The sequence below is a fragment of the Marmota flaviventris genome, chromosome 14 (genome assembly GCF_047511675.1).
Source record: "Marmota flaviventris isolate mMarFla1 chromosome 14, mMarFla1.hap1, whole genome shotgun sequence".
In the NCBI taxonomy this organism is placed as follows: Eukaryota; Metazoa; Chordata; class Mammalia; order Rodentia; family Sciuridae; genus Marmota; species Marmota flaviventris.
This window is the reverse complement of record NC_092511.1, coordinates 64,907,562-65,195,919: the sequence shown is the minus strand read 5'-3', so window position 1 is coordinate 65,195,919 and position 288,358 is coordinate 64,907,562. Positions and strand designations below refer to the sequence as shown.

At 33.5% G+C, this 288,358-nt stretch overlaps 1 pseudogene; it reads left to right on the top strand.

Annotated features, from left to right (window-relative positions):
• Nucleotides 1-74,174: 74,174 nt before the first annotated feature.
• Nucleotides 74,175-194,770, top strand: LOC114099475 (protein FRG2-like; annotated as a pseudogene).
• The last annotated feature ends 93,588 nt before the right edge of the window (nt 194,771-288,358 follow it).

The following is a 288,358-nucleotide window of genomic DNA, read 5'->3' as shown; positions in this document are numbered from 1 at the left end:
TGTTTCAAGTACATATATTATACACACATATAAGGATTTAATCATCTCTCTTTTTCAGAGGGAGATTGATATCTTTAGTTTGCTGCAATTCATCATCTCACTTTCTTAAAATCTTTTTATATATTCATCAAAATTAGGCCCTTTATTCTAGAATCAGATGGAAATGAAATAAAGTCTTTGGCTTTCTCATTTGCATAATTGCAAAATTTTGATTTATGTGTTAACCTGGCACTAATTCCCATCTACTTCTTGGCAGTGTCTTTGCTGTTAGCAGCAAGCTTATTTTTTCAGTACATTAGCTCTCTATTACTAAATTTCAGTTTGAATTCTTTGCAGGATTTTTTTTCCCTGCCCCCTGACACATTCTCCTGCTCCATCAAATAGGCTTCTGTTTTGGGAGTTTATTAGTTGCCTTCTGTGAAATAAAGGCGCTTCTGTGTGGGCTGTGGTTTGCCTGCTGCCTCTGCTTTCAGAGGCAAACCCTTGCTGCTTCTTTTGCCCAGGCATATTCTGCACAGTTTAGAGACCTCCACTGCAATCTAACTACTTTCCCAAAAGTAAATACTTAGCCATAAGGCAGGTCAACCTCGCCCCCTCTCGAATTTCCATCTGCATTTGCTTTTGTTCTTCCCTAAGAAAGTAGCTAAAGCTGGGTGCTATGGTGCAGTCCTTACCTGAGACACCAGCTACACAGATAGGGCACAGTTTGGCCACTCCTAAGATTAGTTTTCAATTTCAGCACCAACGTGGCAAAAGCTAGCAGCATACTAAGCACTTCTGAGTCATTAAAATCTCAGAGTGGCCTCCTTCAGCATAAGTTTTCTGTCATGTCCACCTTGTACTGCTAAGATGAGAGAAAGGAAAAATGATCAATTTGCAATTTAGGGTAGTAGACTGATGGGAGTGGATGTCATGTTGTTATGCAAGACACTAGAACCAGAGGGAAGCAGAAAGAAAGGCATGGTGTCAGGTGAAATCATCCAGACTCCTCCAGTCAGAATGGCACCAGAGTTTTGCACCACTAATTATCCCTGGACACGTCTGTCTTCCCCTTTAGACTCTAAGAACAGTGCAGACGTGGTGCCAGATATTTCAGTATTTGAAGATTTTCAGTATCTGAAGTATAAATAAAGACTATTTTTAAAAGTACTTTAATTTTACCTTCATTTTATAGCACATTGTAACACAATGCTCAATTTGCCTGACTTGGACTTCTTGTGTAAAAGATATGTGTATAGTCCAACTTTGCATTCTAAATAAATGGCTCTGAGTCCATATGATTCCCTGGAGCACAACATAATACTAAGCTTGTAGTAAAAATTAAATGTTTGTCATATGAGGACACAGATGGAAGAGTAAAAAAACAATATTATTATTATTATTATTTCTTATAGCTAAGCATATACATAATGTAGATATTTTTTTAGGGGTGGGTGGTATTGAGAATCCAAACTAGGGAGCTTTACCCCTGAAATACATTCCTAGCCCTATTATTATTATTATTAATTTTCAGACAGGGTCTCCCTAAGTTACCAAGGCTGGCCTCTAACTTACCACCTCCTGCCTCAGCCTCCCAAGTTTCTGTAGTTTTGAAAAAGGAGTTCTCTGTTGTTCTCTTATCCTATGGTATTTATTCCATGGGAAAGCAACAAGGGAGGGGTATAAAATGGATATTACTATCACTGGCAGTTTATTCCATGATGGATATTGATAATACAATAGATATTCGGATGAAAACAATTAAAATATAATAAAACAAAAAATACACAAATAAATAAAAATAAACACAAGTGACAGGACTTTTTTTTAACCCCTTGGCTAACATGGAGTATGTATAAGTGCCTTTGATTGCAACTCAAAAGTAAACAAGTATGAGGGAGAAAAAGGAATCAATAAATAACCTCTGACATTTAGTCAAAATATTTTTTTCAGAGTTGACACATTGATTTTATGGCACACAAAATGTAGCTTTTTTTTTCATAAGGTTCTTTTCATTTTTCCCTACCATCCAAAATTATTATCACTTTGTCTAATTTTTTTCTAAAAAAATTATATGATGTTTGGAACAAAACAACCTTTGGGAAAGTGTCTAAAGACACTGCCCCATTACAAAATCTACTCAATCTCAGCATAACTAATAATCAGACTGTCCTTGGTCTTAATTTTTTTTTGACATTTATCATTTTTAGAATGTGTTCAAAAGTTTCCCTCACTATCCTGGTGGTTAAAAATGCAAATGTTCAATTCTATACATACAAACATGCACTCATAAATGGGTGTGTGAATTAATGTGCATAGAATCCTGGCCCATCTGTAGTAGCATTTCATCCAAGCATCCAGACCTTAAAGAAATAAGAAAATAACTAGCTGGCTTGAGTCATTCCTGATTGTCCCTGAGAGTTAAGAATCCAGAGCAACAACAGCAAGGCTTTTGTCCTTTCTGAATTTCACACATTTGGGATGTCATGGCTGGAACTATCCATGGAAAGGACCTAGTGTTTCTATCACCCATGAGGGATCATTCCAAACTGAGAATACTTAGAAAAGAGAGAATTGATGTGTTGATCACTAGACTCAGTGAAAACACCAGGACTCAGAGCTGTCAATGACCTATATCTTTTATCACACAGACTAGATTTCTCTCCTTAACCAAAAAGACATAACAAAAATAACAACAACAGACTTTTTAATATAAAAAGCATAAAAAATGTAAGCTTTAGTTTCAGTAACAACAATGAGTTTACAAAAAGAAAGTCAATTTGCTATGTTTTAGAAGCTTACTTTATCTAGGGTCAAATATATTATTGGCAATAGATGGTTCTAGAAACAAAGAATGAGAAAAGGAATTTTATTGGGCTCTTGTCTTAAATACCTGAATTTGCTGAATTTTAATGAAGAAAATCAATGAAGTAAAGGCATATTATCACATAAGTGTTAACAATAATATAACATGAAAGAATGTTTTTAAAATGAACCAGTAAATAGATGCTGTTGTTTATTAAGTGGCTTTAGTAAATTGCATCAGCAACTTTACTCCTTGAATTAAGGCATCTCTCCCAGACCATTAACCTCATCTTTGAAGTTATAAAATTCAAAAGACTTATACTTAGCTGCCAGATAGTCTCATTATTTTATTTGCCTTGCTCATTGGTAACCAAGAAAAAATTTAATTCAGATTGCCCTGAAGTAATTAATTTGGGGTCTTTTAAAAATCAGAATTCTGCAGAAGCAGGGTTCCTTCCACTTCCTTTCAATTAAATTCACAAGCCTTGTGTGTCCCCATATGCCCCTTTCTGATAAGCTTTGTTCAGAACTGAAACTCTGCGGAGAGCTGATCTGAATTTAATTCTATTGTTTCTTAGAAATGTATCCCATAGTTAAATTCTTGTTGTTTTTCTCCAAAACAAAGATCTTCTCCTTACATAAAAAGAGTCATGGTTGCTTAGGGCCAGAGTTAGACAAGTTTTATGTTCTGTGAATGGATTATAATCACTAAGCAAAATAGATTCACAATGGAAAATAGTTCCTACTACATTTGAGGAGCCTGCTGTTTTTACCATTACCTTAGATGCCAGCTGCCTGTTCTTATTGTTCTGTAACACCACTCTAATCAGTGCAGAGACCAGAAACACAATGCCTGTGAAAAACAGAGAGATTTTGCTTAAAACAATAAATCCAAACAAAAACTATAACTTTAGAACCGCTGCATTCTGAAGGAAAATGTTTTTCAAGATCACTTCTTTCCTTTGGAAAAACCGAATGTGTTATTATTTTGAACCAGGTTTAAGCGCATGGGAGAACGGTAGTCACTTTGCTGTATGATAAAATTTGGGGGTGTCGGGTTTTTAGCCCCCGTCTCCTCCTGACCAGCGGGAGAAGCTGGAAAAGCACGCCCCGACCAAGAGGAGCCTAGAAAGGTCCACTGGCCGCCCAACCCAGCCCTCCCTCCCGGGAGAACAATCAGACATGCCAGGGAGAAGAGTCAAAGCAGGATCTCCTTTAATAAGGAAGTACACACAGCTTATATACTGCACAGGAGCCAATCAATATAAATGTCAGAGGGGTGGAGCAAGTTCACATGTACACCCACCCCATAGTCTGTAAGGGAAGGCAGGAGCTGTCCACGAGGGCGGAAGAGTCCTGGACCTATCCTGAGGTGGTCCAGCCTCCTCTGTCACCGCCCACAGCACCGCCTCCTGGCTGATCTCCAGGAGCTTTCTCAGCCACATGTGCAGCCTCAAGACCAGGAAGCAGGCAGCCACGCCCTACATGGGGGGCATTTGTTTTGTCCCACACCATCGTCAAAAGGCAGAATAACAACTATTAGAGCAACCCCTTATAGATGGAAGAGGATCTCTTTGAGCATTTGCTTGTAAAATGCAAATGTTTGGGGAGAGAAAATATAACTCACTATTAAACACTATTGATGTCATGTACTTTTATCTTTCTCACAAGAAAAATGGACAAGCAGTGGGAAAAGTTGTTTTGAATAAAATCCCTGTACATATAAGTCATTCTCATTTACACAATAGTTTGAGACATGTATTATGTTCAATTTGTGGATTGTTGGCAATAACTTGGAATACCTGGAAATTATCCACTAAAGAAAAAAAATTCCATTTATTCATAAATCAAATCTCTGTTATCACCTAATACTTGGCCAATCACTAAGCAAAATAGAATCACAATGGAAAATAGTCCATACTACATTTGAGAAGTCTGCTGTTTTTAAAATAATAACATATTTGCTTTTTCCAAAGAACAGCAGGTTAGGGGTTTTTATTGAAGTTTTTTAATGCCAAATTCAGAGTTTCTGATTTAGTCATTCTTGATACGAGATTATTTATAAGTATCTGAGATGATTCTACTGTAGGTGATCTATTGGCCATACTTTGATATACCATACATATATGATATTAGGTGATTATATATATAATGATTATGTATGTAAGGTATATGTGTGTATATATGTGTGTGTGTGTGTGTGTATTGATCAATCTGAAATTAATGACAATTATGTGCTATTGGTGGTAGAAAGGCGATCAACAAGTCATATTACTATGAAAAAAATAAGAATTTCAATTTCTGAGATAATGAAATATTCTATTTTTCCCCTTACTGTTATTCCTTTTAAGGGAGACATAGAAATGATTTGATTATAAAATGTTAAATGTTTCATGTAGTATCTGTCCTCATACTCTTTATTTTTGGGAGAAAATATTCTTAAAAAAATGCTTTTGATTACTGCATAAGAAACACCAGGTTAGGGATTTTATTGCAGTTTTTTTAAATGCCAAGTTTAGTTTCTGATTTAATCATTCATGATAGAAGATTAGTTAGTAAGTATCTGAGATGATTCTACTGAAGGTGATCTATTGGCCATACTTTGAGAAGAAAATTGCCCCAAGGAATGGATAATTAATGTTGGTTACAAACCTTGATACCAGTCCCTAGAAGCAAAGATTCTGAAGAACAGTAAACCAGTTCACATTAAGAGCTGCTCTATCAATTATTGTGAAGCTAGTGTTCTCAACATGTGCATGGTCAAATTGAGATAGACTGAAAGTGCAAAACACATACTGATTTTTAAAAGCGCCTGTAAAAAAAGAGAAGTTACATAGTTCAGTGAGAATCCTTTTTCATATTTTATGATGCCATTAACAATTAAAATTCTATAGGTGGCTTGTGTTTTCTTCCTATTGAACTGTACTACTTTAAGCTAAATATAAATGCTTATTCATTTGAAGAAAAAAAATCTCTGGGAGGTGCTATCACTGTTCTTTTGAACTTGTTTCCAGATGTCAGATTCTTGCTTGGTCTTACCCACATCTCTGAGCTATACCAAGGTCAAGTGCTGTCTGCTGTTGCTAGGGTCTGTATCAGCCTACCTAAAGGTCATGTGTCTTGTCTTTCTTTCCAAACAAGAATACATCTCAAGTATTTGGCAGTCCTACTATTTCATCAAGTTCAGTTCTAATTCCATCTCCTTTCAGAAACATTTCTAATTTGCCTATATTTATATAACTATGTATTAATTAATTCATCAATTAACTAAAAAATCTTAATCAGTCACAAGCTACTAGGAACTGTGGAAGACACTGATGTATAATGGTGCAGTGGTAATATTTCCCATCATTGTGTAACCAGCCATGTAGCATAACAGCCATGAAGTGTACAGAGGAGGCCAGTAATCACTAGCTACACTAGTATTGCAAAATGTATCACTCAAGATGGTTCTACAGAGCCACTGCAATAAAATATGGACCTTTACTTTATTACTCATTATTCCATGTATTTCAAAGGGGTTCAACCAGGATTAATGTGACAAGGTCTGTGGATGAACACAATCTTAGAATCACTTTCAGGACATTAAAATGTGTAATAACTTATTATGTGTATAAAATGTGGTCACTGTTCTTTGGTGAGTTTTTTGGAGGCTAATCCCAATCGTAGAAATCCACTTGTAAGCTCGAAGCATGTTCTATAGTATTGGATTATAATGCCAGTATTTTTATGCTACTGTGAATTTTGCAATTATGAACATGTGGGAGATTTTGATATATTGCTTAAAGAGAATATTTCTATTCATGCATGATATTTAAGATTTGTACTCTTCATTCTGTTTATAAAAATATTTGGACACAGAAACAGAGGCTTTTTATTTATTTGTTATAGAAGGACACACATAACAATTTGATTCTTTCTGGTTTCTTAATCATCTCTTCTTTGAGCCTATCATAATGTTTGCCTATATTGTTCTTTATTAATTTAGGTGATTCTTGCTCCTCAAATCTAATATACCCCCCATACCCATAAAATGAGCCCTTTTTGAGTGTTCTCTTAAAATAAGAAGGGTTACCCTAGTCTTGCAATTTTAAAACCATGTGTGCATTGATTTCTGCACAGGTAGGCAATTTGTGATTTTATTTTTCCTTATGCTGATTGCTAATTAGGGCGGATGCAAGACCTGTTTTGTTTCCATTTAAAAGACTTAGCCTGGGAGTATTTCATCATCTGAGAATCCAGCAACAGCATGAATATCAAAGAGAGAGCTGTTGGTAGATCTTCCTGCCACCTGCTCTTATTTTATTTTTTTTACATTTTTTTCCTGGTGAGATGGTCGTGAATTTCCATATGCTAGAACATTTTCCTTATAAGGGTTCCTTATTTTCAAGGCAGGCATTTTACTGACTGGTGATGGACAGGAGGAAAATCAGGATTGTGTAAAGAAGTATGAGGACCATCCTGACTCTAAATAATCCTTGTTGCCCTTTTCCACTGAGCCTGTGCAAATTTCTACAAGGACAGAGTGGTAAACCCCAATGATTCCTGTGTGAGGGAAGACTTTTCAAAGGTTTTGACTCATTACCTTTTGGGCAATGAAATTAATTATCTTAGAAGATTTGGTTCGTTTTATTTGTTTTGTTTTTTTTTTCTGGTGCTGGGAATTGAATCCAGGGCCTTGTGCTCTACCACTGATCTCCATTCCCAGCCCAGTTGGTTTTGTTTTGATAATGTCTTCTCTCTGTCAGATGCTTGAACAGTATACTAGGAATGCCATAGTGTATACATCAGAGCTCACAAATTGCCGTTTTCACAATACTGAAAGAAACAGCAAACAAACTAAACTTTACAGCAGGACATAGTAAATATTTTGGTGAAACATTGTATTAGACATTGTTAAAACAGAGTATATGAAGCATTTAAGCCTGACTTTCCAAAGAAAGTGTCAATTGAGCTGCTGGGTTTAATGAATTGATGACGAGGGGAATAGGAGACAAAATGCTCTCAATTTCTTTCAGATTGCTGTCAAAAAGGAGGAAATTTGAGTTTTTTTTTTTTTAATTTAAATGCTCAAGGGTTAAAAACTGACTAATGTTAATTAATACATGCACAATGGCAAAAAACTACCAATACCATCTTTCCAAAAGCAAGCAGACAGATAAAAAGAGCCACAGGAGAAAGGGATAGCAGTTCAGTCTGCCATTTGAAGCAATTGATTGAAAAATCATTGTGTAAAATACTCAATATAATTTAACACTCCCAACTTGAGTCACCAAAATCAGTCAGAGCAGGGTAAGTTTAGTTTAGAGTCTCTGATGTTTCTAAATCCTCAGAAAAAAAATCACATTATCAGTGAAGAAGTTGCTTACATTTTCAATAAGAGCATTGTGCATGCAAGTTTTTTTTTTTTTTAAAAAGATACTTGTTATTTCAGAAATATCATAAAAATAGTCCCCATTAGAAAAAAAAAAGATGATATCCTTTATGTTTATTCTACAGTACTGTAGTATACTTGTGTTTCATTCCATAATGGTAATTGGTGACATTTAATCCATATGACTTCTGAAGTTCTTAAACATTGCCAGGAAAGGAAGCTGTGTTCATCCAGTTACAAATATGAGAAGATACTGAACCAACACTCAAATAAACAGAGCCAGGGAAATCCAAATACTGGCACTGCCTGACAATACTGAATCTGAATACATTTCTCTACACTTGAAGATATAAACAATTATCAAAATATTAAATACCTGTAGCAGTGCATATCTCTGGGTGATTTTTAATCTGTTTATGATGTGGGCTCAACACAAAAACCACCTGAGGTAACTTTTTCTTGTTGTTATCTGGGCCAAATGGACATGCAAAGATATTATCATCATCTTCAGATTAGCAGCTATAAAGCCTTCTCTCTTACTGATAACAGAAAGCTAACAGTACTTAAGTAATTTAAGCAGAATTATAGATAGCAAGGTTGCAAATTCAGCTTTATTTTAGTCCAGATGTCATACTACTTCCACTCCACACAATTAAATGTGATCAATAATATATATATATATTTTAAAAAGACAAAATAAAACTGGACTTCAGTTTTGGCAAGCAGCCTAGGTCAACTTGAATATGTGGGAGATATTCAGATTATCAGTAAATTAAACGTATACAAATACGTGTGTTCATCAGCAGCTATCTAGATATTTAGGTATTCAGTTAGTTTCCATATGTTTCCTTGTATTCCTCAGGGTATCAGCAGAGAATGCAGATGTGGAATCCTTTCAATTAGTTCACTCAAGTGGAAAGAGAAATGTAGTAATTTGATTATCATTTTTCATCATGATCTTAAGATAGATTGGGATTTGATGAAATGGTCATTATAAGAAGAATTATGTGTCTAAGCATAATACAAGGCAGAAGCCCATTGCTAGAAGGCAGGATTAATTCATAAGCATTCAAAATTCCATTAGCATAAATGATTATTCAAAAGCCATATCATTTGATGGTGAAGTTTTATCTTTTTTGGTTTCTTCTTTTTAAGTCAAATCCATTTGTACACTAAAAGTATGGAACTTTTAGAATGCATTTTTGGGAAGGAATTCACTTTTCTTTCTTCTGTTTCACTGAAGTGTATTTCACTAGAGTTTCATAAAGGTGATAATCAAAAGGCAAATTCTATTTTTTTTAAAATCTGAATTTGTGTTGATCAATAAGAGCTATTGTGTTTGTGTGTGTGTGTGTGTGTGTGTGTGTGTGCGTGTGTCTATGTGTCTGTGGCATTGGGGACTGAACCCAAGGACTTGTGATTGCAGACAATTCTCTGATAATGAGCTAAATTCTCAGCCCAACAAGAGCTTTTAAATAAGGATTCTTAGTTGCTGTATTTGTATATATGATTTATTTATTTAAATATTGAAAATTACCCTAACTTCAATATGCTGGGCTTTGGGTACATTGAAATAATCACCTTTATTGGTGATCATTTACTTCTCTTCAAGTGATCTACAACTGAATACTGAGTAACAAAGATTAAGTCAAACCAGGCACACTACTCCCATGAATGAGGTCAAAGGAAAGCTGAGTTTGGGAGGTGATGGATAATATTTCCCTCAGGGATTTGGAATGGGGGTTATTATTTTATTACTATTGCTGCAAGTTTTAGAGTTGCAACAAAAAAAATGACTATCTGAATTTTTTTGAAAAAATAAACAACCTTGTGATATGTTCAAGATTTTCTAAAGTAAGAATTCCCATGTAATAATATGAACTTTTACAAAATTCATGTAAAAGATAATATACTATTAGAAGCAATAAAGAACCAGAGGACAAGGTGTCATGAACTCATGGAAATGGGACTATGATTTTCAGTCACTGGTGTATTCAAGATGTGTATTTTAAGACAGCAATTGGAGATTACACATTTAAATTTTCTTCCTTATTTTTAATTTCCACCAAACAACTTAAAATGTAATAAAAGTGAAAATTCCTAATGATATCAAAGTCTAGGAGAGCACGCAAATACGAAAAATTTTCAACAAAATAAATTGTAGAAATTAACATTATAAAAGGAGCATCAATCATCCAAAGAGTCTCTGCAGGGAAGGAAAATTCCACCTGGATCTACATACAGAGCAGGAGCTGCACTATGGAATCTCAACTAATTCTCTCTCCTTTGCACCAATGGAAGCCTGAGCCAAGGGCAGCCTTCCGTTAGTTGATGAGAAGCGGGAATTGATCTCATTATTCCCTCCAGATTTACACCAAACACTGGAGTTAGTTCCATAGCACAACCCTGCCATGGTGCTGCCTCCCAGGTTGCATTGGCATATATGGCATTTTAAATAAATCAGGGAAGGGCTACAGCTGGCTCTGAATGAAGGATGTGGTGCCAGCTCTAAAGAGTGCCACTGACCCAGCTAATGCCTGTTGCTCTGAGAAATACAAAAAGAAATGGCTTGGCAGAAAGGTGAAGCACTATGTCTATGCTCTTTCTGGCTACAGCTCCCTTGCTGCTCCATTCTGGCAAGTGAAAATAGAGTCACTCTAAAACTTGTCCTTTATTCTTTTGTCTGCTCCTGAAATATTTGAACAGAGATCAACATAATCTCTGATAGATCCCATCTCAAATCCCAAAGTTGGAAAAGTATCATTGACTGTTTGTACTCTGTAGGGGTGGAAAAATATTGGACATATGCAAGGATTAGTTTTCAGAAAAAGAGTTAATCTAAGGATTCAAACCAATGCTACCTATGAGGCAGCTTTGGCATCTCTCTTACCTGGATAATTTTAATTGTCACCAAATTGCATTCCTAGTGTCTAGTCTGTCTTCCTTTCTCTAAATCGATAATGGGCACTGAAGCCAGAGTGAACTCTCTGAAATAAAACTGTGGCAGGAATGCAGGGTGATCCATGAAGATCATCTCTTTGATGGAGACTACTGAGCTGAGATGTGAGGAGCAGAAGAAGGTGCCAAGTGATGGTATTCTGAAAGATCCTTCTAGACAGAAGAGCCAGAAAGGTCAAAGGTCAAAATATTGGTTCAAGAATATCATGTTCATGATAGAAGGACAAAAACAGATGCAGTGGCTTCTCGGAACTGACAGAAAAGAAGGTATAAATATCAGTTAAGGGAATTAGGAAGGTTTGTTAGGTCTTATAGTACATGATGTAGAGCTAGAACATGTTTTAAGGGCAATATGGAAAGCTGTTATCTGTTTGTAACTGGGAGAAATATATGATATGATTTATATTTTAAATATTCTGACTTCTGTATGGAGAAGGAATGAAGGTTGGTGTGGAGGAAGTTGTCACTGTTTTCTATTTGAGAAGTGAAAGTGACTGGTTTGGAATTGAGGCTAAGAAGATGGATTATGTGCTGGTATCAAACAGAACTCAAAGAGTTTGGGGATGCGCATTAAGAGATGGAAATGATAAGGGAAACAAAAACATCAGGTTGATGTTTAGCCACCCCCATTTACCAAGTAATGGAAATCTGAAGGAAAAACATGCTTTATGGTGAAGATATAGAAACCCATGTGCTGATGACTTTTTAAAGGTAAGATGTTATTAGAACTCTGTGGAGGAATGATCAGGATTGGCATATGGTATAAAATTAACCAGAATACAGGGGTATTTTAAAAACTACTGAGCAAAAAGAGAACCAAGGGATGAGAAACCAAAGAAGGCTTGCTGAAAAAGAAAAAGAAACAGGGTTTGCTGAGAAAAAGGAGTCAGAAAAAAATCGGTAGGGTTAGGGAATGAGAGGGAATGGAGGATGGTGTTACAGAAAGTTAGAGAAGGGAATGAGTCAGTAAATAATTGTGATCAATATTAAGCATGACAGATAAGATCAGGAAATATACCAGGGGTACTGCAAATTGATGTCACTTGTGGCCTGATAAGAATCTTTTCAACAGAGTAGAAGTTTTACTGAAAAGCAGCCTTTTCCAGATTGGGGGTGGGCATCAGTTTAAAGGGGAATTTTACTTGAGATAGCTAAATATTAAATGTTATTTAAAACACATCTGTAGGTAGATGTGAATAATCACATGGAAAAAGGGAAATTGAGGATGTTGCACGAAACAAGGATAATTTCATGTATAGTCGATGGTTGAAGAAATTTTGGAAAACAGATTTCAGAGAAACAGCTTACTTCAGTTATGAACATGGACATCTAACCTACTTTAGTTTGAAAATGCAGAGTATTTGTGGAAAGTTTTAAGTAGCCTTACCCGATAAGAGGAAAATGAAATACATCATTGTTTTAAACATTTCCCTACAAAGTATTAAGAAAAATTAGTAGTTGAGAGCATGATTCTGGGAAAAGGTATTGGATATTTCAGAGATGTTTCAGGTTGGCATAGTAAATAAAAACTAGCAGATTGCAGTACGAGTTTCTGTATTGCTAAGTGCCTTCTTGAAATTTATAAGCACAACTGTAAAGTGAATTCAGTCAGTAAGGGTTTGTGATTTTTCTATAGCAATGTTCAGTTGATTGGGTATAATCAGTTCTGAGATTTTGACAACAGAGTTCAAGATGGAAGAAGTGGAGGGAATCAAGTATGTTGACAAGGAGTGTATACCATTTGTCGTGAGCATATTCTAAACTAGGTATGGAGGGAAGTGAGATCATGAAGGAGGTGATGCTGATGAAAACCGTTGATTACAGGAAAGGGGATACTCAGTAATGCCATGACAGTAAGTATCCTGAAGTAGTGGAGAGTGACATTGAAGTATAGGCTATCCCAATACAGATGATATTGGAAGTGCAACTTCCAATTAAAAAAAAAATAGCACATGGCAACGCAAGTGGAAGGTTAATGTGAAGTGGTAAAAAAAGACAAGTGGGGTGCAAGAGAGGCAATGTGTATGATAGATCAAGCCTGTGGGACCAAAGTGAGCAAATGAGAAAGAGTGACAAATAATTCTGAGATAATAATGAGGGAGAAGAATTAGGAAGGAGAAAAGAAAAAAAAAAACAGGTTTGGTCAGAATATGAAAGAAAAGGGTAAAATGGGAGGGACACATATATGTATTCTATTAAGTTAGAAGAGTTTGGTTTGTGGGGGACAAACCCATTTTAGAGAAGTCTGCAATAAAACCAGGGTCATTGTGGGTCAGTCAGATTTCAAGTTGGATAACATGAAGGGAGTTTGAGTCTATAAAAATGTTACTGAAGGCTCACCTGGAGTTCTAGCCCCTCTTATTTTGATTTTGGAATAAACATTGAAATACTTATAAAATTTAGCATAAAAATTACATGGGCAGGGTTATAGGGGGAAAGCTCCAATTGTATATTTTTGGTGGGATCACAGATGAGTACAACCACTCTGGAAAGCAGTATGGAGAGTCCTCAAAAGCTAGGGATGGAACCACCATATGGCCCAACTGTCCCACTCTTTTAGTATTTTCCCAAAGATTTAAAATCAGCATACTATAGTGATACAGCCACCTCAACTTAACAAATCATCTAGCTCTCCTAATCTTTTTTTGTTTAAATGACTTACAGAATATAACAATAAAGAAAGAAAAACTTTTCTCTCTGTGACATTTACTGGACTTTGATAGCACTCTGAATAATGGCAATTGTTGCTAGTCACATATGTACCAAGAATTTCTGATGCAGTCAGAGTCTTTGAGTTTATTTCAAAGTCTGTTTCTATGTTGTACTTGTTTTGTAATGATACAATTTAATTAAATATTATATAAACCCTGGAAATTGTTTATTTTATGAAAACAAACTTTAATGTTTTAAGACATGTGGTTAGGAAAATCACTGAACTCCTCTGCTATGTAGAATTAGATGTGATTGGGACAGTTCTAAATGACTGAGGAAAATAAAAAAGAAGACTCTCAAATTTCCTGACCAATTTTGATAAGTTACTGTGTTCCTCTTTCTTAAGAAATAAAGGTGGACCTCCATCCAAACATAAATAATACTACATGTATAAATTTTAATTTAAAACTTTAAAAATAAGTTTTGTTTAGATTATTTTATGAATATATGCTTTAACAGATTTTATAGAACAATCAATCAGGATTTCCAATTTCCAACTGTAATCAATCAAGTATGTAATTGCAAATTATGATAGGGTATTTTTTTTAAAAATTGTGATATGTTGCAAGAAGAAATAACTAAGGGAGAGATCATTTCTGTGAGGTATGAAAAGAAGACTTGTGTTGAAATCTGAATTCTAAGCACACGCTAACCAGGTGAATCAGAAGGATTTTGCTCTGGAGAATCAAACTATTGAGAAAATGTAATCACTATGGGAATGCAAGTAAGAAAATAAGAACTAAACAAAAGAAAAAATAAGTAATATCATGAAAGTATGAATAAAAAGCTTTCAAAATAAATATGTATAGATTAAATAATATATAGGAAATATTTAATTATATAATTAAATAATAATAATTAAATAATTATTATTTAATTCAACAATATGCATCTTGCAAAAAATTACACCCAAAGCAAAATACCACAGAACCATCAAAGATAGAAAGGATAAAGGACAAGCTGGACACATGCAAAAAGATAATATGAATTTAGATAGGAACATTGATATCAAGAAAATTAGAATTCAATACTAAAAGCAGTTATCAAATAGCATCAATTGCTACTTTACAAGGATCAAATGTGTCATTACAGTTAAGATAGACCACAAGGGAATCTTTAAAAACCAATGCTTTCAAATCAATATTTTCAGAGAAGGTTAAAATTTAAGAAATTGACAAATTAAAATTGTGCTCGAATATATTATTATATTCAACTAACTTTGGCATATCATAAAAATGACAAAAACATAGATTTATAAGATTTAAACAGTATTAGTAATAAATTAGGATTAGTATTTCTATACCCAAATTTCTATACTATATCAAGTAATGTTTTAAAATGTGCGTGGAATATTTTTATAAAAGATCATGCAATTACATAGAATGTATCAACTGATTTGTTTTGGACACTTGGAAACAGTTAATCTTATGAAAAATAGCACTGAATAAGACTTAGAAGGTGAAAATGTAAGTCTTTGTTCTCCAGTGACTCCTGGTACACTGAAACTGAATTACAAAATCTTGGCTTAGAAAGCTACTGTCAATTCATGTCCCAAATTAACTTTCTAGTCTTAAGCATGATTCTTTGCAGAAGAGTCATTTTTCTCTGCAAAATGAAAATGCAGGACCTTTTCTTAAAAATTATTAACAATTTTGAGAATGGTATAGCTTGATATAGTAGTTCCATTCCTAGTCTTTTGAGGATCCTCCATACTGATTTTTGTAGTGGTTTGTAATAATTTACATTCCCATCCTAATAAATGAGTCCCTTTTTCTGATACATCTTTGCCTGCATTTATTGTTATTTTATTCCTAATGATTGGAATTCTAACTGAAGTAAGAATAAATCTCAGTAGATTTTTGATTTGCATTTCCCTAATTGGTAATGGTGTTGAACATTTTTTTTTTCATATATTTTTCAGTTGTTTATACTTGTTCTTTTGAGAAAGCCAGTTTAGTTCATTTGTACATTTATCCAATGGATTATTGGTTTTTTTTAGTGTTAAGTTGTTTGAGTTCTTTATATATTCTAGATATTATTCCTCCGTTGGAAGAATAGCTAACAGAGAATTTCTCCTATTCTTTAAGCTCTTTCTTCACATTAGTGTTTTCTTTTCTGAGCAGAGGCTTTTTAATTTGTTGTTATCCCCTTTATGAAAACTTAGTATTATTTTGTGGGTTATTGGAGTCCTGCTGAGGAAGTCATTGCCTGCATGTATATGTTGGGTTGTTTTCCCTATGTTTTCTTTTAATAGTTGCAAAATAATTTCACATTAGCCATAGCAAAGTTTTAAATCAAACAAATGATCCTTCTGAGCATGGAGACTATGCTACTGTGCAGATTTCACAGCTAATCTCCCCTTAAAGCACCTTTCTCTGCCCCATAACCTCAGCTAAAATGATTTTACCCCATCTTATTGCTGTGGTTTTGGTAAAACTGTCCTGAAATTCCCATTACACATACAGAATATCTTTATTTGTTAGAAATGTGGTTAAGGTGAGCCATGACATATTCATTTTCAAAATTCTCAAAATTCTTTTATGTATCTAAGAATAAGATCCAAAGTCCTTACTAAGCAATCAGAACTTGGCTTTGATTTCATTCTTGTTCTTTGCTTCCTACATATAGCCTGCTAGCGAGTTCTATAGGTTCTACCACCCACAATAGTATAAATTTGTCAGCTTCACAACTCCGCTGCTATCCTCCTATTCCATGACACACAGGACTACTACAATAGCTTAAAAGATGGCATCCCTTGATCAGTTTGCATTTTTAGGAAGCCATTTTCTACACAACTGTAAATTTTTAAAATTGTAATTAAGATCATAAGATGCCTTTGGTGGATTTCCATTGCATGTAATGTAAAATCTGAGCCCCTCTCAGGTCTCCCCTTTCCCATCCATCCACCTCTTCAATCCATCCACCTCTTCTATCCTTTCAGTAACCTATAAGTAAAAAGTTTACAAGAACATAAAAAAATTCTACTTTTAATCATCTGGAATTCATTAAGGACTCGAGAGACTCTTTTACGTATCCCTTTGCCTGATGTGCTTTCCAGAGTCCACAGGTAGCTCCTTCTCACTTTGTCTGTCTTAATTCAGGATCTTATCCATAGCCCTCACACCTCTAATTGGCTCTCCCCAATTATCTTTTGTTCCTTTACCCCATGGACTATATTCAAAGTAATTATTGCCATCTGAAATCCCTAATTTATTTATTTAGTAGTTAGAGAATTGTTGTGCTTCCAGCTATTTTAAAGATCTATGAGAAAAGCATCTTTTCAGTTCTTAGAGTAGTATCTTGAATTTAGGGAAATTGCAAGGAGAAACAGTGCAAGCTTCATTCTTTAACTCCTGTCAGAAAATTAAAAATTAAGGATTAAAAGAATGAGCAAGCACATGCAAGTGTTTTCCCCACATCCAAAATAAGATGCATGTCTGATTCCGTATTCCAATTCTCATCTCTAATCAAGTTCACTGAACCTCCATGATTCATTTTCCAGCTCATCAGGAAGAACAGAACTGATGCTCGATTGCATCTAAAAATCAATTGACAGATACTTATTGATTGCCTCTTTTAGTCATTGAGCAGGATTAGGTGATGTGGGAAATTAAAAAAGTATAACAATATTTGTACGACCTATTAGACGGGACTAGATGTTATCTAAGGATGTCACGCATGGGACACAATCAAAAATCTAACAAAATTCATGAGATGAAGATTGGAGTGATGAGGGATGACTTCAGGAAGAACTAGTCTTCAAATCTTCTGTCTGGGTTTTCAGAACAAGACTTGCAAATGTGGATAAAAACTTCTTTAAAGAGATTTTGTGCCACAGTGTGTGAATTGTTTTGTAAATTGCAAAGTGTACATGCAGACACCATGGAAAATAATTTGGGGATTTATGTTTAGTTAAATTGTGAAGATGCTTCAATGCTAAATCCATTTAAAAGTCAAAATGCAGACAATGAAGATCCATAAATCATTTTTGTAGGGGATTAATATTAGGGAAAGTCATATGTTAAAATTTAATCTACAGAAATTTGTAGAATAAGCAGGAACTAGGAGCTGGTAATAAAAGTTAGATTATAATTATCTAGATATGAGATGATAAGTGCTTCAGCTCATATATTTATACAGAAAATTGCACTGGGAGGATAAACATAGCAGGCCTTTACATGGCCAGTTACAGTTTCTTTTGGAAGAACAGAAATCATAATCTTGGTGATTGTTTCAACTCTCTGTGACCTGAAGATGAACAGTAGATGGAAACTCCTGATATAACTTGATTTCTGCTTTCCTAGAAGATATGTTTCAATTTTTTGAAATTTTTTAAAGTCTAGTTGAGGGTCAGTGCTGTTTACAGGAAGTGAGGTGAAGAATAAATACACTTGTCTACTTTATTAAGTTTTATATTTCATACTTTATATTTTATTTATTTTACAATTTATTAAGTGTTCTGTTAAAAATAGAATCAAAAAATGAATGAAGCTGTTCTCTCCTTTTGTTATTGACTTAAATTGAAATTCAAATTTAAGTCCAAGACAGATAGACCAGGGAAATGTAGTATCTGATTAATGATAATAGAACATGATAATTTTTATTAGGTGTTCTGAATATTTTAACCTAATGAGGTGTGTGTGTGTGTGTGTGTGTGTGTATGTGTGTTGTGAATGCATGTATGTGGTTTATTATAACTCCCAAACAATTGATTAACTTCTTTTAAATCAATTATGAAACCACCAAGTAGTGTCAGTTTTTATCAAAATATTTTATCAAACATTTAGTAATGTTTTCACTATAACAATAATTAATTTTTATGACTGAATTTTATCTGACAAATATGTTTGAAATAATAATAGCCAGCCTTCATTCATTGAACATTCACTCTATGCTAGTCTGACCTAAGTGCTAAGAATGTAACACTGGAAAAGTCCTATACAATTCCTGATTTCTTGGAATTAATATGCATTGTTACTATAGACCTGTTATTGCTTAACTTTTAACATACAGTGAGAGTCAAAGTTTATTGCCAAAAGAAAGAGAAACTGACTCTGAAAGATTTAAGTAGGAGTAGAATTGATTAACAGCGGAGCTGGAGAGAGAGGATTTGAGTTGACATTGCCAATATTAGTGTCCAAATTCATGTCAAAAAAATGATCCAGTGAAGCAACACTGGTTGCACCGGGCACCAGAGGCTGAAGCTGGCAATGCCAATTCTACTAGCACAGCACACTGGACCGTAGAACTGCCACTTCTAGAAAGTAGATAATTTTGCCACAGTGGCTGCTGCTTTCCATGGTGGATTCTGTACAATTCCGGCTGCTTTATATCCCTGGATTTGTTTCCAGGTTGGGTGTATAGATTGGCAGGGTCTCCTCAACTGAATGTGCCCTAGTAATGAGGGAGACTGAGAAATGAGGCTGACAATTCAGTTTCTACAATTTCAGGAATGCTTTGCTTCATGAGGTGGAAGATTTCCTGAACAAAAAATGTTTCACAATTCTGAAATGACAAAGAAACAAAAATAACAAGCTTCAACTGTTTTGATTTCTCCCATTAAGGCTTGCCACAACACCAATATTATAGTTATTTTTAAAATGACATAACTGTTGGGCAAAGATTAAAATTAAATAGTGGAAAGGCCAACATATGAAATAGTCTAACTATTCTAAATTCTATTCCAGTGAACATGTGTTGCAAAATTTTCATAAATTTACCAATTTTTAGACTTTTCTTTTTACTCTCCTTTATATTTACAAGCTGTGCTATGTAATGTGTTTCTTAACTCTTCTTGGTTTCATCATTTCTACAAAGGGGAGAAATAACATTGGTCTATATTTGTGTATTAGTTTTTTCATTTTTAAATGTAAATTAAAATATTTAAAATTACCTTAAACCTATAGCCTATATTCACAGTGGCTGAAATCATCAAATTGATAATTCTAAACTTTCTATGAATGCAAAATTTCCAATGACAGGAATGTACCATATAAACTTACAAAATAATTTGTTTCTCAACTCAATTCACTGCTATTTCTTATATTATTATTCATGATATATGTCACAAAACAGAAGAAATTGTAAAAATAATTCCAGTTTTTCTATATTCAAGATCATTACATTTCAAATATACCAATATCTGCTGCAAATACATTAAAATTGCTTAAACCTGCCACTTTTCATAAATATCATGTGAGGATTATTACCTATTGATATCATTAAATTTGAATAAAAATTCTGCTAAAAACTAAAAAGTACATTCTCAACTTTATTAGACACACTGAGAAATAAGGTACTATTTTGATTTTGGCAAAGATAATCCACTTTAAAAAAATAGCATATTACAGTGAGGATTACTGTACAACTGGGTATTTCTACTTTTAAAATTGTATCTCAAATAAATTCTTGCTCACGTATTCACACAAATATAGTAGTACCATTCATAAAGTCAAAACTGGAAATGGCACAGACATCTATTAATATAAGAGTGGAAAACAGATTTTTGTTCTATACAATAGAATACTATAGAGCAGGAAAAACATACTTTATTTGTGTTTCATTTTATATTTATATTATTTATATTGTAGCTGCACACTTCAATATGAAAGAATCTCAAGGATATAAAGTTAGGTGAAAGGAGCAACTCACAAAAATCTAAATACGCAACATGATTCCATTTATATAAAGTTTGAAATCAAGAAAAACCTAATAGAATCTTATTTTGTATGTATTAATAATGGGACAATTATTAAGAAAGATTTATTTTAAAATTATGTGCAGAGTTGCAGTAGAAGGTAAAAATAAGATATTATAAAAAATTGGTACAGAGGGATTCTCGAAGGTACTGGCAATATTTAATTTTTTAATCTGTATCAATTTTATTATTGCATTTAAGTAGTAAATACAGGTGTTATACACTATTAAGTACATAATATAATCATGTTTGATGAAAAATGACAAAGAAAGGTGACTGGGATATAATTCTTTATGCCAAAATTCAAAATCTTAAAATCTTTGATACTAGGTAATAGCTTTGGAGAATCATTAATTCTACTGGGGCTGATTCTATGCAGAGTATTTGGGAAAGAATTTGTAACTTTAAAAATTCTGCCCTGTCTACCTCCAACCTGCTGCCACCTTTTCCTGATAATAAAGGAAATTAAATATCTTTTATTGTTTTCCCGCACTCACTGTCAGTCAAGATACTCATTTCTTCTCTTTGTTCCATATAGCTATCAACTAGCAACATTGTTTATTTCTGACATTCCTTTTTCTATATCCCATATAATATTTTATTAGCATTTTACTCCCTTTTAGTTTATAAGAAGGATAGGTTAATTCAGGTACCATACACATTTGTTCATATATTAACACTTTTATTAATTAAGGTCATAATTATTATATTAATGATCAGGTAGTTATTTATGGGTCCTTTTTGATACAAGGAGGAATATCCATATTTTAATGAATTTTTTTTCTGAAAACAAAATACTTCTTACTTTTTTGACAATTTAGGTCAAAATGATTTAAATATGGCTCTAAGAGTGTTAGCATGCCTGTTACTACTAACACTGCCACTATTCTTCATATTCAGTATATGGTGCTGCTTATGATTCACCTGACTTACTTACATTCAGAAAAGACTGAGAGTGATAATTACAATGAATTTAATATTCTGCATGTTGATATCATTCTATAAAAAACTAAAGAATCACTATAAAGCAAAACAGTTCAACCAAAGGAATTTAGAGACAGGATAATTAACCCTACCTTTACCTGGTCAAGTTAATCAGAACATTAAAGGCACTATAGTGACCACTGTGGTTTAGATACAAGGTGTTTCCCAAAGACTCATGTGTGAGACAATGCAAGGATTTTCAGAGATGAAATGATTAGATTATGAGAGGTCTAACCAAATAATTGGAATAATCCACTGATATGGATTAACTAGGCAATACTGTAGGCAATTAGAATGTGCCTGAAAGAAGTTGGTCACTGGGAGTGTGCCTTTGGGGTTTATATTTTGTCCTTGGTGAAAGGAGTTCTCTATGCTTCTTTGTTGCCATGTTCTGATTTGCTTCCTTGTGCCATGCATTACCACCATGATGTTCTGCCTTATCTTGGGCCCAGTGCTATGGAGTCAGCTGACTATGGACCAAACCTTTGAAGCCGTGACCTAAATGAAACTTTTCATCCTTTGTGTTGCTTTCGTCTAGTCTTTTGGTCACAGTGAGGCAAAGCTGACAAAGATAGTGATGCATGGATGTACAAACACATATAAACATACTTCTAAATACACAAATAATTTTATACCCCTCCCGCAACAATACTATTGAATCATTGAGACAGTGCTATCCTGTGTTTTCAGCATGATCTTTTATTTTTCTGTTTTCCTTCAACTTATAGATGCATGCTACAAAATATGGATCATGTATGCTCAATGACCATATTATCTTTGGGTAGTTATGCTATTTAAAATGCTTTGAATTAGTTATCAACACTTAAAAATTGGAGGATTTCACATAAATATTAGGATATCCAGTATCCTATATATATCTCTGTTACATTCAACCTAATGAATGTATTCCTCCCCAAGTATGAGGTCAACCTGAACCCATGTTCCCACTTAGTCTTCATAACCAATCACCAACTATTATCAACTATAGCTTCAGAATGCCTTTCAATGCTATGTATCTTCTCTACACCCAAAGCATTGTCACTACTTTTGATGTTGCTATTATTGTTGATCGGCTGCATTGTATTCATAGATCTCTATTTTTCTGCTCACAGTCTCTCCTCATTCTGATCAAATGTGTAAGTATTCCCCTAATTGACAGTTTTTTAATTGTAGTACATTGAGTCTAAAACAAACCTTAGATTGCCATGTCATAGAGGGACAGTTACATTCATTATGGGCAAGCCTAATTCTAGAGCCTCTTCTACCACCTCATTCTCCTACATGTGATTCTGTCTTGAACTTAGCAAATTATTTGCTTTTAGGTCCCAATCTCTCTCTCTCTCTCTCTCTCTCTCTCTCTCTCTCTCTCTCTCACATCTCTATCTCTTCTCTCTCTCTCTCTCTCTGTTTTTATCACTTTTACCTCTGTCTATTCCTAACTAATTCTTAGGGGATTTTCACTGCTCTACTTGTTCCTGTGTCTGCAAAAGTTTCCCTAACCTTCACTGTGCTGATATGTCACCCTTCTCTTTGGTCTTTTGAGTATTGTGTGCATTCTTCTTCAATCACATGAATTGTTGTCTTATTTATTCATTATTTTAACTACCTAAACAGCTTATTTCCATTTATGAAATATTTCCTTGCAAGGATGATTTTCTAGCTATCTACCCAATCTTTAGTAAAGCTAGAGAAACTGCATCTTAAGTTACTTTTTACCTCCCAAAGGATCATTGAGGCACATTCATGGAAATCACTGAGCATTTGTCCCCAGTGTCAAACCTGCTTGGGAAAAAAAAATCTCTGGAAGTGGGTCTCTGAAATCCACAGCTATTAAACTCTTATCTCAGATAACTTCTATACCTATTGAAATGGAAGAACCTCTGACCTAAATGAATATTTGTCAAGTGTTTCGATTTCAACCCATTTAGACTAAACTTAATTCTGTGATTAAGTCTATAATATAGTCATAGAATCTATATTGGATTCTACATCTATATTTCTTATAAAAATACTTTAAACAATTTTTAACATTGGACTTAATGGCAGACATCTGCAGAACTCTGTAGATACCCCACCTGTAATTGCAAAGGAAACATGAACAGGTTTCTAAAGAACAAATTTTATGCCCAGGACTAAAAAGTGAATCTAACTAGTTATAAGTTTTTCTTTTTCTTTCTTTTTTTTTCCTTTTGGTACTAAGGATTGAACTCAGGGGCACTCAACCACTGAGCTACATCCTTAGACCTGTTTTATATTTTATTTAGAGACAGGGTCTCACTATGTTGCTTAGCATCTCATTGTTGCTGAGGCTGTCTTTGAACTCATGATCCTCCTGCCTTAGCCTCTCAAGCCACTGGGATTAAGGACATGTACCACTGTGCCCAGCAGAAATTTTTCCTAAACTAAGATCTTTTGAACTGATTTTAAGTTATTAAGGTCTATGAAAGTATTATATATTTGATCAGTTTGTTTGGGACCTGGTGAAAATAGTTTTGAATTATTGCTAACACTTAATCTACACAGGCATGTGATCTGTGGCACTATATAAAATTTATTTCTTCAGAATATTAAGAAAATTAGAAGTGAAATGAAACTATTTGTGTCCATTGATACATATCAGCTTCCTCCTACACATTTATCTATAATATCCCATCTTCCTAAAAGGAAATCAAATGTGTTTTATACTGTCATTGTTTATGACTGAAATCCAAGATATTTCATAATGATAAAAAAAGGAAAGTTTGACATAACAAGGATGGAACTTTTGCTAATTATTAAGGTTATGATTTTAATCTTGTTAAAGCAGATTACATCTAGGCACATAGAAATCTACAATATGTCCTCATCTCTCCTTTCCTTGGGTTTCTAAATAAGTCACATATACAGCAATAATAAAAGGAGAATCAGAGAAGTCCTGGGAAAGCCTCAGTTCTCAGTTAAGATGAAAGTGCTAGAAAAGTCCTCTGGGCTCTCCCCTGGGTCTTTACCACAGAGGATACTAGAAACTGAATGGGAGTCAGGCACTGTTGTCTGGAGTACTATTATTACTCAAATGCTTAACACAGTTTTTTTATACTCAGTGGAAGCCCCTGAGAAAGCCAAATTTATATCCCCAAGTTCTTTACCTCAAAAATTCAGCCTGAATTTATTTCCCATCTCAAATAATTCACACTTATGATTTGTGCAATTGGACTCTCCAAAGATGATAAACATCTGACAGTTGAGCAATATGGGGTCCTACAATATTCAACAGGCCCAAATAAATATTAAAACCAAACAAGAATTTTCTTTTCTTCTCTCTAAAATAGCATCCCAAAGAAGTTGAAGTCCCTGGGTGTGATCAAAATAAACTCAGCATAACTTCACATTCATGAGACTTAGGATGGCAGCCTTGTAAATGGTGAGGAGTGTGCTCTTTGCAAAATCACTTGTCTCCTCTGTGCTTCTGTTCTCCCACCTGTGAAGCACGGGAAATACTAAAGTGAGGACATAGTGAATGGATACACGTGAGAGGCTTGGACAGTCCCTAGCATGTACTAAGTGATTACTATCATTACTCTTGGCTTTAAATAATCAAATTAGCAAATACTGCCTTTCTTTCACCCTATGTGAGACAAAGGAAGGAAGAAAAGGGAGTGGACCCAATACTGGGAGAGAGTGGAAGCTTTTCACCCTCCACAGCTGTGATGTCATTTATTCCAAGCCCCACAATTTTCTATTGTGAATAAAAAGTACAAAGGCAGTACATTTAGCAAAAACATATCCAGCTCGTCACATTTACTTTGTTATATCTTGTGTGTGTGTGTGTGTGTGTGCGTGTGTAGGTGCATGTGTGTGTGTGTGTGTGTTTGAGAGTGTGTGTATTCAAAAGTATGTTCCTTTTAGAATAACTTAAAGATGAGCCTGGGAGAGGTATTATGTATAGTATGTGTATATATCACTTTTGTAAAGTGCTCACCTTTAACAGAAGCCAGGTATACTCTGGAGCTGCCAATCATCTTTTGGTGTCCACAGTGGCACCACAGCCCTGGACAGGAGGTCAGAACTTGTTGAGCTACCCTCATCAGGACAGCTGATTTGTATGCAAAATTTTACTGACTCTGACAAAGGAGCTAATGCCACCTTCTGTGTAGTATAGCACATGTCCTACTTTTTAGCCCCTTGTGAGTGAATAAGAAATGATTAATAGAATAATTTTTAAAAAGGGATATTTTTATAATGTGTTTTCTCTCTTTTGTATTGTTTTCTTAATTTCCCCTATGGTTCATACATCCAATTTTTTCTTTAAATAGACAATGACTTTTCTGCTTCTTATGTATAAAGGGAAATGTTTAAGAAATAAGTTGTACTAATACAATGATAAAATTCCTACATTCGGGGCTGGGGTTGTAGCTTAGTGGTAGAGTGCTTGCCTTGCACGTGTGAGGCACTAGGTGCAATCCTCAGCACCACATAAAAATAAATAAAGGCATTGCATCCATCTACAACTAATTTTTTTTTAATTCCCACATCGACGTTCATTACTAAATCCTTTATGTGGTAACAGCAAGCTAAATCCACCAATACTCGGAATGTTTGCCAACTATTAAACTGCAGTTGGGTCTTCTGTAACATGACATATATGTTCCTAAAAACCACTGAGCTATGCAAAATTGTGCAATAAAATTCATAGGGCTGGTGAGAAAATGAAGTTAAGGGCATAACACTCTAAAACTTCTGTCAATGACATGTAAAAAACAAACATAAGAACCTAATAAAATTATAGCACAGTTTTATACATATTACATTGGTTAAGGAATATAGAGCTAGGCAAATAAATGACAGATGCCTATATTCCCAGTCACTCAGGAAGCTGGGGCAGGAAGTTTATAAGTTCAATGCCAGCCTCAGAAAGGTTTCGAGCCCCTCTCTTAAAATAAAAGAAAAATGGCTGGGGATGCCGTTCAGTGATCAGTGATAAAATGCACCTGGGTTCAATCTCTAGCACAGGAAAGAGAAAAGAACAGCGGACAGACTACAATAATAATGGCATGTAGCCTTGCTTGTGGAAGTGAAAGAATGATTAAAGCCTGTGAGTTATTATAAAGTGACAGAAGGAGGGTTATTGAAATTGCACACAAGATGTGGATGAGTATGGCTCAGATTAGCTGATAGACATTTATTTGAATTTTAAGTATTTCCTACCTGGCTGCATTTAGTTGGGTGCAGTTTTCTGTATCCACTTAGTGTTTTTTAAGGCAAATATATTTATATTTATATATGTATGAAATAAACATCCATGTAGATATTCCTGCCTTCTAATTAATTACCTTAAAGCAAATTTTCATTTTCAAGACACCTGTTATAACTTATGATATTTGGAGTTATTCAAGTACTGAGAATCTGATGACAGATTCTTCTCCCTTTTACCACATATACACTCATGCATTCATGCATATTGCACTTGTAATAAAATACCCTTCCTTATCATTTCTGTCTCTTGTGAAATGTTTTTGAAAAGTTATTTTGTATCACTAGATTTTGTACTTTCTTCACTTTACTTTGTACTAATCAAATTGTGGCAGTTTGGAATCTGTCAAATGGAAAACACTTCTTAAATCAAAGAAGTTTTAAGTTCATTCTCAAACATGTTTCCATAACCATGGGTACATTTGAGATCTTGAAAGTCTGGTTGATTTTTATATTACTTTTCTATCCCCTTAGAAAGAAGTGGTTACTTCAACAAATGTGGGTTAAAGAGATTATCAGAATATTCTTTAGGGAGGAAAAAAGAATATTTGCTTGGGTAATGTACATAAGCAGATGGTTATGATTTTATAGGACCCACATTGAAAGTGCTGTCTTTTTATGGATAAATTCCAAACCCTGACTCTGGTTTACATCAATAAAATGAAAGAGTAAAGTCAGTATGATTGATATTAAATCTTAGAAGGGGAAAAAAGGTGTGTGTTTACATTGGAACTAGACAAAATTACAGTCCACAAAGGACTAATTATTGTAGATCACTAATGGTACTGTTAATCATAAGAATAACCTATTTTTAATACTCAGTATAATTATATTTTGTTAAAGACACATCACTTCAGATCAATATAAAGCAATTGTTCTCAATCAGAGGTAATTTTTACTGCCCAGAGATATTTGACAAATTATGGAGACATTATTACAACTGGGTAGAAGTTTGGGGAATTGGTATCTAGTGGTAAAAGACTGGAGATGCTACTAAACAGGCTATAAGTCACAGGACAACCCTCCATAAGAAATGAATTATGTGATCCAAAAAAGTCAGTGGAGTCAAAGTTGAAAAAGAATAAAATAAAGGAAACATTCTATTTCATTTATTCAATTAAACTATAGTTCATGTTGAGTGGAATATTTAATAAAACATTGGCCTGTTCTCCCTATGCAGATAATATGATGATGATGCCAGGTTTTTTTTTCTAATTTTTTTTTTATTCTAATTTGCTATATATAGCAGCAGAATACATTACAATTAATAATATAATATAAAGCACAATTTTTCATATCTCTGGTTGTATACAAAGTATATTCATACCAATTCATGTCTTCATACATGTTCTTAGGGTAATGATGCCCATTTCTTCCACCCTTATTTCTACCCCCATGCCCTCTCCCTTTCCCTCCCACCTCTTTGCCTTATCTAGAGTTCCTCTAATCTTCTCATGCTCCTCCTCCCAACTCCACTATGAATCTGCCTCCTTATACCAGAGAAAACATTCGGCATCCTTTTTTTTTTTTTTTTTTTTGGATTGGCTAACTTCACTTAGCATTATTTTCTCTAACTGCATCCATTTACCTGCAAATGCCATGATTTTATTCTCTTTTATTGCTGAGCAATATTCCATTGTGTATATATATCACATTTTCTTTATCCATTCATCTACTGAAGGGCATCTAGGTTGGTTTCACAGTTTAGCTATTGTGAATTGTGCTGCTATAAACATGGATGTGGCTGTATTCCTGTAGTGTTTTTAAGTCCTTTGTGTATAGACTGAGGAGTGGGATAGCTGGGTCAAAAGGTGACCATTCCCAGTTTTCCAAGGATTCTCCATACTGCTTTCCAAAGTGGCTGCACCAATTTGCAGTCCCGCCAGCAATGTTTGAGTGTGCCTTTTTCCCCCACATCCTCGCCAACACTTGTTTGTATTCTTAGTAGCTGCCATTTTGATTTGCATTTCTCTTTTGCTAGAGATGATGAACATTTTTTTTTCATATATTTGTTGATTGATTGTATTTCATCTTCTGAAAAGTGTCTGTTCAAATCCTTGGCCCATTCATTGATCGGGTTATTTGTTTTTTTGGTGTTTAGCTTTTTGAGTTCTTTAGAGATTAGTGCTCTATCTGATGTGTGAGGGGTAAAAGTTTTCTCCCAAGACATAGGCTCTGTGTTCATCTTACTGATTGTATCTTTGGCTGAGAAGAAACTTTTTAGTTTGAATCCATCCCATTTATTCATTCTTGATTTTAATTCTTATACTATAGGAGTCTTATTAAGGAAGATGGGGCCCAATCCAACATAATGGAGATTAGGGCCTTCTTTTTCTTCTATTAGATGCAGGGTTTCTGGTTTAATTCCTAGGTCCTTTGTCTGCTTTGAGTTGAGTTTTGCACATAGTGAGAGATAGGGGTTTAATTTCATTTTGTTGCATAAGGATTTCAAGTTTTCCCAGCACCATTTGTTGAAGAGGCTATCTTTTCTCCAATGTATGTTTTTGGCACCTTTGTCTAATATAAGATAATTGTAATTTTGTGGGTTAGTCTCTGTGTCCTCTATTCTATACCATTGGTATACCAGTCTGTTTTCTTGCCAATACTATGATGTTTTAGTTACTATTGCTCTGTAGTATAGTTTAAGATCTGGTAGAGTGACACCACCTGCTTTACTCTTCTTGCTTAGGAACACTTTAGCTATTCTGGGTCTCTTATTTTTCCAGATGAATTTCATGACTGATTTTTCTATTTCTATGAGAAATGCCATTGGGATTTTGATAAAAATTGCATTAAATCTGTATAGTGCTTTTGATAATATGGTCATTTTTGTAATATTAATTCTGCCTCTCCAAGAGAAAGGTAGATCTTTTCATCTTCTAAAGTCTTTTTTGATTTCTTTCTTTAGGATTCTGTAGTTTTTATTGTATAGGTCTTTCATCTATTTCATTAAGTTCCCAAGTATTTTTTTGAGGCTATTGTAAATGGGATAGTTTTCCTCATTTTCCTTTCAGAGGATTTGTCACTGATATACAGAAATGTCTTTGATTTATGGATGTTGGTTTTATATCCTGCTACATTGCTGAATTCATTTACTAGTTCTAGAAGTTTTCTGGAACTTTTTGGGTCTTCTAGGTATAGAATCATATCATCAGCAAATAGGGCTAATTTGAGTTTTTCTTTTCCTATCCATATTCCTTTAATTTATTTTGTCTGTCTAATTGAATTGCTCTGGCCAGTGTTTCAAGAACTATGTTAAATACAAGAGGACATCCCTGTATTATTCCAGTTTTTAGAGGGAATGCCTTCAATTTTTTTTTCCATTTAGAATGATGTTGGCCTGAGGCTTAGCATACATAGCCTTTGTAATGTTGACATATGTTCCTGTTATCCCTAATTTTTATAGTGTTTTAAAATGAAGTAGTACTGTATTTTGTCAAATGCTTTTTTTTTTTGCATCTATTGAGATAATCATATGACTTTTATCTGTGAGTCTATTAATGTGATGAATTACATTTGTTGATTTCCATATGTTGAACCAACCTTGCATCCCTGGGAAAAATCCCACTTGATCATGGTGCAAAATCTTTTTGATATTTTTTATTTGATTTGCCAGAATTTTATTGAGAATTTTTGCAACTATGTTCATTATAGATATTGGTCTGAAGTTTTTTTTTTTTTTTCTTTGATGTGTCTTTGCCTGGTTTTGGAATCAAGGTGATATTGGCCTCATTGAATGAGTTTGGAAGGGCTCCCTCTTTTTCTATTTCCTGAAATAAACTGAAGAATATTGGTATTAGTTCTTCTTGTAGAAGTCGGCTGTGTATCCATCCAGTCCTGGGCTTTTCTGATGGTGTCTTCTATTTCATCAATTGATACTGGTCTGTTCAAATTGTGTATATCATCTTGATTCAATTTGGGAAAATCATATAACTTAAGAAATTTGTCGGTGCCTTCAGTATTTTCTATTTTATTGGAGTACAAGTTTTCAAATTAATTTCTAATTATCTCTGTATTTCTGTAGTGTCTTGTGATATTACCTTTTTCATCATGCATGTTAGTAATTTGAGTTTTCTCTTTCCTTCTCTTTGTTAGAGTAGACAAGGGTCTGTCAATTTTATTTATTTTTTTCAAAAACAACTTTTTGATTTCTCAATTTTTCTGTTGTTTCTTTTGTTTCAATTTCATTGATTTCAGCTCTAATTTTAATTATTTCCTGACTTCTGTTACTTTTGGTATAGATTTGTTCTTCTTTTTCTAGGTCTTTGAGATATAATCTTAGGTCATTTATTTGTTGACTTTTTTTTTTTTTAAGGAATGATTGCTCATTGATTTGGTTTGGAACTCTACGCCATCCTCTATCCCTAGAACTCTTAAATTTTGTCTTTTTATGCTATCCCATATTTCTTGAATGTTCTGCTCATGGTGTCTTACCATTTTCACTGTGTGGTCTACATTATTTTCAAGATTATATAGTTTGTCTTCATTGTCTGAGGTCCTGTCTTCCAAGTGGTCTCTCCGTTGGTGATACTTTCAATTGAAATTTTATTTGTTTATTGTTTCTTTCATTTCAAGGATTTTTTCAGAACCTCTATCTCCTTATTGAATTAATCTTTTGCTTTCTGTATTTGTTTAAGTAGCTCTTTGTTGAAAGATCTTTTGGTGCCTATATTTGCTTTCTTACATCATCCTTTAATTTACAGAACATTTTAATCATGCACATCCTGAACACCTTCTCTGTAATTTCATCTGCTATGCTGTCCATGAATTCTAATAATGTGGTATCTTGATCTTTTGGGGGCACTTTCTTCATTTGTCTTTTCAGGTTGTATTCCCTTGTAGCACTGTGGATCCAAGTTGTTATTGTTTTTACCCTATAGGCTTATAGTACTCCTGTAGGGTTCCAATACCTCTCCTTTGTGGGGAAGGACAATGTTAACAGATCCCAATATCAACAATGTACTACCTATGAATAATTTGTTCTTATTAAGATGTTACAGTTTGGTCACAATGTACAGAAATGTTGAATTTGATTATTATCTATAACAAAATCAGTAGGTTTGTAAAAAGGTTTACAGTTTCTGATGGTGGACAATGAACTGGTAGTGAGGCATAGTATGATATGCCAAGGAGGCAGGATTTTGAGGATATAGAGTTAGTATATCTTAGGAAGTATGAAAGAGAAATCTAATTAAGAGGGTTAGTAGCTGGATAACATACAGGAAGTAATTTAAGGTAGTCAGGTACATGTGAATACATAAAACAAACACACATGTATTATGAAAAATAAAGGATGTTAAAATAGTAAAAATCAGAGGGAAAAAAAAAGAAGGAAAAAAAGGCATATACAACTCCAGTATAATACACTATTCAGACATCCCAGTCCTCAAAATTCTAGTTCATGCAAAGTGTGTGTTTTCACATATGTTGGGGATGTGAGGGTAGGAGAATAGAGGGAGAGAAGTAAAAGAGAAAAGATAAATAAATTTTAAAAAATATCAAAAGAAGAAACCAGGATTGTTAAGTACTTTGGTTGTCACTTGCTTCCTGCTTCCCTTCTCTTCCAATAAGTGAGGTCGTCTGTTGTGAGCTGGTATCTCCACCTCAGTTCATAGGTAGTATATTGTTGATATTGGGATCTGTTAACATGGTGAAGGTAACCAGGGTGGGAAGTCTGGTCCTGGCTCTCCTGAAGGGAGACTGCACCTCAAGGGTTTCTTTTTGGTTCCACTGGTATGACTTGAGCACTGGGTCCTAGCTCCCAATCTTGCCTGAAGATTTCCCAGATCCTGGTCTCTCTGTTAGTCTCCAAACTGTTGCACCTTATTTGTCTAGGGACCTCTCTTACTGGGGCTCCCATGGGCAGCACCCTCCTCACTCTATGCACCTATCCCACTGAGAGTTGGATAGTCACTGTTCTGGATTACTGGACACTGCGGATAGGGGGAAGTTGGAAACTGGATACCTGGTCAGCTGGAGTTCTGATCTGTGAGCTGCCCCCACCAAAGGTGGTGAGGAAGGTGACCCAAGATGGAGTCATTCTGCTTCAATTGTCTGGGTGTCAGATCGGGCTGGGGGATCCAGGAGATGGTATGTGATGTGTTCAGAAATGAGCTCTGCCGTGGATAGCATTGGAGCTTTTGGTCATCTTCAGAGCCTGTGGGATATACCCAGGTGCAGGCAGACTACCACGTAGGTGATTATGGCAGTATCTGTGGAGTCACAAATTGGAGGTGACTTGGAGGCCTGATCTCCTGTGCAAGGGTAGCAGCTGTATGTTCTGTGTTGGTGAGGAATGGCGTCTGAGAATTTGGCACGGTTACTGATGTGGTGATCCCACTAATAAACTCATGAGCTCTGCATGGGCTAGTAAGTGGGAAGTTGGGTGTTGGGAGTCAGGTGTCAGGAGTCCTGCTCTAACGCTAAGGCCTGGAGACCTGTACGTGTGCACAGTGCTGATGATTTCTGCCTGAGAGCAGGTGTGTAGTGGTCCTCTATCACTCTCAGAGAAGCAGTATTCCCACTAGTTGAGACCCCTACATGGAGCGACACAGAGTTCTGCCTCCTTCTGGCCCGCCATCTTGGATTCCCTATGATGCTGTTATGAAAGTGCTTTTATTACATATCAATCTCCAACCCATCTCAAAGTAAGGCAGACCATGCATTATGTTTTTATCTTATTGATTCTCTCTCATTTGGCAAAATACAATCAATAAAAATTACTAATAATATTAATAACTAACATTCACTGCTTAACATGTGTTACACAGTTTTGACTATTTTTACAATCCATGAGATATGTGAAATTTTATTGCTTTACATGGGGAAACAGAAGTTAAATAACCAAGTTACACAGCTTGCTACCATAGAACTAAGAAATGGGGAATCAAGGTTTACTTATGAAACCATTTTTATAAATAAAATTGGAACTTAAGAACCTCACCTTTATTGTAACTGTGCCAAATCATATTTTATTGTAGAGTATGGAATTGGACATTGAGAGCCTGAGCTTATTTAGAATATATCTAAATGTGTTTCATTGATGCTTAGGGAAATAGTAAACTGTAATTGCTCACTTTCATCCCTTTATCACATAGGATTCAGAAATTATTTGAAGATTCAGCAGAAAATATGGTTAAATGGAAGAAAAATTAAAAGACAGAAAAGAAGTAAGGAAAGAAATAACAAAATATGGTGGACATTTGATGTTCAAGTTGTGGAAGAAAGGCAAGCCAGCATCAAGGATTGAGAGGGAAATAGCTTCCACGAGGCCAAGAAAACAAAAACTGGTATCTCCTAGTATTGCCTTACAAAATATATATATAAGACCCAAACAAGAAAAATGAGGGCATAGGTTGTCTGGACAATTTCTAAGCATAAATCAGTTAGGGATGATCCCTTTCTGATGATCATCAGTCTCTCTCTCTCTCTCTCTCTCTCTCTCTCTCTCTCTCTCTCTCTCTCTCTCTCTCTCTCTCTTTTTCTCTCTGTGTGTGTTTTTGTGTGTATACACACATGCAATGCCTTTGTGTCTAAGAGGGTGGAGGTAGTGCAGATGTCTATGCACTGCATATTAATGTACCTGGAGCTAATTTCCAACAGAGTTGTAGGAGGAAATTGGCATGATATGTTTAAGAATGACTTGTTTTCTGGTATTTTTCACAGATAGAACCCTGGAGCATGAAATAATTTATGAAGTAAATTGTTCAATACACTGTCAATTTGAGTCTAGAAATTATCAGGTTTGACAGATACTGATATTAAAATATCCCTACATTTTAAATTTACTTTGCTATCTTAATATTTTCCAACTTCAAAGTATATTTGAGCAGCAATATAGGCCTATTTTATGAGGCAAAATAATAAGTACAAAGAGATATGTATATAAAGGGAACTACATCACCCATCTCTGCCGTATCTCCTCATAGATGTTCTTACCCCAGAAATCAACAGTTTTTTTCAGCCTGGAGCATATCCTTACACAAAATTCCCCTTCATAAAAGTAACACAAAAAGTGCATCCACAATTCTTATGAATGAGTGATATTATCACTACAATGAGAAGTTTAACTTCAAAATTACAAATTCTTGAGAAAATGGCCTCCTAGAAATTTTATGACTATATGACCGGGTTGGTGTGTACCCACTTCTTTTGCAGATGAACAATATATTAAATATCTATTTGTGAGCAACTAGTTATTACATAAATCTTGGAGCCACTGGGTATTATTAAGAAATAAGTATAATTCTTATCTATCATTTTCTGAAATGTCTTTGAATTTTGACATGACAACCTTCCTATAGAGGATACTTATAGAAGTATCCGATGAGCAATTATTTACCTGTTCAAGTGGCCTCCCCTGGCATTTCCTTATTGAATTTAACTCTTTTAAATGAAGATTTTATGGTGTGATTAAGATGTAATCAGTTGGCTCTTCTCCCTGTATTTTTCTATTTTTTATCAAGCTTTCCTCTTTCAACGTACTTATTACTCTTCTTAATTATTTTTTCTAGAATTCAACCCAAGAGTCTTATTGTCATGGATGTGTGGTTGTCTGATTCTTCTATACCTATGGATCAATTTGGTGAAAACATTTAATTTAGAAAAGAATCAATCTATGATTTCATACCAAATGTCTATATTAGGAAAGCTATTATGCTTTATACAAAGTATCAGGAGACCCTCCTGTGGCTGTGAAAAAGCTTTATTTTCTTATTGCATGTTTTTCTTTCACTGAACTCAGAATACTCCACATGCTGTATGTTTTATCATTCCCGTGTCTCATTACCTAACAATACTAGTAAATATAATACAACAACTTGTTAGCATTTATTGAGTGTCAGACATCCTGGGACTAGAATTTCCTTTATAATAATAACCATTTTAAGAAAAAGCTGCACCATTTTCAAAGTCTGCTAAAATAATAAAATGTTTATTGACTATTCTATGGGTGTTTTATCCTCCATGGTACCATCCTTTTCTCTGAACAGCCACTACCAAGACAACTAATTGATGAATCTGCATCTGGTTTGCCTCCCTTCCAGCCCCTGTGGCTCATTGAAGCAGGAAGCATTTTTCATATTCACAAGTTTGTGCAGTTCTTCTTTACTCTCCCCTTTCAAAAGCTTTCTTCAAATAAAAATAAATAAACAACAACAACAAAAAAGCACAGACTTTACACCCTGGTTAGATTGGCTCCTACCTATATTTTTCTAGCTCATCTCACAATTTTTTCTTCTTTTTCTTTCTACTTGGGTCACACTGCCTTTCTTGTTAGCCAAGATCTCTGATGACACAGAGCTTTTGAGCATGTCATATTTCTGCTTTTAATAATACTACTAAACAAATAACACATACTGAATGAGCCTTTGCTTTTTTCCAGGTACACACAAAGATGCTAATCACGAATTGGGTCATTCAGTCCCCGTAAGGAATATAAGAGTGACACATAAATAGTTTAAAAGATCCCATTCCACTGTGTTCAAACCTTTTGTCTCAATCAGACCTCCACTGAAGGGTCATTTCTTCAAGTATATCCTTCAGCTAATATAGATGTCAAAACACAGGGTGCTGGGCTGGGGCTCTAGCAGAGCACTTGCCTCCTTCATGTGAGAAACTGGGTTAGATCCTCAGCACGACATAAAAATAAATAATAAAGGCATGCTGTCCATCTACAGCTACCAAACAAAACAAAACAAAAAACAGTGTGCTTTCTCCACATAGATTTTAGCACCAAATGCTGAGTTAAAAAAAAATAAAAAGTATCTTTGGTTGCTCTTATTGACTTCGTAGTTTCTTATAGGGTCTAGAATATGTATGGACACACCAAATATTTGCTTTATCAACAATATATATTTTACATTAAGTGTCAAACAAATGGCATACATCCTCAGACTTTCTCATGTCTTCTGACATTGTTAAGAGAAGGGCTTAGTGCCCATACAGCTTTGAGGGAAGTCATGTAGAAGGTGATAATGGAACCAAGTACACTACTTGGTTTGTGGTATCAGTGATAAAATTCTTGTTTCTGGAAAGAAGAGTAGTTTTGAGTTGTAGGACATAAAATTTCTTCTTACTTTGGTCCAAATGTCCTGAAAATACTACTATATTTTAGGAAATCTGAAATGCTATAAATTGTGAGACTCCCTCTTGTTTTATATACTCCTTGGAAAGTTACAGGACTACCAGTAGAAATATGACATGTCTTGTATATTTCACTAATGAAATAATATTTCATACTCATTTTTTTAATGAAATGGGCATTGATAAAAGGAAAACACAAATGAAATAAATTGGTCAAGGTATTTCTGAAATCTCTTTATAAACCCTTAAAAATCTCTTAAAAACTCATTAAAAACCCTTTTCTTCTGTATCAGATTTTAAGCTAGAGTCCTCTGTGACCATGTTCTCCCACATGATATTGTTCTTCAAGGTTGAGAAGGTTGCTGGTCAGGGATTTCTGAAAAGAATGCCCCATTGTGCCAGGTTTCTGATCGCGACTAAAAGGCTCAGGGGTCACTCCAGTTAAACTGGGCTGCGCAAAATAACCACACAAGAGACACAAATACCTTTTTCTTTGGGTTCCTGTGACAGTTCCTCTGATCTTAAGGGTCTGCAGGGAGAGAGAGAGAGAGCACATGCGCTGATCCCTTTTATTGAGGAGAAGCTATTCAAATGAGGCAAGGGGTCAGGTTTCAGGGGTCTGAGTCTATCTTCATGATGTCCACTGTCAGCAGGTTGACTGACACCTGGGTAGACCACACCCAAAGGCACAGAAAGAGAAGGGGACACACACAAGGCACTTCCATGGAAGATTCTATCCTAAAGAGGGCAAGGGGTTATATTACAAAGGAACAGGTGAGCATAGCTTCACCCATGGGGCTGTAGCAAGACACACCCATGCATGAGATACTGACCCTCAAACCCAAGAAGGGTGAAAAGCTTTGCCACATTTCTGTGACTATGCGCCTCAGCACCCAGCCCGGAAGTATGACTCAGTTACGTGCAAGATTGGTCTCCCACACCATTGCTGTTTCTGTTTGATTGTATTTTTGCACTGTCTTCTTTTGTCTTTCCAAATCAATGACTTCTATTCTGCACATTTCATTGCTGATATTTTCTTCTAAAAATATCAAAAAAAATTAGAGGGCTTCTAGCCAGTAATCAGCACTCATAACCTATATGAAAAGCTCCTTAATTTGTTTCTTGACTAGAGTAATGTGAAGTCACAGTTGCACAGCTACATCACCAGAAATAACAATTAGACAATATTCAAGAAAGGAAGGCTGTCCTGCTTCCATTTGGGTTGATCAAAATTATAAGATGAAAAACAAATGTGCTGCTCATTGAAATTCCACTTGTTTAGTTTTTCTGTGTCAACTATGTGTCTAGCATGGTGAGTCATTATTTCTCACAACTTGGGCCAGATAAGCTTAGTATCTTCATTATACAGATAAGGAAACAAAGGATCATAGAAAAACGTTCAAAAAATAACTAGTAAAAAAGTTAATTCATAACCTCTCTCCTGTAAATGTGGAGCAACAAAAATATGAACTAATTTGGTGATTGTAAGTATTAAAATAAGGTAACATTTAAAATGTTTAATATGATATTTTGCTAATAGTTGGTACCCAATAAATATTACCAGTTTTACATTATTAATTTTTTCAGTAAGTACTTTTTGAGTATCCACATGGAACCAGTTACTGTTCTAGGCATTAGGCAGATAGCATTTAAAATATTTATTTATTTATTTATTTATTATCCCTAATCACTATGTACTGAGAAGGATGAGAAGAAACAGATAAGGTGAGAGACCTTAATTGTAGATTTGAAAGTCCAGTGTAAAAGGGGAAATTCCCAGGTTACCTGTGTACTTAGACAATGGTGAGTCATCTATGGCTCAAAAGTCATATGCATCTTGGCCAGTTCTTTTTTTTTAAATTTTTTAAAAGTTTTTATTCCAATTTGTTATATATGAGGGCAGAATGCATTACAATTCATATTATACATACACAGCATTTCATATCTCTGGTTGTACACAAAGTAGAGTCACAGCATTTGTATCTTCATATCTGGACTTAGGGTAATAAAGTCCATCCCATCTCAGTTTACCATACTGACCTTTTTTTAATTATTATTAGTTGTTCAAAACATTACAAAGCTCTTGACATATCATATTTCATACATTTGACTCAAGCAGATTTAAAAATATAAACAAATGGTAGTAAAAACACTCCTTACTTTCCTAGTGGACTATTAATAAATATGTTGTTTTTTTTTTTAATTCTAAGGCATTTGTGTAGTTACACCAGATTGTGAGACAGAGATGCAAGAGCATTTAGAAACTAGGTTTTCCACTAATATATTAAATATTATACAAATTTATTAACAATGTCAGTTCTTAGGCAGACCATTTCAGCAGATTTAGTTCATTGTGGGAATGGTTCTATAGGCGTAAATAAAAATTCTAACATGTACAACTGGTAGTAAGACTTCCTCCTTAAACTTGGGAAGGACTTCAAAATTTAAATATAAAATGGCCAGTCAAGAATATTCTATTAAATTATTACATGCATTGCTGCAAAATCAAATCTGTGTAGCAGAAACAGTAAAATGTATCTAAATTTTCCTAGGGCATCTGAATTTTTCCACTGTCTACTTACCTAAAGGAAATTTCTTTGTGAGCCATTTGGTGTTTTGAAAATAATATGTAATATAAGACACCATAGTCATTAAAAATAAATTGTATTTACCCTGTCTTTGTGAGAATCACTTCAACATCAGTTAATTAATTCATAACCACTGAATTGGTACTGATTTGCAAGCTTAAAAGAAGCTGCTGAGTTTTCGTTTATTTGTCATTAACATTCTGAGAGATCAATATCTAAAATAAAATTTCCACAGCAAACACATAATTTCTTATTAAACTCTTTAAGAGAAATGTATTTCTGTTTTTTCCCCAATAGACGGCAATCCCATAAAATATTCTTTCCAGCACATGATTTTTGTTACATTCTTCAGTCTGCTTGAAGAATATTCAATTTCATCTATTTTTTCTTTGCCAGAACTATGTTATTTTAATTACTATATGCTGAATATATTTTATTGTTTCATAAGGCTGATGTAAATTTTTGTATTTAGATATGCAGTATAATCTTTAAGTGTACCATCTATAGGGCCGGCCAGCTTGGTCCATCTTGTACTAGCTGTAACATTTAAAATAATACTCAAATTTTTCTTTGCTCCATTGATTTACTTATATAATGACAATAATATTGGTTTTGTTCTGAGGATTAAATGAGCTAATGCAGATAAAATAAAACAGCAATATCTTTTAGAATTGGCAAGGTAAGTAGTGTCAGCTATAATTATTATTGGTTGATTCAAGAGAGTTCATATTTTCTTAACATAGTAATATTATTAGTAATATTATTAACTTCTAAATATAAACCTGTATGGTTTCTGATTGTTATCGCACTAAATTTGGAGATGGATTCTAGGAAAATAGAAATCTTTAGAATAATATGTTTTAGAACAATTTGTTAGAAATCAGAAAAAATACTTTAAACCCATGACTTTGTATGTGAATATATATATATAATATATAATAAAATCATATGTATACCATTTTCTTTGTACAAACATATGATTTTATTATATATATATATTATATACACATACATGTCCCTATATAGATACATATGATTTTATTATTTCATTTTTGACTTTAGTCTATGACATGTAACTGATAGAAGGAGGAAAAGAAAGTGGAAAAAAAGGATAGAGAAAAAAAGAAGATTTTTTTAAGCCTTAAAAAAAATCATTTGATATAGGCCTGCTAGGAACTTTAAGGAGGAAATCATCTCATTTTTTTTACAACATTCTGAATTTGCTCAGAGTTTCATTCCCTTTTTGCAGAAGGTTATAGAACCTTAGGCTTAAAAAGGATAATGTCATCAGCTTCACATCACTTCAGCATGAATCTCAAAACTGAGCCTTACACTGCTCTTTCTTGGTATCTTTCTTTCTGAAGAGCCCAGAAGGGCATTTTTGAGTTTTTCTGTCTTGAGCAATTTGTAGGAGTGTTCTTTACCTTCTAAAGGGCAGGGTAGTGCAGTTTGCTTTTGTTCTTAAGTTATGGTTCTATCATAGCTAATCCACAAAATAGCGCCTCTGGTTTACGCGGGTCATAAAGTTTTGAGGTTCGATACATGCTGAAGAGGAGTTTTCATTTCGTAAAGTATTATAAGGTTCACAAGTGGGTGTATATTTGATAATACCTATGCTTGTGGTTTTTGCTTTTTATTTTTCTAATTATCATTATCAAAAGCAAACGTGACTTTTAGATTTCAACCTGTTTGGCATATAGTATTACTTCCACTCTCCCAACAAAATATTTTTTTTAAATATAAAATCTGAGTTTAAATGTCATGTTACTATTGTGTTGATTTCTATATTATATAACCTATGTCAAGATTAAGTTTATATTTTTATTCAATTCTGTATTCTGATTTGCTACTCCAGTGAAAAACATAACTTTAGTACATTTCTTAGTTTGGCAATATAGTTTGTATATATTTTACTCATACATTGTAAATGATTTTTTTTCAAGCTTTTTAGTACTATTCTGTGACCTAGCTATTTTTATTTTAAGAAATTTAGCAGAACATGTCATTTATGCAATAATTTTACCATTGGTTACAAGACTAAATTTTTGTAACAAAGTGATAATAATCTTGCTATGGATACAGAAAAAACGCTCTGCTTTATGCTTAAATGCATACTGCTAATTGTCATCCCTATCTATTGCTTTTTCCCCTCCCATATGGTTAAAACTAACAAAAATTGTAAATTACTAATGCTGGGTAAATATGTGTTTAATTATTTCTTTACTAAGGGAAGAAAAAAATGTTCAAAAAGGGATGTATATAATATTAAATCTCAGATAAACAAAAAATCTAAAACATTTATTCATTAAATAGTACACTTTATATTTTCTATCAAACATGATTCAATTAGTTTTTGTAATGGACTTTTTATGTTCGTCTTAATCACCTTGGTAACTTTTACAAGAGTAGTGTTAATGTTTTACATTTATTGAGTGAGTTAAATGTCCTCCTAGTAGTATACTTCTTTCTAATTCAATGAGTTTCCATTCTTTTATATGAAAAGGTCATGCCCTAATTTTCTCAAAGCAACTTGGTTATTTTTAATATATTTTATTTTAAATATGGAGTATAATAGCTCTCACACCATGGCTTAATAAGTCAGTGGGGTTGAGATAATGCAATTACCTTGTTTTCTTGCATGAGTCAACAAATAGAGTTCATTAGATGGTTGAGTCTCTGTATAATATAAAACTATTGTGAAATGCAAAGCATATTTAAAATTTCTCATGCCTGCCTGCTCAGAATGCCATATTAAATAAGCTAAACTTTTCATGTATAGAAATATCATTGATATTTTTGAATTTTAACCATATTAAACATTTTACTTGATCAAAAATTCATAAAAATCATATATTTTGCCAACAGCAAATGTAACAGGCCAGTATTATTTAAAGGTCATTTTAATTAAAAGGGATATACTTAGCAAATTCATTATACCATGGGTTCTTTCCAATCAGATCACTGTCAAAGCAGATAATCATGATTCTCTTTCTCATCCAACAAAGAATATATATGCTATTATTATACATTAATTATGTCTATTAATATTTAAATTGGCACATATTGTGTGGATTTTCATCTGATAAAAATATTCTTTATTGTAGAAGTATCTAGAGCAGATCGTACTACATTAAGCCCATCTCCTTAAACTCTATTTGTTATTTTAGGAGTTTAGAGAATTGACAGATTTATCTGTACAATAAAACATCTCTGTTAAATGCAGAAAATAATTGAGTATTATTTATCATAGAAGAACTAATACAGAATAAAGTTTGGAATATCAAAGTTACACGTTTTAATTTTCTTTCCTCTTTTTAATACATTTTATCATCTAAAGATTGCATATTATAAATTAATATCCATTTTAAACCTTTATAGATTTCTGAAATATATTTATTTGTTTAAGTGCCTGCCATTTCTGGAAGTATGGAATTGTGATAAATTAATCTTTTTTCCATTGGTCCTAAGTTTACTTTCTCCTAACATCAAGCTGTGACTAATTTTAACTTCATTTTTTTACCTCATGAAATCAATTATATTAAGTGTGTAATATCATAAGCACAATTGTATACATATGTAATTAATGTAATTGGACTTGTAATTATTTAACAACCTTAGCATTAATCTTCAAAGACAGATGATTCTCTATTCTTTAGATTCTAGCCATCATTAGCTAGGCATCACCAGAAGACTAGGGTATGTTTTCTGTGCAATAACTCCACCACATTGTTTAAAATAAATAATGTAATTAGAGTTCTTTGAGCATTCTTTCTTAAAGTAGTTCATTAAAATATAGAATATGTTTTTATGGAGGGACTTTTTAACAATTTTGGTAGTGCTTTAAAAATATTTTCTCATAATTCTTTATCTTGCTTGAAACTATCAATACCTCTTAATCATATATATATATATATATATATATATATATATATATATATATGATTAATATATATATATGATTCATATATATATATATGAATCAAAACTATCAAGGGGGATGCTTGTATTGATTAAATAAATGAAATAAAACTGAGTGAAGGAATGAGTCAAACATCTCAGCAACTGCAATATTGATCATTGATTTCTTTTCCCCTGTGGTTATGGAGCAGGTAAATGTAGATTCAATCTTCTGGTTTTGTAGTTAAACAAGTTTTATGTTTATTGTTTAATTTTATCATCACGATTTTATTATATAAGGCAGATACAATGATCTTTCTTTAAGAAGTGAGAGACTGTTCACAAATAATTGACCTAAGAATTTTCAACTGAGTAATAAAGCAATTTGATCGATAGTTGAATAACAAACTTGAAAAATATATCTTATGGTGCAGTGTCTTGTTAGATGTGTCTTCAGCTCTTCTAATTACTTGAAGTCAAGTCTTCAACATTAGCTATGAAACTGACAGAAATCTGAAAACTTGAATCTGGATGGTTGGTAATTATCTACTCATTCCAGTGGCCATTCAGCTACTTTAAATGTAATCTACTGGTTCTCAACCAAGGGCTCCTTTTATTCCCAGTAGACATTTTTCAATGTGTACAGACATGGCTGTGGCAAGAAGAGATAGGGGTCCCACTGGCATCTAATGGGAAGGTCCTACTAGCATCTTATGGGTAGGGACTAGGGATGTTGCTCAATATCCTAAAATGCACAGGGCAGTCCTTCAGAAGAAAAAGTTATTTATTGCAAAATGTCAGTGGGGACAAGACTAAAAATCTCTAAAACTGGAGTAATCTGATGCATTAATGTATAAATGAACTCAAACCTTCAAAATAGTTTTCATATTCTCACTCAACAATATCCATATCCCTCCTTCTTTTTATGAATATGGGGTATAGTTTTCAGGAAAAGGAAAATTGCTGTGAGTATATTTGGGTTTGAGTCTTAATTCTACTGCTGGTTGGCATGGTAACCTTGGGCGAGTTACTATATTTTTAAAATAAGAATGTTGCAGTAACAATTTATAACTTATGAGGTTGTTTTGAGAATAAAATAATGCATGTAAAATACTGAATACCAAACCTGGAGAAAGTGCTGAAAAACTTATAGCTCTTATATTAATCTTAGTTTCTTAACATACTAAAGGTTATCCGTTTTCCCTTTATTTTCAAGATTGCATGTAAGTTTCTGACTCACATCAAAACCTTCGAAAGGTCCTAGGCCCTTGGAAACTATTGGTCCATTTTATGTCTTTTACAGCCTGTTTATTTCCTTAGTTCTCATTTATCAAGAAGTACACTGCTTTGCCACTAGGAAGATATTCTTTTTTTTCAGTCTGGGTTCTGATAAAGGGCCTACACCCTTCACACTGCCTGTTTGATATCTTGACTATGACATCACTCTGCGCAGATCTATATCCACGTTAGAGGACCTATTTAATATTATCCTTTACTTTTTGTCTCTGTAGGAAACTTACTAGGGCATTCTCCAATATAGACACAATGGTCATGTATGTCCATTTTATTGCTGCAATGTTTTCACATACAGAGAACTCTAGAACCTTGTTCTTTTTTCAAGTCCATGAAACTGGCTTAGGTACCCTTTGCTCTTGGATCCCAAAACTTACTAAGGATTCTCTTATTCCTCTTTGTAGAAAGTTCAGTCAGAGGTGTAAATGTAACTCAGAAAACTGTTTCTCAGAGACCTGTTCCAAAGTCAACTGAATTAATTTGTTCTTCTCCCTGATACTTCCTATGTCTCAATGAATGAAAAGGTTTATCTACTATTGTGTAGAATCTCAATGGCTTTGAAACATGTTCCATTTCTTTTGTTTTTGTTAGAATTTTTTTGTTAGGATTCAGATTTTTAAAACTCAAAGCGAAGAAAACTTTTTTGTTGTTGTTTTTTTTTTTTTTTCCCAAGTGTGTTATGGCTTCCCAATTTAATTTATGGCAACATGGCTAAAGGTCTTATAGCAGTAAATAATAATTACATTAGGTAAACATATCAAAGTATTATATAATCAGTATATCATTGTGCTTTACTGTCCAATCTACTTAATAATAAACATAATTCACAGTTTTTGCTTTTTAGAAATCTAGTATTCTTCAATTTGTTAACATTGGTGCAACGTTGAGATGGAAAATAAGCTTCCATTTAACTTAGCCATCTGTTTGGGGTAGTTTTGTGATTCTGCTTGACCTTTCCCAGTTCTGTTTTCCACAAAATATAATATGTTAGCCCCTCCCCCCGGAAGGTCTTAACTTTCTCATAGTGTACCTGTAATTTTCTGTTTCTCTCTTCTCTACCATTTCCGTCTTTAAGCAATAATGGTCTGTTCTCCCTGAGGCCTTCTTCAGAGTAGGAGTCCAAACAATCGAAGTGTTCCTTGAGGTACAGGAAGATGTCTCAGGGGTTACAAGGGCATGCATAGAATTAAGGGATTTAATTTCAAGATCCACATATACTCTCTCTAAACAAACCCACCTGAGGAATGTCTAAAGGCTGCAGATTTTCTTTCCCACTTTCCCCTTCATAGTTGCCCTTCTACCATTTTACAGAAGATATATAATTCTTACTTAGCTACTATTTTTCCACTGGCAAGAAATGTAAACGTCTCCAGGGAACCAGAGAGGCAATTGAAGAGTGTTTTGTTTTTTAAAGATAGTCTCAAGAGCAAAGCAAAGAAAGTGTTAGGAAGAAGTATTGAAAAGGGGAGTCTTATTTAAGCCTACTTACATACTTACATGTTTCTTGTTTACACGTGGAATGAAATTATACTCTGCCTCTTATAATACTTTTTGTCAACACCTTCTGTGTTTTTTGTGTCTATTTCTATATACACAATGCATATTTTTATATATGCATTTCTCTCCCTTCCCCTTTCTCCATGTTTATATATATATATATATATATATATACATATATATATATATATATATATATATTCATTTACTTACTTCTATTTACATTTATCTCTATCTATAAGGCCTCTACCTAAAACAGAATTATAATTCAATAGTGAAAAGATCATCACAAAAGTATATAAATATGTTGATTTTTATAAAAAATAAGTAGTCTTCCTGTGCACACCTATAATCCCAGCAGCTTGGGAGGCTAAGGCAAGGGGATCCCATGTTCAAAGACAGCCTCAACAGCGAGGCGCTAAGCAACTCAGTGAGACCCTGTCTCTAAATAAAATACAAAAAAAAAAAAAAACAATAGGTCTGAGAATGTGGCTCAGTTGTTGAGTGCCCCTGATCAATCCCTCATAGTATATCCTTTTTGCATTGTAAAGGAAGTCAAATTCAAATGAATTATTATTTTATGATGAAAACTGGCTTTTGTCAATGTAGAGATTTTTGTTAAATTGAATGAGATAAATTTGCTCCACCAAATGTACCTTTTAATAAAAGATACATTTTGGAAGGATATACGCATATAATTTGTCAAAGAAAATACATCTTTCGCAATTTGAAATCATCTTAAATAATGCCACAGTATGAAAATTTGGATTTCCCAAAATTCATATGTTGAAACCTAATTACAATGTGATAATGTGAGGAGATGAGGGATACTAGGGAAGCCACAGGCTTCCGATTCCAACTAATGAGAGCTGCTGCAGGGACTTCACCTAGCAGTTAGAAGTAGGGTCCTGTGGAGTTTGGGGACATAATCCCCATCTCCATGTGTCTTGAAGAGAGGACATAGAGTCAAAAAAGATGGTTCTTAAGACTTAAGATGTAATATTGTTTTTCCTGTTGGGTTTTCAATTTCCTTGGACCAGTTACCTTTTTCTTTCTTTTCATTTTTCCCTTTTGAAATAGGAATATCTGTACAATGCCATTCTCACCATTATATATCGGAATCACAGAAGTTAGATATTTTTACACCTATCCAATTGGAAAGCAATTGGCTTCAGAATGAATAATACTTTAAGTCTCATACCTGATTTAGATGATGTTTATATAAGACTCCGGATTTTAGACTTTTGAGTTGCTGTTGGAATGTGTTAAAAATTGGGGGATTTGGGGGATGGAATGAGTATTTCACATGTTAAAAAAAAAGCACATGAATTTTGGGGAGAGGCAAGGGGCATAATTCTGTAGTCTGAATACATTCCTTAAAATTCATATTTTGAAATCTAATCCCCAATGTGTTAGTATTGAGGTTGGGCCTTTTAGGAGGTAACTAGATCCTAAGGGCGAATCCTTCATGAATGGGGTTATGCCTTTATAAAAGTGATCTTAGAAAGATTGTTCATTCCTTCTGCCATAAGAGAACACATAATAGCTTCCTTCCTTGAAATGGAGAGAGCCTTTGACTGACACTGAATACACTGGCATCTTGATCTTCCACTTTCCATACTCCAGAATAGTGAGCAATAGGTTTCTAATTTTATCAATTACTCAGATAATTAGTAAGAGTTTTCCAGAGATACAGAACCAGTAGAATATGTGAAAATCTAAATAAATAGATAGATAGATAGATACATGCATACATATATACATACATACATAGATGAGTGTAATTTATAAAAAGAATTGATTAAAACAATTAGGAGACTGCAAGCAGGGAAGACAATAGTATAATTCTCAGTCTAAGAACATGGGCTCTGTTGAAAGCTTTGGAATCCAAAAGATGGAGAACCAGTGTTCTGATGTTCAAAACAGGAGAAGAAAGGTGTCCCAGCTCCAGAAGAGAGAATATAGATGTGTCTTTCTTCTGTCTTTTTATTAGATCAGGGATCTTGACCAATTGGATGATGCACACCCACATGGAGGGTGGATCTTCCTTACCAGTCCATGGATTCACATGCCAATCTCCTCTGGAAACATCCTCACAGACAAACCCAGAAATGATACTTTATCGTCTATATAGTTATCTCTTAATCCAGTCAAGTTGATATCTGAAATTAACCATAATACAAGTCTACAATATTTTCTTATAGCCTCCCTATTAACCTAGATAATGTCATCATAAGTAGGACAAGAAGTTACCTAATTTCCAAGTTCTTATATAACTCACAAGATCATATTTTTAAATTGACAAATAATGGTGTATGTATTTATTGTGTACAACATGATATGTTAAAATACATACATATTTTGGAATGACTAAGCATAGGGAATTAATGTGTGGTTTTATATTTTCCTTATTTTATGGTAAGAACACTTAGCTTGTACTCTCTAATACTTTTAAAGGATATAATACAGTATCAGTTCTGAGAAACGTTTCATTGCATTAGGCACTTTTATTTTTGTGTGACTATCATAGAGTGTACTTATGCAAGTCAAGACCTCTATAACTTCACTAGGTGATATAATCTTATGCAACTACTGCCATATATGTAGTAAGCTGAAGTTTCACAATGCTGTACTTGAACTTTCTCTTGAAATTAATCATCCCATTGAACTTAAATTTTGTATTCTATGATTAATCCTCAATCCTCTCTTCCCTACCCCAGTTCCTGGCAACCATCAATCTATTCTAGTTCTATGACTTCAACTAGTTTACATTCCACATAAAAATGAGATCATGTGGTGTATTTTTTTTCTGTGCCTGACTTATTTCCCTTAGCATAACATTCTCCATGTTCACCCATATTGTCACAAATGACAGGATATTCTGTTTTGTTAAGGCTGGATATTATTCCATTAGGTATATATACCACATTGTTTTTATTCATTAATCTGTTATTGGACCCTTAAGTTGATTCTGTATTTTAGAACCAACTATTGGCTACTGTAAATAATGCTGCAATAACCAGGGGAAGGTAGGTAATATTTTGGCATTGACATCATTTCATTTGGAGTCATATACAGACACACACACACACACACACAAACCCCTCCAATACTGGGATTGCTTTTCTAATGAAACATCGTATTGTGACTCTTAGATTATTTTCCTGGATTATAAATGATACTGCATTATGCATCATCCCATATCTAGAATTGTTCTTTATATGCTTTTCTTCACACTTGCCCACACTGGAGCTCAATTGCCATTTGTCTTACCCTGCAGAGCTTCAAGAGTTCTTCCTGCACTTTACTCCTACTGACTCAGCATTCCTTTGCTTAAAAGAGCTTAGATAGTTCGCTGTGTACTCCCACTTTTAGGTTATTTATAAAAATCTTTAAATAAAATGACTGTCAAACCTGGGGAATGACATTGTTAAACTTCCCTACCCAGTACAGATTTAATTTAGTTCTGTTCTTTTTCTTCTAATTGTGTCTACTGCTTATCCACTAATCAATATGCATTTGTTAAGCAGCACACTATGTGCTTAAAAGCACACTGGAGTCTCAGGGCATACTGATGAATTCTAAGACATTTAAGGGATTTCACTTAATCACAAGGCAATTAAACTGTATTTGCTTTTTTAAACAGTCTCCGTAGTGAAACTTTGCTTAACAGCATGCGTTAGTTATGTCCACAGTTTACTGTTCTGGTTCTTCCATTAATGAACAATTTTATCTGTGTTTCCTTGTGACAAAACATGGGCTGACTTAATTTTCCTTCCCAGTTTTGAACATTCATGTCGTCAGTACTGAAATTATTGTGAACCTGTATCTGAATGATGTGGACCATTTTTTAGAAATATTACAATATTACAAATAATGGCAAAAGTCAATATTTTGCTGTAGGCAAAAGTCCTTCACTATATGAATGACTCCCCAATGTCAGATTGTGGGCCAGGGCCACTTTTCTGATGACAGCTTTGCCAGGCCAATATGAGCTGATAAAAAATGCAGAGATTCACGATAGCTTAGTAAGGGGGGTTAATATTTATTAAATAAAAAATCTATTATAATTTTGATTATTTTGTGTTTATATATATTTGATGATTTTTTGTATATTTATACATATATGTGTATATATATGTATGTATTTGCTGGTAACATTGTTACAGGATGAGGACTATGGGCAGTTTTAATGTGTAAGGTTGTAAATGATAAAGCTTTCAAATTTATGACTGTCTTCTCGCTCACTTCTTGAAATGTTTTATGGTATGTGGATTCTAAATATTAGTAACATTTATTTATACAAAATACACAAAGAATTTTATCTATTCAGCTGAGCCTTAGTTTCAAGATCTAAATAAACATAATATATTCCAAGTCTACAGTTATTCCCAATATTGTTTCCCTATGTCAGTCTGACAGTCAAAGCATATAATCTAAGGTAAAAATATAACATCAAAGAGACAACTATGTAGCTACTTCACACAGAAGATTTATCTTTAGCACAGGGCTTAATTAACTCATATTGACCTAAGAAGTTTATCTTCAAACTACCCACATAATACAATTTTCTCTGAATTATGTACTGATAGATCATTGTTGCATATGTTTATGTCTGAATGAAATATATGCATGTTTTCACTTTGGCAAGCATGTTATCAAGAGGAAAGTAGTTAATTTAACTTGATAAATGCATTTGTTGATATATACATTATATATTTATAATATATTATTTTTATACATACACATATAAATGAAGAAAGAATCAACGTATGGATATTTGACTTGAATGTATTTGTTTTTTTTTTTACAAATTTCTTTCAGCACTAACAAGTTGCAGCAAGTTGCTTGGGACTTTGTTAGGGCTGAAAATAGACTGATGGGATAAACTTAAGACAAACTGAAAACTACAAGAAATCAGAAAGAGAATATAAAGGGCTCTTACAAAAAGTTTGTATATGAAGCTATGATATATTTAACTTAATATGTACTTTTCATATGCTGTGTTATTTTGGACAAGTAAAACCAAGAAGAAAAACTGAAGAAATAGAAATCAAAAGTGTTGAAGGTTTTTAAGTACTAAATTTCTCACTATATGAATGCATTTTTATTTGACACATTATTTTCATAATTGGAATAGGTTTTTAATAGACACCATGCTTTCATTTTCAAGAACCTGCAACTGTGATTCAAAGATGTTTCATTATTGCGCTTAAAATACCAAGCATCTACTATATATATATATATATATATATATATATATATATATATATATATATATTAGTCGTTGTCCTAGAGATTTGTGGTAATAACTAACATCAATAATAGACTTATTAGCAATTACTGCTGCTGTTCACAGGCATTTGTGAGTCTATAGCCACACAGAGTCTGGCTTTCATCAGATGAGTGCTATGTAATTAAAGCTAGAATTTCCTCACATTTAAAGCAAGTATGCAAAATACTTGTTAGTTCTGGTGCATCTTTTGTTAAATAATCTCAGAAATTCATGTCAACAAGGATGAAAATTTATATAATCATTATTATGGCTTACTTGATGGGTTCTGGAAATGTTCTCTTGCTAAAATATTTCACCTATCAGAAGGGTGCTAACAGAGATATCACATAGTGAAATACATTTTCCATTGGAATAAGGATTTGGTTTGGCTAAGATTAAAACATTCCAGGGGAGAGTGATGAATTAGTTGATGTTTATCATTAATACTTCAGTAGTAAAGTGTTCATGTGATTTTTTCCCAAAGCAACTGTGAGCTAATTTTAGCTCACTGTATAATGAGACAAATTATGAAGAACTTTTGAAGGCCAAAATGTAGAATACAATATCTAGCTAAAGCATTCTCCATGGAAGATGAGTGAAAAAAAGTCATCTCATTTATTTTAAATCAAATTTCCCAGTGATCAGTTATTTTATCAACAAGAACAATAAGCTAAAATGTACAGAATGCTTGCCATGTAACCAGGAGTTTGCCGGGTTTGCATGCATGTTAAAAACTCAAGCATTACACAAGACCAGACATTTTAACTTAATATTATGATCTTACTGCTTTCTCAGTCATTGTAGCACCTGCCACACACACAAATGAAACACAAATGGTTTAAAAATACATTGATACATAATAGGGTAATGACAAAACACATGAATAGATTATTTTTTAAAAGATGTAGTGAAATTAATGAAGATACAAAACAAATTTAACCTTATTGACAGCTCAATAAATTCAACTTAAATCAATATAAAATTATATATAATTATTCAATAGATTGTGAATAATCATTCCAAAGATTGGTTGTCTTTCAATATTTTGAAATCTGTAAACCATGCCTCAGGTACTGTGAATTAGTTCACGTGGTGTCCATTCCCAACTACCCAATCTCTTTTATGAAGACCCCAAAAAACAAAACTTCATATTTTCCTAAACCACTTCTAATTAATTACGTACGACCTTGCAAAACAATTCTGGCTGATAAGAAATCAAAGAAGTTTTCCTGTAATCACTTGTCTATCCACATGGAAAGATAAACTTTTGAAAACAGATTTTGTTTCTTCCATCCTAATCTAATCTGGTCCCTAGATATAGTGTACTTCAGCAACCAATTACTACCACAAGGAATCTGTGAACAGGGCAGAATCTCAGGGGAACACAAGAGGTATGTTACTGATGACATTGTACTTCCCCTGTACTAGCCCTAGCCTTTTTATTATCTGAGACAAACAAAATGCTTACTGTTTAGGTAATTGTTGAAAGATGTTCAATTATTTGTAGCCAAATGCTTTCTTAATCTCTACAGAGAGTGATTGGTCTTTATGTCTCAATAATCTTTAGAAGGATGAGACCTTATATTCAGTAATTTAAATTCTGGGAATTATTCCAAGGAGATGGATTTATACAAGATCTCTAATGCCCTAAAATGAATGAGTTTGGATAATAAATTATATTATATGCAAAATGTGTTTATTTTGGCACTATTTATAATACTGAAAAGTAGAAAAATTAAATGGCAAGTAGAGAATTAATAGTAAACTAAATAAGTCACATTTATTTAGTGAGCCATTATCTAGCAATAAAATGACCCTTGAAAATGAGTAATGCTAAAATAAAACTTATTTTAATATAAATAGAAATTAAAAATTTAACATATGAAACTATATATACTATGATTACAACACTATATTAAACCAACTATAATGCTAGGTTGATATAAATTATGGAATATTTTGTTTCTATTTTATTATTTGTTTATTTTTCTTAATACATCTCTTGTAATAACTTAAAAGGAAATTGTAAACTTTTAAACCTTCTATTGCATGAAATTTCAAAAGCATATAAAAGCAGAATGCTATAATGTTTTGATGGCATTATGGTTTAGATATGAGGAATCTTCCAAAACCTTATATGTGAGCCTTTGAAAGAAAGATCAGAGGGGGAATAACTGGGTTACGAGAGGTGTAACCTAATCTATAGCTTAATCCACTGAAATGGATTATCTAGCTGGCAACTGTAGGCAGGTAGGATGTGGCTGGAGGTGGTAGGTAAGATACATGATGATGAAGTCATGGTTTAAGTGTCATTTATGTCAGCTACCATTTCCACTTAATGCTCACATTTTCTTAGATTTGATACATATGAGCATCTTCAGGTTGATTCCTAAATTCATTTGACACATGTAATGATCTTACTTTCTGCTACAGTAAGTTCTCCCAAGCTAATTTTGTACCTCTCCTGCCGAGGCCCTTATTTCTCGAAAGGTCCATAATACATTTTGTAGGAAATGGAATTTAGAACAGTCTGGGTAAAAGAGATGCTCATCAACTTGTCTCATCTATGAACAAATATAGAAAATATATGTGCGTACACACACACACGTACGTACACACACATGTATGTACACACACACACACACCACTACACACCCATAGATTCATACTTCCAGTTAAATTTTAGGACTATAGGAATGCTGACTAGTCTTTTACCTTACAGCTGTATCTCCTTCACCCACTGCTGCACATTGTAACATCTCAGGATATCAGTATATTTACTAATTTGCTTTATACTAGTATTAGGACAACTTTACAGTTACCCTAAAATCCCTACCTCCTGTTAGTCAAGCCCCACTTTAATCTTATCTTCTTCAGTGTGGGCTGGACACAGTGACTTACTTAAAAATGAATACGATCTGGCAAAAGTGATGGGTGGTCTGCTCCTAGATCAGGTTACAGAGTATGACTTCTTGTCTTGCTAGTTTGATCATGTTCTATCACTGGTATGCTTTGAGGTAATCCATGTGTTGATTTGCCCTCTCCTGATACCAACAAGGCAAGAAACTGAGAAAGACCTCCTATCTTCAGCCAGAGAAGAACTGAGGCCCTCAGACCAATAGCCCCCAAAGAATCAAACCCTGCCAACAAGCATCTGAGTGAGCAAGAAAACAGATTCTTTCCCAGTTGATCCTTGAGTTGATTCCACAGGCTGAAGCTATACCTGACACCATCTTCTCACTACCTTTTGAGTAAGCTCAAATACAGGCAGCCAATTAAGATGCACCCAGATTCCCCATCTTGAGAAATTGTAAGATAATAAATATTTATTGCTTTACGTTGCTAACTTCTTGGTGCTGCTGCAATAGATAATACAAAACCCAACACACAAAAGCTTGTCTCATAAGAAATCATGCATATCACCCTTGCTGTCAACAATATGAATATTTAAATGTTTAAATTAGTTAGGATTTTTTGGGTCATTAATTTTGTATATAAATTACTAGGGATGGACAGTTATTGTGTTTTAAACTCAATTTAATTTCTATCCATGTGATTATGCTGCTGCTCAGTACCAAATTATGTTCACTGTTTGTTTCTCATTGCTATAAATTTAGCTTTATTGTATAATTATGACAATATTTACATAGTTTAACATCAAATACATAAGCAAGGAATATTTTTTAAATTTTATTTTTGACCCTATTCCCTCCATTTCATCTTTTATCTAAACCCCATGGATAACTTTCTTTTTTTTAAGGAACTAAAACTAAATAAGTTTATATACTTATACCCTCTCTTAGGAATATAAGGTAAATTGTAGAATACCATGTACCTAGTTCTTCCCCTTGCTTTTCCTCACTTGCCAACACATTCTAGATGAGAATTTTTCTATTTCAGCATTTTGGATATTACAAGTCACATAAGTCTCTGTTGTGAGGACTGTCCATATCATAAGATGTTTACCACCCTTATTCATTTCTACACAATAGGTGACATTAGCACTGCCCTGCAAGTCATAACACCACAGGTCGTTTCCAACCATTGCAAAAGTCCTTTGGGGGAAAAACATCACTTCTTTTGCACAAGTGCTGTGTTAGATATAAAATATACTTAATTCATTTTTTACAACTTCGTACTATTCATTTTTGTGTGTACACCATTGTTTATAAGCAGTGTCCTTTGCCACCCATTTTGGTGTTTTACAGGTGTTTACTGTTACACATAGACCTGCATTAAGTAATCTGGAGCTTTTCTCTTTATATTTTAAAATATATCATTGGGATAGAGTCATAATAGCAGGATTGCTGTGTGAAAACAGAAATGCATCTGTATTTTTGCAAGATGTGAGTAAATTCTACTCCCATATGATAGGGATCCAACCATTTTACTTCCCTACCATCAGTAAATGAGAATGTTTCCCTCTGGCTTTACCACATAATATGTTGTCAAATTTTATTGCTAGCTTTATAGGGGAGTAAGGGGACCAAAATGTCATTTTACTTCAATTTCTCTTATGATGAGCAAGGCTCAGCTACCTTTCTTATATTTGATGTTCATTTTCACTTTTTTTTTTTCCTCTTTGATTTATCTGATCACATCCATTGCCCACATTCTATCTGTTGTTTCAATTTCTTTTTCTCCTTTGGAGGTCTTTACACATTAGTTCTACAAAGAATTTGTTGCAGATGTAGAAAATATTTTTCCAATTATCTATTTTATTTTACTTATTATCAATGTTAATGTTTTTATATTCTTTTTAAAACTGTGTTTGTATATTTATTGGTTGTATCAGAATTCTGAACTGTAGTCAGAAAAACCTCTTATAACCAAAATAGAAGGGGGATTTATTCATGTTTTCCCCAACTAATTGTGTGGTTTCTGAATCATTTTATATTCATTCTGTCATATAGGAAAAAAAAATATCTTTTTCAATGTGACTTTGCAGTTATTCTAACACAACTATTTTTAAAAGTTTATTTTCCAAAATGATTAGAGGAGGTGCTATTATCATATACTACATTTCCAAATATATTGGGTCTCTCTGGATTTTCAATTCCATTTTTAGCAGCTTTATTGAGGTATCATTTAAATACCATGGAATTTACTTGTTTTAAAGACACAACTAAATAACTGCTAGCAAATTTGCAGCAGCATAGAACCATTATGAAATTCAAGTTTAGATAGTTTCCATCATGCCAAAAATGTCTCTTGCTTTCTTTTCCTATCACTACCCATTCCCATCCCTAGCCAGAGGAAAATGCTGACCTTGTATTTGTCTTCAAAAATATTATGCTTCTGAAAATTTTATGTAAATTCATTCATACATTATTTGATATTGAAGTCTGGCTTCTTTCACCTAAGCATAATGGATATTTTTAGGTCCATCAATTTTGTTGTATGTACTTTTCATTTTTACTGCCAAATAATATTCCTTATAGATATACCGCACTTTGAATTCATTGATCAATTTATGAATATTTAGGTTATATGCAGTTTTCAGCTACTATGAATAGTGCTTCTATCAACATTCACGCCCAAGTCCTGGACATACATTCATATTTATCTTAGATGTATAGCTAGTAGTGGAATTTCTGAATCATATGGTAAATTTATGTTTAACTTTTTAAAAAACATTCCAAATAGTTTTCTTGATTTTTCTAATATTAACTTTGGTTTGTCTCTATGCTAAAACCATGCTAATTTCTCTCTATAAAAATATAAAATAATATCTGTAAAGCTATAGTTCCTTCTCAATAAGGTAATGCTTAGATATTCTTGCTCTCTTGTAATTTTTCAAACTTCAGTTTAAAACATGGTAATTTACCTAAGATTCCATTAAATGTGGTGAAACCAGACAGTCTTGTAATATTAAGTTTTTGCTTCAAGAATGAAATATAATTTTCTATTGGTTCAGCTATAGATTTGCATTTTTAAACAGAATTTTGTTTTAAGATTTTATTGAAAGTCTTTTCCTGGGTTTCTTTTGCTTTATAAACTATTTTAAAAGTAGTTTTCTCTTCCATTACATCTTTTAAGAGATTTTGTTGTTTTCTTCTGAAGGCTATTGATTTTTTGTGTTGATTTTATAATTTTCTACTTTCCTCAATTATCTTGTTGTTTATAGTACATTTCCCATTGACTCTTGGGCTTTCCAGATCTATAATAATATCATCTGAAAATTATATAAAAGAAGAGTTTTATATCTTTCTTTCCAATTCTTAAACTTCTTATTGCATTTTCTTTTCTAATTGGATTGGATAATGTCTTCAATAAAATCTAAGCAATAGTGGAAATAGTGAGTATTTTTGCTTTATCTGCAACATTATCATAAAAGGCTCTATAATTTCCCATTAAGAAAAATGTCATTTAGGTACTGAAGTATTTATCAATTCTTATATTATGGAGAAAATTCTCCTATAGAACCACCTGGATCTTAGCTTTTGTTTGGTTTAGTGCTCCATTTACAAAGTTATTTCTTGCATGTTGACTGAACTTTTTAGACTTTTGTCTTTATTGTGGGCAATTTTGTTAAATCATACTTTTATACTGATTTAGTTCTAGAAATTATGCTTTTAATCTATATTGTCAACATAATTTCTTTTCTAAAAATTTAGCTGATTAGCTGATTCAATAGTTATTTTATCCTTATCATTTTTCTTCCATTTATCTGAGACTTCTTTTGTTAAAGTGTAGTCTACTCCTCCTCAACCCCAAATTGGAATAGTTAAAACATTGTGTATTTTAATTGTTATTTTTCAATGTTTTTATTAGTGTTTATTATAATTACACACATAGTAATGTTTATTAGTGTTTTAGTTATACATAATATTGGGTTTCATTTTTGACATTATTATGCTACATGGAATATAATTTGCTCCATTTCCATCACTAGTACTTCCACTTTCCATCCCCTCCTTTTTCCATCTTGCCACAGTCTGGCTGCAGCAAAATAACTGGGGGGGGGGGGGGGAGGTGACGAGCAACTTGTGTAGATTGATACAGCAGGAGTGGGAGCCGTTTATTGTAGGACAACAGAGGTATTTATACATTACACACAGCTTATCTTAATTAACATAAACTAGATACAGCAGTCAACCAATAAGGAATCTCCACACTTAATGGCTCCATGGTGTTACTTCACAAACCACTCCCTCTGGCAAAATGCCAGGCACCATCCAGACTTGTTTACAGACTCTAACATTTTTCAGGAGCCATCCTGACTTGTTTACAGACTCTAACACCATCTATCTGTTCCCTTTCCTTTACTCTCTTGGTCTTCCTTCAATTTATTTATTCTTTAATTGTGCTTTATAGATATACATAAATTTGGAATTCACTGTGACATATTCATATATGTACATAGCATTTCATTGTTATTGTCAAAGATATTATGTATGTACTTATTAGTTTTACGAAATTTTCTTTTTTTGGATGTAATATATTAAGAAATAAAATCAGTGAACATGAAAATAAACAAAACAGAGAAATTATATCATCAGTCAGAGAAGACACAAACACAAACATTTGATCAGGGACTCACATTAAAGAGGTATTTTGTCAGTATTTAGAAGAAAGTTTTGCAAGGGAATAAGATGAAGCATTGTGATATGTTGCTTATAATTAAAATTAATCATCTCACTTTATTTAAGTATAAATATCAAGGGATAAAACCAATGGGTTGGGGATGTGGCTCAAGCGGTAGCATGCTCACCTGGCATGCGTGGGGCGCTGGGTTCGATCCTCAACACCACATAAAAATAAAATAAAGATATTGTGTCCACCTAAAAATAAAAAAAATATATTTTTTAAAAAAGGATAAAACCAAAAATGAAAATCTTAAGAAAGTCTGATGTATCTGGTTAGTTGCATTTCAATTATATATATAGAGAGATAAATATATGTCTATTTATCTCTCTCTCTATATATATATTCTTTTAAGAGCAAAATGGAAGAAAACCCAATAAGACTGTTGTTTTCTGAGCATAATTTGTAAGTGAAAATAAAGTAACTATTTTACATTCTTATAATATCTAAATACTTAGCACAGTATTAAGGCAATCCTTAACACTACTTTCAAGTTGTGGTAAAAATCCCAGCTCTTGGCTATAGGTATTGACAATGAATAGAAGGGAAGTTGTCATGAACAATTTCATTCAAGAACTCATACTAGGAAGAATCAGCCAGGTTGTTTAGTCCAGAGGACAGGACTGTTCTTTCTCCTCCTCCTCCTCTATCCCTGAAGGCTGAGGCAGGAGTATTGCAAGTTCCAGGCCAACCTCAGCAACTCAGCCATAGCCAGACCCTAAGCAATTTTAGTGAGACCCTGTGTCCCCCACAAAAAGCAGGGGGGCTGGGAATGAAGCTCAGTAGTAAAACACCTGTGGGTTCAATCTCTCAGTATGAAAAAAATTCACACCTTCATTGGACTTAAACTCTATTAGGAAGTGATAATAAATAAAATAAAGGAGGAAATCTTGGGAGTTAGGGAACCCATAGGCTAACTTAAAAGTCGATTGATGATAGTAAAAAAAATGACATCGTATTTTGAGAGCTGGCAAATGCTATAGAGATAAATACAATAGAATGGGACATAAGAAGTACACATATGGTAGTGGAATTAAATTAAAATTAGATGGATATTGACGATTCTTTTAACAAGAACATTTTATGCACGGCCATGTATTTAACCTAGGGGAAGACCCAACTAGGTTGTGGGAATATCAAACTCAAAGATCTGAGGCAGACTGGCACCTCCTGTGGCCCCTGAATAGCAAGGCAATTGTGTGGCTGAGACAGAGTGAAGGGAAAGTGACAGAAAACCTGGGGGTGTGTGGTGCTCACGTGTGCAAGACCACATACACAGAAGAAGATTTGTTTTTTCCTTTTTTGTGCTCAAACTGCTGAGGCATTGCACATTTTGGGGCAGACAAGTTAGGACAAGAGAGATCATACATCAACCTTCACCTTTAAAAATGAAGCCAAGAGCATAAACTTTAGTCATGAAAGAGGAATTTTTCAGGGGAGCGAGTATTGCCTAATAATTTTCTAACATGACCTCAAATTTTCGAGTATCTTTGAGAAAAAGAAATAATATACTCTCAGATTGATGTTTCTAAAAATTCTTGAAAAGATTGAAACGGATGAAAATATGTCAATCAACCAGATCATGTTGCATATTATTTTTAAAAATCATCAAGGATGTGACAGCTAACATTTCTATTGTTTCTCCCTCACAGAATCAGTTGAAACGCTCCTCAAGTCCACATTATTAATGTTCTAAAACATACCACAATTTTAGTGAGAGTGTAAACTAAGAACCCTTTGACACAGGAATAGTTGGAATCAGGGTGTGTGTGTGTGTGTGTGTCTTCTTATTAACCAAAAGCTTCCCTGTTGGAAGTTCATACCTGCTTCCTTCAGATATTATCCTGTACCAATGAACTAATGTCCAGGAACAATTCATATAACTAATGCAGTTGTGATATGCTTTGGTTCTTTCTCTTCCAGAATCCTTGTAATTCACATAGTAGATAGTGCTACATTGTCCTTGTTTATTAAGTTTTCATTCTTCCTTTGTATTATCTTGAAATTTTGTTCAGTGTTTGTGTTCTCTTGGACTACAATAACAAAACATCATAGGCTGGGTGGTTTAAACAACACGAAAAACACAAAAACATTTTCCGCAATTCTGCAGGCTGGAATTTTAAGATCAGAGTGCTAGCATGGTTGGCTTCTAATAGGGTTTGGTTTCTGGCGAGAGTTCTCTCCAGACTTGCTGACAGCTGCCGTCTCAATATGTTCACATGTGGCACAGATTCTTCCTTTCCTTAGAAGACCACTAATGTTATCAAATTAGGGTCTCATATCTATAAATTTATTTAATCTTAATTACAACCTAAATGTCCTATCTTCAAATATAGTCACATTGAAGGTTAGATATTCAAAATATTGAATTTCAGGAGGACATAGTTCAGTTCAATGTTAAAGTCATTTAAAAAAAATGATCATTGTTGGTATTTCAGACCACGGATTGTATTTCAACATTTGTTTGTTCTGTTCTTCTCAATGCCTTTTGTTTTTTTAAGTATGTACATAGATGTGTGCATGTGTGTGTGTGTGTGTGTGTGTTATGTATGCATATGTATACATACGGACACGTATATATGTATGGATACAGCATATATACATAATATGCATTCACAAATGTATATACACTATATAATAATATGTACATGTATATATGTATATATCTATAGGCATACATTTCAAATCATTCCTAAGATCTTCTTTTATTTAAGAATTTAAATTGCAGATGTTTTCTTTGTCTTTTTTCATAGTATTATTTTATTTTTATTGACACATTATAATTTTAGTACTTAAAATTATATGCTTATGATGTACAGTGTGGATAATCCAATATATATTATAATATGTAATTATCAAAGCAGGGTAATTAGCATTTCCACCTCCTTGTCATTCTAGTTCTTTATACTATAGCTAATAGGTACTTGAAAACTTCAGCTATCCTAGTGAGTTGTAGAACACTAGAATTTTTTTCCTCCTATATAACTGTAATTTGCTACCTGTATTCAATGTTGCTTTAGCTCTCTTTCCTCCTGACTTGCTAGCTTCTGGTTATCATGCTTCTAGTTTCTCTCTCTCTCTCTCTCTCTCTCTCTCTCTCTCTCTAATTTTTTTTCCTTCCACATATTGTGTGAGATCCTGAGACATTTATCTTTTGTGTCTGACTTATCTCACTTAATACAACATACTTTATTACTGTTTATTTTTCTGCAGATGATGGAATTTCATTTTTTAATGGCTGAATAATATGCCATGGTATACATGTACCATGTTTTTAAATTTTTATATCTGTTAACAAACATCTAAGTTGATTCATTTATTAGCTATGTAAAAACATAGGAGTTCAGGTATTTCCTTGATGCAGATTTCACTTCCTTAAAATCCTTTCCTACTAAATTGTCTTCAGAAAAAAAAAATTCCTATGGCAATTTGTCATGTTGGTCACTGTTCTTCAATCCATTGACTCCCTTAAACAAAATTTTAAACCCCTTGTCTACTCATAGTATTCAAATTGTAATAACCCAACCTTCCCTTTGAGTGTGTGTCCTCAGTGCAGGGACTGGATGGTCCTTCCACAGTTCAGGCAGCTAGAGAAGGATTTATTTGTCTGTGGACTGAAAGGGAATGGACTTTGGAGCAGAGCCTCTTCCTGGGACATACAAGAGGTTTTCAGTTTGTCATAAGAGAAGGAAAAGTAGGTCTCTTCCTGTTACACTACAGAGAAATAATTTCACACTTTAACAGAGACCTTAGAAGGCAACCACAACAGAAATACTAGCAATATATTCTCAGATGTGAATCTAAGGTGCAGGCAGAAATGATTCATCCCCTAGTGTCAGGGAGATATCCTGGGCCAGCAGGTATCCAACAGGTACATTCCACGGGCTCCTACATGCAAAGATACCTGAGAATAAGAAATTGACCAGTGTGCATCCCTTCAGACAGAAAATAGCCTCTTTCCTCCTCTCCCATTCTTTTCTATCAGGGTTTCAATATGATGTTAAAATAATATATTCTATTATATCCAACAGGATATAGTACAGTAAAAACAAAGTCCTACTATGATTGTTTAGCCCTGTAAGAGCCCGGGCTGTCAGTATCTTTTGGATTTTATTTGATTTTTTTCCATTGTCTTTCAGGGGTCAAAGATCTCAATTTTTAAAATTTATATTCACACACCCTGTGTTCTTGTTTTATTTTCTTGTAAAAAATAGGTTTAATAATCTAATAAATGTTCATTTAGCAATAATTCTCTGTCTTGGTGTTTATGCAATTCTCTACTAGGTATAATTGAATAAATAATGGAATTGAAAGAGACTTCGTGACCTTCACAAGTTTATTATATAGTGAGAAGTTCAGGCATGATTGAATAAACAGAGATAATTAAAGTAAGCCTAGGATAAACTCCTTGCTGACTTTGATATAAAGTCCTGTAGAAATACAAAATACTGGTAGTCAGAATGAATTTAGAGTTCCCTAGAAGATTTATTGGAGATGCCTTAAAGCAGTATTAAAGGATATCATGAATGTGAGAGGTGAAATTGTTACCTAGTCTATGTAAAAAACAAAACAAACATATATGATATATAATATACAATATATAAAATATTAAATATTTGTTATATATGTCATAAAGTATATATATATATATATATATATATATATATATATATATATGTAAATGTAGATAGATAGACAGTTCAATAGATAGGTAGATAAAGGTGCAAGGGATGATTAGAAGACTCAGAAGAAAGCCAAGTCTGAGAAAATCTAGTTGGCATTCCTTTTAATATATTAGATTTACTTTAAGATGCACACACATACACACAAACAGAAAGACACACACACACAGACTCATTTAGTAAACAATTTGTATTTGACTCAACACAGTTCAAGCTTACTTTATAAGAGCTAAACATTTTTGTTTCATTGGTAATTATCAGGTTTTTCACAATGTGATTAGTTGTGCTATGGAACAATAGATTATGTCAGTGTATCATATTTTCTGATTTAACCAGAATGTCAGTATAGAAGCAATAGAAGATCTTGAATAAGAACTCCACACCAGTTTCACTATTGTAGCTTTGGATAAAATCAGTGGGGTAAATTAGGTACGATTTTCTTAGCAATATAAGATCAGATCTTCATGGGAAATATTCTAAAACACAAAAGTGATGCAAAATACATCATTGGAAAGAGGACTAGCCAAGAGTTTAAGGGGATGTGTGAAGGAAATTAGCTTAGCCTAATACTATCTAAGCTGTCAACAGCTTTGTCTAGTAAACCACAATCAGGAAAAAAAAACAAACAAAAAAAAAAAAACTGAAAAGATAGATTACTTTCTCATGATCCTTCTTGTATTGCCTTAGAAACTCTTGTGAACTCTTAACATTTCTAGTTTAAATAAAATGGTGAAATCATATTAAAATGGTAAATCAGAGAAATGCAATTTATGAAACAGGTTCTGAGGGAGGTCCTCTTTGGAGTATAGATTACTTCCCTGAAGGACTTACCTAGCTTTAGAAAAGATGGGGGCTGCATGTCATGCATGCACATAAATTATGAAAGGGACTCTGAATAAAGAACATCTAATTTTTCAATCATGTTATTTAAAAGTCAGATTATAGAGTTTCATCCTAAAATTAACAATTTCCTTATTATTTAAATTGACAAAATTGCTTGCATTTTTGTGCTTAACATGATGCTTTGAAGTACATATGCACTGTGAAAGGACTAATTCACAAATTCATTACCTCATGTATCTATTTTGATGGTGAGGAAATTTTACATCATTCTCTTAGCATTTTTCAAAAGAATACAATTTATAGTTTTGTTTTGTTTTGCCAGGGGTGCTTTATCACTGAGCTACATGAGCAGCTCTTTTTATTTTTGTTTTGAGATAGGGTCTCACTAAATTGCTGAGGCTACTGATCCTCCTGCCTCAGTCTCCAAATTGCTGGGATTACAGGTGTGTGCCACTGTGCCCGGCAAGTTTACAACAGTACTATTCGTAAAAGCCAAGATATCAAATCAACAAATAAATGAATAAAGAAATTTGTAATACACACACACACACACAATGGTAGGTATATCATTCATCCATAAAATGACAAATTAGGAAATTATTTTGAAATGTTTGCTTTACAGTGACACCAGCAAACAGCAGGATAATAGTTCAAAACCTCATATGTTTAAAGCAAAATAAAATACATAATTAAAATGTCTCTTAGAAGATCAAAGTACTGGTACATGATATTTTTAGTGGCTTACTTCTTATCATATTTTCATATTCCATGCCTATTGTTTTAGAAACATCTACTCTTGGAGAATATCTAGTGAATTAATGCATATTTTTCAAAGTATTTACAAATAAAATTTAATGTAAATTCTTTTCTAAGCATAAGCAAAGTTTAATTTTTTTAAATTACTGAAATTTTTAAAACATTCTGCAGTGATTTTGGAAAATATTTTTGAAACTCCCTTTTCAAAAATGTAGGCTAATCAAGTTCATTGGAGGAAAAAAAACATATTTTATACATTTAATATAATTTATTAGCACATGAAAAAATGCATTTGATGCCAGTTATACCCTGTTTCCTTGAAAGCTCTATGTCCTATGGTGAAGATAATAGAAATTTAATACCTTAGGTATTAGTGTTCACTTCAATGATGTTTTTAATGAGGAAAAACTCACTTTTATTGCATTCATATTGTATTAGATATTCTAAAAATAAGTAGTACTTATTTTTAAAAACGTTTTAATGTAAAAGTTGTGAAAAAAATTGCATGCCTTCCCCAAATGATCTTTGATTGATGAATTAAGTAATTAAGGAGGGAATTAGCTGCGGCAAAGTTATAGTCTTATTGATATTGCTGATCTCCATTTAGCACTTCCAGCCACATTTATGTTAATGTATGTTAATGTATATTAATGAAGGTATTGTCAGAGGTGAAATGATTAAATTATGAGATCTATAACCTAACTAGTCCACCCTAGTTTGAATGAGGGGACTGCATGGTAACTGTAAGCATGTGAAATGTGGCCAGAGGAGGTGGGTCACTGAGGTTATGTCCTGGAAGAATTTACTTTCTCAGTGGCTCCTTCCCTGTTCTCTTTCTGCTTCCTGACTGCTTTCCTCAGCCACATCCTCTGCCAGGATGGTCTGCCTCACCTCAGGCACAAATGAGCCTAAATAAACATTACCTTCTCTAAGGTGTTCTTGTCAGGTATTTTGGTCATAGTGACACAGAGCTAACTAATAGTACAGATACGATTTATGAAGAGAGTTTGCTGAATAAATGAATAAATAACTTAAATGGCATGAGGAGTGACCATGTATGTTGCATGTGTGTTGCAATTTAAAAATTAAGGAATAAGATGTGATGGATAATGAGCTTATATTTTAGAAGGGCATTTTTTCTTTCTGTCTGTCTTTTTTAATGTGTGGTACTGGGGATTTAACTCAGGGGTGCTCTACCACTTGGCTGTATTTCCCAGCCTTTTCATTGTTTATTTTGAGATGAGATGTCACTAAGTTGCCCAGTCATAGGGATTATAGGCATGCCCTACTGTGCCTGGTTTAGAAAGCTTTTAAAGTAGTTTTTATAACTAGGTTTCAAGAAAAATGAAATATTATAGTATTTTAAAGATAACCCTTTGTTTTGGAAACCCATTTATTTAGTTGCCATATTAATTATTTTATCTCTTTTTTAATCTTACTATTTCTTCTTTCTATTAAACATTGCCCTTTTTACTGAAGATGGGATGTGCAGTTCTAATCTACAGTCTTGTCCAAAGTGGCATGCTTTTAGTAAGTTTCCTTTCATGAATGTGCGCAGTAGGAGATACCTTTTAATAATAGTCATTTTGGTCATTTTTAGAATGGGTCTCTTTGTTGAGAATGAATTTGTACCTATTTTGATGTTGGTCAATTATAAACCTTATAAGAGGTAGGATATATTTATGAACAAACCCAAAGCATTAAACAAAATCATTTACAAATGTGTTTTAGTGCATACCACAAGGTATATGTAATTTCACACACATACACAAAGTGGACTGAATAATCCATGTGGCCAAAGAATACTATTTATAACTAAAGACCAAACAGTGTAATAGCATTGGACTTTCTTATTTGTAGGCCACTCATGAACCTACCAATTCACCTCATAGAGGTCAATATTTTTTAGCTGCTCTTTGTTATTAATTTTGCTGTCATGATTTGTTAAATCCATAAGATTTAGAGGGCATAATGAAAGAAATATTCTGCACTACATTAAAGCAGGTTGGAAAAATGGAACTACCATACAAAAGGAAAATGGAAAATCATATTTTTTTTTTTTAAAAAAAGGAGATGGAACATAGTCTAGGGAAGAAAATAATTGTGTAATTGCGAATGACATCTTGATTCTAAGCTATACATTCAGGGAATTATTGGGCCATTATATAGATTTTCTACAGTGAATTTCCACCAAAATCTAGTAATCACGAATCAATTATGTTTAGATTTAGTTAATGTACTTGTTAATCACATGTTAATGACATTTATTTATTTTTTATCTAGTTATACATGTTACAATACCTTGAGAATACTAACTATGTACTCAAGCACTATATTAAGTTCTGTGATACAGAAACTGTTTTTGCTATCATGGAATTAAGACTAGAAGTATACACAGAAATAGAAAGGAACCCACAATGCAAAATATTTGGAAAAATTTTAAAAGGACTCCTGGGTGATGAAACTATATGTTGAAAAAGAATTAACCACAAACATAGGTGGGGAGATGGAAAGTTCTGTGCAGACAGAACAGTATGTGCTAAGACCTCATGGGGAGCCAAGGGAGCATGTATTTTGAAAGAACAAAATGGCATTCACAAATTTCAATGTCACCAAGAAATCTTGACAGCCACCAATTGACAAAGAACAAATTTGATGGATTAATATGCTCTTGCACCTGAAAAATGAAAAACAACGTTCTATTGGCAGATACAGAGTGCAGTCTTTAATATAGTGAAAAAAAAGTGAACAAGTCATAGCATGAAGAAATGCACTTCCCTGACCAAAGTCTGATATCTGTAGTCAAGACATAGTTATTCTTCCATTATCAGAATTGTCTATATCAGAATGGTTGTCCTAAATACATTCTCCCAGAAAGGAAATGTTATCAAGGATTTGAGTAAAGTGGGCAGACTTGTGTCTTCCTTAGTGATTTTTCAGGGAATTTGATTTGCAATGCACCAGAGTGCAAACATAGCATTACAATTTAAAATCATAATCAATAGTAGCTTCTTTCTAAATCGCTACCATCAAATCTTTCTAAAGCTTCTTTTTGAATAATTGGTTTTCAGTAGGACACTACAGACTATCTTGTCTAACTTCTTCATACTATATATGACAATGCAGAAGAAAACAAAAAAGCATTTGGAAAATGTCAATGTCTACCTTTGAGTTTAATCTCTGTGTTTGTACTTGATTTTTCCAAGCAGGTAGCAGAGATATTGGAGATGAATTATTGCTACTGAATGTGTGTGAAGGGCAAAAGGGCAGAGCAGGTATTTGGGAAGGAGAGAGATATTGCTTATAGGTCACATGGATGAGTAAGCATAAATATCTTGCTTATATATTATACTTCTGCATACTGTTGATGCTTCTCAATGGTCTTTGTTTTGCTGAGAAAGTATGTTTATGTCAGAACAATCCCTCATCACTGTAGGAAACTACAGAAAAAAAAAGTACATCCTCAACTGATAGTAACTTATACTTAAAATCCTGTCCTTGTGGAATTCATAGCCTTTAATTGGTTTTGTTGCTGGTAGTGGCTGTGGTTGGCCAAGAATTAAAGAGACAATTAAAACGATCTAAGATAAATAGAATTATGAACCAGGCTCCTTGGGAGCACAGATCACTAACTCAGACACAGTTTGGAGAAAGCGCAGGAGAAGGCTTCTTTTGGGCAATTGAAGCTAGAAGATAAGTTGTCCATAGAGCACTCAGTATTTCTTTTTTTCACAGCAATTATCAAACTAAATTATAACTATCTGTGTACTAATCTGTTTTGCTGTCAAGACAAGGAGCTGGCTTATTTACATTTATTTTCTTAGCCCTTATTATAGTGCCTAGCTCTTAGGAAGCCCTAAGTATCTGTTTTTTTTAACTAAAAGAAGACAGGAAAGAGATATAAAGAGAAAGTATGGAAACAAAAGAAGAAAAAAAGAAACCTGATAATAATCATATGGGATTAGGAATAGTTTAATTTCAAGTAGCAACACCTTCATCTCCCAACCCTCAAGTGCTTTGTCAGTAAGGAGTATTACAAAGATTTCCCTGTTCCCCTGTGTATTGAAACATATTTGCAACAAATGCTACTTAAGGCAAATACTCCTTGACATTTTGGAGAAAGTTGCTTACCAACTTAGGGTCTAGGACCTCAGCTACCCACATAGTCCAGATATCTCTGAAGGGATTAACATAACCCCATCAAAGTAGACAAAAATGCAATTGATGTTTGCCTGGGGCTCTCCATTTATAAAACTCATCCATATGTATTCACATAATCTTATTCCAGGAGGTGATCATGTTCATTGGGAGGAGGTTGGAGAAGAGCCCTGTAATGGCCATTTGTGTTTTGCTTCTCAACAACCATTCTCTCTCTGCTAGAAACAGTTTGCCATATCTCCTGTAAGAATCCACCCTGTCATTCTCATATCTGGGTAGAATATTCTCCATCTACTGCATTGCCTTCAGCCCCTTGGAACATCCATTTCCGGATTAATAATGATTGGTTCAGAATAGGCAAGTAGTACATTAAATCAAAGGAGATCAAAGAAGCACAGCTGAGCTTTTAAAAAGGAAAGCCTTTCGGTCTCTGAAATGCTTAGTTTGAGTTTAGGAAGCCGAAGCCACTACAGTCACTTGGCTACATGAACAGAGAGACAGAGCTTGATGATAAGACCAACTCACAGGAAGGGGCCTGAGGCCAGGATCTCCGTGACCTGGTTTGAACCTTAGCTCCAACAAAAGCCAGCCATACTTAGGTTTTCGATTTTGTAAGGCAATACATTTCTTTTTAATTCAATCCAGTTGGCATTAGTATTTCTGCAAAAGACAATACAAAAGACCCTTAATGATGCAGAAAGTGAACTGAGAAAATAATAATAATAATAATAATAATAATAATAATAATATTGCTATTATTATTAGGAAGGCCAATATTTTATTTAGTGAAATGGAAGTGTGGTCTACCTCAAGAGATGAAGCAGCCTGGGGTTTCCCACATTCTGGGTTTTTATATTTTGACTCAGAACCTCCCTCCTATGGGACAATGTACTTAGGACATTACTGTAGTTTTCAGGCCATGGCTCAATGTGTCTGAGCTGATTTTCACCCCATTGGAAAATTTACATTATTGTCTAAGCAAAACCAAAAGGCTTTTAAAGTCATAATGCAAATTACCATGAATCAGGGTCCCCCCAAATGACCTTACCTCACTTCTCTGTATGTGTTTTGAACCTGGAAAGTCCCTTTAGGTGGTGACATCATGTCCTTCTAGTTGAAGAAGGTAGTCTTTGTCCTTCAAGAAGGTGGGCCTATTGGCGGGGATTTTTGGTAACTAAGAGTGAGAGCCCTATTTTCTCTCTTGATCCCTCTTATGGCTATAGCTGCTTTCTCTAGAATTCCACCCTCAAGACTCTTTGTAATTTTTGTCCTACTTGACACAAAGCAGGTGACACTGGCAACAGAGCCTCAGACATGAGAGATTGATAGTCTCCAACAAACCTCAGGGACATCTGCAGGTTGGTGTTCTGTAGGCAAAGAGTAAACAGGGAGGAGGTTCAGCAAATAGGGACCAACCAGGAGAAGAAGTAGACTTGAGAGTAATGGTCCCACAAAGGGGAAGCCAAGAGGTGAAGGTGATCAACCGAATGGCAACATCAATATTTGAGTGTTGGTCTTGCCACGCCTGCACTTGGGGACAAGTCACCTCTACAGGTGATAAAAATAACTCCAAAACCCCCCCACAAAAACCAGGAATATTTCCTGCTAACTTATTTATTCAGAGTCTCAACAGAGATCATACATTTGAAAGTAGTTTTTAAAGTAGTAAATTGATAAACAACCATAAATGGGTATTATTAATACCTCACAGGCATTAGGGAAGATGAGTATTATTTTTCCCCTTTTTATCAAGAATCAAACTGATGTCCAAAAGCTAGATTGAAGAAAACTATATGAGGATATTTAAACATTCTATCCAAATCTGTCATCCACCCTTATGCTGCTTATTTTAAATTTACATATTTCAAGATAATGGATCTCACTCTTAGTTATTGATGTGGGGTAATTTTCAAAATTATATTCTAATAGTGATGGTAATTTCTTATTAATTTCTACACACTTCCCCTGGTACTGTTATTGCAGCCAAAGTTTTGCTTATAGGTTTTATTGCACAGATGTGACCTTGTGTTTCGATATTGTCATATCTTCAGTTACAGGCAGACATGATTTGAAGCAGACAATTTTCTTTTTTACAACAAATAATTCACATGTAGGCTGTTAGAAATACTCTGGGGGTTTGCACATCAAGAAGGCATTATCCCAGGATTAAACACTGGTGGCTGCTTGCAAAATGCTTGCAAATACTTAATATTTACTAGGTGACTGAATAGTTGCAATTATAGTATGCTGCAGAGAATTAGGGAACCTTTAAGAGTGGGACATATTAGGAGAGAATGTCTTCTTGTACCGTGTGCTAGACTTTGTTCATAGATAAATTTCTTTCAAATGACATCCTGTTAGAAACTTGGTTGTACCGCAAGCTGAAATGTTTTCCCTAGACTCCCTACCTCTATGCCTCATGACCTTGACTGTTCCACTCACCTACCTCTCATTCCTGAAACTGAGAAGATATTTATAATGGAAGAGCTTAGAGGTCCCTAAGAATAAGGCTTTGCAGAGGCAGACCTCAGCCTGTGGAATTCAGAGACAGGTGGTCAGTCCTTAGGGCATCAGGTAAAATCCATATAAAATCACAACAAAATTGGCTCCCTACTCCTGGGATTAGTCCCATGTCCCTAAATACTAATTAGGCTTAGGGGAGGACAAGGGATGGAGCAGGACTGATATCACAGAATCTCATTTCTAAAATAAAGTTAGAGAAGTCAGAGTACATGCAGTATGGCCACAGAAACCCCAAACTGAAATCTCATTATCAGTATTTCCTGTATTCCTCAAGGCTAAGAGTGACATGTTATTTATTCTTGTCTTTCAGAGCCAAGGACACTAGTTTCTGGGTTAGTGAGTCTTCTGTAAATTGGCTATGTAAATGCATTGGTTTGGAGGTAGGGTTAGATCTATGGGAGAATCCCAAGGCTCTCGGATCAAATGCTTGGGTAGCCAATTTGAGGAGAAAAAAAAATGTCACATGAATCTAACCAGCCATCTCATGTTTTGCTGATAAATAACTCATTATCTTAGGCCTAGTATAGCTTTGGGACACAAAGAAGACCAAGACTAGGTAATAGATGGCCAATAGATTCCTTTGGGAGGTACCAGGGAGAGTAGGGAAATGAGGAAGCTGCCAAAAATTTATGTCCCAGGAAGCCTTTATTGAGTGTTCCCTTTACAGGTAATATTCTCCTCTACATTTTATTTGTTTCATCTTATACTATCTTATATATTATGCCTTGTGTTTTGAATGCTCATGATTTGTTGTTCCTGGTAGTTATAATCTTGAAAATAAGATTCATCTGTTCTGTTTGTATTAGCTGACCCGTGTGTCTTCCAAGTTTTCAGTGAAGTATTTGTTGAATGGAATTGAGCCTGAGGTAGTTAACTTGCTTACATTTTATGGCATTAGTGTATATAACAGAACCACCTAGAGAGAGTTTCAAAAATACGCAGGCCTAGTCTACTCAGCAGATTAAAATGCATTCAGTCAATTTTAGAGTTGTACCCATGATTTTAATACCCCACTCTTCCAGATATTTTCCCTTCCATCCCTGGTCAAGAATCACTACTTTAATGAGTAGAAAAGAATGTTGATTCCCAATACTTGCACCCCTAGGATAAATTTCAATTTGGCCAAATTTTCCTTAGCATCCTGCCTTCTCAGTCAGGGTTCCTTTTCTCCTCATATGTACCCCATCTTCAATGGACTTTCCCCGTAGGACCTATCTCACTTAATTAGCTGTCTGCCAGATCCAAAAGCAATCCCTGATCAGGTGTTAGCTAGTGCTTCCTATGGTGTTACATCCTGTAAAGCAATTTCAATTTAATAGGGAAATGCAAGGACCAAAATCTTCAGGGCTTAAGATATCTAATAGGGGTTTTAAGCACCAGTGAATGAACTATTTTCAGAGAAGGGAGGTCTTTAAAATAGACCTTAAAAAATCACAATAGAACTTGCTCCCTGCTCATGTGACTGGTCCCATTTTCCAAATATCAGACCCCAGTTATACCTGACATGAAAAAAAAAAATCAGGAAATTGCTTCCTATTGAATTTTGAAGTTCTGATGTAAGAAAATATTTATTTGTAGATTGTCCTTATGTATATTTTATTTTAAATTCTATGAGACTTGTTTGTTTTCTTTTCTTCTGAAACTGATAAATCAATGCAGATACGGATACGTACATTTAAAAACAAGCAATTCTTCCAGAATATCCAAGAAATGCAGCCTAGAACAAGTTCAATGGGGACAGGTTGATTGATTCGTACCATCTCCATTTAGGAACCAAGTAAAGCTTTCTTCTTGGGTGGACATTGTCTACTTTCCACATCAAGAAGTTGAGACCTAAGGGGTAAAATTTCCAGAATTTCCAGTAGAGAAAAGCAGGATTTAATGTTCATTACACACACATATACATGCACATACTTTCAGTGGAAGAATGCTTCTTGCATGATTATATGTATATGAAAATAACTATATTTTCCCTACAGTTGTTGACTCATTTGTGAAATGTCCTCAATAAGTGCAAATTGTTAGTATCAGTAGAGTAGAACATGCACATGTGACTCATTATAATTTTCTTAACTGACTGTTTAATTGGTATTCATTTTTTATTGAAACATATTTATTAAACAGATACTCTCATACCTCTACTAGACACTAGAGATTCAATATGTGCACAATTTCTTCTTATGAAGAGCATTAGTTTAATGGGGGAATATATAGAAATAAAAAAGCAATTATAAACAGAGTGACAAAGGCCACCATGGGGAACCAGATTTTGACAGAAGAGGAGCACCTATCCCTGGCAGGAGGGTTTGCAGGCTTCTGCAAGCATGCAGGGCTCACGGGTAGTTTGGATGAATATCGCAGTCAGAGGTCCAGTGGCTGCAATTTCTTATATATATGAGAAAACACACAATGAGAATTATTTGTGAACAGAATTTTAGCAAATTAAGAATTGATTTTATATTACATTTCCTAGAGATTTAAATTCTAAACTCAGCAGATAGAGGAAAGTCCTAATTAGTGGTACCATCTTTTAATGACTGATTGCAAATTGGGGTTTACAACCTGATTCAAAATCGATTTTTGTCTATAAAAGTTATGTGTGAATAAATATTTCAAACCATGATAAATACGGAGCTATTAGGATTTTGAATGTTTTCACTGTGAAGAAACCATAAATGTTTGAGGTGATAGATACATTCACACGGTTTTAAACATTATACAATGTATTTATGTATCAAAACAGTACATGGTGCCCCATAAATATGTATATTTCTTGTTTTATGTATAGTTCACATAAAACTTAAATAAAAGTGTTGAGCTATTAACACAAAAAAAAAATCACTAAATTTGGAGGCAAGTTCAGTTGCATATATGCTATGATGTTAGCATGAAGAAGAAATGTCATAAACAGGGTCCTGGCTATCATCTTATAAAGAAAAATGTAGACAGGAAAATATTATTCCCACTAGAAAACATGATTAAAAGATGGGATTTGAGCCCAGCATCGTGGTGTACTCGTACCAGCTACTCAGGAGACTGAGGAAGGAGGATTGCAAGTTTGAGGCCAGCTTGGGCAACTTAAGGAGACCCTGTCTCAAAACAAAATAAAAATGGCTAGTGGTTTAGTTCAGTAATAGAGCACTCACATAGAATGTGCAAGACCCTGAATTCAATCCCTAGTACAACAAAGACCAAGAAAAAAAAAGGATATGAAAATATCAGTACTAAAAACTGATTCTAAAAATGGAAAATACTGATGAGAAAATATCTTTCCTTGAAAGCATTGATAAACATTTTTGAATATTTATAGCATTAGAAATATCTTTACGTGTGACTTAAAGACTTCTTTTTAAAAATTTTTAAGAACATTTATTGTATACATTTGAGGTTGACAATATGATTTTATGGAATACATATAGATGGTAAAATAATTGCTGCAGTGAAACCCATTAACATATATATTATCACCATAGTTTCTATTTTATGACAAGAACATCTAAACTCTACTTATATAACAAAAATCTCTTATAAATAAAATTTTTATTAATGATATTCCTCATGTTGTACAATAGATCTCTAAACTTGTTCACCCTAAATATCTAGTAATTGCATAGTTCATATCCTTTAACTGACATTTCTCCATCCCGCCCCCATTCTTCACCCATTATAACTAATGTTTCATTTTCTATCTCTCTCTATTTTTCTTCATTCTGGTTGTTGTTTTTGATTGTTTAGATTCAACATATAGGTGAAACTGCAATTTTTTTTCTTTGTGTGTGGTTGGCTTATTTCACTTAGTATAATGACTTCCACATCCACATATGCTGTGCTAAATTGCAAGTTCTACTTCCTCTTTAAGGTTGAATAATATTCCAGTGCCACAAGATTAATTTGGAATTTTTCTTCTAAAACTTACCAACAGTATAAAGACAGGTTATGGGTTTGGACCAAGGGAACACATGTTAGGCATTTGTGAATGTTTTCTATGATGTCAGGTTATTTGATAATGATTGTTTTTTCAAAAGCTTGAAGGAGAAATCATTCAAATGATCTCGAAAAAGGCTTTTGCAAGAGTATTTAAAGACATTTTAGAGGCATTTAAATGGTCCTAAAAAGTTAGGTAGGATTAAAAATTGAAATTCTTAAACTGCATATATATGATATTTACCATGATTCTTGCTATACAGATTTACCAACGACTCTGATTACTAAATCAACAAAATTAAAACAAACAATAAACTCAAAATGAAAAAAAAACATAAACTCAAAAATTGATATGCTTTAGTCCAAAATTAAAGCTTTACTCTCTAGGGTATGTTCATGCATAATTAACACAAAAATTCATCTGTAAAAATGGTCATGCTGTAATTATACCTCATATCCTTAAAAATATTTCAGAGCACAGTCTTTTCCTAATACAAAGGGAAATTTACTTGATTTATGTACATCTTGTTTTCTCCAAGCCAAATTATTTTTCTTATTTGTGTGTGTGTGTGTGAGAGAGAGAGAGAGAGAGAGGTTTTCTTGGTAAGATTTAGTTTTAATTACAAGTGAACTCAATAATCTAAGCCCAGGGAATAAATTCTTTCTCTACAATTAGAAATTATTCATTTAAAAGATTGGCTTTATTGACCAACTTAACAGTAGTTAACTTCGTGGGATATGCATTAGCAGCCTGCTGAAGGAGAGCTTATTTCTACCCCAGCATTAAGCAATATATTTCCCCAGTTCCTTTCTATTAGAATGAAAAATTATATATTTTTGGTAGTCATATTTTCTTAAGATAAAAAATTACTGTATTTCAGTCTTTATTTGTGGATTTGGGGAAGGAAAATATATTTTTCACTGTATTTATTTTTTTTTTAATTGGGGCATCTTAATTGTCCAGAATAGTGGGATTCTTTATGCCATATTCATACATGCATATAGCATAATCTGATCAATCTCATTCCCTAGTTCCTTCCCTTCACCTCCTCTCTTCCCTCTATTTTGTCTTTATATGAAATGGACAGAGTCTTTCCTCACACTGATGGAACATATTTATGTTCAATCCATAAATTGAGAAAAGTGGTCTGAGAACCATCAGTGATCATAGTAACAACCTTATTATTGTTTTAACACAAAATATTTGTTTCTACTAATGTAAACAAATATTAGCATGAGAAGTAGTATGTGTAAAAATCCCTACTGCAGAACACATTGTATATAATTGATTGCTTAGATTAGTAGTTGATTGACAAATTGTCTCAACTTGATATCTTGGTCCAAACTCCAGTCAGTAATTTCCATAGATGTCCTCTTTTCTCACCTCCCTGATTTATCCTCTTTTTACCTTGCTCCACCATTGAAGGAAGAAAGGATATTATGGCAAATATCTATCTATTAAAACACGAATGATGATATTACCATAGTTTGTTCTTCAATAAATTCTTTCATTTCTTTATCCAGTATCATACAGGTAACATACAGGGTGCTAGGTTTAGATATAAAGACAAACAAAAGGAAGTCCCAGTTGTGCTTTTAAAGACCTCCTTGTTTAGTGTGAAAGACAAGTGAACATGAAAAGATGGCAAAGAGAAATTAAAATTATGAAGCCAATGGAGGAACACTTTAACAAGCCTGAGAAGAGTCTAGGGGAACTGCCTCATCCTGAGTGTAGTAAGGCAGAGATAATCCAGAAGACATAAGGCAAGAAGACTCTCAGTAGACATGAGGTAGCTGGATATAAAGAGCTGATTCTTGGCTTTCAAGTTCCACTTCAAGCCTACTTACCAAATATAGCTGCCAACTCCTTTTGATTTGGGGATTGTTTATGTCTTTTTTTAAAATACCACTATTACTAAATTTATTGCAGATGATTAGAACAGAATTCCTGGAAGGATATACGTTTGGATTTAATATGGAACATAAATTGGTTTTGGCTAGGTAAAGTGTGAAAGGGGAGAGGGGAGGAAATGACATGGAGGAGGAGAAAGGATGTAAAAGAAGAAAGACATATCTCCTTATCCTATGTTGAACTGAAGTCATGTTCAAAGCCTGAGAGATATGTCACATTTAGGGATGTTCATGTTGTTTGACAGAGTAAAAACTATATTTTAAAGGGTCAGAGCGGGAAGAGTTGAGCCACTTCATGGATATCACCAGTCTTTAACATGTTTAGGAGCTTCCTCCACACGCCTCCTCTCAGTTTGGATGGGTGAAGAACTTAACAGTACTGCTGGGCTTTGTAGAATTTACAAAAGGACCTCAAGTCAAAATTAGCATTTTGCCCATAAATCAAAGTAAATAGTAATAATTTGGTTGCAATTAGAGTGAGACTGATAAGTGGAAGGTTTCAACTTAAACATCCGTTGAAGCTGGGCTTTTTTATATTAGACTTTTAAAATTACATTATAAGAGTAATTTAAATCATGGCTTACACCTGCTATTTGGGAAAGCTGATTGCAGAGTGTTTAATAAGTTTATAAATTTACCTTAAAAAGTGACATTACTGCATTTACCAATAATGTGAAAATTCAATGATTTGAAAAGGAGAAGGGGGTGGGGTTCATGAAAAACATTGGAAACATTAAATGCCAGATGCTCAATAATTCCTGTTGCTTAACTAAATGTTGTTTTTTCAAAACTTTTACTCCATGCCAGTACCCATTTAGAAGTTCCCTGCAGCCACTTTAATTAGCTTTCTCACCTCTCCTGTGAGATAGGCAGATAGTATAATGTGTTAACTCAGTCTGACTCTGGTTTAACTAGTTTTTTTTTATAGAAATCTGGGGGGGGGGGGGCTGTAATTTCAAGGTTTTAAGTCCATTTGTCATTAAGAAGAGATAATCAGAGGTCAAAATATAATTTTGATGAATGTGGTAGTCAGAATATCCAGCCATTATGTTATCCCAGCATTTCTTCTCCTTCTAAAGATTTCATTCACCTCTTTAACTTTGCTTGAAGGCAAATGTTTTTCTTTCTATTAAGAGATTGAAGTGTGTCATTTTCTAAAATGTAGTGCCCAACAGAGACAGGCCTTATATTTTTAAAAAAATTAAAGTATTTCAATATTATAGCAAAATACTGATATATCAAATTGAAGACAATTCTGTCTGTATTAGGTAGCAGCCAGCTGAAAAATGGGAAAATTAGAGATAATGACAAATAAGGAGAGTGTTTTTCCCCAGCACACAATTACACCAATTTCAAATTTGCTTTTCATTTCTATAAATTAGTTATGTTACCATATTGTAAAATAGAGTGACTTGCTAAATCATAAGCCAGAACATCATCACACAGCATTACCATAATAAGAACTGATCTAAGGACTATTGTCATATATAAAACAATAAACTATAATAGAAATATTATTGTCTTATTTATCCAGGCAAGACAACTTAATGATTCCAGCGGACTCATGCCGAATTCAAACATGGGTCCTTTAAAACTATAATAATAAAGTGTAGGGCTGGGGTCATAGCTCAGTGGTAGAGCGCTTGCCTAGCATGTGTGAAGAACAGGATTGAATTTGATTCTCAGCACTGCATATAAATAAATAAAGAAAGATACATTTACAACTCTCTCTCTCTCTCTCTCTCTCTCTCTCTCTCTCTCTCTCTCTATATATATATATATATATATACAATAAAGTGTATTTGTTATATTTATCTAGGATGTATTATTTAAAATATTGTAAACATTTTTCTTTCTCCCAGTGAGTGAAAAAAAAAAAACTCTCAATAAAATTTCCTTTCCTGAAATAAATATCTGTTTTTCATTTAAATGGGGGAAAATGACATACTGGTCTAATTTTAAAAAGTCAAAGTAACAATTAATCATATTTAGCTTTGGGTATTGCAGGGTAGAATCAGGATTAGCTTTGTATTAGATCTCAAGATGGTGGTAGAAAATGTGACACGTATCTGAGACCTGATAGAGAACAAGGCTTGAATGTGGGAGTTTTCTAAGCCCATCCCTATTATCTAAGACCTGTCAAATTCCTACCCTACCACTAAAGTTAGGAAACATTCCTTAAATACTTATTCAGTCAAACAAAATTAAAGAAATAAAAGGATTGATATATTTTAAAAGCATATAAAAATCACAATTTCCATTATTTCTTATTCATTCATTCATTCATTCATCCTTTATTGGTATACTTATTAAGCACCTGCTCTATATCAAGTATACTGTACTATATTAAATCCTGAAATACAACAGGAACAACACATATATCCTTTACCTCAACCCTATGGAAATTATATAGAATAGGCAGGAGATGACCATAATTATCAATGTCTAACAGTGGAGAGGTTTTTGTTTGTTTTATTTTGTTTGTCATGGGTACAAATGGGAGAATATGTATTAAGACTTTGGGATAGAAGGACAAACTGATTATTTAGAGTTTGTCCTAATCAGGTTAGGGACTTTTGTTATTGTTGTTATTGTCATATCTTTTAGTGAGGTTAAGGGGGTGCGGGCTGTCGTTAAAAGGTTTTCTGCATGTTATAGTTTGAATGTAATGTGTCCCCCAAAAGCTCATGTGTGAGATAACACAAGAAGGTTTAGAGGACAAATGGTTGAGTTATGAGAACCAATCAGTGGATTAATTCCCTGTTGGGTTTAATTGTGTTTAACTGAAAGCAGGTAGGGTGTGGCTGGAAGAGGTGGGTCATTGGGGTCGTACTTTGGGGGTATATATTTTGTATCTGGCAAGTGGAGTCTTTCTGTCTGTTTCCTAACATCACATGAGCTGCATCCCTCCTCCACATTCTTCCACCATGACATTCTGCCTCACCTCAAGCCCTGAGAAATGGAACTGGCTATCAATGGACTGGATCTCTGAAACTGTGAGCCTCCAAACTTTTTCTCTTCTACAATTGTTATTGTCATATCTTTTAGTAATAGCAGTAGAAAACCTGACTAAAACACTGCACATACACAAAACTGTTATGATCAGACTTGTACTTCAGTGGGACATTTATGTCTCAGTATATAGAAGGGCTTAATGGAGTTAGAACAAAATGCTTATAAGAACTTAAGAAATAATAGATTTAATCACAATTAAGGTAGTGACCAATGGAAAGTAGAAAAATATGCACACATTTTCTTGGAGAAAGGTCTTATCTATCACTGTAATAGAAAGCCTTGCACATGGTGGATATTCAGTAGATATGTATAAACATCCATAAAAAAAAGCAAAGTAGGAATTTTTGAAAATTCTATTTGTGGGATCTAAATTAAAAAGTAAAGTTTAAGCTACTGTAATCAAAATCACATACTAATTGAGGGGGTTCAGGGTGGGGATTTGATTCAGGCAGAATGATATTATAAGAGATTAGGCCATTGCCCAGATGTGAAAACATGGTAAAACAGAGCAAGATGTGAAAACAAACCTAGGAAAAGGGATAATATTGACTACCAGATCATCATTTAGGAAGGAAGAAAGCAAAAATTCAGTTCATGTTGAAAACAGAAGTTATAAGGTACAAGTCTGTTTCACTAGATCCTAATGGTCAACCCCAGAGTGTGCATGGCAGATAAAAGAGATACTGTAACACTTACAGATATTCTGATAAAACCATCATATATGGTTATTTTAACATAAGTCAAAAATACATTTAATACACCTAAACTACTGAATGCATAGCTTAACAACAACCATGCTCACTGTCATGATCATGTCAGTGACTGAGAGTTGCTGCTCCCTGCTGCTGCCCAGCATCACATAACACTGTATATCACTATCTCAGGAAAAGGTAAAAATCCAAAACTGCAGCTACAGCATCTACTTATGCTTATCATTTCCACAAACTTGTAAAGTCAAAAAATTGTAAGTCAAACCACCATAAGTCAGGTATATTTTGTGGTTGGAACACTACAAATTTAGAATCAATCCCTTATCAATAGAGAATTTTGGTTAAATGCATATTATTTTTATTTTAAATTATCTTGAAATTAAGAGAACACTTCATTTTATGGGCATATATGTTCAATATGTTCCTATGTACAAAAATAATTAGATAAATTCTTTATAAGCAATGAGCATTCTAAAAAATAAAAGCCATTTTAAATACAAAAAATAATGGAATTCACCAGAGATTCTTAGTTTGTGAGCGTATTGTGTATTACATAGCATTATAGCTTGAATTTCTGAATTTCCAGTCTAACCATAGAAGATACAGGTTATATAGTTTTACAAATATTGAAAGATATACCAGTCATTTCTGACTATTGAAATACATAACTTATTTACGAAGTAAAAACTCAGGAAGATTATTTTAATTTTATTCTTGTGGCAGAATATGGAAAGGAGAAAATGGTCATACTTTCAGGGACAGGTCTAGATATTTATGAGAATATACATTTAAATGAAAAATGATTATTTATACATTCATTCATTAACAGATATTTAATATCTCCTATGTCAGGCATTGTCCTAAATGCTAAGATTTAAACCATGAACATGACAAAGTCCATGACATATGTCACAGTGAGGGAAGAAAGAAAATAGACCAAATAAGCAAATTATACTTAATGTAACATTACATAGTGATATATGATATGAAGGAAAACAAAGTAGACTAAAAATAGAGAAGCAAATTTAAGTAGCCTTGTTGATAAATTTCATCAAGGAGCATGATTACAGAAATGGTAACTGATTTAGATATTCAAATATTCTAGAGTGTTGGTTCGCAAATATTAGCATGCATCAAATTTCCCCAGATTACTTGATTGAATGAATGCAGACTGTTGGGTTTTCCACCGTATTTTCTGATTTAGCAAGTGTTTGGTGGGGCCCAAGGATTTACATGTTTTACAAGTTCCCTGGTGAAACTGATATCAAGTATAACACTTTGAGAACTATTTCAGAATAAAGAATTAAGCAAACATTTTCTATAAAGGTCCAGATGATAAATATTTAGATAAATATTTAGTCATCTACACTGTTGTTTTCCAAAAGTAGCCATAGAAAACATATAAGTACATGAACAAATAAAAGTACTTTTGGACAGACACAGTTTTAGTTAGGTTTAGTGTTGCTGTGAGCAGAAGACTTAACAAGAACAACTTAGAAGTGGAAATGTTTATTCTGGCTCACAGTTTCAGAGGTTCAGTCCATGGGCACTAGATTCCATAGCTCTGGGCCTAAGGTGAAATCAAACATCATAGAAGAATGGTGTTACAGGAGAAGGTAACTTAGGACATGGAAATCAGGAATCAGGGAGAGAGCTCCACTCACCAGGGACAAAATATAAACCCCAAAGGAATACCCCCAGTGACCTACATCCTCTGTCACACCCCACTTGTCTATACTTATCACCCAGTTAATCCATATCAGTGGATTAATCCACAGATTAGGCAACACCACTCATGATATAATTATTTCACCTCTGAACATTCTTGCACATTCAGAAGAACATGCAAGAACAAAAGCTTTTTTTAATAACACACCTGATATTTAAATCCTAATTGTCATTAAAATTTGAATTTTGTATAATTCCCACATGTAATGAAATATTATCCCTCCTGACTTTTCAAGAATTTAAATATTAAAAAAAAATCATTATCTAATGGGCCTTGCAAAATATAGATATGGTCCAGAAAGTTTGAAGACCTTATTCAAGAGGTAAATAAAAAGATGAAAATCCAGAGGCAGGCACATATTTGGTGTGTTCTAGGAGGGAAAAAAGAGGTGAGAAGCTGCTGAATTGGAACAGCCACCCAAGCCATGAGATCTTATAAACGCTTCATAAATTATATATAAATAAATAAATATCTTATTAGATTTTCAGCAGGGAAACAATACCCTCTGTCACATTTTGATGTCCCTTTCTAGTTATTTATATTATCATGAGACAAAACTGCAGAGAAATAGAATAAGGCACAAGACTTATCTGGAAACTCTCCCAGTTATCCAGGTAAATACTTTTTGTTTGAACTGAGGTAATGGGACAGAAGCAGTAGAAGACAGGTTTTTTTGTTTTTTGTTTTTTTTTTTGTTGTTGTTGTTTTAGTTTATAAACCCCGACACATGCTGATAGATGTGCTGAGGGATGAACGAAAAATGAAGTGAGAGACAGTTCTGAGTCTTTCAGTCTTGGGAATCGAATTGTAAGGACAATTACTCAGCAGTAGTTATTAGAGTAAATTGGAGAGCCAATTACTCAGCTGTAGGCAATAGATTGAAAAGAAAACAAGAATTGTGAAAGGGAAGAGGGAAGCATAGCTGTTTAGAAAGAATAAGGAAAAAAAAGAATACAGCATCATGTCATCAAGAAAATATTTCAAGAACAATGGTGCCCAAATGGGTAGATATTGGGAGCTGGGGTAAAGATAAAGATGGATAATTGGCCTCTAGCATAAAATTGGAGGTTTCTATAGAACTGTGATGCTAAATTGTAAAATAATGAATAAGATTTAAGAGATGAGGGAAATACAGGAGAAATAGATTGTTCTAGAAGACTTTTGTTATCACAGAAAACACATATGAGGAAGGGGATAAAGATGTGGAGAAAGATAATGAAAGAGCCTACTAAAGATACTTTTTATGGATTGTTCTAGAAGACTTGCTAGCAAGAACAAAAGGAATAAGGAAGGGGCTAGAAAGATATGAAGACAATCTCTTTCACATACATCTTTTGATAAAGATTGGGAATATTGCAGCATATTTGTATGCTCATATAAGTTATCCAATCAAGAGGAAAAATTTGATGGAGGGAAATAGATTGTGAAAAATGACAGATTTAGATTACTATTGAGTTGTTTAGAAAAGGATGACTTTCTGTTCATGGTTGAAGGGTTATTACCATGGAGAAGAACAATTCATATAGTGTAACAGTAGAGAAGTAGGACTAATTCATGAAGATGTATATAAAAGAGATAGATATGTGATGGATTAGTCAGGGTTCTTCAGAAGAACAGAATCAATGGGATATATATATCCCATCTTAATATATATGTTAAGATGGGATTATATTTACTTACACAATCATAGGCTGAATAGTTCACGATGGCCAACTATAGACTTGGAAAATTGGTACATTGGTAGCTCTTCAGTCCCTGAAGCAGAAAACTTCAGAACAAGAGGCACCAAGGAAACTGTCCCACTCTTACATCCTGGAGGGCCCTGGAGAGTTGTTAATGTGAGTGTAAATTCAAAGCCTGAAGAACTTGAAGTCTGATATCCATGAGTGACAATAGTAGTAGCAGAAAAGCAAAGCAAAGCAAAACAAAATATGAATGCACATGAATTCTTCCCTTCTTCCACCTTTTCATTCCATCTAGGCCCCCAGCCTATTGGATGGTGCCACTCTGTTCAGGGTTAGACTTTCCCATTCAGTGTGCTGACTGGAGGCTAATCTACTTGGGAAACACCCTCACAGACTCACCCAGAATATGCTTTACCATTTTTTTAGCCACCTCTCAATCCAGTCAAGTTAACAACCAAGATTAACCATCACTTGGCAGAGGAGGGACCCGTTCTTTTCAGATTTATTCTACTTTTTGGTGGAATATAAGTGATAAGGAAACCCCTTACACACCTCCATATCACCTGTGAATTGGGGTGAGAGAAAATAAAGAAACCAAGAACTTTGAAATGAAGTTTCATGAAAGTCTTTTTGAAGAATCCCTTAAAAGGGAGTCTGATTTGGAGAAGATGTTGAGGGAACATCTTGAAAGAATCTTGACATATTCTGAGATCCAATGCATCTTGGACAGAGGTTCAGATTAGGTTGTGTATAGCATATAAAGCAAAAGGTATGCAAGAACAAACTGTTGCAATTTCTTGAGATTGGGTGTATCACTGCTGGCAATATAGGAATGTTGGAGAACAATGATCACTGACCAGGAGAAAGAAGACTTTTGAGGATCTAAATCCAGTCATTTGACATTAGTAATAAGGCTTGGGGAAAGGTTGAGGAGCAAAATGAGCCTATGGGCTTCTTGTTAAACTCTGCAAAGACCAGTGTCCAGGTATCTGGACAATTTATGAACATAAATTATAATTTATAGTAATTATAATAATTACATTATTATATTATAATTATTGTAATAATTACAATTTATAATAATTTATGAATATACCCTATGCTTGGCCATAGAACATTGTCTTATTGACTCACCTTAACATAATAAATCATAATACAACTAGAAGAAAATTATTTGCATTGATGAGAGTGTTTGCATTGGTGTATTGATGAAGAGACCAAAGAATTAGAAGTTTGAAGTAGCACACAGTGGAAAGGAAAGTTCCTCTGGGTAAGGCGGGCTAATAGAATCCTTTTGAGGCTTCATGAGTAGCATAACAAATAGGAATTTGCTGCATTTCATAATCTGTCTTAATCCTTGCAGTCTCTGAAATCTCTGTGACAATGGATATGTCATTTGATGTTTGATTTGATTTAATGAAGCTCATGTGATTGGGGTATAAACTATTATGTCAACCTTGTAATTTCCAGTGGAAACCCTCACTGCAAGTGGATTTATGTATCCTTAGTGCAGTGTCTTTCTATAGGCAAAGGTATAGAAAGCCAAATCATACTGAAAATGTTAGTTTAAAATTTATTGATAAGGGAATAGTACATCCAATGGAACACATAAAAAGACAATGATATGCATAACTCTGCTCATATAGCATAAAATAAGAATAAAAGCATGGGATTACTAGTTAAAAAATTAAATGTTTGGTGACATAGGTGTTATGTAAGTTGGGGATAGTTTCAAACAAAGAATCACACTGGGGACAGAGGAGACAATGCACTTCCTTGAGGTAGGGAATCTCCCAGCTCTGTACATCTCTGGAATCTGTACTGCCGAGATTCTTCTATCCACATCTCCTTTATATTCTTTGACCTGCAAACTTCCACAACCCTAAGGGTTAGAAAGATGCTTTCTTTTTTAGAGATGATAAATATTTTTATCTGAGTATAATCATATTCTGCTTGCCTGTGAGCCATCAAGTCTCCTTAAAATGTATTTTCTTATCTTTTCCTGATTAATTATCTGCATTAATTAGGAGAAATCAACCTTAGACTTCTTCCATCCACCTCCTCTTTCCAAGTTGCTAAGGTTTAGAGTATTATAATAAAGGAGGACTTAAAAATACAATTAACCACCATGCAATACAGAATAAGAAGATCTGAGTTCCAGTCTTGATTTTTTTAGCTTATTCAGAAATAGGAATTATTACTGCACCTGTTGCACTCATTAACTATGGAAATGGGAATATTTTAGTTATGGCCTTATCTACTTGTTTTGTTAATCAACTAAAGAACATATACCGAAAGAAACACGGGGGGAAATTCTGTTATAATATATATATATATATATATATATATATATATATATATATATATATATATATACATATACATATATATATGTATGTGTATGTATATATGTATGTATATGTATGTATATATGTATGTATATGTATGTATATATGTCTATATATGTATATGTATGTATATATGTATATAAATCATTATTAGATCACAGTAAAAATTATACACTCTCTACACTTAGTGTACATTTGTTGAACAAATAAGCAAATAAAAGAAGCAAACAATTCATCAATCATTGAGTCTTGCTGTATTTGAGCCACAGTTCAAAGATTCTTGTTATGCATAATCTACCATTTTACCTATGGGTAAAATGAAGAAACAAAGTAAGGGAAGACGATAGTAATATACTGTCCTTAATGTATAAATAGTCTTTTTTTAAGAAACATATATTCAGACTTTGATTTCAATTAACCTTGTTGCTCAACATTGGAGCAGCCACAATGCAAGTTAATCACTTCACTGTTCTCAGTGTTGTTTAGGAAAACATCTGTTGTTTCGGTTGCCTGGTCTTACTAATGAATAACCTCCTCTGTCAGCCATGTCTTGGAAGCATGCACCTCTGACCCTGTTTATCTTCACATTCTCCTGATCTACTATGTATTATTTTTATATTGATCTTTAGGAAGTTTTGAGCTTATTTCTTATCACCAAACCACCCATACATGCCCTATGTGATTCACTTAGAAACACTTTCACAAATTGTACACCCCAGAAACACCTTTTTGGTGATTTCCCCCATCTTTTAATTCTCATTCTCTCTCTCCTATCTCTCTCTCTCTCTCTTTTGTCTGTCAGTCCCCCCCTCTATCTCCACTTCCTCTTTTTGTCTTTCCACTTCCTTCATTCATTTATTCTTTACGTTATTTTATTGATACACTATTTTGTAGGGCATAAGAAAAAGATTCAGATGATCAAACATAATTTTATAAGCAAATATTCTGGATTTGCATGGTCCCTTGAGTACTTGATCCAGTATTGACTGAAAATGAAGGTGTATGGCAATATCTGTGGGCTGCATCTTATAGATAATCCCACAGGCATGTGGTCTGAAGCAAAGAACCCAAGGTGGACATCATCTTGGTGTGCCTCCATATCTAGAATACTTTAAAAGATCTCTGTGTATACTTCATAAAAATCTTTTTATTTATCCAATTAACTGAATACTTAGTAATCAATGCTCGTTGAAGTATAGTCATGCATTGTTTAGCAATCAGGAAGTGTTCTGAGAAAAGCATTGTTAGATAATGTTGGCCTAGTGCAAACATCATAGAATGTATGCACCTTAAATTAGGATGACTGTGACATCACTGGGATGAGTAATCTTATCAGTCCTGCATTTTGATGTTGCCTGAGCTGTGTAATGTGGCATAATATGATATAGGACTGTATTAGACTTTTGTTGTAATAAACATTGAGGGAATAAAGTGTTCAAGGAGAAAAAAAATGGACATTAAAATGCTAAATATAAAACTACCATTTAAAAATGATATAACACATGAAAGGGACCTCAGTATTTAATGGGGCTGAATAAGAGCTGTTTTCTTCCTTATATTAACTTACTATATCTTTTTATAACATCATTTCTACAGATAGATACATTTGTTTGCACATACACACATATACTCATATTCAGAAAAGAATGACTTGGTGTTTTACTTTTTGTGCCCACATGACACAAGAAATAGTTATTTTCAGTGATTTTATTAATAAGTAAAACCAACAATAATTAATATTGCATTATTTTACTCAACATTCAAAATAAATCTACCCAGTATAAAATAATATCATTTTACAGAAAAGAAAACAGAGACATGGTTTATGTGATATGTTCAAGATCTCACAGCCAGTCAATGACAGTCTGGATCCAAATTCTGATCAGTTCTGATGGGGTCAAGAAGAGAAACCAAGCTGTTAAGTGGCCCAGACACTTACACATGCGCAAATTCAAGGTGATTTTCTAGCTATTTGAAATGTATGCTACAGGGAACTTCTCATTACTAGACGCAAAACTTTGAGCACATTTTTAATCAGTAGTAATCAATTTTATCTGCAAGCTTCAACATTTTGCCTTTCTTTCATAGAAAAGTAGAAAGTTATTTTAACTACACAGGATTCAATTCAGGTTGTTTTCATTTGTTTGGATTAAATAATTGAAAAGAATGTAATTTAGTTCCTCTAAGAAACTATATGCCCAGAACAGGTTTAACACTGGCAAGTGCCTCTAAGTATCATTTCCAAACCCTGCTTTTGTTTTCTCTCACATATCCACATGATGAAACAGGACTTGTAATGCCTTTGCTTCTTTTTATAAAACTTATTATTTATTTTTATTTGTTCTAATTAGTTATACATGACAGTAGAAGGCATTTTGACACATCATTCATAAATGGAGTATAACTTCTTGTTCTTCTGGTTGTACATGATGTAGAATGACACTGGTCATTTGGTCATATATACATATAGGGTAATAATGTCCAATTCATTCTATTATTCTTCCTTACCTCCATAACCTCTCCTCTCCCTTCACTCCCTTCTGCCTATTCCAAATTTCCTCTTTTTTTCCCTAGCCTAGGCGCCCCCCCCCCCCCCCAGTGTGAATTATCATCTACATATCAGAGAAAACATTTGGCCTTTGGTTTGGGGGAATTTGTTTGTTTCGCTTAGCATTTACCGGTAAATGCCATAATTTCATTCTTCTTTAAGCATTTGCTTCTTGATATGAGTATAGTTTGTGAGACAACACCCATTGGGGCGGTTATTTTATCTTTTAGAAAATTAATAAAAGTAACAAATATTAAATTAGAAAATAACTATTTCAGTTGCCCTCTAAATGTCTTCTACAAACTGAGTTTATCATGCAGTTAACCAAGTAGAGGAAACTTTCTTATTTACTAATAATTCCTAATATTCAAAAGACATCTGAAAATGGAACTTTCACATTCTCACTGGCCACAAAGGGATCTTTCTCTGTTTCATGTTTTGCTGTTAAGGAACAATGTTTTGAATCTCTACAATGACATTTCTGCCCAGGACATCAATATGATTTTCTCTCTTTCAGTGAAGATACACTGAGATACACTGTGGCTTAACAATGTGAGCACCCAGGTATTAAAAAGCCTTTTTAGTCAAGGTTTTTCCCAAGCTGGTGGTCTTCTGATCATAATTCCTAAGATGTTGAACAGTAATTTTGCTTTATTCTATCAGGTAAAAAGAAAGTACCAGGGTTGGGGTTGTGGCTCAGTGGTAGGGCACTCACCTAGCATGTGCAAGGTGCTAGGTTCGATCCTCAACACCACATAAAAATAAATAAGTAAAATAAAGGTATTGTGTCCAACTACAACTAAAAAAGAAAAAAAGTACCAGCCTGTGATTTCCATGTTTGATGACAATACTGACACAGAAATAATTTGATTTTTAATAAAAGTTGAGAGTATCAGTTAAATAAACCTGTGGACTTTTCAGTCTTCAGTTCAAAATACATTTTCACTTTTGTATGCCGCAATATGTTTTACAAAACTTTTCTTTCCTTCTAAGCACGCAGAGCACATATTTCAAAAGACTGAATTAAATTCAAACATGCTACAAATAATTAGCTGATTCTATATTTTACAAGGAATGCTCTTCTTTTACTTCACTCTATCTTCATTTTCTTTCTCTTTTTGTTAAAGAAATTATACAGATTTATTTGTTTTTACTTATCATAGAAAGAGGAAAATGTTTTTTAATGGCTTTATTTTCAGCTCAAAACATGGTGTGAAAGCACTTTTGTTCTCTTCACTGTCAGCAAATCTATTTGTAGAATTTCTTTTGGAAGTCTTGATGTTGCAGGTGACTGCTGTAAGTTTCTTTAGTTAGGTCAGTGACCTAAAAACCTGAGTGAGGATTGCCATGGGCGATCCCAGTAGGAGGACTTTGAAGCTTGACTGATTCTTCTCCATGTTGTTTAAATCTATCCTCTGGAGTTCTGCTGTAAGAAGTAGCCGTGCTCTGCCTCCTTCTCTGTGTCACAGAGAGCAGCATCAAGAGGGGTCTGTTGCATCAGAGAACACAGAAAACAGAGCCAATTTCAGCTTAGTGTGGCCATACTTAGGCTTTCTCCAGAACCAACTGGTTCAGCAGATATTAATTTATTTTTATTTATTTATTTTTAATTTGAGATGGCCAAAGGATTTTTTTTTTTTAATCAGAAAAGATCCATTCCCCCCCTCCTCTTCAATTCTCAAGTTTAAAAATTCAGGAGATTTCCTTTGACTTACTGTCTATAATTAGCAGCACCTTGCTTTTTCAGAAAATATGTTTGCCCTTCAATTAGGTTCCATTTCATTTGAATTAAGCAGAGAGCCCTAAAAGAGTTCAATATGTGGATGTCTCCTCCCTTTTCACAGGCTTGATGCAAATTTTCTCTACCTCAATATTCTTTTGTTCATTCAGGTCAACTTTTAATATAGAGAGAAAAGTAGTTTTAGTTGCCAATTCTGAGGCCTTTAGCATTCTCTGTATATCTTCCTTATAATAAGCTTTTGATCTCGGCATTCTCAGACTATTCAGTTAAGTTGTTATATCAGGAACTGATAAAGTTATGCTTCACTGGATAATATAGGATTCTATAATCAGAAGGCAGGATAATAAATCTTAAGTATTTTCTATTTTCATCTAAAATCCCTTTTTAACCTCACATCTGTGGTAGGAGATGGCAGTCTATTGATAAAAAAAATGATTTAAGATTTGGAAAGTAAAATATATCAGTAAGAAATTAAAGTAAGCTCTGGGAGAAAGCTTTTATAAAGACTGGATTTACTACATTTTGATTAGAAAAATTTCTAGTCTGAGAGATCAAATAAGCAAAATTTACTTTTTCTGTCATTCATTTAACAACATTTAACAAGTACTCACAGTATGCAAAGCTGTGTGTAGGCACTGTGGGAGATATAAAGATGAATTAAACACAGTGCCTACCTGTAAAAACCTTAGGGGAAACAAAAATGTGCATAAATAGCTAGAATACAAGCTGGAAAAATGATAAATGCCTTCAGGGGAGCATAAAGTCTATTGAGTTCAGCAGCTTGTGGAGATTATTTCCTTGCTGAAATAAAATGTAGAATATATATGCATAGATGGATGCATGTATGTGAACACACGTGGGTGGTTCTGTTGTATGTTATGTAATCAGTCTTTGAAATGAATAATTGTTTGGTGGCTTTAATATGAAACCAATACAATTAAGTGTGTCCTAAAGACAACATCTAAGTGATTCAAAACTGAATGATCCTGCTTTTAATGTTCAAAGAAATGTTTCAGTACAGATTTCAATTATAAGACAGGAAATATATGAAATGGCTAATAATAAGCAAAATTAACACCTTGGCAAATGTCATAGAATCACAACTCTTTATATCTAATTTTTCAAAGCTGGCAAAAAAAAAAAATTACAAGAAAAACTGGACCATTAAAAAAAATTAAGAAGAATAGCTGATATAATACTGAAATAAATATTAGTAGATGTTAACTCATCAAAATGATTTGTGTCGTGAATAATTTGAAATAAGACCTCTGTCCAATGGTCTTAGAGCAGAGAGGTTCCAAAAATAACCCTGGCAGTTTTTGCATACAGAGAGCAGAAATAGTTTAATAATAGCAAGATAGGCTCAAGTTAGATTTATAAATTTTCAGAAAGAACAAATTCAATATGAAGGAAGCATCAGAGCAACTTACTCAGAATTGGGAATTTATAAAAATTCTGCAGATTGACCAAACAGGCTTGAGTGAAATTACAGATGAGGCTATCTCTTGAAAGCAAAGGCTATGTTGACATAGCCAGAACTAAGTTCAAACACTGGGTACTTTGGGGTCTCGTTTTGTGAATTGTGACGTTTTTAACCTTTTTGAGCCATTTTCCAAGGTAGATATCTGAAAGAGCCCAGGTAAAATGAATATCTACCCCATTAATTGTTTTAAATAACAAATAAGTTTGTAATATGAAGCATAAGAGTAATATCATCTCAGAAATTAGCTCTCTGTAACTAACTCTTTCTCACAGACAAAAGAAGAACCTGACAGCAGAACCAGAGAAAGAAAACACTGATGTGGGGAAGTGGAAAGTAATTGTTCCTAATGCTATGATAGTTCCTTACTTTCCTGAATGAAAATTCTAAGTAGACGTCAGAAATTTTATAACAGAATAAAAATAATCATGTCGTGTTTTTTATTCAAATTATTTTGTTTTTACAGAGTGAATACTTTCCTCCAGTTCTTTGTAACCCTAAATTTGCTTTTTGTGGCAAAATCTCTTTTGCTAACTGTTGCATAAAATGTTCTCATAATAATGGGCTAACATGCAATGTTTTGCTCTGTGTATACATTGTATAATGTGAGCAAGAAGCTAAACATACCTATCTCATCAAGTGTTTATCATTTTTTTAAATGGTGAATACTTTAAAAATCCTTTCTCCTAGCTGTTTAAAATACACAAACTTTATTGTGATTTATGGTCACTATACTTAGCAATGGCATCCCAGAACTTCTTGTTCCTCGTTTAATGGTAAGCTTGCCCATCCTACCTCACCCCCACATCCCAACTCTCCTTGGCCTCTGATACAAGACTTCTGCTCTCAACTTCTATGAGGTCTGGTATTCTTAATTTAAAGTGTTGAGTTGTATTAAATGATACACAAAGTTTTATCTGCATTATAGTTAGAGATTCCTGAATGTTGCAAAAATTCAGGAACTATATTTGATACTTCACTGTGGTAAGTTTGCCAGATTAATTACAGGGCATAATATCAAATTCAAATTTCAAATAAACAAGGAGGACTTTTTTGGTGGGTGTAAATATATTCTGAATTTTACATAAAACATTGTTATACTGAGAAATTATTCACTATTAACCTGAAATTCAAATTTAGTGGTGCATATAGTATTTTCATTTGCTAAGTATAATAATCTTAGACTGTAGGAAGTCCACACATCTGCATATGCCAAACCCTAAACAAACTAATCAAAGAGTTGTTTATCCATTAATCCATTCATCTCTGTCCTCCTCCTCCTCTCCCCTCCTTCCTTTAGACCATAATTATTCTGACATAAGTAATTCCAATAGCCCACCAAATGCCTCTGGCTTTACTTTCTCCCTTCTACACTCTGTAGTGAAATGATTGTTCTAAAACACAAACCTGATCAAGGTGACTTGCATACTAAAATCTTGTTAATGGCTCTCCAATGCCCTCAAGATAAAATGTAAACTCCTTAGTAAATGATGTCAAGCTCTAGGTGGTCTGCTTCTGTCTTCCTCTTCCCTTTGTTGTAAATTAAATTTAGCCACAGTTAGCCTCATCCAGTCCTGACTTGTCTGCCTAGAAAGATCTCAACCTTTCCCCATTTTGCCTCTGGAGAACTCGTGCTCACCAATCTCAGTCTTTGTGCATGGTGTTCACCTTTTCTCTTCACTTATCTTCTAGTGTTCCAATTTTAGCCTTTTATAACATGTATCAAATAGTACTTCCATTGCCTCCTTACTCCTTAGTCTCACCAGTAGGCTCTGCCCTGGGAGGGAAGGGATTGACTTTTTAAAGTTTAATATACACCGTTTGACACATTTTATTTAAAAAGGTGCACCGAATGAAGGAAAAGATTTTTAATTTAATAGTATATCAGGGCTGCAGGTAAGATGTAATAAGAGCATTTTTTTGAAACAATAAAGCAGCAAAAATAAAGCAAAACTTTTAAACGGTTCTTATGTTTTGCTTTGATTATTCATTAATAGCATGGGTTTTATTGTACAAGTAAATATTATATATATTTATGGTACACAAAATGATGTTTTGATATATATCTATTTAACATTTGGATTTCTTCACATATTTACAGATTTTGTTTTTTGTTTTCCTTTGGTCTTTCTGTGGTGAGAACACTTAAAATCTACACTCTTTGCAATTTTAAAATATAACATATATTGTTTTTAGCTATAGTCACAAAGATGTAACAGATCTCTTGGAATTTTTTTCTAACAGAAATTTAGTGTTCTGACTAACATCTTCTCGATTTCCCCAGACCTCAGACTCTGGTGAGCATTATACTCTGTTTCCATTTTTTTTTTTTTTTTTTTTTTTAACATTCTATACATAAGTGAGAACATGAAGTCTATGTCTTTCTGTGCCTGGCTTATTTCATTTAGCATGATTTCTTCCAGGTTCAACTGCATTTTCAAAAATGGCACAATTTCTTTCTAAGGCTGAATAATATTCCTTTGTGTCTATATGCCCCATTTTCCTTATCCATTCTTGCACTGAGGAACAGTTAAGTTCATTTGTATCTTGCCTTTAGTGAATAGTGCTACAGTGAATATAGGAACACCCTTGACACAGTTCTTGCATGCTAGGTATATAGCTTCCAATTATTATTTTTTTAAATATTGTATATCACTCTAAGCTATAGTATCTCATCTTGATAAGCATAATAGATAGATGTGAACTGATTAATATGATCTAAGAAAGAATTTTCTTACTTCTAATTGGGATTTTTTAAAACTTTGATATAAAATAAATTTTAATAGGTAATGCATAGACAGTATTCAAAAAGAACCAATGGCACCCAACACCCCCGCATACAGCCACTGATGTTCTATCCCAGCAGAAGCATCTTCAGAGTTCCTCAAGTGCCTTCCAGAGAATGTTTATTCAAACAGGTGCAAATATATGTAAATAGAAACATACTTACATTTCCATTGTTTCTATGGGTAATTAAATCTTTAACTAGTAAAGAATAAAAAGTTAGAAAGTTTTCATCTTACCTACTCAAGCAGCTATTTCATAAGAAAAAAAATTTTGCTTGGTTTCACTATTTTGATCAGTAATTAAGTAATTAAATATTCATTAATGAAGAATTTATAATGTCCTGATTGCAAATTTTAAGTGGGTCACGCTCCACAAAAATATTCTCCTTTTCATTGTCTTGAGGTTTTAAAGATTTAAATAGACGGCTTCCCTGAATAAAATGTATCTCCTTCTTTACCAGTTTTTTCCTCTGTATTGAATTTTTGAACTATTTCTCAAGTTCTTTTCTATTTCTCTATTAGTTTTATTCATTCTCAGTGCTCAAAAGAATTTTTAAAACATTATTATTCACTAAGCATACAGTGTTAGATATATTTTCATCCAAATATAAGTGAAAGTAAACAAAAATATTTACCTCTAAAACATTATTTTTCTCTAAAATATTCAATGTTACATATTATAATTTGTGTTAACCTCTCAATTTTAACTATAGAAATAATTTTTAAATCATATTTGTGGATAATTTCATTTAGCAATTTGTAAAGTTAATCTTACCTGTGTATATAGTAATAAAACCAGTGTAATTTTATTTTTTTAGAATCTAAGAACATTTCCAGATGTTAGTGTTAAGAACAGTGATTATTCATATGCATTTTGTCTAAACCTTCATACTTACACACTTATCAGTGATATGAATAACTTCACAGTGCAAAATGCTTTGGCGCTGCTATGTGAAACTTACATGAAAATTTCAAGAATGGATACCTCTGGAAGCACAAACTGGAACAAGAAAAAAAACACAGATGCCGCATAATTCTTAAAAAATTATATTTTACTATGTCAGAATCTATTGCCTTCATGATAACTTTCCAAGTAAATTCATATATGTTCTTTTTCCTAAGCCCATTCCTTGTTCAAGTACTGTACATAGTGTCAGAAGCTTCATCCAACTTCCCATGCATTACAGCATACACATTTTTCAGAACTCAGAAACAGTTGCCTTTGGTTTCAAAGGAATGGGGCAAAAATGTTGAAAAGTTCCCTGGAATATGAACAATGTAGGATTAAGTATTATGCTGAACCTGAATGTTGAATTCTGAGCAACAAGATGTCAGTGTGTTCTGTACTGCACATTGTGTGTGAGTTTATGATATATCAAATCCCTCTAAGTCTCTGGACTCCATAGAGAGGCCCCTGTTGCCTGGATTTAATGGTAGCACTGATGTGCTCGCTTTGGCAGCACATATACTAAAACTGAAACGCTACAGAGAAGATTGATGGTTGCACTGATACGATTATCAGGTTGTCTGCTGTCCTTACTAATGGTCTCCATGAATGTTCCCCACTGGATTCACAAAACCTAGCACAGTGTCTGGCACATATTTATTGGGAGCTCAAGAAACAGAAGGTACCAAAGAAAGGAAGGGATGAAGGAAAGAATGTAGGAAGGGTGAAGCACATTATATGTACATACAGATAGATATCGATATAGATGTATTTCAATGAATGACAACGACATAAAGCATATTCTCATTACAGTGCATACCTGTAATCCCCGCGACTCAGGAGGCCAAGGCAGGAGAAACACAAGTTCCAGGTCAGCCTTAGCAATTTACTAAGACACTGTCTCAGCAGTAGACTGCCCCTGGGTTCAATTCCTGATACTGAAAAACAAACAAATAAACAAACAACAACAACAACAAAAGCCCTGAACATATTCTCCGATATGGCTGCTGCTGTTTTAGTCATCTTTTTGAGTCATTCTGAACAAAAGGTCAGACCAAAACAACTTAGAGAAGGAAAAGTTTATTTGGTGCTCACATTTTCAGAGGTCTCTGTTAATGAATGACCAATTCCATTGCTCTGGGTCCAAGGTGAAGCAAAACATCATGGCAGAAATTTGTGTGGAGGTATGGAGGGGGAATATAGCTCAGGACATGGCAATCAGGAAGAGGCAGGTAGAGGGAGCATGCTCTACTTATCAGGGACAAAATATCAACCCCAAAGGCATGATTACTGGAGCCTACCTCCAGTTATTTCTGTCAATGGGTTAATCCACTGATTGGGTTCCATCTCTCATCATCTATAATCACGTCACCTGGGAACTTTCTTGCATAGTCTCACACTGAGCTTTTTGAGGACACTTCGTATCTAAGCCAAAATAACTACTTTGGGAAATATTGAGAAAAGACACATCTAAAACAACTAACAAACTTCAAATACCTAAGTCACTAAACTGAATCACTGCTTTATAAGTAGAATGCTATTATGTTTGTTATGAATGATTTGATGTGCTAACAATTATATTAAAAATAAAAACGTTATGAATTAACCTAAGAAGGAAACAATAGTTATAAATCTCCAAATGCTTATATATCTGACTAAAACACAACTGCATGAGAGAAAAATAATGTAATGGCCACACTAAAATGAAGGAAAGAAACAACAAAAAAAAAGGAGCTCTCCTAGATTTATTTCCCCCCAAATCAATTAAACTGTGACTGCACACTCCTTCAGCACTGCTGTCAGAGTTTTGAATGTCTGATGGAGATAAATAATATTCTGGCCTTGTAGTTGTGAGATCTGTGTGCCACCCACTGCACGGCCTGACCTTGGAGAGTGACCGAGCCTCCCTCCATTTGGACTGGATGATATTTATGGTTCATTCCGGCTCCAGCATTCCATATCTCATCTAATCCTCTCTGTGAAGATTCATTTCGTTCACACTAAACTTAAAACTGTCACTTTCAGGAACTCTTGCTTGTTTTCTTTTCTTTTTTTTTTTTTTAAGATTGAAGTTACTAATCTGACTTTTCCTTTTCCCATGATGGGCATGTCCCTCAGTCTTCTGCTACAAGTGTCAGGTAAATCAATTTATCATGCAGTGACAAGACCTTTATCCAGGAAGTAGCATAAAGCCTGCATCAAAAGAGTGATTTGAGCAGGAAAAGAAAAAGGAACTCATCTAATCCTCTGTTATGTGAAAATATAGAGAACACATTTATATATCCTGTGCCATATTTTTTTTTTCTATTTTTGAATTAAGATGTAATAAAGTTTGAGAATATTTTAAATGGTATGAGCCTTATTCAAAGAACATAACATAGACTCTAGGGATGTAGCTCAGTAGTACAGTACTTGCAATAACATGCCTGAGGCCTTGGGTTCAATTCCCAGCACCATAAAAATAATAACAACAACAAAAACAAGATAACACAGTGGGTGAAGGAATTTCATTAACTTTTAGACATATGCATTACAACTCACTACCATTTTCTTATTTTGTGTATAATTTTTATCAATAGTTGTTATGATTTTTCTTTAGCTAAGATAGGTTCCTGTCAAGAATTGTGAAGGTGTTAGCCTGCCTGGAAGCTCACAAGTTAGCCTGGCCATATGTTCACAGAAGTGGACAGAAGGGTCAGGAAGATTCTCTGCACAGGAGTAGTCTAGTTTATGTTCATGAGCTCCCCTTACCCACCTCTAAGTCCCAAGGGTGATGTGGAGTAGTCCAACTTGATGTTGCACATGCAGTGGGTTTATGAGGCTCTTTAGAAACGTAAAGCTTAGGGAACCCCAGTTTTTAAAGAGGGCTGCTAGAAAATCTGCCGAAATTTTCCCGTGTAGGGAGGCATCCTGAAAAGCAAGTGATTCTTCCCTTTGTTCAGAAGACATGCAGGGAAACGTGACAAAAATGGAAAATTATTTCCCAGTAGTTCTCAACAAACAAACAAAAATCAAAAGCAAGAACTTGAATATGCAAATCTGCATGCATGTGAATCAGTATGTTCACTTTCATGAGGAAGAAGTAAGAGACACCATAATCAAACGAATTTAGTCATGAATAATATCTATAAATACCTGCCAAACCCCAGCCATTTCCACAAATTCTTCTACTCTAATTCTGAAGCAACTCCATGAAGAATTTCATACTATTCTCCATTGCACAGGGAAAGAAACTAATGTTCCTGCAAGGAATATTTCCTGGCTGTTGGTCCTGGAACTATTCATAGTAGCACTAGGATTCAAATTCCATAAAGAGCATTAAGAAACAATCATTATAAAGCCAGTATGTTGAGGGAAAATGATAAGCAGTTTTTCAATACAATGTTTCTCTTTGTTTTATTCACTTTGTAGATAGTCTGGATATATGTAAGACAGTTGTTAGGAAGTAGTGTTACTACTGAGGCAGTAGTGAGAAACTGAGGCTACACCCAGACCCCCTTTCAAACCTCAATTCTTGTGATCGAGTCAGAAAGATTTCAGATGTGTTGCTCAGAGTAACAGGTAACAGAGTGACAGGTTATTGAAGAGACAGGGAAAGGAAAAGGGGACACTCTCAAGTGAGAGGGTGGATCCTCTCAGACAGGAGAGGGACAGTGTGCCTCTCTTGCACTCCAGTTTTATCTGAGATCCCAGAGAGGTTTCCAGAGAGTCTTGCCCAGGTCGACCTCTTGACTTTTGAGTGACAGCAGGATGACATTGGACTTTCAAATCCCCTCTACCATGACAAGTCCAGGTCCTTTTGGCCCATGCTGACCAGTTCTAATTGGATTCTTATATATAAATTCTTACAAATTTTATACTTAGAAGGAATTTTCTTTATCTCCCTGAGTTCTGCGACCTGGTCTGTGAAAAGTGTGACAAAATCTCCCCTTTCAGGGTAACTTGTGTTTCTCTTATTGACATTATTTTTTTCAGCCTGAAATTCTCCTGCAGACAACAGGTAGTTTTTGCTAAGGAATGTAACATATCCTGTCCACTAAAGCCAGGCAGGTTTAGGTAAATTACTTCTTGGAACATAAAGCATGTAAGGGTCTACAGAATGGGCCAATTTTATAGAATTATTCATTAACCTTTTGTTCCCACCACTCACATGTTTGTCTCCTATTGGTAGTAATTATCATTCTATAAATAAATTTATAAAATCACTCTTGAGTTAGAAAGCTTATTTATCTAATTTCTCCAATATACTTTTTCTTCTCATCCTTTTCTTTTCCCTCCTCCTACTCTTCCTCATCTTTTCTTTTTCTCTCTTTTTTTGGCCTCTTATTCTTAAAATGCAATTATTTGGGGAAAATTTTGATGATGAATTGGGATCAATGACAACCAATGACACAACATTTTCTCTTAAAAATAATCTTTCCATCCTCCATATCATAACCTATAACACCTAAAATTGTACCAAATAACATCATAAGTATATTCTAGATCTTTATTTTGTATTAATAAAAGAGAAATAAATGAAGAAGAAGAGAATCTAATTATTAATTTAGTACCATAGGTGTTAATGGAGTGAGAGTTTGAGGTTTACGATTTCCAAAGCATGTTTTAAAGTAATCTTTTTGGTCATTTTAAGAATATTACAAGTTGTGGTTTTTCAATCTGAAGTTTTCTCTCATAGTAGGTTTTAGAAAACAGCACTTTTAAATCTTATCTGTGTCAGAACACAACTGCCCGGGCAGTCAGTGAGTGGGTTAATGGTGGAACAAAGAATTGCAGTACATAAATATTATCAGAGCCAACAGCAGCTAAGAGGATTTGTTCTTACCAGTGAATCTGCTTGGGAAAGCTCTTTGGAACCACAGTAAACAGAATTCTATTCTCTTGCTTATTGTTAATGTAGTTGTTAGTTGACTTAATTTTGATTAAGCCCCAAGGATAAAAGGTTGAAAAATGTACAGCTAGAATTATTAATGGAATTTATAAAACCAAATGGGTCATTAGAGTGCAATCTAGTGCAGATCGCTTTTGAAAGATTCTATTCTCCATTATATTTAGATCTTTTTCTTGGACTCCAGGGTTAGCACAGGGAGATCCTGCTGTGATTATTAACCTCTTAAGAAGGCATTACCCAGCGTTGTTAGTGTCCTACCTCACAGTGTCCCCATTCTCCCCTTCTCCTTTCATTTCCATGTGCTTTGCCTTGGCACTTGAAGATGAAAAGAAATTCAGCATAACCAGGAGATTAGTGGCTTCTTGTAAACGCCTATGACTTGAGGATTTTCATGGTCATATTTTTGTGGAAGCATGTTGATGTAACGTGAAATTTGTCTTTAATAGAGCTGGCTTTCAGTTTATAGCAAGATAAGGACATATGTATTAACTTTAAACCTGAGCTTCTTCCATCTTTGCATCCTTGCCTTCGTAAGTTCGGGTTCCATCAACACTGGTTTATTCAGTTTATTCACTCTCCCAGAAATATTATTTCAAATTTTGTGATTTTTTAATTTTATTTTTAATTTTTTTTCCAATTCCGTCTTTTTCACCAGAAGGAGGTAAAGACAGAGATGATCCAGTTTAGGTCTCATTCTTTTCTTTTAAACTTTTCCTTATACATCCGGGTCTTCAACAATTTTTTTCTGTTTCTTTAACTTCTAAATACTTCTGTTTTTCCTTTCATTAAGATCTCAGTAAAAACTGTCTATTGCTTGTGGTAATACTATTACGAATGTTAATAGTAATAACTAGTATAATAGCAAGGGAAGTAGTGATAACTAATTAACATTTATGAGTTGCTTAGTATACATCAGACATTGTACAAAATATTTTTCTCATTTATTTTTCCTAATAACCTAATAAAGTAAGTGCTTTAAGGAAGTTAAGATAATAGGTACTTAAATAATGAGACAACTTGCATGAAGTCTCACAGCTATTCAATGTTGAAACTGGTATTCAAATTTAGGTTTTCTAATTCAAGACCTCACATTCTAAACCATCAAACTTTATTTTGTGATTTCAGTGATCTCTTTTTAAAAAAATCTTCCTTATCTCTTTAGAGGGCAAACTTTTTGAATGAAAGGGTAATGTTTTGTACATCTCTGCCTCCCTCACAGAGTCTAATTTACTGCATTAAGTCATTAATTGAACATTGATATAATGAATTGTAGGTTTGGATGTTTTACAAAATACAAATAAGAGTAATAATAAGACACCTTACTCATTTAAGAATGTCTCTGTCATTGGTCTCTATCCATCTCTATATTAAACACCTAAACAACACAGCTTGGTGCAGTGGTTCTCACACTAAAACTTGCATCAGAATTCTTTGAAGGTCTTATCCAAGTACGGATTTCCCAAAAGTGTCTGATACAACAGATCTGAGGTCTTAGAGAGCCATTAGCTAATGGCTCTAGAATCATAAATGAATAACTAAAATCCCGGCACTGAAACTTATAAGCTGTGTGATCTTGAGTAAGTGGGTCTCAGTTTCTCCATATAAAGCAAACATTAAAACTTTTGTGTGAATTCAATGAAAAAGTGCATGTAAATTTCTTAGAAGAGCCAGATAAATAAGTGCTCAATAATTAATTGCATTGACTTTTTCCTTACTAACACTGATAACTAAATTATGAATATCATATCATCAGCTCCTTCTAGCCTGCCTTTTGTGTGGGAGGGCAAAAATCAAGCATTGAGGAGGAGACACTAGGCTGAGATATTCATTGGGCTATTCATATCCAAAACAATTAACAAAGAAATCAGAAAGCCCCTTTTGGGGGGTGGAAAGTCTTGATAACAAGAAGGAGAACCCAAGATGATTTAAAAAGGGAAAGGGCAGAAGTCAAGAAAGTTTTAGTAAATTCGGGACCCATCTGCAACAAAATGGAAGATAAATTTTCCTAATAACCATAACATTGTCACTACTTCATGGACAGTCACATGATACATATTTTTCTCAGTCATCTTATTTAAGTTTATCAAACTTAAGTGTATTTTTAAAATTTAATTTGATACAAATATATATCAATTGTTCTATTATCTGTGAATATGCTAGCAATAAAATTAGAAACTGGGTGAATTTTACAATATGTTGCTACTAATGGAGAACCCCAACAACTCTTTCAATCTGCATTTTTTTCTTAACAATAGAATATGCTATACCAGGCTTTCACTCAAGTCAGGTTTTAAACAGCCAAGGTAACTACAACATGGTATAATACCCAAAGATAGGAAGAACATAGTCTACCAATAGGTCCAGTTTTAGATTTGACCATTTATATTATATTCTTTGATTTCAATTTTATTTTCAATTCAATTAAGACAATTAAAAGTAATTTTTAATTTTTTACTGTTTTTAAGAAGATCAATTTGTTCTTAGAAAATAAAGCAGTGGCACGATTTCCTATTTAACACTTTTAAGTAAAAGGGCCTCCTGTGGCCACTGTTGTGACAATAGGTTCATAATTGTTTTCTGTATCCTCATGAAGCAGACAATAGGGAAATAAAAGCAGATTAACATTGCCAAGATGATGTAAATGACTGATATTGCCACTGGATTTTCTATGAATGTAGTCTTGAGGTACTTGCCCCAGAATCAAGCAAGACGTTTATAAATTTCTGGACATTTGTTCACTGATTTGTAACCTCTGGTGGTAGACACATGAATCGATCCCTGTATAGGTAAAATGGGCAATTTCTTTTCTTTTCAGAGCATGTAGCTATCTGATGTTGCTAAATTCAGGTTTCCTGTGAAAATATTATGTATTTAAAAAAATTACATTTTCTTCCTTGCTATGGTTTGAACGTGGGTTGTTATTCATAGATTGAAATGCTAAAGGCTTGGTCACCAATGTAGCGGAGTTAAGGTCGCTTCTAGTGTGTGTTTACTAGGTCTATAAGAGGAACTAATGTTTTTCTCAAGTAAGTGCATTCTCATTGGAAAAACAGCAAGCTTGGACCCGCCCCAGTTTCTTGCTTTCTCTCTCATCACATGGGTTCCTGCCATTGTGGTGTCAACCACCAGGAGGCCCTTATTAGTGCTGAGTAGATGTTGGTGCCAGGATCTTGAACCTCCAGAGCTATGACATAAATAAAATTTTCTCTCCATAAGATACTCAGTGTCAGGTATTTTGCTATAAAAAAACAAACTGACTGAAACATCTCTTTATGTTAGTGAAGTGTACAAAAATATTAAGTACATCAATCAGGGATAATAGGTCAGATGAGAGAATAAAGAATATAATAAACAATATTTTATTTTATATTTAGCTCAAAATGTGCTGCCATATTTTTATGCATACCAAAGATTCAACACAGAAAAATCTTCAAGAGTGTACAATACACTTACTTATTTAAAATGACTTAAAAGACAAGAGGTATTTCTAATAAAATGTCTTTACATTCATTTTGACTCTGAAATATCTAAATAGATATTTATCTTGCATGATTACCATGCAGATGAAAATATATTGTATACTTTGTTTTTTAGTATTTTGAGAAACTAAAATATTTCACATAATTGTTATTTATTATATGTTACACACTATATTAACATTAATCATCTTCTTTTTCAAAATTCCATCATCTTGTCATTGCAAAATAGGACTGATTTTGGTACAAGTGTATAGGAATATATATCAACAATACCTAGACACTGATTTTCTGGATACTATTTTTCAAATCTCCACTAATTTATTTGCCTAAAAGATTACGACAAATTTCACTTTCACCAAAACATTAAAAGAACCAACTAAATTATCATTCACATTAGCTATTAATGTATTTTTCATCTATAATTATCATATGGAGAGAAATAGTATGTTTATTGCAATTATTATTTATTTAATTATGACTAAGATTGCAGATTTTGATGTTTAATGATTATTTAGATACTCTTTGGTCAATTCTCCACCTGGGTCTGTTTGATCTTTTAATACTGATTTGAAGGAAGAATTTTGTGTTAAAACAGTTTTCTCTCTTGTTCTTATATGATTACCATGTTATTCTGGTTTATAACTTATCTTTTGATTTAGTTTATGATATTGTCTACATAGGAGATTTAAAATTTTGTAAAATCAAATTCACTTGTATTTCCATTTTTGCCTTTGTTATTAGTAAGTGTTTAGAAATTTTAACTCTTATACTTCTCTAAAACTTAAATCTCTTGCTTAAAAACTCCATTTCTTTGGGATCTTAACATATTAATAATACTAATAATTTAAGCTAAATATTAAAAAGTCTAGTTTATGTCAATTATTGTTACATTCCTTGTGTTGCTTCATACAGATAATTCATGTAAAAAGTTTAGACAATTTAGAAAAAAATGGAAAACAAAAATTATGAAAATGTTAATACCAAGATACTAAAACTGCTGTTAGTTTTATATATATATATAATTTACATCATGTATTATTATTTATAATGTAGTAAAATTTCAATCCACAAAATTGACCATATTATTATACCATTTAGCATATCATTTTATAAAGAAATTTTTAATATGACCTACCTGATTTCATGTGAAGTTACTTAGAAAGATTCCTTGGATAGCTAAAAAAGGACTTAATCACATAGTTACAGTGTAAGTTTTAAGCATGCTACTACAAAGTTAAGTTTTTGCTATTTTACTAAAATCGTGTTGAATATCATTTTATATTGTTCTCTGAGTAAAATTATTGTTATGAAATTTGAATTCTTAGGTCAAATAATTGAATAAATTTTTACGTCATTCCATATGCTTCCAAATTACCCTAAGAGAGACTTTATTGACTGTTATCTCATGAACTGTGCCTCAGCTTTTCCATATAAGTGAAATTTGTCATTTGGTAGTGATTTTTAAAATCAAACAAAAACAAATAAAAATCTAAAAACAAAATATTTGAGAATTCAATATGTAAAGGCTGTTTTTAAGTGTGATTATTGATTTCTATGCAATATTTGTCCTGTTAATTAAGTATATTATCTAATCAGTCATAAGTTATATTATCTATACTACTTGAGTTTATTGCTAAAATTATAGCTTCACAGCCTCCTGGTTAAAAAGTATTACTTAATTAAATGTGAGCCTCAGACTTCTTTTTTGCCTGGTTATTAGAAATAAATGTAGCCTTATAAAACTATAGATTGCCAAGCACTGAATGAAAAACTTAAAAAATGGGCACGTATCAGAAATAAATCAACCATAAATTAACAACAGGGAGACTGAGGGCATACCTCTCAACTTCAACAAGAAAGAACAGCAAACAGTAAAGTCATATTTTTAACTTGTTAAGAAAAATAACTTGCAGTCTTCTGACTCACATGCACTACCATTGAAGAAAGATGGGCACATAAAAGACAAGATAGAAATTACTCATAAGACTTTTTCTAAAGAACTATTGCAAAGTAATAATTCAAGAAGAAAAACAACAGTAGCAAGTACAGGAAAAAGAAGAGCAGAAAGTACAGGAAAGTAATGACAATGAACAAAGAAATTGATGATAGACACATAAGGAAATCTCTATAATTAAACTATAAATATCAATATTAATAGCAGTATCTGTTGTGATGTCAAGTGCAAAATACCAGCAAAATAAAAGACAGCAATAGCATGCATGTGTGAGAAGAGCCACTGGAGTTAAACTAATCTAAATGCCAAATATCATTGCAAAGGAGAGTAGAGTTGTATATTTTCTTTATATATGGCCATGTCAAATAGTCATGTTAAAATATACACATAAATATTCAGATCATATAAATACAATGGATTACTTCCAATCCAGTGAAAAAAATACATAAGGGAAAATACCTAGTTTAAAAAAAAATCCATGAAAAAATAGATGACTGGAAATAGGAGAAAGAGGGAAAAAAAAATCCCTGGCAATAAAAGCTCAAAATAAAGAGACTGGGATTGTGGCTCAGTGGTAGAGCACTTGCCTTGCACCTGTGAGGCCCTGGGTTTGATCCCCAGCACCTCAGAAAAATAAACAAATAAAATAAAGGTATAAAGGTATTGTGTTCGTCTACAAAAAAAGAAAAGGAAAAAGGCAGGAAAAAAGTTCAAAATAAATCCAAAACATATTAGTAATTAAAATAAGACAAATAAAATCTACTCTGAAAAGAAACATATTGAACTTAGATATTTTTTGAAACAAACACCTCTAAAACATAAAAATATACAAAGCTTAAAGGGACAGAATGAAAAATTATACTAAGCAACTCCTTGTAAATGAGAACATGGGACAAAATGAACATAAAGAGCATCATTATGCACAATGACAAAAGGAAGAATTTACAAGGAAGATATAGTATCTATGAGTGCTTGAATTGTGTAAAGGAAAGCACTCTGCCATCTAAACACAGGTAAGCTCTGGGAACTCCCTACATACACATCCATTTGCTCAATACTTACCATAAAGAGACAGGAGGGTCCATTGCACCATAAAGATACTGTACTGGGTGAAGACTGCTATGCTCTGCCTGAGTGCACATATGTGGCCACGGATAAGGTAAATGTGCACCTGGTAATCTTGGCTTCAAATGCTGGGAAACATGAAGATACAGCAGGTAACATGAAGATACCACCAATACAACAGGAGGCTTTCACCTCGGAGGGAAAAAATATACCTTATGTCCAAGCTCCTGAAAAATTTTAACAGTATCTGCTCAGATATCAGGGTAAAAGGAAAGTCTCAGACAGACTTGGTAGTATTAAACACCCATATCAAGTTCTCAATGTTCCCAGTTAATTATGCATACAAATATACGATCCTCTAAAACATTTTATATAAATTTTAAACCTACACACACATACACACACACACACACAGGAACACTCCTTAGAAAAGAAATAGCACTGAGTCATAATTAAAATATAATATAATGTGCATTTAAGCAATGATAATACCACATATCTAAACAAATGAAATAAATTTAGAGTAGAATTTAAAATAAATAATGTCAATTTAAACATATTAGCAGATAAGTAGAAAACCATGTAATTTTGTTTATCATAAGGAAACTAAAGATATATTGCCAAAACAAGAAAGATAATTATAAAAGTAAATTAATGAGAATGAACATGAATTGAAATATATATATGTGTGTGTGTGTGTGTGTGTGTATGTGTATATATATATATATATATATATATATATATATATATATATATAACCCTAAAATGCATCATTTGAAAAGTAAAATAAAAGAAATATTTAGCAAGATCATAAAGAGGGGGAAAATATTGAAGGTTCAACAAAGTAATATTTAATGGGTATAGATAATGTAATTACAGAATTTTAAAATATGAAAAGATATTGTTAATATAAACCAATAATTCTAAAAATGAGCAAAATGAACTTTTCTTGAATATAAATTACCAAAATATTTTTAAAATACACAAACTGTTGATAGGACAATAAACATTAAAGAAATGAAATTGATTTTCATAAGATTAACAGGTTGAATTATTGAAGAATGGAAAACTAAATGCCTTTAGTTTATTTCATACACTGAAAGACCTGTGATACTCAGAAAGAGTTATATAATTTATTATATAAATTACTTAGAGATTTAAAAATCATGTGGTATTCTGTGGAGAGTTTTGCAAGCATTTAATATTCAGTACTCACTTTTTTAGCAGTTTTAACCTGATAAGTAGCATTATCACATGGTTACAGAAAATATCATACCTATTAAGGAAAAGAATTAGAACATTCATGTGAAGTTAGATACAAAAACAAGATTCAAGTTTAGCAATGTCCTGGAGATTTCAGTCTAAGTCACAATAATTAAAAATAAAAGACATGTGATTTGTAAAGAAGAAATAAAATTGTGAAAGAATATGGTAACCCCTATAGAATATTCAATTATTTTTCTACAGAATATTACATGTGACATTTTAGAATTAAAATGGACAGTTTTAAGATAAACAAACAATAAATGATAGTGATCTTGCATACTATAAATAAAAAAGTAAGTTACAATTTTATTAAAAAATGGCCACACATTATTCTTTCCCTTGATTTCTAATACCATTCTCCAAAGTTCCTTTAAGAAATGATTGATTCTAGGGCTGGGAAAGAAAATGTATAAGATTACCCTGAGTATCTTCTTCTTTCAGAAAGTTAAAAAAAAAAAACAAAAACAAATGCTCAACACACAAAAACATGGTGGACCTCAATGGCACACAGGAGACAATCTAAAAGAACTCCTGGTTGTCAATGCTGGAACAAATTGAACCCACAAAGTAAATAACATATTACATCATTACCCTATTATGCTACATAAAACAAATGAGTCCCTACTGATATAAATAATTCATTGAATAAATAAGTTTAAATATATGGAGAAAGAGACAAGTCTCTGCTACGAAAGAATTGCAAGTGTTTCTTGTAGATAATACCTCCACTACAAGGAAAAGAAGTTCAATTACATTTTCCCTGTGGTTGGGATGTGCAAGAGACTTCCTTCCAAAGAGTAAAGGGTTAGAAGATGTGAAAAAGTCAATTTACAGTGGAGAGACCACACATACCACCTCAGCCGGAGGATCAAAGCTGTCATCACAAGATAAATCTTGTTGATAGTGAGTTGAAAAATCATGAAAACATTACTTTTTGTCTCTGGTTTTCTTCCACAAAATCTATAGCATCAGTCTCATCAAGAGAAAAGTGTATAATCAAGGAACATTCTAAAACATCACTGACCAATTCTCAAACTGTCATCAAAATCAAAGAAAATGAGACACTATCACAGACCAAAGGCTAAGGAAACAGAAGAACTTTGATTAGTATTGGGGATGGAAAAGAAAAATAACATGAGGGAAAAACTAGTGAAATCAGAATTCACTGTGTAGTTTACATAATAATAAGGTAGCAATGTTGATTTCTTACTTGGGACAAATGCAACACAGTATTATAGGAAGGTATCATTAAGAGAAACTAGGTGAGTACTACCTGAAACTGTACTATCTTGATAGTTTTTATAAACCTAAAATAATTCTAATATGAAAATTTTATTTAAAAAAATTAAGAGGGAATTTCTTGTAAGAAGAACACCTCAAGGTGCCTAGGAATAAATCTAACAAGAGGTACAGTTTTCATACCAAAAAATTTTGAAGCACACGAAGACCTGAATACTAGAGACATTCAATGAGAAAAAAATATCACAAAATTGTTAATATCCTAGAATGAATTTAGAGTAAGTGTCAGCAAACCTTGTCCCACAGTTCCAATTCATTCTATCGTGCATGAGTTCGGAGGGTTCATTTGGTTTTACATTTTTAAAGAATTGAGGGAGGGAAAAGTAACAAGAGAAAGAAATAGAAGGAAGGAAGAAAGAACATAAAAAAGGACTTATAAAATTCAAAATATCTAATCTCCAAGCCTTTATAAAAATATTTGTAATAATATTGATGATAACAGTATTTAAATATATAGAACATTTACTAGGTACCTTGCAAATTGCTAAGAACTTGATTCATCCTCACGTTTTGTTTCCTGTGTGCAGTCTTTATGTTTCAATATTTTTCCCAATCATAGGAAAAGAAATCAAGGTACAGGATCAGATGCCAACTTTTTAAGATCATAGAGGCTGCAAGCAACAGGGAAACAATTCCAACTCAAGCTGTCTTCATCCCGTGTTTATACTTTCTCAGCACTGGTCAGAATGATGACACCAAGTATAGGAAGGACACTGTTTATGTCTGGGGTTGGAGAAGGGAGGGAAGCTCGGGAGCCAGAGACTTGGCTAAAATTATAAGGTGCTCTTTGGATTCCCCCCTTTCTTTGGATTCTTAATTTCTGTCCTTTCCTTCAGATAAAGCTGAAGGTAACTGGAGAAAAATATTAATAGCTTCTATTATATAATATCAAATACAGGGGTCACAGGCACAGATCAGCGTTCCATGATTCCATTCATAAGAGCTACCTAAAACAGCCAAACACCCACAGCAGAAAAAGGAATGTTGGCTCCCAGGATTTGGGGAGAAGGAAAAACAGGGAGTTGCTCTTCAGTGGGTATGAAGTTTTAGTTATGAAACGTGATTACTTTCTAGAGTTCTGCTGTACATCATTCTGCCTGTAATTAACAATACTATCTGTGCACTTAAATTTTGCCATTGTTAAGTATTCTGTTGAAAAATGAAACAGCTAGCAAAAAGGGGATAAAGAAAATGGGGCTGGGGAGGTGGCTCAAGCGGTAACGCGCTCGCCCGGCATGTGCAGGGCACTGGGTTCGATCCTCAGCACCACATAAAAATAAAATAAAGATGTTTGTTGTGTCCACCGAAAACTGAAAAATAAATATTAAAAATTCTCTCTTTCTCTCTCTCTCTCTCTCTCTTCTCTCTATCTTAAAAAAAAAAAAGAAAAGAAAATGTTTGGTGTGCTTATGTCCAAAGTCATCCATTGCATAAGATAAACGTGCAGCTTTTGTTGACATTATCATAAAGTTCTTAATTTAAAAAAGGGATCTCATGTTAAGAGCTCTCATCACAATTTCGAAATCAAATTTGTTTTTAAAATTAAATTAAAAATCCTTGTGAGTTTAAAAAAGTGGCAATTTGCAATTTGTAGCACCTAAACCCTTACTTACTAAATGGTGAGGCTCACACAGAGGCAAAAAAACAATGTAAGGAAGAAAAGAGTAAATGGAGATGGAACTTACATCAAGTTTATTTTAAAATGTTCGGACTCAGATTCAGAAGAAACTTAGGGGAAAGAAAAGCTAGGAAGTTTAGAAGATTCGAAGAAATGAAGGAAAGTGAGAGATTACTAGTATCCTCTGGTAGTCTCTGCAGGAGGTTCTTCTAGAAAGTGGAAACTCATAGGAGAAACAGATAATATGTTTCTTGCCTTTTCTAAAAAAAAAAAAAAAAAAAAAAAAAAACTGGCTTTTTTTTTTGTTTTATTTTGTTTTTGTTTTCTTTCTTTTTTTTTTTAATTTTTTATTGTGGGTTGTTCAAAACATTACAAATTTCTTGACATATCATATTCCACACTTTGATTCAAGTGGGTTAAGAACTCCCACCTTCACCCCATACACAGATTGCAGAATCACATCAGTTACACATCCATTGATTTACATATTGCCATACTAGTGTCTGTTGTGCTCCGCTGCCTTTCCCATCTTCTACTCCAAAATGACCTTTGGAATTTTAAATTTATAGCAACTAGACAAAGTGGTGGTACAACCACAGAATGTTTGATACCGCATCTGCAAAGTAGATATAGATAAATCTCTGGGACCAGATGGTCGCTAGTCAAGAGTTTTGAAGGCAATTAAGGCTGACATCAATAAATTTAATCAGCCATTGTGAGTAATCAATCTGCTGGGACCATCCTAGCCAGGGGAGTGGGTGGACAATTCCCTTACAAAAATAACTTCTCACTGTGAGCCCTAGAATTATCATCTAGTGAGTTTTCCTTCCATATTAGAAATAATTGGAATCTATACAAAGAATTTGGTATCACTCACATTTAAACAAATACTTTTTAGAAAAGTAGTGTGCAATTTCTATAAAAAACCTTATATGCCAAATTGTAAATCATAATAAAATGGGCATTAGATGTTGATACATATAATACCCTTTAACATCTGGGTAAATTATGAAGGGTAGAAGTAAACTGACTAATTTCATTGTATTCTCTGTAAACTGATTTAATTTCCTACCTTCAATATATTAATTTCCATTAGTTCTGAAATCCTTTCTTAGCTTCTCAACCTCATGTGTCATTAGAGCTTGTCCACTTTTAATTTTGCTCTGTTCTTTCTTGTGGCTATTTCACTTTGCATCACATCTTCTTGTACTCTTTCAATAGTGTCGACCTTTATGAAATTTTGTATTTTCATTCAGCAGTAGAAACTATGGGCAGAAGGGGTCTGGACATAAGCTTAGACTCTAGCTTCAGATCTTAACCAATGGAAAAGTGGATGTCAAAATCTCCCTGTCTGGTCTCTCTCTTCATTGTTTGTTTTCCTCTGTAATGGGGCAAGTCCATCTCTATTTTCCACTCCATGGTTTTCTGGTACTGTCAACTAAAGGGTATAAGGGAAAAAAATGCAGACTTTTCATTGTGCAGCAATCTTGGCTGTTTTCCTACTCCTGCCTAGACTTTTCTGATGCTGTGTTAACAGGAATGTGCACCTATATTAGGCACCATGTTTTCTCCTCTCACCCCAGACCCACCTCATTTTCTTGCTGTTTATCTTCTGTGAGCTTTATATCTGAATGTAGCTTTAAAAATAAAAGAGAAGGCAAGAAAAGTGATGAAATTTACATAAAGTATGAAGTTTTGTTGATTATATATAACACCAAAGCCAAATTCCTGTTTTTGATATTCTGGGTTTATAGAAGATATTTTCATTGGGAGATATTGAGTACAGGGCTCCTGGGAACTCTCCATTTTTACAACCTCTAGTGAATCTGATTATTTTTTCAAATAAAAAATAAAATAAATGAAAGGGGAGGGGACATAATGTAGTGTCCCAATGATCTCAATATGAAGTACCAATTTTGTAGGACATCTCTCTCATTTTAAGTTTTATATCAACCTTGGATTTCTGCATGTGGTGGCAAACAGCAATTTAAAACAAATATTTTTCTAATGTGTTTTCTCAAGTGAGTTTTATTACAGAAAGAAAATCCTGTTTTTTAATAATGTAATAATTAATGTTATTTGTTTTTCTCATAATCTATTTTAATACTCTTATAGTTAATGGAAAGTCTTCAAAGATCCTTATTATAAATATCAATCAATCTAAATTTAAATGTGTTAAGTGATTCTTCTTTTATTTTCATGTTTTCAGTTTTGGGGTGTTTTATTGTTTATTTATTTTTGTTGTTTGTTTTCAGGACTGGGGAAAGTTGCATCAGGGCCTATAAACAGATGCCCTTTTAAGCCAAAAGTGTCCTAAATCTGGTTGGTAGTCTTTATGACCCTTTTTAGTAAGCTTTTTTTTTTTTTTTAAACCATTAAGTTTGTTTCTGTGAGCAACTAAATTGTGTTTGACCAGCTGTTCTATTGCACTCATTTCCAGAAGAATTAAATTTGCTTCTGAACTCTGAACTCATAATTGCTAAACTTAGCAAAATATGTTTTCTTATCCCTACCCCAAAAGACCACGCATACACAGTTATTTAATATAATGTGATTTTGACTGTTGGCTGAAAATGAAATGGAGGTTTAGAGCAACTGCAATAGTGTATTTTCCAAGATGCTCCATTTGTATATCTTGTAGAGTGAAGAAAACGGTGCTAATGCTGAAATATTATTTGCAATTTATTCCTCTTTATTGGATCAATACTAATATTTGTGGAGATTTTTTACCAGACCTCAATGCTTAGGAACCTTTCAGCAGTTTATAATGAAATGACTGTGTATGATTTATGATTTATAATTAAGGGCTTTTAAAGTCACCATTATTCTTGAAATGTGTTATGAGATCCATTGTGTCTATGAAGAATTCAATAGGATTCTTTGAGTCTGGTAGTGTGCTCTCCGCCTAGTAAAATGTTTAACATATAGATAACAATCAGACTTTTAAAAAATTAATAAAAATACAAATAGATGATAGACAACCTATTAAGAAAGAATTCTCCGTGGCATTTTTACATGTCTTGGGCAATTTTTGTTCCAGGTTATCTTTTCAAGGATGTTTGTATAAAAAATGCTTTGGAAGATACAGATAGAATCTCCCTCAAGGACACAGGGCAAGTTTGTTCCTGAGAAGAATAACAAAGATAATTTCCCCATCCCCGCATAGTGTTGGACAAGACTGGCTAGCAGCTTATTTCAATACTGGAGTTTTCCTAAGGGTGGGTGTTTCCTTGGCTGTAACACAAACCCACCATTTGCACAGCAACCTCCTGTGCCAACTGCACCACTGGGACCTAAGGGTCATGGGAAACTAATGTAAAGATAAACCTCATGCTTCTTGTTCTACAGGTAATAAAGTCTACTTTCTCTCACCCATGAGTTATGTGTGTTCTGCCTCTATGTATCAAACTGTGGCAGACAAGCTTGTTAGCCTTCAGATACAGGAAAATCTCATTCCCTTCAAGATTCCTGACATGACCATTTAGCAAGGAGCACAATGAGACTTTGTCAGTAGATAAAGAGAACATGGGGCAAAGAGAAGGTCACCGGGCCTTGAAAGATAGAGCTGAGAGAGGTGAGCCAACAGAAAAGGAGATTCTGAAGATTTGTAAAAGAGTTCATGTTGATGTATTCAGGTCCTAGAGATGAACTCATAGGAGATATTCAAAGTCACAAATAATGAATCTAGATTAGAGCAGGAGGAAGGTAACTTCATCCTGTGAGGCTGGGAAAAGGTACAAACAGGATAGCCAAAGTGGTAGCAAGTGGAATAAAGAGGTGGAAAGTTGAGGGATATCAAGCCTGGGAGAAACAATTTTTAAGGTAGTCATGGTATCTTAGAGGAGAGAGCTGGGTTGAAATTGAGCAGAGACAACATTTTAGGGAAAGAATGATTCTGAAATTGTCAGGAAGAGAATGGGAGAGGTAGCTGACTAAATGCAGATAAAAGAAAGGGTAGGTGGTGCTGAGAGCCCAGCTAAGTTCAGAAAATATAAATTGGAAGATTTTTTTTAATGCTCATTGTTGCATTATGGTCTCTGGTAGAATTAAATTGCTTTGAAGTAGGAAAAATGCTAAATTTAGAAGTTGACTTTCTTAATAAGCAGAGGGAATAATATTCATTTCTGAATATGTTGGGACAAACCTGTCAATCTGAGGTCCTAACTAATTATGAATTCATGTACGTAGCTGACCACTGAGATAATGGATGAGTAACTCACACTTTGATTCTCAAAAGCTTAGACTGAAAAATGTTCCAACACTTTTCTACTACTTGAGGTGGTCTTTCCTTGTATGAGTAACCATATTACAGATTAAATCCACCTTCTTTTCAAATCATATATTAATGAGGGACCTTGGGCATAAACTGGTGCTAATTTGCATGAAGACCTCAGTTCCTTTTGTTTTTGAAGTCTAGCCAGACCATGTCACCAAGGAGCTGTGAGTGATGGGGAGCTTCAAATGAAGCACTTGGCAAATGCATGTCAGAGAAATTCTTAATAATAATAAATCCTCTGACAAGACAAGAGCACTTAAGTCTGATGGTGACAGTTTAGTTTACAGAACTAAAGCCAATGTACTCTGCTGCTTCATCTTCGGGGTCTGAATGGTTTTAATCATGCTGTTTGGCAGATAGCTACATCAATCCATCTTGTCATATCCAAATTCTGCCATCTTTGGCTAGTCATCCATATACATATTTCTAAATTTCAAAAACAAATCAGACCTATTTTTTTTCTTTTTGTTCATCAGTCATAGAAACAGTCACTCATTTATGATGTGGAAATGAATGAGGCACTGAGAAATGAAACAATGCTCTATTTTCCCCAAATTAGGAGCAGAAAGATTACTGTCAAATTAATCTTCTGCAAAGATTCATGTTTTCAAAAAGTAGCACTAGCTAAGGCAGGAGCTAGTATGCTCAGACTCTTAACTTGATGGAATATCTAGTCTCACACAGGATTTGTCCCCATTTTCTGCCTTGCCCAAACTTCCTTAATCAAGGTCAATGTCTTCCTTTGTTTCTCTCTGGACTTTATTAGCCTCAGATGGAGCATATTTCTATGGAAATGCCATATAATAAATAAGTGGACCAATATCTGGACCGATATCAATATATTATGATATTATATATCATAATATATATATAGGTTTCAACTACAGTCTGCTCAATTGTTTCTAATAACTTCCTTTTGCTGATCAGAAAAGTTTTGTTTTGCCTCCAATCCCAGATTTTTCCTGGGATAAGCCTTGATTATTCAAACAGCCTTACATTTGTATCTTTAATCTCTATTCCTTTTCTATATCTTGACCCACAATGGACTAAAACTATAACCGAGCACCAAACCTTATTCGTTTCTTTAGCCTTAGTTTCTATTGCACCCTTGCACCTTCCAAACACTAGAAAAACAAATGAAAATATAACATGTTTTGAATTCATATGAACCATATAAATTTGGGCACCTGCTCACACCTATCTGTTCCTGTGTGAGGGAGAAAGAAAATCCTGCAGGAGCATACAAAAGAAAGCGTGTTCTTCTAAGTCAAAACTGGCAGTATGTGGGCCAGAAGATCAATCTCCTTTTGAGGCAGAAGAATCAAGAGTTTATCAATGCAGAGTTTATGTATTAAAACACATTGTGGAATGAATGACATTGTTCAATGGAGCTTTATATGATGATGGAAAAGAGTATCCAAAATACAATTACAGAAAATAAATGAATATTTGATTTTAATTAACTTAAATAGCCATACATGACTACTGGCTATTGTGTCGACCATGTAGCCATCAAATATTGTAGTCATCAAGTGGAAACTGTTAGTATGAGATAATCTATAATTATTTAATGAGTGTGTAAAAGACTGACTAAAGGACAAACCTTTTTCTAATACAGACCTTGAAGGCCACAGAGCAGAATGACCTACTGTCTCTTACTCAAAAAGGAACAACCCAATCCTGTAATTTTTATATTATAAATAATTACTCCTTTCTTTAGATAATTTGAAATATAAGTATCCTGGGGGTGGTATTGCTCTGAAAGAGTAATCATAACTGAAGGTTGCACAGAAAGATATCCAATGGTGAAAGGAATTGCTAGAAGTTGGAGAGTGGAACCAAAAAAAAGAAGAAGACAAAAGATTTAACCATTTCTGCCTATCTTACAGTCTAACTTGAGGAAAGCTCTGTGCAGAGGTCCTTTAAGCACATCATTCAATTTCAATCAGGTTTCTACTTTAAGTAGAAAATGGACTACTTACATTTTCTCTTGAATGTTTTCTTTTGCTAATAACTGTAGTTATAATCATAAAGAAAAAGAGCATCTTGCTTTCATATAGCTTATTGTCTAGTTGGCAAAAAAGTAACATAATGCCATCAATAATTGTAAGTGCCATAGATACATTATGTTATAGTTTGGATGTGAGGTGTCCCCCAAAAGTTCACATGTGAGACAATGCAAGAAGGTTAGGAGGAGAAACGATTGGGGGTCATTTATGTAATTAGCCTTAACCTAATCAGTGATTAATTACTGGTGGGAGTTGAATGTGGCTGGAGGAAGTGGATTAGAGGGGGCGGGGCTATGGGGTATATATTTTGTATCTGGAGAGTGGAGTCTTTCTCTTCTGCTTCCTCATCATCCTGAGAGCTGTTTCCCTCTGCTACACTCTTCCACCATGATACCTTTCCTCAATGGAGCCTCAAGGAATGGAGCTGACCTTCTATGGACTAAAACCTCTTAAACCGTGAGACCCCAAATAAATTTTTCCTTCTCTACAATTGTTCTGCTCAGGTCCTTTAGTCAAAGTCGCAAAACAGCTCACTAAAACACATTATAAAGGGAAGAAAGAGCTATTTACCTTGTTTGGTAGAATAAGAAGCTTTCTAGAGGGATCTCATTCTTTAACTGAGAACTACAAAAGGAATACAGGATAATTAGGCAAAAAAGGCAAAGATGATCAAGTAGAGAAATCAACATCCTCAAATTGGTAATTGAGAGCACAGAGAAAATGAGAGGTTGGCACCCACCCAGTGTACATGAAAAGGAAGAGCAAACCATGAAAGTGACCGTAGCAGGAGAGAAAGAAGAGGTACCATGATGTGAAAGAGTTTATCTTTATAAAAGAGCCATGGAAATTTACTAAAGAAGGAGAAGGGAAATGGATTAATGATGTAGCCAAATTAATGATTTTTAAAAAGTACGTTGTAGTTTGAGAAGATAGATGGGAGCCATGAGATCCTTTAAGTGACTGCTGCAATATCTGATTCAGAGGTGATGATAATTTAACCTAGAGTGTTGGTACAGAGAAAATTGATGTATATGAATGATATTTGGTGAGTAGAATCCTTGTGATTAGAGAGGATTATTAAATATTGAAAATAAATGAGATAAACCAAATTGATGATTGTTGGATGCTACACAGTTGCATGGACATTTGTACTTTTTTACCACGAGGAGGGACTTAGGAGGGGTAGAAATGACTATAAGCTCATTTTTATAAGAATGGTCTTCAGGATATTTAAGTGAGACATTAGGTGGAAAGTTAGTTTAATTTCCTAAAGTTTTTAGAAGTGTCAATTCTAGGGACATAAATTGGTAAGTCATCTGCTTATTGGAGCAAGAAAGACTTGGAACAGAAATGAGATGAAGAAAGAAAAGAAAATACAAAGTAAGAAAAAGATACCACTTACAAATAATTCTTGAAGAAATTGTATATTCAATGATTTGGGCAGGTGGTAATATGGCTGCAAAGACAATGAATGAGTAACCAAAAAAAATACCAGGACAAACCCATATATTGGAAGACAAGGGAAAATGGGTTTCAGAAAGAAGGAATGGTCCATTGAAGTGGATGCAACTTGTAAATTAAGTAAAGTGACTACTAAGACATGAACATTCATTACATCTGGAGACCTTGGTGAAAGCTGTTACCAGGGAGGAGAATAGAAAAATCACACTGAGTTGACTAAATATGTGAGGGGGAGGGAGACCAAAGGAAGCAGGAAGCATGAATGATTCTTTTAACTAAAGTTGGCTTCAAGAAATAAATTTATTGTATCTTAATTTATATGATGGATTTAACTTTCAAAGAAACACACCAATCTGATACATTTTATTTCTGTTTTATATATCATGAATCCATGACCATTGTTTGTCAATAAAATACATAATTATTCAGATTTAAAAAATATATATACTATGTAATGAAAATAAAAATTAAAAAACCAGACCTTTACAATCCCAATATCCTCATACGCAATTGGTACTTTGTTTTCTGCTTGTAAAGTATAAGTTTGCATCAAATTTGTAGTTAGGGTATTCTGAAAACATAATCGTAGTTTAAATTTATATTCACTTAATATTATACAAATAATTTAACTTATTATAATACAATTTTGTTAAATATTTTAAATACAGTATAATATTGGGCCATAATTTTTTCAAAAAATGACCCACAAACATTGGCTGCATATATAAAACAAATATTTTATTTGCTATAATTAATAGGTAGTATTTGCATTAATATGTAGTAAGTTACTTAAGCAAAATTATTCTTTGATTTACAGTCCTATTTATGTAAAGGTCTTACGAATTAATTTAGTGAGATACAAAATCTTAAACTATTTACCTTTAATTAAAAACATAACTATAGCCAGAGGGGGAAAAAATCATGAAAAATTTTCAGATTGCTTGATTACTATCTCTTTATTAATAATTTTAATGTAATTTAAAAAGATGTAAGTGTTCTACAGAGTTGGAATACAGTTTTAGCAATAAGTAATTAGACATTATATTGTAGAGATGGGGCTGAACTTTGTGGTGTTTTGAATGTAAGTAAATGGTAAGATTTTCTTCATTGACTACAGCCTTTCCCTGAGAATATCAGTATTCAGTAAAAATAATTTGGGTAATCTGATTCTACTTAAGGCTATTTTTTTTATATGTGAGAGTCAAAATGCAAATTGAGATTCTACGTGTGGATAGAGAATACATTACTCTTTTCTTTTCAACATTATTAATTCTTACATCTTGCTTGTCTTCAACTTCTGCCCTGAAAATTAAAAAAAAAAAAAAAAATTAGTAAGTAGAGGTTTGGGCCTGAATGTGTTGTTGGAATCTATCAAAGTGATATGTGTCTTGCTAGAAAGATCAATGTTGGTTTTAAAAGTTTGATTTAAATGAACGTTGTTTGTTATCTGCTAAGAGGTAGGATTATATGATTATTAAGGATTTGTTCTACTCTGATAAAACTAAATACAGTGCTTTTCCCACACAATCTATAGCAATAATAGTAACCAAAATGACAGAGGCAGTGTTGCTTATGGTGTTGACTCTGAGGTATCTGGGCATATTTGATACGCCCGCCTTACTATTAGGGCACCTGCTTATTGGGATGGACTCAGTCACTTGTCTTGCTTCTGGGATTAGAGGCTGCCTTCGGCCTATTGACTTGCAGAGGGTGAGGCAGACACCAGGAGATGGAGATTGTAGCAAGAGGAGGGAGTGAAAGGGCAGAATGGGAATTACAGAGGACAATAGGATTTTAGCCAGCCCTATAAATTCAGGGAAAGTTATATCCGATTTTCATTATGGCTGCTAGGCTGTTAGAGTTGTCCTTTTAAAATATGTCCAGATAGAGATTTTACCTCTTAGTGAGCATTTTGTCCTCTACTGTTAGCATATCCTTTCTTATTTGAACTTGAATCTACAGTTTCCTATAATTATCTAAGTCCTTTAAAATTGAATCAAATTTGTTTCTTTCTCCAAATACAGTGTGTGTCTTTGATATATATCTCTATTAGTTAAAGTATCATTTAAAGACTCAATTTTTACAGGAATTTTAAACAAATATGTGCCAAGGAGCAGAAGGTAAACACTCTGGTGATCAGAGCCACCCACCCTGCTATGATGTGGCAGGTGTGCTCATGCTGAATGCAAATGTTCACATGCAGAAGAGTAAATAACAACATTTTGTTGTTGTTGTCGTTGTTAGTCATCCATGACATTCTCTGCTTCTAAATACACCGTTGAAAAGAGAGCCTTTACTAAGCAAAATTTTCCTTTTGGGATTCAAATTTAGATGTGTTGAGAGGGAACACGTGCAGCTCATTTACCTTTAGTAATTTAGTAACTGTGTTAAATGTGTCAGTCATATGTGGAATTATATATCACTTGTAATTGAAGCTTTCCATTATGCCAAAAGTACTTTAGTTTGATTACTTTAAAGGTTTTTTTTTTTTAATTTTTGAATTCAGAGTTACATACTCTGTTTAGTTAAAATGCCAAAGCATTCCTCCTAATACCTTCTTGAAAAGAAGGAGATAAATAATATATATGTAATCTCTGTTCAGTTAGAGCTATGGTCTACCCATAGGGGATGCAGCTATTTATGGTAAATTTGCCTTCTTTTATTGAGGACCTGATGTTAATGAGACAGCATTTTGAAGAGCACATTCATTAGTCATTTACTATTTATGTCACAATTCTGAGTCAGAATGGAATTTCGGGTTGGATGCAAAGCTCGGTAAACCGTATCAGGATGACAAGACACAGAATACATGAAATTGTTCATGGCCTTGATTCCTTAAAGGACATAAGGGAAATTACCACCACTACTTCTGTTCAGCGAGATGACAGGCTTTGTTAGATTCCATCTCATTGCTGCTATTAGGGATGATGCTGGAGTCGTCAGTTCAAGGCAATAGGCTATATTCCTGGGAGGACATTTTTTCTGTTCCTGTGCTTTTCTAACTTTACAGTTTCCTTTTTTTTTTCTTCCTGGTTTTCTACTTTTTCTTTCTGTTTAACATTCAGTTTGAAGTACTGAAAATGTTTGTACAGCCAATCACACTGACATCATAGAAAATGTAGAAGTATACCATAATTTTTTATAAGCCATGGTAAAGTTTCCAGTAGATTTTAATTATGAATGTAATATAAATTCCAAAGGGACAAAATAACACTGTGGTTAAGAACATGGATCCCGGGGATAAACTATCTGGCTGCAAATTCTCATCTTGCCATATTCTTATACATATTCTTTGGGAAGGTGCTTAATATCTTAGGGCCACGATTTTCTCATCTGTACAATGGTGAGCAAAAACAGTATCCATCTGGATTCTTGCGAAGATTCATGGCTAAATAAATAAAATTGTATATTCAACATTAAATTTAAAAACATTTTACTTGTTGAAGTGAGAAATAGGTTAATATTGACTCTACAACAGATTGGAGTTTTTATAGACTGACTTCCAGTTCTACTCCTAAAAGTCCTTTTTATCTTACCTAAGAAATCTGTAAATCATACACTTGAAAGTGGGACTCATTTATCTGGTTGTCAGGAACAAAAAGTAAAGAAAGGCAATAGCAATCAGTCATAGTCTTCTATCTTATGATGGTCGAAGTGGCAGAACACAGCTAGCCCAACTACGCTGTTGCCCATCACTAACATTTACTCTCCCTCAGACTGACTTCTTTGGGCCAGCAATAAATTCTACCAGTCCCTATATTACTGCTTATGGGAGAGAAGGAAGAATAGGGCCAATTTTAAGGTGATATGTGAATGGATTTGAGTGACATGGACCCCACTCACCTGTGACTAAAGTTCAACCTTTCTCTAATATCTGTTTCTAAGCTTTTATCTTTTAAACCATCTACTTTCTTCAATAAAGTTGTCACTTTAGAAATGTTAGATTGTTCTTTGTTTTATGCTCTCACAGTGAGAGTCATGTGGAATTAAGTTCAGTTATGTTTATCTTACTTGGACAGTGCAGTTGAATATACTAGAACCTTCTTTCTAGCTAGAAAACACTGAGCATATGGTAAAGGAGAGAATTTGGAATGAATAAAGCTATGGACTCTAGAGCTGCTTCCATCTGGAATTAGTTCTTGGATAGGCTTCTTCTGCAAATTAGCCAACTGGATCTTCCTTTTCTTACCTGTAAAATGTTAATTGCTTTCATGATAGATAAAAAGAGATGGATTTTTAGATCTATTAAAGAGGTAAAACATGAAATTTCAAGATGGAGCTGATCTAAGATGCCATCAGACTTCACCTTATGTCAATGATCTTTAGTTTCCAAAATCGTGTCCAGTTTTGTTGGTTTGTTTGTGTTATCTTCCATAGGGAGTCTAATGTACAGATTTTATCATAGTTACTACATTGAAAAGATAAGTGGCATGTTTTCTAGACAATTCTTTCCAGTAGTATAGCTGTAAAGAGGATAGACACATAGGATTTCTATGAGCAAAAGATGTAGATTTGAGGGAACGTTTTCATTAAGGATGAGATAATGTTGAACATTATAATTTGTCTAAAGGAATGTTATAAGAAAAAAAAAAAAAAACAATGGGGTTGGAGAGAATGAAATGGACTGCAGTAGCATGTCTAAGCAAGCAACAGGAAAGGAAGCCTGGAAAACAAGGTAGATTTTATCTTGGAGAGGACACTTCATCTAAAATGAAAGGGAAAGATGGAAGAAGGCACAGAGGTAGATTTATTGCTTATAGCAAAAGGGGGAAGGTTACGCAGTTCTTACCAATTGGCACCCTCTACGTTTACTTTTTACTCAATGAAGAAGAAAAGATCGTTTGTGAAGAGATTTGAGGAGAGGAGGCATATGGGAATGGAGGGAAGAAATCAATATTTAGAAGAGTTCCTAGAGGAGTTGATAAAGACCTAACTAGTTAATTAAAAGATAAAGCCAGTATAAATTTTAACACACTTATTCACATGACACTTGTTTTTCAAATATATCTACATATCCTGTTACATATTTCCCTAGGATCTCCTTATAAAAGAGCAGCAATGAAAACTGGAGGTCAGAGCTCTAAAGTCCAACATTCGAAGGAGTTGAGATATACACAGGAGGATAATTCATATTCTATCAAAATTAATGATTTAGAGACTATAAATATTCAAATACCAGTGGTGTCTCTTTTTAACTAGAAATTGACCATAATATAACTCAAGTAATTTACCCAATTAAACAGAAGTATAAAGAGATATATAAAATAAGCATTATGTTTGGGGCACCCGGCATATCTTATCTCTCAATATACACAACAGTCATTTGAGGAAAGTGTGATTGCCCCAATTTTATAAATATAAAAGAGAAGTTTAAGTCAATTGTGAATAGCAGTAGCTTCAGAATCTAGCCCTGGTTAATAAAATATATGGGCCTCAAATTTTCAGCTTTTCCTACTGCATTGCTCTTAACTTGCAGAAAGATATAAGAGGCCTTCTTAATAAAAATGAAATTTACAACACTCTATTTCATAAAATCTAAGCATACTATGTAGAAAAATACAGCCACGTTTTTCTCTAATTAAAAAAAAAAAGCTGACCAAATTCTATTATTAAATTGTGTGCATGTATGAATGTATAACAACAAATTTAACCATTATATACACAGATAATGCACCAATTAAAAAAAAGTGGAGACACAAAAAAAGAGGGAAAAAGGCTCAGAATAATGTGGAAACTAAGAAAATTAGGGAAATATTAGATGATTAAATTATAAATTATAACAATATAATATGGCATTGATGAAAATTAAGGAAAATACTCCAAAGAAAAAATAAATACCCAAAAGGAAATCCCCAATTTTTTTTTTAAAAAAAATATTTTTTAGTTGTAATTGGACACAATACCTTTATTTTATTTATTTTTTTGTGGTGCTGAGGATTGAACCCGGGCCTCACATGTGCTAGGCAAGCACTATACTGCCAAGCCACAACCCAAGCCCCAGAAATCCCAATTTTTCAAAAATTTTATATATGCCATTTTATATCACAAAGTAAATGATTGATTACATTGAAAAACTCCTTTCACTAATTTGGGTTGGGGAGAAAATCTAGAAATAAAGAATCTTGCCTTAAAATATGCTGCAAAAAAATTTCCTTTGGGGAAAAATTTAGGTAAATATATAGTGGTAAATATATCAAAAATGAAATGAGCAAAATGCAATTATTTTTTGACATAAAACATTGCTTGGGGGAAAAAACTAAGAAAATTATTTCAGTATATTCTAAGTATGGGAAAGTCTGAAATTATATAAAGATGCTAATATTGTTCTAGGATATATATATATATATATATATATATATATATATATATATCCTGTAGTTATAGGTATATCTACATACTAATGTAGATATTGGAATATGTGTATATTCCAAAGCTTTATTCATAAACAGAGCAATGAAGGGAAGAGATATATTTTAAAATAAGCAGTCTCTCAGAGTGGTAGGTGAATTTCTTACTATATATTTATTTTTTTATATTTTGCCCCATCAGTGTTTCTTCAATCCCTATCATGAGAATTTATTACTTTTAAAATGTTATATGGGTGCTAATTTTATTTGAATTAAAATTATAAGTTATTCTTAAAAATATAAATTTGTGTAATAATGTCATTCATATGTCATCCTTATCTTAACTGTGTATAACTTTCAGTTAAGTTCCAAGTTTGCTATGATAACACCCTGTCTTTTAAATGCCTTTGACCTAACGCCTAATAGAAGATCCAGGGATAGAATGAACCATCAAATTTGGGTTGGCAAATGAATGAAGTTCATATTTATATGCATAACTCTTGGGAAGATTTGAAGCAGATATTTAGCCTCACTAGATGTTTTCCATTTAATTAACATTCAGAAGAACAAAGAATATTGGGGAAGGGTTTTTGTAAGCAATGATTAAAATATCAAAGTATAATCAAATGTGTGGCTATGATGCTCCATTTTCTGTAGAATATTCCAGCTGTGCTAATTTATATTGTGCTATGGGAAATAGAAAAAGGTCAGAATCATCTTTACTCATCTTGCAACATTATAATGACACTTTGCAAAATGTTATTCTTATTGTAGTTTTCATTTTATTTGTTTTTCTTCTTCAAAGATTTTTGAAATTAGCCTTCACTTCCATTATCTAAACAAAAAAATAGAATTAGTTTAAACATTTTCAAGTTAGAGAAAAGAAATGTGAATGTCATACCTATACATAATAAAATATCTCAGGCAAGACATAATTTAATCTGATATTAATTCATAACCATGAAACTCAAGAGAATATAAAGTACATCATCGAAATAGTTTCAGTTTCTGACAACTTAAGATGCGACTGCACATTTCTTCAAACTGAGGAGGAAGGCAGAGTGAATTTCTAAGGATCAGTACTTTATAATACTGATAGGCAAATGGCACATTATAAACTTTCAAAAAATTTCAAATGTGTTAATTAAGTTGACCTTTACAGTAATCATAATGCCTAGAATATTGTGCACCTTCTCAATTTTCAGGTAGAAAAATTGACATACACAAAGCTTAAAAAATAAGTCTAAAAGCTTACACAATTATTCACACTGGATTTCAGGTATGTTTTCATAATTACTTCAGGTGGACATTGGCACTTAGCCTCATCCACTAACTCCTGTTGTCATTATACACAATTATGTGACTCTATATTCTAAAATGACAGCATAGTTATAACAAACATATGGACAGATTATTTTTTTGATTCCTTTTAATAGGAATTTCTTAAAGTAATATGATGCTTATTATCAATTCTAATCAACTTGAAGTCACCTTTTGTGTAATTTCTGATAATACAGTAGAGTTTCTAGAAGTGCTATATTTTCCTTGTCTGAGGTTTGCAATGTCCAAGTGATCTTTGAAGCCCCCTTCTCTTAGATTCCGCCATCTTCCTAAGTTTTCAGTTATTATTTTCCTTTGAGTTATCCATTCTCCTGTTGAAATGTCACTGACACACAGTTAACATTAGACTTGCAAACCCAAGTCTAGAGTACTTCTGAAATCCCCAAGTGGTCATCTTTCCTTTTGAAATGATATAAAAATAGTCTCTAATAATTATTTTTGAGCAGTTGCTGTGATCATGATATTTCCCTGACTAAAACCTTTAATATTTCAATTAATCTATGATCTAATTAAAAAGAACATTGTATCCTGGTGTTCCAGGCCTGTCTTTAATTTTTTTTCCAATATAAACCTTAAGAAGAGTTGCCATAAATTCCACTGCACTTCTGCCATTCTCTCTCAACAGACACTGCATGTATTTGCTTTTCATTTTTGTTTGATACTGAGAAAAGCAAATCAAATCTGTGTTCTCTTTGTACTTTTTCTCTGTGTGTTTTTACCCAATAATAGCATTGTTATAGCAATCTAGAGCCTTGTAAATAATCAGGAAAGCCAGCAATTAGTCAGAATGAATAATGTTACATAGAAAAGAATTTTTCCAACATAGATTCTCTAAGTGGTAGGAAATCTTCTGGAGATGGAACGCAAAGCATTCCACATTACTTTCTATTGTCCAATGTAAGTTATGGAGAAGGCAAGATTTGAAGCCATATTATTCATCCTTAATTTAAAAATCAACATTCAAATTGATTATTTGAAATTAACTGGAATTAAGTGAGGAAATTTCCAAAAGATGCTTTTCTACATTATTTACCTACAACTACATGTGGGATAATAAAAAGGACTTTTTACTTTATTCATTGGAACAAAACAGTAAGCATTAGAAGCAAGTTATTAGGCATTATTTGTAATACAAAACCTATGCATGAGATCATCAGATTCTTTCTTATATTCAATAGTTCATTTCTATAAAATAAGGGAATTGTAGAGCAAGGAGAAATTATTTAGTTGTCTAAATTGCTTTTATTTCCTCGTATTTTTTTTAAATCTCCATGTGTATCTAAAACCAATCAGAGGACTTCTCTAATGAAGGACAGAAGAATGTGGACATTGTCTGTGGCCAGTAGCTAGCTGTGGATCTATTACTCTGTTCTGATTAAAGGCCTCTTTATGTCAGTGAAAAGAGGAAGAGGAGTCGGAGTATATTCTGCCCACTTGTAAAAGGCCCTTCACCAGGGGCTGACCAGTGTGGAGCTAAAAGTAACTCAGCATAATTTACATCCTAGAGACCCATGTGGTATCTGACTAACGTGAGACCTACTTAAAATCACACCAGGGCTTGTCTCTTTCCTCATTGGAATCTGCTTTCCCAATTCTCTTACCAGTGTATGCTAGGAGCGCTTCCTTTAATAAAATGCTTGACTTGATGACTGGCTTCAAGTTTCATTTCTGGGAAATTCAATAAGTCGCATAGTTGATTAGGACAGTCAAGTTTGGAATATGCTATTCAAGAGCAGCAGCATTTCCTGGAAGCTTATTAAAAATGCAAATCCCACTGTTCCACCCCATAGTCCCCCAAATAAAATTTCTGGTAGAAACATGTCTTTTAAAAAGATGTCAAAATAAAATTGTATACATACTAAAGTGTAAAAACCATTTGTCTGAACACATATCTCCTTACTTCTTGATATCCGAGCTTTTCATCTTGGTTTCTCTCCTGCACAAAACATATCTTTTTCCCAAGTGTTCTTTTCCCATATTCCTTCTCTCATTCTTTTCTTCCTTCTCTCATTTTCCTTTTTTCTTTAATTTCCTCTAATATTTGCATTTTAAAATTATTATTTTTATTTGACAAATTGTATGTGTTTATCATGTTCAACATGAAGTTTTGAAGTATATATACATTGCTGAATAGTTAAATCTAGCTAGTTAACACATGCATTACCTCACATGGTTATCATTTTTGTGGCCAGAGCACTGTACATCCACTTCCAGAATGGATACAATTTTAAGATACAACTTCAAAGTATAGCATAATTATAGTCACCATGCTGCTAGATTTCTTGAAATTATTCCCCCTATATAACTGTAATTTTATATCCTTTAACCAACATTTCCCAAACTGATTTTGGCTTGTTAATTTGAATGTCACTCAGAAGTCCATTTGTAAAGGCTTGGTCCCTAGAAGGGCAGTATGGGAGGGTCTTTTGTACCTTTAAGAGGTGGGACATAATAGGAGGTCCTTACATCTTTGAAGGCACACTTCCAAAAGAGATTATAGGAGCCTCACCCTCTCTTTCTCTGCTTCCTGTCTTGGGCTGTGACTAATTATTGCAACAAATGCTCCCACCTAACACCCTCACTAGAGACCCAAACCATGAAGACTGTCTGATCTTGGATTTGAATATTTAAAACTGTGACTTAAATTTTACATTTTTCTTTATTAAGTTAATTGTCTCAGGTAATTCATCGTAGTAACATGAAGCAGAACAATACACTCATATCCCCCTGTACTGTTTCTTAATTTTCATCATCTAGCTAATAAGATAAAAAAAATGAATTCACTAAATTATATTAGGATATGAAGACAATGATTTCATTTAGAAAATTAAACAGTATTAGAACACCAAAAAAGTCAAAAGGTTAAAAGTAATATATACATTAATTATATAATAATATAATTATTTTTATAATTTTAGCATGCTGTCATTATCTCTCTATACTATTCTAAACAAATGTGTAGGAGAAATTTTTTACAGTTTTGTGTGAAATAAGGAAAAAGTTGAACCCATCTGAATGTCTAATAATAGATTATGGGTGTTTTATGTTATGGTTTAACCATAAAACAACAACAAAAAACTCTTCAATCATAAAATTGAAGAGTTTATAAAAATAAAGAACAATGGTAAAAAAATGAGCACAAAAGAATATTCACAAATTTATTTCATTTTTGCAAGGAAAAAAGACAATAAAGTCATATATATATGTATATATGCATATATATATCATACTTCCATTAAGTGAAAGAGATGATATTATAGTGATTATACTTTCACCTTTAAATCTTTACTTTGAATTTTTGCCTTTTCCAATATTGCTATATCTAACATTTATGTTGTGATAAAAATTAATATTTTTAAAATGAAAGTGATTAAATTCCTTTTGGTGTGTGTATTAAACTTCTCGTGCATAGAAATAAAACTTCAGTATTTTATAATGCTTAATTTAAATGTACAATTCAAATTTATACAATAAAATTAGCTGTGAATTTCAATTATTTAAAATTATTCATAAATGCAAATACATAAAATTAATTATAGTTACTTATTTTGATTTATGTATTGTTACCAATTAGGCTATTTGCTAAAAGTCTTGCAATTAGGCGCGTAGTATTTACATATTTATTTGATTGGGATTTTTTTTGTTTCTCTGTCATTCAACTCTACCAAAAAGGCTTTTTTAATAGCTTGTACAATAAAACAACAAAATTCAATTATTCTTTCTTATCCTTCATTACCTGAATTCTCAACACAAATTGAAAAAAAAAATCTTGGTTTGGAAAATGAAATTGTAGGGCTTAATGGATCTCAGTATTGTCCCATTTGGACCAATAGCTCATATTAAAATATAGTTCTATGTGCAGAGGCAAACCTGGTCTCTCCTCAAATGTAAACACCCGGAACAATAAGAACTGATTACAACTCAGTTCCAACAGTCTCCTGGAATAGTGAGTATTTTAAATAAGACAGGGCATGCATAAAATTAATTGATATTCTTGGAGTTCACAAAATGACCCAAGGATGATGTAGATCCCTTAATAATTACAAGAATAATCTGTTTTGAAAATATTAGAGCACTGAGGGAGAGGTTCAATTTATTCTTCATTGAAATCAAATGTAGGAAACTTACAAATTTTCCTCTGGTGGGTTATACATCAAATCAATAATATGACTTTGATCTTAAAATCTAGTTATTATTCCAACATTGGTAAGATCTAAACAAATAATTGCTCTTTTGAAATGGAAGATCAAGCTCAGCATCAAGAGGAGAGAAAACATCTTCTCATGAATGCTACATAGAAAAGAAAAGGTGTCTTGCAATAGTAGACTCTTCACTTATTGCCAACTGATATTCATGTGATTGACTAGGGAGTATGACATGCTTATGCACATTGTTGCTCCATTGCTCATTGTGAGTTGCATTATCAGGTGTTTCACATATGGTGAAAGTGACTTCATTACTGAAGTGGTACAGAACTGAAGCAATCTACTCAGAGAAAAAGAGACCAGAAATATCATCAAATATTTCTAAATGTGTTTTGTTGTAATTATTCATATTTCAGCTTTAAAATATTTCTGCAAGCATAAATTATACTGAAATCACATATATAAATCCTTGTCTTTGTCTGTATTTTCTCCCTGATGTGTAATGTGATACAAAGTATGATCCTTTTGTTTTTCATTTTGCTTGGTTCTGCCTCACATATTAATAATCCAAGAGTCTGCTTTAATGACAAAATGAATCTTTTTATATTTTTCTATACACCTATGCCATCGCATAAAAGTATATGTATAAATTATCTCATAAGCATACATGCATTGGGGTTTGTCCTTCTTTCACAAAAGTATATTATTTTTGTGTCTTGCTTTTATCATTTAGAGCAACTCATAGAAATTCTTCTAAATCATTTGCTATATTTCTGTTTATTCTTTACTAGTCAATGTTTCAGATGTACCATAAAGTTATTAGCCCTAAAATACTACTAAAGTGGAATCAGTTTACTTCATGCCTTTTATGTTATATTGTAGCAAATACTGCAGTAAATAGCTTTGTACATACACCTTCAAATATAGTTGCTATTTTTTAAATGAAACAGAATATTTGAATTTGGAATATCGTGTCCAAGAAACTCTACATTTCCAGACTTCATGGATTGTTGCCCACTTCATTTCACCAGGAGCTATAACAGGTTGTATTCACTGGAAAATATTTTGTGTATTTGTTTATATTTTTATATTTTCAGTGATAGATTTAAATTGATATTTCACTCCAATAGAATACTTCTATATGCAGCCTTTTCCTGTGCCTTGATAAGTCTGAACAAATTTTTATATGATATTTTAACTAAATTTGTTCCAATATGATTGTCAGTTCATATTCTTTATTCTTTGAATTGTTTGTCCTGATTTAGTCAGTTTATAAAATTTGCCTTTTATATAAAATAATTTTCAGCTTGCTGATGGAAATTAACTTTTTCAAATTTATCATTTGTCACTTTACCTTGTCTATAGAATTGCTAAAACCTGTTTTAAATTATTTTTATATTCAAACATTTTCATTTTTTTTGCATGTTTTTTGGATTTGTAGTCTTGATTTCAAAGATACACCTAAGCACTCATTAAACAGATTATTTTAGAGTAATTCTTAGAGATATGTTAGAAAGTTATTTATTTCAAATGCATTACTTTTTTCTCAAATTCTTGTAAATTCATTCTCTCATATGTCAGCATCTTCAAGTCCTATGTGAGAAAAATGTATGAGAGATAATTTTGGAGTTTCTAATAAGTTAAATGTCCCATTGTTAAAACAATTGTTAATATTGTAGATCTGTTGTCAGGAGACTAATTTGTATTTATAATTATAGATAGTGTAAGATGGACTAAAATTTTAAGTTCTCTAGCTAGCTTGGTATATATATAACACTACGCAATTTATAATTCATCATTCACATACTAAATTGGAAGAATACAACAATCTAACTTTCATAATTGATATTCTCAAATGCACCAGAGATTTATTTTTATAGTCTTCTTATTCTAGTCCATTGACACATTATTTTTTACAACTATAATATGGGTGTGTTTGAAGTATAAGTTTTCTAATATAAATTAAAATATGTATCCTCTTTTTCTATTATTCTTGAGCAAAAAAAAAAATCTTATTTTTACACATCTATTTTTTTCTTAAAAGTTGAAGGAGACTTTAACACTTAATCCCAACAACAACAACAAACCATCAATGAAAACAAGAACAAAATTCTCACAAGTGACTGTCTTCATAATTATATGAAATCTGTAGAAGTTTTGTGGAAATAAACCTTCAGGTCCAGAGCATAGACTCACATAATTTCTTCCCACTTTAACATTTTATTAAAATAAGATGTTAAAATTTCATCATCATTTCTTCTGGACCGTTTTCTGAAATTCATTCATACTTTTTTTCTTAGTTTCTTTTTTTTTTTTAGTTGCAAATAACACCTTTTGTGGTGGGTGGGTACTGGGGATTGAATCCAGGGGCACTCAACCACTGAGCTGCATCCCCAGCCCTATTTTGTATTTTACTTAGAGACAGGGTCTAACTGGGTCGCTTAGCACCTTGTCATTGCTGAGACTGGCTTTGAATTCATGATCCTCCTGCCTCAGCCCCTGAGCAGCTGAGATTACAGTGGTGTGTCACCATGCCAGGCAATAAAACCATTTATAAAAGAATTTTGATCTACTTTTCTAGGACACTGTTGGTGAAGGAAAAGCTAGGGTTTTGTTTTTAATGTATTTACCTTATAATTAGCCCATGTACAAAAGTAAAGCAACAATTTTAATGGCTCTTCACTAATCTCAAAAGTCACTAAAAATGATAATATCTCTTCTTTTCTGATGTTATTTCATTTCTTATTGCATTCACTAGAGCCTACAATACATATTTTATTTTAAAAAAATGGAGCTAGCCGACATCCTTGTCCAGGTCCTGATATTACTGGAAATGCTTTTAGAGGTTTGACATTTATAATCTATATTTTCTGTCAGTTTTAATGGTCTTATATTTTTGTTTTCTTTGTTTTTAATATAAGTGGCTGCTGTACTTTATCAAATGCCTTTTCATTTAATTTTATCATTAATTTATAGATAACAATATTATGGTGATAGAATTTTTATTTTGTGTCTAACTCTTTCTCCATTCAGGAAATGAGCTCTACTTGGATTTATCCATTTTTTTAATTAATTTCTTCTATTAGCTATATTTTTGTAAATTTCTATAATTTTTTTTAAATAAGAAGGTGTTATAGTTTACATGGGAGGTGTTCCCCAAAAGCTCTTTAGTGAAATAATGCAAGGCAGTGTCAAAGGTGCAGTGATTGGGTTTTGAGAGCCTTAATCTAGTCACTGCATTTATCCCCTGATAGGGATCAACTGGGTGGTAACTGTAGGCAGTAGAATGTATGTAACTGGAGAGGTAGATTACTGGAGGCATAACTTTGGGACTTTTACTTTTTTCCTGTTGAACAGAGTTTTCTCTCTCTGCTTCCCTGTTGCAATATCCTGAGCTGCTTTTCTCCTCCTCACCCTTCTACCCTCTGCCTTGATTTCTGAATCACTTGGGCTGAGAGCAATGGAGTTGGCTGTCTCTGAACTGAGACTGAAATCGCCTGAAACTGGGATCCCCAAATAAACCTTTCCTCCTCTATGTTGTTCTCAGGTCTTCCGGCCGAAGTGGCAAAAAAAAAAAAAAAAAAAAAAAAAAAAAAACTGACTAAAACAGATTGGGTTATAATATCTATATGCATTTATTTTTTCATTTCAAAATATAAGCTAAGTGAGGATAGGATCATATATAAGCAAAAAGAGAATATATAAAAATATATAATTTCTTTAAAAGATGTAGTTTTAACATAATGTTTTTTTATAATATTCCAGATACATAGTCCTTTAAAGATGGCATTTCACTTTATTTATTAGTTCTATTTCACTTAACAAGTATTTTGTATCTTTTCATGATATATATGTGTGTGTGTGTGTGTTTGTGTGTGTATGTATGTGTGCATGTGCATCTGTGTGCAGAATTTTATTTTAGAGTCTATATTATGTTCATTAAAATTATATCAAAACATTTAAACTCTTCTTTCTGTTTGATCTTTCCTTGATGATTTTCTAACTTTGCTTGTCTAATAAATGGTATTATTAAGTTTCATTATCATATTGAAAGTATAACCATTTAAACATTTAGGTATTTTATGCATAATTTGCAGTCCCCAAATAATATATGAAATAATATATCCTCTGATACTTCAGAAGTAAAAAATACATATATGTGTTCACACGTGCCTGTGTGTGTGTTTTGTATTTTCTTGTAATAAGTAGTCATTTTCATATTCATAAGTAATAAGTACCCTTTTAATAAGTAGTCATTTTCATATTTAACCAATATTTATTTGGTACCTAATGAGTAGCAAGATGCTGGTTAAGTATCAATACATAATACACACATAGATAAAAGTAGATGTATAAATGTAGGTTAAATATAATTATATATATATATATATATATATATATATATATATATACACACACACACACATACACACACAAATAGTTATAGATATCACATTATTCATTGCTGACTTTTTCATAGTTAAGACAAGAGCCACCAATAATATGATCTACAAACTGATGTAAGCTCACAAACCACTCACAGAAATTGAGATCAAACATTTTAAGCTTTTGTAGCAATTTCACAAAGTACTTTTGCACATGTGGAATTAAAATATAAAATATGTAGGTGTGTATTTTTACATTTAAAAAAAATTTTGAGGATATAGCTCAGTTGGTAGAGTGCTTGCCTAGCATGCACAAGGTTGTGGGTTCAAAAAAAAATTTTTTTTCCTGCATTTTATTTACATTTTGTTTTACAAAACTGTATATACATGACTGATTTAAAAACTAAACAAATATTATTTTAGCAAATTTATTTATTATGTATTTTATTTATTTTAGCAAATTGTGTATTTTCCTTAAAACTATAATAATATAATTACAAAATTCAATAAACATAAGTGTGTTTACATTTACTAAAAATATGAGAAACAAAGAAATAGTAGTCTACATAAAAGTTTAATATAAATAATAAATTGTGGTCAAAAAGTGATCCAATAGCGTCCTATTATTTTTATCAGGTATTGTTTAGGATACTGGCAAAAAGTACCATTAATTAAAAGGAAGTTATTAGCCTGGTGCAGTGACAGACAACTGTAATCCCAGTGGCTCAGGAGGCTGAGGCAGGATAAAGAATTCAAAGCCAGGCTCTGCAAAAGCAAAAGCAACTCAGTGAGACTCTATCTCTAAATAAAATACAAAATAGGGCTGTGGATGTGACTCAGTGGTCAAGTGCCCCTGAGTTCAATCTCTGGGTCCCCCAAAACAGGAGTGATTAAAGACAGAGTTTAGCTAAAAAAAAAAAAGTCAAAGAGGGATAATAAAAGACATACTAAAAATTCCTGTGGTGTGTCCTGTGCCCTTGTGAAGCCATCACAAGCCCTGGGTCTGATTAGGAGGCAGTGGTTATTGGAAATTAATGGATTTTAGTCTTTATATTTTAATTTAATTTTATTATTTTATTTGTTCTTTTCCGATATACATGACAGTAGAGTGTGTTTTGGCATGTATACATACATGGACTATAATTTATCCTAATTAGGATCCCATTATTGTGATTAACCACTTGATAGGATTATGATCTTTGGTCAATGGATATAACCAAGATCAAATAACAGACAATAAGGAGAAAGCTGAAGAATAAATATTTTCAATATTTTTCTAACATTCTATTCTGATAGTGCCCTACATTGACCAAACCAACTGTAAACCAGGGTGCAAGGGAAGACCACTGCTCCCCTAGGGAAGGAAGGAGAGATTACAGAGTACATATATAGAAGGATTAGAAGATATATAGCATAATATACATAATATGTGTCATTTTGGTTGTGCACAATTAAGAAATATCGATTATTTATTAAAAAGATTGCAAGTCATCTGTTTTTTTTTCTTTAACCAATTTATAAAAAATGCATTGGGATTATTTTTCCCCAAGTAACTATTTTTCATAATTATTTCTATAGCTACTAAGATTATTATTATTATTTTCATCATTGTTATTAAGGAAACCCTTAATTATATTTATATTTCACTAATTAAGTCAATATTGTAAGACACTCTACAATTAAAAAGTCCAGCGTGTATTTTCGTTTACATGCATATGATTATTCCCTTATTTGATTTCTAAAAGCAGAGTTCTTCAAAGTTTTTGAAAAATGTTAAGAAATACATTACAATTCAAATTTTCTGCTCCTAATATACATGGATATTCACTTTCCCATAACCCAGTTTCTCATATCTCCATATAAGTACATAGACCCAAATATAGGCATGAATGTACTGACATATACATATACATCCATCTAAGATTTTTCTGAAAATATAATATTCATACTAAATGTAAATGGTGTAGTGAAACTAATTAAACAAACAAAGATAATGAAAGTATATTTCCAAACAAATAAAAAGGAATTTATCATAGTTAAAATTTATGCTCTGAGCAACACAGTGGTAAAAGAAGAAAAAGCAAGCCAAGTCTAGGAGAAACATTTTCAAATCACGTATCTTCTTAAACTTATGTTGTTTTTTTTTTTTTAATTTTTATTGTTGGTTGTTCAAAACATTACATAGTTCTTGACATATCATATTTCACACTTTGATTCAAGTGGGTTATGAACTCCCATTTTTACCCCGTATACAGATTGCAGAATCACATCAGTTACACATCCACTGATTTACATATTGCCATACTAGTGTCTGTTGTATTCTGCTGCCTTTCCTATCCTCTACAATCCCCTCTCCCCTCCCATCCCCTCCCCTCTTCTCTCTCTACCCCATCTACTGTAATTCATTTCTCCCCCTTGTTTTTTTTCCCTTTCCCCTCACTTCCTCTTGTATGTAATTTTGTATAACAATGAGGGTCTCCTTCCATTTCCATGCAATTTCCTTTCTCTCTCCCTTTCCCTCCCACCTCTCATCCCAGTTTAATGTTAATCTTCTTCTCATGCTCTTCGTCCCTACTCTGTTCTTAGTTACTCTCCTTATATCAAAGAAGACATTTGGCATTTGTTTTTTAGGGATTGGCTGGCTTCACTTAGCATAATCTGCTCTAAAGCCATCCATTTCCCTGCAAATTCCATGATTTTGTCATTTTTTAATGCAGAGTAATACTCCATTGTGTATAAATGCCACATTTTTTTAATCCATTCGTCTATTGAAGGGCATCTAGGTTGGTTCCATCCATCTAGGTTGGTCTTGCTATTGTGAATTGTGCTGCTATGAACATCGATGTAGCAGTGTCCCTGTAGTATGCTCTTTTTAGGTCTTTAGGGAATAGACCGAGAAGGGGAATAGCTAGGTCAAATGGTGGTTCCATTCCCAGCTTTCCAAGAAATCTCCATACTGCTTTACAAATTGGCCACACCAATTTGCAGTCCCACCAGCAATGTACAAGTGTAACCTTTTCCCCACATCCTTGCCAGCACTTGTTGTTGTTTGACTTCATAATGGCTGCCAATCTTACTAGAGTGAGATGGTATCTTAGGGTGGTTTTGATTTGCATTTCTCTGAATGCTAGAGATGGTGAGCATTTTTTCATGTACTTGTTGATTGATTGTATGTCCTCCTCTGAGAAGTGTCTGTTCAGGTCTTTGGCCCATTTGTTGATTGGGTTATTTGTTTTCTTATTGTTTAATTTTTTGAGTTATTTTGTAAACTCTGGATATTAGGGCTCTATCTGAAGTGTGAGGAGTAAAGATTTGTTCCCAGGATGTAGGCTCTCTATTTACCTCTCTTATTGTTTCTTTTGCTGAGAAAAAACTTTTTAGTTTGAGGAAGTCCCATTTGTTGATTCTAGTTATTAACTCTTGTGCTATGGGTGTCCTATTGAGGAATTTGGAGCCCGACCCCACAGTATGTAGATTGTAGCCAACTTTTTCTTCTATCAGATGCCGTGTCTCTGATTTGATATCAAGCTCCTTGATCCATTTTGAGTTAACTTTTGTGCATGGCAAGAGAAAGGGATTCAGTTTCATTTTGTTGCATATGGATTTCCACTTTTCCCAGCACCATTTGTTGAAGATGCTATCATTCCTCCATTGCATGCTTTTAGCCCCTTTATCAAATATAAGAAAGTTGTAATTTTGTGGATTGGTCTCTGTGTCCTCTATTCTGTACCATTGGTCCACCCGCCTGTTTTGGTACCAGTACTATGCTGTTTTTGTTACTATTGCTCTGTAGTATAGTTTGAGATCTGGTATCGCTATACCGCCTGATTCACACTTCCTGCTTAGAATTGCTTTTGCTATTCTGGGTCTTTTATTTTTCCATATGAATTTCATGATTGCTTTATCTATTTCTACAAGAAATGCCATTGGGATTTTGATTGGCATTGCATTAAATCTATAGAGAACTTTGGGTAATATCGCCATTTTGATGATATTAGTTCTGCCTATCCATGAACAGGGTATATTTTTCCATCTTCTAAGATATTCTTCTATTTCTGTCTTTAGGGTTCTGTAGTTTTCATTGTATAAGTCTTTCACCTCTTTTGTTAGGTTGATTCCCAAGTATTTTACTTTTTTTTGAGGATATTGTGAATGGAGTGGTTGTCCTCATTTCCATTTCAGAAGATTTATCGCTGATATACAGGAATGCCTTTGATTTATGCATGTTGATTTTATATCCTGCCACTTTGCTGAATTCATTTATTAGCTCTAGTAGTTTCTGTGTAGACCCTTTTGGGTCCGCTAGGTATAGAATCATGTCACCTGCAAATAGCGATAATTTAAGTTATTCTTTTCCTATTTTTATGCCTTTAATTTCTTTTGTCTGTCTAATTGCTCTGGCCAGTGTTTCAAGATCTATGTTGAACAGAAGTGGTGAGAGAGAGCATCCCTGTCTTGTTCCAGATTTTAGAGGGAATGCCTTCAATTTTTCTCCATTCAGAATGATGCTAGCCTGAGGCTTAGCATAGATAGCTTTTACAATATTGAGGTATGTTCCTGTTATCCCTAGATTTTCTAGAGTTTTGAACATAAAGGGATGCTGTACTTTGTCGAATGCTTTTTCTGCTTCTATCGAGATGATCATATGTTTCTTATCTTTAAGTCTATTGATGTGGTGAATAACATTTATTGATTTCTCTATATTGAACCAGCCTTGCATCCCAGGGATGAGACCTACTTGATCATGGTGCACAATTTTTTTGATATGTTTTTGTATCCGATTTGCCAGAATTTTATTGAGGATTTTTGCATCTAGGTTCATTAGGGATATTGGTCTGTAGTTTTCTTTCTTTGAAGTGTCTTTGTCTGGTTTAGGAATCAGGGTGATGTTGGCCTCGTAGAATTAATTTGGAAGTTCTCCCTCTTTTTCTATTTCCTGAAATAGCTTGAAAAGTATTGGTATTAGTTCTTCTTTAAAGGTTTTGTAAAACTCTGCTGTATACCCATCTGGTCCTGGGCTTTTCTTAGTTGGCAGTATTTTGATGGCTTCGTCTATTTCCTCAACTGATATTGATCTGTTTAGGTTGTCTATATCCTCCTGACTCAATCTGAGCAGATCATATGACTTAAGAAATTTATCGATGCCTTCACTACCTTCTATTTTATTGGAGTATAAGGATTCAAAATAATTTCTAATTATCTTCTGAATTTCTGAAGTGTCTGTTGTGATATTGCCCTTTTCATCCCGTATGTTAGTAATTTGAGTTCTCTCTCTTCTTCTCTTTGTTAGCATGGCAAAGGGTCTGTTGATCTTATTTATTTTTTCAAAGAACCAACTTTTAGTTTTGTCAATTTTTTCAATTGTTTCTTTTGTTTCAATTTCCTTGATTTCAGCTCTGATTTTAATTATTTCTTGCCTTCTACTTCTTTTGCTGTTGTTTTCCTCTTCTTTTTCAAGGATTTTGAGATTATATGTGAGATCATTTATTTGTTGTTTTTTTTTTTCTTTTTTTAAGAAATGGACTCCAAGCAATGAATTTTCCTCTTAGAACTGCTTTCATTGTGTCCCATAGATTCCGATATGTTGTGTGTCTGTGTTTTCTTTTATCTCTAAGAATTTTTTAATTTCCTCCTTGATGTCTTCTATAACCCATTGATCATTAAGTAACCTATTGTTCATTCTCCAAGTGATGCATGATTTTCCTTCCTTCTTTTATTGTTGATTTCCAGTTTCATTCCATTATGATCAGATAAGATGCATGGTATTATCTCTACTCCTTTATAATGTCTAAGAGTTGCCCTGTGACATAATATATGATCTATTTTTGAGAAGGATCCATGTGCTGCTGAGAAAAAGGTGTAACTGCTTGTTGTTGGGTGGTATATTCTATATATGTCAATTAAGTCTAGGTTATTAATTGTATTATTGAGTTCTATAATTTCTTTATTGAACTTTTGTTTGGAAGATCTATCCAGTGGTGAGAGAGGTGTGTTGAAGTCTCCAATAATTATTGTATGGTGGTCTGTTAGACTCTTGAACTTGAGAAGAGTTTGTTTGATGAACATAGCTGCACCATTGTTTGGGGCATATATATTTATGATTGTTATGTCTTGTTGGTGTATGGTTCCCTTGAGCAGTATGTAGTGTCCCTCTTTATCCCTTTTGATTAACTTTGGCTTGAAATCTATTTTATTTAATATGAGTATGGACACACCTGCTTGTTTCCGAAGTCCATATAATTGACATGATTTTTCCCAACCTTTCACCTTTAGTCTACGTATGTCTTTTCCTATCAAATGCGTCTCTTGTAGGCAGCATATTGTTGGATCTTTTTTTTTTTTTGATCCATTCTACTAGCCTGTGTCTCTTAATTGGTGAGTTTAAGCCATTAATATTTAGGGTTATTATTGAGACATGGATTGTTCTTCTAGCCATATTTGTTTATGTATGCTACTTAACATGGTTTGTTTTTCCTCTTTGACTATTTTTTCCCTTTACTGTACTACCTCCCACTGTTTGTTTTCATTGTTATTTTCCATTTCCTCTTCCTGTAATGTTTTGCCAAGGATGTTTTGAAGAGATGGTTTTCTAGCTGCAAATTCTTTTAACTTTTGTTTATCGTGGAAGGTTTTAATTTCATCTTCCATCCTGAAGCTTAATTTCGCTGGATACACAATTCTTGGTTGGAACCCATTTTCTTTTAGCGTTTGAAATATGTTGTTCTAGGATCTTCTAGCTTTTAGAGTCTGTGTTGAAAGATCAGCTGTTATCTTGATTGGCCTACCTTGCAGGCGTGGGCAGCGGCTCTGCTCTGCCCCTCCTCCAATTGGGGTGATGTGTCTACCATGCCGGCGGGCCGCTCTTAAACTTATGTTTATTTGACATTGAGATGAAAACAGTTTTTATATCTGGTCTTTATGCAGTTTTCTGTAAACTAATTACCTTAATATGAATGTATCCATTTTTATTGTATATGTTTTATTTAAGAAATTGGCAAGAGCCTTTCACAAACTATGGTTAATAAACTTTATGCACATGTGCATAACAAAATGTCCCCCCAAATATAATCTGCATTTACTTATGACAAATTAATTTTCTAACACAATTTCTGTCTTTGAATGTATGATCTTTTAAAAAACTCATATAAAATTTGTGTCAATATTCTTTAAATTTTTATCTTTATATAAAAATTAACTGTTTATTACTGTTTACCAATGTATGCATTTTAATACATAGCTATATTCACACCCTGGCAATTTCAATATACAATATTTCTATCATTTTACCAAGCACTACTTCTTTGTGGTCAAACTCTCCCTCTACTTTTAAACCTTAGGTTAAGCAAATAATCTGCATACCATTTTCAGATATCTTTTTAAGGGTTCATTCATTATGATGAATGTCATATTAATAATGACTTTTTATTAATCATAATAACTTTGAAATGCATAATATTATGGACACATATTGTTCATCTCCCTTCCCCACTTTTGGTATGTAGTGCTCTGTGGTAGAGCGTATAATATTAATTTATACATTGGGTTGGTAAAGGATATTTATATTATCTTCATTTTTCTGTGATTACAAATGTAATGCTATAAGTAACATGTATAAGTCTTGCGTGAATATAACATTTCATTTCTGCAGAGTAAATATCTAAGAGTGAGATCACAAATTCATGTGACAAATATTTAACTTAAAAGGAAACTGCTAATCTGCTTCCAGAGTAACTTTATCATTTTTCACTCCTGAAGTGTGAGAATCCCAATTGCTGTACATACTTGCCAGAAGTAGGTATTGTCATAGTGCTAGCATTGTAATTTTTTATCCTAGAATGGTAGTATTTCATTATGATCTTAATTTCTATTATCTTAATGGCAAAGTAGTTTGGACATCTTGTTTCATCTACATATTTTCTTTGAAGAGGTATATGTTCAAATCTTCCACACATTTTTTAAATTGTTGAGTGTTTAGTTTCCTTTATATATTTAGCCCCAGCCCCCATTTGTTTGTTTGTTTATTTATTTATTTATTTGAATCCAGGTCTTGCTAAGTTGCATAGGGTCACTAAGTTGCTGAGGCTGGCTTTGAAATTCGGTCCTTCTGTCTCACCCTCCTGAGCTGCTGTGATTAAAGGCATGTGCCACATGCCCAATAGAAGTCCTTCTTAAAATACGTGATTTGAAAATGTTTTTCCCAGACTTGGCTTGCTTTTTCTTCTTTTACCACTGTGTTGCTCAGAGCATACATTTTAACTATGATAAAGTCCTTTTAATTAGTTTGGAAAATATATTTTCATTATCTTTGATTGTTTAATTAGTTTCTCTACACCATTTACATTTAGTATGATTATTGATAATGTTTTATTATGTCTCCCATTTTATTGGCTTTTTTTTTTTTCTGTTTCATTTATTTATTTTTCTTGAGTTTTGTATTTTTATAATTTAACTTGCAATGAATGTTGTATCATCTATTTGTATGATTATTTTAGTTCTAGAATTTTCTGTCTGTGGTTTTTAGGAGTTTGATTTAGGATATATCTTCTTATGAATGCTTTTTTAATTTACCTGATTTTGGGTTCTTTGAGTTTCTTCAATTTATAAATCTATCAAATTAAATGAATTTCAGAAGTTTCCAGTCATGATTTAGCCATGTTTTTTTCTGCCCCACAATTTTCTTTTGATATTATAATAATGCAAAAATTAAACTGTTGGAACTTCCCTATAAGACCCTAAGCGTCTGTGTTCATTTTCCCCCAATATTTTTACTCCCTTTTTATCAGGTAATTCCTATTGATATGCCTTAAAGTTTATTGATATTTTTCATGTGATTCCAATGTTTTCTATGAAGCCCATTCAATTATTTTTAGTTCTAAAATTTCCATTTAGTAATCTTTTGTCTCCTACTTTTCTACTTGGATTTGCCAAACTCCTGACTTATTTAAAGAGCATTTACCCTTACTTTCTGAACTACTGTTATAGTCATTGTCAGATAATTTTAACATCTATATCGTCTCAGAATTTATTGGTATCTATAATAATTTTATTTACTTTTTGTTCTTTTTAATGTAATTTTGGCTTTGGCTTCCATCTTGGATTTTTAGTATAATGTTATGGAAATATAGATCATGCTTACATAATACAGAAAATGATGATTTATTTTATTTATTTGTTTTATCAAGCTTTTGCAACTACCATTTAGTGGCAAGACTAGTACAAATTTTAAGTAGATCTATTTTTTTTATCCTGTCTTTCATGCCATATTTAAGCCTTCTTATCTTTCTTTCCATTCCTTCACTGCAATAACCTGATTTCCTGGGGACTATTATATCAAATATTACAACTTCCTGGAATGCTGTCCCAGAAATTCTATTTGCATTTCTTCTCTACTTTCATATAAGTTTAATATTCCTTCTTCAGAAAAGCCTTGATTGACCACTTGCATAATTATGTATACACACACATATTATAATCTTGTGTTTTATACTCATAGTACAAAGTATAAAGGTTTTACCTAAGCTATTATTTCTTTCTTTGCAATTAACACAAACATAGCAGTCCTTTTGCAATAGTAGCCACTATATAATGCGTGCTCAGTAAGCAAGTATTTACTGAGTAAACAAATCAGTTAAATATGCCTAGAGACTCTTCTATGATTCTATATTATATAACAACCACAGTCATGATATTTTCAACTTCCTTAATTAATTAACTAATTGTTTGCCTTTTTTAGATCTTTCCTGGGAAAGTCAGTATTGGTTACTTAAGGATAATAAGTCAGGTGCGACTAAAATTTGAAACTACATTTTAAAAATCAAAATACAGAAAAAAAAATGTGTTAATGACTGCTTGTTTGAGAGCAGTCAGTCTTCAAAAGCTAGCACAGTGGATGAAATCTAAAACATAAATTCAGGTTCTAGAAACTCTAACATTGTATTTCATTAATATGATACATTATTGTTTGTGAAACATTTTCATATTTAGTGACACCATCCAATTAGGTTCCTAGGAAAATCCCATTAACCCTACTATGTATATATTAGAACACATGAGAGTTCTGTATTTTCTACCAAAAAAAAACTGCTGTGCCTGTGTTTGTTAGGACTCCTTTTATCTCAAGTGAAAGAGAAACTAGCTAAAGAAAAATAGAGGCTGTGCTGACTCTACTTACCTCAAATGACAATGGGAGCTGGCTTCAATCATGAGTGGATATAGGGCTTGAATTAATCATACTAGTTGTGTTTCTCATGTTTGCCTTTCTCTCAATGCCACCTTCGAACTTTCTAATTGTAAGTGATCTTGACTCATAGCCAGGACAACTTTATCATAGCCTTGACAAGGTATAAATAGTATTTTGTTTTGTTTTGTTCAGAATTTTTGAAAAAGACACTCATGCTACAGTTTGAACCATGTACCCATTCCCAGGATCCTAACTGTGGCTAGTGGCATGAAGTACTAAATTTGAACCAGTCTGAGCAAATTCTTCTGGGATATCCATGAAATAAATGTTTACAGCAAGCATTCTCAGCTTTCTTAATTAAAAGAAAGTGAATAGGGATCTCGGGAAAAACCAAACCCCAAACAACCAACTCCATCTAGCTACTACAATTTTTATTAAGTGATTGTTCTGTGACAGTTATTTTGCTTCACTATTTTATACATATTACCCTTCTTAACATAATGTTAACCTTCAAATTAAGTGATTTCGTGAAATATGATATATCAAGAAATCTGTAATGTTTTGAACAACCAACAATAAAAAATTAAAAAAAAAAACAAATTAAGTGATTTCATTCCTGCTTTTCCAGTGAAGCACCTGAGGTCAAGATACATTAAAAATGATTTGTTTAATATTTAACAACTATTAAGCAGCAAAATAGACACTTTGGATCTTAATCCACAGCTCTTGCTCTTTCACTCTTAGGATTTTTCAGCTTTAACAGTATTTATATTTTGGGTTGAATAATAATTTGTTGTGGGGATTTTCCTGTGCTTTGTAGGATGTTTGACATCAAATCTGGCCTCTATCTACTAGAATCCAGTAACTACCCCAGACTTACACAGCTATGATAGACCAAAATATGCTCAAATATTGCCAATGTCCTTTGGGGGCAAAGCACCCTACTTTGGAAACCACTGATTCCCAACATCTTCTCTGTGTACCGCAATACCTCATGATGCTCTGTCTTGGCACTAAAGGAGAGCTCTATAAGTAAACTTTAAAAGGCTCCATATATAGTGTAACAAATTGTAATGTGCATTGATGTAGTACATTGATATTAAAATGCCTCCTAAAATTCCTACAATAATAAAATCTATTCAAATTCCATTTTACTTTATGTTCTTGTGTGTCTAAACCACCAATTAGCTGATATAGAACCTCTGGGATACCACAATGCTTCATCCACCTATCTCAGAACTATTGTATATTCAATTAAACTCTGTACAATTTGTATATAAAAATAAATATTCTGGGCTGGGAATATAGCTCAATTGATAGAGTGCTTGCCTTGCATGCACAAGGCCTTGGGTTCAATCCCCAGTACCACATACACACAAAAAATATTCTCTACAAATAGCTATTTTTTATACCTTTCACCTTTTCAAATAGTTTTTTTCCTATAAATTCTCTTCTCCTTCTGGTCTGTCTGGGGAATTCTATCCATGCTTACAAGAGTCATATGAAAGGGTAATTACTTAATATAAACTTTCTTTTTTTAAAATATTGTCACTGGCTTATTTTTTTCCAAATGAGAAATAGGCTATTTATGAATAAGTAAATCTCCAATTATGTGTATTAAAATGGCAAGCCTATCAACTAGTTGAAATCTAAATGAAAAAAAAAATATATTAAGGCACATTTGATCTGTGAATTAAAAACAAACCTTCTGGTGTAATGACAGTCATTTCATTTTTATCCCCCAAACACATGAGCATCAAAATTATGTAAGAACTCTTAATATTTAGTAAAATAAAAATGTAAAAAATTAAGGAGGGTCAATGTAAACTTCCTAATCTTCCCCAAATATAAACTATTTTTTTCTTAGAGATATCTCAGTCTAACTCAATTTGTCAGTTGGCATTCGTTCTTTCATTTATCTGGTGGATATTTATTGACTGCACGCTACTGTGCTAAATAGCAGTGTTTATGTTTCTCATTCTCATAGGGTATATAATAAGCCATAGGAGAAAAGAAGTTCCTATGTGATTATTAATGAGAATGTGATAAGCACTCTCCTACAGGAAAGATGGATTGTCACAAAGCAGTTGATATAACCCAGGACAGGGGATAAGAAAGACTTACATGAGGAGTAATATCACAGCAGAAACCTCAAAACTAAGCAGTGTCAACCAGGACAATAAAAGTTTAGATGGACAGGGGAGGCAAGAATGGAAGCATGAATCAAATCTCAGAGGCAAAGAGTGTGGTCCCTTTACATAAAAGAGGACAGATTACAGATTTGGGGGGACAAGAAGAATCTAGTACAGATGGGGATGCATTTTCTCCACGTAGGTAGTTCCTCCAGACATTGAGGACTGTGTCTGAGTTTTCATGCAGCTAACAGTGTTTGTCCCATGTTATTAAAGAAGTTTATTGAGTGAATGAACTCTTAAATTATAGATAGTCCATGGAATAGTGAGGGTTATCTAGTAAACACAATCATGTCTATAGAGGATTTCATTTTCCTGGTACACTGTCTAAAATTGTAATTGCAAAGTGCCATATATCAGGGTCTTACACTGCTTCTTTAACCCAGAAGTATTTTATGACATTGTGTGATATGCACTGTTAAATTTCCACTCTGTATGTAGTCTCACCAATATTCTTTTTAGAAGAAAACAAATTTTTACTTTGAAATGTAGATCATGTTCCCTGAGCAAGGTCCATATTTTTATTCTATTAAACAACTTGTAGTGTCAAATGCCCATGAAGAATATTGAAATCATGAATTATGAATGCTCAATTAAAGTTATTTCTGATGCTCAATAAATGATAAATCAAGAGAATACAAACACAGAGGCACCATAAATTATTTTATTTCTATATTAATTTGAATTCTCAGCTCATAATTTTATCCCTACCAATTCTTTCCCATTTGTCTTTCTCAGCATGTGATAATAAAGGTGTTCAAAAGGTCAACAATGCATTATGAGATTTATTATAGTTAATTTGTTGGTATTTCAGCATGTAAGTTTATATTTGGTGCCTTGAATGTGAATACCTAAACTTTAGTAAGGACTTGCAATGTGCCAGGTAATATATTAAACTCCTCAGATCTATTAAGTTATGCAATCTTCAGAGTAGTACTACATGATAGATTTTATTATCATCTCATTTTTATAATTAAAGATACCAAATTAAAATGGAGATTTTCTCCCAAATAGGTGAGCTCATATTTAGTGGACTTTTGAATCCTAAGCCAGGTTTTCAACCATTATTCAATGCTGTCATTTCTAGTAATTCATGGATGAGACTATATATATGTAAATATAAATATTAGAATACGTATGTGTATATATGTATATGCATATATACATAAAATACATGCAGTCAAACATGCATGCTAAATTTCTTCATAAGAATAAAGTGTCATCTTTCTTTATTTCATCTTTCCTCTTGGGAACTGCATTGATAATGTGTCATCAGTCTTTTAAAAATATGGCAGAATGTGGAACATCCTATTTCTCATAGCATCTGCTTTACACCAGCATCCTTCAAATGCATGTCAACTCTTTCATATGCAGAATGTAGATTTATGATCGTAAAGTGTTTGCCCACAGCTTTGGTCACAGACATTAATGTGCATCATTCTTGTTAGGCAATGAAACAACAGGCATTGAAGAGGCTAAATCAGGTATGAGAGTTGCACCTATATACAAGCTTCCTATGACAATCTACTCTGCTCAGGAGGAGGAGCCCATTCTTCTCTTTCACTCACCATCACATCATCCTCAACTTCTGAGACCAGAGACATGGCTCTATCCTCTCACCTTCCACCCAGTCCTCATAGACCTGTAGCCAATCCATACATATGGCAGAGATGGAGTGGGAGGTGTTAAGAACTAAGAACCTTAGGAACGTTAGCAATTATGATCTCTCATTTTCCTCATCACTAATTGAGAAAACTCATCGATGCATTACCAACAGACAAGGTTTATTTAGTTATTCATTTAACACATATTTATTGAACACTTCCTCCATACCAAGTACTAATTGAAACATCAGAAAAACCTTTGGTTTCATCTTGCTTCCCCTATGGAATGACATGGGGAAGATGTATACTAAATAATAATAATAATAATAATAATAATAATAATAATAATAATGCAATCCAGTAGTGATAATTATTTTTGATTAAAAAAAAGGAATAGAATCTGCCAGAGAGTCAGAAAACAATATTCTGGGAACTGTGGTCAGAAAGACTATACCAAGAAATTGGCATTTAAATGAGGCATGAATGAAGTAGAGCAAGCCATGGCTTTCTGAACTGCAAAGTGCTATGTTCATATTTGATTTTGTGAATGTAAATCTTTTCACATTATTGAGAGTGTGCACCTCAGAGAAAAGAAACGGGCCAATTTCTTGGAATAATGTGATAGGTAAGCCAGAGAACATCCATAGAAGGAGAAATGCCTGTCAGAAAGTTCTAGTTCACCTAGCTATGTATACACATCACTCTGAGGCCTTCAAATCATGTGGGGCTTATAAAATGTCTAGTGGAATTTTGTTATGAGAACAGTTGGGCTATTATATGCTGGTGGCATAATACAATTTTGGTGTGTCAAATTATTTCACAAAGCCATTTTAAGTTTAGTGCCTTAGTAGTTAATAACATGTTAACTATTTCTTAAGAGGCTACACCTCCACTTCATACTCCTTTTAAGTTGTAAAGTGCCTGTACAGTCACAAAATTTCTATACTGTCCATTAAATAAAAGCGTGGCTTCAAAAAATTAGACCAGTTTCAAATAATATCAACTTCGATTATGATCACTTAGAAGATATGTGACATTCTTCTTTGACTTAAATGTAAAAGTTTCAGTAAGAGAAAACTTCTGTAGCCTAGTTAAATAAGTTCAAGTTTTAAAACAAGGAGAGTAGACACACTAGCTAGCCTTGATTGCAGTTTCAAGCAAGGGCTAATCATGGAAGACCCTTGACCCTTATCTGTACCAATATTATATTTTGGATATAAATGTCTCCAAAAGCTCATGTATTAATGCAGGAATGCTTGGATGTAAACTGATTGGACTGTGAGAGTTGGAATGGACTGGATGGTAACTGTTCAGGTAGGTTGTAGCTGGAGGTGGGACAGCGGGGGTGCTCCCAGGAAAGGCTCATCTTTCCAGTGGCCCTTACCACTTCTTTCTCCCACTTTGCTTCCTGCCTGTCACAAGCTGAGAAGCTTTCTTCCACTGGCTCTTCCACTATGATGTGCTGCCTCAGTGTGTGCCCAGAGCAATGGAATCAGTCCTCTGTGGACTGAGACCTCTGAAATTGTGAGGCCCAAATAAGCATTTCCTCCTCTAAGTTGTTCTTATTTGTTACTGTCATCACAGCAATGCGAAACCTGAATAAAACAACCCCTAAACAAGGGTCAGCCACCTTCGATGACCTCCAATCAGGGATAATAGCTGAGCAATAGAGCACTTTTCTAGCACGCATAAGGCCTTGTGTGCAATCCCCAGCACTGTGAAAAAAAATTAAAATGATGGTAGTAATGAATTCTAAACTCCAATTTGCTGATGGCAGAAACAGAGAAAAAAAATAACATGTCCTAATCTAAATTTCAGGAAAGATAATTGCTTCAAATTAGGTTCAACAGATTTTTCAGAAAGTAATTTGAAGAATTTTTTGAGAATACATAAATATATGTTAAATGAATTGCAGGAAAAACATAATCGTTTTGATAAAAAAATTATTTATGAGCTCACTGTTGTAAGAGAAAGGCTCTCAGAATTTATGGGAGGGCATTTCTTCTCTATCTCTTCCTCTCTCTTCCTTCCTTCCTTACAACCATTTCATGGAAGGATCAGTAAAACTATTAGGTCAGGAGTCAGCAAGCTCTGACCTGCAGACCAAATCTAACTGCCTGCTTCTGTAAGTAAAATTTTATTAGAATTGAGGCACTTGTATTCATTTATGTATTCTTTACAGCTACTATTGTTCTATAACATCAGAGTTGAGTGGTTGTGACAGAGGCTGTAGGGTCCACAAAGCCAACACTATTTGCTATCTACCACTTTATAGAAAATTTTTCTGGCCCCTGCACTCAACTCTAACTTGTCAAGTTTAAGAACTATTAGGCATGACAGATTAACAAAGAATCCTTTATAAGTAGCTACAAAATAACTTCTATCTGAAAAATACTGACTGCATTAAAGATGCAAATTCAATTTTGGAGGATCTGCCAAGGGAGAATATGGACCTATTCATTTCATCTTGCAAAGTTAGATCAAACATGCTTCTTTGTGCCAACAAAATATTCACAGCATTGCTATCTAGGGAGCATCACACTAGGGAATTTATTACAGTACCTCACAAAAATCACATGAGGAAAGTACTATTTTGTTCCTAAACATTCAAAAACTGGTGCTTAGAGAATTTGAGACAAAAATTAGTGTCAGGATGTTTAAATACCCAATCCTTTCATACCTCAAAGTACAGCCTCTTTATAATATTAGTATTAAATAACACTGTCTCCAGGGAAACATATTTTCACATTTTGAAAAATTATGTAAATATATTAATCGTCTCCAATACAAATAAATTCATTTGTAATAAAAGTAGATACTTATATAATAGTAATTTAAGTATGTTAGGTATGGAAAGAGAAAAATATGTGAATTATTTATGTTAACGTGTATTGAAAATACAAACAATGGGGAAGAAGGATTTCTACTTAATCTTCTTTAGAAGGCATCCATATCTATATAGTAAATACTAAAAGCAATCTCACTCTATCACTAGATAGAGACATAAAACATCCCCCAATTTTTTAGGAATCCAGGCTTATATAATGAAAATTAGGAGAATAAGGATATAGTTGGGTGAATAAATTCATTATTTCAATAGTGTTGAGTACCAGCTATGAATCAGGCGAAGGGATTTATCAGTGTTCAAAACACACTTAAAATCCTGCCCTCCTGTAGCTTAAACTACTAGAAAAATAAATATGATAAATATTGCAAATTAAATATAATTTTCAAGTGATAAATTCAATAAAAAATAAAAATAATTGAGAATTCTAGACAAGGTACAGTCTAAATAATATGATGAAGTTAGACCTTCCCGAGCAGGTACAATTTGAACAAATACTTAAAGATGAGCATTTGGCTAAGGGAAATTGTAAAGTGTGAGCATTTGGGGCAGGAGAGAAAGCCAGGGCAAAGACCCTGAGAAGGGGAATGCTTTTTGGAGAATAAGCAAGGAAGACCCTGCTGGACTGAAGTTGACTAAAAAATGATATACTCACTGGAGCAGAGACCATAGAAACAGCATAGAAAACAGACTACTCCTTGTTTTTAGCCATTTCAAGATAATAAATTTTATGCTAATGTGGAAGTGATTTGGTGGTTTTGGTAAAATATTTTATGCAGATTGAACCTGGAAAAATAGAAGTCTTGATTCCATTCTGGGTCAATTTATAGGTTTTTAAAAGACGGCAAACTATCATACAAAATGCAAATTGATATAAGCTATTAGCAAAAGCTAAACTATTACCATTACCTGTAAGAATTTAGAGCCAGTAAAATTAGAAAGTAAAAGGAATGAGCTAAAGTTAGAACTACTGAGACTGTATAAAGGGGAAGTGAGAGTGTTTTAACTAGAAACTAGCATTTGCTAAATGTCCAAAAGATGTTAGACATACTAGCATCTTAGATTTATTAACGGTTGAAACACAAATGCAAGAGAGTGTTTTTATTTTGAAGATGATGCAACTGCCTAATATACTCTTATGTCTAAATAATAAACAATAACATCTAATGTTACCTATGGTTGGGATTTGGAAACTGAAAGAAGACAGAAAGACTATCAGTGTATTTTAACTAACAGATACATGATCTCTAATAAAATACCATACTACAAGAAAGATGGAGACAAATTTATAGAGACTAAAGAGGAATATAAGTGTACTGTACTGACCCAATATCATACTACAAAAAAGATGGAGACAAATTATAGAGAATAAAGGAGTAATATAAGTGTACTATATTGAAACAAAGGTTGGGGCTTCCAAAAAAGTGCACAACTACAAATGCAAAAGTATAAAAAGTATGCAATTATATGGTATAGGTGCAAAATACAATGCAATAAAACAACTAGTAACTATCACATTCTGCAAGTGAGTATAAATCCAAATAAGTGTTAAAAAGACATATTTAGGGATGAAGGAACATTTCATTATCATTACAGAGGAAAACATAGGTATAATCTGATCTTTCTGAAGTTAATTTATAAGAACAAATGGCTCACAAGTTTTGGTTATTATTTTTTTTTACAAAAGCCAAGTGTAATTTGATATTTGATATGGTCAAGAAACCCTTATGATCAAATCATAAATCATTACTACACGTACAAGAGTTTGCTAGTTCACTATGTTTTTAAAATACCTTAGTGCAAAATCAGGTTCATAATAATGGAGGAGGACTATTCTACAATGTACTAATTATGCAGCTCCTGGTTTCCTTTCATTTTGGAAAAGAAAATCAATAAAGGAATTTAGACAGTATAAAATATGAAATAGATTTTCCTAGAAAACTTGAAATGAATGTTCTTCCTAGGAAACATTGGCATTTATATTATTCATGACAACATTTGTCACTTTGCCTTGATATTAAAATTGATTTTAATTAGTTAAAATATATTTTCTTGTATATAGCAATATATTTATAGAATTCAGAGAATTGTCAAGAAAATAATTTACATGGTATATCCACTTGTTTTGTAAGTAGTTACCCCACTTTGATTCCATTTATTTTTGCCCTCTTAACACAAGAATTATATTGTCAAATTATAGTTGTAAAGTTAGAAATTTTACCCCATTTCCACTATTGGTAAAATTTCTAAGAACACAAGTAAGCATAAAATATGATCAAGGATGGAAAAGTCTACGACCTCAGACATCATTCTTTACATTCTTGCTCACTGTATCAGGACTTCTTCCAGGGCCAGGTTAACATAGAAGGCTTCTAAATAACATCCAGTTTAGGAAGAAGGGATGGGAATGGACCACATCAACTCTCCATTTTCACTCATAACCTGTATGTTCTGTCTTTTCCAACCAAAGTTGAGAATGGTCTGCAGGACAGCTATTTAACCATATTCCTCAGCTTTCAGATTACAAAGTGTTTCATGCAGAGTAGCCTGGATGCTGCTTGTTCCCTTCTCTGAGCCTAGTAATCATGCCTACTGTGATGAAGATATTTAAACCAGACAGGGCTGTTCCTGGGATTGATATATAATTTAGAAGGGATATTTTTTATTTTTTTTTCTTTCCCCCTGTTTTGTTTCCTTACTGGAAATTTTAGGCCTGTGCTGTGAAAAGAATACATGTCTGAAGTAAAAGAGAATAATTATAACCTGAAGAAGAAAGCAAGTTGAAAAACCAAAGAGAAAAGAAATAAAATGAAATGAAGAAAGAATACTGTTGGATTAACGAATTTGATCCCTAAAGTTATGTTTTCTTTGTATCTCTAAGTCTACCCATCATCTGCACATTTTTTCCTTAAATAGTATAGATTACTTTTTTAAAGAGAGAGAGAGAGAAAATTTTTTAGTATTTATTTATTTATTTTAGTTTTCGGTGGACACAACATCTTTATTTTATTTGTATGAAGTGCTGAGGATCGAACCCAGCCCCGCGTGCATGCCAGGCGAGTGCACTATGGCTTGAGCCACATCCCCAGCCCTACAAATTATTTTTTGAACAGATTATTTTCACTTGCAAACAAAGAGTCTTAATGACTCAAAATATATACAGAGAAATCTTAAACTGAGTTTCACGGCTTTATTTCTATAATGGATAAAATGGCATTTTGATGTTTGACAACGTAATCATTTTCCCATAATATAAAAATGTTATGAAATGCTCTGAAATGCTCCGAAATTCATTCCAACACTGAGAAGAAGGAGATTCATGAAACTTTCTGTATTTTATTTTTTAAATACATGGTTTTACTGACAGAAACAGGTTTTTGTTGACAACACAGATGAGTGCAAACACAAAGAAAACCACCCAACTAACATAACTAACATAGTGACATGTTTTCGTCATATACATATATATATATATAAACAAGTACCTATGCTTACAAAATAGCAATCATATTGTACATCCAACTTATTCACTTTATTTCACTGTGGAAATTTCCTTACATCATTAAAATTCCTTTTAAGTAAAGTTTTACATAGCAGATTATCAACTTATTATTTTTTGTTAGCTTAGGATAAAACTCACTGAAGAGTTTCTTCTCTCACCACTTAACAAAACATAAACAATTAGTAATATTTTAAACATCCCTATTTTGATTGCAATCAGCCCTATTCAATAAAGCATTATTAATTGGGTACATGTCACCTCCTTTTGTGGGTAGTTAGCAAGTAATCTGAACCATGTGGGCACATTACAAGTAAGCAAAATGAGGGAAGCAAACAATTAAATAACAAAATAACTCCCAATCTTTTGCTGAACGCCTAATCTGTACTGAGAAAGTGATTCTCCACCTACAATCCTGTCATTCCAAATCACTCCCCTCCAAGTGACATTAATTTACCAAGTGACATTTCTAAAATACAAATTGGAGCCATTTACTCTATCAACCCAGATTTCAACAAAATCAAGTTTGCTGTTTAGAGAGAAAGAAGAGCTGACATGGCTGAATCTACCTTCTTTGCTTCTCTTGCTACCCCTTTCCTGCTCCCTCATGCCCAGGTCAGCTCTTTCCTTCAGTTTCTTGACCATGACTAAATTCACACCTTCCGGCCGGGCAGGATAATTCAGCTTATTATTAAAACAATAGGATTATTATCTACATCTGTAATGCCTTCACCCTAGCTAAATTAGGTCAGCTGGAAAAGTCCTGCATAATCCTGAAGACCTAAAACAAATGCTGTCCTCCCTGTGAGTCTTTCCATCACTTTGCTCACCCCTCACATGTATTCTGGTCACAGGTATACATCTTCTTCACTCCCTCCCACATGCCCCTGGGCCTTCTGCTTTTAGAGTATTTATGGCCCGTGTGACACATTCATTGACACTCCTGACACCTTCACTAATCTGAACACCTTCGAGGGCTGTGCTATGTACGTTTTATAGTCTTTATACAAATACATTACAGGAAACCTTCCCCAGCTTCGTTTCATTTTATTTATTTTTTTTTTTAGCATTTAGCAGTGTTAAACATACTCTGGACATTGCCACTGTATATTCTTGGGGCCTATTTTGATTTGTTTTTAATAGGCTGGTCACCCACTCTGGAATGAACATTTTCTGAACATAAGATTTAGGTTTTAGTGTGCTTGTATTCCTCATTTAAAAGGATCGCTGGTCCTTCCCATATTAGACACTTATTAAATACCTACCGAATGAAAATCAGTATTTGGTTAGAAAGTCAGAGGGCACAGACAACAGATAGATGTATGATTTTATATGAATGATTATTCTGGTATCTTAAACTGAATTCTGGGAATTTATTCATAGTTGAGTGTACCACCATTAGTCACGGGAGCACTGTGGAATTGTGTGATGAACAGGCTGCTGTCCTACAGTGAATCTTACCTTGGGACAACCTGTCTTGAGTGTGATAACCTCAGGGGAAGACACTCTTTCGATAATGTTCGGCAGCTGTCTCAGCTGGAATTCATAAAAACCTTCTCTTCCTTACATTTGACAGGTGAGAAAACTCAGCACAAAAATGTAGGTAGGGGTAATGTGAAATTTCTCTTCTAGCCCCTGAATTTTCACTGAAATAAACTGACAAGCTCAGATTAAATAGAAGAGGCAAAGAGCTATTAACGTGCAGGGGAGAAAAAAATCTTAGCAGGTGGGACAATCAGGAAAATGTGATTATCCACTAGGATAAACATCGTTCAGAAATTTATATACCCCTGTTTCTATGGAGTAGGGGGGAGTAATGGGGATGTAGGCAATTTTTAGAGGTCTATTAAATGATTTTTCAGGGACCCTTAGTGGGTTTGGAGAGCGTACAATTGCCTGGGACAATGTCTGTTTGACCCACAGACACTAGTTTATATATGACTCTTTTAGGGGCTGAAATAGAGGACATTGGTGTGTGACAGAAATCTGGCCAGGTGAGTTGACAGATTTTAGTCGTTCTTCCTGCAATATGAGTTTACTTAATGAAAACTTAAGGAAGCCACCAGAGGTAATTGGTTCTTCGGTCAGTCCAGAGTTAGATAAGGGAACTTTGCAGAAAGCCTGTGTGTGCTGGGAGGGGGCGACACAAGGGAAGGTCAGAGGGACCTTGATTCTGAGGTAGAAACAAAGGCCACTCAGAGTGTCAGAGCACCATGTGTTGTGGGGTATGGTTTTCTGAGTCCCAACTGAAAGTTGTCACACTCAGCTCTCAGAGATCTCTGCTCCAAGGGATTCTGTACCCAGAGCACATGCAGTACCTTTTTGAGATATCAGGACTGAAGTATAGAAGCCATTCGTCAGCTTGTTTCAATTTATGTGCCTATCGGGCAGCCTGAAATCCCTAAACAGGAATAAATCACCTGCCGAGTTCTCTGAAGAGTCCCGTGTAACTTCTCCCAACGACAGCCCTTGTAAACCATAGATCATAGCTCGCTGCACTCTCCCCCAGGGTTTCACATTTTGCTCATGAATGTATAATATATTTGGAAAGTTATAGTTTTAGTAACTGTCATTGTAAAGCTCTAACCCTTATATCCTCAAACTGTGGGTCTGGAAATGTACTAATGAATCGGTTGTGATCAGTGAAAGAAGGAGGGCAAGAAAAGAGGGAAGAGGAAAGAAAGAAGGGAGAGAGGGGAGGAAGGAAGATGACATGTGCCCCTCTATTACTGAAATTTTCCCTTTTCAACTACAGGGTTGTAAAAATGTCAACCCAAACAGCAAGCTTCAGGATTCTCTATGGAAAAAAAAAAAAAATCAGTGAACTCTCTGTCAGCGATCGCAGCTCAAGCTGGTGAGGTTGCTATGACTGCCAGAACAGGGGTTTTTATGTGGTTGGGATTTTGCAGAGCTATTATTCAGTTAGACCTAATAGCTACAACCTTCACCCACACCTTTGAGCTCACTTGGACTTTAAATTTAACTTAATCTCAGGTTATATCAAGCGGGCTATGAAGTTAATGGATAAAACCAATTTGCTGAAATTATAACTTTTATTACTAAAAATAGGAGGTCACAGAGGGTTTGAGCACAATATGTAATAAGAAATGCAATGCCATGTCTCTCAACACATGTATTTTGATAAAGGCAGATTCGGACTGTAAATCTGTAAAATGGTAAATCTGCCAAGCCACCAATTTCTCCCTACGTGTTTTCACTCACTTGTGGTTTGTTCTCGTCCTTTCTCTTTCTGGTGACTTTCCTGCCCTTGCTTTTATAAATCTTTCTGCCATCCTTTTTTGGCTTCTTATTCTTTTTGTTCATTTCCCCCTCCCCCACCTTTTTTTTTTTTTTTACTAATTTACATTTGCATACTTCCTCATATGTTTCCCTCTACACATGAGCTATTGTGATTGGACATGAGGGGGACAGTTCTGTGAATATCACTGAGTCCCCTCCCCACACACACACAAAAATACTACCTAGAAAAGGTAGAGCTGTCTATAATTAAATTGAGGAAAAGTACAAGGCAGATAATGAATGTCATCAGTCCTAACTGCTGAAATTACATGGAGGAATAAGGGACCCCACCTCTCCTCTCTTTTCTTCCTATCTGCCCAATTTATAATATTTTGTTCTTCTTGTCCTTCTGTGACCTATACAGAATTTAAATCATTTCTTCAAATAATAAATGTACCTTGATTAGTATTCAGTTTTACAGAACAATCTGTATCCTATGTAGCCAAATAGCTCTTCATTATTATTGTTATTGACTTTGTTATTAATTACCCTGGTACAAAAAGAACTCTAAATCAACTAAGTGCTGTGGAATGTTGGGAAGCTGCAGGAGCTAAGGATTGTAAAATTATGTAGAAATACAATAGTATCGTATTCTTGGGTTTGTCCCTCTTTTGTGTTTTCTATAGCTTTTTGTATTTTGCACAGTTTGATTAGGCCCACAAATTATTTGAAATCATACAACATTATTCTTGAGTTCCATAGTATATAGAAATAATTTTGTACAAATAATTAGCTTGATTGCCATTCTTCTGTCCAGATGATGAGCTTTCTTCCACATTTAATTTAGGAAGAATACACTTCCCTATTTCATAACCATATCTGTGTCAGAAGAGACAACTGCAGATTTAAAAAATAAATCAAACAAAACAAACTTCCTTTTGCCTGTGACATGTTCAGCAACAGAGCCATCTCGGGCCCTTTTATAGAAAGTCTTTGAATTCTGAAATTAAAACAAGGATGAGAGGGAAATGGAAGCACATCAGCCGTTCAGCAGAATTAGGGAGAAATTTATTGTCATATTATAATGTCTCCAACATGCGTGGCATAAGCATGATGCATTGTGACAAGCTAGTAATGGGGAAAGGGAAAGTAATCTAGTTTCATTCAACACATTATCTTTCCATCCTTTGGCTAGAAGTAAGTTTAGATTCTATAGACCTTATTAAAATTAGAGATGAGGAGAGGTGTGACGTATTTTGAGTATAAAGAGATATAGGCGGGCTGGGGTTGTGACTCAGCGGTAGAGCACTCACCTAGCACATGCGAGGCCCGGGTTCGATCCTCAGCACCACATAAAAATAAATAAATAAAATAAGGTATTGTGTCCAACAACAAATAAAAAATAAAATATTTTAAAAAAGAGATAGGCTAGAAAGCACTTTTTCACTATTGCTAGGTTTATGGCTGATTCTTTTATAACAAAAGGCAGATTAAAAAATTTATTTAATGTAAGTATTAGAACATTCATAACTAAATAAAGACAAAAAAATGGGTTTGATGAACATGTACCAGAGGCCTCAGCCAGAGATCAGACTCCAAGGATCCCCACAAACTAGGCCTGATCACTTGTACTAAAAAGTCCAAAAGAAAAAGTAATGGTGAAGGAAGAAATGTATTTAGTGTGGCTATACAGGGAAGAACCAATGGTGACCAAGAGTCCTCACCCCCTATCTTTGTGATATTGACAAGAGATTGAGAATTTTATAGGAAGAAATAAAAGAGAGCTTAGAGCAGGAAGTACACATAGTCAAGCAGTCTAGGTCAAGATCTGGTCTGGCTGATCTTTATCTCAAATGTTGTTCCTGCCTGAGGGTAGTTTCTACTCTCCTCAGAGTCCTACTGTTTTTGAAATTCCAGGTGACTACAGGACAGAATAACTTGGGAGAAATCAAGGTGGCATTTCTTCAGGTTTAGGGAAATGACTGGGATCTTCTAGGAACCACTCTGGTGCTCTGTAACAAGATGCTGTGAAAATTGGACATTGGTAATTTCTGTGATGTCCCTGTGTAAATCTTGAAAAAACCTTAGTTACTCTTAGCATTGTGTTTTCTTCCTTGAAGGGGAAGAATTTCCAGTTTTAGATGAATACTCATTAAATAATTAATATGTCTAACCAGAATTGAGCAGGAGTCTGACCCAAACTTTAATGTAGCAAAGGAAAGAGATGTAAAATAGGCAGAGTTGCCAAGCTTTTACCATGCTTTCATTTACCTATAGGATATCTGTATGCCCATGCTTTTAGCAAAAGCAACCTCTAATTTCATGTTTTACATGGACAGTAGGGAAGGAATCTTCTTGAAAAACAAACATAAATGATCTAATGGTGATAAATGGTCAGAAACTTAGCAAGTACTTTTAGTATTTTTTTCTGGATGTTTCTGAGTCTTCAGCAACTTTTCTCTAAGTATAAAGAGGGCACCTTTTAAATGAAGGTCTTATAATCTGCTTCAAGGAAGAACGGTAGAGGGGAGATAAAAGTAACCTTCTTGCTTCTGCTGTTTCTGCAAAAGACAAGGTACCACATTTTGGGCTTGCATGTCTTTAGTCCCTTCAGAGAGGAACAGCATGGTTTAAATACAACCCATAATAGTCATACCACCAGGTTCAGCACCAAATGAAGCTGGTGTACTATATGGGGGATGGGCGTGTGCAGTTACAACTAAAAAGCTGAAAAATTATTTGATATAATTTCTGAAAGAGTTTCCTTGCCCAAGCAAAATGAAAGGGTAGATTTCCCAAGCGAGAACAGGAAAGGGTCCTGCAGAAGAAAGTAGAGAAAATTCTGTAAGCAAATGTCTCACCGGCAATTGCATATGTAGGAGGGAAGCTTTGTTTCTTTCTCATGCATTTTCCTCTCATTCTTATGCTGCATTTACTTTTTATGATATCTACACAATTTAATTTTTTTCCATTCCTCTCTGAAATTCAGAATCCTATGTAGGTAAGCAATGACTTGGCATCTCTATTTGTTTAGCTCATAAGAGTCTTAAACACAATACATGACAACTTGAAGGCAAATCTTTAATAAGATCTACTTCCAGAGCACATAAAGTTTACTTTGTCCAAAAGATTGAGAATAAGCCTGTAATTCACTTGTCTGTTGGCAACTGTCTTATTTATTAGTTCAGACTCCCTAGAAACAGAGACTGAGACCAAGATTTGAGTACACAAGCTATTGCATATAAATTAGGATAGTCCTTTAGAGATTGCCATCATTGGCTGGGCTTGTGAGTCTGAGGAAAGAAAAGTGATGTATTGGTTCCAAGATGTGTCTTGTAATTCTCTGGAGAAGGGATAACTTGTGAGCCTAGGAGCCAATTAAACACTAAGTGGTTTGGTAATGAGGATGTGGGTGGACACTATAGCATCTATTCCTTTAACTACATATAATTTATCATTAAATGTTATTAATTAAATTTATTAAATAATAATTGATACAGCTATTTGCTTTTATCATTCTGCCATCACCCTTGTTCAAAGCATTATTGCTTAAGACAAATAAAAATAACCCATTAATTGTTCTTCGCAAATCTGCATGTAAGCTTATCTAATTTTCCCCAAATAGTCACTGGCTTCTTTAGAAAACAAAAATCATATCACTGACTTACTTAAAATTCTTAGGATGAATACCCAAGTTTATAAAATTACCTATAAAAGCAGAATGGTCTTATTCTTGTCAACCTCCTCAGTCACTGTCCTAACTATGTATTCCATACTTCAATTTTTCTACTGGAGTATGTTAGAGAATGCTTATGTTTGCTGCTCTTTCTTCTCCAAAACTTCTTAACCCAAAGTAAGCTCTCAATATTTGTTGAGGAAGAAAAATCAATAAAGTGAAATGAATGTGGGGTAAGGAGGGAAAAATAGAAATATTGCAGTCACTGTAATCAGAGTTCTGTGAAAAATCTCATGTTACCATCTTTATTTGAGTCCATTAATAGACATGGATGATGTGCCTGAAGAATTTATATTCTACAAGTTAGGAAACCTGAACTGAAAACTAAAAATACAAACCTCATGATTATGAGAAAATCTAATATCATGTGATTTATATTATAAGAGTAATTTTAAACACTTTCTATATATTAGTTTCTTTTGTCTGTATATAAATTAGAGATTATTGTTTCTACAAATTTGTGGTTGAAGAACTTGAGACTCAGCAAAGTTAAGCAACTTGCCCAAGACAGCACAGCTAGTAATGGTGAAGTCAATGTTCAATCACACTGTCACATTCAGGATGTTCATACTATAAAGTTTAAGAATGTGTATTCTATAATCAGGAAGGTTCAGATTGAATAGTAAACTCTAACTTCTTTTCCATGTATGATCTTAAGGAAGTTATTTAACCTAGCTGAATTTTCTAGTCCCTTTTCTTTCGAACCAGACAAAAAACCTCTGGCAATGCATCCTTTGGAGAGCACTCAAATAATACCTATCACCATTGCCATTGGGATTATGGATATTCATTTTTAAGCAGCAGGAAACCTAAGTTAAACTGGTATAAGAAATAAAGGGAAATGGTTCACCCATGTACCTGAAAAGTCCACAGGTACCGTGAACTCCTGGCAAAGATTAGAGGCTTAACAATATTCCCCAGGGTTCAGGTTATTTCCAGCTCTGTTCTTTGGCAGTACTAGTTTTATCAAAGGCCAGCTCCTATTAGGATCTCAAGATGGCAGCAGACAATGAAATCTGGCTTCTTTCCAGTTCAGAAAGAGAATGTTTCTTTTTTGGCCACTGAAAAAAAATTCTGGGGAAAGAAGTTCTGGGATTTATTCTGCTTGAACAAACTTTGGTCTTTATGGTAGACAGGAGATTTTCATGAGACAATTGCAAAGGTCTGGGTCACTGCTCACTGGGACAAAAGGAATAGAAAGAGGCACCACTGTCTGATCATCAGAGTTCTCCCCAGAAGCCAATCCCAAATCCTGTTATCTATGACACAGTGAAGAAAGGTTGATGCCTCCAAGGATGTTTTGGATATTTTTAAGAGACAATGGATATTAGATGGACAAAAAAAAAAAAAAAAGAATTTTGACTAAAAGTTAATATTACAATGCTTTGTTACTAATATTAAAAAAGCAATGTGACAGATAATTGATGCTAATATTTCCATTTTGCACATTGGTTATTGTAATAAACTGAAAGAAAAAGGAAGAGAGAGAGATTATATAATCCCAATATCTCAACCTCCACCTTCAGTTTGGTGCATATATATCAAAATATGATATATTTAAAAGCTTGTGTGGAATCTAGACATTTCACTTTTTTTAGGCTACTGGGTACCTGTTTGATAATGATATCTTACTGATACTGGAGTACATCAACATAAACTTTCCATTGCAGAAGCAGTTTCCTCCTAAAGCTATGCCAAAACCTCATTTTCATCTCTGCCTAAAAAATTTATATTAATGCCTTTTTCTGCCCATTGGATTCAGAAATTTCTAACACTTGGGGAAGTGTCTGTTGGTTAACTGTTCCATTTACCTTGTCATTTAGTGAAAGCAGAATCTCTTTATAATTTAACTTTAATTCAAAATCATATCTTGAATCCCTGAAAGTTTAACCTCAAAGTGGTTAGAAGAGTCAGATATGGAGTATATATTATTAATGTCAATTATTTTACTTAAAGAGGTACATTTGCAATATATTGGAGAGAGCGGCAAAGTAGCATTGTACCGTGGTTTAGAGGAAGTTACGTATATGTAGGGAAAATTGTATTCACTCTCCTGTACCTACACCCAACTCTCAAAAAATAGTGTACTAGTAAAATTGAGGGGCTTATTTATAAATTTAAAAACAATGCCTTTGGAAACAAAGTGCTGAATTTAAATGCCAACTTCATATTTCTACCTGTGTGACTTGACTTTATCTTGATCACCTTTGAAACTCAGTTTCTCCCTATGCAGTGGGGAGGGGTGTTAATTTTGGAGAAAAGAAAAAAAAAATATTTTACATTGCTACAGCTCAGAATTTTATATTTTTAATATCAATTTGAAATTATCTATTTCAATCATCTAAAGAAAATGTATAAAATGGGTTCTATTGAATTTAAAACAATGCTATGCAGCAATAGTGGATTTCTTTGTTCTGTTTTTAAAATCCATTAGGTCAACTGCTCACACTAATACTTTTTTAAACCTAGAATTAATACCTTGCCTCATTTTTGAATTCTAAAAATAAAAAATCTACACTTGTTCTTTGTATGATTATTTTTTTATTAAAAATAAAAATCGTCACTTTTCCCTTGCTAATATTAAATTTGCACATCAAATTTTGGCATGGTTAAAAATATCTGCCTAGTGAATATAAAACGTGAGGATATTTGCCTCCAGTTTGGTCTTATTTTACATCAAGTCATAATAATTAATCCATTTTTCCCTTCTGTTATTCAGTCGACACCTATCTACTGTGTGCTAGAATCAGGCAACAACCTGGGGTAGTTAAAAAGCTTCAGTTTAGATTTTGTAGTTTTCCCTAGGAGAGAGGACTCTGTACTTCCTGAACTAACATCTGCCTTCTGGTTATATAAGATGGATTTAGATCAGAAAATACTCTTATTTATATACCTAAGATTTCCAATAAAAGACAAGCTGAAAAATTGATTTCCTTTGCACACACACACATATAAACTAAAACATTTTACCAATAAAATCCACCTCCTGCTTCTCTAGGCTTGTAACTTCAATATGCAGAGGGCAATCTGCACAGGCATGCAACAGAGAAACATTTTTCTATGCTCTTATCAAAGGATCTCAAGACAGACAGATTGAAAATGCATCCATTTCTACTAGCCAGCAGATGGTGCTTTTAGTAATAAGGTTGTAAGAGTTTACTTGAATATCATTTCCCTAGAGTTTTAGTGTTTTTTTTTTAACTAACCAGAGATGAGACAAGGTGGTATTTTTCCATGACATGAAGCTAAGTCTATGCTTTTTATTGTTATTAACATGTACTCTTACAGAACTCAGTATGGTTTTTCCAGTGTCACTGTTAGGTACTTGTCAAATAATGAGAGATACGAATATCAAAGAAGATGTAGTGTAAATAGTATATCCTAATAACTTATTTAAAAATTTTATGTTTATGTAGTTGGAGTTATTTAATTGCCAGCCAAGTTATTATTCACAGATAAATTCACATATTTTATCTTAACTCAGCTTGGTTTGACAACCTATTCTCTTTGTGTGTGTAATATATTTGAATAGTAGAAATTAAACATTTTGAATAACTTATATAGGTAAAATTACCATCCAAGTAAGATTCCTGATCTCTTCTAACAAGTATATTAGCATTAGCTCCTAGATTATTTGGTTTCCTTCTCTGGCTCTGGCTTTCATTTCACTTACATTAACATAATTGTATAATACTATTTTGGTCAGCCACTTTAAATACTATTTAGACAGACTTTGGTTGAAAGTAAATATTTAAGTAACACTAGACAGTGTTTTGATAATAATTATAATTTCAAATATGCTATTCAAAGAGATCAGAGAAGAAAATCAGATTGATTTGATATTCATGGAAGATTTATGCAGATCACATTTGAGGTTGTCACAATGTGAAGGATGAAAAGCTATATTATACTGTCCAAAAAGTGTTCCATTCCACTTCCATGGACAACATCTATGAGACAGACTCCCCTTGTGTGAAATGAAGGGTGCTGGTGGGACACCCTACAACTTGTTTTTACTAGCTGAAACATGAGAAACTAGGATTGCTTTTATTATTATTATTATTTTAACCCTCCAGTCCTGATATAATATCATTCAGCCTTTTTATAGTTGTTATTTTCTTGTTCATTTTATTTACAAGTTCAAAGGCATGAAGAGATTTAGCAGATCTGATATTAATAAGGAATGTTGGGGAGGGCAGAGGCGTAAGGATACAGAATACCTGGGAAAGCTCAGAAAATAACAGAGTAGGGACAACAGGGTGAATAGAGATTCTTAAGTACTAAGACACCGAGTGGGGATTATATTATTACCTCTTCATTTACAGTCTTCAGTAAAAGTTTGTGAAAAAGAAATGTGTATTCTAATCACACAATGCTCAAAGTGATGTTCTGTAGTGATTTTCATAAAAATCATCCAATAATACAAGCCTAGATTTATTTTGAATCCCAAATATGTGTGTGTGTGTGTGTGTGTGTGTGTGTATATATATATATATATATATATATATATATATATATGTATGTATATATACACATATGTATATATATACATATGTGTATATATATATATATATGTATATATATATATAATTTAAAAATATAGGTGTCATCCATGTATGCCATGTATGGTATGATGTTATACAACTAATAGACTATAAGCGACTCAGGAGGCTAAGGCAGGAGAATAGCAAGTTCAAAGGCAACCTCAAGAACTTGTTAAGGTCCTAAGAAACTTTAAAAGACCATTTCTTAAAATAAAAATAAATGAATAAATAAATTAGTAAATGGCTGGGTATGTGACTCAGTGTTAAAGCACTTCTGCGTTCAATCTTGTGTGTGTGTGTATGTGTGTGTTTAGTTTTTAAAAGTCAATTATAATTTTGTGCAGAAAGTGATGAACTTGAATGGCTTTCACTCATAGTTGAGGACCTTTATGAGTCTGTCCACCAGAAAGTTGGACATGTTTATTCTCCCAAAATTCCAAGTTACCTTATTCCCCATAATCTAAGAGAAAGAGACAAAAGAAAAAAACACCAAGTTGAAAGTGGTTAAAAAAAAAAAAAAAAACTCTTCCAGTCTCTGAACCACTCACTGACTCATTCCTTAGCCTTCCTGCCAGGTACCAACTCAGCTGAAGGGCAGAATGACAGATGGTTAAGTGGAATCAAGTAGCAGGTGGATTTTAGTGAGGTTATTTAATGCTTATTGATACCTACAGCTTTAACCCTATAGCAACACAGGTGTGTTCCAGCGCCCACCCACTATAATTAATTCTAGTCCCTGAGACACTTTGTGAGAAATACTCTCCCCAATTATACAACATAAGCTGTGTCCAGTAATCCTTGGCTACATTATCTTGAAAGATAGAAATTGTACCTCAATATACCTCTTTAGGTTGGGTGGACAGACTCCAAAATTAAGAATGATAGTAATATTTACAAGGTTAACAACTTTTTAAATTACACTAATTTCCATTCTTCACATTTCATTTGAAGTTTGGAGAAATATTTTTGAAAATAGGTTGTTGCTCTCTACCCACTTAGCCATTTCAGATCTCTCAAATTCAATATTAGATCTTCATCTTAATATGTACCTTGTTGTTAATGCAGTTCTTGGTGTGCCATATACTAATTTAAAATATTAGTCATATTAACTTATCCATGACTTTATATTTACATGTTTCTGATAAACTGAATTAAACATAGTTTTTCTCTTCCACCAAAATCCCAAGTATTAAAACAGATTTTATTCCTAAAAATGCAACATTCTAATTTTGTTTTGTTTTATTTGAAATGTGCCCTCATTTTCAGCATAATAGAAATGCATCAATACATACAAGTTGACATTTAAAATAAGAGGAGTTAACCTTCAAAATCATGCCTGATTTTTTCTTAATGATAATTTCTGTTTGATATGAATTACTCAGTATGAACATTTTGGGATAGTCACTTTCCTGCTCTTACCTGTACAGCAATACCAAAGGTATAACCTGCCCTAAAAAGCAAGGGTTTGATAAACTGAAATAACATCATGTAACCCCTTAGTGGGACAAACCAAGAATTGTTGCTCTTTCCAAAACAGCACTTCAATCTAGTCATGGAAAATATCAGATAAACACAAGTCAGAGTATATTGTGTAGAATGACTAGTATCACTGAAAATGTCAAAATCATAAACAGAAGAAACAAAATCAAAGGAATTGTCACAGATTGGAGGAGCCTGAGGAGATGTTGGGTTGAATACTAGATCAGAACCATGTTAGTGGTCAAACTGGAAAAATTTGAATAGTAACTATAAATCAGTAAAAAGCATTTCATCTACGTGATTTCCTGGTTTCTATCACTGTTTTATGGTTTTTGTAGATTGTAAACATAGAGGATGTTGGACAAAATTGTAAAGGAATCCTATGACTTTTGCAAATTTTCATAATTCTAATGTTATTTGAAAATAGAAAGAAAAAAAATAGGCATTTACAAGACCATGATACTCAGAACTCCACAAAGATCATCTGATTTACCTTAGGTTTCAAATGTTCATTTTCTCAAATTTTTGTATTAGTGTAGCTTCAACAGAGAATCTGTTTATGCAAAGTATCCTTTAAGAAATTACCCATACTAAAATGATAATTATCACTTTTGTATGCAAAAATAAATAAATAAAACAAAATGCATGACACACAAAGGAATCAATACTGCCTCTTCCTTTACCCAAATTAGATAAACTATCCTATTTCAAGCCACAATGATATTAAATAAGAACGTTATTGGATTTGGGCTCTGTTCCTTGAAAAGGGTAGTTCTATTTTCCAGGTGTCATTTTAATTTCCAGCCAGAAGATAATGTGATCTGCAGCAGGTCAATGGAAGTTTCGGGTCTGAGTTTGCTTTCTCATGGTGCCTTTAAATCCACAAATTTTTAGTTAGATCTTCCTGAGTTTCTCCACAGGAGTCAAATCTAACTATTTAAACGTGTGTCATTTATATCAACTGACTTACCATATAAGTATGTTTAAAATAAATACAAGAGTGTTAGAAATTTAAAGGAAAATATTGGTTTTGAGACAAAAGCAATAATACAATATTTTTATAACTTTTAAGCAAATAAAATCCTCCACATGAGTCTTTGCTAACATCCTCACCAAACTACATTGACTTACATTGACTTCAGGTTATTTTGATTGTTCTTAGATGTGAGATTTTTTTTCTTTCTTTTTTTTTAATTACTAGACAGTACACCCTCAGTGACATGTTTTATCTTTGTAAGGGAGAAATAAACCAATAAATCACATGTATTCATTTTGAATAAGCCAGATTCCCCTCCAACCTCTTTATGGTCAAAGTGACTGCAGTTTATGTATACATCAAATACCATAATCTGATGTATTTATACCTCTCAACACCTAACCTATAAAAAAAGCACAAGGGAAAAAAAAATGTCTGTTTAGGCTGTGAGGCTGTCTTGAAATCATAAAACATACTGGTAACTATTATATTGTTCAGAGATATACAATTTATTACGAGTCTATAGAAAGAAGTTAATAGTTCATACAAATAAAATAAAAAATGCTGAAAGAAAGCTGTAAGAAGTATCTCATGTATCGAAATCTTTAATTCCCTTGTTTAGGAAATAATGAACTGAAGGAAAATCTTGCTTGCTTTTTAGCTAGAGAAAGTTTACTAGATATGGTTACTTTGAACATTTTAACAGTTTTTTTGTGATTTGTTGTAAAAATGACAGAAAACTGTAAGATTCTAATTATTTTTAACGTTTTCTATTATGCTTTTTGGACCACAACTAGCTTCCTTGATACAGAATATGTGCATAAAAATATACTAAATACGTTCTTTTTCTTCACTTTATATTTTTTCATAGATATTTTCTCAAACTATAAAACATTCTTACATACAAGTCCTTGGTTATACAGTACATTCTCTTGTATTTAGTTGTAGTTGCATTATTTATTTTCTATGATTTCTTACATCTGTTCATAATTTTCCTTATTAAAATAAAGCTGATATGAAAATCATTGAGTAATATTTTGTGATGCAGGACTGTTTCTAAGTCCTAAAAGAAGGACACTAGGTAGGCATAACTTAAATACTTTTGATATTTATTGACAGACCACCCTTCAGAAAGACAACAGCAATTTCTACTTCCATTCCTGGAAGGATTAACCTGTTTGAAATTTAGTCAAATAGAGGAGACTATTAAGACCTTCTTGGTCACTCACAACAACCTTCAATATTTAAAGGAAAAAAAAAACTGTTAGCCAAGATTATTGTAAACAGTTTTATCAACTATATCTTACTTTATTAATGCTTATGAAATTTACTATTATAATCTACAGCATAATTGATTTAAAAATGAGAACACACAGACAAAAAAACTTTACACTAGCTATTTATGTTATGCAAATGTTACTTTTCTAATTAGCAGTGCTTTTTAAATATAATTTCCTATACTACTACACTATTACTCAAAATTTCTATTTGACATTATATCAGTTTTATAATAAGACCAAAACTGCATTTCATATAGATTTAGTTTCCGACCAAAGAATGAAATATGTGCATCCACATACTATTCTAGAAAAAAAGAATCAATTTGAATAATAATAAGATTATATTAATATATAATAACATATCTTATTATATGGTATGTACTATGTATTCTAAGTACTTTGGTTTTAATTCTCTAAAGATTCCTAAGGGGAAGATATTATTTTCATCTGTATTTTTTATATAAGAAATTTTAATCACATAGGCAATAAGTTGTTGCCTTAAGGTCACACAGCTAGTAAGTGATCTTGCAAAATAAGTTTTAATTAGTAAAACTGCCAAGCTTAGATCATATAAGTGACCAAAGCCGATTTAAAAATTGGTAAATATGTATGACCCTATTCTTAGAAAATGAGTGAAGATATATGTAATATATAAAAGGCTATAAACCAGTATCTGAACTTTGCTTAACTCTGTTGAAAGTATGAATTTTATTTTCCATTTCTGTTAATCAGTATATGAACACAAATTGCATTTATAATTTATAATATCATATTTCATATATATTTATATATTTAAAACTTTTTTCACTGAACACTAAAACACAGAAAAATTATATGAAAGAAATATGTCTAGAATATAAGGAAGACTATAAATATAGACACCCCCCATTATAAATTTTAAGTATTTGAACACTTAAGGAAACCAAATAAATAAAAACATAGATACTTTAAATACTACAAAGAAGCTTGATCTAAACCACATGCAAAATTTTTCTCTTTCCAATTGTCTGAAATCTAAATGTCCTCTAGATCTGCAAATTGACTCTTTAGCCATAGAGAATATCATAAGTTGCATTACAAACAATTGGGCAAATAGCAAAGGACACTTGCTTCAAAATTGTATATAACAATTCCCATGAGAATATTTATTTCCTGTGCCATAGACTTTTGCAATAAAAATAGATAACATATTTTTATTTAAGACAGATAATATCATACTAAAATATTTTGAGGTGCCCATCTCTATGTATTATGCACCAATATATTAGTCAGCTTTTTGTAACTATGATCAAATACCTGACAAAAACAGCTTAGAGGAGGAAAAGTGTATTTGGGCTCACAGTTTCATAGGTTCAGTCTTTGCGTGGTCAACACCATTGCTTTGGATCTGAGGTGAGGCAGGACATCGTGGCAGAAGGATGTGGCAGCTGAAAGGTACACTGCTGTTGGTGGCCAGACACTTAAAGAAAGAGAGAAAGAGGCCAGAGGGAAGATGAAAGGTTTATGCTTCCTCAGTGTGCACCCAAGTGACACATGTCCTCTAGCCATGCCTCACAAGTCTACATTTACAACCCAATTAGTCCATTCAAACTGAGATGGGCTGATTAGATTACAGCTCACACAATCTAATCATTTCCCTTACTGCATTGACACAGGAGTTTTGGGGGACATCCCATATCCAAACCATAACAACCAATACAACATTTTTTATTTGGGGTGAAGTATAGTTTCCTATGGAATTTGAATGCTACTGGGTAGCCTTTGGGAAATCCTTGGCATTCTGGTTTTTGATTTTTTGTTTGTTTGTTTTTTTTTAATACAAAGAGTAGGGTTGACACTTTTAGAGACAGTTTCAGGAACACTATCAGTTTTATGTGGGAGGAGAGATTGGAGCAAGAATATCACATGTATGATTCTGATTACAATGAATAGAGGAGAGCGTGTATATGTTAAGTCTTCATGAAGATTTTAAAAAAAAAAAGATATAGGAAGATATAGATATAGGACAAACAAGCATCAGAAAGGATGTCCTGAATCCCAGGAGGAAGGAAAAAGATGGGGAGGCTTGGTTAGCATCTCAGTTGCTTGGAAGTCTGTTTTGTCATTTAGAGTTAGTTTTGATTTAAACTGTCTCAGAATCTACCTTTGTGGGCTTGACCTTCCTAGTGACAAAAGGAAATAAAACAATCTCAAGAGAAGACACTTACTTTTATAATAACTGCAATCATTCTAACTCCTGGTGTGCATCAACATTGTTTTTCCGGAGCTTACCCCTGCACTCCCAGCAATGCGTTCAAAAAAGGTGTCTTTCCTAACAACTCATTTGACTGTATTTTGTAGCTTCAAAATCTTCTCATTGTCTTCCCTCAGCTTTTCATGCCTCTAGAAAGGCCATCATTGTTGGAATTATTTGAATTAAGAGTTATTTTAGTTTATTCCAGTGAAAATCAGTGTAGATGTATGTCTAAAATATATAAAAGGCTATAAGCCTGGATCTGAACTGTGCTTAACTCTGTTGAAAGTATGAATTTTATTTTCTATTTTTGTTAATCAGTATCTAAGCATGAGTTGCATTTATAATATAATTCATTTCATAGGATTTTATTGGATAATAGATTTTTCATTGAACTAATTAGTATTTTAGAAAAACAATGTTTAATTCACAATTTGAAAAAAAGAAATGTGTGTATGTGCAATTTAAGAACCATATAGGTAATTATGCAGAGTTGAATTAATTGAACTATAGGTATTAAAAACCAAAGAGAAAGAAGAGAAATTATATTTATATATTAATTAATGAAGTTTAAATTAAAAAACATTTTTAATTCAAGTTTTAGATTTTTTTCTTTCCTTTTCTTTATTCTCTTTTATTTTATTTTTTTTTTTGTGTGTGTGTGCTGGAGACTCACACATGCTGCACATGTAGTCTACCACTGAACTAAAATATCAGCTTCCAGTTTTTTGATTTTTAAATAGAAGTTCAAAGTAGATCATTGAATATGGTCTCCCAATCCAAAATTATCTGATGATGTCAGCAAAATAAAATTGCATTTATATAGTTGTGTTGATACCTTTTTTGTGTAATTGAATAAGATTCAATAGCAACATTTTTCACTGATTGAAGCCATAAAAGTCTAGGAGAGGTTGAAATGCAACATGAATAAGGGGGTCAGCTGTTGTACATTATTAGCAAAATTTAAGTGACACCTAATTAATACAGAGAAATTATACATTTTGGTAGAATAGATATACTGTTGAGAAATAGATGGGAGAAAGTGATATTAATGACAGGTATGTGTGGGTAGTGATATGGATTGAAGTCAAATATTTTTTGAAAAAAAACAAGACAAAACACATTTCAATAGTTTGAATGCCCAGGTGGGTATGTGAGCTGTGGGTGAAGGTTATGAGAATTCATCAATACTGTAAAATTGAAGGGTGACAAAAGGGAAATAAATACTGCATCTGCTAGTCATTTTTGAAATAATAAAAAAATAGATTCCAGTGCATTCAACATGTTTTGTCTCAAAGCCATTTAGAAGTAAAACCAAACTGATGTTTATTCAGTATAAGACTCTTCATTACTTTTTCATGCAATTTCATTTGCTAACAATGTTGAAATTCCCAATGGTCTTGTGTCTTCTGGATTTCTTTGTTTGTTTTTAATCTGTGTCTGACCTATGCCTCCTGCTTTCAAGTAAATGTCTTGCTGCTCTAAGTGCTGCTTCATTGTTGCTGTCTCCTTTTGGTGGCTTTATAATGGAGGCCTGTTATGGCATCTCAAATCAGCATCATATCTGTCACCATTTATTTAACCAATATATACAGCTTTTGATATATGCCATCTATAGTACAAAACATTTTCTAAATATTAACCCATTTGATTATCAAAACAACCTTAGAAGGGAAACAGGCAGCTGTGTAATCATCTATACTTTAAAGATGTGCAAAATGAGGACTTGAAATGTCTTGATTTCCCAAAGCCAGCAAACAGGATTCAATCTAAAGTGATTTCTGACTGCAAATATTAAGCTCCTCACCCCGATATTCTGCTTTCTTCCCTATTAACACTCACCCCTTATTTACCCTAGATTAGTAATTCCTCCTGAGCACCAACCAGATTTCATGCATATGCCTCATAGAAACCAGCAAAAATTAAGGAATCTTAATAAACAAAACAATAGCACACATGAAAGAACATAATAAAAGTCTCAGGCTTTTCAAAAGCAGCACATTTCTACCTTACATTCTAATTTGTTAACCTAGGAAAATGTTTTGAAAGATGCATTTAAATTTGACAGATCTTTTTTTCCCTAAAACAAACAACAACAACAAAATAAAAAACTCAGTACCCACAATCAATTTGGGAACATTCTGTATCCACATTTGCAAACCTCTACCTACCTGCCAAAGTAAAGCAAACTATAGTCCAAAGCTTAAGTTCATACTGAAAATGATATACATCTTTCAAAAAACCATTTCATATTCTTTTTTTAAGAGTCTATATTAGGTCAAATGGTAGGCTAAAATACACATACACATAATATTCTATCTTTTCCTCTTTTCATTTATCTATCTCTCTGTCTGTCTATCCACCTGTTTTTATATCACTTTACAGCCTATTGCCAGGGTTTTTACTCTTAATTCCACAATGATATTACTGGAAGCATAATTAATCATGGTGGTCTGATTCAGGTATTGACATATTGGTTGTAGCTGTCTGATCTTTTCTCCTATCACAGCTGTTAGACTCTCAGATTGAGCAAAGCCTTTGCTGCCACATCAGACAATAGTTTTGTGACAGATGTTCCTTGTTCGATTGAAGGAGCACAGATGAAAATAACAGTCTTTCCATGCTTGTGAGACCACAGTTGAAAATGAGCAGTTGTCCCCCTTCCAGACAACTGCTATCAAACTCATAGAACCTTGAAATAATTTGCAGTCTGCCCTGCACTAGGATGAGTCTCACACAGTCCTTGAGTCTGGCAAGTCCTATTCTACTGAAACACAAGAAGCATCTTTGTTCCTTTTCTGAAAATTCAGCTGTTATGATTGTCTGACAACCAATGATACAAACTGCCTCAATGATTTACTCATTTTCTGCTTTAAATTATATTTCTGGTAGTATAATTAACATATTTTTACAAATAAATTAAAAAGCAATATAATGACAAAATGAAATCATTAACAATCCTAGGAGTTGAGATAGCCAATGTTGACTTTATGGTATAGATGTCCCCATACACAGAGACATGCATATGTACACACAAATAGGTTTATAATTACAAACATATAAGAGTAGCATGCATAGTTTTGTTGCTTTCTTTTTTACCCAGTACTAGCTAATGACAATGTTTCTGAGTCAAATATATTTTTTTCTTACCCAAGGGAAGAAAAAAATTTTTTTTTTCGAAAACTTTTTTTTGTTCAATGGCAAAATTGCAAATATTTCAGACTTTGCTGGTTAGATGGTCTCTGACACAAGTAATCCGCTTTGCCATTGTATCATAAAAACTGCCAGAGCAAACAGATTTAAAAATGGGTATGGATATGTCCCAATAAAACTTTATTTAAAAAAGGAGGACATGCACCAGAATCCATCTGTGGGTCATAAGAGTTCATCCTAACCAACACTGCTATTTTGATAGCTGCATAAACTTCCAGGCTATGGATATGACAAGGTTATTTAAGCCTTATATGCCCCTGAGGGATTTCTGTACTTTCAGCCTTTTGTTATTAAAAAAAAAAAAAAAATCCTACCTGCCAGGAATTCTACTACATGTTGCTTCCTGTAATGTCTGGTATCTCTGGAGCATTATCAACTCTTTCCTCCTGACTAGACTTCCAGGCCTTCCCTCTTCCCAGCCAGAAGGCCTCAGTGGGCTTTGGATTACTTCCACTGTTTGTCTCAAGTGTACAACATGTTATCAGAGAGATGGATTACAGCACATCCTTTGATAGGTGTGCTACTTCATTATGGCCATATCTGTACCTCATTTCACAGACATTCTGCAAAATGTCTGTGAAAGTTTATTTCTCATGGTTTCACATTTGCTAAATCTTAAAGATAGGAGGAAGAGTTGTACATTTATCACCCTTTCCTTCCTTTATATCCTTAGATTTTTTAGTCCATGTTGTTATTCAATGTTATTTAAAAATTCTTTATTTGAACTCTGCTCCAACTTTTGCCATTCTTCATTAGAAAGGATGGGTGAAAAATAATCATAAAACTGCTTTGTTTGTGCTTCCTCATTCCTCATAATTTTCATTATTCTTTTCCCTAAATAGATTAATGGTAAAAATTAAGTTCAATTAGACGTCCCTATATGTACATTTCTGTTTGTTTTGTAATTTTTACTACCCATGCCAGGAGATTCTGGTTTTGAAACTTATATTTTCATGATTATGAATTTATGATTAATGTTTTTGTTTATTTGTTTCTTGGAGTTATGTTTTATGTATTCTATAGATTTAGAATTTACTTAGCTGACCTCACCCCACCCTCATACCCAAATAAATCATAATATAATACAGACTGCTACCAAAAAACAGCTGGCCTAAAAAAGGATAGGTCTTTCCTCAAAATTTATCAATGTAAATGCATTGCTTTGATAATAGATATTAGGATATGTAGATAATGAACGAAGGTAGAGAAATGTAATGGCACTTATTACCTCACACAGTGTGGATTAAGAACCATCATCTCAAGATGACAGAACAATAAATTGTGCTTATGTTATTAACTGATAAAGATAAAAAATAAATACCAATCTCTGAAACTTACCAGAGGAAGGCAAATAGGAAACAAATTCCTCAAATTAAAATATGAACTAAATTCCCCTTTTTACTGATTGAGGCTTAAAATCAAGAAATTGATTTTCAATCTCCTATTTATACTTAGAGTGTAACAAATATTATAATTATAATAGTGCTGAAGTAGTTCTCTAAGGATTGGAAATTGCACATTAAAAGAGAAAGTACTTGGGTCCTTTAGTTTTTGTTTTGTATTATATTTAACCATTTGGATCTTTCATTGTGAATGTGAATTCCATTTTATCAATAATAAGTGATTCATTCCATTTCACGCCAAGTATTTCATTATTTTTGCTCACTCTTCTAAATCCTTTCTTTATGCAGAAACAAATAAAATGCCAAATATACTTATGTGTTTATACATAATAGAAGTAACAAATGTGTATATATAACATCATATTGTTAAATTTTACAAACAAACCTGTATCATAAACATTGAATATAATATGCAGAAAAAAACACTTGTTAATGAATGTGTAAAATCTTGAAATCAGAAATTGTGAAAGGATAAACATAATAAGAAGCACAGCTAAGAAGTGAAAGTGATGAGTAATTCATATTTCAGGTTGGTCTCTAAATCATTTAGATGTTAGTACTCAAAGTAAACTATAAAAATACTTTTAAAGTAAGTAAAATGATAGATATTATTTAATTTTACTTTTAAATTAGGAATTTATCTCATCAATCACAATTTATTGTTCACCATTTAACTTTTTTTTGAGAAAAATCAAAACACAACTTTTGCTTTCTTTCTTTTTTTTTTAGAAAAATTAAAGTCATCATATTAAACCCTTCTCTGCATATATTTTAGTCTCATATTCTGACTTGGAAAGGTATCTGCATCACAGAAAATTGCATTGACTTTATCACTAATTGCTCTCAGGTTAACTGCTTTGAGGAGGAGAGAAGGAAAGAGATATTAAGGATTTATCAGCTGCAAAAGCTGAATAGTCATTTGAATACTAGTGGTGTCACATTTGCATAACATTTTGGGATATGTTAGCTCCCAATGCCTCAGGTGTGACTTAATGGAAACTATCAAATTTAAGGTTTTTGCATGATGGGGCCAATCAGCAATATCCAAAAGCCATGGTAAATTGCAGTACAGCTATTGCAAGGAGCTTAGAGTCCCAACCTGATATGAGCCACTGTCACTACTGCCTGTCAAGTTGCATTGTTCAGGTGCTTGCAGATCTGTCAGGTGCTGCAGGATGAAAAAGGGCACAAAATTTTGTATGTTTTTTATACATAATAAAGGCAATGCATATTAAAATTTCTTTACTGAAAACAAAATTTGACCTAAAATTCCACTTAAAAATATTTTATCTTCTTTACATGACAGGAAAATTGCAAAACTGGTAACAATATTGAAAAATTGAATTTAAATATATCCAAATATCAAGGATTGATACATAAACTATAGTGCAATCCATATGTTATTGAATATGCAAATGTAGACACTTGGTTAAATTTAAGTAATATATAAATTTAAAAATGATGTGACTCAATTTATATCAAATTTTTAGATATTGAATTATTACAACATATACAGTTTCAAAATAATCTATGATTCAAATGATTCAGTTATAATGAATGTACTAATATATTTTTGAAACTTAAGGTATATAGATTTATTATTTTATTTGAAAGCAGAAAGTAGGTGGTTCTGAATATACTACTAAGTATATCACCTTGCATATTTTTCAGAAAACACAGTATCCACGTTTTTTTCTCTAAATATCATATCAAAAAGTCATCTGGCCAACTTATAGTAGCCTAACAAAGCAATGATTTTAAAAGCTTGACAGTAACACATGGATATGCAATGAAAATTTTAAAACATGCATTGAATCTTAGGACTATACTTGTTGAATATTAAACACCTGTAATTACTAGTGCCCAGTGCACCCTTTCCGACATAATGTATATAAACTGTGGAAATATTTTAAAGCACCAGTTTTAATAAATAAATAGAAATATTGCAAAAAAGTTGACTATAAAATATTTTGTTGTGTAATCAATTATGTTAGCTACCTGGACTGAAACTTTGTTTTCCTATGTGAAGTTCAAAAAATTATTATGAGATTAGTATTTCAACATCTTGAATATTTAAATTACTCTCAAGCACACCTTTGAACATATTCCTAAGGTTCTCAGAATTGTTTGCAATTTAATTTTTATGAAATATACACTTAGTATTTCTAACAGAAAAAATAATAGACTTGACAATTCGTGTGTAATTCAACAAAGAAAGCTTGATTACTGATGGTACAATAGTTTTGAATTAATTGTTTTGAATTTAGAAAACAATGATTAAATAATAATCCCAAATAATTTTTTTGTGTGTCTTTTCTGCCTTACCTTACATGACCCAACATTTGCAGAAATTGATGTTCATTAAAGATGTTCCCTTCCTTTCATACAGACATGTTATATTACATTCTATGAAGAACTAATGTACAATGCATGAATGAAAGTATTGACTATCTAGACTGTACATAATTGTTGGCATATTATAAAGGGACCTTGAACGGCATTGCTTTAATAAAATTAAATATATTATGATATTTTAAGAAGATTTGTTGTCAAAAAAGCATGAATTTGAACTGTCCTGACTGTGGGCTAACTGTGTGATCTTGGAAAAGGTTTATCACTACAAACCTAAGTTTATTTATATATAAAATAAACATAATACAAATTCCACATGTTTATTTATACAGTAAAGGAGATAGTGTATTGAAAGTATTGAGCATGATAACTGATTAAATACTAATATCTCAGTATTAAATACTAATATGGTAGTTAACACATTAATTCAATTTTTTTTATTTTTCTGGCCTTAGTACACAAAGTCCGATAGCCATTATAATAAAACAGATTAATAAACTCTTGGTTTTTCTGTTTGATTGTATTCAAAAGTCTCAAGTATTTTTTTCAAGTGTTTTGGTCAGCTTTTGCATTGCTGTGACCAAAATAACCAACAAGTACAACTTAGAGGAGGAAATGTTTATTTGGGCCTTATTTAATTCAGAGGTCTCGGTCCATAGGAAGCTGACTCCATTGCTCTGGGCCCAAGTGAGGCAGCATCATAGGAGAAGGGCCCAGAGGAGGAAGGCTGCTCAGCTAATGGCAGGTCAGGAAAAAGAGAAAAGGTGAGAGGGAAGAAGGAACCACAGGAAGATGCACCCTTTCTGGGTATACCCACTGTGATCCACCTACTCCAGCCATATCCCACCTGCCACCAGTTTCTATCTAGTCAGTCCAATCAAATTAAGATGGACTGGTTAGGCTACCACTCTCACAATCTAATCTTTTTATCTCTTACTATTACTGTATTAATAGGATCTTTGTGGGGGGAGACACCTCATATTCAAACCATGGCATCAGTCTGCCATTTATTTTTTGCCATTTATTTTTAAATTATTCATGGTTAAGAGAAGTTTTGTTAAGTAACCTACGTGAAGGACCTCTTGCTACTAAACTCCAAACCTCTTCTTCTGGATTTAGGAAACTGGAATTCACTTCTTATAAGAACTCCATTCTTTTATTCAACAAAACTTTGTAGAATGTATACTACATGATCAGCACTGTTCAGAAGCGATGAGGATGGAGTGGTGTGTCTTTTGGGAGATGAATGTGTGTTTGATAAGGTTTGAGCCAATAATCTGACCCTGTTAGTGTCCCATCACTCACATGGATAACACCTGTTTCACTGCATTACTTTTCTCTCTTCTCTATCAAAAGGAGTGTTATCTTGTTAAAAAATATAAATGAGAAGCACCTACTCTGTTAAAATCTTCAACCTTAGTCAAATCCACTTTCAAATACCAACCTCTGACAATTGCAATTAATTCTGAAGAGAATATAGACATAAGAATTTTAAGCAGGTAATCAAAACTTTCAGTGGTATATTTTAGAAAGATTTCTCCGGAGCCCTATAGAGAGGGACATTGGAATCATCCAGTAAAAGAAAACAGGACTTGGATAATAGAAAGCTGAGTATATACACCCTACCCTAAACAGGGAATGCTTCAGCCTTCTGTACCATATTGTTTCCTTCTCCCCACTCCTGACCACTTTTGGGCTAGGGATTGAACCCAGGGCCTCCCCCATGCTAAGCCCTTGCTCTACTGCTGGCCTATATCTTCAGATCCTTGTTTCTTTCTCTTGCCCCCATCCAAGCAGGGTGGTCTTCAACCAAATGCTAGATTGTATTGACAGACTGCATTATCCTAACACACTCTTCACGTAATGTAGCCCTATCCCATTCCTTTCTGAGTATCCCTCTGACAGCAGTTCCCCCATATGCATTTCACAGTCTCAGGAAAGGATGTGTGTTTGAAGACATTTCAGTAGAAAATACTGCAGAAGGCACACCAAGGGTGTTAGTAGATTGAGTAGCTACACCTACTATTGCCAGCACGAATCTTCATGCTGCTGTAAGAATTCTCCTGAGATCTTACAAATCAGAGAGAATATGAGCTAATATCTGCTGAAAATACTTCCCCATTCCCATAGAGACTATGGTATTTATTTATTTTATTTTATTTTGACAACACTGTTAGGTATATTCTGATTTCAAACCTGTGTGTCTTTCTTTTTCTTTTTATTATTATATTCACTGTGTCAGAGGAACTCCTGTGTTCCGTGATTAACGTTTTATTGAGAGCCATTTGCAAGGAAATCAGTATCTGAATTACAAGGTTCGGTTATTAACACTAAACATAGTATACATTTTATGTAACAAAACTTTAATGTTAAAAATAAAGAGCGGAATTTATTATTTCTTGAAATAAATAAGAATAACTAAAATAATGCCCCATGGAATCAAGAACAAGTAGTACTGTGACTCAGTTCTTTATTTTTTTTATTACGTGTGTAGGTTATTACTTGAAATTTGAAACTCATTTTGAAATATTTTGATGGGAATTTTACTGCCCTAATGTGAGTTTGCTGTGATGACTAGAAAAGTATGTCTTTATTTCTATCTATTCCTCTATTGCTTCTCTGATGCATGGAAAATGAGCTTATTTCTGCTTAGCTCTCTTTTTCTACCTAGATGGCATAGAAACTAAAGAAATAAGTCTAAAATAGTATTCCAATGATTTCACCTTTTCTCATTCCTGGTGAGTCTTCCATGACTTTCATATTTTGAGGTTTTGTTAGGCTATATCTTAACTTTCCTTTATTTCTTACAATTCCTTAACTTCTCCCTGTTACTGATAAGTTGTGAGTAGAGGTCATAGACACACAATATCTAATATCATCCCTGTGTTTGAAATCTTTCTACGGTCTGAAAATAACCAAGTTTAATATGAAGGTAATGGGATACTATTCGTTTACAGTTCTATTAGCAAAACTTCAGCCTAATAATTCAAACATAGGGAGAAATATAATTACACGAGTGGATTGCCAGCTGCCTCCCGCATTCCTCTTATGTCTCATGGGGCAGAATAAAAGTGACTGCAATTATAGTTTAAATCTCAGAGGGATATTAATGTGATGGTTTTAGCAATAGCTTTTTTATTTTTTATCAAGTCATGTTAATAAAAAGGATGGCTCTGGTAATTTGTGCAATATTACATTTTGTTAGTAGTAATTACTACTTAATATAGTCTCTGTGACATAATGACACAAGCATAAAATCTTTCCAGAACATATACCATCCCAGGGTAAAACCTCATGAAATGCCATTCTTATTTCTAAAATACTTACTGATAATATTTTATGTTGGCAGTGCCTACTTAAATTCTCTTTTGAAATAATTTATTTCATTCACTATGCTATTGTTACATTTTCAAATTTAATTGCTTTATAATATAAAGTCAAAATTACAAACTCAACATTCATGGTTATAAAATTAGGAAGCATAAAATTCATCCACTTTCTTAAAAAAAACTGTTTTAAAATGTAAAGTTGAACAGAAAAGCAACATTAAATATTTCATGATACATCTATTTCATAGTATATTGAAAACATGTAAAGAGTATTTTTTTTTCTGATAGGTTCATATTAGGGCGGTTGGCCCTAAACAAACTGAAAAGTCTAAACAGTTTGAAAAGGGACACACTATGACTTTGTTATCCCATTTAAAAATTAAAAAAAAAGGAAAAAGTCAGATACTGTATAGTGCAAGTTGCCATTCTAATCAAATACATGAGGGTAATGGATAAGCAGGAAGTGAACCCACACACATGCATATTAATTATATGCCTCAGGGACTTTTAAAAAAAAATATATATATATATATATATATATGGTTGTTTTTTGGATACAATACATTTATTTATTTATTTATTTATATGTTGTGCTGAGTATCAAACCTAGTGCCTGGCACATGCTAGTTGAGCACTCTACTGCTGAGCTACAACCCCAGACCCTTAGGTCCTTTTCTAAGAAGTACTAACTGATCAGAGAACATGCCTGATGCCTGCATAGATCGGATTTACAGCAGCAATAGCTGCTATTTTTCAAGGGCTTCCTATGTGCTAGGACCTCTATTGAATGATGTGTGCTTGTTATAATTTATCCTTCATTACAATCATATATGCTATTTATTATAAACCCCATATCACAAATGAAGAATTGAGCTATTCACTAAACACTTAGCCCAAAAATGACACATATAGTCTTTGGTACAACTTGGTCATGATCCTACCTTATAAAAGTAAAGACTATTAACTCTTAATTATTTTGTGTTCTGCTAGGAGTCTAAACAAAGTTTAAAATTTTGGCTTTCCATGTAAATAGTAGTATCAAATGATTAGTACAAATCTTCTAGCTATGATAACAGTTTTGGTTAAAGTAAATGAGTTGTAAAGAATCACTTCTGCAAATTAAACATAAAGTAATGCCATATTTTCTACAAGACATCACTTTCATGGACTAATAGACTATGTGGTCTTCAAATAAATCTCTAAAAATCATCATCATCAACATCTTGTCCTCTCAGTGACAATGTGTTGCCGTATCTCTCTATATATCTCAACATGTTTGCTTTGAAAGGTTAGAAGTTTTTCTTTTAATAACATATATTGTATAAACTCTTTTAAAATATTGCCCACTTTTTAAGACTCTCAGGGTCTTGTGAAGAATAATGTTCTGGTTTTACTCAGACAAGCTTTTATTTTTCCTGCACTCTGTTTTTTTGAAATAGATGGCTTGAACAAATATTCTACCACCAGACGGAAGGAAAACCACTCGTGGTTCTTAGAGGCTGAATTTTGAAGAGTCAATTATTTAGTCCAGAAACCTTCTGTGAATTGTTTCCAAGTTGAATTAATTATCCTTCACTACTCATAATGTAGTAATGAAGAAAACAAATAAGCCAATTAGGAAAGATCATTTGGCTACAAATGTGTGGGCTGTATACTTTGGGTGAATTGCATGATATGTGAATTATATCTCAATAGAGCTCTTTTTTCAGAAAAACTGATTGCGATGTCTGCGTACATATATCATGATAATTAAGAACCATCCATGCATTTACTGTCCTTCTTTATGGTTGATCTGAATTGTTACAAATGACCCAATAGAATGTCTTATTAAAAATACATGTGTTATTCCTTTTAGTTTATAATTGGCAAGATTGAAAACCCTCCACTGTTTTACTAAAAGTTAAATTTTTTTCTATGATATATGAATATTCTTGTGCAATGTTTTGTCTAATGTTTTATAGCAACAGTTTTTATTATCTCCTATATATGTAAAATTTATATTAGGTGTTTTTAAAGATCTTAATCAATACTAACCATCAATGATATAGCAGAGTAAAAATGAATAATAAAACAAGATTCAAATTTAATCATGTGTTGGAAAACAAAATGTAAGTGGGATTATTTTTATTCAAGTTATGTTTTTCCTTCCAATGAGAACAGCAGGATGTTTTCTGGTGAATGCAATTATTAATTAATTGCAAATTTCAGGAGCTAAATTGAGGAGAGGATTGACCAATTGCATTGTTAGTTTGTAATTTTGTTTGATCAATTTTCACAGTGGTTTTCAACTCTGGTGGGAGATAAAAATTGCTTCTAGAACTTTCATACAACATCAGAGCTTGGGTTGCACCATTAGGGAGTGATTGAGTAAGTCTGGGGTGATATCTGGAAATTGATTTTAAACTTGCCTTTAGTAATTGTTATATAAAATAATTTTTGAACCACCTGTTTATCTTAGACTCTCCTTAATAACAGAGCCTCACAGAACAGTAGGTGATAGCACTCCCAATGACTGACTAATCTACTTGTCTCTTGATGAATTAGTGAAAGAGGGAATATACTTTTTTCTTTTTGAGTTTCTTACAAATTGCATGTTTATATGTCATATATAATTCTGCAGCATAGTGTGCATAGTTGGAAATTAAAACCTTATGGAATCCTTTTGGCATATATATGTACACATGTGTGTGTGTGTGTGTATATATATATATATATATACACACATACATATACATGTATATCTTTTAGTTGGATATCACGATATGATCTTCAGTCAGTCCTGAAGTAGCAATATCCTCACAAGGTATTACCAACGTGGATAGTTTGAAATCTGATGAAATTAGAACAGGAGAACCATCAAAGAGGAAAAGTTTTGTCATTACCTTGCTTTAATTTACTTTAAAGTCTGGATCTCTTGACTCTTTTATTAAAGTAAAAAATCTAAAACTTCCTAAGACAGCTGCCCTAAGAAACAGTTTCTCTTGGCTACAGGAACAGTAAATCCAGGCTTCCTAGGAAAAGAATTAGTTAATCCTTTGATCCATGGCATAGGAAAGAAAAAGAAAATAGTAACCAGTTTGTGAATGAGGAGAATTCCTACAGATCCCTCTCATGTCCATTTGTAGTTTTTTCTTACACCTAACTATGAGTTTTTAGATAAGATTCCTAAATAAGAGAGAGTGGCCTCATCAGTGCATAATTAATTGTGGTGACTATAGAATAATTAGGGTGTTCTTTATAAGTCAAGTAAATAATGCCTTATTAAATATTAGCTAACTTTTATAGATCTGCAAGGGTCACATTGTCTATTGTTTTTATTATGATGTAAAATTCATGTAAAGGAGTCTTTTTTTTTTTTTAATAAATAGTAAAATACACAGAAGGGGCTTCTACAGCCCCCTTGTGGCATGTAAAATGATTGAAGAAAACTTTCATAATGATTCAAAACACAAAAAGCAGTGGAAAAGACAACAAACAAACAAAAACTAAAACAGAATTTACTAGTGCCAGAATACTGAGGCATCCCTTTTTAGTACTTCATGGAGCTGTGATAAGGGCTGAAGTACCAGGAACCCTTTTTCTCGTCCTTGGATCAGGTCTTTCCATATGACAGAACCACAGTGAAAGCACAGAAGCTCAGCCTTTGCCTCCCTGTGCGATCTGGCTCAGAGCTGGAGGGTGGATAGGCATCAAACTAGTGTTCCACTCTGAGGCATAGAGAGTGTCCCCAGCCCCACTTTCTTTATATCCACATGAGAAAAGGCAGCACTCAGGACACAAGCAAGTAAGAAGGAAATATGAGTGAGTGGTCAGTTCACCCTAGGGAGTACAAGGCCTGAAGCAAAGAACTTTAAGCAGGCAAAATTCCAATTTATAAATGATGATATTGATATCAGAAGAACATGCACAATACAGTTGTATATTCTTGTCCAAAAAATGTGCATTTTTTATATAAATTAGCCAAACCACCAAATCAACTAAATATTGTAGAAAAATGTTTTGTCTTTTGTATCTAGTACATAATTTTTAAAAAATTGTACAGAAACAGCATACCATAAATAAAGTAACGGGCACATAACAAACCCTTGAAAATGATTTGACATATTTTATTACAAAGAATGTAATTTATTACAAAAAATGTAAGTTACCAAATATAAAAATTGAGGAAAAAAATAGAAAAAAGGTTGAGCAGGTAATTCCTTCAGAAAAAAAAAGAGAAATTATTTATATAAAAATAATTTAATGTATTTAGTATTTTGGAATTAAAATTTGAATTAATGATATACTATTTTATTTCCCTAACAAAATAGAGAATAATAATATAATTATAATAGTTATATTAATAATTAATATATATTATATCATTATAGTAATATAATTATTACTGTGTATATGGTGATTTGAGAAGGTCAAACATTGGATCTTGTGAATTGTAGGCAATTCACTGAGATATACTCCCAGCCCTTCAAATGTTGACTTTTAAAAATATCTAATCATTTGTATTAGAAAAGATATTGTCAAAAGTTGGCTCCAATATATTATATCCACAAAAATCTATGAATTCTCAGGTTGAGACTTTTTCAACAAACATCAAAACTTATGAAATATTAACATTTTTTATACATGTTGAGGAAAAAAGTCTAAAAAAAGTTAAGTTTTATATCTAGACTTAACTACAAAGATATTTATAAAGATATTTACTATAGAATTTGTAGAACAATAATAAGAGCATTGAAAACATATTTCAAACATGTTATATTATTAAATTAAATACAATTGTTATAGGCTGAAGTTTATCCCCTAAAATCATTTTATCTTACCCCCAAATAACACAGTAAGTGACTGTGTTTCAAATTAGGGTCTCTAAAGGAACAAATAATTTTGTTCACAACAGACACAAAATGAAGCCAATGTGACCATCTGTGTGAAAGGGAAAGACTACAGTGTTTAAGGCAGGAAGCCAGGCCTTGACCACACTATAGTGCTATAGCATCCCAGCCCTCAGAAGAAATCAGCCCTGCTGATACCTTCATTTTGGACCTTTAAACCTCCAGAAGCATGAGAAAACATATTTCTGGTGTGTAACACACACATACACACAGAGACACACAGATACACACACACATACACCCACACACAATCTGCAATAGCTGTAATGATAGCTCAAGCAAACTAATACAATAATAGTCAAGTGATAGAACTGGAGATGATGATTTGTCAATATTCTTTGCTTCAAGTAATATAAAAGGGTATTATAAGTGTGTCATTTAATGTGTGAAAAAAAACCCTCCTGCTTGCTTTAAATTTAATACTGCAAAAGAATGACCACATTTTCATTTCTGGAAAGTTTATTAAATTTATAATAAATGACAGTAATATAAGCACTATGACTAGAAATGCTAGCATTATTGCAAAAGTGTAAAGTTTCTGTACAATGGAAATGAGATGATTTTGATTCACGTGGAGTCATTTTAATGTTTACAAATTTTCATGATGATCACATAACTATACTTTATGTTACAATATTTTAATGTTACTTCAGTGCAACAGCACATGGGTTAAATAAAGAAAATAATCATATATACTGAATGTTTGTTTTAATTTTTCCAGTTTTAAAATACAGGTAGTGATAGAATATAAATCTCATGTACATTACCCATTGCAACTAAGCTCAATTCTTTTCCAGTGTCATTTCAAGTTCCCTGTTGCCATAGTTGCTGCTAAGAAAATGCATTTTTCTAAAAGATTTATAAATAATGATCGCAATGTTTTTAGCTCTTTGTAGTGAAATACAATATCCAATGCCTCTGAGAGGAATATAAATCCAAGCACCAGGGATCCATTCAGGTCACACTTGAGTCTTGTTACAAGTTGGGCAAGAAAAGTGTCTCAGTGGTATCCATTAATGTGCACTTTCCTAGACACTCAAAAGATAAATCCTATGTAGTTAAGTTCTAAAAACATGTATAAGACCCCTTTTAAGCTTTATATCTGCTTTTGATACTCCAAAATGTTGTCAAACATAAAAAGATTACAATTCATTAACTGTTCTTTTTTTCTGATATTGCTTATTTCCATATTAAATTAAAATGCTTAATTTATGTGAACATGTTTTACAAAATACACATATTCTTACTCTCCCTAAAAAATTTGTAAACCATGATTTTTACTGAACAGGAAACAAAAATATCTAAGGTCGATAATATGATTAAAATTATGGTTCTTGACCTAATCAGAATATAAAAATCCAAGCCTCATTCCACTCCGTTTTTTTTAACCAAAGACCAGTCATTTCATACTGATTGAATACTTGATTATGTTATTCTACATATATGGCATGCCATCTAAAGTGAAAAAAAATGCACCTTCAAGAAGCCCAAACCAGAAAAATTGCATAAGTATCTACCATCTAGAGATAAGAAAATTAAGCGAAGTCTGTGCACTCACATATATACATGTACACACACAAACATATGCAATATGCATATATGTTTGGGACACACATCTTTTGCATGGATATGATGTAGTAAGGAAACAATTTTTCAGTGACATAAAACAACAAAGGCTTATTTCTCATATTTTTATTCAATACTGTTCATTGAAAGGGTTTGCTCCTTATGTCATAGGAACCCTAGGTTGACAAAATTTCTACCTGATTATGACATAACTATCTCATCATGAGGTTTCAGGCACTGTCAGGACAGGGGAATAGAGGACTGAAGCCCCCAGATCCCACAGGAGCAGTGAAAGACTTTGGCCTTAGTCTATCATCCAGTCATCCGCATGGCCTTGACTCAGGGCACACCATGGAGGACGGTCTTCCTCTCATAGGTCTGAAAAAAAGGATGATGTGGCTATGAAAAAAAATCACTGGAAGAACCAACCACAATGTTCTTCCACACAAATATTTATTCTTTTTCCTATTCTTATTTTGGGCCTCCAAGAAATGAATACTACCTATACACTCCCATAAAATTAGCCTTTATTTTGTGGCCTGATCAAAAGAGGATATCCATCCTAATGTTGAGTTTGAATGGAGTGCAATCTTTTTATTATTAATTTAAGAACATATTAACAGCTTTGGCTAAGACTAGTCATAGAATAATGAATACCTTGGTGCTAAAATATAATGACCTCTCCATAACATGTTTGTTTGCTTATTTTTTCTCTTCCCAAACAATTTTCTCTTGTTTATATTTCCAAACATTTTGTCTTATCTGAAAACCTGAAGCACACAGAAATTCTGTTGAATATTAGTATGTGAATACTGTATTACTTTTAAGCTTTTAATTTTTACAGGCAATGTTTAAGTTGATATCATTAGCAGTAAATAAGACATGACTATGGAAATGCAAAAGAACTTGTTATAATACATCTTCTAAAAAGTTGAAGGGTGCTTTTGAATTAAGGATGTGTAAAAAATGTTCATAGCAGAATAGTTTAATACTAAAATCTCTGCTGACTTTCCTTTTTCCAATTCTTTTGACATAGTTTATTTGAAAAGACTTTTCTTCTATTTCTTTCCTCTGACAAAACTCCACTTCTTATTCCAAATTAGTTTGAATTCTGTCACAATTTTTGTTAATTCCAATACATTTACCAGAGAGGTGTAATAAAACTTATCTTTATTAACATAAATATCATTTACTCCCATCTCTAACCTATAAAATAAAATCACAATTCTTCAGGTATTAAGAAAATCTATAAGAGCTACTAAATATCACCCATCAACTGTGAACAGAACATAAAATAATAGATCATTCTCCTTCCCTCAATCAGTTGGTTAGAAAGTGGAGTTATATATGGGTTATGAGAGCATTAAAAAAAGACACATTGCCCCAGTATTATCCTCCTATATGAATTTTGCCTACAATGAGACTGAAAGTTATCTGAATTGACAAATCAAAAGGAACTCAGGAGGCACAACTATGTCAGGAAACAGATGCATCAAGGAAGAACACAAATTCCAGAACACAAATCCCACAAATTCCAGTGTGGCTGAAGCATTAAAAAACAAACAAACAAACAAACAAACAACAACAACAAAAAAAAAACCCCTGAGACTGTAGTTAGGTGAGATGAAAAGAAACTTGGAGGTTGAACTTTGAAGGTGATGAGACAGCACTGATTGCAAGCATTCAAAGGAAGCCACAAGATGCATGATTACTTCTTCCAAAAACAATGCATAAGGTGACTAGAAAGGTTCTCAGCCAATAGTTAACATGCACTTAACCACGTTCGGGTCCACATTAATATGAACTTGGCTTTTTATATCCTATGATGTATCTAATGAATCAAAGTTTAGGGTTTTCATTCTGATCTCCTCTATGTTTTCATTCATTTTCACCTTGTTTTAGCCCACAAAATACTTGATTGCTTATAATCTAGTATTAAAAAATACAACTGATAAAGAGATAAAAGTCTTCATAACACCATAATCAGATGCTACTTCATCCTGGATGGTTTTTACAATTTTTATTTGGGGAACTAAGAACTAAATTAACTGGGAGAGGCCAAGAAATAAGATAAAGGGACATTATTTTGAGAAATATGGAAATAAAAAAAAGAGATAAATGACATGTTCTTTGTATTAAAAAGATTCACCTCAGAGGCTTTAAATATGAAAAGTTTTTTTTTATTATTTTTTAAATACTGGAATTGAAAAACAATCTTATTGCATAATCCTTGGATACTAAATTCAATCATCCTGTCTGCTTTGGAGGCAGAAGTAGTTCTATTTCAGTATAAGCCTAGGGTTCAAATTATCAATGGCAACCCAGCCTCTCCAGACCACAGTTCCTAAAAACACAAACTACCTTCTTGATTACACTTGTGTTATTATTGGCTTGAGATAAAACAACAGGGTTCATTGTCAGCTGTGCATTATGAAGCCCATGGTTCATATAAATGTTAATCAGAGTTATGAGAGTAGCTCCAGAGATTATGATAATTGTGTAGTAGGTAAGGCAAATGTGGATGTGATAGTTCAGGTGTAAACATGTAGTAATGAATGATTTCATCACTTAAACTGTTTCCATACTCTGATTTAGAAATGTTGGGACAATAATCCATTAGCTTTTATATTTTCCAACTGAAAAGAATAACTCTTATTTTATACTACTGCCTAAATTAAGATATGTTATTGGGTAAGAGAAAAAAATAAAGTACTTTATCTATAAAGTAATATATATATATATATAATCAATACAGTCATATATGTGGACTTGAGACCTCAAACACTATAATAATAAACACAAATACTATATTATAAATGTATTTGCATGTCAGAAAACAACTATTAATTTTTAAAATATTTTAAATATCAAACTATTTAACATTTTGTGAATGTATATGCAAAGATAAAAGTAAAGTGGTGCCTTTTCCCATCAGCCTCTCCCTAGTGCCATGTTGTGGGGACTTGAGACTTGAGGTGGGGTAGCAGCTGGTACTATGCACAGTGTGGAGGCCTGGTGGCAGGATGGGAGCCCAGCAAATTATAGCTAGAACCAGGGAACCATCATTATGTTCTCATTGACAGAAGTGGTCATCAGATTCTTAATAGGCTTGCCCAGACTCTACTAAGATATATTGGTCCCCTGGACATTATTCTCGCAGAGGTACTCATTGAATTCTCTGGTTTCTAGACAATAGGAGAGAGAAAGTGGTGAGGCACTAAAGCCCTGATAACCCACCACTTTTAAAGGAAGGGGATCATATAAAGACAAACCATTGGAAAGAGGTACGATATTCTCTTCCTATTTCCAGTGAGAGCTGCATCCAAAGACAAGAATCAGAACCCAATCCAAATGAAAATTCCAAAGAAACTAATCTCAACACCAGAATCCAGATTGCTAGATCAGAATAAAAGTTGAGTTCAGATGAGAGAGAATCTAGGTAAAGGAAAATCATTTCCAAAGACAGCAGCCAAATTCAAACATGGAACTGTCCAGAAAGTGAGTGCAGTTTGAATTTGGAAAAGAGACAAAAGTCCTATTATGCTGGACAGAGGAGCAAAATTGAACAGATTTATGTGGTCTTCCAACAAAGAGTCCTGTGCACTACCAATGGGCATAAGAAGCAGTCCAGAACCTGGGACCCAAGAAATAACCCACCACTTCAGAAAAGCCTGTGACCTTCCTGAGTGCAATATCTGAGGCAGTTAATCAAGATACAGTCAAGGTCCAGGCTCAGCAAGTACCTTCTCTGTTGGCCTGTGAGCAGCTCTCTGAGTTTGTTCAGCTCTGGGGACTTCTGTGGCCAACTAGACCGCCTCTGTTTGCTGATTTCTGGCTTGTCTTAGCCCTAATATCTCTGCCTCCTCATGACCTATCCTGGAATGAAACCAAATCTCAGAATCCCCCTAAAAAGGATTCAAGTCTACCCTGATCCTGGTCAGGAGGTAACTGATACAGTCTGTGGGAACATAACTGGTTCTGACTCTGTTGCCACATAACTCTAATTAGCAGAGTTAGAACTTCTAGAATTGCAGACAAATACCCAACACCTCTTAAAGACCTACAGTTTCTTCATTCTTCTGCGTGATTTGCAGGGGTGATTTTAGACATGCTGTGTAAATAATAGCATGAGCCAGTCATAGGAAAGGAAATTAATGTACTCAGAAATATGAAGTGTGTGTTTTATTGTGGATTAAGATTAAATGTTGGGCTGGGGATGTGGCTCAAGCAGTTGCACGCTTGCCTGGCATGTGTGCGGCCCGGGTTCGTTCCTCAACACCACATACAAATGTTGTGTCCGCTGAAAACTGAAAAATGAATATTGAAATTCTCTCTCTCTCTCTCTCTCTCTCTTTAAAAAAATAAAATTAATTTTAAAAAAAGATTAAATGTTAAATTTCATGTAAAAAAGGTAAAGTGGTCACAGCCAGGTAACTGTATTTTTGTGGTTATACCCAACCTAAATTATCCTGAGCAACCATTGAGGAGAAACCTGACAGAAGAGAGCTCCTAGCTTCAAAGAAGGCTGGGAAATTGGGAAGCAGGATGATAAGAATGAGTTTGAACCATTTATTGTATTCATTTCTTAAAAGTTATGTAATTACTTTCATTTTCTTCCAAAATATTAATTTTTACAATATAAAAATTTGAATTCAAACAAATCTAGATTCTTTTTGTATGTATTTTTTTTTCTTTTTTCTAGCATATGTGCATAAGGATTGTGTATTTATAATCTAAAAACGTTACAATTGTATGTTTATGTATTGGACACCTTACTTTGGAAAATAATGAATACTGTGTGCCAAGATATGTAATCTTTTTCACACTTTACGGATATTATCTTCTATAATGGCATTCAATTTCTACATCTCTTTATTTTTCACAAATTAGAAATTCACTTGTTTTGAAGCAAGTTTGCTTCTCATATACCATTATTCTGAAACATTTCTGTAATTTATTGTCTCCAAAATATTTACTATTTATCCTTTTTTTAAAATTTACTATTTACTATTTATTCTTTCAGTGGTTGCCTTATACATTTATTATTTTTTCTGACTTCTTAGTGTGTTCTCACCATGTCACACTCTTCTGATTCATAAGGGAGTGCTCTATTGTTGTATATTTGTTATGCCACTTTAGCATGTTGGTATTTTAAATCTTACCTTGAGTCATATTTACTTTCATATTGCTTTGCTTTTTCTGTTTTATTATTGGTTCTTCTTATTTATATATTATAATAGGATTCATTTTGACATAATTATAAAAACATGGAATATAATTTATTGTAATTCAGTCTGCTTACTTCTGCTTCTTTCTTCTACCTTATTGAGCTTTCTGCTATTTACTTAGCTTTTTTTTTCTTTGAATTTTTTAACTTAGTGTCTTGTGGATGAACAGGATGGTAAGAATCACTGTGGTATATACATAGATGCACTTAGGGAAGTTAAGTCAGATTCATTCTACTGTCTTTCCCCATCCTATTCCTCCTCCCTTCCTTCATTTCCTTTTGTCTAATCCACTGATCTTTCTTCTATTATTTGTTTATCTAACCCCTTATTTTGGATTAGCTTCTGCCTATCAGAGAAAACATTTGGCCTTCAACTTTTAGGGACTAGATTACTTCACTTAGCATTTAGCGTCTGGTTACATCCATTTACCAGCAAATTCCATAATGTCATTCTTCTTTATGGCTGAGTAATATTTCATTGTGTATACATATCACATTTTCTTTATTCATTCATCTATTAAAGGGCATCTAGGTTGGCTCTATAGCTTAGATTTTGAATTATGCTGCTATAAACACTGTTGTGTCTTCATCACTGTAGTATGTTGATTTTGAACCCTTTGGATATATACTAAGGAGTGGGATAGCTGGGTCATATAGTTGTTTCATTCCAAGTTTTTTTGTTTGTTTGTTTGTCTATTAGTACCCGTGATTGAACCCAGGGGTGCTTAACTACTGAGAAACATTCCAGCCCCTTTTCATATTTTCATTTGGAGTCGCCAAGTTGCTTAGGGCCTTGCTAAGTTGCTGAGGCTGGCTTTGAACTTGCGATTCTCCTGCCTCAGCCTCCTGAGCCACTAGGATTTCAGGTATGTGCCACCGCGCCCAGCCCATTCCTAGTTTTTTGAGGAATCACTATACTGCTTTCCAGAGTGGTTTCTCTAATTTGCAGTTCCAACATCAATGTATGGGCATACCTATTTTCCACATTCTTGCCAGCATTTATCATTAATTGTATTCTTGATAATTTCCATTCTGACTAGAGTGAGATGAAATCTCAATGTCCTTTTAATTTGCATTTCTCCAACTGCTAGAGATGTTGAAACTTTTTTTCATATATTTATTGACCATTTGTATTTCTTCTTTTGAGGAGTGCCTGCTTTGTTCATTTGCCCATTTATTGATTGGGTTCTTTGTTTCTGTGGCGGTAAGTTTTTTGAGTTCTTTGTATATCCTGGATATTAATGCCCTATCTGAGGTACAGTTGGCAAAGATTTTCTCCCATTATATAGGCTCTCTCTTCACCCTCTTGATTGTTCATTTTGCTATGAAGAAATTTTTTAATTTGACACCATCCCATTTATTAATTTTTTTTATTTTACTTCTTATACTTTAGGAGTCGATTCCTGAGCTGATATGTTGGAGCGTTGGGCCTACATTTTCTTCTAGCAGGTGCAGGGTTTCTGGTCTAATTCCTATATCTTGATTCACTTTGAGTTGAGTTTTGTACAGGATGAGAGATAGTGGGTTAAATTTTATTCTGCTACATATGGATTTCCTGTTTTTCCAGCACATTTATTGAAGAGGCTATTTTTTCTCTAATGTATATTTTTGGTGCCTTTATCAAGTAAACAATAACTGTTTTATGTGGATCTGTCTCTGTAACTTCTATTCCATTTTATCTTCATGACTGTTTTGGTCCCAATACCATGCTTTTTTTTTTGCTTACCTTAGCCCTGTACCATAATTTACGGTCTGATATTGTTTCCTGCATCACTTTTCTTGCTAAAAATTGTGTTGGCTGTTCTGGGCCTTTTATTTTTCCAAATGAATTTTATGACTGCTTTTTCTATTTCTATGAAGAACATTATTGGGATTTGAGTGAGAATTGCATTGAGTGTGTGTGTGTGTGTGTGTGTGTGTGTCACTTTTGGAAGTATGGCCATTTTGACAATATCAATTCTGCCTATTCAAGAACCTGCATGATCTTTCCATATTCTAAATTCTTCATTTTTTTCTTTAGGTGTTATATGGTTTTCATTGTAGAGGTCCTTTGTCTCTTTTGTTAGATTAATCTCCATTATTTCATTTCTTTGAAGCTATTGTGAATGGGATAGTTTTCCAAATTTCTTTTTCAGCAGATTTATTATTAACCTATAAAGGCATGATTGATTTATGGGCATTGATCTGGTATCCTGTTACTGTGCTGAATTCATTTATGAGCTCTAGACATCTTCCATTGGACTTTATTGAGTATTCTAAACATAGGATCATGTAGCCAGCAAACAGAGATAGTTTGGGCTCTTCTTTTTCTATTCACATCCCTTTAATTTTCTTCTATTGTCTTATTGACCTGGATAGAGTTTCAAGGACTATGTTGAATACTCGTGGTGAAAATGGGCATTCTGGACTTGTTTCCATTTTAAAAGGAAATGCTTTCATTTCTTCTCTATTCAAAATAATGTTGGCCTTGGGTTTGTGATATGTAGCTTTTACAGTGCTAAGGTAAATTCTTGTCTTCCTAGTTATTCTAGTGTTTTAAACATGAATAGGTGCTATCCTATGTCAAATGCTTTTCCTGCATCTATTAGTTAGTTATGGCTATGGATTTGTCAATTTTCTGTGTCCTTTCCAAAAGACCAACTCTTTGATTTGTTGATATTTTGTATCAGTTTGAATTCATTGATTTCAGCTCTATTGTAATTTCTTCCCATCTTCTACTGATTTTGGTGTTGCTTTTTTCTTCCTTTCCTAGGTCCTGGAGATGTATTGTTAGGTTATTTCTTTGGCATATTCCTATATTTTTTTCATATATGAGCTCAAAGGTATGAATCTCCTCTTACAACCTCTTTCATACTGGCTCAGAAAATTGGATATGTTGTATTACTATTCTCATTTACTTCTAAGAATGTTTTTATTTGTCCCCTGATTTCTTCTGATATGCATTAATCATTCAAAAGTGTATTATTTAATCTCCATGTGTTAGAGTGGTTTCTGTTTTATTTTATTTTATTTTATTACTGATTTCTAATTTTGTTCCATGATAATCTCATAGAATGAAATGTATTTTCTCTATTTTTTGTATTTGTTAAAATTTGCTTTGTGACTTAAAATATGGTCTGTTTTAGAAAATGTTCTATGTCCTGCTGAGAAGAAAGTGAATTCTGTCATTGATGGATGAAATATTCAATAGAGGTCTGTTAGGTATAAATGATTAATTACATTTTTAGTTATGTAGAATATTAGTTTTTGTTTGAATGTTCTATTCAGTAGTGAGAGAAGTGAGCTAAGGTTACCCAGTATTATTGTACTATGGTCTATTTGATTCTTAATATTAAGAAAGGTTTGTTTGATGTTCTTAGATGTTTCTTGTTTGGGGGCATAAATACTTATAATCACTGCATCTTGTTGATGTAGGATTCCCTTAAGCAGTATGACATGACTTTCTTTGTCTCTTCTTATGAATCTTGATTTGAAGTCCACTTTATCTGATATGAGAATAGCAACCCTTGCTTGTTTAGGAGTCCTATGTGAATAATATGTTTTCCCCCCCTTTTATTTCAACTTCAGTCTTGGGGTTTTTTTGCCTGTGAGGTGAGACTATTGCACGCAGAATATTTTGGTCTTATTTTTTACTCCAATCTGCCAGCCTATGTCTTTTGATTGAAGAGTTTAGACCTTTTACATCCAATATTATTATTAAGAAATTATTTTTTATTTTCTGTCATTTTGATTTATTTCTAATATTTAAATTGGTCTTGATAACCCATTACTTGACTATTCTTCTAGTGTTATTTCTCTATGAGTTTTTGTTTTCATCTTTCATTCCTTCTTCATAAAGTATTTTATTGGATATATTTTATAGTACAGTCTTGCTATTTATGAATTATTTGAGCTTATGTTTATCATGGAAGGATTTTATATCATCTAAATTCTGAAGCTTAATTTTTCTGGGTATATTATTTTTGGTTGGCATCCATTCTCATTCATAAACTTGGTATATATTATTATAAGCCTTCCTATCTTTTAGTGTTTGGGTTGAGAAGTCAGTTGAAATGTGACTGGTTTATCAATAAACGTGACCAATCATTATTCTCTTGCAGTTTTTAAAATTCTATCCTTATTTTGTATATTAGGCATTTTTATAATAATGTATCTTGGAGTGAGTCTATTGTGATTTTGTGTATTTGGAGTCTATATGCTTCTTATATTTGAATTTCCATCTCACTCTTATGGTGTGGAAAATTTACTGGTATTATTTTCTTGAAAAGATTGTTCATACTTTAGTTTGTATTTCATGGACTTCGTTTTTCTAATGAATCTTAAATTTGGCCTTGAAATGCTATGCCAGATTTCTTTTTGTTTTGTTTTTTTTCTGGTGCTGGGGATTGAACCCAGGGCTTTGTGCATGCAAGGCAAGCACTCAACCAACTGAGCTATGTCCCAGCCCTACTCCAGATTTCTTGAATATTCTCTTCATGTCTCTTGACAGATTTTCTTTATAGTTGATTTTATTTTCAATGTTATATACATTGAGTCTTGAAAATCTGTTTTCATAATGGTCTAATCTATTGGTGATACTTTCCATTGAATTTTTAATTTGTTTACTGATTCTTTGAGGATTTCCATTTGGTTCTTTTTTGGAATCTCTACCTCTTTATTGAAGTCACCTTTCAGTTTTTATATTTTCTCTCTGATTTATCTCCTTATGTTTACCTTTATCTCTTAGAACAGTTTAACTAGGAACTTTCTAAATTCCTTTTCTGATATGTTCTCCACTGTAGTGTCAATGAAACCTGTTGTTGTCACATTATGGACTGTTTGAGATGGTTTGTTCCCTTGCCTTTTTATATTCTTTGCACGTCTACACATTCTCAGTATAGTTCAGGCATCTTTTTTAAATTGAAGGACTACTTTGTGAGCTTGTTTTTTGCAAGAGCTCTGGGATGAGAGAATATCCAAATAATGATATCTTAATTCAATGTATGACATCTGCTCATCCCAATATCGGCACTACTTTAAAAGATACCGTACAGCTCTATTGACTATGATCATCAGAGACAAGCCTCATACTGTTCAACCTTAAAAGAAACAAAAACTTGTTGCAATTGTTCTTTATGGTTCCTCAAGTTAGGGTATAAATCTATAATAAAGTTATGGTATAGATCAAAATTAGTGATTAAATTTAATAAACATACTATAATCTTAATTAAGGGCTAAAGTGGGGATGGGAGAAAGAATGGACAAAAAGTTGAGGGATGGGGAAAGAGAGAGAGAGAGAGAGAGAGAGAGAGAGAGAGAGAGAGAGAGAGAGGAAAGAGAGAGAGAGAGAGAGAGAGAGAGAGAGAGAGAGAATAAAAATAATTTATACCAAGGAAGAAAATAAAATTAGATGAATGATTGGTAATTGATGTAGTAGCTGATAATGCAAGAGGATAAGCAGGGGATAAGAGAAGCAAGTATAAACTAGACCTAGGAAAACAAAGGCTGATACCAATTAGTACTTTAAGCCATTAGATAAAATAAACTCAAATGGGTTGATGGTATAATATTGGCTATGAGGCTAACAATTATTATTGAAGTTAAAAATCTATTTAAATGACCAAAGTTGACATTAGTGTTATTTATAGTAAACCATATTAAGATGTAGAAAATTCTTGTGGAATCTTGGCTTAGATTTCATTGGGGTTTGGACATTTAGCAGATATCTGAAACTATCTGCCTGTGGATCTCCTCCAAGTTTCAGGGACACAGGAACCAATTTCCTACTAGCAGCTTCTGGTCTTTCATCTTAGAGGCCTGCAATTGGCTGTTCAGAGGGTTCAGTGTTTTCAGTTGGCTGTTTCTATTGTGTGCAGTATGCACTTCAGAATGCAGGCACCTGTAGTGCCCCTGTGATTGCTGTGGATCACCATGTACCTAATCCTCTCTGCAGGATCTTTTTTCACAGTAGGAAGATCCTGGTGACTGTCTGTGAATGCAAGAACTCTGATTGTAACTGGGCATGGTGGCACACACCTGTAATCCTATCTGCTTGTGTGGCTGTGGCAGAAGGATCACAAGTTCAAAGCCAGCCTCAACAATTTAGGCACCAGGCAACTTATTGAGACCCTGTCTTAAAAAAAAAAAAAGAGGGCTAGGGTTGTCGCTCAGTGGTAAAGCACACCTGGGTTCAATCCAAATGAAAAAAATGAACCCCGGTTGTAGGTTTTCTGTGGGTGTTCTATGACTATGACACAGAGTTGCAGAGTTATTTCCCTGGCTTATGCCACTGTCGGAGGTACAGTTGTGAGGCCTTAGGTGGTTCACCTGAACTCTAGCTTCCACTGCCCTAGGTTATGAATGGCCCCAGGTTGTGAATGGCCCCAGGTTGTGAATGATGGACATTGATTCCCTCTGTTTCCTGAGATACAATGTCCCACATGTTTTCAAATAATGCCTTTTCAATTTGCCAATGTGATCAGTCTGTGCCCCAGTTAAGGCTGGACTCATCCGCTTCCTACTGTGTAGTAATTTTCCAATAGGTCTCTATTTCACTAGATATTCAGGCGACTTCACTCTGATAAGGCTCCTTGATCCCAGGAACCATCCCTAGGCTTCCCATAGTACCTCCAAATGTCATTGGTCAAGGCCTGGTGAATCTACTTTCCTCTGTTTGGGGCCAAAGCTGCTTTCTTGATATCTCTGTCTGGGTCCTGCCAACAGACCCTGCACAAAGCTTTTTTGCTCTTGCTTGGGTCACAGATGCTGAGCAGGGTTAGGTGCACTCACCAGCACCAGGTCTCCACCAGCCTTGTCCATTTCCCTTGTTTGCTGTTAGTGGGGAAGGAGAAGAGGTTTCAGTGATTTGGGGGCTAATAGTGGTCCTTCTAGAACTTCTTTGTGGCCAGATTCTTAAGAGATTACACTTCAGGGGGCTTCCCTCTGATTTAATTTGCAGCTGTCTGGATGTGGGAAGACACTGTGCTATTTAAGGGGGTGATTGGTCGGCCAAAGTCTCCACCAGAAGGCTGTAGACCCCTGCCTCAGTTTTCTTTTCACAATTTGGTTTTAACCTGTTTTTTTATTGTATGGACCCTTCTGTTACTGTCACACTTTAAATTTTGTCTTTCTTTCCAAATGTTGTCAAGTGGTTGAGTTTAAGAGATTTTCTACACACCTTGTCTTTCTCTCTCTGTTGCCCCTCCCCCCTTGTCATCTGCAGGTTTGGGTTTGGGGTTAGGAAACCCTGAGTTGTTTTGTACTCTGGTAACCTATCTTCCATTCTCTCCATGTCTCTGACTTCGTAATATTGAATCTTAAGAGCATTTAATTTGTTGCCCACCTCTCAATTTGGCTTCCCCCCCCCTTTTTGGTAGCAGGGATGGAACCCAGGGTCAATTAATCATTGAGCCACATCCCCAAACCTTTTTTTATTTTATTATTATTATTTTTATTTATTTATTTATTTTTTTTTGAGGCAAGCCCTCCTTAAGTTGCTTAGGGCCTCACTAAGTTGCTGAGGCTGGCTTTGAACTTGCAATCCTCCTGTCTCAGCCTCCTGAGCTGCTGGGATAATAGGTGAATTCCAGCACACCCAGCTCAATTCTGCTTTTCCTCCATGGCCTCCTTTCTGTGTTTTGAGGAGACTGGAACTTGCTGCCTAGCTCACTTCCACAGTCTTCCTGTCCCCTTTTCCTCTTTCTGTTACTGTTATAGTTCAGATATAAAGTATCCTACAAAACCTAATGTGTAAAACAACCATGAGTGTTTAAAGGTGAAAAGATCAGAGCCTTAACCCAGTTAGTGAATTAATCCCCTGATAGGGATTAACTGAGTGGTAACTGAATGCCGGTGGGGTCTGCCTGGATGAGGTGGGTCACTGGGGGCATGTCTTTGAGGTATATATTTTATATCTGGTGAGTGGAGCTCTCTCTGCTTCCTGATTGGATGTCTTGAACTGCTATCCTTTGCCACACTCTTCTGCCATGATGTTCTGCCTCACCCTGAACTTTGAGGAATGGAGAAGGCTGTCTATAGACTGAGATCTTTGAAACTATGGACCTCAAAATAAACATCCTCCTCTAATATTGTTCTTGTCAGGTCTTTTGTCATAGCAGTGACTAAAGCTGACTAAAACACATAAGAACAATGCTACTTCAGCTTGCTACGTTTCTGTTTGTTTGTTTGTTTTAATAAAATGTCTAGACAAAATATTTGTCTGATGCTTAGCTGTTAATTATTGCCCCTTTTTATGACTTTCTTCTGGAAAATATACATATTTTGTAATGATATATATATATATATATATATATATATATATATATATATATATATATATATATCATATTTAAGATTTGGGGATAGTGGGTTAGTAGATATGAAGAGCTTCCAATTTAAAGTAGGTTTTCATCATAATTCCTTTGTTCTAGGATGGTGCAATTCCCCTTCACACAATGCCTGGTTTTCTACATTCTAAAATAATAGAATATGAAACAAATAAGTCCCAAACAAATAAGGTCTAATTCCCCACTTCCTGAATTTCTCTTATTCCTCTTCTTTCATCCTTATCACAAATAACCTGCCTATTCATTGCATAACCTATACTTACCCAATGAGAAGGGTCTAGCTGAGCCTGAACACAGCATTATCCTTGATCTTTGTATAAATTCTCCCCATTTATGAACAGAAAAAAAAGTGATGTGATTGGGTAGGAAAAAAGCAATTTTGCTCTCCTATACTGGTACAAGGAAGGAAGGATAATTTAAATCTGTGAATATCTTTTCATTCTGAGGAAAGAGTGTGGAGTTCATGAAGAATTTTTCCTAACTTTTATAAAGGAAATCTAAAATATTTAATAAGATTAATTTGGAATATGTTTTCTTTCATGTAGCCAGTAATCTTTAATTGAGGGTTTATTCCTCCTTGTAAACATGGCAACAATAATATCTGGTTATCATTTCTCCTGTTGTTACTTTTATAGAATCTAGACTGTATTGTTGGCCCATATAAAGAAGACAATTTAAAACAAAATTCCTCTTCTTAGCTTCTGCCGTTTGGTTGAATATCAGTACAGTTTCCACAAATTCACTTTCTCCTTTGCTAGAACTTCTTTCCCCATACATATAATTTTTGGTGATAACTTATGATGAAAAAAAATGCCATTTGTAAAAAAAATCATTTACATTTTACAATGCAAAAATAATAGATGCTTAAAGGCCAAAAGTAGTTAACATTTAGTATGTTTTAATTAACTAGGTTTATTTTATAATGCAGGTAACCCTTTAAATGTTTTAATTAAATAAAAACACATGACTATTAGTAATTATGAGTTTAAATACCATCTCTATTTAAAATCAATATAAAAATGACAGAGTAATTTATCAATTATACCTTGACTACCTTGTATTCTATATGTTTAAAAGTATATTCTAATGTATTTACTGTTTACTGAAATAAGTATGATGAATAGTGTTAAACTGTCCAAAAATCTAGAGTTTGACCTACATATGACAGTAAAATTCACAGGACAGAAACAATTGTTCAAATTGACTTATCCATAGAGTTCTTTCAAACTGTGAATAACAGGAAACACAGAAGTTTGCCATTTGCTCAGAAGTATTATCACATGATGATTTCCCCATCAGCCACATCAAATGCAGTTTGCATGCCATGAGAAAAAAAGTTCAACATCTATATTTTATGTGTTAGGAAAAGTCATTTATGTTTAATGAAAATATTTTGCTAAATAACTTTGATTATGTGGACTTTTAATAGTAAATCTTTAAGTTTATATTTAGATAATTTTATTAATTTAATCCAGCAGTATATATTGTCCTATTCTGTGTTGTGAAGACAGAGATAAACCAAATCAATAAAATTTAAAAGGAGACCTGAAATTATGCATTGATTGTCCTGTTTTATTTTATACTATCAGCTTCTATTTTTTATGTTTCTCTTTCTTATGAGATTGCTCTAATGTTCACTTTTAATTCCTCATACTATTAAAACTTCTACTGTTTCTATTATCCATATAAAATTTTTCTATGTTGTGTTGGGACAAGATTAAATTTACATAGATTTAATTATAGAGAACAAGGATTTAACCTGAGCACTGACATTTTTTTTTAACTGCAAGTTGAATACATTCCCATTGCTTTTTAAAGAAAATTTGTGCTAGAACACTTTCAGATACTATTGGATTTGTTTCTACTGCAAGAAAATTTAAAAGTAAAGGAAAAAAGCGTAGAATGTTATTAGAATAAAGTTTCCAACCCAGTTTTGCAGATATCAGAGGTTTATATCATTTGACCTTTAGTTAAATTTCTTAGCCTTCAGGATTAAAGACTCTATAGTAGCATTAAGTATTATTGCTCTTATCTTCATCATCTAAATGCAATCTTTAGACTACTTAAGATTCACCTCTCACTGCTGGGCACTTTATTTAACACCTCTGTAATTGTAAAGAGGGCTTTGATGAGTGTATTAAGGTTTCCCTAGCTTCTGAGTGAATTGCCTGTTTAGTAGTAGATAAGCAGACTTCAAGCACTGTTGAGATTATCAACATTCGTTTCCTTTGATTTCTTCATTTTCCAATTTCTTTAAAATATACCTTTTCCTCACTACTGTGAAATCATGCAAGCAAGCACCATGTTAAGGTGGAAGGAACACAGAAGGACTTAGATGTCAATTGCATTTTTAACTCCATCATTAACTTCTAGTAAGATCTTGAGAAAATTAATAAAATTACTTGCAGAACAGAGGAACAGCTCAGAGATCTTTTGACTGGGAAATATTAGGATTATTCAAGAATTTTGTAATGCCTACTATGTATTCTTTTCTGTGATTCATGGACATGTAATGTGAGTAAATATATCACCTATCCAATGAAGTTTTAAATCTAGTTATCTTTTTTTTAAACTACTTTCTATATTTAATGGAATGACAGAGATTTTTAAAAAGCTAACTATTTTACACATGAAATAAAATGTAATTTCCCAGCCCTTTAGATAAATTTAGACATCTGTATGTGTTATCATTTAACTTTAAGAGTGAGTAACAGAGTATCACTTTCTGTGACAATAAGTAAGTATACTATGAGAATTGTCACCAAAAGACCATGGGCATGGTGCCTAGGGTCAGAGGCACATGTTCTTCCCCCATGAAATGCATCCCAGGGAAATGCATGGGATGGAAGGAACTGTTAAGTTCTAACTCCCAAATGAGAGTGAGTTTCACCTGTTCAACAAAGAAATGAAAACAGTCACACAACTTGAGGATCCATTCCTGGGATCCAGAAGCTTTAATTTTAGATGTGCAGAAGATAGCATAGGGACAAGATGTTCTTGGTAAAAATATTAAGTAAATAAAATAAAAAGTATAACTTAAATTTCTTTATCATTCACAGTGTGAAATATATTTTTTACCTGTATCTTATGTTCTAATTATTTTATGTACATGATAAAACTGGGTAGTCAAGATTTCTCTTCACATACTCTTTCTGTGCTTGACTATTTTAAATTCAATGTTTTCATTAACACCTTTATCCAAGTCAGGGCTTCTGTTTCAACCATTGGCATACACCTTCCCACTCTTTAAAGGCTGAAGGTATTTGATATGACATATATCACATCTGCTATGCCCATTTTGTAAAAGATGAACTTAGCAGTTGAAAACAGTTGAAAATTGCCAGCCCTATTATCTAAAGCAGAAATCATATCATTCCTTTCTCCTACCATAAAAACTGAGCCACATACGGAAGTGATATGTGAAAATTCCTTCTGTACCTCCACAATTTTTAAAATTTGCCTTTATTATTCATCTAAGTAATAAATTGCTATTTAAGACACGAAGATTCAATGTTCTTTGTTAGATTTTTGGAGACAACAAGCAAGAGAGGGCAGTAGCCAGTTCTCAGTAAACACAGATTCTGAATCCACACATTAAACCAACCTAGGATCAAAACTATTTTCAGGGGGAAAAAAGTACTAAATATTGTGCCATTTTTTCTTATCATGATTCCCTAAACAATATAATATAACAACTATTCGCATACCAGGTATCTTGTGTTAGGTATTATAAATAGTCTAAAGAGATTTAAAACATATGGAAGGATATGTATAGGTCATATACAAATACTATAGCATTTTAGATGGCATATTTGAGCTTCCACTAATTCTAGTGTGTTCAGAAAGTGACAGAATTATATCCACATGGATACAAGGGGTAACTGTATGGGCCATATAAACTCTGGAAACATTATCATGGTTTCCAGGGATCATGAAGAATAAGGTGTCTGGAAACTTAAGAGTGAAATTTGCTAGACTGCTAGCTTCTTGTAGAAATTTGCAATGCCTTAATTCACAAGAAGCACCTAAGCATGGTTCCTGGATGAAACATGGAGTGAATGAAGGGACATTGGTCAGATATTAGCCAAATGAGATTGATATTGATTTCAGATGAAATTCTTGAACCAATTATAAACAAACTTATTAGCGAGTACCTGAAAGAAGGAACAGATACCACTCAGCTTCAATAAGGGTTCACAAGGACTAAGCCATGTCAGACTAATTCAATTTTTCCTTTTAATAGGGTTAGTAGCTTAATAGATCAAGGGATATTAAAGAGGCTTCAGACAGGTCTGGATTTCAGCCAGACATGACAAGTTTTCTGATGTTTTCTATGTTGACAAGATAATTAAAATGAACTGAATTTAGAAACAATTTCTCCTTGAGGAAAAGTGTACGGTAAAGTATAAATAATTTTAAAGTATTAAAATAAGTTAAGAATACTAAACTAAATGGTGAGAGTTATTATATACTGCAATCCTTATAATTAATTCTCCATTATAGAACAGCAGAATTCTAAGGCATACACATTTGCTTTTCTTCACAAAACCACTTGGTCTAAGTTTGCTAGTGCAATTTATAGTTTAATAAATCCTGCTTAAACCCTTGTGTTCTTTCTTCACCTTAGAGTTACTATTCAACCAACTTCATGGTTTGTAAGACTCATAATGGTCTATAAGTTGAAAATTATTGAAGTTGGGTGGGTAATGGCTATTTGAGTAGGTGATTGTATTAGTCTACTTTTATATATATATATATATATACATATATATATATCTTTAATGTTTCCATAATAAAAATTTAAAAATAGACCCAGGGATTTTATGACACTCTATCATATTTGTTTATATTATTATGGAAGTCTAATTATTGACTAATAATGTGTGCTAAATTAGTAGAATTGTAATATATAGAACAAGAGAACATGCTGTCCCATGATACAATGATTAAACAACAATTGAATAATGATACACTATTTTAACAAGCATTTTATGACAATAGATAAGAGACTGAGGCCTAAATCTAATGGTGATAGAGTGCCTATATCACTTGAAAAAAATATTCTCTTCAAACTGATAATGGCATGAGAAGAATTGGCAAGAAAAAATAATGATGAAAACTTCCAAATTTGGGGGCTAATCTAGAGTAATCCAAGGGAGTATTATGCTAATATAGTTGAAGAGGAAGATATAGATAGATATAGATATACTATAGATGGAGATATAGATACCCCTACCCACACAACATGTTACTTTTCAAATTAGAAAGTAAAACATGTCCTATGGACTCCACCACTTTCTGCTACATTATCATTTGGCATACTGGTTTTTCCTCCAATGATCACCCTCATGAGATATATAGTTCAAATGTACCTCAATTGTCGTCGGTTAAGAAACATGCATAGTGAGTTGGCACCAAGAAATGTGATTTCACCTGCCCTAGTGGTTCAGTGTTGTTACAATAAGTAAGAACGACTGTAAATGGAAACCAAGTAAAGCATCAAACGTGGTTTTAGAGATGATTGGTACAGAAAAGACAAAGATGCATCCCTTACAAGAGTTTAAGAAGTTTAGATTAGAAGAAACTATAAACACTTAAAGGTGTCCATGCTGGTGGCTGCCTATAATCCCCAGTGATTTGGGAGGCTAGGGCAGGAAGATGGCAAGTTTCTCAGCAACTTTGTGATACCCTGTCTTAAAATAAAAATAATAAAGTTCTGAGGATAAAGTTCAGTGGTAGAATGCCCTTACATTCAATTAATCCCCAGTTAACTCCTCCCCAAACAAACAAACAAACCATAAGCATTTGAAGTCTAGAAAAAAGAAAAAAGAAAGAAAAACCAAAATTTTTATCACATTTCATGGGTCATTGTATTTTGAGACAATTCCTTTTTCTTTGGACAACTCTAATCATTCATAGGTTCAGAAAATGGTTTCCACGGACCTACTAAAAACTGGTCTCATCAAGGATCGGGGGAAAAAAAACTATTTCTTTTTTTTTTTTTTTTACCGTGGTTACTCTTCAAACATATAATAATGCTATTCCAGCAATCACCTTCTCCTCTCTTTAGGTTTTAGACAAGATAAATATTATCTCTCCACTAGGTTTGTTTTATATTGCTCTTCAAGCATCATTTTAGCTGCTGTCCTATGAATGTTTGCCAATTTGTCTACATTTCTTTCCATTGTGGTGTTATGCTTTTCATATCTCAGAGGTGTCAATCAAGCATGCAAAGACATATGTGTATGGTAAATTTTGAAGTTTCTTCCAGCTGTCATAGATCATGTTCCATGCAAAAACTATGTTTTTTACCTGTTTTTTTTTAAAAACTCATTTGTGTATACATTTACCTTTGCTAAATGTATAGCTTTGATAGGTTTAATCTCTTATGGTATTTATGTGAACTGTTAACAAAAAAAAAAAAAAAAAAGCAAAGGGATGATGAGGAAACTGAAACCTATCTGCTTTGCACAAGGTCACATTACTGATTAGAGGTGAACAGGACTGAAGAGGTGCTACAAAGGAGAAGAACCCAGCTTTGAACCTGGGACTTCTAATTATAAGTTCAAGGCTCTTTCTACTATGCCATGTGACCTTTCCAAGTAAAATGCCACATCTTTCCAACATGGCAATTAGCTTTCAGTGTGACTTTGAGGCAGTGATTCTTTTGGGAGTGGGGCAAGAGAGACAGAAAGACAGGGAGAGAGAATTAAAAAAAAAAAAAAAAAAAAGAGTCCCAAGTGAAATGCTCCAGTTTGCTGGGAGCCATTAGCCAAGTAGGTATGACAATTTCCTTGCCAGCGTACCCCATGTTGCTGACATGTTGCAGTGACATTGAATGTAGGTGACCTTGCTCACACAAAACTGAAAATAGGATCTCTACCATCAGAAGAAATTTCTTTAGGATCATTAAGTCACTTCCTCAAGGATGAGAAATTTCACTTACTCTAAGCTTCAGAAGTTCCCCGTATAAGCCGCCAAATGCCACTGTCTGGCTGGGCACAAATGCTGCAGTCTGGCTGGGCACACAATCAGGAGCCACCACACAGCTTGTAGATTCAAACAGCAATTCTTTATTCCCGAACTCACACCAGCCTTCTACAAACACGTTCTGGGGAAATCCACGTTCTCTGCCCAAATCCACCTCTACTGGGCTTCTATCTCCCCAAAAATATACTGTCTAAATCCCGTGAGAACTCAAGGGGAACTCAGGCAGCAGGATACGCCCTATTCCCAGCAGGAATAATCTTAAACCTTAAACCTGGAACCTAAACTGGGAACGCCCTAAACCTGATTATCTTAAACCGGGAACACCCTAATCCGCCTTGGTCCTTGAGCAAGGTCACCTACATTCAATGTCACTGCAACATGTCAGCAACATGGGGTACGCTGGCAAGGAAATTGTCATACCTACTTGGCTAATGGCTCCCAGCATCCCAAGTGAAATGCTCCAGTTAACCCTAGCAAATGAATTTGATTTATTTTCCTTATGGAACTAATCAGGGTTAGACTTAATCTGAAATGAATAGCTTCAGCTTGCTCATCTTTGGTGTGCCATACAGAGCTACTTTAAAAAGTATTCAGTGACATTTTAGAGTAAATATGACAAGCAAATGTAAATGTAATTATACAACTCATATATAGTGTGAGTCATTTGTAAAGTTCACTACCAATGAGCTATACTGAACAGAATCCATTTGTCACTTAAGAAAATGAGATCATCTGCTTTTATATTTGAAGGGAGAATTTAACAGTGCACTAAGCTCTATTGAAGCCAGGAAAAAATATCATTTTTCAGTGACTTAGTTTCAAATAACCTAACTATTAGACTATTCCCTCATTTAGTCCTGTCCTAATGAATTCTGGTAGAAAGGAAAGGCAAATCTGAAGAGGGTGTATATAACTTTAATATTTTGGGTTGAAAGAGTATTTGAATAAAAGAAAGATGCATCTCTCTGCTGTTTAGCTTCTTCTTTAATATCTGTACATCATTTATTTTGGAAATAGAGAAGTTCTCTGAGATAATATGCAGTATTCAGTACCCAAACAATTATTTCCTATGTAATGTAACTGGGAAGACCAAAGGAAAAAAATGTTAAACTGAACTAAATAAAATTGTCTCTATTGCTTCATGTATGTATTAACTCTGAAAATATTAAAATTTATATTCCCAGAAAGAATGCTTTGTGTATCATTGTCAATAACTATCTGCAATTGGTTTTGAAAATAACTGTTTTCAAAAAGTATAAAGATTTGAGGTATGTGCCATATTATAGAAAATCATTTCAAAATACACACGTTGGATTGTTCCTTCTGCCCTGACATGTACTCTGAAGTTGTAAGTCACTGACCTTGCCTGGTGTTTTTTAAAGATTGAACATACAAGAGCACAGAATACTGATAGAGGATATGAAGGCATTATCTCAAGGACAAAGTAAAATGTGTCTACTGAGATGTGTATACACACCTTACCCTCTTTCCCTGGATTGAGAATGTGTCCTCTACCCTAGATTATTTTTATTTGGGGTTGTATTGTTAAAGGGTACTCCCTTTAACAATAGACTTAAGCAGAGAAAGTTCTCCTACCTCCTGAATGCTGGAAGAAAAGGATTGTTTTAATTCCCATGTTTGCTCTTGCTCATAAGCTTTTTTCCCTCCATAAATTATTCTAACACCTAGGACTGAGATAAGTACTCTACTGTTTTCACATTAAGGTTCATACTTGTGTCCTTAGGAAAGCTGGGAATGGAACCAATCTATGTGAGACATACATTGCCTGGTTCATGCTGTGATACCCATGTTACACCAAACCCTCTGTTTCTTCTCCATCTACACACCCTGTCCAGACATCTGGGTTCTGAAATTTTAGAAAATAAGGAAGAACTTACTGATGGTTTAGTTTCCTATTCTGTGGTTCCTTGTATCTCCATTTTAAAATTAGATACAAGGACTTTAGTGGATATTCTGAATGAGTCATAAAGTAAAACCTAAATGTTTTATGCTATAGTAATATATTTTTTAAAAAATCCTTCAAACTAGCCAGGTTTACTGTTATTTTTTGTTTTGTTTTCCAGTGTTGTGGAACAAATGTGGGGTCTTGTGCAAACTAGGCAAGCACTCTACCACTGAGCTACATCCCCAGCCTAAGATCATACATTTAAAAAGAGCAATAACAGTTGTTTGTTGTCAAAACCTGTTGACACATTCTAATTTGATTTTACTAATGTCACTTTGAAATTACTGATTGACTAGCATCATTGTACTCTTTTAGTACACTGGGGAGAAAGAAAAGCCACAGGGTTCTAAAATACTTCCCAACACCAAATCAAAAACATTTTATTGCTGAGTAATATTCCATTGTGAATATATGCCACATTTTGTTTTTAATCCATTCATCTACTGAAGGGCATCTAGGTTGGTTCCACAATTTAGATATTGTGAATTGTGCTGCTATAAATATTGGTGTGGCTCTGTCCTTATAGTATGCTGTTTTTAAACCCTTTGGGTATAGACCAAGGAGTGGGATAGCTGGGTCAATTGGTGGTCCCATTCCCAGCTTTCCAAGAAATCTCCATACTGCTTTCCATATAGGCTGCACCGATCGCAGTCCCACCAGCAATGTATGAATGTACCTTTTCCCCCACATCTTTTCCAACACTTATTGTTGTTTGTCTTTATAATAACTACCATTCTGACAGAAGTGAGATGAAATCTTAGAATAGTTTTTTTAATTAATTAATTATTTTAAATACACAACAACAGTGGAATGTATTACAATCCTTATTATACATATACAGCATAATTTTTTGCATCTCTGTATATAAAGTATGTTCATGCCAAATTATGCCATTATACATGTATGTGTATATACCACAATTTTTCATATCTCTGTTTGTATATAAGGTATGTTGACACCAAATTCAAATCTTCCTACATATATTTTATATAATGATGACCATTACATTCCACCATCCTTGCTAATTCCCTTCCCCCTTCTTTTCCCTCCCACCCTTCTTCCCTATCTAAAAATAATCTTCCTCCCACGCTCTCCCTCCCTACCCCACTTTGAGTCACCCTGCTTATATCAGAGAAAACATTCGGCATTTGTTTTTTTGGAGTAGTTTTGATTTGCATTTCTCTAATTGCTAGAGATGATGAACATTTTTTTTCATATATTTGTTGATTGATTGTATATCATATTCTGAAAAGTATCTGTTCAGGTCCTTGGACCATTTATTGATTGAGTTATTTGTTTTCTGGTGTTTAGCTTTTTGAGTTCTTTATGTACCCTAGAGATTAGTGCTCTATCTGATGTATGAGGGGTAAAACTTTGCTCCCAATATGTAGTCTCTATATTCACCTTACAGAATGTTTCTTTTGCTGATAAGAAACTTTTAAGTTTGAATCCATCCCATTTATTCATTTTTTATTTTGATTGAGAATAAAATCATGGCATTTGCAAGTAAATGGATGGAGTTGTAGAATATAATGCTAAGTGAAGTTAGCCAATCTCCAAATGCCAAATGTTTTTTCTCTGGTATAAGGTGACTGATTCATAATGGGGTAGGGAGGGGGAGCATGGGAGGAATAGATGTACTCTAGATAGTGTAGAGGGGTGGGAGGAGAAGGAAGGGGGCATGGGGTTAGCAAGGATGGTGGAATGTGATGAACATCATAATTCAAAGTACATGTATGAAGACATGAATTGGTATGCATATACTTTATATACAACCAGAGATATGAAAAATTGTGCTCTATATGTATAATATGAATTGTAATGCATTCTGCTGTCATATATAAAAAATCAATAATAAAAAAGAAACAAAAGCATTTTTGTTAACTTCTAATCAAATATCATTCTCCCAATAAAATAGTATGATTAATAATATGAGCAGTTTTATATTTATTTTTTAGTTATAAATGGACACAAAATCTTTATTTTAGTTTTATGTGGTGCTGAGAATCGAAACCAGTGATTCATGCATGTTGGGTAAGCACTCTACCTACCAGCCACAACCCCAGCCCAGATGAGCAGATTTCTTACCAAATGCTATGACCTTTATTACACCTGTGGTTGCCCCGTGTTCTTCTGAAGTTAAAGACATTTCTCCACAGATAATGATACAGCAGGATGCTAAGGTACATTTAAACTTAAAAATAACCAAATGAACATTCAAGTCCTTGGGTTTCACCTCTTCTAGATACTCATTAACCTTCTGGTGACAGATTGTTCAGTAACTTAATATATATAATGAATAGCAGAAAAAGTTCATTCTTGGTTGTTAAAGGCATAGTATTATATGTATATATGTGGGGTCATGTGTGAGTGCACATATAAAAGAGAAAGCAGTAAATGATAGGAGTGAGGGTTTTGGAAGTACAAAATGTGCATTATTTTTCAAGAGTGGGCATAAATGCTTCTAGGGTAATCAAATAAATGAAGTATTGCTGGAGTTTATTTTTAGGAAAGATTCAAAACATTTTGTGAGGATCATTTCCTAAGTATTTTCTAATTGCTAAAATAAGTAAGAAATATGAATATTGCATTCACTAGTAATAAAAAGAAATCACTGGTTACAGAACACTAGGATATATATATATATATATATATATATATATATATATATATATATATATATAATCAGCCACAAAATTTGCAAAATCAATCAATCCATGATAAATACATTATCATGTACTGAGTTTAAGAAGCTCACGAGTTGCATCTGCTTCTAAATGCCTTTAGACGTCAAAAGCAAAACAGAAAACTGCAAATACTTAAATTTTTCTACTACTATTACATATATCTCTTTTTATGTTATTTCCAGTGAGGAAGTAATACATTTGAAGATAGCATTTTGCATATAGTCCCTTTAAATATTTTAAAAATCTAATATCTTATTCTCATAAACTTCTAAATTTCTGGTTCATCTCATTGTTATGGTTTCCTAAAAAACTCCCACTTTATATCTATCCAAACTCTTGGTTTATTTTTTGAAAGTGTCATCCACATGGGTTTGAACATTAGCTTATCATAGTTATAGTGCTAAATCCATATCAAAATAAAAATAGGATTTTAGCAATTAGATTTTTTTTGCTACAGTGATTATAAAATTAAGGTAATAGATAATATAAGTTAGAGGTCTGTCTGTTCAGTGCATGAAAGAACCTAAACTGTTTAAAGTAAAACAGATGCTTTGAAAATTATTGGACTTGTATTTAATTTATGCAGTTTTCCCATTAATAGCATTATCTATTTAACACATCCATTACATATCCTCGGTGTTAATTTAGACAGAAAAAATGTAGCAACTTCAAAAGGAAATCTTCCATTAAATTAAGGATATTGACTTTAATGGATGTCCCAAATAGATATGGAAATTAACAGGATGAAAAAAACAAGTTGATTAAAAGTGGTCCCATTATGATTTGTTATGCTGCATAGAATGAAAATATTAAGATGGAAAATCACTAAAAAAAAAAACCTGCCATTGAAAGCTCTTTGTACTCAAAATACATGACTTCAAAACCGTTAAGTCACTGAGTCATATATAAAAATGACTTTTCACAATTCTAAATAATTCAGTATCTTGCTGAAAAAAAATCCACCTTAATATTTAGAAGGTGAACTTCTTGTGATCATCAAGGATTTAGAAATGATGATCAATACACTTGTTTAAAGACTTCATTTCAAGCAATGTCTGTATCTTCTCAGGCATGGTGAATTGCTGCTGCTTCCACTCCTCCCTTCCTTCCTCTCCCCATATCCCACTCATTCACAAATAACCATTATCCCATTTATTATATTCCTTGAAATTCCTTTTTCGTGATTCACCCAGGAACATTAGAATTTGTTTTCCAAGTTACCCTATTAAAGTGCCAATATGCCTGAGTCATCAAGTAACAGCTCAATAAAAATCATAGGTCGGCAAGGATTACCCATCAAATCCCACAAAATTATCCCTAAAATCTCTATCATATATCATGCATTGATTAAAGTCTGAAGAAAATAATCAGGTTACAGTGGAAGTGATAACTGTGCTTATTTAGAAGTGGGGAGGGATGGATGGAGAGTTTCAAAAAGGAGTTGGAACATGAGCCAACTTGAAGGAGGACTAAGAATAAACTAAGCAGAGAACCATAGAAAAGGGATTGGACATTTTGGCAAATGAACCCAGCAAGTATGAATGACTCAAAGGGGTGGAACAACATGAAATAGTCAAATTTAAATAATGTCTTATGTTTGATTTACTTGTGTCCATGGAGGAAGTATGCACAGGGCATGGTGTGTAGAAGAATGTTTGAATAGGAGGTAAGAATACATGAATAATCAATTCCTGGATCACAGAAAACTTTAATCCTAATATGGAGGACTTGTCCATTAACCAAAAAAAAAAAAAAAAGTGGTAACTAAAAATGGAAGAACAGACAAATGAATAATCAGGTTGATGATATAGAAACTTCAGACTGAGTTGCAACCTGGGAAATGAATAAAAGGAGAAGCAGAAGACAGGAAGACTTTCAGAGTGGACCTAGGTAGCTATTGAGCTTTAAACCAAAAAAGAGAGAATGCAGATGTGGTGTAATAATGAGAAAGAAATGCAAGAGGGGAAATATAAAGAAGATCCTTGAGGTACAGGCACATGAAGGGAAACAGACATGCTTTCTAGAAAATGCCCTCATCAATATTAATTGTATAGGGCTATTTGCCATATATTTATTGTAATACCAAATTAGAATGATCTTTATTTATTTATTTTTTCATAACAAAGAGCATTTGGAGGAGAACCAAGCAAAAACGAACTTATTTTTACACCAATGATCATGGGGAGACTTCATGTCTAAATAATCTCCTTTTAGTGAACACAGAGAAAGGGCAAAAGGATGGAATTTCTCAGCCTTCCTTGCCAAAGCTGGAGCAAGACCTATTACCTTTTCAATTTTTTCCTTGCAATTAAGTCCTAACTTTTCAATTTTCTAGGTCACTTTTCTAAGCTGTCCCTTTCTTTCTTAAAATCAGTGACCCAAATACATAACTTATTAAGATAGAGGTTCTTCCTTTTACCCAGGCCTTTGCAGAAGGATGCAGATGTACAAATGCTGCCTTATCAGTCAATCCAGACATTTTGTCACAGTTCAGATCTTAAGTAATCATGTTTCCACTTTAGCATGCTCCTGTGGCCAGATGACCTCAACTTCTGTGTCTGCCAGCAATCACAGGTAGGAAAGACATGGCTATGCTGGCGCTGAAAGCATTGTCCTCCAGGAAGCACCCATGTTGCTTAGTTACCAGGCAACATAATTCAGAAATGTAGGGAACCAGGAAGCCTGGAGTTTAGTTCAAGCTCTTTGAAAGAAATCTCTGTTCCCAAGAATAAAACATTTAACCATTTATTCTATTATTATTTGATTTTTGTTGAACATAAGGTTTTTATATGAGGTATATGCAAGATAAACATGGATTGAATAAAGCTCCTTATACACTGAGCACAATAAATTAAAGCAAAGACTTAGCAAAGGTCCTTGTTTATAAGCAAGCTCTCTATCATGCCCTGTATAACTAAATGCCTTTTTTTCCCTTTTTAAAAGTAATTATTGATTATCAGCCATTTGTGTGCTTAAATTTCATTTGTATTTGTAAATGGCACTGCCTTAGAATGTAAGGCAGATATTTTGATTCATCAAGTTTCATAAAATGACATATAATCTATTGCCTTAAGGTCATGAGTGCTTGTCGTTAAAAAATGCAGTGTGTTAATTTATTTCCTTTATCGTGTATTTCTGCCACTGTTTTATCTCCTTACTTAACATATTAATAGTAAAATAATATTTATTGACCATAATTTATGTGCCACCATCCTAGATACATTTTGAGTCAACCTAACCAGGTCTAGGTTCTCCTATTTTCTAATAAACCGATTAAGAAAATAGACATTAAAATACTCAGAAAATATCTAATCATACCTTTAAAAAGTTTGAAGGCAAAAGCACAAAGATATATCAGTTTAGGACAAGAAAATACAAAGTAGACATGTAAAGAAGGAAGGTTAGAGAAAAATATCACAGAAAAATAAAATTTGAGCTCAGATCTGGACACTGATTAGAAAGTATATATGAATAAAGGAGGAAGAAATGAAGAAATCAGAATGTTCAATGGTTCATTTGTTCCCAGCTTTAGAATATATCAGGATCACCTGAAAGGCTTTTAAAAACACATTTTTGAGTCTCATGTAGAGCTGATGATTCAGCAGGCTTGGGCTGGGGTAAAAGTATTTGCAGAAATTATATTTCTAAAAAGTTCCCAGGTACTGTTGTTGGTCTAGGGGATACAGTTGGAGAACCACTGAATTAAAGGAATTAAAGAAAGATAATTATGGCCAGTCTTTTTTAGCCCTGAAAATAAATGAATAAGCAGGAAAAATTTAGGGAGAAGACAGATTATTTAAAACAGCCTTCTTTTTTTTTAAATTTCATGTTTTAAAAACAGTGAGATGAACTTTTTGGATGTGATCACATCTGTTTTTTAAAAAGATGACTTGGTATGTGTTGCATAGAATGAGTCAAAGGGAAACCAAGAATATGTAGTTTAAGAGTAGTTTGGAGACTTTTCCAGGAATTCGGGTGAGAGCAATGCGGGGGTTGTAGGAGTGATGATACAAATATTTAAGAGAGGCAGGAGGATTTGGGGATCAATGTTATAATAAAAGGGACAAAAATGACTCATAAGAATTCTGCTTCAGGCAATTTAGTAGACTCAGGCAAGAAAATTCCTGGAAGAAGGCAAGGTTGTTGGAGATGGAGTGGATGAAAAAAAAAGAGGAACACATGACATGTATTTTGGTGCTTGGAGGATTTTTGTTTGTTTATTTTTTAACGGGAAAAAGTAAAATGAGCATTTATATATATTTGGACCTGAGTTGAACTGAGAAGTATGTGCCAAAACAAACAAACAAGCAACCAAAAAAGACATACAAATTTAAAAGTCATGACCTATTGGTGGAATTTGAAATTGCATGTATGGACCAAATCATCTAAGAATATAGAATAGAACATAAGGGGACTTAAGAATTAGTTTCTGGGAGAAAAAAAAAAACTAGACAGCAAACAGAGTGAGTTGCTAAAGGAAGCTGAGAGGTAGTAGCTAGAGATATTGAAGGGAAAAAGCTACTGTTAGCATGACACATAATTTTCCTATGAACCTTTTTTAGTACTGTTTTCCCTCTTTTGAGAACGGTTAGGATTTTCTATTTAACCTCACTGCTCTGGCATTTCACCAGAGTATTCTGAAACTTTCTCATTTAAATTTTTTATTCTCTTTCTGTTTGTTTTTTTTTTTTTTTTAAATTCTAATTGTCTAATACCATTATTATATAATTCATAGTCCTAACTAGGGCATTTTAAAATAAAAAGGAAAATTATAAATGTTCAGGAAAAGCAGTTCTAAACAGAAATATAAGGGGTGTATTTTTGTTTCTTCCAAAACTCATTTTGAAACTTAATCCTGGATGCAACAGTGTTGGGAAGTGAGACCTCATAGGACATGCTTAGGACTTTGCTTTCATGAATAAATTAGTGCCACTATAAGCAAGATTTTCAGGAGTGACTTTTCTCTCTTCTTCTTTTCTACTTTGTGAGGACAGTGTTCTTTCCATCACAAGGACACAGTGTTCTAGGTTGAAGGCATCATCTTGGAAGCAGAGAGTGGGCCCTGACTAAGTAACATGCAGGGTGGCTTGGACTCCCCAGCTATGAACATTGACTTTCTGTCACTGTAATGATATACCTGACTTAAGCAACTTAAAAGGAAGAAAGGTTTGTTTTAGCTCATGGTTTCATAGGTTTCAGTTTGGTTACTTGGCCCTGTTACTTTGGGTCTGTGGCAGCCCTGTAGATCGGGGTGGAAGCACATGGCAGAGGGGGCATGTTTATCTCATGGAGGACAGGAAGCAAAGAGAGATAGGAAGGACCCAGAAAGGGTCTCAATATCCCCTTCAAGATCACAACTCTAATGAAGTAACTTCCTCTTATCAGAAGTCACCTCCCAAAGCAGTTACTTCCCAGTGGCTACAGACAGGGACAAAGTCTTCAACACATGAGACTTTGGGAGACATTCAAGATCCAAACCATTGCATCAGCCTATATCCAGAACTATGAGTAATACATTTTTATTTCTATAAATTACCCCGTCTATGATATTTTGTTACAGCAGCACAAAACTGCCAAAAATAAGTGATCTCCCTAAATTAGTCATATGTTGGAACTTCCAGATTAATCACATAAATATTTTATTATCTTATTTTTATCTTCTTTCAATCACTTCATTTTCTTCTTTCTGAGATATTCCTTCAAATAATAATGGAAATACTAAAGAGATTATTGGAAAACTTGTTTAGAGACATGTGTTTCCTGGGGCTTTGCAGTACAGAAAACATGAGGAAAATTGGGTGGTTTTGGTTGTTTCTTATTTTTGTTTTCTGATCTTTTTGGTGAGAGAGGTCACCAAATGTCAATGTTTCAATGCTTTTACTTATTTGTTTGCTTGTTTTCTCTGAATTGTGCAGTTTATTTGACAAACTTCCAGTCTCTGACTTATTTTCAGGAAGTAGATTAGGAGAAGTGGGGAATGTCTCTGACTTCATCTTAATGTTGACCCTCCTGCCCTCTGTCTTTGCCAGAAGCCTCATCAGAACATTTTACTGTGCCTGAGTTCCTTCACATCTGGAGCCTCAGCATGTCTGTGATCTAGAGAATAGTATTCCTGCTTCCTACAGTTAGAAGAACTAGGCCTTTCAGACATATTTTTAGCACTCTCTATCCACTATCCTAACTGCTGTACTCTCTGGAGTTTAGTGCAGCTAATAGGCCCTTCTCTCATCAGAATCCCTTCTGCAAATTCTAGGTGTGCACTCTTTCACTCTACTAAATTCTTTCATTGTACTTAATTACTTGCTTTTCTTTTAGCTTCTTTATTTTTAACTTTTTTAAAAAAATTTGTTCTTTTTAGTAATATGTGACAGTAGAGTATATTTTGACATATTTATACAAACATGGAGTACATCTTATTCCAATTAGGATCCCAGTCTTGGTTGTGCATGATGGGGAGATTCACTGTGGTGTATTCATATATGTACATACATCTTCTTTCTTTTCCAAAGAGTTAAAATATGTTGGTCCTGATGTCTGTTCCTTCCCTTCTTTTCTTCCTCCCTTTCTTGTTTTTCCTCCTCCTATTCATTCCCCTCCCCAACCCTGCTTCTTTTCATTCATTCACTCATTCACTTATTGTGATTCTAGTACCTTTTATTCTTCTACTTTTATTTTTTGTAAATTGGAAATAAGACACTCTAAGCTTATGTTTTTGTTGTTTTTCATCCTATGATTATCCCATTTCACTTTTGATCTTCAATTTTACCTAATTGGCTGAGTTTTAAATGCACAATTTTTACAAATAACACAGCCAAGGCATCTGATATTCCTTTACGGTGTTTACCTTTCCTGTCATGTTTTAAAAGGCTTTCTTTTTTATTAAATTATTTATTCTAGTTTTTTATATACCTAAATATTATAGCTATACCAAAGACAATAAATTATTTATTCTAATTTATTTCATATTACACAAATAGAGCACCGTTTTTCAAGTCACTGATTGTACACAAAGTACTTTCACACCATTCATGTCTTCCTACATGTAATTAGGGTAATGATGTCTAACTCATTCCACCCATTCCTAACCCCTTCTCCCCTACTTGGCCTCCCTCCCCTTTTCCCTATCAAAAGTTCCTCCATTCCTCCCATGCTCCCTCCCCATGACCATTACTTGTTAGCATTCTCATATCAATGAAAACATTTGACCTTTGGTTTTTTGGGGATTGGCTTGCTTCACTTAGCATTATATTCTCCAACTCCATCCATTTACCTGTAAATGCCATGATTTCATTCTTTTTTAATGCTGAATAATGTTCCAATGTGTATATATATATATATATATATATATATATATATATACCAAAGTCTGAATACTATAGGGACATAGCCATATCAATGTTTATAGCAGCACAATTCACAATAGGTAAATTATGGAACCAACCTAGATGCCCTTTAGTAAAAGGTTTTCTTTTACCTCTAGGTGAGGGATGAGCAAACATCCCTGATGAAAAAGTAATTCTTTTAGACTTTGCAGACCCATGTCCTCTATCATAACTACTCACTTTTACTACCACGGCACTAAAGAAGCCATGGATGATGTGTATATGAATGGGGCAAAACTGTGTCCCAACAAATATTCATTTACAAGAACAGGTGGCTGGCTGGACTTTGCCTGTGGGTTATAGTTTTCCAACTTCTGCTTTAGAAACATTGTTACGTTTTCAACAAGTAGTGTTATGCTTATATTTTTAAATTTAAATTGTATTCCACCTAAAATTTATATTGAAATATAATATTAAGTAATCTTGCTGCACTTTTCTCCCAAAATAATTCAACTCTTCTAGTATATTTTTATCACCCATTATTTTAATACAATTAATGATGCTACCTTTATTATATATTAAAGACTTTTATATACTTCCTCTGGCTTGAAAAGCCTTTTTTCCAGCTTTTGCATATATTAAATCAAACAAGTTTAAATATGAAGTTATGTAGCATACTTTTTTGAACATGTTACTAATAGAACAGGTGTTATTATACTAGTGTTTTCCTAAATAGATATTACAGTAGTTAAAATGCAACTTTATAAATGTACTAAACAAGTAAACATTAAAAGAAACAACACTTTTCATATTACAACTTGCCTTTTATCATTTCCAGTTGGAGTAGAGCCTCTCTTTAGTCCTTTTCTTAGCATATTATGTAGACAAAACTTGCCTCTTAATTTTAAAGCTTTCTAAACTTACAAAAGCCATTCACTGAGTCTTCTCTTGGTGAATGGCTCATTATAATTTCCAAGACCCTGTTGTTTTACCATCTTTGAAAACAAATAAAAGTGACACTTCTAAACACTCTACTAAAACAAACCAGATTTATTCTGAAGAGTTCAGTGAACAGCATTTTGAATGAGATCCATAATGGGCTTTTTAATTAAATGAATATAGTCATTTCATAGAGGCAATTCTCATTAGTTGAGCAGTACTGAGATGACCATTTCATTCTAATTGTGCTGTGTGCTTATATAAGGGGCCTCATTTTAGGGTTGGTTTGAGTAGATTTATATCTCATCATGTCATGACACCTAATGCAAATTTAAAACATAAATATTATAGCTATACCCAAGACAAATAATCTCAATAAAACCAAAATTTTTACTAGCAGTTTATTGTCCTTTAATTTCTGCTAGGATAGAGATGCCACATGTTGCCCTCTATTAATTCTTTTAGTTGACTTAGGTTTCTTTATCTTCTGTAATGTGCTGAATATTTATATCTCTCCAAAATTTAAATATTGAAGCCCTAACCCTTGGTGTGGCCCAATTTAGAGATGGAGCCTTTCAGGAATTAATTAAGGTAAAAGGAGGTTTTAACAGGATTCAACAGGATTAGTGTCCTTATAAGAAGAGACAAGAAGAAGCATTCTCCTTTCCTCCCCTCCCCCATCCCCCTCTTTCTCCCCTCCCCTTCCCCCGCCCCATCCCCCCTTTCTCCCCCTCTCCTCCTTCTCTCTCTCCCTCTCTCTTTCCAAGCACACACACAGAAGAAAGGCCACATGAGGACATAGGGGAAAAAGGCCACCAAGCCAAGATAGTCCTTACCAGAACCTGGTTGACCTTGAGCCATTCACCAACCCAAAATAAAGCGAAAATAAATTTCTGTTGCTTAAACACCCATTCTGTAGTTTTTAGTTATAGCTGTTTGATCTGAAAAATACACTTTCCAATGTGAAATTATGAAAATGTAACATTCTGAGTTGCTGTGAGCGATGCACAAGTGTTCAGAGGAATTCCATAGGAAAAGCTTGAAGAAACCTGAGCTTAATTTTCTATAACAAGTTAGAAACTTTAGCATTTGAAGGTCTTCCTTTGTATGGAAACTAGTATGAAAAGGAACCAAGAAGTATAATTGTACAAGTGGAGAATGAGATTCCATTTAGAATTTTTGGACCAGGAGATGTCTGGGTGTATAAATATGTATGCAAATAACTTCTTTTTATAAGGTATAATATGGAAAGATTGGAAAAGTGCAACTTTATAAAGGGAGACAGTGAACAAATACTACTTAGCCATGTGATTAAAGATGATAAGCATTATCAATGATAAGTCATTTTAATAGAATGTACACATACAGTTGGGTGAGGAGGACTATTTTCTTGTACTATACTCTCAACACTCACTTAATACTTCACTTTAAACTCTAGATATGCGGATTTCTTCCCATGCTCATCAATTCTCTAAATGGGGCTGAGAGTCTTATAATTCAATTCAATTCTGAAACTATCTACTTGAAGACAGTACAGGGTTCTACAAGTTCTGTACTCAGTCCTACAAGAGTACATCCTACTGCAGATATGAAAGGAAAGTAATAGATCCCCAGTTTACCTATATATTCTAACCAATTTTGCTAAAAATTGAAAATTTCCATGCCCGCTTTTTAGGTTTCATCACTTCCTTGTAGAAGCTCCTATAACTCAAGAAAATAGTTTACTTTTAGTAGATGACTGGTTTATTAAAGTCAACATACTGGGAATAAGCAGAAGAAATAGATGCATAGGATTAGATATGGTGAAAGGAGTACAGAACATCCATTCTGTCTCTTTGGGCTTCATCTTTTGCATATTCAACAACCCAACCTTGTCCTTTTGGGGGTTTAGTGAGACTTCATTATCTAGGCATGTTTGATTAAATCATTGTCCACTATTGGTTAACCTAACCTCCAACCCCTGTTCCTTCTCTAAAGGTCTGGTGATGGGCTCAAAGTGGCTTCTAAAACTCCTGAGGTCAAGTGAGCCTTCTGCTAGCCTCTCTGCTACAAATTCCAGCTACTACCTTGGATCCAATCTCTATCTTTATCTGTAGGGCTTTTCAAATATTAGCTCATTAACATAACTTAAGGGGCCTATTATGAATAATAAAATATTCTGAATAATAAAAGATTCTTCATTTATCTTTAACATTCGTATCACTTAGAAAATTCCCAGGGCTTTCAGAGATCTGTGTCAGGAATGGAACAATTATGTTCCTAATTATAAATCCAAATTGGGCAGTAGCTTTGGTATAATGTGTATTATTGCTCCAAACCCCTAACCTCAGTCTATCCATGAGAAAAGTATCATACATATCCATATTGAAAAATAGTTTAAAAATATATGACCAATCCTTCACTAACTTATAAGGGTCATCAAAAACAAAATTTTAAAAACTGATATACTCTATCAGAACCTAAGAACACTTGAAAATCTAAGAATACTATAAAATGGAATTGTATTCTTGATGGGATCTTGGAACGAGAAAAAGGACATTAGGTAGAAAGTAAAGAAATGAAAATAAAGTGTGGACACTAGTTAACAATAATGGTTTAATAATTATAACAAATGTACCTTACTAATGTAAGATGTTAATAATATCATGAGAAACTTGGTAAAGGGTCTAGAAACTCTATAGCAATTTTTCATTAAAACTGAGAGTAGTCAAAAATGAAAAGTTTAAATATGCACGTAGGGGATAATTTTCTTTGTTTTTATACATCATTTGATTTTTATCCACAGTCAGTAAGACCTATAGAGCAGGATAGATAATCTTCTCTCTCCATAGTCAGAAGGTCTAATGTTGTTAATTATCCTGTAATGACTTGCTCATCAGTGTTGGGTCTTAGAACACTTTTCCCAGATCCATGCATATTAGTCAGGATAGATAGGTTTAGTGATGAAAGAGAGAGAGAGAGAGAGAGAGAGAGAGAGAGAGAGAGAGAGAGAGAGAGAAAGAAAGAAGAACAGAAAGAAAGGAAGAGAGAAAGGGAGGGAGGGCAAGGGAAGGAAGGAAGGAGGGGGCAGGGAGGGATGGAGGAAGAGGGAGGAAAAAATAAGGAAATGGTGTCTTAAAGCAATCCAAGTTCATTTGTTTTTCATGTTTCATTTCCAGCTTGGAACACCAAGGGGTCTTCTTACTTAGGGACCAAGGCTAATGGGAACATCACATGAGACTCTATCTCAAACAAGGTTCTCATTTCACCATAACAAGAAAGATACCCTGAATAAGATACCCCTGTGCTTTTCCTCATAGCCCATGGGTAGAATATGTCCTACAATCATGGCTAACTGTAAGAGGATGAGAAATGCAGATGAAAAAAATTATAACATTTGTTGTATTTTTTCACCATACATACTTATTTCTTAATTCTTTACCAACATTCAGCTTCTTCTATCCAATTTGTTTATTATTGTTATTAATTTTTTTTAATTTTTATTTATTTTATTTATTTTTTTATTGGTTGTTCAAAACATTACAAAGCTCTTGACATATCATATTTCATACATTAGATTCAAGTTGGTTATTAATTTTTTTAAAAAATATTTTTTTAGTTGTCAATGGATTTTTTTAATTTTTTTATTAATATGTGATGCTGAGGATCAAACCCAGGGCCTCACACATGCCAGGCAAATGCTCTACCACTGAGTCTGAATTCCAGCCCCTATTATTATTATTAAAAAAAATATTACAAGTTTTTTTTCTGAATCTTTAACTTCCAGATAGTATATTGTGGGATTTTTTGGCCTCCATAAGCATGTGAGCAAATCCCCATAATAAAAAGAATCTCCTCTTTTTATAAAAAATTAAGAACTCTGCTTAACCTTCTGTATTCACAATAGCTTCAGCCTTTTCTCTGGAGGAATGACTAACACTATTACAGATCTTGATTTTCTACCTACAGACTAAGCACAATACTCAGGCTTCCTTCAATTTATGGCTGCCCAAGACTTATGAGTGAAAAAAGTAATAATAAATTTGAAATTAGTGTATCATGACTATTACTTTTAAGTTATTTCCTAGTGATAGGGAAAAGTTTAAGTTACACTGTTTTATCTGAAATCACCATAAGATTATCTTCAATTCCAGCATCATAAATCCATAAACTGTCAAGCTGTATTTCAATCAGGCTTTGTGAGGCTTTATTTTCATAAGGAAAGTACATACTTGCCTTCTAAATTGGATAGTTTAGAATTCTAACAATTCCGCTTCAAACATAAACACCCAGTCACCTATAAAAATGCTATGTTTTGACACTCATTTATTGCATGTGTGCCTATAAGTATAGTTGAATTAGCTTTTGCATCCTGTTGGCAAACTTATTCTATATTTACCTTTCTTAATTACAGGAAGAACTAAAATGTTGACAAATTGGAATATCTTTCATGATGTTGTAGTAGTTAATAGCTATTATAAAAATGTGTTGGTAAATTATGGCAAGGAGTGGTTTGGTATATAAATACTTTTACCCATTTGTGTAGTGGTGTTGTGTTACAAATCTTATCTGATAATTGACAGCAGCCATGTCTTTATTTACACACACACACACACACACACACACACACACCCCATTTCTTGATATTTCCAGTGTCTTTAATGTTCTTTGAAGTAGTAAAGAAAATCTAATGTGGGAAGCCTGGGGAACTCTTACCCATGCACTTTTGCTCTGTTCATGTTCCTATTGTATTGAACTCTTCTAAGAAAGGTCAGAAGAGATTTTCACCCAGGTAACCTGTGTCCTGACCACATCTTTGTAAAGCTGAATATTGTGTAAATTCAAAAAAATATTATCTCTTAAAAATGTAATGGGCTTTCTACATTCTGTTCAGACAGAACTATCTCCTGCTAGTTGCAAAAAGGAACCTTATGCTCTATTGAGCTACTTCTATTAATTCACATCTTGAACCTCCCAACACTAAGCTTTTTCTTGCTTCAGACTCTCTAAATAGAATGCTTTCTCCTTTCTTTTCTGTTTTACCATCCACAATAGTCAATGGAAGTGTCACTAGTTTGTTTTGACCTGCATGTCTCTTGACATGGCTGGTTCTATTAGACCACTCTGTCCGTCAAACATGTAGCTGTTACACATGGAAGAAATGAAAAAAAGCAGATTTTATCAACATTATAATAATTATTTCCTCTCAAGCTTGAGTACCGGGTGTCCTCTATATTGAGCCGTGTTTCTCACTATCATAGCCCACTGCTCTCCATTCCTGGGTCTTTACTGAGGCCACTCTCACTCGTTTTTCATTATGTCTTAGGGATCACTTGTTTTAAGACGTATGCTCACACCTTTTAATCCTGGGTCAGGTTTCTTACCTGTTGACCTTTATATTCCCCATACTTCCTGTGCAAATGTGTAGGAGAATCCCACCACATCATCATAGCTACTTGTTCTTTTATCTGTGCTTTTTATATTGCCCAGGGAAGTAAGCATATCTTGATCATCATTTCTTTTTCAATGTGGTAATACATGGTCCTTGAAACAGGTTGCTCTCAAAAGATGGTTGTTGAATGAATTAAAAATTAAATAATGATGATTATCATGGATGATCTATATTAAATTTTTTATATGGGTCAGGTCCTCAACATTTTCATTGTCAGGATTAACAATCTTTTTAAAAGCAGTATCATCATTCTCACAAGCATATGAGAGATGTTTTTGAGAGGCTAAGAACATTTTGTTGTTGTTGTTCAATATCACACAGCCAGTTCGCGCAAGAGCCAGGATTTATATTTAAGTGTACTTGACTCCTCAGCCTATACTCTTCACAGAATATTCTGACGCTTTTATTAATACTTTAGAAGACACTTAATTCTCTTATGTTTTGTTTGTTTTATACTTTTTGCATGAACTCTGTGTTAATTTGTGGTCAATGATATATAAGTTTAGTTATTGTAATTTTACATATTTTGATGTATTTGGTAGAAGTTCATTTCCTGTATTCCTATAGGCTGCCCACTCCACCTCTCTGTTGGTACACATCCTTACAACTTTTTTGTGTTATTACTGTTTTTGTTTTCACCTCTGCCCAGTATCTTCTTAAAAATATTGTTCATATTATTCTTCTAGGTAAACCTTATTAGAAATAAGCCTTATTCCAATGCAGGTCCAGGTGAGGTTTTTATTTGAGATGAAGATAGTAGGGATATGTAGCCATTTTTTTTTATTTTGAAGATTTTAATAATTTCATCAACATAATATAAGCAAGAATTTAATAGGAATAAAAAAGTTTACTCTCCAACTGTACTTTATGAATTTAACTATTTTGATCTCTGCTTTGTTGTTGTTGCTACGTCTTGCTCTGAAATAAACATATATAGGAAGTTGTCAGAGAGTACATAGTGCTCTCAAGTACCATTCATTCAGTTTTCCTTATGGATTACATCTATTTATTTTCTTCTTCTTCTTTTATTATTTCATTGCCATTATTTAGATTCCTTTTGTTTATATTCAGAAGAACTTTTAAAATGTTTCTCACTGGCATAAGATATTTTGTTATAAATTTTAAATTATTTTTTAAATTTTTGATTGACATAATGTTGGTTCATATTTATAAGATATTTTATTCATATTTACATTGTGTAGTGATCAATTCAGGGTAATTATTATATTTGTTATCTTATACTTCTGTCATTTATTGATGATGTCTACATTCAAGTTTCTTCTATTTTGAGATATATAATGCATTATTGTTAATTATACTCATCCTGCTATGTCATACATCTTACATAACTGTAGTATAATAGAAAAACAAGAAAACTGATATTGCTATAAAATATGATCATAGCCCTATGTCACTTTATTGCATGAGGATATTTATGAAACCATAACTCCAATAGACAATTGAAATACAGAAGTATTTCATCACTATAAATTACTGATCCCGTTGTGCAATTGATCTGTTGTATGGTAATGTCTGCTTAGCTGTTTAGAGAACTGCCAAGCTTTTTTCCATAGTAAATCTGCCATATTGCATTCCCATTAGCAATGATGAGAAATTGACTTTCATCTCATTTGCATCAGCATTTAGTGTTGTCAGTATTTTAACTTTTAGTCATTATAATATATGCATGGTGATATCATGGTCTTCCCCAATGTACATTCCCCTAATGGGTACTGACATTGAATTTCTTCTCACATGCTTACTTGGCACGTATGTAGTATCATCCTCACTAAAATGTCATTTCATGTTTTTGCCTATTTTCCAATTGAATGTTTTTACTTAGTTTTGTGAGTTTGTTCTAAATTCCTGACATAAATCTTTTATCAGTTTTGTGATTTGCAAATGTTCTCCCTCTCTGGAACTTATTTTTTATCCTCCTTACAGAGACTTTTATAATAATTTTTAAACTCAAATCTTTAATTTTTATTTATGGGTTGTCTTTTTAATATCATGTTTAAGAACTCACCAAGCCCAAGGTCTAAAAACTTTTCTCCTATATTTTCAAAAAATTTTTAAGTTTTATACTATAAATTAAGTTTATGGTCTATTTTCTGCTATCTCTATTCTTGCAATGTACTTGAACATTTTTTATACTACATTGTTTTAAGTATGCCTCCTTGTAAAATTCTGAAGTATTTGCCTTAAGTAATATATAAAGTGTGTGTGTGTGGAAAGACAAAGAAAGAGGAAAAGTGGGGGGAAGGGAGGAAGGGCGTGAGAGAGACAGAGAGAGAGAGTGAGTATCAGTTTTACAAAATCTTCTAGGGTCAATATTTTTTCCAGCTGAAATGCCATGTGGGAAATTATTCTCCTTTTATATCTCATTGACCTCCCTCAGTTATAACATGATTTTGTTTGCCACATCCTGCACAGGGAACCCAAGAAACTGGCAAGGGGGTGATGTGGGATTAAGAAAGACACAGACATTTAGAGAAAAAGCTGATATCAGGTGGGACACTGATCTCTGGTGAAGAAGCAGTGACATAGAGCTGGTCCAGCTCATTTATTATGTAGGGTCTCATAATCAGGAAGTTAAAGACTACAGAGGTATTGCTCTTTGTGCACTAGAAATTTATAGGGCTAGAAATACTCTTATAGCTATTTCACTGTTGCAATGCTAGGAGCTTCCTGTGGCACCGAGGAAGCTCATTGTCCAAAGTTTCTATTAAGCTGGAAGGCTTGAAGGTTACAGCACTGGTGAGACATTGTAGTTATCTTGCTATGTTCAAAATCCTCTATCCCTGGGAACTGGTGTCTGAGGTCTATCTAGATCAAGAACTGAATGGCTCTGTGGCTAGCAGAGAACCCGCTAATGAACATGGCATCACCATAGCAACTGGGCTCTCTCTTAAATCTAGAGTATTCCCAGAAAAATATTTGGTCACTTCCTTTTTGCCTTCATGGTTTCTTAGGAGAAATCAACTGTTATTAGACTTTTTATTTTCATTCTATAGGTCATTTCTCCCTATCTCTTTCAATTTTTTTTCTTATTCTTGAATTTCATAAGTTTACTCTTCTGTGTGTCAGGTATGATTTTATACATATGTTTGTATATATATATCATATATATATATATATATATATATATATATAGATAGATAGATAGATAGATAGATAGATAGATATAGATATATTGTTTTGAGATTTGCTTTTCTTGAATTTTAAGCTCATGTCTTGACAGTTTTGGAAAGTGTTCAAGATTTGTTTCTTTTTGAATATTTTCCAAAAATTCTCTGTTCCTTATCCCAGAACTCTAAACATGATTGTTAGATATTCTATAATGTCTCAGAAGTTCCAAAGATTCTGCTGTTTTTTTTTTTACTCCCAATCTATGTTCTTTTAGTTGTTCTACATGCACAATTTCAATAGCTCCTTCTTTGCAGTTCTTTTTGTACATTGTATTTCTTTACTGACTTTTTTTTATTCTTTATTTGTACCAAGTGTATTCATAATTGCTTATTGAAACAATTTTACAATACATGATTTAATATTACCTGTTACTTCTTTTTTTTTTTTTTAGAGAGAGAGAGAGAGAATTTTTAATATTTATTTTTTAGTTCTCGGCGGACACGACATCTTTGTATGTGGTACTGAGGATCGAACCCGGGCCTCACGCATGCCAGGCAAGCGCGCTACTGCTTGAGCCACATCCCCAGCCCATACCTGTTACTTCTAACATTTGTATCTACTCAGTTTTGGTATCTGATGATTGTCTTTCATAGTTGGTTGAGATTTTCTTGGTACATTTTGTGTCAAGAGCTTTATTTTATTATTAAGTCCTGGATAACCAGGGGCCATGTATGAGATTCTGGATCTCATTTAAAGATTATATTTCTTGGTCTTCTTTGGTACTACTCAATCTCCTCTGATCCATGTCCATGGGAAGTAAGGAACTGAGCAGGTTTTTGTAGCCAGCAGAGGATAGAAATCTAGACTCCACAATGGGGACTTGCTGACATAGATGTTGGTGGGGCCAAAGATTTTTCCCATAAAATTAGGATGAAGTTAAATGGCTAGTTTCTAAAATCTTTCTATTTTATTTGTTAGAAATGTAGTTCAGTGGCATAGTGTTTGCCTAGCATGCATAAGGTACTGGGTTTAATTCTCAGTACTGGAAAAAAGTTTTCTGTATTACTTGGATACTTCTTTTTTCATCAGTTTATTAAAGAGGAACAGGTTTTTGTTAGAACCATTTTTATTTTCTTTGTTTTTGGCTGTGCCCATTAGTATTTCCAGGCTGACTTTTCCAGAGCACCAAGCTTGGAATAGAAGAAAACACCCCTCTGTCATTCCCTAGACATCCATATTTCTTTCCAGTCTGCCTTCTTCTCCAGTGTTTTTAATTATATTTAGCAGGTAAAGTAGAAAAAAATTACTTCCTCTCTATCTTTCCAGAAACAGAGGTTTTGCTTATTTATTTTTCGTTCTATCTATTGCCAATGTTTTATTGGATTACTTTCTTAGTCATCTGAAGAACATTTTTGAACATTTTTGTTGTTTCTTAAATGGAATTTTGAAATACTTGTATTTTTGACAATGTCCTTCTGGTGCTATTATTCATATGCTATAACTTGAAACAATTAAAGAAGAAAAGAAAAAAAAATGTAGACACCCATCTATATTTGTATATGTAGATCCCTTTCCCTCAAAATATGTTGATACAATTGTACTACAGCTCTCTGATATTACTAGCATGGATGAAAATTCCACATCCAATATAAAAGGTTTTTCATTATAAACTCACTATGTCTTTTTTTTCTCTATAAGAGCTTACAAACTTTTTTGTTGTTATTGTTGTCCTTGAAAATTGACTTTCTACAGCATAAACACAATGTTGAATCTGTCTCTCCATTTATGTTGCCTGAGAGTTTTTAAGCAATTTTGATCTTCAAACTCAAGTGTTCCTTCAGCACAGAAAGATTCATTTTATTGCTTTTTGATGATTAATTTTCATGTTGCTCTTCCCCCAATCTAGTCCATTAATTATATTTTAGGTTACTCCTATGTGCCTTTCTTGCTCTCAAAATTGATGACTTCTTTTCCTTTCCCTTAGGTATTTTCTGAAAGTTGACATCTAATTCACTCACGTGGCTTTTGACTATATCCAATGGTCCATACACTCCCTCCATCATAGTTTTTACATCAGCTATGATGTTTTTCATCTGAGGTAAAAAACTTCTTTCTCTGAACAGCTGGTACAAGAATTTCAGGAAAAAAATATTTTACTTGTGGATGAGAAGCTAAAGTAATATTCAGGAAATGAAGGCTGATTATTGAATAATAATTGTGAAAGAAAGGGGGTATAGAAAAATAGGGTGTGATGGAAAGCTCAGAGACATTCAACATGACACCCCTTGTGGGATTCCAGCACATTTTCAGTGTATAGATGTTTAGTTAATCAATTTTAGTAATTTTGCTTATTTGTGTGTTTGAGAATGGAATGAGTAAGTGCCATGGTCTATGGTAAAGACAATTTATTATAGCTAGAGAGTAATGAAAGAGACAGAGAGGGTAAAGAGAATGTAATTGGCCAGATATTGGCATAGCTGTTCAGAAAACCATTGGACTTTCAGGAGCTATGGATTCAGAGAGGAGTAGAAGAGTACAGAAAGAATTCAAAGAATTAAATTTTACACAGATTTTAAAGGCAGAGATGCAACAACATAGAGGAAGGAGACCAGGTAAAGGCCTGGGGAGAAGATCACCATTTGTAAGCCATATGAGAAGGCCTCAGAAGAAACAATTCTGCCAACACCTTGATCTTGAATTTTTCATCTCCAGAATTCTAGGAAATCATTTTCTGTTGTTTAAGTGACACGCAGTCTTCCCGCAAAGCCAGGGAGGTCTGCATGAAGATGTGAGTAACTTCTTTCCTGAGTCACAGCTCTTCCTTTTCCCAGTTTGCCTGCCCTCTTTAGGGTCCCCACCCTGAGTCATCACTCAGGCCTCTGGTGACCTTTCCCAAGGCTATTTTTGAATCAAGATCTATACTTCCCAGGAACTTCCCTATCTTTGGACCCAGATATTCTGAAATAAGATCTATTGAAATCTGTTCCTCATATTTATGAGGTCAACTGTTGTCTTGAATTTGATGAATGACGGGTTTGTTGGCCTTTCATTGGATCCAGTTCTTTCTGTGTTAGATTTTTGCCTAAAGTCCTCAAGTTTCTTGCAAGTGTGTGGGAATATTGATAGTTCTCTGCAAGTGTATGGGAATATTGATGTTATTTAAATTTTGTTTTAAATTAACATAATTATGCCTCTGAGCCCCCCGTTCAGTAAGCTGGCAGAAAATTCAATCTCAGAAATTCTCAACTTCTAACAACCATTACCCACACAAATACCATCATCCTTAGGAAGACAAATGTCTGGGGCTTTATTAATGCAGTCACAGTGAAGAATTTGCTAACAAGATACCATGTAAGTGAAACCCAGAATCTTATGTAGACTAGCAGTGAAAGAATTCAGTGGGTGAGTACAGAGGCAGTGGAATCAAGTATTTCTGAGTCAAACAGTATCTCTGCTGTTAGGTATGTGGTCTTGAAATATCGCATCACCTGTCTTTGTCTCAGTTTTCTTCGCCAGTAAAGTGTAAACCCTAGATCTTAATATCTAAAGATTTTTGTGCGGATTTAGAGAATAAACACAGGTGAAGGCTACAGAGCAGTTCCTGCACACAGCTAGCTCTAGAAAGTAGTTAATGTTATGCCCCTAGGGTCTTCCCTGCTTCCTGGGGTGGGTTCAGATGACAGATTTGTTGGTTCCCTTGTTGGTCTCAGTCTCCTTTCCATATAACATCTTCTTAATTCTCCTTTCTTCTCCTTTTCCCTGGAACTCCCAAGAATCCACTTTTCTGAGTTTAAAATTTCACCGAAGAGCAGAAATGCATTTAGCTTCTTCTGGTTATTCAAAATCTGCATCATAAAATCTCAAAGACCAAATACATTCCAGAGCTGTTAAAGTGTAAACACTTAAGGATAATATGAATATTTTATTCTTTTTTACTTCACACAATCTATTACTTTGATTATTTTAGAGGGAATATTAGAGAAGAGACATTAAATCCTTGTGCTTATGCCTTTACCTTTCTGAAAAGCTTTCACTTATTAATTCTATTTTTTTTGCATCTACAGGACTAGAGAATATATATGCTTCTAAATTACATACAAATTTCTTTTACTAGTTATATATTAATATAATTTTGATAAAATTATAATATAGAACTGATAAAAGGTTATGACTCCCTTTGTCTGTCACCAGTAAAGAAATATACAAAGTACACGGTGTACTCATCTGAAGTAAAACAACATACATTAAGCTTTTCACCATGGATTTACTAATTCACTGTTAAATGTTTATGATTTCATATTATTTCTGAATTTTGAGGAATAATATTTATAGATTTTCATAAAATTGAACCTCATAACTTACTTCAGACTATCAGGCTCGAATTGATTGATTTTCTATGAGATTGTAAACATAGAAATTAAAATCATTTTTATTCTAATGGAATAGGGGTTTATAGCAAGTATTATTTGGTTTCATTATCTTCTCTCCACAATTTACATAAAATATACAAATATTTACTCTTTTATGTCCATATTTTGATTTGCAAATGAATTTATATCATTTACATACACATATATTCACACACACAATCACTTTGTGTTCATATTTCATTCTGGCAATAAATGCATGTCTGTACATTATATATTAATTAAAATTTAACTGAATCAGTTAATGTACCTATAAGTGCATTCAAATATATATATATATATATTCATTTATATATCATATAAAATATTTCAGAATATTTTTGATTGGTTTATAGACTTTGTTAAGTTCATAAAAATATTCAGCAGAAGGTAACAAAAAATCCCATATTTTCCTTGCCCCAATACATATATAGCCTCCCTAGTTTACAACACCCCCTCCACAAGTGTGATATATTTGCTAGAACTGATGAGCCTGTACTCACACATCATTTTCAGAGTTCATAGTTTACATTCAGATTTACCCTTGGTGGTATACTCTGTGAGTTGGGACAACTTTATAATGACAAGTGCCTACTAGTACACTGTCAACAATTTTGCTGCTCTGAAAATCCTCTGTGCACATTAGTTTTCTTTCTTTTTAATATTTATTTATTTATTTTAATTTTAGGTGGAGACATTACCTTTTTTTTATTTTTATATGGTGCTGAGGATCAAACCCACTGCCTCATGTGTGCTAGGAGAGTGTGCTACAACTTGAGCCACAACCCCAACCCCACATTAGTTTCCTCAGTGTCTTTTCAGGACTGAATAATTCACTTCTTTTTGCATTAAATAATACTCTACTGTATGGATATGCCAGTTTCACTTGAAGACCACCTTTAGTTGCTTCCATGTTTTGTCAAATTCAAATAAAACTATGAAAGCCTCTTTGTGTAGGTTTTTTTTTTTTGTGTGTGTGTGTGTGTGTGTATGTGTGTATAATTTCAACTCCTGTGGGTAAATTTCAAGATGTATAAATACTATGTTATATGGTTTGGTTCATTCTTGTAAGAAACAGCCAAACCCTCTTCCAAAGTGGCTGAACAACATTGCATTTCCACCACCAATGAGAATTCTTTTTCCTGTACATCTTTCCAGTGTTTGGTAATGTCAGTTGTCTCAATTTGGGCCATGGTAATAAGAGTGTATTGGCATCTCCTAGTTTTAATTTTTGTTTTTCTGATAGCACAAGATTTTGAGCACATTTTATATGCTTATTTGTCATCTGCATATGTTTTGATGTTTTTGTTGCTGTTAAATGTCTGTTGGGGTGTGGTCCATTTTGCAATAGATTGTTTTCTTATTGAGTTCTAGAATTTCTTTGTATTTCAGATAGGCTTTTGCAGATATTTTCTCCCAGTTTTTCCTTCTGTCCTTGTTCTCTTTACAGTGTCCTTGGCAAAACAAAAAAATATATATAATTTCAGCTTATCAAATATTTCTATTACAGGTCATGTTTGTAGTGTTGTTGTCTAGTATTATTGTTAAACCCATGGTCATTTATATTTCCTCCTTTATGGTCTTAAAGTAATATAATTTTTCTTTTATATAAACCTACGATTCATTCTGCAGTTTTCTAAAAAGCATATGGTCTGTGTCTAGATTCATTCTTTTGCATAGGAATGTCCATTTTTTTCCAATGCCATTTATTGGAAAGATTGTATTTTTCCATTGTATCATCTAGCTTCTTTTTCACAACAGTTGACTATACTTATGTGGATCTATTACAAAGCTTCTTTTACATGACACTGATCTCTTGGTGTATTCTTTGGTTACACCTTATTGTTCTTATTACTATTGTAACTTCATAAGTCATCTTGAAATTGGGTGGTGTCACTCTTCCAATTTTGTCCCTCACTTTCAACATTATCTTGGTTATTCTGGGTCTTTTGACTCTTCAGACATTTGTTACCATCTGTTTCTTGATCTTTAAATAGCAACTTTCTGTGATTTTGATCAGGATTACATTGAATGCATGTATCAAATTTAGAAAACTGATAATTCAATAATATTGAGTCAGTCTTCTTATCCATAATTGTGGAATATTTCCCTATTTCTTTGATTCCTGGATTAATTTCATCAGGGTTTTGTGTTTTTCTTCATATGTTGTACATATTTCATTAGCTAAATACCTATAACATTGTTTTATAGTATACTGTTTTTGTGTTGATATTATAATTTTCAAATAAATGTATATGCAAATACTATTCATTTATACACTACTTTGTATTTATTTTAGAAATTAATGTACATAATTCATACGTATATAAAATATATGTAAAGTCTATATATTTATATAGTTGTTGGTGTCCTAGAGTTATTAACTTGCAAAGAGAAACAGTTATAAAGTTAAAAACTAATATACTAATATACTTAATTATTATTATTTAGCATGCAGTTGATCAATATTAATAGAAATAACATTGTATTATTACAATGACCAATTGCTTTTTTGAATTAGTACATATACTACATGGAAAAGCACAATTTCAAAAAAAACAATTAATCTTTATTTTTGTGAACTTTTTTATATCACAGATGTAATCCTAATACATTTCTTCAATATTCACAAACACATATTTTTGGAATAAGATCTGATTCTGTTATTTTCATGTTGCTTGAAATTTCTCTCCAACCTCTTTCCCACAAAATGTTGGCAGAATAACAAAAGCAAAAAGAGATGTGTTGAGTAACTAGGTTATGAAAAATAACAGTCCTCTTAGAATTCTTATATGGTTTGTCACTTCCAGGCTCACTGTCTTCAAAACAACAATGGATTTAGCAAAGTTGTTCTTAGTATTATGTATGAAGAATAAATAGGCCTATTAATCCTACAGTACTATCTAAAAGACATCATTGTTAACAACTAGAATATAGGAGAATTTTTTCATGTACATAAATAAAAAGAAAAAGAAAAGTTTCATTTAGTTTTATATGGTATGGTTTTGTGACCATTCAATTTCATATACCAAGTTTTAAGCAAATAGAAATTGCACATACAGAATTTTGTAGATTGAATATTTTCAATTCCTTGTAAAGTTGTGTATTTGTTTTTACTTCACATTAACTATTCATATTTCATTCATTTTAAAAGATTGCTCTATTGTCAAGTGGTAATTATTTGCTATTAAAAATAAACTATAATACAGTTCTGCACATCCGTTAAGTGTGATGTTAAATGACACTAATGAATATAATTAACAAACAAACTGCCTCCATGAAGTAAGAATTGTGTAGGTCAAGGTGATGAAGGTGTGATTTTTAAAATAATAAAATACAATAATCTTTGAAGGTATGCATAAAAAATCACACATTGTAATTGTTTTTATATGAACTGGCATATTTTCTTCAGAGAATGGTCTTATAAATTCACCCAGAAGTGTCATATTTTGATTTATAAAAAATGAAAACAATAATGATGATAATACACCCTTATCTATGAAGAAGTTTTACACCCATTATCAGTTGATATTTACATGTATATCTTGAGGTAAACATGGAACTTCAGACTTTTAAAGGTGGGAAAATCAAAGATGATAATGTCTAGAGAAGTTTTGTTCAGTGAAAACAACAGGTCTGTGATGATGGAAATGTTCAATATTTGTTCTGTCCAATTCAATAATAACATGTGGCTATTGCGTACTTAATATATGTTTAATGTGATTTAGGAATGAAATATTTAATTTGATTATAATTGAAATGCTAATATTCACATATTCTGCTTATGAACCATGTAGATATACAATATAGTTTATATACACATTGATCCTCTTTACCTTTATAGTGTGTGTACATGGAAGAAATGTTGCCAGAATCAGACCTGTGCTTTCAATGGTCACACTATAGAGCCAGTGAAACTTCTTGCCTAATTCCAAGTTTATGGAGGAGCAGAAACTAGAAACATTCAGATGGAGATGTCCTCTAATTGCTAAGTAATTAGATAGTAGACTCTAAAGTGTTCATCAGCCACTGAATCTAGTGAAATAAATTATTTTGTCACTTGTAAATGTTTATATCTAGAATCACACACAGTTTGAACTAAAGGAAGCTTTGCCTAATCAACAGTAAAGTTGACTATTTAAACAGGACTAGAAAAACAAAGAGAAGATAAATAATGCAGCTAAGGATTTACAGAGTATTTAGTGGCATTTAAAATTAATGGAACTGCCTGATCATGATGTGTGGTGGACTAGTGTAGATTCCTGGTAATTAGCAAGGACTGGATTTTTCTCTTGTAAGATTTCAGAAATATAATTCATGTAGTCCAAATATCACTGCATAGCCCCAGATTTCACTCTGAACTGGAGAAGGAAAAGTCAGGTGAAGTTATCTCTCTCAATGATGGAGAATGTTGTTTTGATCCTTCTCATTCTTGCCCATTCCACAACCTTAAAAACACAAAATACACATACTATAAGTAGACATGAAAAATAATCTATTTTCATAAACTAAATTGAGAGCTAGTTTGCTCTGAAAAGGAAAAACTACAGGCTACTTCAGATTGAAACAAGAAACTATCACACACTCACACACACACAAATGTGTTTAAAATAAATCCAAGTTTTTTTTATTTTGGTTTTGTTTTCTTCAAAATATATAATTCTGGGCATCAGTAATTCATAACTTCAGGAATACACTTAGAAATATGTTTAGGGAATTATTTGTGTTTTTCTTAGTGCCTTTGGAGATTACTGCTACCTTTTAACTTTTTCATAATGCTTAAGAATCTTTTTTTTCCTATTTCTTTCAGTATATTTTTGTCATATATTAATTACTGACTTTTGAATAAGAGAACACAATGAAATTCAGTGGTTTATAGATCCATTGTCTCACATGTAAATGTGTCAGGAATCTGAGCTTGGTTTACCTGGGTTCTCTGTATCATAGGGTCTCTTATAAAATTTCAGCTAGGGTGTTGGCCAGGGCATCCCATCAGGGCTTTGCTGAGAAGGGATCCAAGTCCAAGGTTACTTGGTTCTTGGCAGGAATATTTTCTTAATGGGTTTGTGCTGATGGCCTTAATTTCTTGGTTGACTGCTAGCCAAAGGCTTCACTCATTTTTTCTTGGGACTTCTTCATAGGTTAATTAAAAACATCATTGTGTCATGCTTCAGCTGGAGGAGGGTGGTGCCTGTGGATTGTGATGGAGACTGAAAAGGAAGGTAGCATTTTTTCCTTACCAAATCTTAAAAATGATGTCCCATTTTTTTTTTTTTTTTTTGCCATATTAAGTTTGTTATGAGCTTAAGGCCTGTTAGGGCTAACCCACATTCAAAAGGAGAGAATGGAATTAGGACATGTATGTCAGTGTGAACCCCACTTTGGAGCCATTTCTAAAGCTGCCTACCATAACCTTTATTTTTAGGTATCTATCATTATCAAGCATTTTTTCCCCTTTTCATGCTACAAGTTCTCTTTAAAACATCTAGACACAAGTATCTATTATTGATGGTAAAGACCTTAGAACACCATTAAACAAAACTGAAAAGTAATACAAACATATTATTTCAAGGGGCATAATCCAATTGCCCCTTTTAAATAATAAATGTTTAATTTGTAAAAATACACATAAAAATTTTACCCATTTAACTATTTTTAAGTTTGCAATTTAGTACCCCCAACTCATTAATGTTTTGGGCTGAGTTCTTACTTGCTAAAGGTATTTTCTGTGTTTTCTCTCTAAGGCTCTGCAATAAGTTGTCTCAATGTTTGCAGATCATTTCAAACTGGGACAGGGGAGGCTCTGATTTCAGGCTATTTGTGCTGCTTTGGTCTTCAGCATTCTGGGCTAAAAATAAGTTATAATTTTGTTCATCTTTCTGATTTTTTTTTCCTGTTTGTTTGGGAGTTTGGTCTTTCTATGAAATTCAGAATCTTATATGGAAGCAGAACTCCAGCATCTGTGCTATACCTACCTACCACCACTAACAGTGAAAGGTTTTTTTGGGTATATTCATCCAATGTACTATTAAAGGTAAGAACCCCAGAAACTCAAGCAGCATGCATGATCCCTAATGTGCAATTTTCAACCCCAGATGCTAATAAGAATCACTAGGAGACATTTTAAAAAATATTGATTTCCAAGTTCCATCCTACAGAGATTCTTAATTAATTGGTCTGAGCAGAGCCCCAGGCAAGGGTATTTTTAAAAACTCTACCCAGGTGATTTTAATGTTAAGAATTTCTGCTCTAATCATTCTAAATGGTCCAATAAATCTGAACAATGTGTAGAATAACAAATTCTAGCATGTGAACCATCATATTTTAAAATATATCCTAATCATAAATTTATTTGAAGATTTTTTTTAAATCCTACCACTGAAAAAGAAACCATCCAAAACCACATATTTTTTTTATTGGTTGTTCAAAACATTACATAGCTCTTGACATATCATATCTCATACTTTAGATTCAAGTGGGTTATGAACTCCCATTTTTACCCCGTATACAGATTGCAGAATCACATCGGTTACACGTCCACATTTTTACATAATGTCATATTAGTAACTGTTGTATTCTGCTACCTTTCCTATCCTCTACTATCCCCCCTCCCTTCCCCTCCAATCTTCTCTCTATATACAATCTACTGTAATTTAATTCTCTCCCTTGTTTTTTTCCCCTTTCCCCTCACAACCTCTTATATGTAATTTTGTATAACAGTGAGGGTCTCCTTCCATTTCCATGCAATTTCCCTTTTCTCTCCCTTTCCCTCCCACCTCATGTCTCTGTTTAATGTTAATCTTTCCTCTCGCTCTTCCTCCCTGCTCTGTTCTTAGTTGCTCTCATTATATCAAAGAAGACATTTGGCATTTGTTTTTTAGGGATTGGCTAGCTTCACTTAGCATAATCTGCTCTAATGCCATCCATTTCCCTGCAAATTCCATGATTTTGTCATTTTTCAGTGCTGCGTAATACTCCATTGTGTATAAATGCCACATTTTTTTTATCCATTCATCTATTGAAGGGCATCTGGGTTGGTTCCACAGTCTAGCTGTTGTGAATTGTGCTGCTATGAACGTCGATGTGGCAGTATCCCTATAGTACGCCCTTTTAAGGTCTTCAGGGAATAGTCCAAGAAGGGCAATAGCTGGGTCAAATGGTGGTTCCATTCCCAGCTTTCCCAGGAATCTCCATACTGCTTTCCAAATTGGCTGCACCAATTTGCAGTCCCACCAGCAATGTACAAGAGTACCCCTTTCCCCACATCCTCGCCAGCACTTGTTGTTGTTTGACTTCATAATGGCTGCCAATCTTACTGGAGTGAGATGGTATCTTAGGGTGGTTTTGATTTGCATTTCCCTGACTGCTAGAGATGGTGAGCATTTTTTCATGTACTTGTTGATTGATTGTATGTCCTCCTCTGAGAAGTGTCTGTTCAGGTCTTTGGCCCATTTGTTGAATGGGTTATTTGTTATCTTATTGTTTAATTTTTTGAGTTCTTTGTATACTCTGGATATTAGGGCTCTATCTGAAGTGTGAGGAGTAAAAATTTGTTCCCAGGATGTAGGCTCCCTATTTACCTCTCTTATTGTTTCTCTTGCTGAGAAAAAACTTTTTAGTTTAAGTAAGTCCCATTTGTTGATTCTTGTTATTAACTCTTGTGCTATGGGCGTCCTATTAAGGAATTTGGAGCCCGACCCCACAATATGTAGATCGGAGCCAACTTTTTCTTCTATCAGACGCAGAGTCTCTGATTTGATATCAAGCTCTTTGATACATTTTGAGTTAACTTTTGTGCATGGCAAGAGAAAGGGATTCAGTTTCATTTTGTTGCATATGGATTTCCAGTTTTCCCAGCACCATTTGTTGAAGATGCTATCCTTCCTCCATTGCATGCTTTTAGCCCCTTTATCAAATATAAGAAAGTTGTAGTTTTGTGGATTGGTCTCTGTGTCCTCTATTCTGTACCATTGGTCCACCCGCCTGTTTTGGTACAAGTACCATGCTGTTTTTGTTACTATTGCTCTGTAATATAGTTTGAAATCTGGTATCACTATACCGCCTGATTCACACTTCCTGCTTAGAATTGCTTTTGCTATTCTGGGTCTTTTATTTTTCCATATGAATTTCATGATTGCTTTATCTATTTCTAAAAGAAATGCCGTTGGGATTTTGATTGGCATTGCATTAAACCTATAGAGAACTTTGGGTAATATCGCCATTTTGATGATGTTAGTTCTTCCCATCCATGAACAGGGTATATTTTTCCATCTTCTAATGTCTTCTTCTATTTCTCTCTTTAGGGTTCTGTAGTTTTATTTATATAAATCTTTCACCTCTTTTGTTAGGTTGATTCCCAAGTATTTTATTTTTTTTGAGGATATTGTGAATGGGGTGGTTGTCCTCATTTCCATTTCAGAAGATTTGTCACTGATATACAGGAATGCCTTTGATTTATGCGTGTTGATTTTATATCCTGCCACTTTGCTGAATTCATTTATTAGCTCTAGTAGTTTCTTTGTACACCCTTTTGGGTCTGTTAGATATAGTATCATATCATCTGCAAATAGTGATAATTTAAGTTTTTCTTTTCCTATTTTTATGCCTTTAATTTCTTTTGTCTGTCTAATTGCTCTGGCTAGTATTTCGAGAACTAAATTGAATAGAAGTGGTGAGAGAGGGCAACCCTGTCTTGTTCCAGTTTTTAGAGGGAATGCCTTCAGTTTTTCTCCATTCAGGATGATGCTAGCCTGAGGCTTAGCATATATAGCTAACATTGAGGTAAGTTCCTGTTATCCCTAGTTTTTCTAGTGTTTTGAACCTAAAGGGATGCTGTACTTTGTCGAATGCTTTTTCTGCATCTATTGAGATGATCATGTGGTTCTTATCTTTAAGTCTATTGATGTGGTGAATAACATTTATTGATTTCCGTATATTGAACCAGCCTTGCATTCCAGGGATGAATCCTACTTGATCATGGTGCACAATTTTTTTGATATGCTTTTGTATTCGATTTGCCAGGATTTTATTGAGGATTTTTGCATCTAAGTTCATTAGAGATATTGGTCTGTAGTTTTCTTTCTTTGAAGTGTCTTTGTCTGGTTTCGGGATCAGGGTGATGTTGGCCTCATAGAATGAATTTGGAAGAGCTCCTTCTTTTTCTATTTCTTGAAATAACTTGAAAAGTATTCATATTAATTCTTCTTTGAAGGTTTTGTAAAACTCCGCTGTATATCCATCCGGTCCAGGGCTTTTCTTGGTTGGTAGTCTTTTGATGGCTTCTTCCATTTCCTCCTTTGTTATTGGTCTGTTTGAATTGTTTGTATCTTCCTGATTCAATCTGGGTAAATCATATGACTTAAGAAATTTATTGATATCTTCACAAGAATAAATAGAATAAATAGAAGATACTATTTTATTGGAATATAGGGAAAACCACATATTTTATACTTGTAGACACATATTCTACCAGAGGCCACATCTGAACTATAGTCACAGATTATTTGAAATCATTGCAATGACTTGGTTTTGTGAGCTGAGGAGAGAAAGTATCTTTTCTCAGATGTTTAATCAGCCCCCTTAGGCTCTTATATTTTCATGGTTGAGTAGGCTAACAATATAGATTCCTTTGAATTGATGTCACAGAGCATTAGGAACAAGGAGGGTTGTTGGCACAACAAGGACATCTATCTCCTTCATATGACCAGGTTTCTCATGGCCTGATTCAATACTACTATAGATAGGCACCTCATGTGTTATATACCCGGACATGCTTATACTCAAAATGGTCTTTTAAAAAAAAAAAAAAAACAAGACAGATACTTGCTGGCATTCATGAATAAGAAAAATCCTTTGATATTATGACAAAAATATACTGTAATTATAATATATTAATTGTCAGATAATTGAATTATATGTGAATTTGCTATTGAATAAAAACATTAAAATTTTGCAGTGAAATTACAGGAAAAAATTGAAATTCAGAATTTCTGATGTAGAAAATTAAAGACCACCAAAATAATACTATAAACTAAAATTTCCTTGAAAACTTTGAACAGAAGAGTAATTCTGAAGAGAAGCAAAAGGTATATGAAAAGTAAACTTTTGAATTAAGTATTTAAAATGACAGCTTAATATACATCTAAGAACTCAGAAATAGTGCTCCATTTAGGGTGGGTTTAAATTATTAACTTGCAGTATAAAAAGAAAGTTCAAATACCTAACTTTAGAGTCCTGTGTTTGCATAATGCTCTACGCTATCATATATGATTTATTTGACTGTTCGTAGATTTATGGCAATGTTATTTAATTTAGTCTTTTCTTTTTACACTGTAAGCTCTACAAGGGCACCTACAAGGGTTCCTGCAACATAGTGGCTCTCAATAATTATTTACTGAAAAAGTAAATGAATGAATGAATTTCTTCTCTGTACATGTTAATAAACTTCTAAATGAGGACAGATAACAATTAGTTTAAGCTTTATGGGTCACATTAGATTAGTGCATATTCTTACTTATAAATTAAAATATAAAATATAAGTAAGTATATAAAATACATTATATTTTTACATTAAAAGTGTATAAATCCATTCTTAGACAGAGTGCTATACAAAACCGGGCCATGGAGCAGATTTAGCCTGCAATGCGTACTTTGCTGATCCCTGCTCTGTACAGAATAAGTGGATCTTAATTTGATTTCTAAGGTTCCTTCTAGTAACATTGCATAACAGTCCTGTGTGTGTGTGTGTATATGTGTGTGTGTGTGTGCATGCACACACATGTACACATGTGGGCATGTGTTTGGTAGGTTCATTTATTAGTATTTTTAAAAAATAATAATAGAGACTGTATTTAGAGTTGCCACATAAAATTCAGGAAGTCCAGTTAAATCTAAATATTCATAAAAATCAAATATTTATAAAGAAAAAGCATCGCTCCTCAATATTTAGAACATAGATAGAAAATTATTTATCGTTTACATATAATTCAGATTTAACTGGGCATTGTATATTTTTCTTTTTGCTAAACTTGGCAATTCTACCTCCATTGATTAGAAAACCTGTAAGTAATACTGACAAAAATGACCATTTTATACTAAAAATTATTTTGTCTATTTTCAAAAACATCTTTGGATTATATTTTCTTTTATTTTTTTAAATTTTTATGTTTTATTTATTTATGACAGCAGAATGCATTACAATTATCATTACACATATAGAGCACAATTTTTTCATATTTCTGGTTGTATACGTTATTATTAAATACATTAAAGTTTCTTTAAAAATGAAAGAATATTAAAGTTAAAACTTGTCATTCTGTGGCTACATCAACTATACGGTTCATTCAGTAAATGTTATCACATTTAATATGCATGAAACCCTCATTTGTACAGATGATCAAACTAAGAATCAGAGAATTAAAAACTAAACAGCAATAAAAATTTTAGGCAACAATGTCAAACATCTTATAATTACCAAGTGATTGGACTGTTATATTTTTCTCAAACTTTTTTTTATGTTGAAATTATATGAAGACCCTGTCCAATTGCCTATTATTCTGCTCAGATTTATGTTACTCCCCTTTGCCCATCTGGAAGTAATTTCTTCCAGTGGAACATTCTATTTTCTATTTTTTCTCTTATGCTGCTGACTAATTTATAGTGTTTTTGAGGAGAACAATAGTGTCTTATTTATATGTACATGATATATGTCCAGCAGTATTTAGCACAATCTCATACTTATAAGGACTTAAAAGTTTATTTGCTGAATAATTTATTAGCATTGAATAATTAATAATTAGTCATGTGGCTATTTAGTATATACCTTAAATGTATGCAAAGAATGTGGCTCTTTTGTGTTCTTTTATTCCTTTTCTTTTATTTTTATTTATGTATGACAGTGGAATGCATTACAATTCTTATTATATATATGGAACACAATTTTTATATCTCTGGTTGTATGCATAGTATATTCAGACCAATTTATGTCTTCATACCTGTACTTTGGATAATAATGATCATCACATTCCATGATCATTAATAACCCCATGCCCAGTCCCTTTCCCTCCAACCCCTCTGCCCTATGTAGAGTTCGTCTATTCCTCCCATGCTCCTGCTCACTATCCCACTATGAATCAACCTCCTTATATCAAAGAAAACATTCGGCATTTGGTTTTTATGGATTGGCTAACTTCACTTAGCATTATCTTCTCTAACTCCATCCATTTACTTGCAAATGTCATGATTTTATTCTCTTTTATTGCTGAGTAATATTTTATTATGTATATAAGCCACATTTTTTTTATCCATTCATCTATTGAAGGGCATCTAGGTTGGTTCCACAGTTTAGCTATTGTGAAAGAATGTGACTCTTAATTTTAGTTTCAAAATAGAAGAGTTTAACTGTAAGGGACTGAAAACTCCAAGAGAGGTATCTTTTATGTACCAATAAATCAAGTCCTAGGCACTGAAAAATTAGAGGAAGGCTAAGAACAATATAACTTTTTTTCTCCTGCACTCTAGTTTTTTCCCAATAGGAAAGACAGACTGACAGTAAGCAATGATAGATATAACATGCAATTGGAAATGCAATGAAGCAATGTAAAGTGAGATGAGTACATATTAAGATATTGCAGTGGAGGTGATATTTTCTATGAAGTGTTTAAAATGGCAACTGTGATAAGTGATATGTGATCAGAAATTTTAAAAAATGTAAGAGAGCAAACCAGTCAGGTATTGATGACACTAACATTCTAGGGAGAGGAATATCTAGCAACAAAACCCTGAGGAGCATGTGCACTTGGGCTATCAACAGAATCCCATTAGAACTGGAGAGTGAGGGTCAGATTCTGGATGTATTCAGGAGAATTTTCAGAATAATTTGCTGGTGGTTTGAATGTGAGATATTAGAGAAAGAGAGGGCAAAAATGGTGCCAAATTATTATTATCCAGACAACTGTAGTTGCCATTTAGTGATGCTGGTTAGAGGTGTACAAATTTGAACTTATTAAACCCATGAGTCTAATTAGTGACCTGAAAGAAGATTTCCTTATAGATCAAGGAAGGTTAAAATTTATTTGCTTAAGACTATTTTACAAAATTAAGAAATTGAATGAATAATGAAATACATGAATTTAGACTTTGAGGTTGGAAAGGCAAAGTGGCTGCTCATTGATTGTGGGTGATATTTTAAGTCATGAAACAAGGTGTGGTTATCTGGGCAATGAGTTTAGAGGAGTATAGAAAAGATCCATGAGCTAAGACACTTTAGCTTTACAATTTATGAATTCAAGTACAATTCAACAATGAAGAATCAGAAGGAGTCACTAGTATGATAGAACAGTCCAATGTGTGGTATTCTGGAAACCAACTAAGAAAGGCTTTCAAAGGATGGAGAAGAACTAATCTATGCTGTCATCCTCCTAGAAGGAGTGATATGATGATAGAAGAATAATCACTTGATTTGGAAACATGGAAGAGATTCTGGAAAGTTAGTAGTTTGCATTAAAAAGGAAAGGGTGTTGGAATCTCAAAGGTTATATCCACTAGTCCTTTTGGTTCACTGAGAAACAGGAGAATTAACAGCTGGGTGGAACCCCTGATACATGCATATCCTAAGGTAATCCCAAGAGACTAGTGGAAGTGGACTTTAGATACCAAGTGAGTATGACTCCTACCTTCCAGAATTTTATATTGTTTTAAGAAAGTGCTACTCTTTTCCTGACAAGGAAAAGGACAGGACACAATAGGAGCACATTGTGACAGAATCTTGGCGGCAGTCCAGTCCTGCTAACTCAGGTTTAATCATTGGAAGAAGCACCAACCCTTTCCCCTGGGGTGATCAGTGGGTGAGGGTCCAAGCCTTGAACTTGTAGCCATGGAAAGTAGAAGCTGACATCATGGCTCCCTGCATGCATAAGGATACACAATTGGAGGAACAACAGACCCTTCTCTGATATAATCCAGTGCGTGAACTTCAGCTTTGGAGGTAGTTAGGTTTGAATGAGCTATTTACCCAGCTTCAGCAACATTTTATGGAGCTTTACATAAGAACTGTACCTTTCCTGAGTGGCCAGTCTACAAGATATTAGTCAAAAACAAGGAAGCTAACTAATCCTTCTCTCAAGGTGGAACAAAACCATATTAATAAGGGTTCAAGAGAACAGAGGAGGGCGGGAAGTGGAATTAAAGAGTATAAATCACAATCACATGGAAGTAAACATAAAATTATTATGTGAAATATAGTAAGGTTTGTTGGAAAGACCATGGATTTGGACAGCACCTACTGTAATTGAAATCTTACTTAGATCTGTTATGCAACTTCAACAAAAAATTGAATCCCTTTAATTCTCAGTTTCTTCAGAGTTTCTCTGCCCAGGCTTGCATTGTGATATAGGGAATTATTATTGTGTCTTCTTTCAAAACCAATTTAATATTAGCTATAATAATATTTCTGTGCCCCTTATATTTTATTTTTCCAAAAAAGCCCTAGAAGACATGTTTTTGATATATCTATTACAATATAAATGGTAGCAATAAGAAGAAACATAATAGTCATATCTCATTTTGTTAGAAGAAAATAATAATGTTGGCATATGCATATGAAAAAATATAACTATACTTTAAAGACTACAAAATATGCTCCTTTAAACAATTCTTGTCGTAAAGTAATAACTATTTATAAAAGACAACCGTTATTGGGCAATAATTATTGCCCAACAGTTGTTGGCATAATTCATAAATCTAACTGTGAAAATTAGATATCAGACTACATAATAAGAACTCCATTTAAATGTTATGAAATAAGAGGGAAGCCAAAATCAGTGAGGATACAGCAATTATAAACCCTACTATGTGCTAAGCCCTCCTAGATTAGTTCAATGAAGTAACTGGTATAGGAATGTTTATAATTAAATTGACCTAACTTTGTCATTGTACAACTATTTCTTTCTGATATTGAAAAAAAAATAAAATAAAAACAAAAAACAAGGATTGTTGATTAATCGCTCTTGTAACTATCAGAATCGCTTTCACTTATTTATTTTTGTTCCTTTGTTTTCTCATGATTTTCCTCCTGCTCAGTGACTCTTTGGCCCCCTAGAGTTATTTTTGTAGAGATTACATTTAATCATTCATTAAATTGTGTTTTTAAACTTTCAAAATATGCTCATTAGTGCTGAATTTATTTCACTTAACAAAACCCACTGTCAGTAATATTAAAATAAAATCAATATTAAGTGTGAGCTATGACAATTTGGAAAATCATAATAGTGCAATTTTCTTTCCTTTTGTCCCTTGGAAGATGTATGTTAAATTCTTCCTTTTTTTAAAAAAACTATATATATATATATATATATATATATATATATATATATATATATATATATTAGTTGTAGATGGACATGATATGTTTTTTTTTTTTAATGTGGTGCTGAGGATCGAACCCAAGGCCTCACATATATAAGGCAAGTGTTCTACCAGCCCTTATGTGTTAAATTCTGAAAGATTGCTGCTAACATTCTTAAAACTGAGGTTAGTGGCAGCAAAAGTGGTGGAGGCTCTAACCTTGCATAATGGAGCAAAAACTAGCTTTGAGAAATTGAAAACCACATAGTGATGGTATTAACCCAATCTCATTTTGCCCCTAGATATGGCTAGGATTTCACTATTGAATACTGAAATGGAAAAATTAACTCATATCTTAGAGGCAGTGTGTATACATTCTGCCTAAGACCATCATCTAGCTAAAGTTGCTCAACTATTGATACACCCCACGTTGTTTCTGTGTGCAAACCATTCTTTTTCTAGAACAATAGTGGCCAACTTTTATTTTTTTAAAGGAATTCAAAGTAGGTCAAAGAGAGGTTTATAGGATATGTTTGCTTTGAGCAGTAAATCCAATACTTAAAAACAAGTATTTCATTTTTAAGCTCAATATAATTTATTTATTTATTCAATTTTTGTGACAACATTTGACAAAAAAGAACTAAGTGTAAGAATTGTTTCTGGCACCAACAAAACATATTATTTCTGTTAATAAACATTAGTAGAGAATAGAAGACAAATCATAATCAGGATTGTGTTTTTTTTTCCTTTTAATTGGTGATATGGAATCTAAACACATGTTTAAATATTCCTGTGCTCTACTTGGCAAGCACATTGAACTATGAATATAATTATGAAAGAGGAATAGAAACTATGGCCAGCCATTTTTTGTAGGGGGGGCAGTAGTTCCAGGGATTGAACTCAAGGGCACTTGACCACTGAGCTACATCCCCAGTCCTATTTTGAATTTTATTAAAGACCTGGTCTCACTGAGTTGCTTAGGGCCTGGCTAATTGCTGAGGCTGGCTTTGAACTTGTGATCCACCTGCCTCAGCCTCCCAGGCTTCTGGGATTACAGGCATGCACCACCGTGACGGTATGGCCGATCACTCTTAATTTTTATTTTTGCTTTGTTATTACTAATCCTTCCTGCAGTCATTTTACTCAGAGTAGAAGTGAAAGAATTTTCTAGTAGATATGGGTTAAAGATATTACCACTTTTAAATATTTTAAATGAAATGTTGTATAGAAGAATTAGAATTATTCTTTAAGTTTTGTTCTTTATAAGAGTTTTCTAATTTACAGTAAATGTTTTTTCTAAAAATTAAAATAAATTACTTTTAAAAGATAGTAATTATAAAATTTATAACTATACAATTTGTAAAATATATATTTAAAATATTAAATATGTATACTTTTTATTCTTTATTTTTACCCCCATGCAGAGAATGAATTACTTATCAGATATAATTACTACTTACAATTCATTTCCAAACATAGCCATTTGATGTCATTTCTGTCTACAAATAAGAATATCTATCATGTTTTCTCTCTAACATATTATATTTGAATGTGCTAATTTGTACCAAAAGCAAAGATAAAATTGCTAAGCAATTCAAATCAGTTTTCATGTAACATTTTAATTTTCCTCTCTCTATAAACTGAATCAATTTAAGGACATGGCTATATTGTGCACTTCGTGTGTATTCACCATAGCATATGTAGGCCTTAGCAAATGGAAAGCACTTGCTTTCATATACTATATAATTAAAATGTGTACATGCTTTATTAATTATCCCAATAAGAATTAATGGATAATTATGAGACTAACACCATCCCAAAGACTGTAAGTTTCCATGATTTACCTAATAAGTACTCAGTAAATATTTGTTAAGGAAGAGAAAGAAGGGAAAATGATTTACTATATAATTTAGAATGTGGTACACAGCATGGACACTTGGGAAATATTAACTGTTGTTACTCTCATTGAAATGACTTCCTAGAAATCACACAAATCCTTCTGTTCTTTTCTGCAAAATTACACATTCTATCATGTCCTCACCCTGAGAGGAATAATGTCAGGGTAGTATTGAAAGTGTTAATGGTCTTCCCAGGGCTATCACAGAGATGAGAGATACTTCTCTTCTCAAAATTTCTTAGTACTGTGAACAAGAGCAAGGGCTATTTTTTAATATCTATACCCACTTGTTAAACATGTTCCTATTTTTTCCCTCCTGGTGGGCTTCCTGAATGTGAGGAATTTAGATTTATAAGGTAAATGGCTTGAGGATTTCTAGTATTTTTTGTTTTAGTGATTCAACAGACGGTGCTCCTTGGTCAATGATCCAGATAGTGACCAGTATAAATTCCTTATGTGGTTGGCAAAGTAGATACAACAAGAAACTGGATGGTGCAAACCTTGTTTCTCTGTGTTTCTCCAGTAGTTTTATCATGAAATTGGGTCTCCCAAAGCCACACATATGGAAGAATATACAGCTGGAACTTTTCCTCATCCAAGGAATTCTACAAAGTCTTAGGCTAAAGATGATCAGATTGTATTTATCAAGAAATCTGCAGTAAAAAAAAATATATATGATTTTAGCATCACTCACAACTATTTTTTCTGGAACTCTAGCAATGCCCAGAATATATCATGACATACGGTATTTTATTTGTTTCAACAGTGCTGCAAAATTCACCTTAACTAAATATGCTTCAGCTGTTTCTCATGTGAAGCAGGAAATGAAGAATTAAACACCTAAGGGAATAAAGCTAGAAGAAATGTTTGATAATACCACCAAAGCAGGATTAAGGATCCTGTACCTTTATTTAAAGTAAATCTCCAAGTCTTTCTCAAAACTTTTGGAAACTCTTTGCCTTTCATTAAGTATTAGATGAACCTTAAAATCATAATACCATATCACAATAAAATCACAATACCATAAGACCAATATTGGAAAAAACATTCAAAAAAACTTTACAGGAAACATAAAGATCAATCACATTAGAAAATATTTAATTTCTGGAATAAGTTACAGACAAGTTTTTCTCTACTTGTTTTGATTCTTTCTTACAGAAAACCCACAGTGAAGATAAAAGATCTGAAATAAAATATGTTATTAGTGTCCAAAATAACTCAATTCTGAGCAACAGCTTTCAGGAAAAATAGAGATCAATTTTATTTAATGAATATTATGGAAACCTTTCCTATGTTACATGTTGCACAATGACTACAGTTGTCAACAAAGCAGGCACAGTCTTTCAATATAATGATGATTGTGCCCTATTTATTTGGGAATCATGCATGGTATGGAAGATCGGTATGTTCCATTTCCTCAGGAACAATCAAGGATACAGCAGGCTACTAGGGACAAATAAAACTGGTGAAGACAATGCTAAGGGAATTAAATTTTAGTTATTGTAGACAGAAAGACTTAGGATTTATCTACAATTGGGATACAACCAGTTAGGAGAAAAAGCAACATTGTCAAAACAGAAGTATTGGGACATGGAGCAAGAACATCAGAACAGCATAAGGAACATGACTCAAAACCAATCATGTTTTACTTGATACTTCCAGCTCTAGTGTAAATAAGAAATAACCTGAACCCAATTCTAGGAACACAATTTACTTTATTGGCACATTTTCTTCAAGTTGAATCCTAAATAAACATGTGCAGTTCGTTCTGTGATATAGCCCAAGTCACCCCCAATTAACATAATTATATTAATGAGTAAACAGAAGTCAGTTAGGCAAAATTCTACATTTATGTCCCCAGTTATGGTGTCTAGAATGAGAAGAATAGGTTATCAGGACTCACTAGGGAAAAATAAAATAATTGACATTAATTTTATGCATCAAAGTCACCAGAAGAATGTTTAAGGAGAAAGAGGAAAAATGCTTGGATACCAGTCCTGCAAGTTCCCTGAAATCCTGATTCAATGGGCGAAGATGAGTCTTTTTAGTTTTCCAAAGTCTAAGTGATCAGGCTTCACAGCTAAATTTGAGAATCTCTGAATGTTTCCTCCTTAAAAGTCTTATTCTTATGCATATGTCCTTTCAAATAGAAAACATATATTTAGGGCGATTCACTTTTACCTGCTTAGGTGAACAAGTTATCTTCAGGGAAGATATTTTATGTACATGCTGTGATTTATATCATATATTTCTTAAAGTAAGTGCATTATTACTTTTCTAAGAAGCACTCTATTAACTAGGCATTCACATTAAGCAAAAAAAAAAAAAAGGCAAGCTCTCATTTATTATAAAATATCTGGGATGCTTTTGAAACCAGGTTGATCTAGTTTTGCATTGGGGCAATTTTATCAAGCAGGTTTCACCTTCCCATCTGTCCAGGAAGGTTTCCATTTATACTTCTGATACCCCTGCAATACTTTAGAACTTGTTTTATAATTTGTCCAAGTCCTAGTTGCATTGCTGTGGAAGGAGTTTTTTTTCAAAGTATCCTCGTTCCCAGCTTCTCGAGAAAGAAGAGAAGTTTCTGCGGTTCTTATGCTAGCTCCATCAGTCTCCATGCAGTGCAGCAGGACATGGGGGCAAGGAGCAAATGATGTAATGGGGAAGGAAAACTCTTGTGGCTGACCCATAATTTGTCAATGGTGCCATTAGCAATAATAATTACGAAGAAAAATAATGCTTATAAATATTTACCCATTACTTTAAATTCTCCACTAATTAAGATGGTATGAAAGGTTAAACTCTCTTAGGTTTCATTATAATTGACATTGTTCAGCAGTGGCAATTAAAATCAGTCCTTCCAAAGAAACTAGACAAACCCAAGTTCAATTAAACTTTAATAGAAAGGAAAATTTGGATGTTTAGTCAGTTTTGAAGCAGCTCACTATTATGATGAATAAAATAGTGGCTCATAGTCACTTCAAATGGAATTGGTAGAAGCCAAGCTCAAAAGTTTCCCCCCAAAAGTAAAGCTTCGGTTCAGTTTTACTCTGAGTATGACGAGATTAGGCAATTTGCATCTAATGAGGAGTTATCAAGAATAAAGAAAAAATAGGTCATAATTCTACCCTGTTAAAGTTATGGTATTAGACTACCTCCTAATTAGCCCATGATATTTTCTTAAAGGCAAGTGAGGCATCTGGGAACGGAAGAGTCCAATTGCACTATGTAACTTTGATGTGTATTTTAGGACAAGGTACTCTACTCATTAATGAAGCATCTCAAACCTTTCTAGTAAGCAACAGTCACAGGTTTTAAGGGTGACTTGCTTGTTCTCTGACCTCATTTCCTTCAAAATCTCTGAATCACTTTTTCTTTCTTTCTACCTCCCTAGCATTTTTTTTTCTCTCCTAAAATATGTTTTTTCATCATCACTTTACTAATTGCAGTTGAAACTTGAAGGGTCTTATACTATTTAATAAAGAGAACTTTTTGTTAAATCATAAAGTTTTCTCATGTTAACTGATAGTCAATGTAGGAGCCATTCTAAATTGATTATATTAAGCCATATGTGGAATATACTTAGTCCATATCAACTTACTAAAAAGAGACAATTGGAAAATTACTACATATAAACCAATTAAATTATACAGGAACTTAGATATTAGTTAATTCAAATAAAGAATCATGTAGATAATTTTTAAAAATTATCATATTACCTCACAGAAAACTATGTCATTATGGAATAAAGATAAGAAATTGCCTCTTTAGGAAGCCAAATACCATAACATCTGTTTAATTCAAGGAAGGACTATGTTCACTTGAATTATAAATAAATCTTTTTGAGAGGAAAGTTAACAGATGGCTGGAGATGATTGTCCATATTAGCAAGTTTACAATGGTAAAAAGGAGTTATATGGAAATTAGTAATTTTGCCACTTAGCTCTTTTTCAAATTGTACTTAGGAAAGGTTTAATAATATAAGCATTGTATGTAACCTGAATAAATCCAAACTCAATATATTAAATCTTCTCATAGATCTGTTTTATATTAAAAATATCAAAATAATTTTTCATATTGGGGTTGATTTAAGGAGGCCTAAGATAAGTTCTACCATTGCGTGGAATAATTGTCATTGCACTGAAAACATAAACTCAGTAAGTAACAATAGCTTCATTTATTGTGATCCTGCTGTGCATCTGGCACAGAGCTGGGCATTACATATGGTATGCTATTTAATAACACTAACAATTATATAAAGAAATATTATTATCATCCCTATTGTAAAAATAAATTAAAATGGGAAGGCATAGAGTATGAACACAGGTTTCTTTTGTTTTCAACTAAACTTTGTCTCATGAATCATTTTTATGGGTCCCTATTTCTACTACCTCACTTGCATGTTAGAATTATATTGGAATATTGCTTCTACATAAGAATTAACTCTCAAGTAAAGGCAAAACTTTACTGAATTCATTATTGCTTGAACAGAGTCAGGTTTTTGCTCAGATTCAGAATACAAGCTCAATAGGAAACCTAGATTATCCCACAGGAGAATTCTGACTTCCTACATTTCAGGTTCTTCTAAGGCTCAAGATACAGTGTTGTACTGCAAAAGGTGTATAGCTAATTAACATTTTTCTTCCTTATCTGCTTTAATACAGAGATAGATGAAGTATGCTAGAGTTCCATCAAAGGAGTAATCAAACCTTCCCAAAGATCCCTAGTGTGTTGCCTCTCTGAACAGGGATCTAGAACAGAAAAGATAACTCAACCTATCTCCAAATTCCCACCTGAGTTTCTGATAGTCCCTTACATAGGATATTCTAGATTTCCTCACTCACTGGGAAAAAACAGCTCACAGAGAAGTAGGGGTGTCTTTCTTATCTTTTGCTGTTGGAAAATAGTTTTAAGGACCTGTTTTCAAATTTGTATATAGTACAATAGTAGCAGCTAATATTACGAAAAGTACACTGTGTGGCAGGCACTCTTTTATGTCATATATATGTGTGTGTGTGTGTGTGTGTGTGTGTGTGTGTGTTGTATATATATGTATATAAATTCACTTCTTTTTAATAATGACCCTGCAAATGACTATTATTACCATGACCATTTTGTAGAAGCAGAGCCCAAGACTCAAAGAATTTTACTGACATGACCAGGTGACACAATAAGTTGAGAAGCTGGTAGGGATTTAAATCCAGTTTGTCTGGCTCCAGAGTTTCTGCTTTTGCCACTACTCTGCCCCATCCTTTGCTGTCAAAATAGCAATGTCTCTAGATGTCTGACAAGAGAGCAGCTTCTCTATTTTACAAGCTGACTATATAACATGAACTATAGTTCGTGTTGCCTATATTTAAAGCAAAATGAAAATTATATTGACAAAATGACCTACCAGTGTCTTTTGTTTCCTGGTAACATTTGCAGGTGTTAACATGTCTATAGAAATTGCTTCAAAACTTATTCAGAACAATTAATTTATGTTTGATTTGAGGAACATTTTGTAACCTTGAAACAAAATTTTGATGGCTATAAGTCTTAAAGAACATATATTCTGTATTTTTAATGAGTTACATTAAAGTTCACTAGGTGATCAGTGGGGAACAAAAAAATAAGTTTTCATGCACAGAAATGATATCCTATTCCTAAAGATTCTCATTTAATCTCAAAGAATACATGCACAAAAAATGCAATACCTTTAATCAATAAAAAGATCATATAATCAATTATACTAGAAATAAATTATATCTGATATAATTTATATCCTGTTATCTCAGAGGTATTTTTTTCAGATACAACATAGTATAAAGTGGGAAGTCAATATTTTTATGGTAGATTGAGATTCTCACACAAGTACTAGCATTTGCAACTTATTTGATGTAAGGATGTTTGATTAAATTTCTTTCCCTCATTTTTCTGGTCCATCAACTAGGAATATACATATTTATCACATGAATTAACTATGGGGATTAAATAAAAATTAATATAAACAACTTGGTATTCATTAAGCAATAGTTCCAAAATTCAAGATTGGATTTTCATTTCAAAGGAACTCTTCTGTATAAATGTTATTATCATTATAGCAATTGCTAGTATTTTTCTTATATAATCAACCTAATATAATGCTTTTCTTTCTAAACATTTGAAAACTAAAAATGACATTTTGTCCTTTTAGTAATGTTTTCTCATGTCTTTTGTATCCTATACAGTTAAATATCTCTCATATATCCTATTAATTTTAATAGAATGTGCACAATAAGAAAAGTTATCTTTTACTATATGCAAAATATGAATCAGGTACCAATGAAACTAAGAAAGATTATTCATTGTTTCAATCCATGAAGACCTTATTACTAAGTTGGAAAGAAAATATTCATGAAGAATTAATGAATATTATAGTACACAATAAAAATTTAATTGCACAGGAAAATTAGGACATGGAACTGGATGTAATAATGTAAAAATTCAGCTTTATTCATAGAGAATTTAATATAAAATGAAGATTGTTGAAATATTTGAATAGTATAGAGAATATCTAAGACATATTTAACATAGAAGTCTCCTTTAGTAGGCTTTAAATTGTCAAGAGACATAGATTTGTGAATGGAGTCTTACTAATGGCTTCACTGGCATTAAATTGAGCATGACTTTTTATATACCTTTTTGTGAAAATCAGTTCTAGTCTTTTGCCACTTTTTTTCTCGTAGAGTTGTTTTGGTCTTTTTAATATTGAATTGTAGAAGTCCTTTGTATAATCTAGATGAAAGTCCTTCATCAAATATGTGCATAGTGAATGTTTAGTTTAGGTGGAGTTTACTTTTTCACTTTCTTTTTTTAATTTTTTTTAATTTGTGATTTTAATTGGTTACATATGACAACAGAATGCATTACAATTCATATTAGATATAGAGCATGATTTTTCATTTCTCTGGTTGTTCACGATGTAGAGTCACATCCTTCGTGTCTTCATACATGTACGTAGGGTAATGATCACCATCGCATTCCACCATCTTTTCAACTCCTATTCTCCCTCCCCTTCCCCTCCCTCCACTTTTCCCCTTTACCCTATGAGGGATGTTCAACTTTATTGTAACAGAATCAAATCAATTGGACTGGATATAGAACCAATCACTTGCCTGTTTGCTCTCATAAAAATTACCCCATGCTGTTTCCTTGCCCAGTGGCTATTAATTTTAATGAATGTAGGCAGCAGCAGGACACTGAGAGTAGAGGCAAGGGGAATGCTTCTCATCTTTTTTTCCTGCTTTGGTGATGATACATGCACTCTCTGCTTCTCTTCCATGGTTCCAGTTATCTATTTGTTGCCCTCTTCTCTATCTTTCCAACTTTCACATGATGGCCTTACCATTAGATTTTTATAGCAATAGCCTCTATTTGACCTTCCGTCCAAAAGCTGAGGGAGATTCTATGGTTGTTTTCTTTGCCCCATCTTGAAATAATTTTTAATAAATTATTTTGTAATAATTCTATATCTAGTCGCCCACATTAAAACATTTTATGGAGTTACGTTGGTTCTTTTCTCCTGGATAGATCCTAAGCACTACAGGGGTTCAGAAGGACTCTTGATGGAGTTGTTAGTGGGGTGGTGACTTTTACAGTCATTAAACATTACAGGAATGAGTGGGCTACTACCTCTATCTTCTCTTCCACTGCTGAGCAGTTTCCTGTACCTATATCATAGTAGAGATAGTGCATTTTGCTCTTTTCTGTGCTCTAGATCTGTTACTCTCTTCTCTACAGATTTGGTGAATGGGATGAACTTGCCTGATAGAAAAAAGATACCTCTTTTATTCAAGAGCGTGATTAACAGAAGGTCCTCAGGTAGAAGCTTTAAACATGATTTCAATTTCTGTTGCTACTTCAAAATCCTCACCACATGCTGAAAATGCAGAAGGAAAATAGCATATAAGATTAGGAGTCAAACTGAACTTGATTAGAGTTTTCTTTCCACCATGAGCCAGCTGTGTGACCTAAGGTTATGGGGAGGGAGTCAGGTAAAGACTCTGGGAGGAGACTTAATTGCAAACATTTAGAAAATCACTCATGAATATGACAAAAAGATAAAATCAGGACAACATGGTAGTGCTTTATAAAAGTGGTGAACTGATTAAAAAAAAATTCCTTTTCATTTCCCAAATAGTTTTTAATGTTGCTTCATGACTTTTTCTAAGAATTTTAATTTATTTTAAATGATTATATTCTCTCCAAATGTTAGCTAGCTAAAGGAAAGCTTTATGTCGGGAAGGGGAAAGACATACAGAAAAAGGGATGAACTTCTAGGAACAGTTCCTAGAAAAGGCAAAAAGGGTTTTGTGTTATTGTGAGAAAAGAAGCAGAGATGCTACTTCCAATGGATTTTTTTTAACAGGACAACAGGAGGCCTGGAGAAGGCAATATAAAAGTTTCGGCCATTTTGCTGTTGTTTTCTCCTTCAAATGACTAGTCCATCCCTTGGTGTGTGAGAAATTGTCAGCAATGTTGCTAATTCTTTTCCATAAATAAGATAGGTCTTGGGATAGCTGTAATGTATACATACTTGTGAAAGTGTAATGCTCAGATAAGCTGGACAGAATCCTATATGATTGCATTTCTGGGTCAAGAACACAAATCTTTGAACTCAGGATTCAAGGAGTTACTTTCAGCATAAGCAAGAAGTGTAGAATGAGAAGGAGATTTAATAGGGCTTTGTTGTTGTGGTCCTGCTGAGTTACTATTATCCAAAACACACAAAAGCTGTTTTCACCTTGTTCACAGTTTTTCCTAATGGCTTTTTCCAGATAAATGTATTTTCAATGTGTGGTTATTGAGGTCAGAGCATTGTTTCAATGTAATTGTTTATGTGTTGCCTTTTATGCCTTTTAGAAAATCACATAAGAAAATTACAGTTCACTGGAACTCTCTTTCTTTAAAAAAAAATTTTGTGCTAAATAAATTATGTGCAGGTAAGGGGTCAGATTGACAACATGTTTGAATGTTCCAACAAATGAACTTTATTTAAATCGTACCATTGTTAATAATACCTAGCTCTAAAACGTTATCTATGATTTAAAGAACATTGACCCTGCTATTGCAAAAAAAAAGAGTAACAATTGCAATTTTTGTGTTTTTGCAGTTTGGTATTAAGTTGGTTAGTGGTTTTTTTCTTCCATACAAAAGCTTCTCAAACACAGTACTTTTCTCAGTGCCAGCTAAGTACTAACAGTGTGGTTGATATGTCTGTGTACTAAAATCACCTTTGGAATTTTCCCCAAAGAACCTTTGCCCAGACTCTGTTTCCCGAGCATTCTAATTTAATTTTTATCATGAAGCCTGGGCATTAGTATGTTCTAACATGGAACTTACTTGGGAATTTGGCTATACGGATACCAACTATTATATGGCAATATTTTCCTCCAAGCATTGTTTTACAAACTTGATAATTAGACAGCCAAAGTCTAAAGGACTTAAGTTTTATTAAAAAAAATTGGAGTGGAGGGGGCCATCTGAGGAGAAAGAGCTGGTAATAGGATGGATTGGGTATTTTCCACAAAGGATGGATGTTGAAAGGTCAGTGGGGATTAAATAGGAGGTGAAATTTCACCTGAAAAAAAAATGAGTATCTGTAAGTTAGTGCTGAATTACAGAATCAACAACATCTCTAAAACATGCTGGCATTTTTTACACGTCAGTTTATTACCCTGTGTGGTGAAAAAAACAAACTGGGTTAATTCACCCACAAATATAATTATTTTGGTATATAATACAAATACATTTATTTTTCCTCCTTCCACCAAAACTTTCAGGATCCTGACCCCATCATTTTCTGACAAGCTGCTAATTTGCCTATGACTTAATTTTCTACTCTAGACTTCTGGCCTCTCAGTTCCCATAATCACAATCCCAAACAGTTCCCCTTTTCAAATCCTCTAACTTAACTCCTTCTCCAAAAACCTAACCTCATAATTTCTGAAACCATTGGGACCATTACAACTCTTTCTACAGCAGCTGACTACATCTATCTCTGTCTACAATATTTTCTTTTTTTTTAAGAGAGAGAGAGAGAGAGAGAGAGAGAGAGAGAGAGAGAGAGAGAGAGAGAGAGAATTTTTTTTAATATTTATTTTTTTAGTTTTCGGCGGTCACAACATCTTTGTTTGTATGTGGTGCTGAGGATCGAACCCGGGCCGCACGCATGCCAGGCGAGCGCGCTACCGCTTGAGCCAAATCCCCAGCCCTGTCTACAATATTTTCCTTCTTCCCTTCACAGAAGTAACATTCCCTAACTCTGCCTGGCTCCTTATGCATAGGAGGAATTTATTCTTCCCATAACATTCTGTTTATCTTTCAAAGCCTTGTTCTTCATCTCAGGAGAGAAGGTTTCCCATGATTTCCATTTTGAATATGGCGAAAAGGGAAGAGAAGGGAAATAAAACTTTATAGCACCCAGTTCCCATATACTACCTGTAATAGATGATTCAATTATTGGCGTTACCTGCTTTATTCTACAACTCTTCAAAGAAGCCACCTTGTCTTATACCAGTATACAGAAAATTATAGCAGGGAACAGAGTATACAGAACCAATTCTATTCATGCAGGAAAAAATCAATCAGTGATTCATTTCTAAATAGGTGATGGAGCATGCAATTGGTATTTTATTTCTGAGTTGAATAAATGAAAGACAACCTAGAGATCTGCTGAAATCTCTGCACTACCTAGAACTGTCAATGATCATTTTAGGCATTTAAAGTTAATGGCATAATGAGACATCAAGGAGACCTACTTGTGAAACTTTATAAGAATTTATAACAAATGGCCAAATGCTGTGAGCTCAGCTCTGCAATGGACAATAAGTCACAGGGAGATTGAAAGTCAGTGTCAATTATAACCTCATTCTGATGACATGAGACAAGGAGATCAAAAGGTAACATAGAAGTGTGTCCCAGAAGTTTTCGGGTGAGAAAACAAAATGAAATCAGGGAAACATAACATTTTTAGTTTCTTGAATCTGAATTTCAATCAGGTTCAAACAAAGGAGAAAATGATAAGTCACATTTCCCATGGAATGTTTGGGGCTCTGAAGGGACATCATGGGAAATTATCCACAAATAACCTCACTGTCCCTGTGAGATTATTTGAGTGTTGGTGCTCCATAAATGAGTTACTGCAGAAGACTTTCTATACTTTGGTAATTCGGGGTCTCAGTTTAAATTAGCTGTCTTTGATGTGAAATGTGACCCACACTGCCTTAATTAAGGCCTTTTTTATTGATCTGTCAACAAAATCATTTGGGGAATGTTGGAGAATAGAGAACAATTAGACTAAAATGTTCATCCAGAATGATATTGAAATCATTATGTAGTATTGTAAAAGAGGCAAAATCTCTAGCAACATCATTATTAATGGTGTCTGAAGTTTATATAGACTTTGTTCATTCAGTTTGTAACAAAATGGGTACATTCTTCTTATAATAGCCATGATTTTTTTAAAATAACTTAAATTGTGCTGACAAAATGAATGGATTTCCACTGGAATCAGAATAACATCTAGATTGCCATTGTGCTCAAAATCCAGAGTCTGATCCTTTCTCTGACCTCTTCGTACTCCACTCTCCTTCATTTTCCTCCAGCCTCCATTGCTCTCCTGGTTCTTTGTACAGCCATATACACACCCTTGTGAGAGCCTTTCCTAATGTCACTTCTTTTACCTGGAATGGTGTCCTCGTTCTCTGTGGTGATGGCCACTGTCATCATTTTTATCTGAAATTAAAACACACGTGCACACACACAAGCACACATTTTTTCAGAGAGACTGTCCATGACCATTTCATCTAAAAGAACAGAAAACACTACCTCCTAGTCCCCTAGATCCGATTACCCAATATAATTTTCTTCCAAAGTACTTCTAAATATCTGATATTAATTTGCTTGGTTTCTTCCTCTACCTCTACCAATCTTCATGAAAACAAATGACTGTATTTATGAGTATATTTACAAGGGAATCCCCCAAATCCAGGAAAAAGGGTATTGAAATGGCTGTGATTTGAAAGAAAAAAATGAGTATCATAGTGTGTGTGTGTGTGTGTGTGTGTGTGTGTTAATACACACACACATTGTTACATGACTGAAAAATATTTATACTCTCTCAATGAATAAGAAGTCACCTTTGGATCTCTGAACATGCAGAATTATAAATCTCTCAAAATCTGTCTGATATTATAGAATATCAACAGCCTTATGTTTTTGCTTCAAAAGAATTTTGTATGCAACTATAGGAGAAAAAAATATTACACTACTTATGGATGCTGCTGGTTTATATCAGAAGAATTTATTTATGGCATTCTTAACCAAGTCAATTGGTAGTTAGTTATACTATGACAATTGATTTATTTATTCCACAAGTCTTAATTGAGCACCCCTATTTCCACAGTGCTCTGCTTGTTGTAGGGCATAAATTGAAAGGTCTTCAACTTTCATGGAGTTTACAGGTTTTTGAGGGACAGACCATAAGTCAAACAGTTCGTCACAATGAATCACAAACAGTACTATGATAGGGGAAGAATATAATGTCTTGGACACAGGAAAAGTCAGAGCATCTGTCTCGATTTAGGATGTGAGAGAAGACCTCCATAAGAAGTAACATCAAATTGGGGCTTGTAGAATAGGTAAGTGTTAGAGAGGAGAAATCATGTATCCACCTGGCTTGACCCCCAACTAGAATAACTGCTAGAGTCCAATCTTCAAAATGTTTCATCCCATGAAGTGTTGAAAAATTGGTTTGCTTCCAAGAGTGTCCATCTACTTTTTGCCATTATCATCATCATCACCATAACTATCACCATCATCATCATTATTTATGAAAGAGTTATTTTTAAATACTGTACATGGTTTAATCCTGATAGTTTATAATGACCATAGAAATAGGTACTAATTATGATATATAGGTACTAATTATAATATTTACTATTATAAATAATAAATACTATTATAAATATTTACTATTATAAATAATATTACTATTTACTATTAATTATAATATTTACTATTATTAATTATAATATTTACTATTATAAATAATAATATTTACTATTATAAATAATAAATACTATTATAAATAATAAATATTATATTAAAATTATAATAATAAATACTATTATAAATAATAAATAGGTACTAATTATAATATTTACTTTACATATGAGGAAGTGAAGCACATATTATTTAACCCCAGTTCACCTGGCCAGTCTGTACCATGTGTTTCTCTTCTGTTGTTTCCTATGTTATTAAATTTGCATTGTTAAAAAAGATGACTTCATTGGTTTATAACATTGGTCAGATGCCAGTGTCGATAAAGGGTGACCTGTGCTGCATGCCTGACACTGACCTTATGAATTACAAGTCATTTCAGATAATGGTACCAGACACTCAGAATGTGGCTTCAGTTCAGTCTAGGGTTGCTATAGTGACTTACTCTGTGACCTAGAAAGAGGCAAAATGCATTCTACTTCAGGCTGTTAGACAAAATATCAGTGAAGTCTTCAGTTCCAAGGCTCTCATAGATATTTTGGAGAAGCAACATGTTTTTTAATTTAATCTTATAGTAGAAACTCTGAGCATAAAGTTTCTGGACAGAGGGGAGTTATCATTGTACTGGATGTACCAAAACTGCTTCTCTTATAAATAAGATACACTGTCATTGAACCAAACCTCTGCATTTGATTTTCTCTTTTATGCATTTCCCACAGCTTAAAGCTCTTTCCTTAGGGCGAATCCATCAGTTGTATTTGCTAAGCCACAATCTGGAGCATCATTATAGAGACACATAATTTTGCCTGCCTGTCTTATCTAGGTCTGGGCTCTACGTGCTTTCTTATCCTTGCAACAACAGTGGGCTGTCTGTAAGCTATGCCCCACTGACAGGTTCCAACACCAATCTTGGCCAATATCTGGGACTCAGTTATATGTGCAGTTCTTCCAACAATGACAGAATCATCCATTTCTAGAAATCCTTTTCTTTCATTGTTTACCTCTCCTTATCCATTCCCAGGAGGCCCAGATTGTTTAACTTAGCATTTTCCAAAGCCCTTGCAGTTGCTGTTGAGTATCCTGTCCATTTCTATGCTGTTAACAGAACCTGTTTTAATCTTGCCAGCCTTTCTGTGAAGGACCTCATACACAATTGAGTTAATAAAACAATGCTAAAAAGTCCCCCTCTTTATTGCAAGATCTTTCAAATCCTAAGTAACTTTCTGAATATTTTGTTATTATCAAATAAGAATGGCTTATTGCTTTGCTTCTCTTTACCTGTAAGAACTTATTCATACTTGAATCCCTTCACTGTCTTGCAAAAGTTTTAATCATTGAGACCAGGTAGATGATCTATACGTGTGAAACCAGACAGGTGGAAATACAGTGATCAGCAGGCATATCCTAGGGCCCATAGTAATTCCTTTAAGGCTCATTCTGACCACGTTAGAGTGTAGTCCTTGTGTTCCCACATATTCTATTTTCCCTTAGAAAATGAAAATTTGATTTTATGTTAATATCCATTTGTTTAAAAATTGAAAAGTAATCCAGAAATTTTAAAAGCAAACACTGTGAAGACAAAAAAAATTATATGAAACAAGTAAAACAAAAGGGAAAGTATAATAACTTTCTGAAACTTCCCTAAGTCTTTCAACTAATACCAATGGCTAACATTACTCCAGTAATATTCATCCAGAAAAATCAGCCAATTAAAGATTCTGGACTCCTTGTGCTAACATCACCTTGGAATATGAATCTTAAGCAAGCCTCTGCCTTATTTCTTAGGTCCAGTCATGCTAGAGAAAATAATTATTGAAATTCCAATGTAAAATTGTCACCTATATTGGTTAAACACTTTGAGAGATAAATGAAAGCCATGGACTTTTATGTATATGTACATGAATGTTTGCAGTATCACACTTACAGTGATATTTGTACTATTGCTAATAATAATTGGTATTATTAAACTCTATCAGGAGTTTTCGGACTTGAAAATGTCAAGGCCTAAATCTTCAGATTGACGTGTCTGAGGTTTTTTTCTCTTTCAACTCATCTGATTAGTTCTTCACTTCACTTTCTATGTAAAGAAAGTGTCATCATCAGCAGAAATGGTGGTTTTAAAGCATAGCTGGGGGGAAAATGAAACACCCGGGATTCCCAGAGAGATTTGATAGATTTACACAAGTCACTGTCTCCAATATCTGGGTCCATTTCTATTTCTAGCACCCTTTTTTCTTTTTCGGACAACATGTTCTGAGCGGAATAATTTACCTTATCACCTGACATCAGCTATCATTATAGAAATTTTCCAAGTCAATTCAGGGAGATTCTGCACAATGGGGGGGGGACTTAAACTGTTAACAACCTTCAAGAAAGCCTAGTCTCATCAATACCTTTTGTCAGCTTGTACATGAGCTCATCTTTTAGTTGCAAAAAGTTGGCAGATTAGAAGATTATATATGACAGATCTGAAATAGCATGGGTGACACCCTTCCCCACGAGTACCTCTGATAAAAAGTATAATGAAAGATTATATTTAGAAATTCGATAAGTACTTTACAAATTGAGGGAGGTTAGGTTCCTGGCTAACTATTTATAATTTATTTTATTTGTCTGTAATAAAAGTCCTAGAAAGTCATGCATTTTTAATCTTACAAGGATATTTTTTTTATTTTTTTTTTTGAGAGAGAGAGAATTTTTATTTATTTTTTCAGTTAATATATTTGAAAAAATATTTTGGAATGTTGCGACTTCTTGGAACATATTAGTTGCTTTGTTCCTATGCTCCAATTCATTTATTTTACCAGGAAGATTGGAAGGACACCAATCTTTTGAATACAGCCCTTTGTATTTAAAGAGCTACCTCTTCTTTCTCTGCATTCTGTTTCTGAAGTTTGATTATACTACCCTATCTGCATACTGATATTGTACAATGCACCTCTTTTGTCACATGGTCTGAAAAAAATTTATCAAAACAAACTATATTTTTAAGTGATAAAAATTTACATTTCCAGAATTTTCAAAATTTTAACTTAATACACATGGAACTTCTAGTTTCCAGAGATCATTATCACATAACCCAGTTTGTATATGGGCTTAAACTATGTCTAGACAATAGCCAAGAAATGTAGTAGTTGGTTTCTCTGTGGTACTCTTGTGATAAGGAACTCCCATTTTGATATCTGAGACTCTAAAATACATATTGCAGACCATTCTTAAGAGCTGTATAGTTATGTCTGAGAGTCCAGGTTAGCAATGACTTCGCTAAAGCCCTACTTGAAAGGTCTTAAATTTCTCTTTTGCTTTTCCTTTACTGTGTGTTCTTTATACTTTGAATATTTCCTGTTTTCCATTCTTCCTTTGTAAGTCATTGATTTTTAAAGCACAATAATATATAGGATAATTCTTCTTAAATCATTGTTTTGAGGGAAGACAATGGTGTTGCTAATTAAATTGTGACATACTGATTTATACTTGCTTTGGACAAAAAGGAGGGGCTTGACCTAAAGCATTCAATTATATGCCATGATGTTTGGGTTAGCCAGTGTGGGAGGAAGGTGGTTGTGGCAGGTGGAGTTTGAATCCAAAACATATTTTGTAAGTGGAAACTCATAAACATCTTAGGATGCTATCTTGCAGCCTTTTACCAGTTTAATAAGGTAAAAAGAACAGTCATCATATTAAATTATGTCAGTTTTTCTAGGAACAGGTGACAGAATAAATCATTTAAATCTCCCTCATTTCACATTCTGAGAATCCAGAGGACTGTAACTGTTGACCTTTGTAGCACTGAGATGCAACTTGAAGAAAAGAAAGAGTAACTATTATATTTCACTGAACATTTTTATCCTATTCAAAATGATACTAACCAAAAACCCACCCCTATAAAATCTAAGAACATGGAATCTTTCATAAAAGAGAGTTTTTAATATGGATACTCATATTTTTCATAACATTTTAAAAAGTGAATTGTTGTGTCCAAATCTTACTTGAGGAGGAGTGTGTGTGTGTGTGTGTGTGTGTGTGTGTGTAAAGGGTTTGTGTGTGTGTTTGTGTGTATGTATGTAAAGGCAAACAACTGTATATGTACATATACATACACACATACTTACATTTAATTGGTTTTGTCAGCTAACACCTACATTTTTTGTCACATAGAAAAATTTTTATCAGAAAATTATATTATTAAGAGAGCTAAAATTTTGTGTTCCTTTCAATTCCCTAGAACATTTACAATGAACTCACTATTTTTCAATTTCTTATTTTATGTTGTTTTAGTTTGAAGTCAGCATTTCCTGTTTCCTAGGGGATGTTTTAGGGAACATTAATTGCACAAGATACTTCACAAAACAAATGGGTATTTGATGGCCCCATAAATTTGGAAACACTGTTGTTCCTTTCAAAAAAGTATGTGATTTCATAATCATAGTGAAACTTCTAAAAAATTAATGTGAAAGTAGATTGAATGTTAATCTAAGCTGGGTGCAGTGGTGCAAGCCTGTAATCTCAGGGGCTTGTGAGGCTGAGGCAGGAAAATCACAAATTCAAAGCCAGTTTCAGTAACTTAGTAAGGCCCTAAGCAATTTAGTAAGACCCTGTCTCAAAAATAAATGTGCAAAAAGGGATAAGGATGTGGTTCAGTGGTTAAGCACCCCTGGGTTAATCCCTGGAACAAAACACAACAACAACAACAGCAACAACAACAAAGCACTAATCTAGCATTTCCCACACATTTGACTTTTGAAATTGAGATTCTGTGTCTATCTATGTTTTTGTCAGCTTTTTTTTGTCACTGTCACCAAAAGACCCAAGAAGAACAACTTAGAAGAAGAAAAGTTTATTTTGGGCTCACAGTTTCCAAGATCTTAGTCTGTAGATGGCCAACTCCATTGTTCTGGGTCTGAGGTGAGGCTGAACATCATGAAGGAAAAATGTGGGGAAGAAAAGTAGCTTAGGACATGGACAAGGAAATGGAGAGAGATAGTTCCCCTCATCAGGGACAAAATGCAAGTCCCAAAGGCATGCCTGTGGTGATCCACCTCCTCCAACCATTTCTCACCTGCCTATAGTTACCCTCACGTTAATCCACATCAGCAAATTACTCCACTGACTCGGTTAAAACTCTCACAATTCAACCATATTACCTCCAAACATTGCTGCATTGTCTCACATGAGCTTCTGGGGGACACTTCGCATCTAAATCATAACAACCTGCTTCTTAGAGATATATAAGTACTGAAAAAAATACACAAAATTTTTGAACTTTTCAGGGATATTTAGGGTGTATCTAAGAGTGTTTCCTTCAAATAATACTTTTGATTTGAACCTTTCTCTTTAGTGTAGCCTTCTTGAAATAGATTAACATTTACTATTAATTATCATGAGTAAACCTTCTTCATTAACATCACACTATAATTGTTCGTTGTCTTTGAAGTATAATGACAGCATAAGATGAGCAAAGTTTGTATCACTGTCAGCTATATTTAGAAGAGATTATGAAGATCCTTATATTTAAAAGGTTACAATTTAGAAATAATTCCCTAACATGACTTTTGGACTCATAAAATAAAAAGTGAGATGTGGTGATCATTTCCTTCAATATTTTTTTTTTCCACAGAAGGGAAACAAAACAAGCAAAACAACTAATTCAAAATCAAAAACCTCAGTTAAAATAGAATTTATCAATAATGAAGCATCATACACAGTGGTTGAGGGCACAGGCTCAGGAGCCAGCCAGTCTGGGGTCAATTCCTGGCACTTCCAGTTATTAGCCATTTGATCTTGGGCAAATGGCTTGCCCTCTGTATTTTTAATTCTCTCGTGTGTAAAATGTGCATAATAATAGTACCTGACTTAAAGAATGCTTGTTTTGGACCAAGTGAGTTCAAATATGTAAACTTTATTACTTGGTATATAGCAAGAGCTGGAAAAGATTTTGCTATTATTACTATTAAAATCCAAACCTCTAATTTGTAACTAAGGTTATTTGGATGAAAATTTATTTAATGTCTCTTTAAGCAATATTTAATAATATAATTAATTATCATTCAATAAACACTATCGGAAGAACATAGAGAGCTTTATGAACAAGATTGCAAAATGTGAAAGCAGTTCCAGATACTAAGAACACAGGAATTCAGAAGTTGACACATCAATCACTATGTGGTGGGTTCCAAAGATACATGGGATAATGGTGCAGTTGGGTCCCTGATTTTGCAAGATTTATAGTCCAAGGAAGGTGCTGGTCACAAGAAATATGAGAAATAATGTATGTAGGAAATATGATGAGAACTAAAAAGGGAGTAATCAGAATGGTTACAAAGAGTTTGTTCTGGATATATTTTTGACTATATAGGTAGGGAAGACTAGATTCACAGAAGGCTTTGCAGGGGGGCTAAATTGTGACTGGAAGCAAATAGCTAAATTAATGACTTTTGTAGCTACCTTTTTTTTTTAAAAAAAGTCTATTTTATGAATTCTGGGATCAGACATAAGTTTATTTATGCTTCCTAAGTTTTCATACCTTTACCTTCAGATAATACATTTTCTATTTGGTTGAATCACAAATAACCTTAATTTAAACACTTTTAGATGAAAGGACCAGAATCATTCAACCAGCTCAATTATGTTGCACCTGAAGCTAACAGATACAAACATATTTATGATTTTTGAGCTATTGAGATTGCTCCATGTGAGACTTAGAGATGTTGCCTGACATCCAAGTTTCTCCCTCTGACCACAGTGAGAAAGGATGAGACTCTTCACACCACTGTGGTGAGGTGGGGCATCATTGCTTCCAGTGGAGGAATGTGACATGTGTCATACCCCAGCCAGTGTCTTGGGTTATTTAAGAGCCCTCTAGAGGCCCCTTTCCACTATGGCAAGAGATATCAGGCTGCCATGCTGAAGTCTCAAGTAGCTCTAGGCCTTAGAGAACATTCAGTGGTCAAAGCAACCCTTGTACCATTTTATCAAAATGTATTCTACTCTCGTGTATAACTAAGAAGAAACAATTTTAAAAAAAAAGGTTAAAAAAGCAATGCTCAGTGCAGAAGTTGCATGAGTAAAAAATAAATATTTTTGTTTAAGCTCTTGAGATATTGAGTTTTTCTGTAATGCAACATAAGCTAGCCTAACCTAACTGATATTTATATCTCTCAACATAAAATCATGTAATTGTGTGTGTGTGTGTTTCTTTTTCTCTTAAGAGTGGAAAAGAAAACTTAAATGAGAATAGAATTCAAACAATATTTTCCCTGGTTGATATAATGCATGCAAAGAGAAAAAACTGATACCTCCTTTAAGTCTTTGCATGTATTAAGTTTTCAATAAATGAAAGAAAAAGATTTAATCTTGTGGCATTCCATCATTTCTTATCATAAAATATTATATAGATCAACAAGAATAGTTGGTAATTACACAAGACATCCTCACTGTACAATGGGAAGAACTGAAGTTCAGCTATAATGGGTTGGTTCCTCAATGTCTCACAGAAAAATGCATGCAAAATGAAAAAATACATGCAAAATTCTCATCAGTGAGAATATGCCTCACTAATCCCAGTCCAGTGTGTGACCTCCTAACTCATTCACATTTTCAACATGTGATTTATTGTTATAAAGATTTACAGAACAATATTTCTGGAGTATTATAAATTGTCTTTAGCTATTTCAAATAATAGCTCATTGTATTAGTAATATTTATGTGATTGAACAGAAAGCCATAAGATAGGTGTTTTTCTTTAAATTGAATAACCTCTGAAATTAGTTACCTGAAATCAATCATTATAATGGTTGGTATCCCTCATTTCCAATAATACAGATTTATGGAAAAATCTGTGACAATTGTACCATTGTACTTTATTGTGTAATATGTGTAGATTATAAGTTTTACTTTAATAAGTTTATTAATGTAGCTTATTAATAATGTGTTGGAGCCACCTTCTTATTTTCCAGCATGTCCTTAATATTCTCAAAAGTAATTTCCCAGGAACACACTTATTTTAGGCTGCTTTTATCTATTCCCATTATTGCATGGAAATACAATGCAGGGATTTCCATTAAGATTAGGAAAAAGACAAGAATATCTACTATTTATAGTGCTGTTCAGTGTTGTAATGGAGATACAAATTTAGGATGTCTTAGTTTAAAATAGAAAATTCTACTGAAATCAAGACAGAGAAACATGCCAAATTTGCTATAGATTTAGTAACAAGAATGCTTGAAGCCAACACAAGGAGACCAAGAAAGTTATAGGATATTACAACTAGAATAAAGCAACTCAGGGTCCTGGAGTTATATCTTAAATCATCCAAATATTTCAACAGATTTTTTTAAAATGATATTTCTTACATTTTTACTGTTCTTTATACTAATTTTAGTAGACTTATTTTACTTAAAGATTGAATTTCATATTACAGGTTCAACTTACATGAATTGATTAAATAGTTACTTCTATCTTGATTTGATGGCCTGTGGTATTCTCATAATGCCCTTTAATTTTATAAGATTTCCTTTTAATCCTGTACAGATTTAATCCCCTTATTCAAAAATACGCTTCTCTTCACTATCATTGAAATCTTAGTAAATGATAGTAATTAAACAAATGTGCTATTACTTGTAATTTATTAAATAAAAGATGAATGTCTTCATCAAATGTAATGGGGAAGTTGGAGAAGCATATAAAGATTGGTTTCTTTTTGTCCTGGAAGGTTAATTGATTTTCTACATATTTGAATATTTTTCTACATAGATTCAATCTTCAAAATCCATTGTGACTACTACTTCTTCTAGAATGTCATTTCCTCTCCATACCATGGCCATATATCATTGTTTGAACCTCAGGATTCACTATGATTGACCTCACCCAATATTATCTCTTAGCAGATTTCATGGTCTCTTTGGATGATCAACAACATGGTCTCATACCTACCTAAGAAATAAGAAAATTAGAATAAAAATTAATATTTTTGTATCATCACATTACTTTATTAATCTTTGAATTTTAGATTTTTTTAAATTTATAGTAGTTTTTCTATTGGTAGTTTTGCTTTTCATGATTTCTGTTATCCATGGTCCATCACTATTCAAAACTATTAAGTAGAATATTTTGAAAATAAATAATTTGTACATTTTAAATATCACACATTGTTTGGAGTAGTGTGATGAAATCTTAGTTCATTCTGCACCTTCTCCTGGAGATGCAAAAAATCCCTTTTTGTAGAATATATGTCTGTATGCACAAGTGTCCATTCATTTTCTAGTAGCTATCATGGATAGTACATTGACTGTTGCAGTATCTAAGTGCTTGTGTTTAAGTGACCCTTACATAGTAGCCTAAAGCTACATCACAATGTCCACATCATTTTCATTTCATCTTATACATAAGCATTGTGTTATGGTTTAGATATGAGATGTCACTCAAAAGTTCATGTGTGAGACAATGCATGAAAATTTAGAGGTGAACTGATTAGTTTATGAGAAATGTAAACTAATATTGGATTAATCCACTGATATGGATTAAATGGATGGTAATTGTAGGCAGGTAGGATGCTGTTTCAGGAAGTTGGTCAGTGAATGCTAGCCTTTGTAGTTTGCATTTTGTCCCTAGTGAGTGCAACACGCTTCCCCAGGCCCTGTTCTCTCTCTCCTTCTTGACTGTCATGGCCTGAGCTGCTTTCCTCTGTCACACTCCTTGCCATTATGTTCTACCTCACCTGCCGCCCAGAGCAACAGAGTTGGACAATTAGGGACTTAACCTCTGAAACAATGAGCCAAAATGAACTCTTCCTTCTCTAAGTGTTCCTGTCAGGTCTTTTGTTTGCAGAAACACAAAGCAGTATCATCTCATATCATCACAAGAAGTAGGGAGACAATAAAATATTTTGAGAGAGAAACCACATGCAAACAACTTATAGTGTTATAATATTTCTGTTATTAGTTACTATTGTTAATCTCTTACTGTGACCCAGTAATTTTAATAATAAAGTTTTAATAATAATAACTGATAAAACTTTTATCAGTTATTTACATACATCTAAAATATAGTACATATAGAATTTGGTACTATCTGCTTGCTGTTTCAGACATTTACTGATGTTCTTATCACCCAGGGAAATAAGAGGATGTTTGTAATTTGGAATTTGACTGTCACAGTTATATGATTGTATCTATCTATATCTTCATCATATTAGTTTAAAGAAAAGTATTTAATATTATATACATTTATTATTTTACTGGACTATAGATATGACTGTATCTGTATCTGTATTCAACATATTTTGATAAATTTTTTATATATGAATAATAAATTTTGAATATATGAATAATCTTTATTTTAGATATAGTTCTTTATAGTAGATGATATATTTTACCACTTGTTAAAATTTATTAAATATGTGCATAATTGTTCTGTTTACTTAAAGTATAAATGGTAGCTTTTAAAATTTTTTATAAATCATCTCTTTAGAAATAACTTGCTATCTATTTCTATGGAATAGTGTCAAAGAAAATATCTGTGAAAATAATTTATTAAGTAATTTCAAGTTGTAAGTCAATTCTAAAATAATTCAAGTGACATACCACTTTAGCAAAGACAAAAAAGTTGGCTTCCTGACCATCATGTTGAGCCGCTTCCCTCTGCCACACTCTTCCACCATGATGTTCAGCCTCACCTGGAGCCCTCAGGAATGGAGCCAGCTGTCTATGGACTGAGACTTCTAAAACTGTAGGCGGAACTGAGACCACTGTCAGAAAAGGCCCAGTGGCCTGCTGAGGGGCAGAGCCGCCCCCCACACCCCGCACCTGCCAGGTAGGCGGAACTATGACCACCGACAGAAAAGGCTCAGTGGCCCGTGGAGGGGCAGAGCTGCCAACCACTCCTGCAAGGTAGGAGGGCCTGCGACCCACTGGCAGAACAGGAGCAGCGGCCTGCTGAGAGGCAGAGCCTCCCCCTCCCCCTGAGACAGCAAGGTAGATGGAACTGTGACCACCCACAGAACAGGCCCAGCGGCCTGCTGAGGGGCAGAGTCCCCCCCTACCCCACCCCACCCCCGCGCCTGCCAGGTAGGCAGAACTGTGACCACCAACAGAACAGGCCAGACCTGCAACCAACAGACAGAACAGGCCCAGTGGCCTGTGGAAGGGTAGAGCCGCCCCCCCCCACGCCTGCAAGGTAGGCGGACCTGTGACCCACAGGAAGAACAGCCCCAGAGGCCTGCAGAGGGGCAGTGCCGCTGCCTGCACCTGCAAAGTAGGCAGAACTGCGACCACCGACAGAACAAGCCTAGCGGCCCGCAGAGGGACAGAGCCGCTGCCCACGCCTGCGAGGGAGACTTTACAACTATACAAGACCAATATAAATATATAGGGGGAAAATTCAATAGCACAACAGTTTCACCAAGCAGAAAGAAACGCGAACAGTATAAAGAGACAAGGAAAGAAAGGACCACAAGCAATGCAGGACAACTCAACGTTAGAAGAGGTAATAGCTGCAGCAGATGGAATGTCAGATAAAGAATTCAGGATATACATGCTTCAGATGATCTGGAGTCTCAAGGAAGGCATCAGACAGCAAAATCAGACAATGAAAGATCACTTCAACAATGAATTACATAAACAAATCCAAGAAGCAAAAGATCAACTATACAGGGAGATAGAGGTTATAAAAAACAAACAGAAATCCTAGAAATGCAGGAAGCAATAAACCAACTTAAAAACTCAATTGAGAATACTACCAGCAGAGTAGAACACTTAGAAGATAGAACATCAGACAATGAAGATAAAGTATTTCAACTTGAAAAGAACATAGACAGCTCAGCAAGACTGTTAAGAAACCATGAGCAGAACATCCAAGAAATATGGGATAACATCAAGAGACCAAATTTAAGAGTCATTGGGATACAGGAAAGGACAGAGTTTCAAACCAAAGGAATGAGCAATCTATTCAATGAAATAATACGAGAAAACTTCCCAGACTTGAAGAATGAGATAGAATCCCAAATCCTAGAAGCCTACAGGACGCCGAATGTGCAAAATCATAAGAGATCCACACCTAGACACATTATAATGAAGATGCCCAACATACAGAATAAGGAGAGAATTTTAAAAGCTACAAGAGAAAGGAAGCAGATTACATTTAGTGGTAAGCCAATCAGGATAACAGCTGATCTTTCAACACAGACTCTGAAAGTTAGAAGATCCTGGAATAACATATTTCAAACACTGAAAGAAAATGGGTTCCAACCAAGAATTGTGTATCCAGCAAAATTAAGCTTCAGGATGGAAGATGAAATTAAAACCTTCCACGATAAACAAAAGTTAAAAGAATTTGCAGCTAGAAAACCATCTCTTCAAAACATCCTCGGCAAAACATTACAGGAGGAGGAAATGGAAAATAACAATGAAAACCAACAGTGGGAGGTAGGACAGTAAAGGGGGGAAAATAATCAAAGAGGAAAACAAACCATGTTTAGTAACATAAATAAACAAATATGGCTGGAAGAACAACCCATATCTCAATAATAACCCTAAATGTTAATGGCTTAAACTCACCAATTAAGAGACACAGGCTAGTAGAATGGATCACAAAACAAGACCCAACAATATGCTGCCTACAGGAGACGCATTTGATAGGAAAAGACATACATAGGCTGAAGGTGAAAGGTTGGGAAAAATCATATCACTCATATGGACTTTGGAAATAAGCAGGTGTGTCCATACTCATACCAAATAAAATATATTTCAAGCCCAAGTTAATCAAAAGGGATAAAGAGGGACACTACATACTGCTCAAGGGAACCATACACCAACAAGACATAACAATCATAAATATATATGCCCCTAACAATGGTGCAGCTATGTTCATCAAACAAACTCTTCTCAAGTTCAAGAGTCTAATAGACCACCATACAATAATCATGGGAGACTTCAACACACCTCTCTCACCAATGGACAGATCTTCCAAACAAAAGTTGAATAAGGAAACTATAGAACTCAATAACACAATTAATAACCTAGACTTAATTGACATATATAGAATATACTACCCAACATCAAGCAGTTACACTTTTTTCTCAGCAGCACATGGATCCTTCTCAAAAATAGATCACATATGATGTCACAGGGCAACTCTTAGACAATATAAAGGAGTAGAGATAATACCATGCATCTTATCTGATCATAATGGAATGAAACTGAAAATCAACGATAAAAGAAGGAAGGAAAAAGCATACATCACTTGGAGAATGAACAATAGGTTACTGAATGATCAATGGGTTATAGAAGACATCAAGGAGGAAATTAAAAAATTCTTAGAGATAAATGAAAACACAGACACAACATATCGGAATCTATGGGACACATTGAAAGCAGTTCTAAGAGGAAAATTCATTGCGAGGAGTTCATTCATTAAAAAAAGAAAAAAACAACAAATAAATGATCTCATACTTCATCCCAAAATCCTAGAAAAAGAAGAGCAAAACAACAGCAAAAGAAGTAGAAGGCAAGAAATAATTAAAATCAGAGCTGAAATTAATGAAATCGAAACAAAAGAAATAATTGAAAAAAATTGACAAAACTAAAAGTTGGTTCTTTGAAAAAATAAACAAAATCGACAGACCCTTAGCCATGCTAGCAAAGAGAAGAAGAGAGAGAACTCAAATTACTAGCATACTGGATGAAAAAGGCAATAACACAACAGACACTTCAGAAATACAGAAGATAATCAAAAATTATTTTGAATCCTTATACTCCAATAAATTAGAAGATAGTGAAGGCATAGATAAATTTCTTAAGTCATATGATCTGCCCAGATTGAGTCAGGAAGATATAGACAACCTAAACACACCAATATCAATTGAGGAAATAGAAGAAACCATCAAAAGACTACCAACTAAGAAAAGCCCAGGACCGGATGGGTATACAGCAGAGTTTTACAAAACCTTTAAAGAGGAACTAATACCAATAATTTTCAAGCTACTTCAGGAAATAGAAAAAGAGGGAGAACTTCCAAATTCATTCTACGAGGCCAACATCACCCTGATACCTAAACCAGACAAAGACACTTCAAAGAAAGAAAACTACAGACCAATATCTCTAATGAACCTAGATACAAAAATCCTCAATAAATTTCTGGCGAATCGGATACAAAAACATATCAAAAAAAATTGTGCACCATGATCAAGTAGGATTCATCCCTGGGATGCAAGGCTGATTCAATATACGGAAATCAATAAATGTTATTCACCACATGAATAGACTTAAAAATAAGAACCATATGATCATCTCGATAGATGCGGAAAAAGCATTTGACAAAGTACAGCATCCCTTTATGTTCAAAACTCTAGAAAAACTAGGGATAACAGGAAAATGCCTCAATATTGTAAAACGAATCTATGCTAAGCCTCAGGCTAGCATCATTCTGAATGGAGAAAAATTGAAGGCATTCCCTCTAAAATCTGGAACAAGACAGGGATGCCCTCTCTCACCACTTCTGTTCAACATAGTTCTCGAAACACTGGCCAGAGCAATTAGACAGACGAAAGAAATTAAAGGCATCAAAATAGGAAAAGAAGAACTTAAATTATCACTATTTGCAGATGACATGATTCTATACCTAGCAGACCCAAAAGGGTCTACAAAGAAACTATTAGAGCTAATAAATGAATTCAGCAAAGTGGCAGGATATAAAATCAACACGCATAAATCAAAGGCATTCCTGTATATCAGCGACAAATCCTCTGAAATGGAAATGAGGACAACCACTCCATTCACAATATCTTCAAAAAAAATAATATACTTGGGAATCAACCTAACAAAAGAGGTGAAAGAATTATACAGGGAAAACTACAGAACCCTAAAGAGAGAAATAGAAGAAGATCTTAGAAGATGGAAAAATATACCCTGTTCATGGATAGGCAGAACTAACATCATCAAAATGGCGATATTACCAAAAGTTCTCTATAGGTTTAGTGCAATGCCAATCAAAATCCCAACGGCATTTCTTGTAGAAATAGAGAAAGCAATCATGAAATTCACATGGAAAAATAAAAGACCCAGAATAGCAAAAACAATGCTAAGCAGGAAGTGTGAATCAGGCGGTATAGCGATACCAGACTTCAAACTATACTACAGAGAAATAGTAACAAAAACAGCATGGTACTGGTACCAAAACAGGCGGGTGGACCAATGGTACAGAATAGAGGACACAGCAACCAATCCACAAAACTACAACTATCTTATATTTGATAAAGGGGCTAAAAGCATGCAATGGAGGAAGGATATCATCTTCAACAAATGGTGCTGGGAAAACTGGAAATCCATATGCAACAAAATGAAACTGAATCCCTTTCTCTCGCCATGCACAAAAGTTAATTCAAAATGGATCAAGGAGCTCGATATCAAATCAGAGACACTCCGTCTGATAGAAGAAAAAGTTGGCTACAATCTACATACTGTGGGGTCAGGCTCCAAATTCCTCAATAGGACACCCATAGCACAAAAGTTAATAACTAGAATCAACAAATGGGACTTACTCAAACTAAAAAGTTTTTTCTCAGCAAAAGAAACAATAAGAGAGGTAAATAGGGAGCCTACATCCTGGGAATAAATCTTTACTCCTCACACTTCAGATAGAGCCCTAATATCCAGAGTATACAAAGAACTCAAAAAATTACACAATAAAATAACAAACAACCCAATCAAAAAATGGGCCAAGGACCTGAACAGACACTTCTCAGAGAAGGACATACAATCAATCAACAAGTACATGAAAAAAATGCTCACCATCTCTAGCAGTCAGAGAAATGCAAATCAAAACTACCCTAAGATACCATCCCACTCCAGTAAGATTGGCAGCCATTATGAAGTCAAACAACAACAAGTGCTGGCGAGGATGTGGGGAAAAGGGTACACTTGTACATTGCTGGTGGGACTGCAAATTGGTGCAGCCAATTTGGAAAGCAGTATGGAGATTTCTTGGAAAGCTGGGAATGGAGCCACCATTTGACCCAGCTATTCCCCTTCTCCGTCTATTCCCTAAAGACCTAAAAAGAGCATGCTACAGGGACACTGCTACATCTATGTTCATAGCAGCACAATTCACAATAGCAAGACTGTGGAACCAACCTAGATGCCCTTCAATAGACGAATGGATAAAAAAAAAATGTGGCATTTATACACAATGGAGTATTACTCTGCATTAAAAAAATGACAAAATCATAGAATTTGCAGGGAAATGGATGGCATTAGAGCAGATTATGCTAAGTGAAGCTAGCCTATCCCTAAAAAACAAATGCAAAATGTCTTCTTTGATGTAAGGAGAGTAACTAAGAACAGAGTAGGGTTGAAGAGCATGAGAAGAAGATTAACATTAAACAGGGATGAGAGGTGGGAGGGAAAGGGAGAGAGAAGGGAAATTGCATGGAAATGGAAGGAGACCCTCAGGTTATACAAAAGTACATACAAGAGGAAGTGAGGGGAAAGGGAAAAATAATACAAGGGGGACAAATGAATGACAGTAGAGGGGACAGAGAGAGAAGAGGGGAGGGGAGGGGAGGGGAGGGGGGATAGTAGAGGATAGGAAAGGCAGAAGAACACAACAGACAGTAGTATGGCAATATGTAAATCAATGGATGTGTAACTGATGTGATTCTGCAATCTGTATATGGGGTAAAAATGGGAGCTCGTAACCCACTTGAATCAAAGGGTGAAATATGATATATGAAGAACTATGTAATGTTTTGAATAACCAACAATAAAAAATTTAAAAAAAAGACATAAAAGTCAATAAGTTTAATTCCTCCCACCCAATAAACTTCTTAAAATATACATGCTTATTTTAAATAATTCAAAAATACAAATTAATACATAGTAAATATAAGAAAAAAATGTGTATCTTTGAATTTACTGTTCTAAAATCTTTTTGTGATATTTAAGGGATCTTTTGCCATAGAAATTATCAAACATTTTAATAGCTTCAGCATATCTATGTAAATAAAACAATGGGTATTTCAAGCTTTTGGTTTGATAACCACATTAAAACTGCCATTCTTAAAGATAAATTTTCTTCCCTTTATTTAATATAAATGCATCTGGTGTTCTGATATGGGTATTTAGGACTGTAATTTAAAAAAAAAAAACATAAATACGTTGGCTTGTTGGTAGTCAGTAGGACATCATGATAGCACTTACTCTTTTATACACTCTTCCACGGTTACAGAAGAGAAAACATCCAGTACATGATAATAACAATATGTTCCTCCAAAGTTAAGGGTCAGAATGCTAATGGTTTTCTCTTTTTTATTATCTCATCTGCAAGGCACAGGTGGCCCTCTGTATCCATGGGTTCTGTATCCATGGATTCAATCATCAATGGAACAAAAATATTTGAGGAAAGAAAAATTACTCCCATGCTGAACATATATGGACCTTTCTTCTTGCCACTATTCCCTAAACAAGACAGTTTTTACACAACACTTATATTAAGTATAGTAAACCTAGAGACAATTTAAAATATCTTTGAGGATTGGTTGCTTTTCACACACAAATGGTTATGTGCCATTTTATTTAAGGGGCTTGGGCATCTCCAAATTTGTGTATTCATGTGGCTCCTGGAACTCATCCCCTGTGAATACTAAAGGATAATTGCATTGGCATATTTTCTTAGATTGACTCCTCACCTGAGTACTACTCTCTAAGACCTGGGCAAGAGGTATTCTATGGCATGTCACTGCTTACCTCCAGGGAACATGCCTCTACATCCCTAATCCCAACAATCAAAACAAAACGTGACCACAGTTGAAAGCCTTCGAGATATGTGGGTGCTGCTGCTGTCTATTTCAGAACTATGAAACTATAAGCAACAGTTAAAAAAACAGAAAGAAATTGAATGACCTGTAAAGTTCTTAGAATAGTCTCCAAAGATTCTGGCATAATCACTTGCTACAAAGAACTAGCTTCCATTTTCTTGCTCTTCATGAGCTCATAATATTCATCTAGGTTAGTGATACACAAAGTGACTGAAATAAATATTTGTAACGTTAATTTTTTTCTCAAATGTGTGTATATTTAATTTTAATAACAAGAGTAAGACATGATTCTGATCGTTACACCGCAAATAGATGGATTCTTAAATACAAAATTATGATTTTATTTTATAAAATATTTAACAGCATTTAAGTGATTTATCTAAAATTAAGTTTGTGAGTTAGATGTACAAGTCAGAATTCTAACAGAAAATTAGAAGTCTTATTTTTGCCATATAGTTTCTGTAGTTTCCTGAAATTTTACTATGCTAATACCAAAAATGTTCTTTGGAAAAATTCTAATATTACACATGACACTTTCTGAATCACCCAAAGATGAAATATTTTATGATGTACACAATAAATTTAAACTTAAAACCACATTTAGACACACAATGATAATGCCATCTAAATTCTGTAAAAAACTATTTGATATAGTAGGATACAAAATGTACTAGAAACAAATTGTTATTTTTGGTAAAAAATCAAATTAATTTTGAACTTGTACTAGCTACAGATTTTGGAACTGCTTTAAAAACAATGAACATATTTTATTTGGCTATTTTACTTGGAAAAAGTTCAAATTAGTTTAAATGTATGCTTTTTCTAAATTTTGAAAAAAAATGACTTAGTCAAGTAAATATTTTGCTATTATTTCCAGCATTTTTTTCTTCCTTTTTTATTTCTTCTTTTCTTTTGTGTGTATGGGGTGTGTGGGGGGGGTTATGCACTTTAGTAAAATATTAGAAAAGAAAGAACTAAAAAGTTCCATTACTTTTTTTGATGACAAAGGAATATTTATATTCAATATAATATAATTCATAATGAAGTTAAAAGTATGTGATCATCTAATTTAATGTCATTGTGAATAAAATGCATGCATAGTAAAATCTTGATTCAAATGACCTTGCTTGTGATTTTGCTTAAGTGAAAGTAAGAATGAAAAATGTTTGAAATAATATACATGTGGTTCTTTAAAAAATAAAAAGATTTTATTTTATTATTCTCACAAATATCCCAGCTTATGAATACTCAAAATGTGTAGTAGTATTTAAATGCAACTGTCATACACGTTTTCCAACTTCTAGTTATATTATGTTCCAGCTTCACAAACATATATTTGAGAAGTGTATTTGTTATGAGGAGAAAGTATACCACATCTTATTTGCCAGTTAGGTGTTTTTTTTTAACCTTTTCAATATTTAAATGTATAGCTTGTGGAGGCTGATCTGTACACTTTTGTCCCTGTAAAGTCAAGGGAAAGAATGGAACTGTCCCTCATGATTATGATTATAACATTATGATTATTTATATAGGTAGTAGAGATGTAGAAAAAGTTCTGTGTACTAATACAAATAGATCTTCTACATGGCAATTAATTTATCCATGTTTTCTCTTTCTTCCTGAAACAAATTGCACTTTACCTAAAAAATTTCCCATTGAATATATATTTTAAAGTGTGTGTGTGTGTTTAGACAGAGATAGATATATTCTTAAAAAATAACCTCATAATTTCAATCTCTTTAATATAAAGGAATAGGATTTTAATTTTAAATTTCCATTGGTCTTCATAATTTTTATCTCTGTGAAAATTGGAAAATTGTATATTTTAGTATTATTTTTAATTACATTTATTATTTCTATGATTTTAAATTTCAGATTATATCTTTATATTATCTTCTACATTACATAGATTACATAAGTTTTTTTCCAAAAAAAAATATATTTGAGAGATAAATATTCAATTTTTTCTTCATTCTTGCATAATGAACTTAATTTTCATACACATATTCATCAGGTTAGAGCTTTGATGGTACTTTGTAAATTTCCATACTCTATGTTCTTGCTGTTCTTGATTTATTATTAGTCTAATTTTAAATTTTATTTCCTTATTGATTGAGAAATTACCTAGAAGTGTTTGTTTTTTTTTTAAGAAAACGTTCTGAATTGTTTGATTTTTTTTTTTTTTTTTTGTGGTGGTCCTAACCTGGCATTACTCATTTTTGTTTACAGTATTTGAAGAATATTTCCTATATGTACATTTCGAAATTTACAGAGATTTTTTTTACATCTTAAATAACCATGTTGAGTACAGAAAGATTTTCATTTGGCAGAACATTGTCAATTGGAGTTGAATTTGAGTATGCCATCTTCTTATTAGCTGCTTGAAATCTGCTTCCATGTTCATGAAATGAAGAATTTATTGCTATAGACCAGATGAGATGGGATGGGTAATGAGGATAAGGAAGCTCATAGAGGTGATAGAAACAAGATGAATTCAAGACATCAAGACATATTTTCAAAATAAAAATGGTAGAACTTGCTGATGGATTGGAATGGGAAACAGAAGACAAAGATAACACTGTGCTTTTGGTTTTAGCCTCTAGTTGATTGTCAACTTTAAGAACACAGCAAAGGATAGGGCAGAGGGCTCCATTTATTGCCAGCTCATTAAGCACATGGATAATATGTCATCTTCTCTATCCCACTTGGTAGTGTCAATCTTTGAGGTGTTAATGGCTGTCAGAGAAGTTTTCTATGTGGATAGATCATGTTTCCAACACTGGTGGAGCATATAGAGAGAGATACCAATAAAGAGCTGGATATTTGAGTTTAGTGCCTGGAAAATCAGTTTGAGCTAGAAATATAGATATATAGTGACCAAATATAGAGGGGAATATCAGGAATAAGTTATGTCCATGAAACTAAGAACAGAGAAGAAGGAATTGACTAGGTGATATGAAATGAGAGATGGGGAATTAGCCAGAGAACCTTTGAATCATGGAGAATTTTGTTGTGTACCATGTTGCTCAC